Genomic DNA, 243,588 nt, shown 5'->3' with positions numbered 1-243,588 from the left:
AATGGGTGTTTGTGGTTTTAAGTCAACAAAAATATTTGAGTATCTGCTCTGCGCCAGGTGTGCTGGGGTTGGGGAGCTGGGGGTGGGTTGCTTCACAGAAAGATGAATAAGGCATGTGACTGAGTTTGGGGAGGGCTGTAGGGGAGACAAGGCCAGAGAGGGAATTTGGGGTAGTGCCTGCCTCCAGGAAGGCTTTGAAAGCTGTGCCATGTGGCTCTTCCAGTCCCCTTGTGTCTAAGCTCAGGGACTGCCCTCACATGATGGTACTTCTACTGGGAAGACAGTCACTCATCGCAGAAAGCCGTGAAGTCACTGGTTCTGGTGCACAGAGGAGGCCACAGGCAGGCAGAGCAGGGATGAGGCCCCGCGGCCATGAGTGGTGAAGGATGGCTGCGTGCAAGGGACCTGAGGGCTGAGATGGACAGAAAGGAGGGGCAAGAAGGTTGGGGGCAAAGACCCCTTGAGGGTGAAAGGCAGGGATAAACATTTGCTGGAGGGGGACTGAGGGAGCCTGGCCCAACGAAAGTGGGAGGTGCCATGAGGGTGGAACGGAGTTGGGCCGGGCTTGGTCTGAAGCCAGGGCCCCACGCAGCCCTGTGTGCTGGGAAGACCTGCTCAGGCAGCCTCTGCCAGACACACCCCCTCGCACGACAGCGAGTATCTGGTTGGAGAGATTCCAGAATCATTAATAAATGGAGGGCATCGTGTTTTGTTTTTTTAATTAAAAAAACTAACTTTTAAAACAAAACTAAAATTTGTGTGGGTTTTTTTTTTTTTAAAGATTTTATTTATTCATTTATTTGAGAGAAAGAGAGGGCAAGAGGGCAAGAGAGCACAAGCAGGGGGAGCGGAGCGGCAGAGGGAAAGGGAGAAGCAGATTCCCCGCCAAGCAGAGAGCCCCACATGGGGCCTGATCCCAGAACCCTAGGATCATGACCCAAGCTGAAGGCAGATGCCCAACAGACTGAGCCACCCAGGAGCCCCTATTTTGTTGTTTTGTTTTTTTTTTTTAAAGATTTTATTTATTTGACAGAGAGAAATCACAAGTAGGCAGAGAGGCAGGCAGAGAGAGAGGGGGGAGAAAGCAGGTTCCCTGCGGAGCAGAGAGCCCGACGTGGGGCTCGATCCCAGAACCCTGGGATCATGACCTGAGCCGAAGGCAGAGGCTTTAACCCACTGAGCCACCCAAGCGCCCCTATTTTGTTGTATTTTAAAAGGAGAACCACCCCCATCTCTCTTCCCTACCTTATAAGCCTTACAAAAAGGGGTGTTGGAGGCAAAAAAGAGAAGGTTGTCATCTCACTGAATTTATTCAAATTTCTCATTTGTTGAAGAAGCTCCCTGTGTTGCATTCTTTTAGAATAGAAAACAGGTACTTGTTAAGATCAGACGTGTCTCAGGGGTGGTGGCTGAACTTGTTCCACTTTGATCAGAAGATGACTGCAGGGCAGAGAGTTCCAAATTTTATTCTCCAAGTGGGTCAGAGTCCCCTGCAGGGTCAGAAAGTAACAGCGGGCATTTTGGACAGAGGGGGTTTTCTCTAGGAAACAGTGGCTCAGGTTGCCCCAGTGCTCAGGGAAGCAGTTGGTTCTAGAAAGCGAGAGAGGTAAGAGGTGGTCTATGTCTGTGTGAGGGCTTATGGATGAAAAATGAGAGGAACCTCTCATACCAGGAAGAAGTGTAAGCATAGGGGTACCTCCCTGACAAGAGTGGGAGCCAGGGGCTGGCAGGAACTACCTCTCTGCCTCTGTCTCCCCACTGCTTCTCTCTCAGGCCTGCTTCTCCCTCAGAAGGCCGGCCTTCACTGCCTCTTCACATGTATAGGTTGTAATGTGGCTGCCTCAGCCTCTCCTCACGTCATTTCCCGAGCCAACACCCTGAAAGAATGTCAGCAGCTCCTCTTGGTTCTAGGTTCCTGGGGGGAGATTTCAGTTGGCCAGCTTGGAACAGGGGTTGGTCCCCAGGCCCTTCAACTGTGGCCAAGAGGGCTGGGACCCTTGTTGTGGACACAGCTCAGGGCCCCAGATGTGTGGCATGTGTGTAATTGGGGTCGAGGACAGTTTCTTGGATTCTAGAAGGGAATGAAGACTCTTTGAGAATAAGGAGGGAAGGAAAGAGGTCTTCACCCACCTATAGGAACGGGTTGGAGAGGTTTACAGGGGCTTGGAGGTAAAACCACTGGGGAACAGTCTGCAGGGCCATCTGGATCCCCCCTTACATTTCGTTGTCATTCACCATGCTTTACTTTTGGCTCCCGTGACTCTGTCCATCTTTCTGGAGCTGGGGTTACCTCAGCCTGGCCTGCCTTACCAGTCTTGTCATCGACCTGTAAAACAACCCTCACCCTTCTCTGTGATTCTAGCTGGTGAGACTGTGACTCTACCCTGGGATATTGGCAGAGGGGCTGGTAGGAATGCAGTGGTGGGAAGAGCAATGTTTTACTTCTTTGGCGTATTTCAGTATTTTTTATAGTAATTCCTACAAGGAGGCAGAGGCTTTCCCTAAGAGATCGGAGGAATTCCGGATGGCTTCTTTCTGCCACAGCCCCAAACTGAGATAGTATGTGAAGAGCAGGGCCTCCTTCTATTCTTTCAAGATGGAGAGACTGGACAGAACTGGGTTGACTTTGAGCTTGAGCTCTGAGATTGGGCTGTTCACATCTAGCAGCAAGGGCTGTCGTGTGCATCAAATGACATGTCCAGAAGGGTTTAGAAAAGCCCTAGAGCACCGCAGATGAAAGGGACCACGGGGTAAATCCTAAGCACCTCGTCCCACCCCCATCGACTGCTGTGACCCAGCTTCTCGAGGCCCGTCATGGCTTGCCTGACTATCCTCTGTTCCTCCCCCCTCCCACCCACCCAGCCACATGCAATTGTACTCTGAATTTGGCTTCAGCCAGGGGCTGTGGCTCTTTGTGGCTACAAATCTCTTCTGCTGTTTCCATGTGAAATTCTCTCTCCATTAAGTCAAAGCATGTCAGAAGCCACAGCGCTGTGGGGGACAGCTCTTTCTCCTCCCTCTGTGCTCTTTCCTTTCTTCCTCACTCCCACTCCACCCCACCCCCATTGCTCTCTGGACCTACAGGGGACCCGCTACACACCTGGAGGCCAAGGGCCACAGGTTGCTTGGGAGCCAGGCCCTGTTTCTGGCACCATCTGTCACCTGCTTCATGCCCCTGACCTCAGTGCAGCACAGAGCTGCCTGGACTCGGGTCCCCAGGCCTGGGATTATTTTGAAAGCCCTGTTCTCTTGAAAACATAGTTCAAAATCTGTAAGGTCAGAATCAGTGGTTCTAAGATACATTTTAGAATCCCCTGGGGAAACTTTAAAAAAATCTTGGTGCCGGCCAGTTCTCAGACAGATCACATGAAACTCTCGGGGGACTGGATTCAGGCCCAGTACCTTTTTTGTTAATACCTTCCCCCCAGCCCCAGGTGACTGATGAGCAGCCAAGGTTGAGGGCTGCCGCAAAGAAAGTATGAAGGCACCATCACCAGTGATCCTGTGCGAGGTCCGGGCTGTCTTCCCAACCCTAGAGGTTTAGGAGGAAGACAGTCCCAGCTCTGAAGAAGAACACCATATTAGCTTCTGGCCGAGGCCTGAGGGGAGAGGATGGCACAGGCCCTGGTCAGTCTGGGTAAAGCTAGTATCGCAGTGTCATTGGGTAGTGCTTGTTCTGGGTAGAAAGGACCACAGGAGCCTTGAACCCTGGCACCTCTTACCAGCCTGACTCTGGGCAGGTCTCCTCACAGACCTTTGTTTTTGGCCAAGGGCAGGGGTGCAGGCATACAGAGCCTGTGGGTTGCCCAAAGGGTGGGTTTGGGCTTCTAGATTCAGGATCATAAGGGCTGGGTGGGCTTGTGGGGACCAGTGCCAGAAACACAAAGCCTGGTCTGGCTTCTCTGCAGCCTCCCCAGAGAAGAGACGATCCTGGATGGCAGGAGGAGCCAAGTCTATAACCGTGGAAGCTGGGAAGTTAGGGAGGATGAATTAGCAAGGGAGGGGTGAGAGATGGGACCCGGAAGTTGGGAAAGAAGTATAGCCAGAGGTAGGGGAAGCCCAGGGGGAGAACTTGTTAACCACACCCTTGGCCAAATCAGTGCTCAGGAAAACGTGTTACCCTCCTGGAGAGTGGTAGGGGTTCAGAGAGGCCCAGCCAGCAGCTGAGGAGGTAGCAGTGTGGCTGCTCTTTGTGGGAATGTGGCTTACTGCCTGAGAACTGTAGACAGGATGGTGGGCCCAGGCCCATCGACGCTGCATCTCTGGTCACAGGAATGGGCTAGGCAGGGACAGGAGGCGGGGATTGACAAGGCATTCCATTCACCCAGGTGGAACTGAGAGGCCTAGAAGCAGGGCAGGGTGGGACAGCAAGGCAGTGTGCTGAGAGATGTTTGGGTCACAGTTGGAGCTCAGGGCTTGATGAGGGCTGGCCATTGCTCCCTCATCCTTTTTCAGAAGTCCCAGAGCTCAGAGGTCCTGCCTGGCAATGGACCTCTTAAGGTACGTTCTTCTTAAAGAGAAAGGAAGTTGCTGGGGAATCCCGTGTTCAACAGGGCCAGAGAGGACACTTGGAAGCATGCCAGGCAGGGTCATGCCTGTTGAGGCTTCAAATCCCCACCCTGTCCTGGGCTGGGCATGGGCTCTGCACTTTATCTTAGCCAAAAGAAAGAGAAGCGATGGGGCATGGGCTCTGGGTTGCAGAGTACCCGTGAGCTCACATGCCCAACCCTGTGCCTCAGGGAGCTTTCACCAAACTGTCTGCCTTAGTTTCCTGTGCCTTTTCCCATAGACTTTGTTGCCTCAAACAACACAGACTTACTGTCTTATGGTTCTAGAGGTGAGAAGTCTCCAATCGGTCTCATTGGGCTCAAGTCAGGATGTTGGCAGGGTTCGTTCCAGAAGGAGCCTCCTCTGAGAGGCTCTGGGGGAAAAATGGTCTCCTTGTCTTTTTCAGTTTCTAGAGACCACCCACCTTCCTTTGCTCATAGCTTCTTCCTCAAATCACTCTACACTCCTGTTCCCAGCACAACCACTCCTGGCTCCAACCATCCTGCTTTCCTTTCGTGAGGATCCCTGTGATTGTATTGGGTTCACCTAGATGATCCAGAAAATCTCCCCTTCTAAGGACCCTTAATCATGTTTGCAGAGCCCCTTTACCACATGGGAGAAGAGGGTGCCTGGCTGGCTCAGTCTGTAGGGCATGGGGCTCTTGATCTTGGGGTTGTGAATTCAAGCCCCACGTTGGGTGTAGGGATTGCTTAAAGAAATAAACATTAAAAATCTTTTAAAAAGGGGCGCCTGGGTGGCTCAGTTGGTTGGACGACTGCCTTCGGCTCAGGTCATGATCCTGGAGTCCCAGGATCGAGTCCCACATCAGGCTCCCAGCTCCATGGGAAGTCTGCTTCTCCCTCTGACCTTCTCCTCGCTCATGTTCTCTCTCACTGTCTCTCTCTCAAATAAATAAATAAAATCTTTAAAAAAAAAATTCTCTCACCCTTTTAGAAAAAAAAAATCTTTAAAAAAGAAAAAAAAAACATGTAGGAGAACATATTCCCAGGTTCTGGGGATTAGGACACAGACAACTTTGTGGGGGACATTATTCATACCTTCACAGCATCTATCTAACCTGTAGCTGGGATAAGGGAGTGAGGCATTCTTCTGCCAGAAATACTCCCCGCACCCGCCCTTGGTGTGCTAATTCCAAGCACCCTCCCCCATCTTCCTAACGCTGGTTGGGTGCCTCTTATTAATGCCCCAGCAGTCCTTCAAATACTTGCCTGAGGCCAGCATTGGACTGTGGGCTCCGGGATCATAGAGTCGGGACCTACTGGGGCATCAGGGAATTTCCCAGTGCCTGGCACAGCATTAGCAGTTAGTAGATGCTCACTGAATATGCCATGTGCTCCAAGACACACAATTATCCTCTAGGAGATGGAAAGGCTTGTATAAAATATGTTATGGAAGTTCCTTTGATTATTTTGGACCGCAAAGAATTATTCAGCAAATGGCTATTAGCCTGAATAACCTTAGTTGTTGCTGGTGTTGGGTGCTGACAGAAGTCATCTGATGAAATAAGTTTTTAAAAAAGAGGAGGTAAAGAAATTGAGTACCGATTTAGAAGTTCTTCCTGGAGGTTTGATAATAAGTTTGCAGGTGTTAGACGTTATAAACAAGCTCGCTCTAGATCACTTAAGAGGTACTTGTGTTAAAAGTTGCATTATGGGAAGTGGGATTGGCGGGGGTGGGGGGGTCTCTCCTAGTGTTTTACAAGTGGTACTTCTAACTCAGATAGAATTTCCAGTTAGAATTTCCAGGGGCCACATTATTCCAGGATTTTAAAAGCGCCCTATATTTTATTATTTGTTTTAATTCTAGCATAGTTAACATAGTGTTTTTGTTTTTTAGAGAAAGAGAGAGAGAATGAACAAGTGGGGAGGAGGGTGAGAGAGAGAGGGAGAAGCAGACTCTCTGCTGAGCAGGGAGCTTGATGCGGGACTCGACCCCAAGACCCCGAGATCATGACCTGAGCCGAAGGCAGACACTTTACCAACTGAGCCCTCCAGGCGCCCCAACATATAATATAACCCCAACGGTGTTATATTAGTTTCAGGTATAGTCAAAGTGCCCAGGCTTAAATAACTTATATGGACATGAAAACGAAGTGTGTGGAAAATTGTGTCCAATGATCCACGTATCTACAATGCAGGTGAAGATCCTAATGGCGAAGATGCTTATTTTTACACTAATTTGTAGAGTAGGATTAAATACACATGTAAATTTATGAAGAAGATAAAATGGTTTGGGACCAACTGCAGGCCCTTGAGCAGCCACAGGAGACTCGGGAGGCCTGTGGCCCTCTGCCGAGCCCCTGCCTTAGCCACCCCCAGGGTAAAGCGCTGGGATGGCATGGGGGTTAGGTGAGAGGGAAAGCTAAGGTCAGCCTGTGGGAGGAGACAAGCTGGCCTTGCTCCGAATTTCTACCCCAAGTCTTCCAGGAGCAGGAGAGCCTCCCTAGAGTCCAGCCGGTCCCACTCGTGAAGGCACATGTAGGCACAGCTGAAGCCAAGTGTGTGGGGATGGGGGGCTGCCCTCAGGAAGAATAATCCCCCGGGCCTGTGCCTGCCTGATTGTTCTGCCAAGGGATAGTGTCACCTACCGGGATGGTGTGAGGTGGGGAAGAGATGCTTCGGGAAGGTATGGGAATTGGGTCCTGAAGAAGGAGGGGGGTACAGAGTGAGCCCCCGCACGTATTCTGGGAAGAGGACTTGCAGGGGTGGAGCAGCTGTGGGGGTGAGGCACGAGTCTTTGAGGCCACAGGAGACTTTACAGAGGCACAGAAGGAAGAAGGAAGGAGGAGAAAGAGAGCAAAGCCGAGGGAGTGCTACTCCAAGCTAAGAGAAGCTGCCTGGATGCAGGACAGTGCCCTGGCCCCAGCTCCCCTCTGTGACACACCCCCAGCTTGCATGGGGCCAGGCCCCTGAAGCCCCTGCACTCTTGGCAGGGTGCTCTCAAGGCAGCCCCTGGGGAATGGGAGCGGTGTGGGAGGCCACCACCCACAGCCACTGAGCCCTGGCCCTTGGTGGGGGGCGGGTAGTGAGCCTTGGGCCCCTGGGCACAAGACCAGCGTGCAAGGGAACCTCTAACAGCCTCTTTCTTCCTCTGCCCTCCCCACCAGCCAAAGTGATTAAGATCACAGTTACAGATGGGGAGTCTTGACATCAGAGTCGGGCTGTTGGAGCTGGAAAGGTTGCTCGGGATGGAACGGAGCGCTAGTGCCTCCACCATCTTTTGGCCCTTCAGAGGAGGGGGGAGAGTGGGCTTCCCTCTTTCTATCTGAGAGCTCTGTCTTCAGGAAGATTCACCTGTTCTTCATTCTTGCTCCCCACTCCCTGCCCCTCCCCACCAGCTGCCTTCCCTACTCCCCCTTACCCAGGGCTTCTCCTCCCCCACCCACTGCTTCCCCCTTCCACCATCCCACACTCCTATCACAGAGGCCAGACACCCTGCAGCCTTTAGCAATGTCAGTGTCCCGAAAGGCAAAGAGAGGCAAAAGGAAACGAAAGAGACAGAACAACCAAGGGGAGTACCTGGTCTGGGGCTGGAGGAAAACAACGCTCCGAAGAACATGAGCGACCAATGGGCATATGGGTGGGGACAGAGGATAAAAGAGCAGGTCAGTGTTAAATCTGGGATCAAGTCCTGCATCAGGCTCCTTGCTCAGCCGGGAGTCTGCTTCTCCCTCTCCCACTACCTGCTGCTCTCCCTGCTTGTGCGAGCGTTCTCTCTCTTTGACAAATAAATAAAAGCTTTAAAACAAAGTCCACAATGACAGTTAAGGGAGAAAGAGAATCAGAGAGTGAGTGAGAACAGGAGAACAGTGACAGCACCAGTCTGGGGACCACCCCCTCCCCCGCCATGTCACATGGTCCCGGCAGGCAGGGCAGTGGCATCACATGGCCCGCACACAGCTCCTGTGGCGAGTCCGTCATGTTTCCGGGCTGCCTGGCATCTTTTGAACCCTCTTGCTATTTGGGGACCTTCCAGCCTCTTGAGGGACCTCCACTTAAGGAGTGTCCTCTCTGGCCGCAGAAGGGCGACAGCAGCAGGACGCACTGAGCATCACTCCTTCCTCCTCACCAAAGCCGGGGCCCAAGCCTTCAGCCAGTGGGGTGAGGCTGTGGCACCCCAGACCTACATCGCCCCCTTTAATGCTGCAATAGAGGCCCCCCCGTGATGCACGTTTCCATGGACCCCAGAGGGACCAACATGCTGCTTCGGGGACAGGCACTTCCTGTGGCTCTCCCTCAAGGGTCTATGAGTCGGTGTTGTGCCGGGTCCTCAGAAGGGGGCCGGTGGCCAGAGCACTGGCTCTGTAGGCCAGGACCTAGGTTTTCGGGCACCATGACCTCTCCACCTTTCATGGGGACCGAACCCACCTCCCAGGGTGGTTGACTACCAAAGGAGCAACGCGACAAGTGTGTACATTGTCAAGTGCAAGGAGAGCATTGCTAAAGGCTGTCACTTTCTTGCTAAGAGATGAGCCAGTTCAGATTAGAGCTATGCCTTTGAGCCCAGCCTGGTTTCTGATGCCATCAGAGAAGCCAGATTGTGGCTGCTTTGGCCCCAGGTCCATGCCCCACAGTTACTGTTCTCGGGCTCCTGGAAGCACCCCTTGTCTCTCTCTGGGAGCGACCTCCAGGGGTCTCTGTCCTTTGCAACTGGAACAGTCTGATAAAAATTCCAAGGAATTTCTGGCAGGGGACAGACGGGATACTCTCTCCATCACCACCTTCCTAGCCTCCACAGTCCTTCAGGTTGGCACCACAGGTCGCTCATGTGTGAGGCTCCCTGATTATGGGCTGCCATCGGGAGCTGGCAGCATGGGCTGGGGGAGGTTTGTTTAGTTGGAAGCTTCCCAAGGCTGAGAAATATTTGCATGGTGATGACATCCGAGAGCCCGGTGGGGGGGTGAATGCAACAATGAGCTCTTTGGTATCAGAAAGGAGTCTGGGTGTTCGTGGCTGAAATTCCATTCATATTTATGCCTGTAGATAAACACTATTAATACTGAAGGGCTGTGTCCCAGAGCCTGCCAGGGGTGCTGGAGGTCCATGGGGGCGACTATGCAATCCTGAGTCTTGTCCCCAGACCACAGCCCTTGTTTTGGCACCATGGATGGGACACAGTGTGTGTGTGTGTGTGTGTGTGTACAAGGGGAGGTCTGCAGATGGGAGCTGGGGGTCAGGAAACACTCGAGTCTCCACTACTGCCTGACTCTAACATCTGACCAACCTCGGTCAACTTGTGTCCGGAGTAGGAAGGCCTCCCCTCCCTTTCTCCATTCTCTTCTTTGTAGGGAGAGCTTTCTAGACCTTTCTCCAGGACTGGCGCACCAGGTGATGCCACGTGTGGCCTCAGGCAGTCTTAGTCACTGCAAGGGTCCTCAAGCTGGTGGTGAGGGTGTGAAAGTAGTAACATGATACCAATTGTTTAATCACTGCAGACTGAATGTGTTTTCCTAAAGCATCACAGTGAAAGGGAAGCTGGGCCCCCACCAGCTCCAAAAAAGGCCCTTCCTCCCTGGATCAGCAAGGCTGTCCCCACAAGAATAGGGCTGAGGGTGAGGGCAGAGGAGGCAGGACCTCCATGAGGCCATGGGAGTGGGAAGTTCTCCCCTGTGCCAGGCGAGATTGGTACCCACTCTCTTCCAAGTGAGTGGCTGCAGCTCTGGGGGTGCACCTGATGATCCCATGGGGCACACAAAGAAAACAGAGCTTCTCTGCAAACCCCAGTCATCCTTCCAGATTGCGATGCATGTTTCTTCGATACGGGGTATACTGGCATGGGTGTGACGTGTTTTAGGAGCGCATTGGCATGGACTTCACGGCGAGGTGGCTGGTCAGGCCGCATGCAGCGGGCACCCTCGGCACGCAGCTCTCTCTGGGTACTTCTCCAGGTACCCAAGATGCGCCACCCGCAGTGCCCACAGGCAGCCGGAGGCGCAGGCCCATGGGAGGTACAGTGGCAGGCGGAGGGGAAGCTTACTCTGGCGGCCCCACCCAGACTCCCCAACTGCCTCCTTCCAGTCCCCTCCAGGCTTCAGCACCTGCCTAACACCCCCCCCATCTCCCCCTGCTCCCACCAGTCTCTTCCCGGACCCCTCCCTGCTTCCTCCTCCCCACCCCTCCCCACTCATGGCTTCTCAGGCCTCTCTTCCTGCAACACTCCCTCCTCACTAAGCACTCAAAGCCTGTTCTGGGGTACCTATTGGAGGAAATGAACACGCTGCATTCCTTCCAAGGATCTCTTTATTCCAGACCTTTATTTCAAATTGCCCACAACTTGGCCCAACCCTCAGAGGATTCCTCCAGAGGAATGCTGCCAGCAGAAATGCATTTGGTGCCTGTCCCGTGACCAATAGCCAACTACCAATCTTTGGGCATCCCGAGGCAAATCAACAGCATTTGCGTCTCTCGTTAGGTTTTTTTCTAACAGAATTTCAGAATAAAAATAGATCTCTATCATATATATATCTATATATCTAGATTTATACACACACAGAGAGACAGAGATCCTTCAACTAAGCAGTGAAGGCTCTGGTGTCCTCTGCTGTGTCCCTTGTGGTGCGGGGAGCCAGGAGGGGGCAGGCCCTCTCTGGGAGGCACCCGGGGGTGCGCAGTGCTGAGCCAGTGTGGTGAGGAGGGTGGGTATCCGACAGCCCCTTCTCCCTGAGGAGCGACTGGGCAATGCCGAGCAGGGCAGCCCTCATCCCGTCTTTCCACACACCTTAAGATGAGAGAGACGTACCAGATGGAGCTTTAAAAGTAAAACCCAAAGTGCAGATAAAAAAGGAATTCCCTGATAAGGCCACCCCACCCCACGCCACCCCAGGGGGGCGGAGTAACTTCTTGGGGAAGAATTCCAAGACCATAATGCAGCAGAGCTGGGGGAACCAGGGCAGATACCCACCCACCAGCCCCAGGTCCCCGGCTGACAGAGATCTGCTCTGTCCCCTGCACTGGTCTCTGACTACAGTCCTCACTGGGCCTCAGGCACCGGGGGACCAAATGGCCTGTAGTGGAAATGGACTGTGGATGAGAGGTACTGGGGTCAGTCCCAGAGACTGCCCACCTGCATATTATTATCTCAGAGGGTTCTGCATTGTACCCATTGCCCAGAAACCCAAGGCCTGAAGGAGTATGTTGATGCAACGTGTGAGGAAGAACTGGGTCCAGCTGCCATGTTTATATCCTAGGGTCTACAGCCTAGGGTTTAAGGAGGCCGCTTGGGCTGGGGCATGGTTCCAGAAAGATGTGCATGGCAGAAATGGGAGGGGAGTTAGGGCCGGTGCTCAGTGCCTCTGGCCAGGCACCAGAGGCCCCAAAGGCACTTGACAGCAGAGAGGAAGAGCAGTGGGGCCCAACCAGCCTCATGGGGTAAAGAGGAGCATCCTGCAATAGCTCAAACCTGGGAGAGGAACCCAGAGATCCCATCCTCTTTCCACTTGCCAGCAGAATCTTCAAGCCCTGAGTGCCTGAGGCAAGACCTGAGAGTTACCCAAAACCCAGTCCTGAGACTGGGGCTGAGATCAGGGCCCTAGGGCTTCCCAGGCACAGAGGCACAGGTAGAGGTGAAGTTCAACTGTGAGGCTCCCCAACCTGCGCTCTCAGAGAGCAAGTCTGGTCACCAAGACTCTAAGTCACTTAGGGTTCAAGCAGACATCTCCCAAGGCACTGAGCTAGGAACTGGGGAAAACCCTCTTGACCTAGTCAGAGAGCAGTTTGTGGGGTTCATCTTTGGTGCTGGAGATCAGGGAGCTGAAGTTCGAGGCCAACACCTCTGCACAGTCACTGGGCAACCCAGGATAGGGGATGTGGAGGGTGGCAGGTGTACTATGGGAGCTTCTAGACAGTGGGGGGAAGTACTTAGGAGACCCAGACCCTTATTGCACATTGAGATGATGCCCAGACACTCTGGGGCAGATGCTCCCTTGCTGATGTGACTTCCCAGCTACTTCCTTCCTCATAAATGCCACCAAGGCGGTCTGAATCCCAAGGAGCAAGGGATTTGCTTTCGATGCAAATCTGGTCTACTGGGCTCCAGATGAGCAGCTCCCAGACCCAGCTGGCCCTGGAGGGAAAGCAGGACTGGAGTGGGGGAGGCGAGGAGAACTAGGGCTGCAGCCTGCAGACGTGTTCCCTAGAGATGTATTTCCCTGAGGCCCCACACCTCCCCTGTCCTGTGCTCCCTGCTGCCTGCCTGTGTCCGCCTGCCTCCCGCCCCCTAGGGCAGCTCCCTCCCACCCTGCCGCTGCAGTGCCAGGTCACAGCTCTCTGGGGATGATGGAGAAGGGCATCACCGGGCTGCTGGCCTCCAGCTCAAGGGCAGTGAGGAAGCAGTCGACAGCAGCCTCGCTCTGGCCCTGGGCCTGCAGCACCTCGCCCAGGCCCTGCCAGGCCTCGTGGCAGGTGCTCTGCCTCTCCACAGCGTCCCGCAGCACCTTCTGGGCCAGACTCTTATGGCCCAGCCGACTCAGCATCAGACCCTGGGGGGGCAAGCACAGGGCAAGGTTAGTGAGGGCGCCCTGTGGCAGGGGCATCCTAGCCATCAGGGCAAGGGGGCAGCTCAGCCACCAGTGAGAGGGCTCAGAGTCTCAGCCTTGGGAACCATCAAGTGACCGTTGTCGTTAACCCATGCAAATTGTACCTGTCCCCGCCCTGGCCCCCGGATCACCCACCATGGGAGCTCCGTCCCTCCCAGCCTTGAGGACGAGCTTTCAAGTCAGCTGACCCAACTGTGTGCCTGCCCATTATAACTGGGGATGCTGGCAAGTTCCCTCTCTGGTCTTCCATTTCCTCAGCTCTAAGTGGGAAAGACTGCAGTGCCCATCCTAGGGTTGTCAAGTTCGCACGAGTCAGTTATGGAAAGCACTCGAAGAACACGGTCTGGCATGTGTGAGCTCTCAGTCAGTGGGTCTCTCACCCCGAGGCTTTGCTGCTGCCCTGTGGAGCCACCCTTCCCCCCAGGGGTGTGAAGGAATGTGTGTGGCAGGCTTCAGACTCTACAACCTGAAGGCAGAACCTTAAGCTTATGGGTGTGTGTTGGGGGGAGGGGGGCACAGCTCTTTGGCCTGCATCAGCAGTGGTCTTGGTGGGACATCTGGGTCCTGGGACCTACGGCCCATCCCAGCCCGGCCTGGCAGGTGAGGGTCACAGGAGGGTGTTTGCTGGATAGGACAGGCTCTGGTAGACGAATCAGGGGTGGCTAGGAAGCTTGGTGCTGCTGTTTGTCTTTAACAACCCTGCTGGCAGAGAGAGGAAGTGACAGGAATTGTCACAGAAGTTTGGGAAGTGAAACTGGGATGGTGTCCCTTCTATGTCCTCTTTCACTCATACTGGGGAAGGGTGCAGGGAGGTGGGAGCATAGGGTAGTGAGTAAGGGGTGGGGGACCAGGACCCCCCTTTGGCCTCCAGTCCCAGAAGGGCTGCTTTGCTCCATCCCACTGATCTGTGTCCTAGCCCTTAAATGCAGCATGGGATGGCAGCACGGGGGTGTTGGGGGGAGGCTCCACTCATTCAAAGATGTGAGGTAAAACCTAACACTGACTTCCTGGACAGGCGGGGGCTGGGCTGGGGGAGAGGAGCTGCCTTCTATGTTCCTGGAGCCCCCCCTCGGGCGCCCGCCCACTGATGGCCATGTACATTTTTAGCTGGAACATTTTCCTCCTCACCACACTCCTCAGAGTTAGGCCCTCTGTTGCTATGGAGACCCACCGGGAAAGATGCACATGCCCGATTTCCTAAAGTCCTCTGAGGCTTGGAACAGAACCAGCGAGGCAAGAGTAAAAGATGGCACTCAGGCAGCCCTAGGCAAAGCCTCTCCCTCTCCCAAGGTGCTGGCCGTGGTCCTGGGGGGTGGGGACAGGGAAGGAAGGGGGAGCGGTCTTCATCTCGCCTCTTCAGGACAGGAAGAAGCTGTCCCCAGGGAGCCCCATGGATGGGGTGGAGGGCAGGGGAGCTAAGGCAGGGCGGGGCCGGCCAGGAGCCGTGCTGACTCAGGGCCGCCCGGGAGTGGAGGGCAGCGCCCAGTCTGGCCAGCAGGGCCCTGGGCCAAGCTGTGCTGCCGGCATGGCCTGGGAGCTGGACCCTGAGCAGCAACCGATGGAACAGGGCCCACAGGGAGGAGGGAAGGCGGGCGAGACGACGGGCCGCCAGACACCAAAATTAAGCACCAAAAATGGAAGGTTTGCGCCCTGGGAGTCCTGCCCATGAAGGAGCAAGAGAGGACAGATGCGAAGGCCAGCGGGGCCTCACGGTGTGGGGGCGGGGCCACTGTGGGGTTTACACACTCAGTTTTCTAGATCAAGCTTCCACGGGAGATTTTGTTTGAAAAGAGGGCTCTACCGCTAAAAAGGAGTTCAAAAACCCCTGATCTCTAGCAGTGTGTGGGTGTTTGGTAAGGGGCCAGATGTGGCCGCAGGCTAAACGGGTGTGTGTGTGTGTGTGTGTGTGTCTTGCTCTGCTGGTTTTACTCAAGGTCTGCAGCAGGCTTCTCTGCATGTTTCTTGTAGAGAAAAGAGCCAGGACTCCACAGCCAGAAGACCTAGCTAGGCTGGGCTGGAATCCCAGCTCTGCCACTGACAAGTGCAGCGACCATGGGCCACTGGCCTGTTTTCTCTGAGCTGTGGTTTCCTCATCTGTGAACCAGAGGACAGAATGGTACTTCCTGGTAGGGAATTGTTAAGAGTCTGCAAGGATGAATCTGCAATCATGTAAGCAGGGCCCACAGTGTGCTGACAGCAACGGGAAGCGTCCCCAGGATGAGCAGAGAGTCCTGTCAGAGTGAGGAGTAGAAGATGATTTCTCTAGAGGGCAAGGCTCCCTGTGGACGAAGACTCGGGACTGAGGTGGGGTTGGATCACATCCCCCATACCCTGGGGTGCTGACCTCAGAGCCTGAAAGGAGACACCGGGCTGGGGTCAGGCTGGGGCCCCGAAGCCCAGGGCCTGTAACAGGATCTGCTGCCACCTGCCTGAGACACCCGCCTGTTCCTGTTCGTGTTTGGTAGCAACTCGGAGCTGTTTGCTGCCTGACAACTGGGCGGGGCCAGCCTCAGGACGACGTGAGGTCTCACCTGCTCTGCCCCCAGCCTGGCGCTGTGCCAAGGGCCTGCCATCACCACCCCCTGCCCTGCACCCCCACCCTAGCCACCCAGAGAACAGGTCTCCAGGGAGATGGCGGGAACACCGTTCCACCCAAACGTCCCCGATGACTCTTCCCCACTCTGGCCAGGGGGCACCCTGAGCCAAGAGAAACCAGACCTGCCAGTAGGTGACTCAGCCTCTGACCCTCACCTAGGAGACGCCACAGCCAGGCGGCCGCAGCAGTCGGAAAGCAACGTGCGAGTTGCTCATGGCTGTTGAGCAACACACCTTTGAGAGGGGACCAAGGTTACAGACATTCAGGGAGGGCAGGGCTATGGGGAAAGGCCCCGGAAATTCCCAACTTCATTCATTCCTCCTACCCTCCCTTCCTGGAGCTCAGGGAGGAGGGAACATCTGGCCTCATCTCAACTACCCAGGACCCTCCTCCTCCAGCAAGCCTCCCAGGATAGCACCTCCTGGCCACGCCATCGCCTTGAAGTTGTGATTCATTACTGGTGGGCTCTCTTGTGCAAGCCATCTTGGGCTGAGACGGGGAGGGTCCGTGGCTCCTGCCTGCTTGGCTATTCCCCACAAGACAGCAGCTCAATAGAGTGCAGGTGGGAGGGTCCTGGGTTCTGAGCCAGGTATACCAGAGGCACTTAGAGGTGTGCGTGTTTGCTGACCTGCTTAGGGCCACAGGGACAGGCAGCCCGAGGGGCCCTCCCTGTTGGAAGATAAGGTTCTCTTGGGGGGGGGTTGGTGGTACAAAGACTGTAGCCTGGGATGGGGATGAAGGAGAAGACAGGTCGCTCCTTCCTTTCTCAGTATTGCTACTACACACCATCTCACCTCATTAATTCAGTGCCTGACATTGTTGGCCAAGAGGGGAGGGGTAGCAGGAAGGTCTCGGCTGTATGTGTCTTTTTATTCTTCTGGGTTGGGGATGGGGGGGCCATACCCTGGGAAGCAGCCCCCAGCACTAGGCCAGCTGCAGGCCAGGCTGAGAGCTCCCTCCCAGTCCCTTCCCTCAAGTATTTATAGAAGTTATTTTGGGAATTTTCTTTCTGAGCTCAAGGCACATTCCTGGGATTCTGTAACAGCCTTTCCAGCTGGGAAGCAGGGAATCATTGCTGGAGCCTCCTGGTCCCAGGAGCCCTCCACTTGGGGACCCTGGGCTGCAGGGAGGAGCCTGGGGTGGGGCCACCTCTGAGGTTGCTCCCCTCACCCACCCTGAGGCTGACACACCCTGCGGAGGAGGCCCACATTCCAGCCGGAGCTGAGGCGCTCAGGCCCTCTCCGGATGCCAGGTTCTCCCAGGTGTCAGCCTCAACCCGTCCAACCAGACTCGAATGAGGTGTCTCTCCGGGCTGAGAACAGAGCCCACAGAGCACCACATCCCTCCTGGAGCTGGGGCAGCTCCAAGGCCCCAGGCTGGTCCCACCTCCCTTTTGGGAAAAGGGGCACAAATTCTTCTAGACCCCACCCAACATCTGGTTGACAAGCTCCCCTAGGCTTTCATCCGAAGAGGCCAACAGACTCACTTAGAGCCCAACTAGGTGGGGGTAGCAGAGGCAGCCGTGATCGTGTGGCAGAACCCATTCCTCCCTTCAGGCTCCTGCCTACCCCCACACCCCCAGGTGAGATGTTGAACACCAGTGGGCCTCTTGGTGGTGGTGGTGGGGTTGTATGTCTTCAGAGAGCCATGGACAGACTCAAAGGTGAACACTAGCTTGAGGAGAAAGCACATCACCTCCCAGGGGGCTCTGCCTTTTCCCCTCCCACATTTTGGGCTGGTTTCAGGCTCTGGGCCTCTGGAGGCTCTGCCCACTCTAGGGCATAGGTGGGCCCTCAGGCCTCCGTCAGGAGCCCGGACTGTGGGTGCTCCAGCTGAACACCCTGTGAGAAAGAGTGAGGGGGGCACCATTGCAGAAGCTCCCTTCTCTGGATGGGAGGTGAAGCTGAGGGGAGGGGGCTCCTAACCCACTGGACAAGGGGAAGGCTGGAGCCTGCTGTACCCTCCCATCAGGGAGTCTTTCAGACCATTGATTTTGGAGCTAAATTAAGCCAAAAATGATGTGGGAAACAAAGGCAGAAGAAAATTTATTGAATTTCCTTACCACCTACAGCCCATTGACAAGTCCTTGAAACAGAGTGAACTTCCTCTAGGGACTCAGCTGCCTCAATGTTGTCACTTTGCTAAGGGCAAAAGGCAATCCTAGTCAGACCCCTCCCCTCCAGGATACTGTAAGCCTACTTTAACATATAAAAATTCCTCTGGAAACTTCCTTTATCTCTAAACCTAAGATATGTGTTGGCAATCATCCCCCAAGCATAAGGCCCACTGATATCCATCATTAGATGGTAAAAAAATGACCTTTCCCCAACAATAGCTCAAGGTCCTGGAAACCTTGCTTCCAAAATTCCTTAGAGACTTACACTATCCCTAACCTCCTTTCAACTTGTAAGTATATAATGGGCCATTCCTCATGACCCCAGTGCAGCTCTTTCTGCCCACGGGTCCTGTCCCCGTGCTTTCATAAAATCACCTTTTTGCACCAAAGACATCTCAAGAATTCTTTCTGGCCGCTGGCTTCAAACCCTAATGTTTTCCTACATCAAAAGTGCTTAACGATCATTCTGATCAGAGTCTATGATGGGTGGCTTCCCTTCCACATCCTCATCAGGGATGCTGAGGACTTCAGGAGCCCACACTTAAGCCCAAGGCTTTCCCAAAGTCTTGAACCAGAGCCAAGGGAGCCTGCCTTCACCTTCTTGAAGGTCTCTGAGCCTGGGCTGGGGGCTGCACCAGCCCAAGAATGACGTGGGTAGGCAGGGGCCTGAACCCTGGTGAGGCCACCGCTGGGGGACATGCCCCACACAGCGAGCCTCCAGAAATCCCTTCTCCCTCCTGTTCCACTCCACTCTACTTTCCCACCAGGGAATGCAGTCCTCAGGCAAGACTTGGGAGGGATGAGAGAGAGAACTCAGAATAAAACAACAGCACTAGGAGACCAGATGGCCAACAAGACGTTCCTACTGAGCTTTCCTGCCAAATAGAGCAATGTTCCCTGTCTATCAGAGCTGGTGGGGCAGACGCAGATTCTATGGAGAGGAGCTGTGAGCATGTGTGCACACGTGTGTGTGTGTGTGTAGGACTCAGGGTTCCTGCACAGACAGCACCACACAGCACAAGACTTCTGGGCCTTCCCGTTCCTCCCGGCTGCCTGCGCCCTCCTAGCTACTTGCCATAGTTCAGGAAGCCAACAAGGAGGGAGACGCCTAGAGCAAGTGGGGTGTCCAAGACCCCACGGCATCAGGCCCCAGGAACCAGAAACCCTGCCGTTCTGTGTGCTTACTGGCCTCAGCTGGCACCAGGGAACCTTCAGAGGGCCAGGTACTGGGTTTTACTCTGCAGCTGCTCAGGACACCTTTCCTCCTTCCAGTCAGGAAACAGGCTGAAGCAGCCTGGCCTGACAGAGGTCAAAGCAAAAGGCCAAGCAGGGCCTCCCCAGAACCTGGCCTTTCCTGCTCCTCCTCCCCAGCAGTCTCAGGTCCCCAGCAGGCCTCGTCTGCTGAAGAGACCAGCCTGGAAATGGTTCTCGCCCTCGCTTCAGTCTCCGGCCTACTGAGCCCTGCTCTCAGCTAAGGTCAGCCTGGCCTTGCACTGTGGATACTCCTGTACCAGGCACAGGGCATTTGGGTCTGGGGTCCTGCACACCTCTGTCTTGGCCAGAAGCATCTGATGGGCTCAGTGAGGACCCAAGAGGCTCTGCTACAGTGAATCTCTGGGGCTTGGCTCTGGGCCTCTACTTCCCTCTACAAACCACGAGTGTCTGATCCTGGCCTGGGAGCCATGTTTCAGCATGGAAAAGGTAAAAGTCACCCCAACTACTGGGCCATTAACTTACAGAATTAGTTAACTGAATACAAACAGAGGACCTAGGTGTTTGGCATTGTGATGACCATTTTCCAGATGAGAACACTACGGTGCCAAGAGGTTGAGGTACTTGGTCATGGTGGAGCAGTAATATAGGCAAAGGGGGGCTTGGTCCAGGTCCATGAGACTCAGAGCCAAGCTCCCACCTCCAGACACAAGCTGGCTCTGATTCTAGGGCTTAAATACCACCCCAGCCAACCAGCCCCAAACACAACCTACAGGTAGCTCTGAGGCCCTGGTCCCTGCCCAGCTCCCCCTCCTCCCTTCTCAGCACCCAGCTGGCAGCCCACGGAAATCTGGACAACTAGATGTTCCAAAGTGGGACATCCTTTGACTGACATCCTCAATCAAAGGCTGAGCTCAGGCTTCGGCCCTCTGCCACCAAGTCTTTTACACAAATGGTGACAAAAATGCATGTTGATTTATCTTTTCACAGCACTTAGGTCATCTGAACGCTAAAAGCTTCTTTGGAAGTCACAAGGGCCTAAATTATTATCCCCATTAGACAGAAGGGAAAACAGAGCCAGTGAGGGAAGTAATCTCCAAGAGCCCTGGAACATGAAGGCTGTTAGGGCCGGCTCTTTGTGTCAGGTGGGTCATCTCTCCTGTCCAGTCCTGCCCTCTAGGTGCTCTGTGCCACCAGAGCTCACCTGTCTGGCCTTAGAGAGCAGAGCCTGCAGTGGGATTCCTGGAGCACCTACTAGGGGCCCAACCCAGAGCCAAAGGCCTGGGTGGGGCAGGGTGGGCCAGAGACCAGGTTCTGGCTGATTCAGGCCCCACCTCTGGGAGAGGCCAGGATGGTGGTGGGCAGCTTCTGGGGCATGGGGGATGCTATGGCAAGCCCCAGCCTGGGGAAAGAGGGACCAGAGGTTCCGGGGCCAAATGGGGCCGGTCACATGCTATGGCCATGCCCCTGAACCCCAAATGCACCAGAGAAATGAGCCGGCAAGCTCCACACTGGGAGCGAGAGGCACCGAGTGCAGGGAACTAATTCACTGCCACATGCTCATCAGGGCAACAGATGACAGAAACGCTGTCTTCCTGTCTTTCCAGGGGCATCTGGAGGAAGAATAGGCTGGGTCATGAGGCCAGGACTGCTTCAGAAATTATATCCCAATGAATTACATCACAGGAGCCAAAGTTCATTCAGGGCAGTTTCCCTCTGGGGCTGGGGGACCTGCGGAGGAAAGGGTTCTGGGGAGACTGGGCAACCAAAGCCTGGAACTCTGTCCCAAGAAGGAAGCATGACCACAGGCAGGGGCCAACGAGGAGCAGGGAGTCCTGGCCAGAGAGGTGCCAGGAAACCCCAGAGCCTGTGGCTGGGAAAGCAGGGTGGGGTGCCGCCCACAAACACGGGGGGTGGGGAGGCGGCATGCCTATCTACTTGCAGCTGAGGGTCTCAAGGGTTTTCCGCAGTGAGACAGCCTGCATCGAAGCATCCATGCATGTGGCTCCGCCAAGGGGCGGGGAGAACAGTCAATCTGTGGCCAGGGCTAGTGACCCTCCAGGACTGAAGTCTTCCTCGGAGGCTCTCCTTGGCTTGACCATTCTATCAGTCGCTCTGGCTTGCTTGCCTTCCCCGGGCGTCTCTGTTCCCTCAGATATGCAGAAAGCCTTCTGGGAGGCAGCGGGGCAGAGACAGGCTCAGAGAGAGAGGGCTGCTGCCGCGGATTCCTCACCACCATGCCGTGGAGTTCAAAGAACAGTGTCACTTGGGGGCCAACACCTCTGCTGATCTTGGGAAGGGCCATGCTTCCTTTCTCCTGTTTCTTCAGGGCGGGCAAGAAAAGTTCAGGTTTTCCCTTCTTAACAGGATGCTTTTGCCCATAAATTCAGGGCTGAACACCCAGGCTGAGTGAGTAGGCTTTCTGGCTACCGGAAAGGGAGGTCAAGACGGAGCTGGCAAAGATGGTCAGGACCTGCTCCTGAGGTTTCGATGGGAATTTTCATCTGTAGGGAGCACGGCTTTTTCTTTCTGCATCTGGCAGTCTCCAGAAGTGAGCTGGCCATCTGTGAGCCCTGTGGAGGAGGTAGCCTACAGGGCCAGGGCCTGATGGCACAGACTCCTCATGGGCACCGGAGAGGTATAGCTAAGCTGGTGTGTCCATCCCATCTGCTTGGTGGGAAAGCCTGAGCTGAGCCCAGCATGGAGCCTGAACCACATGGAAAGGCCTCCCATCCCTGCCAGGGCGGGGCGGGGGGGTGGCGGGGGTGGTGGGCAGTAGGCCTGGGAAAGTAGAGAACCTGCTTCTGGGCGAAAGTTCATGTGCTTAGAAATGTCTGCCTCCCAGGAGCAGTAGCCCAACACTCCCCAAGGCTTCCTCTGGCCTGTCCCCACATTTCCTGTCCCATGCATACAGCCACAGGGATAGGCCGTGAGGCGGGGCTCCTAGTATTCTATGATCTTGCTCTCCAGACTATAAAGCGGAGCCCGGCACCCACACAGCTCACCAAGGGATCCAGAGCTCTCCCAGCCCAGGCCATGGGTGGCTATGCTCTCAGAGGAGGGGTGCCTCTCCTCTCCTTGCTCCCATCAGAGGCTGATGTCCTCATAGAAACACAGTGGTGTGGCAAGGCCAGGACATCGTCCTTGGGAATCTGCTTTGGAAACGACTGCATGGGGAGGGGATGGATACCAGTTTCCTTCCATGTTCCTTTCTCCAGATAATTCTCCCAAGGATGCACCAACCTCCAGAATTCACAAAGGTTGAGACAACTGATGGGTCTCTCTCATTCTCTACTATTTTTACAGTGAATCCCTTACACAAAGGCCAAGTTGACTTAGACTGCCAGGGAGTGGCTTCCCTCATGTTGTACCATTGTGAAAAAGATCCCAAGTTCACACCAGTTGCCAGTGAGAAAAAGTGCTGTGATTGATTAGCAATGTCTGGACTGGGTGAGGAACTGGACAGCAGGGGCCTGTATGCTGTTTGCCTTCTCTGATGTTGCACTGAAGACCTCTAGAAACGTCACATCCTGTGATTAGCACTGGTCTAGGAACGACAAAAATTATTATTCATCTGCCAAAGGAGACATCAGGAATGTAGAAGTTATGCATGTCTTTTCCTTAATTACCCAAGTGAATTAGAGCCAGAGCCAGGATGAGATCCCAGAGGTCCTGAGCCTGCAGCCAGCCTGGGGAAGACACTTATATCAGAGAACGCAGGAGATCAACATGCAAAGGTGTTCCTGTGTCTTTGGGCAAAGAGGGCTTTATAAATCTTCTCCAGGCTTGAAATTTGCTATTCTCCAGGCATATGTGTGGGCTGCCAGCAGGAACAGAACGTGTGGAAAGCCAACGGGTTGCCCACGCCAGAGCTGACCGCCCCTCTGCTTGCCTGTGACTTTAACAATGGGCACTCCCGGCTCTGACTTGCTCTCATTTCATCCCCTCAGCCAGGCACCCCGGGGGAAGGGAACAGGGGCCATTTCAGAAACATCTATAGGGAGCCACTCTGGGCTGCTATTCTGTTACCATGGAAACCCGCCTCTGGAACTGGCCTCAATTTCAGGAAAACAGCTACAAACAATAATGAGCATAAATGAAAAATGGGCCACTGTTATTTCAAAATCGTACCTGTTACTGGACTTCATTGGGTTTTAGGGTCCGAGACGCAGGAGAAGACAGATGTCTCTCTGCCTGGCTGTAGGCCTAAGGACACTGCCCACATCCTCCCTAATCAAGTTTCTGGATGGGACCCCTAGGGAGGCATCTATCACAGGAGCTAATGTCTGAACTGCGGGAGGAAGGAGGATGTGCCTTGCAAAAAACAAACATTTGCTGAGCAGACTGCAAGGCAACACGCGGCCATGTGGAGGGGAACGCAGGCCAGGGTGTGACGTCACCGCGTGGGCAGTCTTCAGCTGATGCGGAACATTCGCACAGGCCCAGGGCAGACATCCTTTAAGAAATCAAGCAGCAGGAATAACAGCTGAGCTGGGAGGCTCTAATCTGTTTTCAGGGGTTACTGGGGTTGGGAAGGACCCTATAAAGACCTGGCCCGGCTCCACCCCCAAGTAGGATTTCTGTTCTCTTGGCAATGACCTCTCCAGATACCTCCTAAGCTTGTACTTCTCCTATTCTTGAGAGCTATACTGTCGTTCCTGACACAGAGCGGAAATCGAACTCCCCGTGGCTGCTCCTCGGGAAGGAATCAGAACCCTTTTGGCATGATAAGCCTGCAGCCATCTGGGGTCATTCTGACCTCTCTATGTTCTGCATGTGGCTGATGTTGGGGATGCCCTCCCTCAGAGGATGCTCATTTGGGGCATCTGAGGTGGGACCTGCACCCTGATAGGGGAACACTGTGTTGCTAATGGGATGTTCCTAAATTATACTTCAAAAATCACTGTGTTGACACACGCCTATACACTCTCCGAGCATTACATTTATCCTGATAGCCTGCTCTCTGAAAGCAGCTAAGAAAAAAATAAATAAATAAAAGTAACCAAGGAAAGGAAGGAAAACCAGTTATCTCGCCGGTCTACTATACCAGCTGTCAGAGCAGGTATTCAATAAATGTTTCCTGCACCAGAGAATCCCCATTGCATAGATAAGTCAACCCGAGGCTCAGAGATGGGGGCCAACTTGCTCACGATCTCCTGGAAAGAGAATGGCAAGGCCAAGCCAAGAACACCAGCATCCTACTCCCAGCCTTCCAGACCTTCCCAAAGAAAAGTCACCGAACCGTGGGCACCCAAGTCCTTAGTGTCACATCCCAGGACTGGGGCCTGCTGGGCCCTCTTACTCCCCCCTCAGGGGCCATTTTCCATGTGTGCTCGAGCAAGGCCTGCCGTGACAGCCCACCCATGACATCCCCTGAATGCCAGCAAAGAGACACGGAGCTCCTTTAAAGTGGGAGCGGTAGCCCAGTGAGCATCGAGGGCCCGAGGACTCCCAGAAAGCCGGGCATTTTGCCTGGAGTGTCCAGGACAAGGAGCTGAGGAGGAATCCCTTTGGGGTTACACTGCTTTACAGAAGCTTAGAGCAAAAAGGAAGTCATAAATATCAACCCATCCTAGATTTTTCATCAACTCAGGCAGGCTCTGACAGAAGGGGAATGGCCTGCCTCCACAAGCCGGTTTGCTCTCTCCCAGCAGAGCAGGTAGGGGGCCACCTCCCTGCAGACAACAGGGCCCACGCAGACGGTAGAGGGGGTGAGAGGGGAGGAGGGTCCCCGAGGCCCCTCTCGGGGCTGGGGACTGACTCACCAGGCTGTGCATGATCCGCACACCGTCAGGGTTCACTGTGAGCGCCTCCTTGTACAGCTGCTCAGCCTCCTCCAGGTTGCCCTTCATCTCAGCAAGCCGGCCCCGCATGTAGAGTACCGAGTGCGAGGTGGGGAAGAGGCCTGCCGCCTCTTGGATGCAGAAACCTGCCTCCTTGAGATGTCGCTGCTCCATGAACAGCTCAGCTGCGAAACCAGAAGGACGGTGGGAGGTGACCATGGGAGGAAAAGTCAGAGGCAGAGGCCCCCTCCCCACATCTGACCATAAGCCCCCAGAGTTCGAGGGTCTCAGGTGATGGGAACCTCCCCTGGAGTCACGGCAGCATGGGCCCCAGCTGGTTCCAGGCTGTGGGGGCAACAGCACAGGACGGTTTCTGAGGGCTCGCTTGGTATCAGGCATAGACTGTCTCCACCAACACGACAGCCTGCACACCAAGCACTTCTATTAACCTGCCTCAGGGAGGGGTTCACTGGGTACAGAGAGGGTAGGGAAGCTGCCTACGGCCACAGGGAGAGTCTGTTGTGCACCTGGGGTTGGCATCAGGCTGACTTCCAAGCTTGGCAGTGGGGGCACAAGTGGTATGCGTAAAGGTCAGTGGCTTTCTGCAGTGTCCCTCTGCCTGATGACCATGAGGCTGGGTGTAGGGATGGAGGCTGGTCAGGATGAGGCAGGTGCATTCTCCCTAAGGCCCACACTCCTGGAGACGGATAGCGGGCCAAAGCCTGCTCCCAAGTGTCTTCTCTCACTTACTCCTCCCAAACGGTGCTCTCATGGGCCCTGTGCTAACAAACTAGGCTGGGCGGGGGAGGGGGGTGTACCTCTCTCCAGTCCCTCCATAGAAAGGGGCAAGACAGCACTGGGCTTCCAGCAGCTCCAGCCTCCCTCCAAAGCTCAGGGCTTTCTGCCACAGCAAGAGAACAGGGGATGCTCATGCCTTTCACCAACAAGCTCAGAAGAGCTGTCCTATCCCCTAGATCACTGGAAAATGGGGCCATCTCTGATCCCAGGCCAACCCACATAAAGACATATTTCAGATCCACACTGCACAGATACACACCCAGAACAGGCACTTTTTAGAAACAGACTGGCTATGCGGGCAGCTCGGCCTCGTGGCCCGCTCAGCCTTCCTCTCCTGGCAGCCCCGGGCTCGGCTGCCCCTCCCAGGGCTGGTGCCCGAGCGCAGATGGGAGCACAGAAGGGCACGCAGAGCCTGGCTGGTGACTGTGCCAGGAGCTGTTCCTAGCACTGGCCAAGGGCTGAGGTTACACTAATTCAGGTTAGGTCTAGGGTGGGGTGGGTAACAGACATCCCCAAAGAAGCTCCCAGAAAGAGGTGGAAAAGCCGGACCCAGGCATCACGTCTTCCTGTTCCAACAAGCTGCAGGAAGGAAGCCTAAGGCCTTGACTGCAGCCTACAGCACTTGGGGTAATCAGCATGAGTGTTGCCTAAGGTTCATTGTGTAATCAAGAAGCTTGCCACATCCTATAAGACGACAGAGGCCTTTTTCAGCAAGGGGACTCTTTTCCTCTGGCGGAGATGAGAATTTGGAAGAATTAAGTAAACACAGAGGAGCCAGGCCCCCATTATCAGGCCAGAGAGAAACTCAGGCTCTTGTTCCCATAGACAGCCTGAGAGGCACAGTCCCAAGGCAGAAAGCATGGGAAGGTGAGGCCAGGAAGGGCAGGCTTTGAGCCAGGGCCTTGCTGGGAGGGCTGGCCGGAGCTCAGGGTCTTGTCTAGCCCGACCTAGGCTCTCCTCCCTCTCTTCTGCTGCTGTGTTCCCTTCCGGAGCTGCTGCTTGGGGCTCTGAGCAGGCTGGCTTCGTAAGTGAGGGTCCAGTGTGCAACTATTACGTACTGACCATGTGCCTGGCCCTTCCAGGAGAAGGGGAAAGAGTGGAGGTGGAGGGAGGTGGGACAGCTGAGCAACGAAACTGCTGGAGTGAGCCAAGGCAATGTAATGACAGGTGCCAATTCTGAAAGCTCTGGGCACTCAGGAGGAGTCAGGTCAGCCGTGCTGGTGTGGTCAGGGAAGTCTTCCTGGGGGAGGAAATATTTGAGCTGGGGCCTGAAGGCACAGAGGCAGTTGGACTGACACAGAGAAGGGAAGCTGTGCCAGCCCAGATGCCCCTTTCTATGGAGTTCCATAACCGAACTCCCCAGGGTTACTGGGGGCAAGGGGAGAAGCAGAAGGAAGTGTAAGGTGTGAGTGTTGGGGGCAGGGAGGCTGCTTCCTCTACCACCAGGAGCTCAGAAGCTCAGCTCAGAGGCTAGGCCCTCCACTGCCCAGCAGGCCCGGCTCACCTGCCGGCCTCATCCTGCCCCTGCTCATTAAACTGTTTACAACTCTCTGGCCTGCCTTCTGAGTCCTTGTCTCTGGAGGCTGTTTCTCTTCTCTCCCTTGGGGGCTCCTCCCAGTGCCTTCATATCAACAGATTTCAATTACAAGGATCCCCACCTCCCTCTTTCCTCGGGTCCCTGGGCCTTGTTGGGCTGGCCACACACCAAAGAACATGCCCGGAAAAATAGGTAGGGCTGCTTTGGTCCGATGGACTTCATTACCAGTTAGGCAGGAAACCAGATGACACAGAACAGAGCCAGCGAAGTGAGGTCTCCTGAGGGCTCCTGGCCGCCTTGCACACAGTCCCTGGCACACTCCGCCTCCAGGGCGGGGCCTCTGCCCTGCAGCCAGACCCACAGATCTGGGGGCTGCAGGGCACCCCTTCTTCCCAGCCTCAGCGTCCCCGGGCAACTGTTTTACCAAACATGGTGCTCCCCAGCCAGCCAGCATCAGCTCCAGCAAGAGCCGCACGTGGCACCGTGCCCGTCCATTGCCCTGATTTCTTGACCTCCCGGCCTTAACTGCTGGGGCCCCAAGGTACCCACCCATCCCGGCCTCTTCCCAGCCAGGACTGGAGCAGTGCTCCCTGTTACCGGACTTGGCTTCTCACAGTCCGGGCCACCACCCTGGCAAACAACCCTTGCTGTCCCCAGCGCGGAGGGGTCTCTCCCTTCCCCTCAGCGCCTTCTCTCCCCCTCCATCCCGATTTCCCCACTCCTCTCATCTTCCTGTCTGCCTACCCTTGACCTCCCCTCCTGCCTCTGTGTCCCAGCTTTCCTCCCTCTTCCATCCATCTCTCTCCACCCGCCCCCCTCTGTGCTGCTCCCGGCAGGCTCCAAATGGAAAACATCTGTTCCCTGGAGCTTTGCAACAGTCCCTTTTATTATTTTTTCTCTGAGGCATCCTGATCTAACCCCGCACCCAGAGCTGGTTCCAGTCTTTCTGTCAGAGCCAAGCCCCATCCCACCCCCAGGATGGGGGATGAACCCACTCTCGATGGGCTATTTGCACACACTCTTGGCAGGGAGGGCCTTGCCCTGGGGTCTCCTCCTGAGCAGAGGGGCAGGGTGAGGGAGGGCTCAGGGTCAGGTCGGTGGCCTTTTAGGGGCCTCCCCGCGTGAGAGGTGCTTCCTGAAGACCCTCCATAAGACCTCAGAAAGGAGGGGCACCCAGGCTAAAGGCAGAGGGACCTCAGGGGGAAGCTCAGGAAAGAAGTTAAGGTTAGGCCCTTAGCTAGCCTTGGCCTCCAGAGAGGATCACCAAAACTGCCCCCTAAAGGACACAAGCGTCCTCCCCACAGAGCAGACCTTCAGGACACATGGACACCCAGAATAAAGGAGAAGGAAGACAGGCAGACAAGGAAGGGGAGAGGCAGCTAGGGAACCAAGAGAATAAGAGAGAATCCAAAGGTCTAAAGGCATTCTGCAGGTGGTCTGAGACCCTCCACCTCAGGGACCCAGAGAGGGGCCCGATTTTCCTCCGGCCACAAGGGAGTCAAAGCTGCAGGGCCTGGGCTCACAACTTCCTATCCCCGAGTGGCAGCTGGGAGGTGGGGGTGCCGCTGAGAAGGGAAGAAGAAAAAGCCCAAGCAAGGGAGGAGGGGACGTGGGAAGAAGGCACAGAAGGCAGGAGGAAGAAGGGCGGGGAGCTGGGATGGAGGGGAGTGTGAGGGAAGATGAAGAAAGGCATGAGAGGTGAGGGAACAAAAGCACAAGAGGAGCATGTGGGACCAAGAGTAAGGCAGAGCTGCTCCCTTGGCTGTAGTTCTTTTTTTGGAGGTGGGAGGGGGAGAGAGAGAGAGTAAGGGTGGGGGAGGGACAGAGGGAGAGGATCTCCCCCCCCCCCTTTTTTTTTTAAGAGGGAGAATCTTAAGCTGCGTTGACACAGGGCTCGGGGCTCGATCTCACAACCCTGGGTTCACGACCTGAGCCGAAACCGAGTCGGACATGTGAATGTCTGACTGAGCACCCAGGCGCCCCTCCCTTGACTATAATTTTATGATGAAGATGATCTTTTGGCTCAGCTCCGGCCACCCCACCCCAGTTCCCCAGTCTGCCCAGCTCACAGCCAGGGTAGCTTTTACCTACCCGTGCCCAGGACCTCCTGAGGACTGTCTCCATAGGTGGTCCCCACTCTGAGCTGCCTTGGGCACAGGTGCTCTGCCCATCCTACAGGCTCTCTGGGCATAGATCCAGCCTGGACGGGGGGCTGTACTGGCTCTTGCTTGACGAATCTGTTTAGCAGCTGCGGCTCTGTGCCCAGTGCCCAGATGCTGTGAATCTGGCATTTGGGAGCTGAGACTCAGGTCAGCTTCCCCAGACCGAGTGAAAGCCCATGGCTGCCTAGGAATGCCCTGGACCTCCAGGGCACAGGAACCCTTCCTTACATCTCTCTCCCTCCCTCCAGCACACTATTAGCTCCCAGAGACACGAGCTGCAGTGACAGAGGGAGATGGGCCATCTTGCTCTTCCAAAAGGCACCTCTTGACATGTGGACATGGGGGGCATCTGTGAGGCCTTGTGCCACGGTCACACGGACCCACTGCCAAAGAGGCAACATTCCCGGGACTCATCTCTCAAGGGGAAGCCCCCTGTGATGTTTGTCACATATAACTGGAATAGGACAGAGGCCTGGTGAGGGCAGGCAGGAGGACAAGAGTTAGGAGAGGAAGGGTACCATCTCCCAACCTAAGTGGCTGCAATAGCCCAGGGTGTGATTCATCCTGAATGAAAGCTGGGGGACGAGCTCCTTCGGAAATGAAAAAGGAGGACATTCTTCCCTTCCTGTGCATTTGCTGTAGGGGCTGGAATCATTAGTTGGGGTGGGTGGGGGTAGGGATGCTAGTGAGACACTCTCAGCCTAGGTCAGGTAGGACGAGGTTAGGGAGAAGTTTTTGTCTCAGGGATGTGGTCCCAGCAGCCCTTCATTCCCTAAGTGCTCGGCACATGCTTGCTGCTGATGGCTTCTGGAGTGCAGACGCTCCAGAATCCTCCCACGCTCAGAAGGGAAATCCTGGGACACTTTCTTACTTCGCTTTCTGGATGTGTCCCTCAGTCTCTTCTCCCTTTCTCCGATAATGACAGAGCCCCTGGTTTTTCATGGGGTGTACAGACAGCCAGGAGAGCGACATTTCTCAGAGTTCTTTGCAGCTAGGTGTGGTCATGTGACGAAGTTCTGGCCAATGGATCATGATGGAGACTGATGTATGCAAATTTCACACTAAATCCTTACAGGGAGGGACTGTCCCCTTCTCCTACTCTTGCTAGTTATGCCTTGGAAGGTGAATGTGCTGAAGGTGAATGGGCCACAGGGGTGAGAGTGACACCCCATAGAGAACAGAGCCCACACAATGGAAGGAACCTGGGTCCCTGGACCAGGAGAGCAGAGCTGTCATCCCGTCAAGGGCACCTTCTCTGAATTGTTATGAAAGGACAACAAAGTGTCTACCTTGCAGAAGTCCCTGCGATTCTGGATCCGTCACACACACCCAAACCTGTCTCTTGATACCAAACCACACTGCCCAACCCTTACCTGCAGCCACATTCAAAGCATTCAGATTTTGTTCTCAAGAGTTTTCTGGGGGCTGAATATCTTAGGATAACATCCAGAAAAGAAAGGCTAATGTGCAAATTACTGAAGGACATGTATTTATACTGATAATTCCCACGTCTGATTATAAGCTTCAGGAAGTTAACCTTCCTGGAGTTACGAGACCATACTAGCACCCGGAGCATAAAGCCGCATACCTGAACCATGGAAAGCAGGCTTGTGGAATGCAAACACATGTTCATTTGCTGCTGGTAGAAGACAAGGCACAGCAATAAAATGAAGACCTTGGGAGTTCCAGAGTAGACAACGCACAACTCCGGGATCTGATCACCACCTCACTGATCCACATGGTGAAGGCCCCGTGTGGGTGCAGCCTTCTACCCCAGGCACATGGACGGGCTGGGGTTCCAGTGTGCCTCTTGGGAGCCGGGCTGGCTCCATGTCTTAGAAGAAGACAGGGGCCTGCTTGCCTAAGGGGAGGGCTTGCTTCATATCCCTCTGGAGTTTCAACCTTCCTCTTGCCACTTAGGATACAACAAGCTGGCTGGGGAGCATGACCCTCACATATTCCTAGCCTCCTAAGGGACCCTGATACACTAACTTGGGCCATGTTTGCATTATTAAAATGCTTCCCTGTTTAGCCTGTGCAACCTGGTCCGATTTCTTTCCCCAGATTCAGAAACTCAGGTGGGAGAGTAGGCGGAGGACTGCATGGTAATTGGGCCCATATGTGAAATCCAGGGAGTGGAAAGCCTTAGATTCCCAGTGAACCATTTTCTGCCTCTAACTTGCAATGTCTGCTCGGCTCAGGAACTTTCTACCTGCAGCCTCCTCTGCGTCTCCCATGGAGGTGGGGGGTGTAGGTGCCAGCCCCTGGGGAGAGATGGGCTCCCATCAGGGTAACCAGAAAATCGGTGAGGAACTTCCCTGAGCACCTACTATGTGCTCCACACGGTACCAACTGCTTTACTCATGAGCTCATTTTATGAGACCAGTGCTCTAACCCCTGAGCTACGGAGCCATGAGCTCATTTTAGATCAGGATGGGCCCTAGGGAGCTGGCATTAGAACCCAGCCCTGGGTGATCCCAAGGTTGTCTGTGTCCCCAATAGAAACCGACCCTCACATTCCATGCCAGCAGTGATGCCCTTACCTATCAAGAGGGACTGTCACCTGAATGGCCACCTCAGGGTTACCAGCCCTCTGCCATCATGAACTACACCCCCAGACCTCATCTCTTCTCCAGCAATTCCATGAGCTTTCTGGGGTCTGAGCTAGTTTTACTCAGCGGAGGGTGGGCAGGAAGGACGGACGGGGCCTGTATTTGAGACTAAGAAAGCCTTCTTAGTCATCTGCACTGTCTTTCTTCAAATCTTCTTACATTTGTATTTGCTGCTGGAGAGCCTCCCCCCGAGGCAGGCCCTGTCCCCATGTGGTGGAGAAGGAAACCCACAGTCAGACAAATGAAGGGACTCTTCTTGGGTCAAGGAAAGGAGAGCAAGCTGAAACTAGAGCTCCAGTTTCCGGATCCTTAAACCTTTCCGTGAGCACTACGGTCTACATAGGCCTTGTCAGGGGTCTTCACAGCCCCAGGAACCAGCCCCCCCAACTCCAGAGCAGGACACGGCTCTGAGAGGCTTCGGGCAGGTGGGTAGGTGTCACTGGGGCAGGGGGACACTCACCAGCCTGGAGCCAGATCTGCTCCAATGTGGTCCACAGCTGCATGGGGCCCTGCTTCAGGACGGAGCTGGGCACTGTCAGCTCCGACATGGCCTCCTCCAGCCGGGAGGCTGCGATGGAGGATGCGTGCCGTGAGCCTGCTGAACGAGAGGGGAGGCGGCTGAGTAGTCATGCACCAGCTCACAGATGCACGGGGAAGGGCCCTCCTTGGCCCCTCAGCCACGACTGGGATGAGGAGCTCAGAAGGGGCAGCTGGGCAGCAAGCCCACTCCGAGGAGTCGATCACTAAAGAAGACAGGCCTGGACGCTGGCCAAAGTGCCTGTGACACTGAGAACAGAAATGACCCGGATGTCCAACAACAGGGGGTGATCAAAATCCATGCAGGGCTAATCATCTGAGACCCCGCGGCCATCTCAAGAATGGCACAGAGGCACAGAGCTGGAAGGAGAAGGGTGCTCACGGCACACAGTTAGGTGGGGAAAAAAAAAAAAAAAGCCATAAAAGGGTACGATCATGTTTTTCTAAGAAAGAAATAGGGGCCTGGAAGAAAGATCTTAGAGGTCATTACTATGGTCTGGGGGGTGAAACTGAAGGATTTTTCTCTTCTCCCTTCTCTCTTTGCTTTCTCTTTTCCCAGGTGCATATTACTACTTCTTCTACAGAAAGATCCCATTCAAGGCTGCGCTGGGCCAAATCCTTGGGTAGCAGCAGCTCGGCGGGCCCCTGTGGCTCTGGAGAACCCCCACCCCCCACCCCGCCCCGGCAGCTCTGAGTGACTCGGGTCCCTGCTCAGGATATATGGCTCTTGACATTTACACTTCACATGCAGATGAAACACAAGCCGTTTCTTCTACCCCTAGCTGGGGCAATAAAGGCTCCAATAAACTCAGGAGACCTCAGGGCACTCCCAGATGGTCTCAGTTTCCAAGATGAGTGCCCATGGAGCCTAATCATTTGCTCATGGTTCATCCCCTCTTCTCTGCAAGGGCGCCGGGCCCCCCTTCACCATCCCTGCTTTGGAGTCAGCAGCTCTGCAGTCAGCCCAGTGCCCCTCAATGTGCCTCCGAGTCAGGTGTGGGGCTTGGCCCGGGGCAGTCCAGCTCCGTCAGGGACAACAAAGGCGCACTTGGCTCATGTCCGCAAGTGGACAGAAGGAGCAATGCCACAAACGCAACTCCTTCGTGCTCTGTTCTGTGACCTGTTCTTCTTCTTGTGCCTTGGCCATCCTGCTTTCATCGCATCCTCATTGAAACAGTCCACTTTGAGCTTAGAGTTATAAATCAAAGCTCAGCTCATTCCTTCCTACTTGACTCCATCTACTAAGGACACTTTAGTAGTAGACCCTGGCCTCAAGCTTAGCCTCCAGGGAGATGGTTTCTGGGCTCCAAAGCTGTCTCTCCACTCTGGCTCTCCTCTGGGTGCACCCCCACCCAGGAGGCAGGGTCCCTCCTTTGCCTGTTCTAGCTGCTCACTTCCCACCCCAGAGCCAGCCAGAAAGGGGCCCGGCGGCAGCTCCTTAGCTCCTCAGAACCAGGCTCTTGGGCTGCAGCTGCCCGGGAGCAGGGTGGATTTGGCCAGGCTGGGCAGATGCCACTCTCCCCACTTGTGCTTGGGCCGAGACTGAGCCATGAAACCACACAGACAGCCGCCCGCCCACAGGCACATTCTTACCGGAGTCTGCATCATGGGCGTCAGGCAGAGTCAGGTGCATGCCGCTCTGCTTCTTCAGGGTGATGCCCTCGCCGAGGCTCCCATCCTTTTCCAGGCCTCTGAAAGGCAAGGGAAGGCCAGGCCCTGGTGAGATGGAGGGCTGGCAGGGAGAATAAGGGAGCCTTGTGCCAGGCCAACGCTGGGGCTGAGAGTTCAGGGCAGGGAACTGAGTCAAAGCGGGACCATTAGAAAGGATGGAGACCACCAGAGTGGCAGAAGAGGTCAGAGCTCAGGCGTGGGGTTCTAGAATCTGGCTCACTCTAGCAGCTACACTGACATGCTGTGAATCCTCAGCACATCTACACACACACACACACACACACACACACACACACTCTGCCAGCAGGTGCCTGTGGGGTCATCAGTCTCCCCGCTGTTCCTCAATGCTACCACATTTCATCCCCACAGCTAACATTTGCTCATGCTGCTGCCACCAAGAATGTTCTCGCTGTTCTTCTGGTCCACCCAAAACCCTCCATAATTTACAACTCGGCCCAGTGCCCTTCATCCATCCAGAAAGCCCTCTGTGGCTCCCGTGCCCCTCCTCCCTTGCCCTCCATCAGCATGTTGCCAGTAGCATGTTCGAAATTCTCCCTCCTCTGAAGTGTGTGATGCTCAAAGCACCCCAGGCCAGCAGGAGGTCTCTGCTACCTCCTGCTGCTTTCACAGTGTCTAGCAGAATGCCAGGCACAGAGCAGGCACCAAGGTCTGTCTCCCAAGGAAAGCCTGGTCTTCATGGGCTACCAGAAATGCCCCCAGCCCACATCCCAGGGAAGGAAGCTCCAGGTGCTCCCCACCCCATGCCCCGAAGAGCCAGGTACGGAAGCATGGTCATGTCCCCTGCCCCCAATTCCCCAGGTCCTCGAAGCTCCCACGCCACTAGAGAGGTTCCTCTTTTCTCAGAGTGGGAGGTCGGGGAGCTCCCAGCTCAGAAAGGTGGCACAACCTGTTGTGCCCGTTGCCCCCAGGCACTCTGCCCAGTTCTGGGGTTGCCCTTGAACCTGCTGCCTGCGAAAAGCTTAGAGAAAGGCCAAGGTGAAAATGGCAGGAGAGAAGGCAAGCCAAGTCCTGGGGCCAGAGGCTTCTTCCTTCCACTGGGGCGCCCAGACGATGGTCCCAGCAAGAATGTCAGGGCCCCATCCCTGCCATTTAAACTCAGGCTCATGCTGGCCTGAACTTGGGCCTGCTGGTGCACAGCCATTGTGCGGACATTAGAGGAGACCACCCACAAAACACAGTGGGTCCCAGTTGGGGCCTTCCTCCCCATCCTCTTCCACTCCCGGAGGCACTTGAGTGCAGTGCTGAGGAGCCAGAAACACAGGCCACCCCTCCTCAGCTGTGGGACCCTCAGCAAAGCTACTTAGCCCTTCTGAGTCCTCGTTTTCTCATTTTGCTTAGTGTGTGCAGTAATCAGTGGGGGAGGTCGCTCTCTCGAGGTTTCCGTGAGGAGTGTGGGAGGCGACATAGGCAGGTGCCAGGCACCCACAGCCTCTTGTCCCACCTGCTCTCCCAGCCCCTGATGGGGACACTCCAAGGGCTCCAGAAACAGCCCATCTCAGGGACCTTTTGCCACCTGGGTCTAGGCCAAGATACAGCATCGCTCCTGCTCTAAAGAACCTGGCGGCCAGGCAGGAGGGAGCGTCCACGATTAACACTTAGAAAGACGTAGTTCAAAAGCATTGAGATAAAAGGGTCAGAGGCTGGGTGACTGCAGGCTCCGAGAAAGAAGGCATCCGAGCGGGGCCTGAGGGGTGTGAGCTGGCCAGGGTGGAGCAGAGAAGGAGGGCACCTGGGTGGTACAGGTAGGCCAGACCTTCAGGCTGTGGATTCTGGCCTCTGTCCTCAGCTGCTCCAAACCAGATTTCACAAGTTCTAGTTTCTGCTCTATGGCTCCAGGTTCAGAAAGCATGCTCCCTATTCTGGGGAAAGCCAGAAAGGGTACAGGATCCCGCCCTCTGGTCCTAGCAATGTGACTCCAGATAGCTGGCCTGCCTGAGCCCTACCCGACCCTGAGTGGGGAACTGCAGGAGGTTCCCCGAAAGAGGTGCCTGGGGAACCTAGGAGGAGCTCCACTGGGCCCTCATATCAGAGATGAGTGTGTGGGTGGTGATATAAAGTGACCCCAGCCCCTGTGAGAACATGGGGCAGCCCCACAGATCTGCTGCCTGGAGGGGGGCCCCGCGCCTGGAGACAGAACACAGCTCGGGGGGACCCCGCCAAGGCCTCCTGGATGGGCAGGCAACCAGCCACCCAGCCGATGGGGAGTCCCTGCCGCCTTCAAGGACAGCTCCTCTCTGTAAGGGGAGCCGGACTGCTGACCTGCCAACGTGGCTGCAGCCAGTGAGCAGCTGTGCAAGGGGCCTCTCAGGGCAGGTCCCCTCACACCAGAGTCTGGGCCTCACCCCCACATCACCCAGCTGCCAGAAAGCTCCACATTCCCTTTCTGGAAAGCCCCTCACCCCAGAGCCTCCTTCTGGCAGCTTCTACTCACTGGGTCCTGCTCTGCCCTGGAATCTCCCCGGCCTTTCAAAGGCCTTCAGAGAGAGGCAGACCCTACGTTGCCCAGGGATTGCTCTAACCCCGCTGGATTAGCCTGGGGCCCCCTCTGTAAATTTCACCATTAGAGACACATGCCTCTGGGGACTGTGAAAGCCTTCTGGTCCCTGTGAAAATGCAAACACATCTGTCAGAGGGGGGTCTTCTGGGAGAGGACACAGCTAGCAATTTCAGGGAAGGGGAGGGAGTCAGCACCAGAGGACAGGAGGACTATGTGCATGGGCCTGGCACAAAGCCCTTTTTTGCTTTGGGCTGCACAGTGTCTGAGGGGATTGGAGCAAAGACTTTCAGCAGCTTCACCCTGGACGAGAGTGCCTACTCTGACCCAGGAAAAACCTAGAGCCCAGGCTGGGCGCTGTGGTAGGGGACAGGATGTGTGGAGCCGGTGTGTAAGTTGGGGAGGGTGGGTGGAGCAGGCACTTCAGGAACTCAGCCTCCGCCTCCTCTTCTAGCTTCCAAATGGAGCCAGGAAGAAGCACCAGGCTCAGGATGGCTGGGACTCAGAGTACCCAGGTTCAAGCCCCAGAACTACCATGAAGCAGGTGAGTGACGCTGGCAAATTCTAGAAGGGTCTTGGACTCTCAGTTTCTCTCCTGGGCCGAGGCTAAGATCTGACAGTGTTTAAGATAGGAGCAACCATCCCAGAGCCCGGCCCAGACGCTCAGCAATGACTTCCTTCTTACTCCTCTGAACTTCCGCTTCCTGAGCTGGTTCTTTCTGTCCTTGCAGAGGACTGTCAAAAAGGTTAAAATTAGCCTTTGGATGTGAAAGGCCCCAGGAGCGGTAAGGAGCAGACTCTGATTGAAATACTGTCACCACCCCAGGCATCACAGCCACTCTGCTGTGGGCTGTTGCCTTGGCAACCACCGCCTGCCAATGTGGCCGTCCACACCATGGGCAACCCCGGGGACGATGCCGGCCACTCACCCCATCTGGGAGAAGTTGTACAGGGTCTGCCACAGCCGCAGCATCTGTCTGCAGGTCACAAGGGCTTCCTCCGGGCCTTTCAGCACCTGCTCCAGCTTCACCTTGGTGAACATCAGGCTGCAGGGAGGGACGACAGCCGTTAGCAGGCAGCTGCAAGGGCTCCCTTGCCCCTGACTTTTCTCCAGGCTAGGACCCCAAGGCATTCTGCCCCATCACTCTGCCGGTCCCCCACATCCACTTGGCCCCCGATCCCAGACCCTCCTGACCAGCCTCTGAAGCACTGTCAAGTGTGGCTACGAGTCTCATTTGTTCCTCCTACCCACACCCACAGCATGCACTGTCCTCAATGACCGTGTGGCCATCCTTGTATTTACATGCTCCCCAGTGGCCCCCATATACAAGAGACAGTCCCAGAAGGCAACTCTTAATCAAGAAATGAAGCTAAGCAAGGAACTGGCAAAGAAAGGGCCCCTAAAAGGCAGAGTTCTGCTTTAGACCTTGCCAGCACACAGTAAGTGCTCAGTTAACATCTCACTTGAAGTGCAGACTGTTTGCTGACCCTGGATACATGAGGACAGTCATCAGTCATGTGCCACTTTATCAAAGAATCCTTCACTGGATTTCCTAAAATAGCCAGCTCCCCTTATATGTGCAATAGGCTTAAAGTGCCACCAGATCCTATCCGGTCATTGTTTAGAACACAGCCACTCTGCAAAGCAAGAGAACCACTTCAGAACCTCTTTCAACTTGAAAACTGGGAGTCTTCTGAGGTCAGCATGGTGTGTGATGTGGGGATGTGGCCCTGATGGGGGCTGGGAAGAGAGGGAAGGGGCTGGCCCCCCCAGAAGGCAGGACCACAGGAGGGAGGCCGACTGCTTCTTCCCTCTGCCCTGGACACAGCAGAGACCATCAGAACACTGCTCCTCAGAACCAGGGCAGGGGGCCTGGGTATCCTGCATGCCAGGTGTTGGCCCTTCAGTTGTCAGGGAGTCCTAGAGTCCCAGGGGAGGGTGGGTCAAGGCAGCTGGGGTTAGGAAATTCAAGGCAGTGGCCATTTACTAACGGCAGTGGAAGTCCTGGATTCTTTATACCGTGGGTCCTGCCAGCCACCCTGATGCACGCCTGGGCAGCATGTGAACTTGGCTGAGCCACTGAGGCCCAAACAAGGCTGTGACTCCGGTTCTCACCGGGTAGGGAGCAGTGAGGCCCTTTCCATCCTGGCATCGCTGTTGGACAAACGCACATGACTGTCAGGCCCTGTACTTGATCACTGCCCGCTGCTTCTGCCGGCCCATCTGAGGCTGGCATGCAGGCCCTCGCAGAGGCTGAGTGTGCTTCCTGTGATCTGAGGCTGCAGGCACCGGACGGGAAGGCCAGCCTCCACCTGGGAGCTTTCCACTCTGATCTTCTCCTTCACTCGGAGCATCCCCATCCCCCCACTGCCTTCCGGTCTCACCTCTCCATGTTCGTCCCTTCTCAAGTCTGACCTTAAATTCCACCTTCCCAGATGCTCAGGATGCCTTGTGCCATGCTTAGAACATCTGCTAACTGGCTGGCTTACAAGGCCCTGAGGGCAGAAAGCGTGGTCCCCACCGCATGGATTGCACAGGCCCGGGCAGGAATGTGGTCTCTGCATCCTAGTGGAATGAGAACCAGCCCTGCCATCCCTACCCTCCCTTCCCGGATTCTGCAAGGGCCCAACACTCTGCAAGTATTAGGCGCCTCCGCTTTAGGAATCTGGAGTAGAAGACACAGTTCTGCCTTCAAGGTAATATACTGGTGCTAAAGATGACACGGTGCCCAGATAATCAGGTAGTTCAGACTCAGTGCAGGGAAGGTAGAGATCAGAGATCCTGCCGGGGCTGGCCTGTGATGAAAAGGAGGGTGGGGTAGGGTTGGGAAGGGGCAGGAACCAGAGGGTGGGGTAGGGTTGGGAAGGGGCAGGAACCAGAGGCTGGAGCAGCTGTCCATGAGGAGTGAAAACCCCGCCTGCAGACTCGGGACACATCCATGCTCAAGAAAAGAACATCCAGGCAGGGCCACTCGGGGCTGGGCTAGGCTGGCTCCGGGGACAGTTCCCTGGGCACACCAGCCCGGAAGCCTTCCCCTGCGATGCCTCCTCCTCAGCTCCTCTCTGCTAGGCCCCTTCCCCCTCCTGTGTCCCCGAGGGCCAGTGTGAGTGGCAGACCCGACCACACCATGTGCCTAGAACATAAGTGACTGCAAGCTGAGCTGGCAGACGGAGACTTCTACCAACACAGGCTGTTATCCTCGTGGCTGCTGACATTCCTTTAGCGTGAGTGACCTAGCGCGGAATTTCTCAACCAAACCACATCCTTTCTGGGCTGGGGCAAGCGTTCCAACAATCAGTCACCCTCTGGTCGGATCCTTCCCTCCCAGATCCTGGATCCTGGGAGGCTCCAGTCCTGAGATTTCCTTAGTCTCACAGCTGAGCACTGCCAAGAGGGGATCTTCCTCAGCAAAGAACCCTGCCCAGACTGTCCGCAACATCAATTCAAATGCCTTTGCGCTGCGACCTTCCATTCCTGCCGCTCCTCCTGGGGTGCCCGTGTGCTGCTCCTACGGGTATTAGCAACAACCTGAATTGGGGGACAGGCTCCTGGATTCATCCGTGCCCTTCTGCACATCATCGCCATTGTTGGGACTCACCCCTTCCCTCCAACTGCCGGCCAGCTCCTAAGCAGAGGTCACCCTCGGACTTTCTGTGTGTGGCATGTGGCGGCCGTACACATGCCCCTCCAGGATACTCTTCACTATGTCGGACTTCGTCATCTGCACACCTGGCAGCATGCCTCTAATTCATCGCTGGGCTCCTTCCACTCCTCTGCCGAGGTACAGGACACCCTCCCTATCCTGTATGCCAGGATGCATGGGGGGGGCCTGGTTCTTCCCACAACAGTCAGAGAAGCCTGTGAGCGCTGATGTGCTACTGTGGCTCGTACTGTGGCTCGTGGGCAACACTTTGCAGCACACATCAGGGGTTCATGGAAAACAGTGCTTCCAGGCAGGGCTTCAGGGAAGCTGCTGGCGATGGGGGCCAGGGGATATGAAGGGCAAGCCTGGGTTCCCCACCCCTTCAGCCAGTCCAGCCTCTGGCAGGCCTGTTTCATATACCAAATGGATCTAAAACATCACCAGAAGAAAGGATTCTGAGACTCTGCAAAAGCCCACTATTTTAATTCATCGTTTAGAACACAGAGAAGCTGCAGCATGACCACCCCTGCCCTTCTCTGAATATTCAGGAGTCTTTCCTTAGCACTTAATTACACAATCCATACCTCTAGATATTATCTATTTATACACATTATCTATTTATATATGCTTATCTTTTTTGCCACATAGGCTTCTGAGTTCAATCACAAAGACACATTCCTATCGAGCATTTTTAAATTCAGATAATCTAGAAATGGTCTGTAGCCACTCATGCCTACAGATGGTAAAACCACTGTCTATCCTGTCCTGTGTCCTGCCACGCATCCCCGCCCCAGGGGGGCAAGGACTCATCGGCCAGGGCCCTGCTTCCCGCCGCGGCAGGGTCCTCCCTGCCTCGCCAGTGCCTGACACAGAGCTGAGCAGTGTCTGCTTAGTTGTGGGGGGAGTTGGGTCATTACAACCAGCACATGCAGGGTCTCGTGATCTGTGTTAAATCAGAGCTGATTTCTGGCACCACCACGTCCCATGGCTGGGCCCTGCTTAGGAAGGAGGGGAGGACTCCGTTTGCTCGATGCCTCATCACTGCAGAGCAGGCTATGGTGCCTCACAGCAAGCAACGTGCTGGCTGAGTCTGTTCTCAGCTGTCTAGAAGCTCGGTTTTACGGGGCCTGGATGGGACATGAAGCCATATGGCTTCTTAGAGGACTCAGGGTCTTCCTCCTGGAGGACAGTCACCCAGGCAGAGCTGGAAGTCCCACCAAGCAGTGGCCCTGACACAGGAAGACCTAGAACATGGGCATCTGTGGGCCCCCTGACCACCCCTCCCCGGGAGCCACCCTGGGAGAGGAACGGCCATACTGCTGACCCCACACGGCAATGCCGTTCAGAGCAGACACACACTGGACCGGGGTGAGAAACCCAAACGGAAGTCCCAGCTCCACTGTCACCCAGCAGGACACGTCACAGGTTCCAGTGACACAGGAGTGACATCTCCCACCAGAGGAACTGCAATGACCTCTATGCGGCCACTGAGAAACACACAGCTGCACCCAGTCCTCAAGCGCAGGCCTGCCCTGCGGCTGGGGGCAGGGCCTCACAGACCCAGAGGGGTGGGGTCCAGGCCTCGTGCCCTGGAAGGCTCTCAGAAAGCCTCCGTGGCCTGTTTGGCAAGGCAGGCGGTCCTCTGCGTGGATCCCGGGACTTAAGAAGTGTGTCAGAAAGGAAAGGGATGGGAAGGGATGGACGGAGGCCCAGCCGAGCAGGTCCAGGTGAAGCAGCTGCGGCTGAAACCCCCTCTTGCAAGCACTTTCCTGTTTGTTAAGCGGTATAGGCCCAAGCAGAATAAACCCGAAGTCTTACAGGACTGAAGGCCCTTCCCACGCCTTGCATCCAAAGGCAGATGTGAAAGTGAGTGTTCTCTCTGGGGAAGAGGAAGGAGCAAGAGTCCATGTAAACACACCATGGGTTCTGTCCCACCCCAGGGGGGAGGGCTATGGGAAGGATTCCTGGGTCCTGGATCCACAGCCCAGTCCAAGCAGCATGTGTGCCCTGGTCCTTGTAGGGGGGCCCAGGGAGGCCACAAGGCCACTCTCCAGGAGCTCACACCTTCCCTAAGAATGCCACCAGAGCTTGGAGGTCCACACTGGCCACCTCATGTGGCCAGGCTTGGGGATCCCTTAGGCAGTGTCTAAGGGTGTCCCCACCACACACACCTCTACCGTCATGCTTTGCTCAAGGCAGGGACCGGCCACTTCCCGTGTCACCTGCACCGTCCCGCAGCTGTGGGTACAGACAGGCACTCAGCCGGCATGGATAGGACCAGCCCCTGCTGGTCGCCTTGCCAGCATCTGTCTGCCTCTGGGCCAGCCCTCTTCCTGGGGGGGGAAGATGCAGACCAGGGAGGCCGGTGTCTCTGGGTGTTCCCAGAGGACATCTTTGCCCACCTGCCCAGCCGCGCAGGCCAAGGGCTGCTGGAGGAAGTTCTGGGAGGAGGCACGGTTAGCCTGGCATCTGCCACCTACTCCCTCACTTCCTGGGCCCTGCCTGGCCCCTGTTCCTGGGGTAGGATCAGCCTGCTAATTATTTGTTAAAAGGATTAAGATTTGGAGCCATTCCCATCTGAGGCATAGACAAATCATTTTTTCCTACTGCCATAGAGATATCTTAGGGTGAGCCTCCTCAAAAGTGGGTGAACATGAGCCCTTCCAAAGAAAATATTTTTTAAAAGAATTATTTTGTAAACGGGATATTTTTGTGAGGACGGCTTGAGCTAAGCAAGCCCTGTCCTGGGGTCAGAGGTCATCTTGTCCATTCTCCCTTTCTAGGAGCCTTGGATCGGTCTCTCCTTTGTGTCCCCCACTGGCTACTCCCCCCAGTGCCCTGCTCCCAGTGGTAGGGGAGTACGTGCAGAGCAGAGGCAGCTGCAGGAAGGGCCCGGGCTGTAAGCACCATCAGTCCATATTTTCCCTTTCTGGTTCCTTTAAACAGCTCCCTATAAAATCACTCAGCACGTACAATAAACTCCTGAACACGGCCACAGCTGTCTAGCTGAAGGGCCCACCTCTTGCCCGTGGCTCACTCCCCAGCACACAAGAGCACATCGTGCTGAAACAGCCGTGGGCACCAGACAAAGCAGGTGCACGCCTAGGCCCCTTCCTAGCAGGTGCCTTCACCTTTCCGGGACAGTAACGGCACCACCCAGGAAGCCTTGCTGGGACGACCAAGGACAACAGAGCCCTATAAAGGCAGCCCTGAGGTATCTGGGTGGGTCAGCTGGTTAAGCAGCTGCCTTCGGCTCAGGTCATGATTCCCTGGTCCTGGGATCAAGCCCCTCATCGGGCTCCCTGCTCATTAGAGAGCCTGATTCTCTCTCTCTCCCTCTCTCTCTCTCTCTCCCTGCCTGCTGCTCTGCTTACTTGTGCTTTCTATCTCTCTGTCAAATAAATAAAATCTCTAAAAAAAAAAAAAAGAAAGAAAAAGAAAAAGGCAGCCCTGGCACATAGCCACCCCACAAGATCGGTCTCCTCAGCTCACGCCATCACTGCCAGTCTTCCCTAGCAGACTCTGTGCCTGGCAGGGACCAGGTCTTTCTTATCTTCATATCCCCAATGACGGACCTGACGTCACTCAACAAATCTTTGTTGAATAACAGAAGGAGTTTGAGCCACAAGGACTCAAAGAGGCCTGGGGAGCTGTGGGCGTTCCTGGGATCAGAGAAGTTCAAGAGAGGCTGCAGTGTCCCACGGCACTGTCCCTTCTTCCTGGTCCCACCATCCCCATGCCACTGGCTCATGCCACTGGTCATCGTGGGAGCCCTCTCCACACTGGGGGAGGGGATGGCAGCAGGTGTGGCAAATGCACAGAAGGGGGAATTATCTCTTTAAAGGACAGTAATTAGTAATTCCGGCTGATGGCTGTGCCGTGCTGCTTTAATGAAGAGTTCTATTTTTACAGAAAACACATAATTGAGTGAAAAAGCAGGCTATTCTTTGAGTCAGGCGGCCACGACTCTGGAAAGTCTAAGTCCCCGGCCGGGGAGGCCAGAGCCCGCACACCGCATGGGGAAACACAGGAAGTGGGCCCCATCCTCCGTGGCCCATGTCTGACTCGGTGCTGAAAAGCGGCTCCACGTGGGGTGACCCAAGTTCAAACCCCGGTTTCCCCTCTAGCCACCGGGTTTCTAAAGCAAGTCCTTTTACCTTCTCAGAACTTTAGTTTTATATCCGTAAAATGGGAAGGATAGTGTCTGTACACCCAGGGGTGGGGGTGGGGCTGTTCTGTGGGGAAACTGCAGAAAGGCCCAGTAAGGGGCTTGCGTTTCGAGAAGTGCTCCATCCAGGTTTGCCCCACCTGCTGTGGCTTAGCCAGCCCCGATCCCACACAGCTGCGTACTTATGCCCTCAAAGTGGGAATAACGGGGGTTGTTCATCCTCCCAGGGTCCCAGAGGAGATCAGGACTTAACACATGTGGAGCAGTTCAGAGCCTCCCACAGAGCATGAAGCCAGTGCCCCACTCTCCTATTATTATTCTCCAAGCTTGTGGGGTTCAAGCATCTTGGGGCTGTCCAGCCCGCCACCTGGCTTGGGTTCTGGCCTCTGCTCTCTGCCCTGTACCAGCTGTCTGACCTTGAGATACCATCTAGCTCTCCCAGTAGTTTTTTCAAGTAGGAGGGCTGTAAAGAGCAGAAAATAAACAACCCCGAACAAGAAAACAGGGTAAGCGGAGCGAAGACTGGAAGATGTCAACAGCTGTGTGGGGGTCCCTCCTTTCCTCCAGAGCATCGAACTAAACCACTCCCATGGTCTACCCATTTGAGGGTCTACTAGGGGTGCTGGGTGTCCAGCAGAGGGGCCCCCACAGGAGGAAGCGGGGGCAGAGCGCAGGCCACAGTGTCTGCTCCGGGGGGGTGCTACCACCCACAAGGGGAAGTTCAAACAGAATATCTAAGGCAATCAGGAAACAAACCCAGAAGAGAATCCAGTACTCAATTGAGTAGTTCAGTTTTCCATTTTGACCAACAGGGGTGAGGGGTGGGGGTACTTCTAGGCAAAATGGAACTAAAGGGCTGGCCTAGCAGGGGTGATGACTTGGAGGTGGCGCAGGAGGCCCAGCTGAGTGCGCTCAGAGGCCCCACCGGGAGGACAGGATGGGGACAGGCTGTCTGGTGGGAGTCACCCCCCACCCCCATTCAGGCTGCAGTCACCTGGCTCCAACACCTGGCTCTACCCAGTGGCCCAGGAAGCCAGGTGGGTGCAGGGCAACATAGGTTGCACACACTCCTCCAAATTCCACGCCTCTGGGAGACTCCACCAGGGAAAATAACTGGTTGAAGTCACACCCATGCTCTTTGAGGGTATTATTTTAAAGTAACTCCAATAGGAGTGACCTCCCTGAAAGGCAGAGGGCCAGCAGGAGCCCAGCCTTCTCACCTTCCTAGAGACTAACCCCCAATGTGGAAGGGACCCTGACAACAGCTCTTACCCCTAAAAACCAATGATTTCCTCTTGGGTCTGGGGCAGTAACTGACCTACAGACCCTCATCTTTTGAAGCTCATACTGTTAATTCCTCTTAATTCATTCAAAATAAACTACTTTTGAAGTATTAAACATCAACAGCCAGCAAACTTAGTGCTTCCCGAAGTGAGCCCCTCCTTGCTTCAACAGCCGTGGTCCCGCAGGGAGAACAGTCTCAGGGCGTTTCTGAGAGCAAGCCTGCACCTGAGCAGGCCTGCACCTGAGCAAGCCTGCACCTGAGCAAGCCTGCACCTGAGCAAGCCTGGGGCTGGCTGGCCCACTAGGCCTTCTTATCTGTACTGACCCAAGGTTGACATAGCAGGCCTCCAGGCCCTGCTTCCCTCAGCTGCCGCCTAGCTCCAGTTATCTCCAGATGACTCTCCAAACACAAATGCCTGATCTTGAACAGATAAGAACCCAAACCCTGCAGAGCCTTGCCCTGACCATGCAGGAGTGGAAGAACTTCCAGAAAGAAGGTCCCTAGATAGAAGAAAGGTAGGGTCCCAGTCCGGTATAAATCACCAAGAAGCAAACACACCTCAGGCTGTATCCTCTGCCCAGTGAGCAGACCCTGGGGACCCAAAGACCATCCACTGCAGAAGGGAGGCCAACCCTGCCTCAGGGGCAAGAATACCCTCTCCCCTTAGGGCAGAAAGGCTTTGTCCTGGGGCTAGGCCACAGTGCCTGCCTCCAGCAAATGTTGTAGGCTGGGAGATCAGGGAGTGAGCATCACTAAAAGAATTCTTTTTGGGGGGGAAAACAAACAAACAAACAAAACACCTGCAAATAATACTTTCCTTTCCTTCTCTTCCCAAAACCAAACAACCTGGGTCATGGACCCTCCTGTGTGAGCATAAGCAGACTGGCAGGGGGAGACCGAGGCCCCTGACTGCAGTGTCCACAGAGCAAGATCACAGGAGGCTGCACAGAACCACGGGCAAAGGGAAATGCTGAATGTCAAAGTAGCTTAGCTGATGAGGAACTGACCTTTGGGGAAGAAAGTGCTGGTGCCAGTGATTATGCCTGGCTTAGCACTTCCCTCAGCCACAGGGCCTGCAAGTTTAACCCCTGGCTCTTGTCCTCATGGGCGGGGAGAGGGGGGTGCCCACTGCTAGCCAGAAAAGTTTAATGAATCCAGCAAAGCGATAAACTCTGTTCGTGTTAATACCTTTGATTCCAGCCCCTTCACTGGAGTGTTGGTATTTTAAGTGTCTTTTTGATCTATTACAAGTCCTTCATAAGAGCCATCCAATAAACACAGCGGGTTTAAGTCAAAAATGTTAACACAGGCCCAGGACTCTGAGCCTTCTGCCTAGTGGAATGCACCAATCGAAATAACCTGAGAAGAAGGCGAGGCAGCCCAGGTAGATCAGACAGGTGCCCTTGAGGCCATAGTTAGCCTCAACCAGAACCAGCCAAGGTCTGGCCCCAGCTAGCCTAGTTATCAGCTCAAACATTTTCCAAAACAGCCTAGGTTTCCTGGGGGAGATGGCTGTGCCGATAGTTTGTTTACACAGGGCGAGCTCCAGCTTGTGGAGAGGGCCATATTATTCCTGCGCTGAGAGGAGGGGGGTGTCCCCCCCACCAGGTTCTGACACACCTTCCCCTAGGATCTTCTCATTCCCCCGGGAACCTGGGCTGGCCTAGGCAGAAACTCCCAAAAGGGCCTAACGGGACCCCCCAAGGGTGGGGCGGAAGGAGGTGGTCTTGCCGGGTGCCTCCTCTGCCACCCACCAGTCCACCCCTGGTCTGGGTTTTTCAAACCCAGTCTGGCAGGCTGCCAGGTCTGGGTGGGGGCAGTGACTGACAGGCTGGTTATTGGAAAGCTCCCATCATGAAGCCCAGGAATTTTGTTTGGTTACCATGGTGACCTTCACTACAAGCGCACTGACTAAAGCACAAGGAATCTGTTACCTAAAACCAGTGCCCCTGGAGCCCCAGCTTCAGGAGCCATGCTTATCAGTGGCCTGTTCCCCTTGACCCCATATTCCTGCCCCTCCCCAGCGGAGCCTCCCAGCTGCCTCCGGCTGCCGTGCTGGGACTGGTGCAGGCGGCTCCCAGAGCTTGCACACGACTAGACCACGCACGTTCCGCTGCGGGCCTGGCTTGGAAACCAGCTCTAAATAGGGAGTCTGCTGCCCCCCTGAGGCCCCCTGCAGGCCGGCCAGCACACGTGTCCAGGGCTTAGTGGGAAGCTCACAGGATTTCAGGAAGCTGTGCAGGGTGTCTGGTTGCCCGGTGCCAGGTTCACACTGTCCCCACGGGGACATCGGTCTCTGCCTCATCACGTTTCTGCCTTTTAAACTTCTGCCTTTTAAACCCAAGCTCCGTTCACTCAAGTTCATCCTGCAGCATGGAAATCAAGGTCTTCTGTGCTGTGCTTTCTAATCCCTGAATTTCAAGGGATTTTCCGAAGTTCGGCTCCACGAGGGCTGGGTTTCTCTTCAGGAGTCATCTGCCTGCCTGGAGGAATGGTGGCCTCCCTTGGGCACAGCTAAGGAGCTCCCACACCTCTCACGGGGCTTCCTGCCTAGGCTTGTGCCTCCTGGGCCTGCACGAATGGCACCCTCCTCCAGCTCAGTGCCTTCCACGCACCCTGCCCTGGGGTCCCACGCTGTGGTCTCACACTGCGCGTGTGCTGCCTTCCAGACACCCTGCTGCCCTTGAACATGCTTCTAAACCGACTGCGAGACTTCTTTTTGTCTGAGTCTCACCACGGGACTCGGAGGCAGGACAGATGTCCATGTCTGGTATTTGAGAAAGCTTCTGGAAGTGCCACAGGAGACAGACAGTATGACCCGGTGAGGGCAGGGGCCCCACTGTGACCCTCACATGGGGATAAGCTCGCATGGAAAGGGCTCCATTCCACCCACTGGCCTGCCCCCTGCACTCCCATGCCCCGTGCCAGGCCCCCTCCACCAACACTAGCCTGCCAGCCTCTTCCCTCACTAAGACAGCCTCTGGGAGTCAACGCACGCACAGGTTCTGCAGAAGAAAAGAGCCCCTGAAAAGCCTCAGCTCGTTAGAGCAGCCTTGGGGGGCTCCCAGTGGCATACGGAGCTCAGGCTCTCTCACATGGAGACCTCACTGGGGACACAGAGGCCACGGTGAAGGGGTTTTGATTTTTTTTGTTGTTTTGCTGCCATGGTATTGACGGGACCAGCAGGTGAATTATCTGCCGTGACAACAGCTGGGGCCACACGCAGCTTGTTCCCGGCACAGGGAGCAGCTGGAGGAGCAGAGTTCAGGCTCCAGGGAAGGGCAATGACATTTTTCAGTGATCCCTGGCCGGTAATGGGCTCAATGACATTTCCTGCTAATCCACGGGTTTCTGTACTCTGCCATCCCATCTGTGGGGGCTGGTACTGCCTTATTCACAAAGAGCTGTGGTCAGGCTCTATGGTCACTCCAACAGAGTTGTGTGGCCTGTGGATTTTCCACACCCACTCCCAACCTCCTAGATATAGGTATTTTTTTAAGGGTTGTTTTTTTTTAAGGTAACAGAAATGTATTGTCTCACAATATAGGAAGAAAGACAAGACACACATATATATATTATATATATATATATATAATGTGTGTATATATATATATATAATGTGTATATATATATATATATATATATATATTTTTTTTTTTTTTTTTAGTTAGTTTTGCAGTCTTTTAGGGCTGGCTCCAATCAAGACAGAGGTCCTCATGGCCTTCCAAGGGAGGGACTCATGGTGGCTTCGAGATAAAGAGTCTGCCCCTGTTTCTCTATCCCTACTGTCCCTACATGGGCAGGCTTTGCAGAGCAAGGCACCATAGAGAATGGGATGCTCGGGTCCCCAGGCCTTTCTGCAGTGACAAAAACCAGAAGAACCCTAGGGATGGTACTCAAACACTTTCCCTTCTTGGATTCGAACCTCAGAGAGGTCTCCCTACTGCCAGCCCCATGGCCCGAGCTCCTGATGCCCTGGCAGTGACCTTGTGGTGTCTGGATGGAGCCATTCTGTTCTCATGCAGAACCCACCCCTTTAGAAGGCTTCTGCCAGCAGAAGAAGGGACACAGCTGACACAGAGTGGCATCGATGTCCTACAGATCAACCAAGCACACCGTCTGAGCCAGGGAAGGGCCTATCACCTGTTTTGGGTTTAGGGTCCCATAGATGATCTGGTGAAAGCCATCTCCCTGGACACAGGAGCACAGGCACAACTGTTACGGTTCAGGTCTAGGCATTCTTGGTGGCTTAGAAGCACACCCATGGGCTTCATGACAGGGAGTCCCCAACCTCGGCAAGGACCACCTCTCCCCACCCTCCGCGACGACACTTTCAGTGAGTGAAGCCTCTGGTGAGGGAGTTGGCCCCTGAGTGAGGTGAGGGCGGGAAAGGGGGAAGCACCCGTGAAAGGCAGGGCATACATACTACTGATGAGGGGATGAAAGACTGGGGAGAAGGGAGGCTTCTTCACCAAGCCCCAGAGCCCAGGGGTCAGGAGGCACCTCCCCTGAGGTGGGCTGGGGGTTGAGGGAGAGCCAGAATGCTGCCCTCCAAACCCAGTACCCCCACCCTACACACTGTGGGCTCCAAGCAGATTTTCAAAAAGTGCCATTAGCCTCCCCACCTCAGGCCAGGGGACATGATTCTGTCAGCAGAAAGCATTCAACCCAAAAGCTGGGAAGAGACACTGTATCGAGATGCCAGATGCTGGAACAGGAGGGCCCTTAGGGGACTGGGGGGCCCGAGGAAGGGCCAGGTGGGCAGTAAGAGAATTCCCTGTGCCATTTCCTTCAGGACAGCTCTGTCCCCCTCTGCTCCCAGCCTCCACTGGCAGGTAACACTGCACTTGGGAAAAGGACTTGCTCATTAAACAACGTCAGAAGCCAGGCCCAGACTCTTTCTTATGACACACACTCTGACCTGGCGCAGGGCCAGGACCCCTTCCCACTCTAGGAGTCTAAGATTCTCCTCTGCAGGGGCACCTGGGTGGCTCAGTGGGTTACGCCTCTGCCTTTGGCTCGGGTCATGATCTCAGGGTCCTGGCATTGAGCCTCGCATCGGGCTCTCCACTCAGCGGGGAGGCTGCTCCACACTCCCCCCCAACTCTCTGCCTGCCTCTCTGCCTACTTGTGATCTCTCTGTCAAATAAATAAAATCTTTAAAAAAGAAAAAATTCTCCTCCGCACAGTTTTTGTCTCCATCAAAGCCTAACCGACAATGGAGTAAACACACACACACATGCACACACCTGTGTGCACACATGCACACGCACACAAGTACATGCATGGCTGGCAGCAGACAGTGGGTCAGACTCTGCCTGACGCTTGTGAGAGTGGAGCTTGGAAAAAAGTGATGTCATTGGTACTGGAAGAGGAGGGCCTTTGTCCTTTGTGTATTTTCACTGAAAGTAAAAAAATAAACTTCTACACAGTAGATAATGCTGTACTGTGCTTGGGATTAATGAGACAAGGGAACTCATCTCTTGGCCACACACAGTATTTTATCTGTGTTTTAGTATTCCCTAAGCTATCTGCCTTTTCAAGTGAACTGATTGCAATTTCAATTTCAAGTAATCTCCCAAATGCAGGGCTGAGGCTGAGGGTCAGGTCCATCTCCTCAACACAAAGGATGGGCTCTGTAGAGTTGGCCACGCAGCAGCTCTTCTTACTCCTGGCCCATGGGCAGCCGAGCCCCACTGGAGACAGGATGGCAGGAGGACAGGAAGGGTTAGGAGTCAGAGTGCTGTGGGCAGAGGGTCAGTGTGGACTAGGAGCAGTGGGGCTGACCTGCAGGGGGAACTCCCACCCTTGGCTTTATGCACTGGGGCTGCTCTTCAATGGGGCATGCTGGGAGCTTACCGTAAGGGCTCCCTGCTGCTCCCAAAACACCCTTCTTGAGCCTTGGTGAGGCCAAAGTCATCCTGCAAGGTTTGCAGGCAAAGCTACCCATAGCATCCTCTGAAGGAGGCCAATGGCCCAGGAAAGCCAGCTCTGCCCCCAGTGAGCTGGGGATTGACAGAGGAGATACCCAGGCCCCCCACATGAAGGGAACCTCCTTGGGCTGGGACAGCTGCAGCCTCCCTTTATCAGCTAACATGGCTGCAGCACCCACCAGTTTCCCCTGATTCTTTATGAGCCTGTCTTCATTGCCAGTGTGAGTCTCCCCCCCAGGGAGCTGGCACTGCGCTTCTTCCTGCTCTCCAAAGCAAGACAGCCTTGGCTGTGCTAAATAGACCCGAAGGGGGAACATGGTGGGAATAGGGGTGCTCCAGGGCCCACCATCCTGGCCTCCCAGGATCAAGGGAACAAGATCTATTGTCCCCAGTATCACATGCCTTAGGGAAGAGAGCAGAAAACAAAAGATGACCGACTTCCTTACTTCCTCCTGCAGAGCCACACACCCTCCTGCCTCAGCTGGCCCAACACGTCTTCTGTTCCCCAGTGTCCTGACTGGGTGGCAGTGGGTCCTCTGTGTCTAGGTGGGGGCAGGAAAGTCTCACCCTGCCACACCCACCATGGCCTGGGCCAAATGATCATGAACCCTACTCCAAAGAGAGGGTCCCTTGGGCAGTGTGACCTGGTTGAGGGGGGCAGATATGGAGCACCAAGGATGGAGGGAGAGGCCAGGACTGCTCAGGAAGGAGGGAACCCCTTTCTCCCAATGCCTGTGACCTGCCTAGGGGCAGGGAGGTGGTTGACTGGGCCTCTGCCAGCCCAGCCAGAGTGAGCAACTCACCCTGGGTTATGATTAGGTTACACAAGCAGTGTCCCTGTGTGGCTCAAACACAGAGCCCAAAGCGAGGTGGAAGCAGCTCCAGCACATGCATGTGAACACAGTCTCCCCTGGGGTCCCTATAGCCCCCCTAGAGCCTGCAGCTGTAGCATGGAGCTCACCACTCATGCCCCCTCCCCCTGATGCCTCCAGGCACAGAATGAAAGAGCCTTCTCTGACCCCATGGGGCCTGCCCCCACCTCCATCCTCTAGCCAAGGGCTGTGCATGCAGTCGGCACTTAATCAGTGTGCGCTGGCTGGCTATGTGGCAGGGTGGGGGCGCGCACGGGCACCAGTGTCTGCGGCAGGCCGGCCCCCAGCCGTGTCCACAGGGAACTCACTTGAAGTTCTCGGGGTACTCTGTGATGGCCATGTTGATGACGTCCAGGGCGTGCTGGTAGTACTTCTGGGCCGAGAAAAGGAGCGCCAGCAGGTGGAGGGCATTGGCATCATCCCCGCACACTTTCAGGGCCTCCTGCAGCTGCTCCATGGCGCTGGAGATCTGCCCGAGAAGACAGCGGGCTTAGCAACCTTCTCCAAGGCCCAACGTCCCCCAAGGATTCCGGGGCTAGTGCCGGCCAGTGAGGGCACAGCAGACTCGAGTGAGACCCTGGGCCTCGGGTGCAGCACTCTGACAAGAACACACGGCCCAAAGTACTGTGGCGAGAGGGCGCTACCAGCCCAGGTCAGGCTTGGGGATAAAGAGGCAGGTTCATGGCGCAGCACAGAGGACCTGGGTGGGTGTGGGGGCTCCAAGGAGGCCAGCCTGGTCCCCGTGTGCAGAGCCAGAGGGGGCCTCTCCGCACCTGTCCGTGCAGGGATGGAGGCCAGCACTCAAACGCCCCCTCCTGCTCAGAGGCCCACCCTGGCAAGAGTGCAGCTCTGGGGTCGGGGGTGGGGGGTCGGGAAATAGAGGCTGGCCCTGCCGCTTCTTCGCTAGAGCCATCGGTTGACCTCTCTGAGCTGCTGTTCTTAGCTACAAAGTGAGGAGGGCAGTCCTGCCTGTGCCAGTAGCTGAGAGGGTAGGATGACATGAGAGAACATTCTGCCCAGTTCTGCACATGTGTGAGATGTGCCTGTCCCTCCTCAAGTCCCCAGAGCCCAGGCAGCCTCGGAGCAGTGAGACACTGCCTTCTCATCCAGAGGCTTATCATGAACTTGACTGGCAAGAGAAGCACTGGCGCTTTTATGGAGGGTGAAAACTACAGAGCTCTCAGGTGTGTGCCCCCGTGTTCTTCGGAGCACCAGAGCAGAGTGCTGCTCCTGGAGGACAGTGGCAGAGAGGTGCCAAGAGCCTCACCCCGGACCTGGAAGTCGAGCCTCGTGGGGAAAGGTTGGTGGAAGGTGAGGACCTAAATGCTTTCTGCGGTCACTCAGCAATCTCTCAGGAGACCGAACCCTTCAAGGGGCCGCGAGGGCCAAGAATAATCCCTTCCTGAGTGCCCCCCATGGGCTTTACCACATTTTCTGACTTAATCCTCACTGGATCCCTCAGAGATGCAGGGCGAAGGGACTCATGTAACAGATGAGAAAACAGGGACTCAGAGAGGTCAAGTCCTTGCAAAGGGTCACGTGGCTGGGCAAAGCAGTGGTAGCAGGAGCAGCTCCACAGCCCTCAGGGACCTGGGAGTTAGGAAATGTGACAACCCACCTGGCGGACAAGGGCCAGCTGCAGCGATACATAGAGGATGACTTGGGGGTCACTGGGCGCCAGCTGCTGGGCTCTGTATGGGGAGAAGCAGTGACAGGTCAGCAAGCAAGGACTGGGCACCCTGTGTGTGCCATGGGCCTCCAGCATGCCAGCCCTGGGCTGTGTGCTGCAGGGAGAAATGTCAGGGGTTCTCAGAGGTTGCCCAGTGGGGGAGGATGGTGGTGGCAGCCTGTGGGCAGCAGGCTCCCAGAGAGCTGGCCAAGGCCCTGTGATGGCCTTAGACAGAGCCTGGAGCCTGACCTCTCCTCCATAGGACAGAAGGGAACAGCCCTGCAGTTGGAGAGGCTGTGAAGGGCCTCTCTGGGACAGAAGCCTGGGGAATGAAGAGCTGGCCCTGGTAGCTCCACAGGCATTGGCTCAGATGGGACTCTGTCACCTCCCTGGGTTCAGGAACAACGCGGCTGGGCTGGAGTGGGGCTGGATGTGCTAATATGTTCCCATAAAGGTGGAACGAGACGTCTAGCACCGCCTATAGGCTAGCTGCTTTCACAGCAGTACTGGGGAAGGGTTTCTCTGGCATCCCCCTCCCTTCTTCCCTCTAGCACCCCGGATGCCAGGAAATGTCTTCGAGGACAGCATGGGGGCTCTTTATAGCCCTCAAGTCAGTGAAGGGCTGGCAGGAGGCAAACACCAATTTTGAGTCCCTGCTACACTTAAGGTGCATTCGCGAGGTACTTCTCTAGCTCTATCTCACAGAATTCTCACAACAGTCATGGGCTCTGATTCCCGGGTTAGAGCCCTGAGCTGCAGCGGGGAGGAGTCTGGCGGCAGTCTGCCATCACTGGAGGGCTCAGCCCACCCACCCCACCTCACCCCAGAGGCCTGTCCCCACTTCCCACATGAGCTCTCAGAGCCTTGGCTTCCTGGTCAATAAAATGGGGCCTGAAACCTTCAGTTTGCCTCCAGCAAGGGGTCCAGGGAGATAAAGCGTGTGAGTGTGCCACCTGGTGCCTCTGCTGGGCCGGGGGGCCCCCCTCACCTGTCCAGGGTCTGTAATGCTTTCCGGTGCAACTCGTCTTGCTTAGATTTCAGAGTCGCTGCAGAAGAGAAGACAAAGATCAAGCTGTGAGGGGCTGCCAGACCAGCCCTGCCCCATCCCGGCCGGGCACGTGAGGTCTGCAGGGAGAGGCCCCACCCTGGCCAGCAAATGCTTGCATTCAAGCAGTCTCTGTGAGATGGTGTGGGGCGTCCGCTTGGCCCCAGCTTCCCAGTGTGTGCCTTAGCATACCAGCTCCTTTCACCTCTTTGTCTTCTCTGCTACCTAACCCTGGAGAGGCAGCCTCCAGGGGCTGATGCCTGCCTCTGGGGGCTTCCTTACTCACAGGACTCTGCTTTTGTAACCATTTTAACAATATTTCAGTGTTAAAATTTAAGGGCAGGCATTTGAAGCCTTCAGTGCACACTGAACCACCTGGTAAGCTTTAAAATGACTGTCAACCAGGCCCCAGCCCAGCCCTGGTCAGATTACTCTTCCACGTTTAGTCTGAACGGGACACCATCGCTCCCCTTCCTGCAAGCACAGAGAAGTCGGTGACTGCCTCACTGACGAGGGCACACGTGGCTGAGCAGGCAGGGTTCGGGAAAGAATGCCAGGCTCAGGGCAGCAAGAGTCGAATCCGTCCTCCAAGCACAAGTATTTATTAAGCCCTGACTGTGTACCCCGCACGGCTCCACGTGTCAAGGGAGGTTTAAAAGACCCCAGAGGGACACCACAGTGCTAAGGTAAGAGCAGAGCAGAATTCAGACACCCCGTGGGGTCCAGGCGGGCAGCGTATTACAGACTGCGAACACTGAGAGTTCCAGCAGCTCTGCCAAGGGGCTGGGGCCACGCCTGGAAGGACGCGCCCATGAAAAACGCATGTGTGAGAGTAATGAAGTCTGGTAAAAGAGTAGAAATGGGACTGAGGGGTGTGTGAGTGTGTGTGTGTGTGTGTGTGTGTGTGCTCGAGGGAGATGTGCTGGGTGGTGCGGTGGGCACTGGTGGGAAGAGATGCCCGAGGGGCCCCTGGGAGGCCTGACCCCCCAAGCAGAGGCTCTGAGGCCCTGGCACTCACCATCAGTGGCCTGCAGGCTGTAAGTGAGGCCCAGTGCCAGGTAGCCCTTGGCAAGGAACTCCCCGGCTTCCTCCCCGAGGTTGATCACCATCATGGCAAATCGCTCTGCGTCCTCCAGCTGCAAAGAGGAGAGGCACAGGTCACTGGGAGGGCCTTCCTGGCCCTGGCATGCCAGAGGTGCAGTCACCAGCCTGGGACACACAGAGCCACAATTCCTCACGTGTGAGCGTCACGATCATAGGCCAGGTGCCTTGTCTGAAACCATACCACCACTAGGTGGAAGAAATAAGGCTATTTCCTATAGCAGCAACTCCCTGGACCTCTTCCCTGTAACCCAAGGGGCTGTGCTCCACATCACAGGGTGGTAGCTCTCACAGGAAACAGCTTCCCTCGCCCTAGACAGCCTAGCTCCCTAGAGCTTACTCTGCCAAGAGTAGGGACCCAGGACCAGCCCAGTCTGTGACAGCTCCTTGCACCATCTGGTCTCTGTCTGTGCCTGCCCTGTGTAGCAAAGAGAGGGAAGCCGGGGCCGGGGGGCAGGCAGGGCCCTGGGACTGGGTCTTGGGGACACCGCCAACCCTGCAGAACAGGCAGGCTGCCTCTGGCTCTGTCTGCGAGCTCGCTCCCGGACACAGGGAGCTCAAACTTTTCAGGGGAAAAAGGCCTGAGGTTGTTTTTGTCCTGGGAGCAGGAAGAACTGTTCCAGTTGGAAAGGGGCCAGTGGGCGCAGATCACGTGTGCACACACCATCACACACATCATGTGACATGAAGAAGGACACACACAAAGCAGCCCTCTCAAGCCATCTGGGGCACCTACAGCAGTCAGGCCAGTCAGGGAAGCGGGAGACAGCTGGGGGTCTCTGCCATGCCCACTCACAGCCCACAGGCCTCTAAGATGCCCTCCTCCTCCTCCCCAGCCCAGGAATGTCACCTGTCCATTAGTCTGGCACAGCAGTGTACTGGTGTTCGTGTCACTGAGAACAAGGACTGGCATACCCCAAAGGCCCACTGAAACCCAGATGTCACGGCCCCCTGTGGGGGACATCTTGCCTCCGGCAGAGGCCCATCAGGGAGCTACCTTCAACCGAGGAGTTAAATTCAAACCCAAGTTGGCTCCTGGCCTTCACGCCAGTGTTGTTCCAGGCTACCCCACCCTGGAAGGAGAGGGTTCAGCTCTGCACATCTTGTGGCCTGACCACTGGCCACAGCCGGGATGCTGGTAGCCCCTCCCTCCCTGGGATGGGAGCTGAGACCCCAAGACAGAGGCCATTGGCAGAGGGGAGTTGGGTATGCCTGCCCTCTGCACACACCCATGGGAAGCCCTGTGCAGGAAAAGGGCTGAAGGAGCAGAGAGCCCACCGTGCGGGGAGGGAAACAACAGAACCAAAACACGAGGAAGCAGAGCATATGACTTGACAGCCCAGACAGCGATGGGGCAGTGGGGGGCAGGGTAGGGGGTGCCGAATCCCTCTGAGGCCTGTCTGCCGGCCTGACGCGTGCCAACGAGGGCAGCATTCCAGCCCCCTTGTGCTGCTGCTCTGGTTGCTGGCCTGGGCAGCGGGCCACCTCCAGTCTTGGGGAGCTGGTCACTGAGAGGAGCAGGGAGTCTAAGGACCTAAGCTCTGACACCATCATGCCCCAGATCTCAAGGTCTGGGGGAGGCCGTAGCTTAGGAAATCCTTCCACTGCCTGCTGCCCAGCCTCCGCCAGCCAGGCGGGCCGAAAGCTGGAGCGGCTAAGATCAGGGTCCTGTGGCACCAGGCCCAGCGGGACCCGGGGCAGTGGGGGCGGGGGGTGTGTGAGCCTGAAAGACGAGCTGTGGACACTGTCTCTGGTCCTTGCCCAGCACCTGACAGCTGAGGAGTCAGGGGCAGATCACTTAGTTTCTGTGCCCCAAAGGTCCTCTTCTGAGAAATGGAGACTCACAACGCAGAGTACTAACCACTATACGATCACGGCGTGAAATGGAGACTCAGACCTCCCACCCCCACCTGCTCCTCCGCACAGACCTCTGCCGAGGCCTCTGCAGCAGCAGGCTCTGTGATGGGCCCAGCTGGGGAGCCCCAACGACAAGGGAGAGGGAGGCCTGTATGAGCTCACACACAATCCCCACAAGCTGACCCCCACAAGACAGGGTAGCCCCTAAGTAAGGCCCCACCGTGTGATGCTGGCATGGGGCCAGCGGGGCTCCAAGGGAAGGACAATCATGTGGCTGCAGTTGTCCAAGGAAGACTCATGGCCGAGGGGGGACAGGATTAAAGGGTTAAGTGAACAAATTGCCCCCCCGACATCCCATGACTGACGAAGCTCATCTCATACACTGTCTTTAGGCATCATTATGCCCCATTCAAACAGGAGCAAGCCGTTTTATAAACCACCAAGTACAAGTTACAGATTCTAGAAACCCATCGCATCCACGGATAGACACTCTTCCCAAGACCGTGTCCTTCTTCTCCGCAAATGCCAGCTTTGATCTCTGGTAACTCATGTAGGGAAGGTGCCGGGAACAAAGCTCAACGGTTACTGGCAAACAGGGAAAAGTCACTCTCCGGCTCACACACATCACATTCTGGGCCAGAAGAGCTCACCATACTTTAGCTTTAAAAAAAAAGTGCAGGGGCGCTTGGGTGGCTCAGTGGGTTAAGCCGCTGCCTTCGGCTCAGGTCATGATCTCAGGGTCTTGGGATCGAGCCCCGCATCGGGCTCTCTGCTCAGCAGGGAGTCTGCTTCCTCTTCTCTCTCTGCCTGCCTCTCTGCCTGCTTCTGATCTCTCTCTGTCAAATAAATAAATAAAATCTTAAAAAAAAAAAAAGTGCAAAAGGGGTGCCTGGGTGGCTCAGTTAATTGAACGTCCGACTCAGGTCATAATCTTGGGGTTGTGGGATCAAGCCCTGTGTCGGGTTCCATGCTAGGTGTGGGTCCTGCTTGGGATTCGCTCTCTCCCTCTCTGTCTGCCCCTACGCACCCCCCTCCCTCTTTAAAAAGTGAAAGCAGGGGCGCCCTGGGTGGCTCAGTTGGTTAAGCATCCGACTCTTGATTTTGGCTCAGGTCATGATCTCAGGGTCAGGAGATGGAGCCCTGTGTCAGGCTCTGGGCTCAGGGCGAAGTCTGCTTGAAATCCTCTTTCTCCCTCTGCCCCTCCCCCTCTAAATAAATATATAAAAATAAAATCTTTAAAGACAAAAAAGGAGTTCTAAGTCAAAACCCACGAATGGGTCTCAGCTTCCAACGTGAAAGCCACAGTTCTAATCCAGTGGCTGACCAAGCTGCCCAGCGCCCGCCCGTCTCTAGCCGCCCCCATCATCCTTTCCCCCGGGGACTACTTCACTTAGCCATTCCAGTCTCCAGTCACTTCCTCTGGTGGCCTCGAAAGTCAACAGCTGGTGGAGCTAAGGTTGGGGCTTCTGCTCAGCTTACAGTGCTGGGCCCTCCTTGCACATCAAAACACCTCCAAAGGGATGGGTTTTTAAAGTTCTTTTCCACCATTCTCCTTCCAGTGATATACTGCTTTTTAATATCTCTTTTACCTACAGCAGCCCTGTCACTTCGCCACAAAGTCCAGGTAGAGACCTTCCATGCCCCCATGCCCCTCCTCTAAACTAGAGCAGTTTAGAGCCTGATGGCACAGGTGTCACACAGCTGAAGGTTCTGGGGCACAGGGAGCTTAGAGGACTTGTCCAAAGCCACCTGGTGAGGGAGTGACAGGCCTGAGTGTCCAACCCAGGTCTCCTTAGCCTGCGTCTGGATCCTTCTGACCTGCCCAAGTCACAGCTGCCCTTGGCAGTTCCCACCTTTCTACTTCTCTGACCGTTTGGGAGAAGGATGCGGGAAGACTCTAACGTTTGGACCCTTTACTTTGGTTTTCCAGAAGGGCCATGTTCCCATGACTTCACAGGTCCCGACAGCTCTCCAGGCTGTTCAATTTGGTGCCCACACAGACAGGCCTCTGGCTCGGTGGCCTCATCCATCTTGCACTGGTCCAAAGAGGTTGTTCCCGTGGCATTTCAGCCTCTTCCTCCCTTCCTGGGAACTGGAGAAAGTTCCCTTCTGAGCCTGCTAAGCTTGTTGAAACGGCACCTCTGGTTCTCCTCAGGCCCTTCCAGGGGCCCGGGGCCTATTGCTAACTGCTCCACTGAAAATGCACTTCTCCCTTCCTGAGAGGAACAGGGCGAGTTTTCCTCATTTCCACATCCAGTGGCAGGGTGGCTGGCATTCTTTCTTCCCTGCCTCATAAACCTCAACTCGTCTTCCTGGCTCTGGACACCCCTGGACCTGAACAAGGAAGGTAGAAACACGAAAGCACCTCCCTTCTGAGAACCTGGTGTTTTGAAGGGGCTGTTGCTCAGCAGGTACCTGCCATGTTCGAGGCAACGACGCTCCTTGGCTCTGGTGTCAGAGCCACCTGTAAGGGGTGTTTGTGACTGCCTCTGGGGTACAGAGGAGACCCAGAGAGGGTGAATTATTCCCTGAAGTCACACAGCTGCTAACTGGGTAGGCAGGGATTTGAACTTTTGCTCTCTGCCTCCAAAGCCTGTGCCGTTTCCACATTTCTTCCCCCCAGGAAAGAGGCCGAAAGACACCACAGACCTTTCCCAGAGGAGTCTGGCCTGTTTTCCTGCTTCCTAACTCCCCTCTCATGTGTGACATGCAGCACACATGCACACCCCCATCTCCTATCCTCCTAAAGAAGCCTCAACTTTTTAAATTATATACATTTTAAATAATTGTGTTTGGAGAAATACTAAAAAGAAATATTTACAATTCTTTTCTTCCTGTCCCAAATGACCAGCTGGGGACCTTGGCAAGACATCAGCCACATCAAGGCAGGAGGCTGCGACGCACTGCTATCCCTGGGTCAGAGCCTCGGATGCCCCCTCCCTACCTAGAGGAGCCTCAGGCTAAGCCTCGGGGCCAGTGCTCTCCCACCTGCCCCCACGCCTGCCCTGGGGGGCAATCACCTTGCAGCAAACCCCATGTCAGCCAGCCTGTAACTGCCTGGGTCCCTCTGCCTGGTGCACCATGACCTGAGGGTCATCTTTCTCTCAGACCCAGGCTCAGCCTAGAGCGTCCCACACTGGCTCTGGGCACGCAGACAGGACGTGGGGACAGCAGGTGCTCCACCTCTGGGCACATGGCCACCCCGGCTGGTTTCACCCAGCGCAGCTCATTTTTCAGATGTCCCAGTTTCAGCCTCCCTTCCTGCAACCTTGGCCAAGCTGTCCACCCCCAGATTTCTGTCCTCTGCTCATGGAGCTTGGCTGGGCAATGGCTGGGCCTGCTGGGGCTGCTGGGAACCAGAAGAACTATGATGGCAAAAGGCAGAGGTGGCCTCAGATGCCTTTCAGGAACTGTGCTCCATCCCAAACACCAGCACCCTTCAGCCCGTCAAGGTCAGACCCATTCTTCCTGCTCGTGGCCCTGGAATAGAGAGTGCTGGGCTGCCCCTCTTCTGGCCTCCTTGGCAAACAGTCTACCTTTAGCTACCCACGGTCTGCTCTCTGTCCAGTGCCAATTTGGGAACGTGAGACCCCCTGAACCAGAGGCAGACTTCTCACACCATCCCTCCCAGCCAGCTGGGGCGGGAGTCATTCTAGAAGATATGAGTAGACATCTACCCACATGCAGGGTTCTTTGCTGGGGAGAAGGGCTCAGGGTGCAGATGTGGTAAGTAAAGAAGCTCCCCAACTAGTTGGGAAGAGAAGTACCATAGAAGGCAGAATTGGCTGCTGAGCGGCTATGCTCATCAGCCAGCAGGATCTATCCAATAAGCACCGATGTGGACTCTGGGCTGGGGTTTCAACAAGGAAGCGAGACAGTATCTGCCCTCAAGAGACACAGGGGATTACCAGGTAAAGTGTTAGGTGTCCAAGGCAGGTATATAAAGGGGCTTCAGGGAGGTCTGGGAGTTCCAGGTTAGGGATGGCTGCCAGGAGTCACCCCCCCCTCCCTCCAGCAGGACCTGGCTTGAGCCTGGACCCAGTTTCAATCCTGGCTCAAACCAGCCTCCAGAGCCATGCAGGCTTCTCAGCTGAAGTTAAAGAGCTCACCGTCCTCCCCAGTTCTGATGACAAGTCTGTATGTTTAAGTTTCCTTTTGGGCTTTTCTATTTATGTTGTCATTGATGACTTTGCTCCTAACTCATCTGATTTCAATTTGGACTGATTGGATCCTAATTTTATTACCATGTAATCTGAATGCATGTAATGACTGTAATTACGTCGCTGAGGGAAACAGCTCCTCCACGGCGAGAAGGCCTAAATTTAGGCTTCCTGGCAAGGGCGCTTGCCGGCTGGGTGGACACCCATAGCCACCTCAGAGCTAGGGGCCTCGGGGAGGACAGGGGCCCATCCCAGACCCAGCTTGGTGAGGCGATGGGCATGAAGCCCCTCTGAGGAGCCCCAAGAACACTCAGGAGTGTGAGCGAGGGGTCAGCGAGCCCACTGTCTCTGTGACCCCTAGCTCCCGCCACGGCCCTCTGTTGCAGAGCAATGGTCTGGGTGTCTCTGCTGACAACCGCATATCACCCACGTCCCAACAGCTCCCCACCTGTAAGATGCAGGGTGCCAACAGGTCCCCTGGAGAGACGTGGGGGGTAAGGGGTTTCCCCACTAATCCCGGGGGGGGAAGCAAGCATTGATAAAAGAACCTACCACAGGCCTGAGCCCTCCACAGTCCAAGGCCTCCTCCTCCGTGCATCTCCTGACCCGTCCAGCCTTCTACATACTTTATGTCATTTATGCCACATCTGAGGAACGGACTGTTATCATCTCCATTTTAAGAATGAGGAAACCAAGGCACAGCAAGGTTGTGTACCAAGACCACCTGGAGGTGGGCAGGGAAACTCTAACCCAACTCACACCACAGCTACTTCCTAATGCCTGGAGCCTGTAGAGGTGGTTCTGCCAGATTTCCCCTCACTGAAGCCACACTCTTGAGCCTGGGGCCCGACACCATGCTTCCCCCTCCTCCGCCATTCACAGTGAGGGGGGCCACGGCGGCCATGCAGGCCTCAGCTGAGGTCAAACCTCAGCTACAGAAATCTGAGAACCAGGAGACAGACGGGAAGGTACTCTTCCCCCCTTGCTCCTCACGCTAGGGAGGCAGTCCTCTCTGTAGTGAAGAGAGGACAAGGCCCACGGGGTGGCGAGGTGGGGACCCAGAGATGGTGGGGGCCAGTTTCTGGTCCCTGGAAGACTTGGCAGGAAGGCTTCAAACATGGAGTCTCCCTTCCCACGGCTGGATGCCCAAGGAGGGGGCAGTGGCAGTGGGCCGCTGTAGGCCCCTGGGGCCTGGAACAAGCTGGCCACCCAACCACAGAGAGGGTGGGCTTGGGGAGCTGGGAGAACAGGCAGGGGAGGCCTCTGTGTGGGAGTGGATCCCCATGGGGAGACATGGGCCTGAAGGGCTGATGAAGGAATGGGAGCTATTTTGTCCGAAGAAAAGAGAGGTGGTAGGGCAGACGGCCAACAGGCAGGAGAGGATGCATTTGTTCTAGGATAGCCCCTGAGCTCAGGAGGCTGGTGTGGGCACAAGGAAGCGGGGACCCTTGGGAAGAAGGCTCCCAGTAGGAGGAGACACCTTTGCAGAGGCTCCGCCCCAAGACCCCACAGGCTCAGAGTAGCCCCTGGGAGGAGCCTAAGGAGGAGAGGGTCCCAGGCCCAGTGCCTTTCATGGCTCTGTGCTGCTGGCTTCTGGGAGGGCCTCAGAGCCAAGCTGCCGGAATACTGGCCTATGGGGAGAGGGTGCACCCATTCAGCCACCTTGGCAGAGCCCTCGGCAGGCAGCTGAGCACAGGGCAGGGACCCGCAGGCTGAGGCCACAAGGAATGAGGGGCCCAAGAAAAGAGGCCACCTCTAGTCCTGCCCACACAGCACTACCCCCCATAGTAATATGAACATCTCTCTAAATAACGGCCAGCCCAGATGTTCTGAGTCCCGCCCACTACCGCGCCGCTGGGCAGGCAGGGGCCCCTGCTACTTTTGACTCTACATTTGGTTCCCTGGAGACCACATCTCAAGACTGAACCATAAACCTGATATCAGCCTGAGTCAGGGAACCTATTGCTACAGACGGAGGCTGGTTTTCTCAGACGATTCCTCCTTCCAGGCCTGCCTGCCTCACAGCTCCCCACACAACCCCCATCCCACCCCTTATACAAACAGCAAGGTGTGCACGCCCTCATCTCATGCCCACCTGCCGCCCTTCTGCAGGAGCCGCTGGGCCCAGGTCCCTGCCCCCACAGCTCACTCACCCAGTGCAGGGACCCAATGCAGACCTTGGCGGCCATCAGGGGCACGGTGGGGTCCGAGGGTCGAAGCTTCATGCACTCCCGCAGCAGTGACACGGCGTAGGCTGACTGCAGAAGAAAGGGCAGGTGACACCATCACCGGCAGCCCTGGGTCTCAACAGACTGGGGGTCTCATGCTTACAGCAGGGGGGGCCTTTCCCAAATAACTAGTCCTTGCTCTGCACCCCTTTCCCCCTAGGAGGCAGGAAGAGGGCCCAGCAAGAGGAGCCCTGGCCATGCTGACAGACAAATCCCTCCCTGGCCCCAGATTCTGCATCTGGAGAATGGAGGCTGTGAGCCTTGCCCAGGTAACAAAAGCTCAGGTAACAACAGGTAGAAGTGCTTCTAAAAGAATTCAGATGTGAACTACAGAAATTTCAGGGGCAAAAAAGGGCTCTTTCAAACTTCTGAGTTCAACAGCCTTGGTTTACAGTGACAAGATGAGGCCGAAGCTCCAGAGAACTGGGAGGCAGGGCCGTGGTCAGGAGATGAGGGGGGCATAACGGCTGGCAGAGAGAAGGAGAGAAGCTGAGCTGGCAGAGGCAGAGAGACCCTCCAGACAGGAGTCTGGGGCCCCTCGAGGCTGCAGGGCCTCAGCCACAGAGACGGAGCCAGAATGGACCTACTGAGGATGGCCACATGTGGACGGAGGGCTAGGACAGGAAACCATCCACAGGCAGGCAGTAATGCTACCAGTCACAGTAAGGAGAAAAAGAACACCAGCTAACACTTATTCAGATGTTACTATGCACCACACAGTTATAAATCAGAGCTCAGCAAAACCCAGCCCACAGGCCAAATGTGGCCCTCTGCCGCCTTCTGTGAATAAAGTTTTATTGGAACTCAGCCACGCCCATTCATGTACGTATTGCCTACAGCTATTTTTATGACACAGTGGAGTTCCCACAGGGACTGTTTGGCCTGCATAATCAAAAACATCTACTATCTAACCCTGTATGGAAAGTCTGCTTTCCCCTTCTCTAGGTGCTTTATAAATTAAAATTTCACAATTTTCCTATGAGGCAGGTGAGCTTGTCCCTATTTACAGATGAGGAAACTGAAAGGCAGAAAAGTTTTGAAACTTATTCTAAGGCCAGTACCCATCCATGGCTCTAGGCTCGTAATTGCCCTTTCCTGCCTCTGCAGTGATTCCTAGGGCAGGAGAAGCAGCCTGGGTCGCCCCGCTAGACAGACACACACACACACACATGCACACGAGACGCACACCACTCAGGGCTTCTGACTGCGTTCAACATTTTTCCAAGAAACTCAACAGGGACACCCCTCCCCCCAAGTGTGCACACTCCATACTTGTGTGACACCCCAGGCAGGCAGGGCCATGTGTGTGAGCACAGTTCCCCTGTACTAAGCCCTACTGTGAGCCAGGCTGCCTTACCATTACTTAGCTTTCACCCTCCCCAGCAACTCCAGGGGGACCACTGAGGCAATGGGGGCTCTGGAAGGCTTATCAGTTCAAACTCAGTGTGAAAGACTGGAAGAGAGAGAGATGGATGCCCAGTCTTTCTCTAGCTACCCCTCCCTTCCCGACCAGCTAAGGAAAAGCTCTTCTCAGCCCAGACATGACAGACTGAGGCTCTGGGCTTAGGCATATCAGGCCTGTTCGAGATGTCTCAGCCAAGGGCTGGCTCTGTGCCCGGTGCTGGGCTGGCATTGTGGGGTCACTGCAGGAAGAGGGAAGAAGAGGGAAGAGGCCATGGCTCTTGCCTATCAGGTGCCTGCAGAAAGGCCAGGGGGAGAAGACCAAAGCTACCATCCCCCCCTGCTCTCTCAGAAAGCGAGTGTGTGAGACCCAGCACAGGTGGGCGTCAGCAGATGTCCTATTCCAGGCCTGAGCTGTGGGGAAGGGGCCTGCGTGAGGGGCCTGAAGGAGTCACCAGGCGATCCACTTCTGTGAATGCCACTCCCAACCACCTGGCCACGGAACCCCGGCCACACACCACAGCAAGCCTCGGGCTCCCCTCGGCCTCCTTCCCTGGCTGCTGCCCTCTGCAGAGTGGAAGTTTCTCTGTCCTTGAGATGGAGGTTCTACAACCCTGACCATCCATGTTCATGTCACACAGACACAAAGCATTGCTCTTTCTTTCTTTCTTTTTTAAAGATCTTGTTTATTTGACAGAGATCACAAGAAGTAGATAGAGAGGCAGGCAGAGAGAGGAAGGGAAGCAGGCTCCCTGCTGAGCAGAAAGCCAGACGCAGGGCTCCATCCCAGGACCCTGGGATCATGACCTGAGCCGAAGGCAGAGGCTTTAACCCACTGAGCCACCCAGGCACCCCAGCATTGCTCTTTTAGGAGCCATCAGAGGACTCCAGTAAGAGCAGGCAGCTTGGGTTTTTGTGTCTTTTTTTTTTTTTTTTGTCATGGTGGTTACCTAGCAACACAGACAATGTGACTGCTGAGGAGACCACAAGAAGGAGCGACCTAAATCATGCCATGGACCTTGTCTTCTCCTCCAGCAGGCTGAGGTGTCCAACATATACACGTCCACCCAGCCACACCTTTGGCACGAGTGCAGGTACAAAACCTTGATTCCTACCTTGGGCTTTGGCAAAAGCCCAGCTCTGGCCACTCTGCTGGAGGGCTGCCTGGGCCAACTAGGCAGACTGAGCTGGTGTGCAGGGTTCCTGAGGGGGCAGGGAGTGCGCTTCCAGAACAATCTCCTGCTGCAGCAAAGGCAGGCATGGGTATAATTCCATGTCTCCAGCCTGTGGAGCCTCACGTGTGAGGAACTCACTAATCACCCCAATGCCCTGCCTGTAAGCCCATTCTTGTGCCCACCTTGCTGGTCTGTGAAGGAGTCGGGCTGAGATACCAGCTCCCTGGAGCCTGGGATCTGCTGGACTGTGTGTGGACCTCTGTGAGCCTGGCTCCTCTCAGTAGGGACATCGAAGATCCCATCCCTCCCAGGAGAACACCTTCTCCCTTGACTGGGGAATTTCCTGGCACAGGGTCAGAGATTAAAGCTACCTTCTGAGAGATTAAAGCTAGCCTTCTTCAGAGGAGGGCTCCCCAGCTTTCCTTTCATCTCAAAGGGTCCCACAACCCAAGAAGGGTAAGGACCACTGCCCTGGCCCTGGGCCTCTCCTCCTGGCCCACACTCTCTCTATTGTAAGATCAGAGGTTCTTTGTTTCCCCGAGGCAGGAAGACACTGTCACATGCAGCAGTGAGCTGTCTGCCCAGGCTCCGAGCCCCACCTCCTCCCCTCCCCCAGGCCTTGCTCTAGCTGCAGCCTGAGCTCTCCCTGAGCCTTGGCAAGACCCTGCTGAGCACAGAGCCAGGATAGACCATGTCTGTGCCTTTAAGATGTTTTGGGGGGTGATCAACATGGTGGTGCTGGGGAAGAGGTTTGGGAAGACAGAGGCCCACTGGGGGTTGGGGAGAGGAGGCCCCCCACTTGATTCTCACTCTACTTCCCTGGCTCCTTCCCACCTATTCCGCGGCAGCACTGCTCTTCTTCCTCTTTCCTGCCTAACCTTTGTGGAGGAGGTGCTGGCAAGCCAAGGAGGGCCCTCCTCTGAGCCGAGCTGCTGGGCTAGAAATGGCAGGTGGCACAGATGGGCGGGGGAGGGGGGCAGGAATTCCCTCAGCCCAACAAAAGGGCTCTGGGTGTTTACAGCTCTTGGAATGATTTGCAAGTTCCTGCCACCTTCTTTCCTGCCTTCGTAGCATCCTCGGCTCTAACACCCTCAGCACCCAGCTCTGGAAAGGTTTTCCTTTCATGTTACTGCTGAAAATAGAGGCTTATGTAAGTATAATTCACATCAGAGCAGAAACCAGGGGGTGCTGGAACAGGGCTTGGTGGGTAGAGAGCAAAGGCGGCCCTGGTGACTGGGGATAAAGTCAGACCCCTTGTGCGGGGCAGAGAGAGCTCCCCTTGCCTCTGTCCCAGCCACATCCACTGGCGCAGTTCTCCCCCCAGACTCCCTCGTGGGCACTGCCCCACTGCTCCACCCTTCAACCCTTTCGTCCTCGGCAGGTCCTTCCATGTGAAGGTCCTTTCCTGATGCCACACCTGACGGGCAGGAAGAGAGCTACGGCCCAAATGAATGCATCCCTCACTCAGAACCTATGCCCCACGCCTGTTGCCTGCAGTGGTACTCAACAAGTCACACGTGGAAGTGCGCTGTTGCCCCATGTGTGCACATGGGCTAGGAGAAAAGTATCCACAGACTCATAGCTGTGCACCTGTAACTCCCAGGTGGACACCAGACTCACACAGGGATCTGAGTGTGTGACCCTCTGCTGCCCCTCACTCTCCCAGAGGTGAAAATCCGATGCTGGAGAACATTTCTGACTCACCGAGGTGCCCTCTGCCCAGCCCTGGAGGGGACTGGAGGAGAGCAGAGGCCCCAAAGGCAGGTGTGCCACCTCCCTCCCCCGCAACATGACCCCTGGGTCTTACCTTCCCACAAGCCACCATGGAGAGGGCCACTTGGTACCAAAGGTGAAATTCTTCAAATGCAAACTTCATGGCTCGCTCTAGGCACTGAGGAGAGGGAGCCAGTCAGCACGTAGCCCCCCAGGGGTCCTCCCACCCCCAGGCGATCCAATATCCCCCAGGACAATCACTGCTCAGATCACTTCCCATACGAGGCTGCAGGAGGCCCATACTTGGTTTCGTAAGAAAACTTCAGGCATAACACCTGTCCCTGCCACTGGACAGATTATTCTGTGTGACATTCCACAAGTCTCCTACCCTCTCTGGCCCTTGGTTCCTACCTCCCTCATATGTGACTGCCTCACAGGGTGCTGGGGAAAAGGGAATGAAATGGGTCTGGGTTTTTAACATGTCAGCATCTCGTGAAAATAATTACTAGTATTTATTATTGTTGTGCATGGTACCACTCTGTTTTTTTACACGTGTTAATAACTTACACATGGTTCCCAGCCACCCTGGGAGGTGGGTTCTCCCATTAGTCCCATTTCATAGATGAGAACAGTGAGGTTTGAATGACTTGCTAGAGTCACAGGGCCAGTAAGTGGCAGAGCGGGCTGGCCCACAAAGCCGCCCATTATGGAAAGGCTTTTCTGCGTTCTGCTGTTTTCTATGACCACTGAGAAAACAGACTGCCCCACCAGCCTGTCCGATCCTGGACAACCCCAAATCAGGGAAGGCCTGGTGAAATCTGGCAGATACAAGCGTTTCCACACGATGGAGGCAGAAGCCAGGCTGTGAGGCCAGGATTCACCACGTGGCCACAGACAGGCAGGGTTGGGGACAGAGGTGAGGTTTCGGGACCAGACAGCATGGATGTTAAGAGCTCAATGGCCTGGGTTCACGAGCTGGCTCAGGTGTACCCCTTCCACCATCGAGGGCAGGAAACCACCTCTCCAGGCCTTGCCTTCCTCACTGGTAAACTCAAGAGAACACCACTTCAAGAAGGTAGCACCTAAAAGCACCTTGCATGGTGCTGGGCACAGGCTGGGGCTCAAATGTCACCAGCTCCCTCAGGGGCCCTCCTAACTTCGTGGAAAGAGAAGCTACTACAGGAATGGGCCTCTTGTGCAAGGAGATAGGGTCCCCAGAGCCACTCTTGATTCCAGCCCATATTTGAAAGTTCTAAAATGCATGCACGCCATTAGCCTTGTGAGGAACGGAGAGAGGGGCAGCTTGGTGCCTGCCCTCACTCCAGAGAGGGACCACCCTGGGAGCGCTGCCCCAGCAGGTTTTGCTCAATAGAATGGGGTTGCTCTGTCCAACTCAGGTGGGAGGGGGTCCAGGGTCCTGACACACACCCAGCTCAGAGCTCTGCCAGCAGAGGCAGTCACAAAACACCAGCGTCATCCATGCGGGAAGCTGGGGGATGGATAATTTCCCCCCATGCTTCTTTATACAATGAAACGTGTTCTTTTGAAAGAAAAACACATTAAAAAGCTAGTAAAACCACCCAAACCCAAACCACTCATCCTGCCAGGGAAGCGCAGCTCTCCCAGCCCTAGCAATGGAATAGTTCCCAGCCCTATCTCCCAAGGAGACGGTACCCCCCCTGGTGGAACCGGGAAGGGACTATGGGGGAGGTCCAGTGGTGGCCCCACCTGGCTTCTGGGGAGGGCATGGGTCACCATACCTCGGAGAGCATGACGTACTGGCCCCTCCTGCCCAGTGTGATACTCAGGAGGTCATAGATGGCCGCCGCATTCCGCAGGCTTGCCGCCCGGTCCTCCTCCTGCTCTGGCGCCCGGCTCAGCACCACGTCCCGAGTAGCCTGCGGGGGGACATGGTTGGGGAGAGAGTAAGCACAGAAAATAAGCAACGGCCTGCCCCTGAGTCCCAGGGACTGTCGCCCTTACGCTGCTAACCCAGGCCATGCTTCCGAAGTCAGCCAGAGCCCTGCCCCCACCCCCATGAAGGCCCCCATGAAAGAGAGAAAACGTCCACCCACAGCTGAGGATGGGGTGAGGAAGCTGTTCTGAGGGCCCCTACTCTTCAGTGTGTTAGTCTGCAAAGTCTCAAACCTACAGAAAAGATGCAAGGGTGACAGTGTTGACCACTCCTGCTTTGTCGCTCTCCAGTATAGGATAATAAGAATAGAGTCAGGAAGGTAAGATGACCCTTGACCCCTAAGTACAACCGCCGGAGGAATGCCTGTATTTCAGGAAATGTAAAACTGGTCTAACTACCAGCTCACAGTCAGATCTATGGTCTGAGGCTTCTCATCCCAGAACCCCATCCAGGTCCACGCCACCATTCCGGGGCCATGTCTCTTCTGTCTCCTCTCATCCAGAAGGGCCCCGCAACCCTCGTCTTTCAGACCCTAGCATTTTTGAGGATAGAGGGGAGCAGTTTTGTGAACCAGTTCTTTGCAAGCTTGTAACTGTCCATGCACAGAAAGAGCTTCAGGTAACATCTGGAAGTGTCTAGATCAGGTGGGGGGCTCTGCTGCTTGACTCGTGGGCTGTAGCCCCTTGGTGCCATCAGCACCTCTGATAAGGACTTCCCAGCCCCATACCTCCTTCCCATCACCACTGTGTTCAACCCAGACCCAATGCTCAATTTCTTCAGACAACAGACCTCTCCTCTCAGAGCTCCCTAAGAAATCTCCAACACGCAGCCTCTGTGCTTGGTGCCTAGCACTCAGGATTTCAGCAGCTCAAAGCTGCCAGGAAGCTGCTGGGTCCCAGGACTGGGGGTGTTGGGAAAATATGCTTAAGGAGTAGGAGACTATACACTCCGAAGTGGGGAGCTCTGTATCACCAAGCCTGAAATCTCCCCACTGGGGATTCGGCACTCTCTTGCTCTGTGGCCCCTGGTCCCACTCCCTCTTATAAACCCATACTCTGGAGACAACACTCCGGCCTGGGAGTAACCAGCATGAATCATGGGGTCTCTGAGTTGAGCAGCACCAGGGCAGAGGCCAGGCTAGGAATGCTCTGTGACCACACACACACACACACCCTGAGGGCTATATCTGCTGGAGCAAGGCTTGGTTCCAGCCAGATGTTCCTGTTGGCTATGCTCCTGCTGGCTACTCCCAGCCTCCTTCACCCTCTGTAGTAGGGGCTGAACCCCCTTTTGTGTGTTGGAACTCATCGTTTTCTACTTGCCCACATAGGACCTCAGACCTGAGGATGCTGGGACAGAAGGGATCCTGGCCCTTAAAACCAATTTCTCACTGTCAGATCCACATTATTCTTCCTGTCGAGAGATGGTCTTCAAAACCTCTCTCTGGGCAGGAGTATGAAGCCATTCCCCAGGTCAGGAGCTGAGGCCCCCATGGGTGAGGAGCCATAGAGGCAGAAGAAACCCAGTCAGTGGCCTTCAGAGTGCAAGCTCTGAATGCGTCCTGTTGTGCAGGCCTGAAGTACGTGCCCAGAGGCTTCTGGAAGCCAAAACGCCTCTAAGACCCAATAAGTGACTCATCCATGGGGGCACTTCAGCAAGGCAGGCCAGTGGCCAGAGGCCGTGATGGGTGCCCCTCCAGCCATAGCAAGTGGAGGCTGCTGCCACCCCCATGTACACGGAGCAGCCCCCGGAGAAGGTGCAGGGTGCCAGGAGATCCCCAGAAAGGATGAGGGCTGGTACCAGCCTGACAAATAAGAGCCGGTCAGGAAGCCCAAAGAGTTAAGGGGAGAGGAGCAGAGAGGGAAAGCGCCAAAGAAACCCACCCACACAGGCACCATCAGGAAGAGAAGAAATTCGGAGAGGCTTGGCAGGAGCTATTTGACAAAGCGAAGTAGGAACACAAAACTGGCCACGTACCTCCCCACTCCTCCCCTTCCAACCCTCCCCTCCAGAACTCCCCAGCTCAGCCCCCAAGGGTGGGGCCCCGAGAGGCAGCCTCACCAGGCAGCCAAGACAAGAGCGGAGGCAATGAGAGGATGGGGCCATGGGGCCCAGAAGCAGCAGCGGGAGTAAGAAGTACTCATGCTCAGTGCACTCTGACCTAGAAATCTGCTGGGAGAGAGGGATCCTGATGGAAAGGGAGCAGCGCGGGCAGCCTGCAGTGGGGTGATGGGGGGGCTCTTCTGTGGAGTATGGGGAGAAGCCTGGCTTGGCACATGCAGAATCTGGAAGCTATCCATGCAGACCAGTCTTGTTTTGGGGATGGTGGGCAGCGAGCTATGCCCCCAGGTTGGCCTGTACTTGAAGAGTAACCCCTGTGGACCCCAGCTCCCAACCCCCTCCAAACTGCCCCAGCACAAGGTTGAACCTCTTGTGGCTGCCACCAGGCCTGGCCCACCCAGCCAGGTTCTCTCCCAACCAGCTCCCAGTCCTCCCTCTGCCCCACAGAACTCCCCGCAGCACCCTCTCAGCACCACGGCCTGTCAGTACCCTCTGTCACCCTGCATGCCTCTGGGCTCCTCACAACTCAACTCAGATACTTGTCAACCTGACTGATCCCACCAGGCAAGGCTGCCCCCCTCTTGTCCTTTCCCACCATGGGGCACACACCCCAGCCCCTGTATGCCCAAGGGTTCCCTGGTTCTGGGTCAGGGACATGTCTCACTGTCTCCAGCACCTTCCTTGGTCCATGTTTGTAGAATGGGTGATGTTGAGCAAGAGTTCTGGGCTTGGTGTGGAACCGGACTCCTCTTGCCCTCAACCTTGACCTTTAGGACAACAGTGTCTCTGTGTGGGGGGCATGGGGGGGGTGCAGCGCAGAAGGAGTGGATTTCCAGCACTGGGTTAGGATGAAGTCAGAAAACCAGGAACAGAACTGAACATGTCCTTAGCCTGGGGACTGGGCCTCCCCTGTAGGCCGACAGCAGAAAAAGGGTCTCCTGGGGGGGGGTGGGGTCCTCAGAAACTGGCGCCTGTGTCAAAAGGGAAGCAAGGTTCTACAAAGGAAAACCGAAAGCAGAAGTCTGTCCTGGTTGCTATGGCTCCAGGGCAGGGCTGCGATGGGAGGCGGGGGTGGAGCTCGCTGGGTGGGGGAAGGGGGGCAGAAGGAAGGAAGCTGTGGGGGCCAGGGAAGGGGGAGGAATTCGTGCGCTCCCCCCCCCCAGGGCGGGGCCTCAGACACTCTGCTGGGGGCTTCCAGTCACCGCCTGCGTGCCCTGGGTTACTTGTTCCCTCCTCCCCTGGGCTTACCATCTTCAGGCCAACGACTCTCCCAAATTCCCTGAATGCTCAGCCTGCCCTGGACTAGTCCCAGCCACTCTTTGCCTCCACCATTCAAACGGCCTCGCTAGGAAATCCTTCAGATCAAATGCAGACAGAGACAAGAATGTGCCTATGACCTACACAGCGAGATACAGACACTGACTATTCTTTTCACCACCACCAACCTCACTCCTCTGGGAATCACCAACAATATTCTCCTCTTGTTCCCCCCTGCATAATCTCTGACGCCACCTCTATGGATGCCTCACCTTTGTATGGACCACACATTTTGTCCCAGGCAGGGTCCTGAGCTGTACCTTCTCCTAACCTGGGCCCCCTGGCTGCCCCCACCCAAGGAAGCCTCCTCCAAACCGAGAACATTCACCCCAGGCCCTCTACAAGCCAAAAGGGGAAAAGCCCCCCCCCCCAAAAAAAAGCATGCACCTCTGACCCCCCTCCTCCAACAGCTCATCATTGCCAGCTTGACCCGCATCTGGTCTTGGGAGAAGGATCCAGAAAGCAAAGTTAGGGCCTTATGGGAGGACTGGCAGGGGAATTGCCGTGTCCCCAGGCTGGCCAGCCCATCTGAAAGCCAAGGCAGGCAACACTTCCTCCAACAGTCCTCCTTCCATAGCCAGACATTAGCTTTTCAGGGTCACACCCCTCACATCTCATCCGGACTCACAGTAACCCCAGGAAGGTGCAGGAGCAAACCACTAGGCCCCCTTTGCCGATGGGAAACTGAGGCTCAGAATGTGAACTAATTGTGCAAGTTCCCCAGGAGGTAAGGCTGCACCTCCAAGGGCCAGTCCGGGACGGCTTCTGTTGCCTCATGGGCACCCCCTGCCAGCCCTGGTCTCTCTACTGAGTGCAGGGCCTCAGACCGCACTGACCTTTGTTCCCAGCCAGCCCCGTTTCTCCTTTCTAATCCCCGACAGGAACAGGGTGAGAGTACTTTGCAAGTGGCATCTCATGACGACCTCATGTACCATTGTCCTATTCCACAGATGAGAAGACTGAGGCCCAGGGACTTTCCCCAGGGCACACAGATAGATGGGATCCAGATTAGAATCTAGACATTCTGACTTCAACCCCCAGAGGCCTCTGAAGAAGTGTGCAGTAGCCTCGTCCATGCCATCAGAGGCCCTGGGATGGCTCTGCGTATGGGGAAACCAAAGCAAAACACCAAACCAGACCTTCCCAATCAGGGAAAAAGCCCCTTGGGCAACGTTTCCAGGGCCCTGCTCCACCCTGTTCTCAGCCACAGCTGCTCCGCCTTGGCCAAGGACCCAGTCTCAGGGCCTGCAGCTGGCACCCCACAAAAACACCCCGAAAGGAGTCCTCTGGCAGCGTCTGTGCCTGGCACCTGCCCCTCCCTGGAGGGCACCGTCATGTTCCGCTCCTGCTGTCGTCCCCCACCAGCAGACATAATTACCACGGCTCTCAAGCTGCCAGTCCACGGAGCCAAGAAGTAACATACTCTGTGATGGACCCATCCACCCAGAGCCCTGGCCAGGCCCACGCCGGCCCCCACTCTCCTGCCGCGTCAGGCTTCTGCAGCAGAAATCACAGCTCTTCCTGCCAGCGAGGGCGAGAGGCTCTCCCACCTCTACCGAGACACCCGTTTGGAGCTGGCAAAATGCCCAAGCAGATCCCCTACCGTGGCTGCCTGCGGCAGAGCAAACCAAGGGCCAGACGCTGGAAGGATCTGTGCTCCTCTGCGACTCCCAGATGGAATCAAGCCCAAGAAGCACTTTCCTTCTTTTTCTTCTTTTTTTTTTTTAAACAGAATGGTACCCTCAAACCAATTTTTCTCCCAACCTGATCTGAGCCTTACTGTTCTCTAAAATGACTGAATCAGAAGCAAGCATTTATCAGGACAAAACAAACCTGTCTTGAACATCTGTAACATACCAGGCACCTGTGTGTTCGTTTTCTGGCTTTGTGCAAGAAAGGCCTCATTAGCCTCATTTTACAGATGAGAAAACTAAGGAGCAGGGAGGGAAGAACCTTGTGGAGGCCGCACAGACTATGAATGGCAAATTCAAGGCTCAGACTACTGGGTCTGACCCTGGATTTGACACAGTTCACCTGTAGGCTCCAGTCCCCAGAAGCTATCCAGCCTCCCCACTCAGCACTAGGCCTTGGGAAACTTTTGGTTCCCGAGCACATGACACCAGCAGCAACTTCTCCACCAGCTGAATGAAATAGACCCACAAGTTCAGTCTGTCTCCACATATATTTTTATGCCTAGATGAGTATTTTTGAAAGGATCAAGACTTCTGTACTTCCTGGTTCTCCAACTGTTTGAGAAAATCAGACTAGTTTGATCCAGGGTTCTCTTAAAAACTAGAATATATGCTTGGGCTTCAGCAGACTGGGGTGATTCCTTCTGATACGAGGACCAGGATTTCCTCCTGGTCCCTGGATCCATCTCCAGGAGGTGGGAGTCCATCTGGGATGGGGGGCAGGGATTGAACTCATCACTGTATCTCTGGGGTCAAGTACGGCCTGGCACACTACAGCTGCTCAAATGAGATGGGATGGACGGACAGACGGACGGAGGAGCAAATGCGTGGGTGGATGGATCGATTTTAACATGTCCCTAAACTAGGTCTAAAACACAAATCTTCAACCAGTTATCACTTGCATACCTTGCATTTCTGTGACAGCATTTGTAAGGATTCTATTTACCTCTTGAAAGATGGGGGGGGCATTCTCTATTCATTCTAATTGTGCCCAGTTAGCCTATAACAAAAACCACATCCAAGGTAACAGCCCCACACTCAGGACTGCCTGAGTTCCAGACCACAAAATAGGGGCTGACATGCTCAGGAAACCCTCACTCTCCCTTTCTCAGAGCAGCTGCTCTGGTGATCCTGGTGGTGGACAGCGTTGATGATTACGTCTCCTGGGCCGACTGTGCTGGGCCAGCTTTTACCGCAGCATAATGAATCCTGCAGGTATTAGGCAAAGCTAAGTAGCAGCCAAGGTAGCCAGCTGCTGTTCTAGAGGCTTCTCCCTATCAACTGTCACCAAACCCAGGCAGTACCAAAGGGAGATGAGGAAAACCCTGCAGGTACCTGGAGGCCAGGCTGAGCCTCAGGGTCGGGCCAAGGGATCAGGTCAGGGATCTGACCGAAAATGGGACCCGCAGGGAAGGAGGGCATGAAACAGGAGCTAGAGAGAAGGCAGAGGCTGTCTGGTCACTCTGAGAAACAGCTCGGAGCCACCGAGGCCAGATCCAGATCATAGGAGGAAAACTCTGTAGAAGAGAAGCCAAAGCTCTCCCCTCAAGTCCTGAAGTTTCTAAACGTGGGACGGGCTGGGTATGAGCAAGAGGAAACAAACCAGCAGGCCTTGGAGGAGTGCCTCCTCCCAGCCCAGTGCACGATTTCCTCTGCGTAACAGGCTACAGGGAATTCCCAGGACACCGCCTGGCAAGCAGGCCCACACCCCAAGCTTTTGGGGCAAGCCACCAAGTCACACGGCCTCCGGGAAAAGGGTAGGAGCTGCTAGGAGGGAAATTGCATATTGAGGAAGACTCATCTTGGCTCCAAATGTGGGCCACCTTTTAGTAAAAGGCAATTCTCTACTCTGAGATAGGAAGAGGGCAGCTTAAAAGTTTGGGGTAGGGGTAGGGGAGATAATTTAACGGAAAGGCATCTGAACTCTGCTCCTGGGCACCCAGATCAGGCAGAGAACACAAAAAATGGCTGGGGGAGACAGAATCCAGCCTCAGCCCCCCTGCTGTCTCACGGCCATAGGCATGTCTCTGTTGGCAAAGCCCTCCCTGAGCCTCAAAATTACCCTCTTGGCCCTTTTACAGATGAGCAAACTGAGAACCAGAACAGCTCAGAAGCAGCAGAATCAGCCTGTGGTCCAGGGCTTGGGCTCCATGGCCCGAGCTTTTGGAAGCTATCTAGGGAGGCAGACGGGATTGGAACCACCGCTGTGAGGATTATTAATATGTGACCTTGACCAAGACAGATACCTGTCCTGAACCTTACTCTTCTCATCTCTAAGATGGGGAACATATTAGTTCAAGACTGAAACGTATGAAATTGTTATTTTTCATATGGCTCAACATAAAATGACTCCCTCTATGAGATCATTGGCTTGGAATCTGGCGGAGAAAGGACAGAAGGAATGTTTCTGTTTTCACCTTTTTATCTCCCACCTGTCCTCAGCACGGGGTGGGGGGGGAGGGGAGTTTCCTGAGACAGGAGACTTCAGTGCCTTGTCATCTGAGGGTGTGGATGGGGAGATGGCTCAGGTGTGGGGGTGCGGGGGGAGGAGGAGGACTATGTCTGAGATTACATCATTAGAAACCGGGCTCAGGGGCGCCTAGTGGTTCAGTTGGTTAAGCCACTGCCTTCAGCTCAGGTCATGATCCTGGATTGTGTCCCGCATCGGGCTCCCAGCTCTGCGGGGAGTCTGCTTCTCCCTCTGACCTTCTCCCCTCTCATGCTCTCTCTCACTCTCTCTAATAAATAAATAAAACCTTAAAAAAAAAAAAAAAACAGGGCTCCATCTATGGTCAGAGTGAGGGCCCATTTTCTGTGAGAAGTGCACTGTTCTCCCATGAAGATCAAATCTGGTGCTCGGCATTTCTATCCGCACCTTAGGCTAACTAGTTAGATGCCTCTCCTTGGAGCAACCACTTAGCCCCTCACCTGCATGACCCCACAAACCTTTCAGTACCCCAGCCGAGCTGAGGAAGGCTATGAGCTCTCCCCACCCCAGGCCGGTGTCCTAGCTCCTCCTGCCTACCTGCTGATGGACCCGAGGAGATGGAGGAAACCCACTGACCAAAGCACTCATAGTCCAGGTACTCAAGGGAACATTCAGTTCCATCTCTTCAGGAACCCAGCTCGTGGGTGCTTGTTTCTTAAACTCCCACTTCCACACACTGCTCTCAGATGTGCCAATTTAACAAAGTTAGTTCTCAACCTAGGGGGGGTCTCCAGCTCCCAAGCTCCAAGGGGCCCCTCAGTCAGAGTCCAGACCCAGCCCGGGACTCCTCCCCAGCTCGCCGCCACCCCTGGCTTCTGCGGCTCCTGCACAGCCCTAACCCCCTCTCCCAGACCAGTCCAGGCCATCCTTCTCACCACTCCCTGAACCACCCCTCTGTCCCTCACTGAGGCTCCACAGCCCATGCAAGTGTGCGTGTGTGCCTGTCTGCACACGGGTGCATGCTTGGCTCATCTTCCCAGCCTGCCGCGGGGGAAACAGGTGAAAACAGCCAAAGAGCACTTCATGCAGGCTTCATCTGGCACGCATTACCCCTCCTCTGCTTTCTTTTTCTTTCTTTTTTTTTTTTTTTTTTAAGATTTTATTTATTTATTTGACAGAGATCACAAGTAGGCAGAGAGGCAGGCAGAGAGAGAGGAGGAAGCAGGCTCCCCGCTGAGCAGAAAGCCTGATGTGGGGTTCGATCCCAAGACACTGGGATCATGACCTGAGCCGAAGGCAGAGGCTTTAACCCACTGAGCCACCCAGGTGCCCCTGCTTTATTTTTCCATAGCACTTGATACTTGCACCTGGATATTGTAGTTCCTCATTAATTTCCTGTCCACCTCCCTCACTTGGATGTAAGCGCCACGAGGACAGAGACATTTTCTTTGTTTGTTTGCTGCTGTGTTCCTGGCTTCTAGAACAGGGCCTGGCACAAAGATGATGATAATAAACCACTGCATGAACGAGTGAATTCCTTGAACAGGCAAACTTACCTCTGTGCACCATCTTGCAGGGGAAGACACTTACAGGGGAGTTTTAACTCGGAGGTGTTAGAATTGTCCGTGGCCCTCAGCTAACTGTGGCAGAGCTGGAAGCACCTGCTCCTTCCAATCCCTCCCATCAGTCCCAGAACCAGCACAGGGCTGTGCTCAACAGCCCTGAGCTGGTAATTGTCTTTGTAATCCAGAAGAAGTGTTGGGGACTCCTAACTCAGACCCCCAAATACAGCCTTGTGCACCAGACCCAAACCTAGGAAGTGAGCCTCACCCTCAAGCGAGGGCGCAGATACAAGGACCTTGCTTCAGGGACGTCCATGGGAGGCCGAGCTGGGCCAGGAGCTGGGCCAGGACCTGGCGGCCTGTGCCCAAGCCCCTGCAGCCCTATCCCACCAGGGCAGAAAAAGAAGGGCTTGGAGCTTACCATGGACTCACTGATGAGGAGCAGCAGGAGGGCTTCCTCTATATTATCCTTCGGGCAGTAGAGGCTGAAAAACACAAATGGCAGCCCCGGCTGCAGCACAAGCCACTCCAAGCAGCACGGCCAGCCCGCCACGCGGCCCTTCTGCCCTGGAGTCAGAAGCAGCCCTGGTAAGGTGACCCCCTCCTGCATAATTCACAGACACCAAATACCACCTGCAGCTCCTCCTCCAGCCCCAGAGTGGCCGGCAGGGCCAGAAATACTGCAGATGCTCTGGGGAAAGACATGCCCCTTCCAGCACCCAGGGCTGCACGACACAGCCAGGGCAAGGAGCAAGGCAGAGCTGTTCAGATCCCTTCGTCAATTATTAAACAAATAAGAGAGAAGGTATATGCAGATGAGTAGGAAGGCAGGCAACCTCCAAATAATTTGACCTTTGGATACCTTCTAGGATGTTCCTCTCAACCCCCATCCTGGAGACTGTCTTCCCTGGTTTATTTGGCTCCTGTGGCTATTGAAGAGCCTGCCTGAGAGTGAGCTGGGAGGCAGCTGGAGGTAAGCGCAGGGCGGAGAGAGGGGACATCAGAGCCCCAAGTGTGGCACGAGACCAGCACGGTCCAGCGAGCTTACTTGTCTCCTTCATAGAGGTGAGGTTTCCGCAGGGCCTGTGTGATGAAGGAGTTCTCCTCCTTGCTCATGAACTCAGGCAGCGGGTGGGACAGGGGGCTCCAGTAGCACTCCTCACTCAAGGAATGTAGCAGGACCCCTGCCAAATGCTTGGCCGCCATCTGGCAGAAAGGGAGCAACTCAGACCCAGAATGCCCCACACCCAGCACCCAGCCAAATCCGCCTGCCCTGCAATGCACTGCCCTTTCGGGGGCCCATCACTCCATTCCACTGCCAAGGAGCCCCCTGTTCTGTTTCCAGCACTGAGCCCCTCCCACCCCTTCTATTGGCCTTTGATGGCTTCAACTTAATCTTCTGTCCTCTCCTAGACAGACGGTTTGTCTCCTCCTCTGGCCCCACAGAGCCCAGCACAGCTCTGAGTATTCAGCACACCCTCACAGAGCACGAACTGACTGGCACAGCCAGCGCTCTTGACCAGATTCCTTCTTGATCCTTAATCACAAATTCTGGACTGAGAAACAGCTGTGGCTCTGATTTGGGCTGAATTAAAGCCTAAGAAGGTAGGCCTGAATTGGGGCAGGAAAAGGAGTCTAGATTATTTATTAAGTTCATAAACAATCCCTTGGGGTGCCTGGGTGGCTCAGTGGGTTAAAGCCTCTGCCTTCAGCTCAGGTCATGATCCCAGGGTCCTGAGATTGAGCCCCACATCAGGCTCTCTGCTCAGCGGGGAGCCTGCTTCCCTTTCTCTCTCTCTGCCTGCCTCTCTGCCTACTTGTGATCTCTGTCTGTGCAATAAATAAATAAAATCTTTAAAAACAAACAAACAAAAAAAAAAACAACAACAACAAAAACGAATCTGTAAGAGTTAGCCTACCACCCTGCTAGGGAGGGATGACATCAGACTTTTACTCTGATCTAACGCTAGGGGCTCTGTGAAGTGCTGTGACAAGGATGCTGAGGGTGCTTCCTGGGGTTGGTGGGAGAGAATGCGGAGATCGATTAACAATGTCTGCCATGAGCACAGACAGGGAGAGGAAAAGCATGTAACATACTGTCATCCCTGATTCAGAGGCTGCCTGCTAGTGCTTCCATAGTTTCCCACTCAAAGTGGACCCCATATAAGCCAGCCACAGCCAGCACCCAGCCCCAAGGCCTCGCCGTGTTACCACTTTGAAGTTCTGAGTTGCTTTTGTCTCCACGGTGCGTAGGACCTCCCGGAGCTCTCTCATCCCTTTCACAATGTTCCTAAGGGAAAGATAGGAAAATCAGGGTCATTTTCAGCCTAGTTCCCACAGACATCATCATCAAACCTGCAGACACAAGCAGGAGCCCGCCCATTTGAGTTTTACTTGAGAACACTCAACTAGAATGAAAGGTCAGAGCTATAACATCAGGATCCTAGAAGCCCAGGACATTGTAGATCAAAGAACAGGAAGGATCCCTCTCCCCCACAGCCCCCTAGAACCCTGGCTTCCAGTTGACCATCAAAAGGAGACCAAGATTGAGTATTTCAAACAAGATGTCATTTGCCCTTAAAACCCTTGTCAGATGTTCTGACTTGAATCAGCCTCAAATTCTCCATCTTCACCCAGTACACCTGGTCAATGCTAGAATCCATCCATACCTCTCAGTGCCCGTCACCAGCGCCCTAGACCAGCCTGCATCACCGGGGGCCTGGATAACCACAAGGACCAGTCTTGACTCCCCCCAACCCCTGCCAGCCCTCTGGGCCCTGAAATAACTTGCAAGCTTTTTAAAGTATGACCCAGAATAAAAAATACATTTTAAGCACGCACATACTTTCCTTACATAAAACAGAAGCAAGTTTCTTGACCTACTACTTAGCTCTACTGTGTGCAGTCCCCTCTGGTACTTCCAATTTGATGTCTTGCTCTGTTTCTCTTTTTTTAAATGCTGGTTGCAGCCACTAAACTGATCTTGCGGCCCACTAGTGGGTTATGGCCTGTGGTCTGAAACACTGCCCCATGGCCCCTGGAGGGGTCTGTATGCCCAATATGCAAATGTCATCTATTATCACCTGCCCTCCACCCTCCCTCCCCCTGCCCCAGGCAAGGCTGGCCCCTTTGTCAGCATCCCCAGGGCTCACAGAATCCAGCCTAGGCCTTCATCTTGGCATCATAGGGCTGGCGGGTCTGCCCCTGGCCTCTCACCTATCTCGTCTCCTGCCACTCAGGTCCTTTTTTTTTTTTTTTTTTAAAGATTTTTTCTTTATTTATCTGACAGAGATCACAAGTAGGCAGAGAGGCAGGCAGAGAGAGAGGAGGAAGCAGGCTCCCCGCAGAGCAGAGAGCCCGATGCGGGGCCCGATCCCAGGACCCTGGGATCACGACCCGAGCTGAAGGCAGAAGCTCAACCCACTGAGCCACCCAGGCGCCCCCACTCAGGTCCTTTTTGAACAACCCACCATATCATCTATGTCAACTCTTGGCACAGACTCTCCCCACTGCCTTAAACAGCCCTTCTGCACTCAACCTCAGAAAGCCTTTCCAGTAACACTTCCTCCTTGCAGCCTTCCCAGACCCCTCCCCACCCTCACCCCTCTGGCCTACGTCCCTCTTGCACCCTGTTAATTCCTCTCTCAAAGCATGACCGTGTGTGGTCATTTTCCGCTTACGGGTTAAACAGTTGTGCACTGTGCCCTCACAGGGCTCCTGTCTTGCTCCCGAAGCTCAGCACCAGCACAGCTACTGGTACACAGGTGCTCAGCAAATATTTGGGCCCTGCCCTTCTCCTTTGCTCTGGGAATTCCCTGGATCTCAGCTCACAGCAGAGAGCAGAGGCTGCCAGGTCAGGAATTTCAGAAATGGAAGACCACAGAGAGGTGAAAAGCCAAAGGTGGCAGCCAGGAAAGCTCCAGGCACCCCTCCTGCATCTTTCATGCACAGAAGAGATTCCTGGGAGCTTTGGGGTCTGGACCCATGAAAGGACAAACAGGCAGACCAAGTCCCTGCCTTCTGGGAACTTCTGGTTTCAGAGAAGAAAGCAAAGATGTGCCAACTACCAACATTATAAATACAGACCCTCATCGCAGGGCTGAGGATGGAAACAAAGACCCCAGGGACAGAGTCAGAGTCACAGTGACTTTCCCAGTCTGTCCAGAGCTTCAGAAGAACCAGGAGGGGCTCACAGGCCAGGGAACCACAAGTGCCCTCGGTGACAATTCAAGTTTGGGTGCTGCCATGGCACAAAGTAGCCTAAGGAAGGGGTCACCTCCATGGGCTGTACACAGTGTCCTCCTCCAACAAACCAGGCCTTCAGTGTGGACAGCGTCTCCCAGACTTGTCATCCGCATCCCATGGTCACAAGTTCTGCCCCTCGCTGCACACTACCAATGGTCTTACTTAGCCAACACTTTTCTTTACATCTTCTTTTTTACTTTCATAGACGTATCTTAATCAAGAACACCGGGAATCATGGATTTGGTGTGTGAGTATTTTTCTTTTTTTGCCGGTAGAGATTAAATACAGAAGTACTTATAAAAGGTCAGTCTTTGTATCACTCAAAACCACCTCATGTATCAGCAGCGGTAAAGTCTGAGACACAAAATATTAGACCACAGGTTCTCAAAGTGTGGTCCTTGGACCAGCAGCAGCAGCATCCTGGAAACTTAGTAACAATGCTAACTCTGACATACACAAACACCCCCCACTCCGGACCCGCTGAATCAGAAACTCTGGGGTGAGCCCAGCAATCTGGGCTTTATCACGCTTTCAGCGGGTTACCATGGACATTCAGTTTTGAAAACCACTGGAATGGGTGATGCTTGGTGTCTTCCGGTTCTCCCGTGCTAAGAAGCCAGTTTCCAGAAGGGACCACCTGACACAGAAACTCCAGCTTTTCAGCCAAATCCTAAATCTGCAATCTTGAGAAAGCGTAGCAGCCACCCGGAGTCCTTGTCTCCCTGCCCACAGGAAGAGGATTCCTCGCTGGCTCATAGTGCCATCAGGAAGGGGAACATGGTCGCAGCCCAAACACACCCAAGCCTGTGGGACAGGCACCCTACATAGTAGTATTTTCCTTTCCCCTTTTACTTCAGGTCCTAAAGATCTTCTTAAAGTTTGTTTTAATTTGCCATATTATCTTGCTTAGAAGTCCAGGAGTGAATGAGCAGAGGGCAGAGAACCTGAGGGGCCTGAGGGGATCTCCCAGCCTTGTGTCACTTGTCTCCTCCCACAAACCCTGCCCCCACAGGGGGGACACACACACACAGGACTTCCCTGGGAGACACACCACACACAGGGACAGACTGGGAGTCCCCAGGACCCCAAGTAGGAGGAGCCTGCAGCAGAGGCCCTCCAGTCCCACTGAGGTCTCTGCCTTAGAAAGGAACCCAGAAGGCACCTGGGAGGCTCAGGTGGCTGAACAACTGCCTCCAGCTCAGGTCATGATCCCGGAGTCCCAAGATCGTGTCCTGCATCAGGCTCCTGGCTCCGACGGGAGTCTGCTTCTCCCTCTGACCTTCTCCCCTCTCATGCTCTCACTCTCTCTCAATAAATAAATAAATAAATAAATAAGAAAAGAACCGAGAGTTGGACAGCTGGCCAGGGGTCAGGCCAGCTGAGGGGACAGCCCAGCACAAGCCGCCATCAGGAAAGAGCAATAAGACAGACTTCATGGGCTTCCAGAAAAGAGAAGAAATGGCTTGGCTCCGGGAGGTCTCCAGGAGAGTGATGCCCTGGCAGCTGGGCCAATGGCCATAGGCTGGGCCAAGGGGCTGGGCCCTGGGACTGCCCCAGAGCCTTAGGGCCCAGAGACAGCCCATGGCTCCCGGGACCTGTGGGTGATTTTCCACTCTGTGGGCTCCCTGCCAGCTTCCTCCCTGGCAGCCCAGCTAAGGCTGCTACCAGGAGCCCAGAGCCAAGAGGGACCATGGCCTCTTTCTCCCACTCCACCTCAAGGACTGTCCTCTCTCTGCCTTTAGTCTCCACATCATCAGCATGAGGAGAGGGCGTCCAGACCACGCACTGACATCGCCTACAGGGTGCAGAGAAATGTAGATGCCCAGGGACTATGCCTCCCTAGACACACACACACACACACACACACACACACACAATATGAAGGATTCAGAACTGCATTTTCACAAAATGCCCTGTCCCAAAAGTTGTGTAATTTTACTATTTCCAAATCCGTAAGGGATTCTGGCATCTAAATCAGCTCCCAGAAATCCTTTCGCAAAGCAAGTAATCACCCTCAGGCATCTTTTGGGTAAATCCCAATTTTTATGGAATGCCCATAAAGAGAAAAACCAACAGAGAGGCTCCGGTGGCCAAGGCTGTATGGAGAGAGATTTGGGGTCCCCGCTGGCCCTGACCTCTTCTGAGATGTCGGGAACACTCCTTTGCCTCAGTTTATGCCTCCAGGGAACAGGAAATCAGGTGGGGTTTCTCCCACCAGCCTGAGCGAAAGCTCCCAATGCCAGGTAGAGCTGGGGCTCTGCCCAGCCCCGTGAGAGGGCAGCTTGAAAGATCTCTTTGTTTTCGGTCTCTCATGCTGACCTTTCAGAGCAGAGCTGCCACTTTTAACAATATCCAAACAGGGCCTCAGACCAACCCTGGCCCAGAATGAGGCTGCATGTGGAGAAGCCAGGAAGCCATCGATCCCCCAACTCAAGTCAAGTCTGCCTGGCTGGGAACAGAAAGACAGAGATGTGCAGGCAGGGATGGGTCATCAAGGGAAGCCTCCAGGTGGGAGATGCGAGGAGATGACAAGCCCCTCGCAGCCCCCTCTTCAGCAGTAGGCAGTGGGCAAATTGTCTTCCGCAGTGTTCACAGCTTCCAATGAGGCTGATAAGGCAGGCTTTGTTCTCCCAGCGACCAGCACAATGCTTGACACACAGGAGGCACTCAAGAGATCACTGTGGAATAAATAAACTCCCATTTCCCAAAGCGAAAATGAAAGCCTAGTAGACACCGGCCTTTCCAGGCCATTGCTTATCCAAGGAGAGAGGTGGGCTTACCACAGGTACAAAGGCTTCAGACTTCTCTCCCTTTAAACTAAAAAGATTCCCGAGAAAGACATTGCTTGTCTTTTGACCTGGCAGGGTTATACTTTTCCTTTCCTGGCTGTGTGAACTCTAGGGCTCCTGAAATTCAGCTAAGTGACTCATCTTTCCAAAGTACCTACTGTGCACTCAGTGTCTGGCTGGTCATCAGCCCTGTTGACAAGAGACATTCAACGAACACTCGTGGAATGAACAGAGAGACAGAATGAGGAAATGAATAGCTTGTTAGTGGTCCCGCGGGTTTAAGAACTCACAGTCTGTTAAATCAGACACACTCCTAATTTATTCAGAGCTTAGCAAAGTGTTTTGCATCCAGTAGGTCCTCATTAAATATTGTTTTGTTTTGCTTTTTGGTCTGGTTTGATCTGACACAGAGAATAAGAAACTGCGTGAAGTTTATGGTTGAATGGAATCTAAAGAGTCACTGGGGCAGGGAACCCCAGCCAGAAGCCCCCATTTCAGGGCTGGCATTAATGACGTAGGAGAGGTTTCTGGTCAGGGACCCAGAAGAGGACAGCCAGTTGGCAGATCCCAACAGCTGGAGGGTTGAATCAAGAGACAAAGTCAGGTGAAGTTCAAATACTTATCAGGCTGTTCACTCCTGCCACTGACCTGTGCATCAGTTTCAAAAACTAAAGCTCTCATCTTTGCCCCAAGTCCCAGAAAAGCCAGAAAAATGCTTCCCTTCCAGGGCACTGAGGAAATCTGGGCAAAGAGATCTTTCCTGCCCAGCGAGGTGCAGGACGAGTAGTGAGTACTAACAATAAATACAGGCTGTGCTTTAAGAGAGCCTGGGAGAGTGTGTCCTCTCCAATGGGCCTCAGAGGTCTTCCTATGCCCCAAAGAGTGACACAGGTCACTAGGAGGCTCTCCGGGGCTTCCATGTTGGATTCTGGCCCCTGAATCCCCCTTAATGCAGTCTCTCTCCTGCCCTCCCCAGCACTGCAGACAGTGGGGGTCTGCTACAAGGAAAATCGCAAAATCCAAAATCGGAGCTGATGAACACACCCCTCACAGAGTGGGGTGGGGCAGATGCACAGGAGGCCAGGCCTTCTAAGCCCCTCCCCACAGCCATCTGCAGCCCAGGCAGCTATCACTGCCTCTCAACTAAGCATTTCTCTGGCAAGGTGAAGCATGCGGCAGTTGCACACCCACACACACGCACACATACCCACACCCCTCAGCGAGGGAGAGAGCTTTTATAAGGCTGAACACTGCCAAGCCCCAGGAAACTCCCTCAGAAAGCACACACACACTCCCTTCCTATTGTTTGGTTTTGGTACAGTGAGCACATATTGCTTTAGTAATTTAAAAAAAAAAAAATTTTTTTAACGTGAACGAAACATCCAGCCCACCTGGTTCAATACACGTGGCTCAGGCTCCCTCTCAGCCCAGAGCCAAGAAGAGGCTCTGCAGGTCTAGGCAGAAGGAAGGGGGAAAACCATGCAAAAGAGCATGGCCCCTTGCCCACTCTGAGGGAAGAAGCCTGCGGCTTATGTTCTTGTTTTGGGGAGCTGCCCAGAGGCTAGGGTCCTAGTGAGGTGAGGGCCCCAGACAGTCGACCTTCCTGCTACTGCACTGCCCTGGGCTTCCCTCGTGCCTCAGCCCTGGAGCTGCTTCATGCAGAGGAGAACCAAACCTCCCCCACAGCGTGGGCTCTGGGCCCCGCCCCATTGTCCGCAGCCACCAGAACACATAAGAAAGGTGCCCTCTCCTGGCAGCTGGCGCCTGAGGAGCTACCTGGAACAAAGCTCCGATCAGAGTCCATGGCTGCCCTCTGGTGGCAGTGACGGGAATCGAACTGAGGGTCTCAGACCCCTGCCCTCTGGAAGGGGCCTCTCTCAATTCATAACTTTCAGGTCCCGTACTTTCAGTTCCAGGTCAGTTAGGAACCCTGTCATCAGCTACAGGGCAAGTGACAGGAATGAACAATGGATCAATAGGGCAAGGCCTCTAGAGGAAAATGAGTGTCCCTCAAACCTACTAAGTCCAGAGGCACCTGGGTGGCTCAGTGGGTTAAAACCTCTGCCTTCAGCTCAGGTCATGATCCCAGGATCCTGGGATTGAGCCCCACATCAAGCTCTCTGCTCAGCAGGGAGCCTGCTTCCTCCTCTCTCTCTGCCTGCCTCTCTGCTTATTTGTGATCTCTGCCTGTCAAATAAATAAAATCTTTACAACAATAGCAAAACAAAACAAAACAAACAAACAAAAACCCTACTAAGTCTAAAATACTTAGGCCCAGGTTTAACCACAGCCCGGAATAAAAGAGCTTTGGAGGTCAAGCAACGCCTGCACTCCCGTTTTGTACAGTGGAGAACACCGCACCCTCTAAATCCTGTCATATCCTCACATGGAAGGACGAGGCTGGACTCTGGGAGCAGGCACTGCTTGTGGCCATCTGTCCTCAGGAGAAGAGCACCTCAGTCCACCCAGGGCCCACATGGAAATGGGCCCCAGCTCTGGGACTCTGCCCAGAAGCAGGTCCCACCACCTCCCCTTGCTCCTCAGGCCCCAAGGGAAGTCTTCTAACACTGAGAAGCTCCTGGTCCCCAAGAGCCCACCGTATCCCAGCAGCACCCCCACCTCCCTGCCTCCCTTCCCTCCCTAGCATCCAGCAATGTCTGATGGCTACAACTGGCTGCTGACTGTCTGCTCTGTGCTGGGATGGAAGTCCCTAAGGAGGGGAGCTCGTCTTGTTCCCCTCTTCAACCCCTATGAGTCAGGTGGGATGCCTGGTGCATGGTGGGTTCTCAGAGGCTACCTGTGAAATGAACGCTTGGGCTGTTCTCCGGTATTTGTTCCTTAGTCCCTCCCCCTTACTGGGCTACGAACTCTCTTTATGTGGGCAAGGGTTTTACCACCTTCCCAAACACCCTAAGAACCCCAGGTGAAGTAGGGGGAATTTAACCAACAGGAAATGGCTCTGAAGCCCTTAAAAGGCTTTTCAGAGCTGCCCTGGAGGAGAAGACACAAAGTCAGACATGGGAGTCCCACTGTAGCCCTGAACCTCTGCTTCTCACACCTCAGGCTAAGGCAGTGGTTCTCAGCTGGGGGTGATTTCGCCCTCTACCACCCGAGACATTTATCAACGTCTGGCCACATTTTTGGTTGTCACACTTGGGGCAGAAAGAGCTCCTGGCATCTAGTGGGCGGAGGCCAGGGATGTTGCTAAAGCCTATGACGACCTGGTAACTGGCTCACAATGTGAACAGGTCAGTACTTAAGAAACCTGGACTGAGGTGCCCTTTTTTTTAACTTCCTAACAATAACAAATATATAGAGAGAGCCTTTGGAACTGGTGATTCATCTAGGAAGATGGAACTCTGACCTGAAGACCATAATGAGTAATTACGAGAGCCCACACCACTGTGGCGGGTGGTAGGCAAGGCCCAGGACTGTGGGGGCACAGACCTCACTCAGCTCCAGGCTTGCTGGCTCTGGGCAAGTTATTCCCCCTCTCCTTTCTTCAGGAAGTGGGGACATTAGTAGTTCTTCATGGGATTCTGCCTGGCAGGCAGTAAGTATTCAACAAGCATGAGCTACTGTTAAGAGAAAAGGGGGAAAGAAATTATTTAAAGTCCAGCCGGGCACAAGGGGCCATAACCCCTGCTTTAAAATATCTTTCACGTTCCCGGGCCACCTCTGGGCTGGACGTGGGCACAGGAAACGGATGAAGGGGCTGAGCTGTTGGCCACATGTCCCGGGGACTGCTGCTCAGCGCTCAAGCTTTCAAATGTTTGGGCTGTTTGCTTGGAAAGAAATGATTCCGTTTCCATTGCTCTTTATTTGGGAGGCACAGGGGGACGGTGGGAGGGGAGAAGAGTTAGCATCCTGTCTTTCAGGATGAAAATCTGTGCTTCAGAAGGAAGGAGGAAGCAGGGTGGTGAGCAGAGCGACAGGATCAGAACAGTAACTGGAACTACTAGGGCTCTCCTAGAGGGGTGAGGGTTGGTTAATGCTCTGTCTGCTGCTGGCGGAAACACACACACACACACACACACACACACACACACACATACGGAGCCAGAGTGGGCAGAACACAGACAGGGAGGAAGAGGCCCACTCGGGAGGGGTGGGACCAGCTTCGGGAAGAGGAGCCACCCACCATGAATGGTGACTCAGGGTCCCAGAGGAGTGGAGAGAGCCCTGAGTCAGCATAGCCACCATCAGTCCAACCACCACCAGGGCCCAGTCCTTCCCCCACACACCCCCACCCCACCCCACTGGAAACTCCACGGGTTTCAAGGCTACTCAGAACCAAAGCTGGATCCCAGTGGGTGAGGCAGGGCAAGTTACTGTACCTTGTTGAGGCTCCGTCCCCTCTCGAGTGACCTGGGTTACCAGACTCCCTTCACAGGACACTGTCCCCTCTAAACACATGCACACAGCAGGTGCTTGATAACTGCCCTCCTTCCCCTACCCAACCCCCTGCCGGCTGTCCTTGACGGTCACCTTAACCTTGAAACACCTGCAGCAAGTGTGGTGTGGGGAAGGGGAGCGGGCAGCCCTGAGGGAACTGCAGAGGAGAGGGGGTTCACAGCAACACCCGCTGCGGTCTAAGCCCAGTACTCAAGGTGCTGTTCATTCCTGCCTCTCCTTGGACCCTCAGGCCGCCCCGGATACAGGATAAACAGAAGCCTCCAGCTGGAGGAAGCGGAGCCAGGGGTTGGGGGGTAGAAGAGGAACCCTCCCAGGGTTGCTGGGTGGTCTCACGCTCCCGGGGCCAGCCTTGGCGACCTCCAGATGCCTAGGGCACCCCCCAAACTCTTCAAACCGGAAGCAGAGGCCACACCTACCAAGCCTGGAGCACACTTGGAGCAAAGGCACAGGAGGCAGAAGCACAGAAGGCAGAGCCCGGGTGGCAGGAACAGGGGAACATTACCCCCACCCCCCCACCTCCCCACCCCCTGCTTCCTGCTGCAGGCGCAGGCGGGGTCCTGCATGTGTAATCCTGGCTCTGCCCAGGACAGGCCACTTACATTCTCTGTGCCTCTCCTCCCCCACCCCCCACCCCACCCCGCAGAACGGGGACGAAACAACAGCCCCTACCAGAGGGCTGCCGGGACAACCAAATACACACGAGGCGAATTGCCAGCACAGGCCTCCCACAGACTCAGCAAGGATTGCACGATGAATATTTGTTAAACGCCAGACTGAAGGGCACACAGGATTCCCCAAGATCAACTCCTAGGGGGTACCACACAGAAGAGCACCTCTACCCTTCACACCTACAGGAGGCCTTGGGAGGGACGGCCTCTTAAACACACAGCGGGCATCACTCAGCACACGTTTCTGTAAAGGGCCGGGGAGTCCGCATTTCAGGATCGGCTATCCACTGCCCTCCAGGTGAGAGACAGTATGTCAATGGCACTGTGGCTGTGTTCCAATAAAACTCTACTGGCAAGCACAGGCAGCGGCAGACCATGCTGCAGAGGTTCTGCTGAGGGGGCATCTCGTCACATCTCCCCTCACCCCCGAGAGCAGCGCCTGCAGACCCGAGGGTGCCCCCACCCCCCCACCCCCCGACCAGGGCAGGGGCTGCCTGCAGCTAGGGGAAAGGAACCAAGCGGTAGCTGCCTGGGGAGCAAAAACAGGAACTAGCCCACCAGACTGCTATGTCTCTGAAACTGAAGCTTAGCAACCAAAATAGGAAAGAAGAGCACAGACGGTGGAAGTGGAACGGGGGCAGCGTGCTTCCTGGGGTCCCCGGCATGTCTTCCAGTCCTGCACCTTCCCAGCCACAGGGTGGGCTGAGGAGCCCAGGGCTCTGGGCCAGCCCCACCCTCAGAGGATAAGCCGCCTGGGCTCTCTGGGCCTCCTGGTCCACGTGTCCCAAACAGAGACACCACTGCCTCCCTGGCCTGACACTAGAAACACTGAAACGACAAACACAAAAGGTGTCCAAGCCTGGGCCAGCAGCTTACCCAGCTGCGGCCTGCCACGAAAAATAGATACAAATAAATGATAACAATGTCTCCGAATTTCCAAGCAGCTGAGATGGATCCGGAGCTCTGGGAGGTATTCTCACCTGGGAGCTGGGTGACAGCCTGTCCTAGTGGGGATCCTTCCACCCTGTTCTTAGCACTCAGAAGACAGGGAATCAAGCAGTATCCCCTAGTCTAACAGTGAGGGGAGAATGGAGACAGAGAAGGGGCGCACAGGCCTCCTCCAGGCCAGGGGTCCAGCTGGGGCAGGACTGTCCCCCTCCCCAGGTGTGTACCTCTGTCTACCTCAGCCTGACAAGATGGGAACAGACCAGCCCCCACTATTCCTCTGGAGAGAGCAGACACCACACACACCCAGATCAGAGAGGCCAGATGTAACATGACGAGAGTCAGAAGCATCTCAGCCCCGAGAGAAACATCCAGGTCCCACTCAGCTGCCAGCGACCTACCCCTTCTTCAGGTTTGTCACATAAGCGCTCTGGAGGGCGGCTTCCAGGAAGTAGGTGAGCTCATAGTCGACTGGGTGAGAGCCTTTCAGATGCCGTGACGTGGTGTTACTTGTGATCTGGGAAGGGAACACAGAGAGAGCCACTGTCTCAGAGTTCTCTGTCAGAGGGGCTAGAGTGAAAGTCAGCCCTGGCGGATACGGTGGCCCCATCACCAGACCGCGTCCCTAGACACCTCAGAGGCACGCCCTGTGCCACTCTCAGACCATACGCAACCTAACTGGCTTTCGTTTAACATACGTCTGAAACATGCTCTCCTCATCCAAATGCTGATGCCCACAACAGTCCTGCAAAGCTGGTTTTGTCTGCATTTCATAGATGTGGAAACTGAGGCTCAGAATGTGACTGAGGTCACAAAGCCAGCACACACCTAGACCTCGAACTTCAGTTTGACCATTTACAGGCTCAGGCTATGTCTACGACTTCTTGGTCTACTCATTCAATACACCCTTGAAGGCCTACCATACACCAGGCGCTGACTTTGCCATGTAGCCATGGAATGTCAGAATAGCCCAACGGCGAAGACCCCAGGTTCCAGGAAAATGTGAGCAGCAGTTGTGTTATTAACTGAATAGTCCTCAAGCCTCAGCTCTAAGAGGGTCACCCAGTCCCATAGAGATAGGCCTGCCTGCCCCTTGTTACCTCCCTTCCCTGATCCAAGAAACAAGTCAATGAGCCATCCCCTTACCTTTAGAAGAGCTTCTTAAGTTCCTTGGAGCTTGGAGCTGGGTCTTAGGAGGGACACACAGCATTTCTGAGAATGCACAGGGTTTCACGGCCTGCCCTCCCCCGACCCGAGGTAAGTAGCTCCCAAGGCCCATTTTCTGCCCACTGCCACAGGGCCCTGATTTCAGCCCTGCACACCATCACAGCCCATCATCGCAACTCCCAACTGAATGGGAGATGACCTATTCCACAGAAGTTTTCTCCAAACCATAGGCAATTCCAGTGGGAAGGGCTCCAAAACACTGCTGTCTAGCCGGCATCCACCTGACCTTGGCAGAGGTCAACTCAAGCAGGCCAAGCCTCCCAGCCAACTTCTCCCAGGGAATGCAGCTCAAGTACTGTTTTCCCCGAGTCCCCCAATCACTTCTCCCTTCCTCCTAAAATCCAACCAAGCAGAGGGACGCTAGGGTAGTGACGCTCAACAGGGATGTGATTTTACCCTCCAGGGACATTTGGTGTATCTGGAGACATTTTTGGTGACCACCCCGTTTTGGCTGTTGCCATCTGTAGAGGCCGGGGATGCTGCCGAACATTTTATAACCCCTGGGCAGCCCCACATAGCAAAGACTGGTCTGGTCTTTGAGACTGGACTGGTCTCAATGTTGAGAATGCTGGGGCTGAGAAAGCCACTGTGGGGGAAATCGGCCCGGCCCAGCGATGACTCCTCCACAAGGGCCTGTCACAAGACAGGTGCTGGGTTGACATTCTGGCACCTGCCAAAGCAGGTGAGGCTCAAACGTCTCCCGGCTCTGACTCTCAGCTCCCGAGCACCTCCTCCTTCAGGACACCAACCCTGGGCCCCCCTAGTCAGCCTTCTAGCCCCTATTAACCATCTACTGAACAGAATGCCTGGACACCACCCCCGAACTCTCCCCAACAAGAGATCAGAGCTACACTCCCAGGGTTCCAGTCCAGCCAAAGCCCCTTACAACTATCTGAACTCTGGCCAGCGGCTGGCTGAACCCTTCCCCAAGTCTGAGTTTCTCACTCGGGAAATAGGAACAACAGAGCCCCTCCCAGCCAGAGGGCGTGAGGGCTGAATTCGAGAGTGAGTATGGACCGCCTGACACAAAAGCAGGAACTCTGGGACCATTTGCAGTATCTGTGAAACAGAGCTGTCTATCCTCCTCCTGTTAAACCAAGAGCTCCCCAGAAGGGAAGAACCGGGGTCACATCACGGCACACTGCTCACGTCACAAGTGCTCCCCACAAACAGTTCCTACTGGCCTCCCACAAGGGGGAGTGGGGACAAGGGGAGGCTGACGACGCCTAGACCCCCGCTGACTGGCTTTTGCGGGTCCAACCATGGGCTGCAAGGCCTCCCCTCCCCGAGGGGATTGAGCAGGGAGCTTCCCGGCCACCTGAGGGCAGGGAAGGATGCCTGATTGCAAGGACCAGGCCACCGCACCTGTACTGTGGTGAGCAAATGGTTTCATCTCTCTAAACCTTATCCACTTGGGACGCCCAGGGGACTCCATCAGTTAAGCGTCTGCCTTTGGCTCAGGTCATGACGCCAGCGTCCTGGGATCGAGTCCCGCATCAGGTTCCTTGCTCAGTGGGGAGTCTGCTTCTCCCTCTGCTCTCTGCCTGTGCTCTCTCTTGTTATCTCTGTCTCCCTGTCAGATACATTAAAAATCTTAAAAAAAAAAAAACCAACAACTTCATCTATTACATGGGGATAAACATAATACCTACTTCACAGAGCTGCGATGAGGGTTATGTAAATTTAACAGGTGCAGATAGGCTGTCACATTTGGGCGTCGGAGTCAAACTCACCAAGGAGGCTCTGGGCCCCCTACTGCAGGCTCGTTTAGTCGATCTATTTCTCAGAGGTGACGGAATAGGTCTACCGTGATGAGCTTTCCAACCACTGAGGTGGAGGGGCACCAAAGTGGGAGAAGCTGCCTTTCTCCAAGGCGCAAAGGGCCACCCACAGGCTTAGTGGGGGCCTGCTGTGACAGGCGCTCCTTGGAGGCAGTCGGAAGCAAAACACCGTGGTCCCAGCTCACCTTCTCCAACTCCTGCAGGAACACCTGAGCAATCCAGGAGGCCCTCTCGAAGCAGGTGATCACCTCCTCTTCCCTCTCGGTCAGGCGGTGGCGGGAAGCGATGGAGTTGGGCAGGCGTTCCAGGGAGAGGCCTGCGGGAGGAGGACGGCACCTCAGACCTGCCCTGCCCTGAGCCCCCACCCACCCCCCACCCCAGGCCCTGCCCACGGGCCCTGTCCACGGGCCCGAGGGTGAGCTCACCCCCGGAAACCCAGACTCAGGAGCAGCCAGTGGGGTGCAAGGTCCACGGCAGGGAAGGAGGAGGCTAAAGCGGTGGTACTGGCAGTAGCTGGGGTCAAGCTGCAGGCTGACAGCGGGCACCCCCAAACCCGGCACAGGGAACCACGCCGTGGCACCCCCATGTCCAACTGCTGCCTATCCTTCCAGGCCAGCTCCTGCAGGAACCATTCCCGACCCTCCTCTCAAGGCACTGGACAGAGACACCCCCTCCCCGGCACTCAGCATCTCTATGCTGCACTGCAGGCACAGACACCCAGCTCTTCTCCCCGCACTGCCCCCGCTCCCCCGCCCACTGAGAGCAAATCATGAGCCTTTCTGCACCACCACTGAGGTCCATAGTATCTGCACACGACAGAAGCTGGAGCCAGGACGCACTGCACAGTGGCACTGTGGCACCCTTCCACAGAACCAGTTTCAACCTTGCCTAAGTTATCCACGCACGGGTCAGCCTGCAGGAAGTGGACAGCTGCTGCCTTTGCCCTCCAGGAACCCACTTCCATTCTCCGGCCCCAACACCTCGCCTTCCCCATGAGGCGCCCTCCTGCAGCATCTGAGTGCAAGGACCCCACTCCAGCTCCCAGGCAGAGCCGATGAGCATGGGGCCCCGGAAGTGTACTCTTTCCACTGAGGCTGGGAAGCTGGGAGGTTGTCAGCCTGTGAATGTTAGGGAAAACCTGCCTTAAAATAAGTCTACAAAATGTGAATACAGTTCACGTGACTGAGCTGTACACTGGCACATGCTTACAAAGTTTTGTTATTTATTGTTTTTTACCACAATTAATTTTTTTAAATAAAATAAAGTAAAATCATTGCTCTAAAGCAAAAACAAAAACAAAAGGAAAAAACTGAATAAGTTCATAGTCATGGGGAAAAAAAAATCTAGAGTCAAGATGAGACCAGACTGAGGAGGGCAGATCCCTAATGACATCGTCTGAGTACCTGTCCGAGGCTCTACCCCCAAAACGTCCCAGTATGCGAGCCATAACACCCCACCCCGTTTTGGGTCAAGTCAGTCTCAGCTGTGTTTCTGTCACATGTGACTCACGCGCAGCCCTGACTAGAGAGTGCGATCCTGGACTGCTGCTTCCTCACGGGCAGAAGCCTGCTCTCCCCTACTGGAGGGGCTGTAGGGCTAGAACCCCAGCTCTCTCCCACCCCACGCCCCAACAGCCAACTGATGATGGTGCCCTCGACACTTCTCTTCCCCTTCTCTGCCTCCCTCGTTTCAGGCTTTACCTCCCTAGTGGATGGCCCCTGCCACCAGCCTTGGTTTTTTTTTTTTCCAATTTATTTATTTTCAGAAAAACAGTATTCATTATTTTTTCACCACACCCAGTGCTCCATGCAAGCCGTGCCCTTTATAATACCCACCACCTGGTACCCCAACCTCCCACCCCCCCCGCCACTTCAAACCCCTCAGACTGTTTTTCAGAGTCCATAGTCTCTCATGGTTCACCTCCCCTTCCAATTTACCCAAATTCCCTACTCCTCTCTAACGCCCCTTGTCCTCCATGCTATTTGTTATGCTCCACAAATAAGTGAAACCATATGATAATTGACTCTCTCTGCTTGACTTATTTCACTCAGCATAATCTCTTCCAGTCCCATCCATGTTGCTACAAAAGTTGGGTATTCATCCTTTCTGATGGAGGCATAATACTCCATAGTGTATATGGACCACATCTTCCTTATCCATTCATCCGTTGAAGGGCATCTTGGTTCTTTCCATAGTTTGGCGACTGTGGCCATTGCTGCTATAAACATTGGGGTACAGATGGCCCTTCTTTTCACGACATCTGTGTCTTTGGGGTAAATACCCAGGAGTGCAATGGCAGGGTCATAGGGAAGCTCTATTTTTAATTTCTTGAGGAATCTCCACACTGTTCTCCAAAGAGGCTGCACCAACTTGCATTCCCACCAACAGTGTAAGAGGGTTCCCCTTTTCCCCTTTCTCCACATCCTCTCCAACACATGTTGTTTCCTGTTTTGTTAATTTTGGCCATTCTAACTGGTGTAAGGTGATATCTCAATGTGGTTTTAATTTGAATCTCCCTGAGGGCTAATGATGATGAGCATTTTTTCATGTGTCTGATAGCCATTTGTATGTCTTGATTGGAGAAGTGTCTGTTCATATCTTCTGCCCATTTTTTGATGTGTTTGTCTGTTTCGTGTGGGTTGAGTTTGAGGAGTTCATTATAGATCCTGGATATCAACCTTTTGTCTGTACTGTCATTTGCAAATATCTTCTCCCATTCCGTGGGTTGCCTCTTTGTTTTTTTGACTGTTTCCTTTGCTGTGCAGAAGCTTTTGATTTTGATGAAGTCCCAGAAGTTTATTTTCGCTTTTGTTTCCTTTGCCTTTGGAGACGTATCTTGAAAGAAGTTGCTGTGGCTGATATCAAAGAGATTACTGCCTATGTTCTCCTCTAGGATTCTGATGGAATCCTGTCTCACGTTGAGGTCTTTTATCCATTTTGAGTTGATCTTTGTGTACGGTGTAAGAGAATGGTCAAGTTTCATTCTTCTACATATAGCTGTCCAGTTTTCCCAGCACCATTTATTGAAGAGACTGTCTTTTTTCCACTGTATATTTTTTCCTGTTTTGTCAAAGATTAATTGACCATAGAGTTGAGGGTCCATATCAGGGCTCTCTACTCTGTTCCACTGGTCTATGAACATTGTTAAAATGTCTATACTGCCTAGAGCAATCTATACTTTTAATGCCATTCCGATCAAAATTTCACCGGCATTCTTCAAAGAGCTGGAGCAAATAATCCTAAAATTTGTATGGAATCAGAAGAGACCCCGAATCGCTAAGGAAATGTTGAAAAACAAAAATAAAGCTGGCGGCATCACCTTACCTGATTTCAAGCTTTATTACAAAGCTGTGATCACCAAGACAGCATGGTACTGGCATAAAAACAGACACATAGACCAGTGGAACAGAGTAGAGAGTCCAGCCTTGTTTTAACGTGTCCTGTGCCCTGCTCCCAGGGCGATGCTTCCAGAACTCCACCCCTTCAACCTTCAGGGTCCGCAGTGCTACAGGGTGATGTCCAGACTCCTGGTGCTCTGCACCAGCCCCTCCAGGATTCCAACCCTGTCACTGGGCCATCCTTGGCACTCACCATGTGCTACAGGCTGAATGTTTGTGCCCCGGCCCCCAGTCCCTATGTGGAAAACTTAGTGTCCGAGGTCATGAGTATGAGAGGCAGGGGTCTGTCTGTGGGAGGTGATGAAAGGGATTCGTAGCCTTATTAAAAAGACCCCAGAGAGTGGCCTCACCCCTTCCACCATGTGATGACAGCAAGAAATCAGTGGCCTGCATCCCAAAAGAGGGTCCTCCCCATAACCCAAGCACGCTGGTGCCCTGATCTCAGACTTCCAGCCTCCAGAGCTGTGAGAAATAAACATGTATTGTGTATGAGCCTTCTAGTCTGTATTCTGTTAGAGCAGCCGGAGCTGTGACACCAGAGCTGCCGCAGACACACCCAACCTCCTGTTTCCGACTGCTGACCTTGTTCAAGGTTGTTCCTCCTGCCTGGAATGCATCCCCCATCCCTGCACCTAACCCCCCAAGTCCACCCCAAATTACCACTTACCTTCTGCCCCTCCTAATATACCCTGGTATGACCAATCCTTCCCTCCTGGGGCTTCGGTCTTTGCCTGACACACTCCTGTCCCACCATTTCTTATGCTTACTTCTTCGCACGTGCGCCCAGGCTGCACGCTTTTCAAGGCACAACCATCTCACACTCATCTTTCCACCAACTGGTGCACAGTGGGCATTCAGCAAGCACTGGCTGGCTGGCAGAATACTGGGCAAGCCTGACCCTGCCAGACAAAGTACAAAGTACCCAGCAGCAAATACAAGGTAAGGCATTCTCGTTTTTCTTGGCAAGATCCCAACTCATATGGATTCAGTGACCTTGCCCTCTGCCAGACTGTGGTGTGAATGGATCCAAAGGTTGGGGTGACTCGGCCCAGGGGAAGGCAGGCACAGAAGGTGAAGGCCCTTGCTCAACATAAAGACTCAGTGACCAGGGTCACTGAGTGTCACCATGTCTCCTTGCCAAATGACTCACGACCAGGAGGACCTCGCTCACAAGTGCTAAACGGGGCGGAGGGAAAAGTGGGAGTCCTGGAGGAGACGCAGAGAGAAGGCAGAAGGCAGGCATCATGGCTCACTGCTGGTGTTGGCCCTGCCCCCCTCCCCAGCTGCAGGGCCTGTCCACCCTGCAGGAAGGTGGGACATACCAACTGTTCAGAGGCCTGGCCTGGGAGACCAACGCATATGGCAGGAGGATGCAGACATTCCAGAAGCCCTACGGTGGATCTGTTTCAACACGGTCATTCTGTGGCTTCCCAGGGAGACACGCTGTTGGCTGGGCTCCCCACTTCCCCGCAGCTGGGTACAGACCTGGGAAGGAGGATGCCCGCCGCCAGGCTGCCTCCAGCGGGCTGACCACCGCAAAGTGCTGAACTAAGGGACATCTTCCTGACAGGCATCACCAGCCATCACTTCATTTGTTCCCTCCACGCCCAGCAGGGACCTCTCCGCCATACTTCTCTGGAAATTCTCAGTCCCATTTTCCTGGAACACTCGCTGTGAAACCTCTCCTCTCTGAGGCCTTCTTACGCCTCCTGACTTCAGAACCAGCAGCACGTTGGCCCTGCCTCTCCTTTGCGCATGCGTTTTTACCACCCTGGAACCATTCCTCTCTGCCCATTTGTGATTACTCTGGGCACCCAGTGAGAGAAGGGCCTGGTGACTGGTGAGTGGGTGAAGGCACCCATTCACTTACATGGAGGAGAGCCCACGGGCTTTCTCCTGCTCCACTTAGAAAATGGTTTTTGCTGAATTCATAAACTGTGGCATAGGTATACCACAGAATACCGCTCAGACATAAACTAAAGGACAAACTCTTAATATACATACAACATGGATCAATCTCCCAGAAATCAGGTTGCACAGAAGATGCCAGATATCGAAAAAGTCCATGCATGTTCAAAAAAGGGCAAAATTATAATCTGTAGTAATAGAAACCAACCAATCACCCATCATTGCTGGGGGAACTGAGACTGGGGGTAGAGAGAGAACCAACTGGAAAAAGGACTGCGGGAAACTTCTGGGGTGATGGCAATGTTCTGTCTTTACTGGGGTACTGGTTACCTGGGTAATTACACCTGTCCAACTCACCAAATGATATACTTAAGATCGGCGTACCTCGCTGAAAACTTATCAAAAATAATGGATAGGATGCCTTCTCCAAAGGAAGCAGTTGTGAGAGCAGAGAACTAAAAGACTGAACTACAAGAGCTATGGTCACTAAGGTGGTCCCCTGTGAAATGATCTCCAATATACACGAGACCAAACAGCTTCCTGGAGCTGGCAATGGCTTTTCCTAATGAGGGTCACAGCCTAATCATCCAGTTCTGCCCATAAAAAGGAGCTTCTTGACCTTACATTTGCTTTTTGACTCCCACGAAAGTCCATTTTCCTATCCACAAACAACTGATGGGAAACGCACAAGGGGACTCCAGGCCTTTGGTTGGTCCCTTCACCCTCTGTTCCCTGAGCCTTTCCACACAGGTGGCCAAACCACAACACTAGATCCCAGATGAGATGTGCCGTTTCTGAGCAGAGTCCCCAAAGGACCCTGGTGGTTGTCACACAGCCCTGTGAGTGGCAGGAAGCCAGGAGCTGCCAGGAATCTCAGCGCACTGCCTCTCAAGTCCCACTGGCAAAGGGGCCTTTCTGAGAAAACACTCAGCTCTACAATCCCGTTCCAAGAAGAGTGTTTGCTTTTACGTTAAGGCAAGTCGTTAAGTCTGGACTCTTGGTTTGGAGGCAAGCTGATCTGGTTTAGCCCTGGGCTCAACACCCAGGCGGGTCCCCGCCTCTTCAGGCTAAGATGATTCATCACATCACAGATGGGCGTCTTTCCAAGAAGCTCCACCCTTGGCGCCCAGGGCCCTAGATGCAGAGGTGGAGAGCACAACATTTCCTCTGCAATGGAACTTTCCAGTTTGGCAGACCCCGCCCTCCCTACGGCCCAAGGCACCCACAGAAGGCTAAGCCCAGAGTTAGGTACTTGGGTTGTGGGGGGAAGGGGGGGAGAGGAAGAAATGCAAGTGATTGCTTCAGCCCTCAGGGAGGAAGCCTCAAACCAGGTAGGGAAGAACCCTTATAAATCATACTCAGGGGACGCCTGGGTGGCGCAGTTGGTTGGACGACTGCCTTCGGCTCAGGGCGTGATCCTGGAGTCCCGGGATCGAGTCCCACATCAGGCTCCCAGCTCCATGGGGAGTCTGCTTCACTCTCTGACCTTCTCCTCGCTCATGCTCTCTCTCACACTCTCTCTCTCTCAAATAAATAAATAAAAAAATCTTTAAAAAAAAAAAAATCATACTCAGAAGCGGGCCATTGTGAGAATGCAAAATGGTATCACCACTGTGGCAAACAGTGACAGTTCCTCAAAAAAATTACAAACAGAATTACCTTATGAACCCAGCAATTCTGCTTCTGGGTCTAGATCCAAAAGAACTGAAAGGAGTGTCTCTCTTTTTTTTTTTTTTTTTTTAAAGATTTTATTTATTTATTTGACAGAGAGAGATCACAAGTAGGCAGAGAGGCAGGCAGAGAGAGAGAGAGGAGGAAGCAGGCTCCCTGCAGAGCAGAGAGCCCGATGCGGGACCCGATCCCAGGACCCTGAGATCATGACCCGAGCCGAAGGCAGCGGCTTAACCCACTGAGCCACCCAGGCGTGTCTCAAAGAGGTATCTGTAAACCCATGTTCACGGCAGCATTAGTCATAACAGGCTAAAGGCAGAAACATCCCAAGAATCCACTGATGGGATGGATGGATAAAGAAAATGGGATACGTGCATACAACATACAACGGACTGTCATTGAGCCTTCAAAAAGACATAGCGTATGCCACATAGATAAACCTTAAAGCCATTATGCTAAGTGAAATAGGCCAGTCACCAAAAGATAATAGTCTACGAGTCTACTTCCCTGGGGAACCTAAAGGAGCCACTTCATGGAGACAGAAAGGAGAACAGAAGTTGTCAGGGGCTGCCCGTAAGGGCAAATGAGGTGATGTTCGGTGTGTACAGAGCTGGGGTTTTGCAACATAAAGAGTTCTGGAGGTTGGCTGCACAACGTGAATGTCTGTAACACCACTGAGTTGTATGTCCGCTTAGACATGGTCCAGATAGCGAATTTTATGTTCCATGTATTTGACTACAGTTAAAAATAAAATCTTTAAAAATTAATTAAGATGCTTAATTTATTTTATAGCTATTTTTTTTCAACAAATGAACTTCATTTATTTATTTATTGCATTTTTTTTCAATTTTAGGTTTTTAAAAAAAATTTATTTAATTTTTTCAGTGTTTCAAGATTCATTGTTTATGCACCATATCTAGAGCTACATGCAATACATTTTCCTTAAGAACCACCACCAAGATCTCCCAACACCCCACCCCCAACCCCTTCAAAAGCCTGTTTGTTTCTCAGAGTCCACAGTCTCTCATGCTTCATCTCCCCCTCCAATTTCCCCCAACTCCCTCTCTCCTTCACCTAATGCCCTCCATGTTATTCTTTATGATCCACAAGTAAGCGAAACCATATGATAATTGACTCTCTCTGCTTGGCTTATTTCACTCAGTATAATCTCTTTCAGTCCTGTCCATGTTGATACAAAAATTGGGTATGCATCTTCTGATGGAGGCATAATACTCCATTGTATACATGACCATATCTTCTTTACCATTTTTAGTTTTTTTTTAATTAATTTATTTATTTTCAGCATAACAGTATACATTATTTTTGCACCACACCCAGTGTTCCATGCAATCCGTATCCTCTAAAATACCCACCGCCTGGTACCCCAACCTCCCATCCCCTGCCCCTTCAAACTCCTCAGATTGTTTCTCAGAGTCCATAGTCTCTCACTGTTCACCTATTTTATAGCTATTTTACCATTGTTTTAACCTACAGTGTTAAAATTTATTTTATAGCTATTTTACCAATGTTTTAACCTACAGTGTTAACCTATAGGGTGCTATTAGTTTCAGGTGTACGATGGAGTGATTCAGCACTCCCATGCATCACCCAGTGCTCATCAAGACAAAAACACTCCTTACTCCCCCCTCACCTATTTCCCCCAACCCTCCCACCCTCTCCCCTCCCGTAACCATCAGTTTGTTCTCTATAGTTAAAAGTCTGTTTCTTGGTTTGTCTCTCCCTTTTCCCCCCTTTTCTCATTCTTTCTTGTTTTTCAAATTCCATGTATGAGTGCAAGCATACTTCACTGGACTGACTTATTTTGCTTAGCATTATGCTCTAGCTCTACCCATGTTGTTGCAAATAGCAAGATTTCATTCTTTTTTATGCTGACATCTCATTGTACCTGTTTACCACGTCCTCTTTATGGCTTCTCCATATCTTGGCTATTGTAAATAAAGCTGTTATAAATATAGGGGTGCTTATATCTCTTTGAATTAGTGTTTTTGTATCTTCTGGGTAAAGCCCCAGTAGTGTGGTTACTGGATCACAGGGTAATTCTGTTTTGAACTTTTAACCTCCATACTGTTTTCCATACTGTTTTTCTATCAGTGTACATTCTCACCCACAGTGTAAGAAGGTTCCTTCTTTTCCACATCCTCGCCAACACCTGTTGTTTCTTGCATTGTTAATTTTAGCCATTTCGACGGGTGTGAGGTGTAATCTCATTGTGGTTTTGATTTGCATTTCCCTGATGATCAGTGATGTTGAACATCTTTTTATGTGTCTGTATATTTTACCAATTTAAAAAAATGAAAAAAAGGGGAAAGTGGACAATTTGACTCCATGTGCCTCCAAAAAAATATTTATGCTTTGATCCAATAATTTACTTCTAAGAATTTATCACTGAAAAAAAAAATTGATGGCATATGCAAAAATTTAGTTTCAAAGATATCTATGGCAGCACTGAAGATGAGATTTAACCTACAGGTCCGATAACAGGGAACAAGCTTGCTAAACTACAAGAGATTCTTACAATGAGATTCTATGAAACTTAAAGCAGCAACCATAGACATGTATTGGAAAATGGCTTATAAAATACTCACTTTAGGGATGCCTGGGTGGCTCAGTGGGTTAAGCCTCTGCCTTCAGCTCAGGTCATGATCTCAGGGTCCTGGGATCAAGTCCCACATCAGGCTCTCTGCTCAGCAGGGAGCCTGCTTCCCCCCCCTTCTCTCTCTCTGCCTGCTTCTCTGCCTACTTGTGATCTCTCCCTGTCCATGAATAAATAAAAATCTTTTAAAAAAATACTCACTTGAGAGATTATAAAATATGATTGTATGAACTTATTTTTGTTTTACAAAAAACAAAAAACAAACAAACAAAAAACACATATAAACCTACAGGAAAAAAGACTGGAAGTATATACCCAAAATGTGTGTATAGAGACCTAAGTCTCGGTTTCCTGAAACACAAAATGGGATCACTACCAACGTCCACCTCATGGGGGATGGTGAAATTGAAATCCGATGATATTATATAGATGAGAACGCACATGCTCTCCGAGAATGTTAAGTGAGGCTCATAGTGACCTCTCTGGGAGGGATTTGGTCCTTCCCTGGAGTGACAAATGAAACCTCTAATTCGAGGAGAGACGCCTTTCAACAACCCCCCGTTAAAAGTACTAGAGTCCACACTAGATCCAGGTCTTCTGGTTTCAACACTGTCTGCTGTCTTGGCCCAGACTCCCTGTGTCTCCCCCTACCTGCTGTGACCCCCCCAGGGGTTCCCGAAAGTCTCTGGCCAGCCCCTGGTGGCCCACTTTTCACGTGCATATCTGAAGGCTGAGTTATAGCCGTCCACCCTGCTAGGGGATGGGCCCTCATGTCGGTACTCGGGCCTCGACTACCCCCCTCAAAGCCTAGCAGCACTCCACACCCCGAGCCCAGGAAACTCAGCAAAGGCCAGGTGCATGCACAAAGAACATGCCTAGTCCCTTCTGAGATGCCCCAGCAGCATTCCCCTCCACTGGTTTCTCTCCCTCTGGAGGCCAGGCCCTGGCTTCCAGGACTGCGGTGTGGAGGCAGGGCAGCAGCACCCAGGGTCCTGACCCGCTTCCCCACAAGGCCAGCGACCCACGCCCCTTTGCAAAGGAAGCCAAAATCAACAGCTAATTCCTGCCATACCAGGACTACAAAAAAAAAAAAAAATCCAAACCAAATATGCCACTATGTTCTGCCCCTAGGAGCAGTCTGGTGTCTTTATTTTCAAAGGTTTCAATAAGCCACAAGTTCCCAGGTGGGAGCAGAATAGCTTGGGGTTGCACTGACCAAAAGAGAACAGAAAAACAAAAAGAAAAACTCAAGGAGTGAGGACAAGAGAATTTGCGGGTCATCATTCTCAAAGCTGCTAAATAGTTTTGGGGTTTTTTTGTTTGTTTGTTTGTTTTTACATTTTTACTTCCCACAGCACCTTCACCATTTAGCACTTAGCTGTGGTATGTGGGAGAGAACCGAGGCCATTTTCCCCCATGGGAAGGCCCATCTTCCACCTGTCAGCTGGCGGCAAGCCTGTCCAGAGCATGGACTGCGGCCTCCCTGGTGCTGGGCTGGGAGCAAGACAAAAAAAGGGGCAGGACTCATCACTGGAGAAATGAGGGGTCATTCCTCCCTCACGTTACCACACTGAGCTAGCGACCGAGAAACGAAAGTGACACAGGCCCGAGGGGGAGGCAGCCATTTGCCAGGAACAGCCTTCTGAGAGGTGAACAATGACAGCGTGGCTTGTAGGGCTGAGCCGGGAGAGCTGGAGGTGCCGGCAGTGCAGGCCCTGAAGCTCTTGCCTGCCCATCAACGCACGGCTACCTAGGGCCAAACATCTAGAACACCAGCAAAGTGACACCCTGAGCTTTACCACATGGTTTTCAATGCCCCCTCATTTCCCAGCCAGTCCCACACCCACCCCCAACAAGTCACCTCCATTTCCCCTGGGCCTTCTCTTCGGAGTTTTCCTTTATCTGGAAGGCACCTCTTCTACTCAACTGCACATGATTCCTCCTTAAGTTCAGGTTCATCTCCAAGTCAACCCGGAAAAGCCTAACAACCAGCTAGGGCTCGTTCACTTCCCTCTGCGACAGAGAGGTTCAATCCAACAAAAGCATTTTGGGGCATGAGGGATGACCCCAAATGCTGGAGTCAGAGAGAGCCTGAGTTCAAGTGCTGACCTGGTCACTACTGGAGTAACTTGAGCTGCCTGAGCTCTGGGATTCTGCCCTCCATATCTTTCACCTACTTTGGTAAGAGCACCTGATTTTCCTTTGAGGAACATTCCTGCAACTCAGTGCATAAGATTCAGGTGGAGAAATCCCACCTCTGGCATCAACTCCGAAACCTGGATGAGATCAAGCCAGGTTAATGAGGCACTCTCTCCTCCTGCCATTCTAAGTGCTATGCACAGAACCATGTAAACCTGGAGCTGCTGAAAAAGACATCAACACAAGGAGCCCCTGGATCCAGCTATGCCTGATGCCTAACTATCCAGCTTGACTTTCTATTTACATGGGTGCATTCATTTCCAGTGCCTTCCTCCTTTTTCTTGTTGCTTTTCCAGCTAGCTGGAGTTGCATTTCTGTCATTATAACACTAAGTCTGATTATAAAGAAACTGATCCCCAGAAGCATGATGTCAGAGGGGACAATTTCTGAAGTGCAAGACTGGCTGAGTTAAGATCAGCTTTGAGTGAGGAATTACCATCTCTCAACTAAGAAACTGAGATTCTAGATACACAGTAGCAGTAATGCCTGTTGAAATGCAGCCTATCTTATCTTGAGGAGAAGGCTGAAGCTTTAGAGTATCTGGAAGAACACTTTAGGATATTAGCCTACATTGGATACTTCTTAGGGTCCACAGTGAGGCCTACAAAAAGGGCAAGCTTCACTCCTGGCAATCCCTCTGGATAATACAGCATAGTTCAGGGGCCTGTTTTTCTTTTGGACAATAATCCGAGGTGGCTGAGGGTCAAGTCAAATAATCAGGGTCGGAAATTCTCTCTCTTTTTTAAAGTAGGCTCCATGCCCAGCATGGAGTCCAACACGGGGCTGAACTCACAACCTTGAGATCCAGACCTGAGCTGTTGTAAGAGTTGGACACTTAACTGACTGAGCCACCCTGGCACCTGAGGGTTGGAAATTCTCTGGTCCTGCTGAAGGTACACCATAGGAAACAGGAAGATCAGATCCAATGGAGAGCTAAGGCTGGGGCCTGGGAAAGGCCTGATCCCCCGGGATCTCACAAGGACCCTGTGCCGTGGCTCCCATGCTACAGGGCTAAATGCAGCTTGACAGCAAGAAGCATGAACACCCCCAGCCCAGCCCACTGTTTACCCATTAAAACTGAGGGCTGGGAGCTGACAGGAGCCCTGAGGCCTGCTGCAGAGACAGAAACCTCTAGGTCTGGATCTAGAGCCAATGGTTTTGTGTCAATAAAACCTTTGGTACTAGTTTTTTATCCACAGAGATGAACTGATGCCAAATGTCCAAAGGTTTATTCCTAGGTTGTTCTGGAGAGCATCAGAGCCAGACCAACCCCAAACCTGGAAAACAAGGCCTCAGAACATCAACTCTGAAAGCAATCCCAGGCATGTTACCCCCATTTGGAAGAGGGCTGCTGAGGAGCTGCACTTTGCAAATGCCCCTCTCAAGTGTCAAGGCAGAGCTCCCCATAGAGCAGAAGTGGGGGCAGCCACATGGCTGGTGCACCATGGCCAGCAGGAAGTTCATTGCCCTGCCCCCAGTAGGCCGCAGAAATAAGCTACAGACTAGCCACCTCTGGGGTGTTCCCGTTTCCTGATTTTTTCCAAGTGGTAGACTCCACTGACGGTATGATCGGTCTGTTTGGGGACTGGACAGGAAAGAGTGGCACCAGTTAGAGCTTGTGACTCATCAGTCTGGCCATAGCTCCCACATGCTTAGCTCCTCCTCCAATGCAGCTGCTTCCCCTAGAGCCACATCACACCAGCAGCAGACTTTGCTCACCTGACTGCCACTCCCTTCAAGGGAAGGGACCCTAACTGTTCATCCGGGCATCCCTGGCATGTGCAGGCTGAAGCCACTGCTGGCAAATTTCACTTTCTCCAGGAAGACATGGGCCAGGGATCAGGAGGGGTACAATGATCAGAGGCCAGATGCCTGGCAGGAGGAACATATTGACTTCAAACTGGGGAGACTTGATCAAGGTCCGAATGAGCTTCAAGGAGGAAGAGAATGCTACAGTTTGCAGCTATGACCGCAGAAAGCCTGCTGGTGGAGAGGGACCTGAACTGTGCCTGCAGGGAGTCGTAGGGCTAGCTCTGTGCATGATCAATAAAGAAGGGGACTGTTAGGCATGAGCAGCAGCTCAAGGAAAGGTGAAGGGGCAGAACTCTGTAGATCACGTGGGACATCAGGAGCAGAACTCGTTCAGCTGGAACATGAATGGCTCCAGGAAGGGAGAAGAGGGAGAGAAGCCTGGGGGTGCAGAAGAAATGACCACCTGTGCCCCAGGGGCTTCAAGTTCAGTGGGGTCAGGGGCCATGAGCACACAGAATCACAGGCTCTGCCAAGGGCTTCACAAGGGTGGGCAGCACTGCAGACGGACCTTTTGAGAAGGGCCTCAAAACCAAATTATTCTTTTTTTTTTTTTTTGTCGCCCCCGCCCCCAAAACTAAATTATTCTTGATTGCTTTTTAAACAAAGTAAATCCAAAGTAAATGGAAGACATTCCCCCAAAAGAAACCAAGATGGTGGCGGGGCAACACCACAAAATCAGGTATCTACCAGGGCGCCTGGTGGCACAGTGGGTTAAGCATCTCACTCAAGGTTTGCCTCAGGTTGTGATTTCAGGGTCATGAGACTGAGCTCTGAGTCGAGCTCCGCACTCAGCATAGAGTCCCCGAAAGTTTCTCTTGCCACCCCCCCCCCGCCTCTCCTCCATCCTGCACTCACTTTCGCTCTCTAATAAATAAATAAATCTTAAAAATAAAATAAATACCTATCACATGTACTTGGAATGGGCTCGAACGTTGCGTTTCCCCTGGTCTGACATGCTCAGTCAGGGGGTGGGGGGCTGACAGAAGTCACAAGGGTGCCACTGCAGGGCCTGGGGAACAGGGTAGGAGAGCAGCACCTTTGCCATTCCAGTCCACGGTGACTGATATTGACACAGAAAAGGAAGTTTTCCGACCAGCTCACCCAGCAATACCACTGCCCCAGGATGTGTTCACACTAAGTGGACCCAGGGGACAATGGTTCCAGGCTTCACTGGGGGCTGCAGCTCTTAGTCAACACAGGGCTAACGGAGGCCAGGAGAGGCTGAAGCCTCCCATTTAACCAAGGCCCAGTAGGCCCTCTTCTGGGCCACCATCAGGGACAGAAGGACGGTGCCCATAGATATCGTCCCTCCTGGCTGGTCCCTGGCTTCTGCAGGAACTGCGGGGAACCTCTCCTTTGTTGGGGCTTCTGTGTCATCTGTACTCCCCTTGTCTGTGCAAACCCCTCTCCACGGTAACTGTAATCTGCTCCCCAGGGGGCTCCTGTGTCACAGGCAGGACACAAGTGTGAGAGAGACAACCACAGCCATCAATCTAAGCTCTGCTACTTGTAGGTTGCATGACCTTGAACAGGCCTCAGTTTCTTCATCCATAGAGTGGGAATAACAACTGCCTCCCCCCTCAGAGAGTAGAGATGCGGATGAAACCCCTTATGGAAGCAGGAGGGTCATGGAAGCCCCAGGCAATACACATACCTGCGCAGTTGCCATTTCTGCGTTCCAGGTAGGAGAAACCCAAGCCTGCCGCAAGTGCCCCTTCTCTCAAGTGCCTCTGTTGGTGTCTAGGGCCCTCCCTGAGAATCAGAAAGCATCTTCTGGTCTAACCCACATCCCCCTGACTTCAGAGTAAGGCCTAGTCCTTATGAGTGATGCCTCAGATGGACACGTTGCCAGGTCCTTCTGCCATGAAGGAGAAAGTGGGTGAGTTGCATGAATTTGTATGTCTTTTGGGCCCTGAGCCTGCTCCTAACTCCCCTAATAAGAACAAGAGCTCCGCGCTGGAGTTACCCACATCACTGTGCCTCCACTGAGCCCCCGGGCCTGGCCACTGCAGACTCCCCAGTGACACACAGCCCCATCTTCCTCCCTCCAGCCTGGTGTGCCGAGAAAACCCTCTGCCCCACTGGACGGTACCAAGGTGGAACCACGAAGCAGAGCCCAGCACAAAATGGTAAAGGAGCTGCGGCATAGTGGCCTGGACTGGCAGGCTCCTGGAGGAGGCCACCTGGAGATGGGCAGAGCCTGAGGCACTGCTGGCAGCCACGAGGCTGCCTCAGGGGGGAGCAGTCTAGTTCAAACACAAGCTGGTTGCTGTCCTGGGTAAGTCACTCCACTCCCAGGAGCCTCGCTTGCACGTCTGGAACATGAGGGATGGGCCTAGATTGCTTCTATGATCTGCCTCCGTCCAGGAGACTGAGCAGCCCTCCCACAGGCCATCTCTGAGCTCTGGCTGCCCGGGTTCGATCAATCCCAGCTCTGCCGTTTCCAGGGGAACCCATGCGTCCCTTCACCTTGTCGACCATAACTCCTTGTCTGTAACAAGGGAATGAAAAGAACACCACCTCTTCAGGATTACTGTATGGATTCAGTGAGGGCAGGGAGTACTTGGCACGGAGGGAGGGATTCGTAACTATTATTATTCTGTGAGTCCTGTGGCCTTCTGCCGTCACCATCCTTTGGATGGACTGAACGCTTGTGTCTCCCACCAGCTCCCATGTTGTATGTAGCCCGAAACCCCAATGCGACGGTGTCTAGAGATGGCACCTTTGAGAGGTAATTAGGTTTAGATGAGGCCATGAGAGTGATAGGATTAGTGGCTTTATATGAAGAGGACAGAGAAATGGAGGAAAGCCCCTGTGAGGGCACAGCAAGAAGGTGGCCATGTGCAACCCACGCAGAGGGCCCTCATAGACACCAAACCTGCCGGGACCTTGATCTTGGACATCCCAGCCTCCAGAACTCTGAGAAATAAATCTCTGCTGTTGGAGCCACCCTTTCTGTGGAAGATTAAGACAACCCCATGACCCGCCACCCCCATCCCCTACTCTCTGCATGGGGAAACCCACGAGGTCCCCCAGAACCCAGGATAATCAACATCCTGCTCACCCTGGAGGCCACATGCATGATCTCAAGCACACACAGGGTCAGGTCAGACTCAGCATGCCAAGCAGCAGGGCGCAGTCGCAGCAACAGGACAGGGAGGAGGAGTAGAGAGGAGGCAGGCAAGTGGGAGGCCACAAGCAGTCAGTGAGAGGCGGGGAGCTAGCACAGGCTGAGACCAAGCAGCCCACGCTGGCGGCTCTTGGCTCCTTACCTCCCCTGCAGGACCTCTGAGCACCAGGACTGTGTTCCCCCAAGAAGCTGGAGGCGTGCTGGAAAGAGTAGAGAGCAGGAAACAGGGAGCAGTAGGTAGAGCCAAGTCTACCGGAGAAAGTGCTGGAAAGGGCCCCCACGGAAGGGTGTTAGGTTTGGGGAGTCCACAGCAGAGTGGTTTTCAAGAGGCCCAAAAGTCCCAAATGCTAAATGTAGCAAGCCCCCATGACTGGCCTATGCTAGGGCACAGAAAAAGGGACGAGAGAGCACAGGGAGAAGACCCCACCTAATGGGTCACCCCACATGTCACCTGCCCTCCCGCACGCTGGTGCTGCGTCTGTCCAAGGTGACAATCTTGGCAGACGTCCTGCCATGATGTGAACAGTCTCTCCAAAGGGAAAGGGACCCAGGGGTGGACAAACAGCCCTCCAGCAAAAGCCAGGGTCAAAGTAGGCCATGCCCTGCACAGATGTCAGTCAATCCCCGGGAACCTAAGGAGACAGTGGGGAGGTTCCAGTACAAATCTCTGGGCAGTTCTGGGCACGGTATGTATCCTCTCTAGGCCTCAGTTTCCCCATGTGTAAGATGGAGAGAATGTCCCTACCTAAATCAAAGAAGGTGGCAAACACTCTACCATCTCAGACACCCAATCTCCCTATGGTCGTAAGCATGTCTAGACTTTTCTCTGGGGACTGGTTGGTGCTGAAATAAGGAAACGACCAAACATCTAAGACTCCTGACAACAATCTGGGCAGAGGGACTCCTAGGACACTTCACTGCCACCAAGGGCCACCCCTTAGGGCACTGCAATCCCAGGGTTCATAGATCTGGGGAAGGAGGAACCCGAAGCACAAGGTCTGGGGTCAGGCTTTTACTAATGTGTAACCCCTTCAAGGTCAGTTCAAGGGCACCAAATAGTGTCCCAAGCAGGCCACCATCCATAGCCCCGTATTATGAAATTTCTACATCACTGACCGTGAGTGCCTGGGATCTCACTAGAACACCACTCCCTCTGGGAACTGGCTCTGACCTGCCCACCCCTGGGTGCCCTCCACAGGTACCCACAAATACCTGAGGAGGGACAGGCTGCTCTAAACCACCGGGTACCCGACTGGCAGCCAATGTCAGTCACCAGCACCAGCCTGACAATGTTTAAGGGACATCGTTTAAGGCTCCCTCAACCTTGTGACCCAGAGGACACCTCCTGGTCACGGTCACCCCAGTGAGGGCAGGCATCACAACTCTGTTCCACACACAAGCCAGCTAAGCCAGGAAAGGCAAAGCGGTAACCTGCCCAGGGATGTGCAGGTGGGGGACTGGTTCTTGACAGAGCCAAGGTGGGAACCTGACTCCTCTGACATCTGGCCTGGTGGCTGCCGCCCTCCAGCGCACCCTGGCGTGCCTGGTCGCTGCTGGTGTCCACCCGGCAGGTCAGCGCCCGAGTGCTACTAGGGTTTATATATCTTGGCCGCTGGCCAACAGCCACCACGGCACCTATGTGGCCTACGGCGGCCACCTGCTGCTGGCACATGGGGCCAGACCGCAAGGGACCGAACACGGAGGGTGGGGAGCACCCCCGCTGGGCCCACACCTACCTTTGATGACAAAGGCCTCTGCCAGTAGCCGCATCTGATACAGTGGCTTGTTCTCCATGGACATGTCATCGATCCCGGCCCGTGCATACATGCTGATGGCATCTCGGTACGAGCCCTCCATGTAGTGCAGCTTGCCCTGGATCAGCATGGCCTCACACAAGTACTGTGGCTGAAAGGGCAACAGACCCCTTAGTGGGTTCCTGCCCTAAAGTTCCCGCCCAGTCCCACCCCACACCCTGGGATGAACCCCTGCCTCCTCCCTTGGAGCCATGCCAGCTGGCCAAAGCCCCTCCTCCGGGAAGCCCTCACTGGCCATCCAGCACATGTGACAGTTCCCTGCTCCCCATGCCTGCACTATGGCTCTCAATGAAATTCTTACATGAGTACCTAATTGTTACAGGTGTGTGTGTGTGTGCGCATGTCTTTTTCTATTTTTTAAAAGATTTTATTTATTTATTTGATAGATAGAGACACAGCATGAGAGGGAACACAAGCAGGGGGTGGGAGTGGGAGAGGGAGAAGCAGGCTCCCTACTGAGCAGAGAGCCCAATGCTGGGGATCGATGTGTGTGCATGTCTTGTGCCCCCAACCAGACTCCGGGCAGCCTGCCGACTGGGCTCAGTCTTCTCTCTCCTGAAGCCCCACAGGCATCGGCCCTGGGTTAATGCTCAGGAATTCAGGCATTGGTTCTCAACACAAACAGGGAATCAGGGACCCAGCCAAATGTTGTGGGGCCTGAAGCTCACATAACTGGGAGGGGAGTTCTCTTTACATGATTATCTGTACAAATATACAGTGAGGTAAAAAGCTATGGAAAGAAGCTGTGCAGGTAAGGGGCCAGCGGCTGAAGCCACAGCCGCGACAGCAGGACCTGGGTGGGGAGAATGGCCCCATCAGCAGTGAGGGAGGAAGGCAGGAGAGCCAAGGCCTGCAGGGCCACTGTCCTCATCTCAAGTGCACAGTCAAGTGCTTGAATTCAAACTTGTTTTCTTCCCTTTCTCCAGAGCTACTTATGACTAAATCTTCACCCCATACAAAGACTCTTGGGGACTCTCTCGGGCCCCAGGAGGTCTGGTCAGCCCTGCCCCAAAGTCCTGCCCTTGGCCATGTGTCCAGTTCTACTCCAGTATCCCCTACTTTCCATGACAACTTCTCCAGCCCTCTGCCTCCATGTCTGTGCTCCGCCAGCCCGCCGCCCCTCTAGGCCAGGCTCTGGGCACGGCTCTCAACCCCCAGCAGCAGTTGTGTCCACAAAGCTCCTTGGAGATACAGTGCTGGCCCCCAACCCAGGCTCTGTCACCAGCAGGAAAGTGCCACCCCTTTTTCCTTCTGGGAGATTGGAGTTTGGGGAACCTGTAGTCCCCAGGAAAGCTTCCACTACTCCCAACCACCCACTACCCTCTCAGAAGCCAAGCAAGAGATATGGAACAGAGCAAAGCCAAAATCTCTTAGTGCATTGGTGTTTTGGTCATTGTAAATACACATTTTTCCCTTGCCTTTGCTCACATAGTTCCCTATCTGGAATAGTATCCCCCTTCCCCTTGGTCTATCCAAATCTTCTTTCATCCTTTGGGAGCTTACTCAGGCCCACCTCTTCCTTTTTTTTTTTTTTTTTTCTTTTTTTAAGGCCTAGAAGCCTCCCTGAGTACCAGGGAACTCCTTTTGCTGCTGAACTCCTATAATGCCTCTGCCAAGTGGACCCTGTCAGCCCCTGTAGGCCTGACCTGCTTTGACCATGGGTTAACTTCCATGGCTGAATTTTTCAAGCACACTTGCTAGTCTCCCCAAATAGGCCACCTACTCCCTCCACCAGGGCCACAAATTATGCACTCCCAGAATCTTGTGGCCCACGGTCTCCCCTTGCTGGGCAGAGATTCCGCTGTTCCCCATACTGGTTCAAGCCACAGGCCCATTTTCTCACTGCTCGGGCTTGTCTTCACCATGGGTGAGGGCGAGACAGTGACGCCCACCCCTCACCTCCCATAACAGCAATGCCAAAAGCAGCAGAGTAACCCAAGTCCAGAAAAGGGCTTTGAACTTTTCTTTAGGAAGGAGTTAGATAAATACAGGCTCGAGTCATTATCATTATTATCCTGCTCCACTGTAAATGTGGAGAAGGGCAGCTGAGCTCAGAAGGACACACTTCAGGGTGTGATGACAGGGTGTAGCTCCTAATGGTTCCTGCTGGACCAATGGCAGCTCCCAACAGAGCTTCCACCAAACTGGGGGAAAATTAAGGACCAAGTGAGTGCTTCGGATGCCAAATGTATACTACTTAAAGAGCTTCCCTTTACCCTGAAAGCATATCTGTCTTGCTTTTTGGTGTCAAGATGTGTTCTCGTTTATGGAATGATGATAAAAGATGGTGGTTTTCTTGTTGTTGGGTTGGTTTTTCTGTTTTATTTTGTTTTCATTTTTATTTGTTTTTTTGTTTTATTTTAATGTCCTTACTGGGCAGAACTGGCCAAGTGTTGGCTGAGTGACTAACCTTTCCCGGGACTCAGTTTCTTCCCTTGGAAAATGGGGATAACAGTAACTCCCACAGCAGGTTACGGAGAGGACCAATGAGATGGCACCAATGCCAGGTGCTATGGTCGGGGGAGGGAACGGCCAAAGTTACAGCAAAAGTTAGAACTGAGCTAGACAGGATCTCAGAGATCGCAGGCAGGAGGTTCCAAACTGCCCTGATGGACCCACCCTGCTCACCTCTTCCCCCACCTCATCAGAGCTACTGGGGATACTCAGCACTCCAGCTGGGGCTTCATCTGCTGCCAGCAGAGACCGTCCCCCCGCCACACCCTGGCCTTCGGGGTAAGACAGAGAATCCCACAAACTACTTTTGATATTTGATTGTGCCTAATCAACAACAAGTTTTTGGCTTTGGCCTGAATAACCATGACTATCTGAGTGCTGCTGGTGCCTGTGTTAGGTCTTTGATTAAGAAAGCATGGTAAAATCTGTTCTTTAGACACGTGATTGGGCATACAAATGGTTTTCCTGATAATATATGTGGATGCCATCCGGCCAACACAAAGAATGAAGTATTGCCACGGGGAGAGCTCCAAGTGAAAGTTCTGGTCAAAAATGGATCCTATGGCTCTAGTAAGAAAAGAAGGCCCGATGTGTGTCTATGTGTGTTCGTTAATGCACAGAGAAAGGTGTGTGGGGCACACAGCAAATGGTGACCAGCGCTAAACTCCAGGGATGGGGTGACCTTGAGGCTGGCAAAGAAGAACTTTTATTTATTATTCGAACAGTTTGCTTATTTAATGACTTGTTAACAATAAGCCCAAGTTGTTTTACTGTAAAAACAATTTTTAGGGATCCGTGGGTAGCTCAGTCGGTTAAACTGCTGCCTTCAGCTCAGGTCATGATCCCAGAGTCCTGGGATCGAGTCCCACATCAGGCTCCTTGTTCAGCAGGGAGCCTGCTTTTCTCTCTGCCTCTGCCTGCCACTCTGCCTGCTTTTCCTCGCTCTCTCTCTCACACAAATAAATAAATAAAATCTTTAAAAAAAAAAAACAATTTTAAATAGTTAATGGAGTCTGGAAAAGGAACAAAATTAAAAGGGGTTTTGGAGGGAGGAAGCTTGGGATCCATTAATCCAGTCCAGCCCTTTTGACTGGCAGATGAGGAACTGGAGGGCCCAAGAGGTCAAGGGAGGTTCTCCAGGTCAAAGAGCTAGTTTATTAATGCAATACAAAACCTCCCACGCCTACAGTCATCCCTGCTGAGGAGTCTGAAGGCAATATCCTTAAACTCCCCATACACTTCCACCACGGAAAAAGCCCCACACTTCTTGGCCTGGTATTTCAGTCCTTCCTTCCTGGCCCCAAAGTACCTCCATAACCTAATTTCTCACTGTTCCTTTTGATCCCGCTGTTTGATGTACTTTAATGAATATCTTATAAGAGAAAATCTTGTAAGAGGAATCTTATAAGAGGAAATGATATACTGCTTCCTTCTTGGAATGCCCTATCCTATCTCTATATGTCAGAACCCTCCCCCAACCTTCAAGGTCCAGCCACTGTCCCCCCACCAACCATAAGAGTCCAATTCTAGTCCTAACATCACCCTAGGTTGACTCCTCACCTCACCCTAAGCAGTAGCCCCTTCGAACTTGCCCCTCACGTACACTACTCCTGTGGCATGTGTCACAGTCCATCAAGGACAATCTGCCAAGAGGACTTATTTTCCAGTAAACCTGCAACCTGCCTGAGGGCAGGCTCCACACTGGATTCATCTTTAGTACCCTCAGAGTACAATGCCTTGTGCCCTCAGTCACCATAAATGCCTTTTTTAAAAAAGATTTTATTTATTTACTTGTCAGAGAGACTATGAGCAAAAGCAGGAGGAACAGCCCACAAAGGGAGAAGCAGACTCTCCGCAGAGCAAGGAGCCAGATACAGGACTCGATCCCAGGACCCTGGGATGATGACCTGAACTGAAGGCAGATGCCTAAGTCACTGAGCCACCCGGGTGTCCCACCATAAATGTTAATTAGTTAATTGTTAAAGTCAATTAATCTATTACTCTGGAACATCTCTTGAAAAATCATGTCCTGTCTGGGTCTCTAATGATGTACCCATACCTCTATTACAGCTCAGGATACACTGTAATCCAGACCAGTCTCAGACTTTAATGTATACAGGAAATTGCCAGGACAGCTTGTTAACACAAGAATTCTGACCCAGATTTTGCATTCCCTGGATGATACCCATACCACAGGTGGTTGGACCGTGCTTGAAGCAGCAAAGGTCTGGAGAGAGTGGACAATACTTCCCTTGGTGCCTTTTATACAGTAGGTGCTCAATAAATGCACATAGATTTAAACGGGCTTGCCCTGTTACTGAACTCTTCTGTCGCTAGCCAGCTTCACATGTTTGCCTGTTTCCAACCAAATCATGGGCTCACTGAGGTCTTATTTCCCTGGAACCCCCAAAGAGCAAAAGGACCAGGCACATACTAGCTCAACCAAGCATTGTGTAATAGAACTGTAACATAAACCACATGTATAATTTAAGTTTTCCTAGTAAAATCTTCTAATCACACAAAAAAGGCAAAAATAGGGTGCCTGGGTGGCTTAGTCAAGCAACTGTCTTTGGCTCGGGTCATGAACCTGGGGCCCTGGGATCAAGCCCCGAGTCAGGCTCCCTGCTCAGTGGACAGCCTGCTTGTCCCCCTTGTGCTTGCTTGCTCTCTTACTCTCTCACACACAAATGAATAAAATCTTTAAAAAATATAGTTAAAAGAAACATTTCTAAAAAATCAAATAAAAAGGCCAAACTAGGTGAAATTAATATTAATAGGACATATTATTTAATCTAGTCTATCCAAAATATTGTCATCTGAACACATAATCAGTATAAAGAATGAATCATCTTGAACACTCCTCATTTTGTGCTACATGGTCAAGATTCCAGCGCGTGTTTTCCACTCACAGCACATCTCAGGTTGGACTGGCCACATTGTAAGTGCTGGAGAACCACACGCCGCAGGCAGCTGCTGCGCTGAACAGTGCAGAGCCAAACCTTTAGGGGGCCTTGCTGTTCAGATGACCAAATGAGCCAGGGACCCTGCGCACCAGCAGATGGGGAGGCAAGACAGAGAGGAGAGGAGGGGGCTGCCCACTTACAGACAGCCTCCCGTGATTAAGGATACTACTCAGGTGGTTTCTGGCTTCATTCATCTTCGGCTCATTCTTCTCAGGCAAAGGGATGGAGTCTTTTATCTTGGCGTGGTTCTCCTTCAAACACTGCTCCAGGAGGGCCTCGGCCAAGAGCAGCTTCCCAAGGTCATCTGAAAAACAGGGCAGGGATCCCCTGAACACGGTAGATCCCCTGACACTAGCCCATGTCCCTGTAGCCACTCGGCTACCCCACCCCAGCACAGGAGCAGCCCGAATCTAAGAAAATAAATAAAGACCCAGTTTTCATAAAGTTAAACAGCCTTGAGAGTCAAAACACAGCATTCTGTCATACTCACAGCACAAACTGCTATGTTTATTTTCTGTAGTTTAGTGGCTAGGGAGGCAAAGTTCCCAATACCTGGGACAAATTCCCAGAATTTCAGAATTTAAAATGAGGGACAAAGTCACACCCATGCCCCATTGTGGGTAGCAAGTTCTTACTCCAAGAAGGAATCCCCCCCAAAAACAGCCCAAGAGGAAAAATATCGGAGGCAACTTAATGCATTTTCATGAGCTCCCAATTTCCGTATAACCAGAGTTGGTTTTCTGTATTTTTACGGTATTTTACCATAACCAGGGATAACCTAGCAATGAAAGCAAAGAGTTAAGGTGGGAAGCAGATGCACTGGTGGAGCAGGGCAAATCCATGGACATGTCCAGTCCTGGCACTCTCTGGAGTTCTCTCCATATGTCAGCCTATCTCCAAACCTCACTGCCTGGCAGGGGAATTTGTACTGTTTGGTTCTATCTGCCATCTCCCCACACAGCACTGAAACCTCCAGGCTTGTGACCACCACATGCCTGCTACCTACAGCAGCGTCAACCCGGGGAATGGGTGGGATCCCCAGGGCTCTGAGGTCACATGTGGTTTCACGACCACCATTTGGTGGCTGTGCTCAGTGTGACTGGTTCGCTGCCCCTTCCCTGCAACCAGGGTGAGGACCGGGCCCACCACCCAACAGAAGTTCCCAGCATACAGCTGCCAAGGGAACTGGACCCTCTCCACGGCTGGGTGAGGAAGCCAAGAGGTTCGGGGTGTCACGGGCCAATCGAAAATGCCTCCAGGAAGGTCTGCTTGGTCCCCAGCCTTCCCAGAGCTCTTTCTACGTGCCAGGATGGCGTTCTTAGACCCACCCGGGAATGCTACTCCTTACTCTCAGGACCCCTGCAGTTTGCTCACAGCTCAAACCCACTGGGCTCCAAATTGCAGGCCTCTGAAGAGTCTCTCTCCAGAGAGGAAATTCCCTGTGGAGAACAGCCTGAAAGCCCAGATCCCAGAGAACTCCCTGGAGATTTTCCCTCTGAGGATGCCACAGTCTATTAATGATCCTGTGATTTCGAAAATTAACATTTGGAGGAACTGCCCAAAAAAGTTCTTGTCCAAGCTAACCTCTGTCCCTGGTGGTGCAGAAGTGGGTGGGACCTCTCGAAAGACCCTGATGATGTGTATCAAAACTACGAGCACCCCATCGACTCCACAGTCCCACTGCTACAGAGGGAGGTCTTGGCACGTGTGCACAATGACTGATAGAGAAAGTCACTCAGCGTTATTTATAATAGTGGAAAATTAGAGACAACTTTTATGTCCATCGACAGGAGGCTGATTAAATAAAGCACAGCACTTCCATAAAAAGGGACACCACACTGCCACGGAAAGGAATGAGAAGGTCTGTCTGCGCTGTTGGAGAATGAACTCCAAGACAAATCAGTAAGAAAGCAGAGGGCACACAGCAGATGCAAACGTGTGTTTATGTATAAACACGTGATGGGATACACATATATCCTGATGGCCTTCCTGGCTTACGGGGAAGGTGGCAGAGATGGAAAGAGGCTTTTCACTCTTTACTTTTTGGTCTCTTTGGAAGGTTGACCCATGGGACTATATTATCTAGGCAAAAATAAAATCTGAGGGGCGCCTGGGTGGCTCAGTGGATTAAAGCCTCTGCCTTTGGCTCGGGTCAGGATCCCAGGGTCCTGGGATTGAGCCCCACATCAGGTTCTCTGCTCAGCGGGGAGCCTGCATTCCCCTCTCTCTGCCTGCCCCTCTGCCTCTCTGTGATCTCTCTCTCTCTGTGTCAAATAAATAAAATCTTTAAAAAAATAAAAAAATAAAAATAAATAAAATCTAAGTCAACTCAAAAATGAAAGAAATCTTTTCCCTTTCCAAATCTCAGCTAGGAGGAGGGCTGGGCTGCTGAGTGGTGGGGGGCCTGAGTAGCATTCCGGAGCTGTGGGCCACCGGGCCTGGGGCTCTCCCTCTCCAACCTGGTTTGCACCTGTTCAACCAGAGGAGAGTTAGGAACCTGCTCCTTCTGAGGGAACTGAGTATCTCCCTCCATAGTCCTGCTGGGCTGGTTTCTTGCTCACCTGCAACTCCCCACCAGGTCCTGCCTCCACCACCCAATGGCAGGAGCTGGTTGTTCCTTTCAAGCCCAGAGAAACCAGCTTCTTCCCCAGCAACCCTGAATCTGGAAATACTCCCCAGGGCACACTCCTCTCCTCAAAAGAAGGGGCGTATCCTCTGAACACATGCTGCTCCAAGTGTGGTGGGTGGACTGGGGTGGTCTGTGTCTGTCACCAGTTGATTATAATGTGACAAAATAATTTTAGAATCTGTTGACTTGAATAATAAAAAAAAAATGAGAGGCAGCAGTTTGTGTATCTTATGAAAGTATCAGAGCCCAACAAATTGGGAATTAAAAAACAAAAAAGACATGAAAGTAAGCACTGCCCTGACCATAGAGTCCCTTTCACTGCAAAAGGGGGGAGGGCAGTGTTTGCTGAGGGCCTACTGAGTGCCGACTACTTTACTGTATAGTATCCTTTAAACTGCATGGCCCGAAAAGGTGGCTATTACTACCATTTTATAGACGATAATAAAGATACGTAATATTGCTATGGTCCCAGCCCACAACAACATCATACCACATTCGGTGACCCAACCACAGGCTGTCTGCCCTGCAGCCCATGCAGACCAGAGCTCCTGGTGGTTTAGAAATAAAGAAGTCTAAGGGCTGTGAACAGTACGTTCAAAGGTAATAGTAGTTTCAAGTAATAGGACTTCCAAATAGGAATTCCAGTAGCAATTCCAAAGGCAGGGATAAGAATTGTTCTTACTGTCACATACCTGTAAGCTTCAGACTGTTCCGTAAACTAACACTTCCCGGCCTTCTCACGCCTCTTGTGCTCCACTCCCTGCCCCGCCCCCACCCGTGCCCTTCACCCCCCACACAGAGTCTGTGTTTGGTTTAGCAGACATTCAGCAGGTGTTGGGAACTGAACTGACTTTCTTTTCTTCTTTGCCCACATCACTTCCCTCTCTACTCTGCCATCCTTCCCCTTCCTCTGACCATCCCACCATTCCCAACTGGCCAGTCTATGAGAATGAAGACTGTTTTAGAATTAAAAGTTCTAGATTTCCAGTTGTTCAATAAGAATCCAGGTGGTTTTGAGGCTTTCCCATTCTTCCTTCTCTGAAGGTAAAATACGGCTCTTTATCATCTTGTCTGAAACCTACTCCTTATCCAGATTTGGGTAAAGTGTTGCAGCTTCTCCCCTTCCTGACAGTGAAACAGATTCTGGAAGCCTGAGTAGGGATTCGTGCAGCCCAGTCCAGCCCCCTACCCTGGGCAGAGGCCCCGAGGAGGCCCCCACTGAGGCCCCTCAGACTCCCCACCCACCTGGTTTTAAAGGCTTCTAGCAGCTACCTTCCCATCTGCTCTCAGGGTGCTAAGTCCCAGGGACCCACTTCATAGATACCTGCCCCCTCCCAGAAACCACATTTGCAGGGCGGTGCCCCATCTCCCCAGCCTGCCGATCTGCAGTCAGAAACCTGGGTCCAGCCAGGTACGCCCTTCCCCACGAAGTCAAACGGGGACACAGTGGTCTCTGCAGCTGCTTACCACACAGGACCGCAGAGGGCTGGAAACTTGTAACCACAGCGAGAGGAGGAAGAGGCCAAAACTAAGTGAGAGGCCACCTGCCTCAAACACACCCCCCTCTAACGCCAACTGAAGAAACGCTCAGACCAATCTCTAGTTCAGGTTTAAAAAAAAAAAAAAGAGAGAGATGGGGGTGACTAGAGATTAGGAGACTCTAGATGGATGGCTAGATAGATAGAGGGGCAGACAAGTGATAAAGTAAGTATAGCTTAATTTTGCCGAATGTTTGAGATTTTCACACACACACACAAAAATACTGTGGGAGAAAAGAGGCACCCAAACTACTAAGCAAATGCAATATGTAGGATCCCAATTGTAGCAAATGAACTGTAAAATTAAATCATTAGATTTTTAACAGTGGGAGTGGGGGGTGATAATAGTATGGTGGTTTTGTTTTTTCAAAAGAGCTCTTATTTGGCCAAAAAAGAAAGGATTATACAATTGATTACATAAAAATAGAAGACTGCAAAAAGGAAAGAAATTTCAACCCACTACCTAAACCATCATCTTATCTCACACCAAATCATCTTGTCTATGACATTCTGACTTACTGAAATCCTCCTTTCTCTTTAGAATTCTTTAGTGTAACAGACCTCTGATCTTAATTAAGAAAAACCACTTTTGGGGCACCTGGGTGGCTCAGATGGTTAAGTGTCCGCCTTCAGCTCAGGTCATGATCCCAGGGTCCTGGGATCGAGTCCCGCATGGGGCTCCCCGCTCAGCAGGGAGCCTGCTTCTCCCTCTCCCTCTATTGCCCCCCCCTGCTTGTGCTCTTTCACTCTCTCTCTCAAATAAATAAGTAAAATCTTAAAAAAACAAAAACCGATTTTTTTTTAGGATCTTACACTGGTTCCCAAGGGTCACCCCTTCTTTAGGTATGTGCTTACACTCCTGTAAATAAATCTCTTTGCAACTGAAAATGTTCTTATTAATAAGTACCTACTACAGTATTCAGTGTGGGGAAAAAATAGGTTGGGGTGTAGCTCAAACAAGATCATTCTTGAGCTCATAATCACTGACGCTGGTTAATGGATACATGGGATTCATTGTTCTGCTTTTCTGAGGTTTTGGAAATTTTTCATAATATTCATTTCTTTTTCTTTAACTGCCTGGATGGATTCTTTGTTTTTACATGAACCAACTCCATCACAGCCAGCCACACTCTGGGGTTCCCCTGCGCCATCCTGACCGAATCTAAGCCGGATGTGTTTGAGAGCAAATGTGCAAACAGTGGCACTTCCCCGCTGGGCAGGTGGTGGGAGCAACCTCCCCAGAGAAGAGGGGGCAGGGGCCCTTCAGCCTGAGCATCTCCTGACTCTTCACTCCCACCAGACCCCACAGAGGACACTCCCCAGGGAGTCCACCCCTCTGGCCCCCTGAACTGAAATACATGGCCTGAGAGTGGTTTTTAGCTTCTGTAGGAAACCCTGCAGATACAAGCTGGGCTCAGGGCCTCCGTTTGCAAAATGGGGTTCAACTGGGGTTTAGCTCCCCCCTCAATATGTTCCCTCTTCTCTCCTCAAATATGTAACTGTTGAAGCTTCTGGTCCCTGACTCTAAGAGTCTAACAGGCCATGTAGTACAATAAGAATCTCCCTTCTGGTTTAAAGGGGTCAGTGCAACACCGCTCCAAAAAAACAGGCCATCAGTTCCTCGGTGATCAAGCAACCATGAGGAGAGAATCAAAATAGCAGACAATCCAAAAAGTGCTCTATGCATAGGTTTAGGAGTCATTTATTTTCCTTCCTTGTGTGTGTGTGCGCCTGTGTGTGCTGAAATAGTGTATCCAGATTTAACAGTGGGAGAAAAATCATTTGCAGAACCAAACCCAAAAGTTGGCAGGAGAGACTCCACTGCTCCCCTGAGTCTCCCTCCTGGTGCCAGGCAGTCCCCACAGTGAAGCCAAGCCAGGTGCCTCATGCCCCGCCCCCACGTTCACTAGTGGTAGACCTGGTGGCAGGAACTGAGGCTTGCATACAGGCTCTGCCACATACACATTACATGACCTCTTGCGGCCTTGGTGTCCCGATATCTAAAATGGAGACAATAAGTCCTGCTCTCTCTACAAGGTTGTTTACAAGAATTAAAATAAAAAAATAGGGAAAGCATTTTATAACCATACAATACCATTTATAAACTGTATCATATCAGTGTTTCCCAATATTGCTTCATAGAATATGGTCAAGGCAAGTTTGAGAAATGTGCTATTTATACTCTAACCTTGGCTTGTACATCATAGGCAAGTGAACATATTAAAGGCTCTGAAGGAGTGCCTGGGTGGCTCAGTTTGGGTTGTGATCGCAGGAACCTGGGATTAAGCCCCACACTGGGTTCCCTGCTTTGTGGGGAGTCTGCTTCTCCCTCTCCCTCTGCTCCTTCTTCCGCTTATGCTCTCTGTCTCTCACTCATTCTCTCTCAAATAAGTAACTAAAATCTTTGCTAAAATAAATAAATAAAAAAAGGGGCACCTGGGTGGCTCAATTATTAAGCGTCTGCCTTAGGCTCAGGTCATGATCCCAGAGTCCTAGGATGGAGCCCCACATCAGGCTCCCTGCTCCACCTTAAGCCTGCTTCTCCCTCTCCCCCTTCCCCTGATTGTATTCCCTCTCTCACTGTCTCTCTCTCTCTGTCAAATAAATAAATAAATCTTTTCAAAAACAAATAAATAAATAAAAATAAAGGCTCTGAAAAGTCCTGCAGTTAAAAAAATTAGTCTGTTTAACACTCTTGAATCTATTAGGTCCAGTTTCTTTACTTTTTAGCCTCCCTAAGTTCTTTCTTCTTGGAATACCAATTAACTATGTAATCTCCTTGAGACCTCTAGAAAGCAGTTTAGGAGATACAGACTCATATGAACTTGAGGAGGTCAAGTTCCTGTGTTGGCCCAGCCTGTTTCTCTGTGCGGCCAACCTTACTCAGATTCCCTTAACTCACCCAGGCCCCAGTGCTCTTTGTATGGGTCCATTTCCTTTCCACACTCAGAAGCCCACACCACTACCTCACTCCTCATTGGCATGCTCAGCTTGATCTCAAAGCCCCGAACTGACTGTCTGTCTCTGTCACTAGCCCCCTCAGCATCTTTCTATCCTTCTCCTCATTGGGCAAACACACTTTGCCCTTCCCAACCCCAGCCTGAGGCCAGCACACATTCTGCTGCTTCCCAAAAATTCCTTTTCCTCTGAGCTCCGCCATCTACCACACAATTGCCCTCTGGTGACCTCGCTGCATCCCCATCCCTTTTGGCAACTCCTCTCACTGGGAATTTGTGCTACACATCATTAAGAGGTTACAGTGCCAGTGGTTAAAAGGATATACTCAAGAAGCCTGGACTCGAATCCTGCTTCTACCACTTATTGACTAGATGATCAAGTTATTTAATTTCTCATAGCCTCTGTCTCCATTATCTGTAAGTAAGGCAAACAAGAGTGCCTTCTTCATGGGTTTGTTGGGAAGAATTAATGAGTTGACTGAAATGCTTAGTAGGACAGTGCCTGGCACACAGTGAGTGCTGGGTGTTAGCTATGACTCCTACTATTATTATTATTCCACAGGCTGGGCAGTCTTTAAACCTCTTCATATCTGCATTCATTGACTCCCTTCCTCCTTCCACAAGGCTCTAAAGTGGTGGTGCACGAAGAGAGCAGGCGGAGGGCGCTCCAGCCTGAGCTGTGGGCACCAGGAACAGGATTTGAGGCTGGTGACTGGGGCGGGGTATTACCCCTGACTGCCACATCGGGGTGCTTTCCCGCCCCAGTTTAAGAGCCCAGCCCCGCCAAACCAGCCCTACTGCCAAAGTCACGGAGTGCCAGGGCTAGATGGGTCCCGAGCCCGACCGCAGATGAGGAAACTGAGGCTTAGCCGGCCTCTTCCCCCACTTTACCACCCCACCCTGGCACTCTCGCCAACGCATCCCTGTCTGCTGTGGACAGAGCACTGTTGTCAACTGGACTCGGAGGCTGGGGCAGGAGGTGAGGCCAAGAAGAGAGACAGATAGCCTTCACCTGAAGGAGTTTAGGGACCGGGTGCGGGGTGGAGGGACGGCGTTAAGAGTCCAGCCCTTGCTCTGAGCTGATCCGTGCAGATACCACCATTTTACAGCAGGCGGAGCTGCCCACATGATCCCAAAGGGCAGGGAGCGAGAGCCGTTTCTCTCTCTCCCCCAAAGCGCCCAGACCTGCATGTGGTTTTTCTCCTGGGGCATAAGAACCTTCCTCGTTACTCTTGTTGCTCCTAAAACCAGCACTACAGTAAGGGTAATACCGAAGGCGGCCGTCGCGGCAGGGGAGCAGTCGGGCCCGCTTCCTGGAGGAGGCGGCGCGCTTTGCGCGCGGGGCGCTCGGGAGCCAGCCCCCTCCCTCACTCACCGGTGTCCAGCGAGGTGAACGCGGCGCTTGGGCTGGTTCGCCGGTTGCCTCCGCCGCCGGGCACAACGAGCGTCTGCAGCTGCCGGACCAGCTCGGGCATGCGGTCCCAGTGGCCCTCGGCGCGGCAGCGCTCCAGCTCGCTCTCCACCTTCAGGTGGGAGCCGTGCGCGCCCTTCGCAGCCATCTTCGCGCGGGCGCTGTCATGGGAGGCGCGGCCGAGAAGTGGAGACCCGGCCGGGGGCGGCGTCCAGGCTGGGGCGCACACGCGGGCGGGGACGGCGGGGGCGCGGGAGGCGGCCGGGGCCCTGGCGGCAGCGGGGGCCCTGGCGGCTGCCGGCGGGCAGTGGCAGCAGCAGCAGCACCCAGCGCACCGCCCGGTGCCTCCGGGCTGGGGCTCCGGCTGCGCGGCCCGGACGCGTCCAGGAGCAGCCTCCGCCTCTGCTGCAGCAGCTCCTGGCGCTGCTGCCGCCGCCGCTGCTGCAGCTGCTGCCACAGCCCCCGCCCCGGGCCCGGGCGCCGCCAGCTGCGAACCCGCCCCTGGCCGCTGCTCCACCTCCGCGGGGGCGTAGCCCGGCCTCGGCGAGCCGGGCGCGCCGGCGGCCAGCGCGGCCACAGCAGCCAGGCGCGCGACGAGCGCTCGCGGCCGCCCCGCCGCCAGCGCCAGGCCCCCGCCGCCGCCGACTCGGCGCTCACTTTAATACTGCGCGGGGCCCCGGCGCCCAGGGGCGCCTCGCTCCCCGCCCCCTCCCCATCCCATCGGGGCCCTTGGCCTGGGGACCCCCCGCCCCGGCTTTGTGTGGTGGCCTCGTCACCGGCGCTGCCCCCGGCACGTCACAAATCCGGGGAGAGGCCGGCCGGCCCGTCGCCCCGGCCTGCGAGAGTGTGCCTCCCCGGGAGCCGGCCTTGCTGGGACGCGCGGCCCTGCGCGCCACCTCCGCCCGGCTCCGGGTTCCCGGGGATACTCGCGCTGGAGACGCGGAGCGCAATAGGCCGTTCGGAGTTCGTCGACTCTCTGGGTGTCTACACTCTGAGAGACTTTTCATTTTCTTTTTTAACAGCGGAGTTCCTCTTTCCAACCTGATTACCTCGCACGACCTCGTTGGCCTGTCCTCTGCGGACTCCCGTTACCCTGGAGTTCTTAAAGGCGTTAAGCTGTTTTCCAGCTTGGTATTTCTTTCTTAATTCTGCTGTTTGAAGACTGTAATCAAAACTCGCGGCAGGGCTTAGCCTGGCGCCCGTGGGGTACTAAGAAGTTTGAAGGATTACAGGGTGGCCTGAAGGAGAAGGGACTAGTTAGGAGGGGCCCGTATTTGGGGCTGCTTGCCGTACAGTGTGAGGATTGAGGCCATGATGCAAGAAATCATAGCGACAAAAAGCTCCCCGTATGTAAGTGACAGACATATTGCATAGTGCAGACCGAAGACTCCAAAGTGAAAGTCAGGGCAAGCTTTTAAGTATAGTACAGACTCCTAAGAGTTAGGAGTCCACCTTCCGGCTCAAGGTGGAAAGCTTCGCCACTGTCTGACGCATGATCCCGGGAGTAGGCTTGACCACTTTTGGTGTCAGGAGACCAGTATTTCGCGCTTCAGGACCTCTCTAACTGTGGTAAGGTTTCTGTCCAGCAGAGCCCAGGGTCCTGGCGATTTAGTCATCCCCTCGGCTCTTTGCTATCTGGGATTACCTGTTGAAGACCAATCTTCTGCTCCCCACCCCAAAGCCCTGTTGGTTGGACACCCTCCAATCCAGGTTCCAAAGGCAGCTCCATTCGTTGCTGGGGCACAGCGTTTTCTGACTTAGCTGCTGCTCTGAGCACCTGGAGTCTGTACTGAACTCCCAGGGGCCCGGAAATAGACAAAGGAAAACAGGGACAGCCCTGGCAGTTGGAATTTAAGGCCGGTTTACTCCATTTACCCAAACACCGTGCCTATTTCTGTCACCTCCTCTAACTGGCATCTGGTTAGCCTTTGGCTGCCCTTTCTTGTCACCAGAACCAGCTTTCCGTTAGAGAGACTGTGCATGTCCTTTGGATGAGGGTACCCTGAGAATACCCTGCCTCAGGTCTGACATGCCCCAGAGTCAGCCCTGGGGCAGGCAGGGGACAGCAGAGTTGAGGAGGGGAAGGCAGCCCTGATAGAAATAAGCAAACCTCCCCTCCTCCACTTTTTCTCCCGCTTCCTTTGCCAACCCTGCTCCCAGGTTGCAGGACTCTGGGAAACTAACTGAAGAATTGCTGCTTTTTTCTTTGACTCATGCACCAAGATTTGTGTGAGTATGGGGCATGGGAGAGAGGAACACAATATCGTGGTTAGATCTTCCAATGAGCTGGTCCTCAACAGTGCAGTCACATTCCTGGTCCCTTTGTAGTTCTTTTCCAGCAGAGATAAGCCCCCAGCCTGCTAGTGACAAGCATTTTTCAGGGGCATAGAGCCCGTAGGAATGAGAGCAAAGAGCAGCCATGATTGTATTAGTAATATTAGCCAAACTACAAGGCATGTGGAAAGTGTGGTGCTAGTTTTTTATTTTTTAATAATCTGAAATCTCTCGGATGAGAGTTTGGGACAAATTCTGATAAAGATTGCCATGCTTTGTGGGCTGCAAAATGGCTACCAAAATAACTTGCTGATCAGGAGAAGCTGGGTTGATTGCTTAACAGAGTGACTGATAGTCTTAACACAGCTAAGACTGCCTGACAGTCTTAGCACCTCAGAGAAAGTCTTGGAGTTCACAGGAGGTAAATCGACCTACCAAGAAAGGTGTAACTAATTTTAGGAAGCAATGCAGATGGTAGTGAATGAAGGACCAGCCAAGCTGACAAAAGACTCTACTAGTTCAGATGTTACCCCTCAACAAGGTGGGGAGGCTCTTGCCACTGGATCAGAAGAGAAGCGGGTCTCGATTCTAACGAAGTTAAGGGCTTGGAGAGATCTCTCTCGTGTGCTTATAGGTTGAAGGTTTATGACATTTAGGCCCAGAATGGGAGGGTACTGAAGAGCTAATCTGAATTCAGAAAATGTCTGTTTATGTTCGGGTTCCCAAGGAAAAGGTTTGGTTGGCAAGGACGTGGGTAGGTCATATTAATAGCATGCCCGTTTCAGAGAAGTTAGGATTGTTCTGCCTGCAGTGGCCCAAGGAGCCTCATAATTGTCTTAGTTATTGGCCAGACACACATTGCACAGCTCATTGTCTGGAGTAAGGGATTTTCCTCCATGGGATGTCTTGTCTTGAGTAAACTGAGGCATAGTGGTCTCCCAGGTACTATTGTTGATTTTCCCTAGTGAAGACATGTATTAACTTTTGATTTAAAGAGACACCAAAGTGGGGCACCTGGCTGGCTTGGTGGTTGGAGTGTGAGACTCTTGATCTTGGGGTTGTGAATTCAAGCCTCATGTTGAGTGTACAGATTACTTAAAAATAAAATGTTTTTGTTTTTTGTTTTTGTTTTTAAATAAAATATTTAAAAAGATAAAGAGATGGGATGCCTGGGTGGCTCAGTGGGTTAAGCCTCTTTGGCTCAGGCCATGATCTCAGGGTCTTGGGATTGAGCCCCACATCTGGCTTTCTGCTCGTCAGGAAGCCTGCTTCCCCCTCTCCCTCTACCTGCCTCTCTGCCTACTTGTGGATCTCTCTCTCTCTCTCTCTCTGTCAAATAAATAAATTAAATTTAAAAATAAGGAGACACCAAAGAAAGTACGACACAGATCTACAACTGTAAAACACATGATCTCTGTAGCCGTTGAAGATAGAATATTATTTGAGTTTGATCCTAGCCCTGGGGTCCTAAATGAAATCTATATTCCTGTCCACTGGGTTTTTCAACTGAGAGGATAGGAGTGTCACAAAGACCGGAACAAGGTGTGAGACTCATTTCTCTTTATGGCTCTTGGTTATTAGTTTTATCCCTTCTTTTCTCACCTTGTTTTAGAGGCTAATATGCAAGTTTGGGTAGAGATTAACCTTGATGGGTTTAACTCCAGTAAATATCATAATATTTAAATTATTAAATATTAAAGCTCTGATAAAAGAGCTTTAATCTGCTTGATTTACACACAGAAGTACTGATAAATCATTAACTGAATGAGCCAGGATCTTATTATGAATAGGGCTGTCCTCTGGGACCAGACCAGAAGGAAGAGACCATCAGGGAAAATATTTAATATGGCAGTTCCATTCACACAGTAAATCCCTTGCTATTAAGTTAATGAGTATGGTGTTCCTTGGTTAAAGGTTTGAGGCTGATGGTTATGGGCAGGGGGGCCTGGGAAAGGTATGGTGAGGATAAATGTGTGACTGGAGTAGTTTGAAGACTGCAAGGAAAAGGTTGTATAGCAGCGGTCAGGCTTAAGATTGGTATTTTTGTGTCCATATCAGTAAAACATCTGTAAGGTTGTCCTTTAATTTTCAGAGAAATGTTTCCTTGTGAGTTTAAGAGTAGAGAACCTGAACACCTTCACTGATGTCTCCATTGTTCATTTCTTAGTTTTAGAACTCTTTCAAAATATTCAGCAGGGTTTTGGAGGTCTGGCCATGGGGCTCCTTCCCATTCTAGTTTTTGCTTGCATGTTAACGCTCCTCTATTTCTGGTTCAAGTGCATTCACAAAAGGATAAGAGAGCAACCAGGATCATGTCTGCTCCAGGATCAACTCCTGCGTGCTGTCTATAGGTATTAACCTATCCCTGAGGTCTCCATCACATGTTCCCTTTTTTGGCTTGAACAACTGAATCAGAGCACAGTCTATTTTTTCAGGAAAGACAGAGGATAGCCTCCAAAAGAGCCGGACAACTCTATAGCTTTTCTAAACCCCTTCGGTTCCCTGTGCACTTGAAGGCCTTTTTAGTCACCACTGGGGGTCTTCCCATTCTGATTTTTTCATTGACCTTCTTCCATCTAAGGGTCATACTCACATAGGAGTTACCCAGGATATATGTGGCTGCTCTGGGCTATAGGTTCCTCAAATGATTCTAAATTCCTCTGCAATGTTTCGCTCTTGTCTAGGCCCTGCAGTGTCTCTGGCAATGGCTTTCAGCTGAGAATGAAATCAGAGCTTAGAATCCATCATAAGAGGTTTTCTCTGTTCCACTGGAGGTTTACTTTAAAGAGGTAAGTGAGCTTTGGGGTACCTGGCTGGCCAGGAAGGAGGGGGAGTGGGTCAGAGGAAGAGTTAGAGGGGTAGCAAGAGATAGAAGGGCACAGCATGGGGAAGAGGATAGTAGGCTGGATTTGGGGTTTGGGGGGAAAATAAAAGATTTAACTTGTTCATATTTTTCTTTTGCTTTGGCCAAGCAATCCGTTAAGGAAGTAATTTTGCAATCCAGTTTCTTTTAGATGCTTCCTTATGCTGATAAAAAAATAATGAAGACCGTTGGGTGCTTGGAATTACATTGCCTTTACATTCTAAGTCACCTCCCAAGTAAATAACTTTGTTTATATTGAAACTTCCTCGTGGTGGCCACTGTAATTCTAAATTATCCTAGGTGAAATGATGCTATTTGGAAAGAAAAGTGCACAAATTTGGATGTAGCATAAATACATGTAAGAAGCTAAAGTCTGGCCCGAGGAAGGCATGGGCTGGGTTTTCTACTGAGACAGAGCCATGAGAACCTGGCAATGGTCAGTCAAGACTTGCTTGTGTATCCTGTGGCTCAGGGCCCCCAACCTCACACTAGACCTTCTCCAATGGGGGCTCCGATGAATTTATACTTCCTAGCAGATAGAATATGTGGAGAGTTCTTTGCTGAACCTCAAAACAAGTCTGAGGAAAGTTCTCATAAGTGGCCCAAGACAAAATTTGTCCCCAGGCCACGTTAGGGACATACTTATTGGGACCCATATCTGTTCTTGCCCCTGTCACCCTGTCTCTTACAGAGGCATAATCAAAAATGAGCAGGATGGAAATAGACAAGGAGTCATGTTGTTAGTAATAAGGCAGAGATTGACTGAGAAGAAAAGATTTTCCAATATGCTCAAATGATTGAAGGATTCCTGAAAGGGTTTCCCTGTTACTGGAGACAAATAGACCCTGTATTTGGGGAGCTCGGGCCCAAGACAAGACTTACATTTCTCGCTGGCATGGTCTATAAAAGACCCATGAGGGGCCCGAGGGCCTGAGAGGAGCACCCTTTCTGAGTCAGGGTGTTGACCACAATGGCAGGGAGGCCTCACTGGGGCTCATAGTCGAAGGCTGCTTCCTGAAAACAGTGACAAAACAACTTTGTGAGAATGCAAAGCTGAGTTTGTTTTGATCACAGGAAGGGAAAACATGACTATGCCTAGTCATAGTAGCATCTATATTGGGACAGCCACATCTGGATATTTATGAAGCGTTGGGTCTATTTTAAGTCCCAATGAGGGGCTTGATTGGGACTCGGCAAGAATCACAATACAATAGCTGGGTATTGGGATTGGTTAGATGTAGTCTATTGAAAAGTTGCCCAGTTCTTCAAAAAGGTTGCTTCTTGGGGCGCTTGGGGGGTTCCCTCTGGTTAAGCATCTGCCTTTGACTCAGGTCATGATCCCAGGGTCCTCCTGCTCAGCTTGGAGCCTGCTTCTCCCTCTCCCTCTGCTTCTCCCCCCTGCTTGCTCTCTCCCCTACTCTATCTCAAATAAATAAATAAAATCTTGAAAAAGAAAAGAAAAGAAAAGTTAGGTTACTTCTTGAGGGGCACCTGACTGGCTCAGTTGGCAGAATGTGCAACTCTTAATCTTGGGGTTATGAGTTCAAGCCCCACATTGGGTGTCGAGATTACTTTAAAAAAAAAAAAAAGTTACTTCTTGAAATTTCTTCAAAAAACAATAGCTGTTTACAACTTTTCTCACCCCAGGCAAGCGTTTCCTACACTCAAAAACTCATGTCAATGTCAACAGCAGGCTGAGTGCAGGTGGTTTGGATTCTTCCTGTGTACTGATGTAAAGAAGTATTCTGTGTGATTGTCCCCACATTCCCTCACGTCATCAGATCGCTCTAATTTATACTTGTTGTGGTAGTGCTGGGTGTAATTAGACCATCCAGAGGTGGGGACCTCCCCTCCCTACTCCTACTCTCCTCTTCTCTCAGACTCTTGTATTTGCTATTCAGGGGGGCCCCCAGAGCCCTGTGTTCCCAACAGAAATTCTGAAAACCCTAAATTTGAATATAATGAAAACTTTTCTTCATAGCTATCAGCGCTTTCATGGACTCAGATCATCTGGATGTGGGATACAGAGCCTGCCCTGTCTTCCGTAGTCCCATGATCCACAGTCCTTCCACTTGGAAATCGGCTTTCACTTAGGATGGTGGTTGTTGGCTCATGGCATTTCTGGCCCATGCTGTCTCACATCTTAACGATTAGTACTGTAGACTGGCCAGCCGACCAGCCCTCCTAGGATGTTGCCATGAAAGCTCTGCTGGCTGTAGGGTCAGTCTTTCCCTTTGACAGCTACCAGAAAAGTGCAGGTAACCATTAGGAGAGGGGAAAGGCCCTTATAAAGGCGAGCTTCAGGGGTGTCTGGGTGTCTTAGTCGGTTAAGCGGCTGCTTTCAGCTCAGGTCATGATCCCGGGATCCTGGGATCGAGTTCCACATCGGGCTCCCTGCTCAGCAAGGAGACTGCTTCTCCCTCTCCCTCTGTCTGCTGCTCTGCCTACTTGTGCTCTCTATCTCTCTGTCAAATAAATAAATGACATTTTTAAAAAATTAAAATTAAAAAAAAAATAAAGGCGAGCTTCAAAAACCATGAATTCTTGGGGCGCCTGGGTGGCTCAGTGGGTTAAGCTGCTGCCTTCAGCTCAGGTCATGATCTCAGGGTCCTGGGATCGAGTCCGCATCAGGCTCTCTGCTCAGCAGGGAGCCTGCTTCCTCCTCTCTCTCTCTCTCTCTCTGCCTGCCTCTCTGCCTACTTGTAATCTCTCTCTGTCAAATAAATAAATAAAATCTTAAAAAAAAAACAAAAACAAACAAAAAAAAACCCCATGAATTCTTTATGCTTGGCATAAGTGGGTACTCGGTGATTATTTATGACATTAATTTTAGAATCCTAGAATATTAAGAAGTTTTCTCAGGCCTGGGAGAGGAGAGCCCTGGTGCGTCTCCTAGCCCCGCCCCTCCTCCACTGCATGATTGCAATACTAGCGCCTCCTCCGGGCACTGACTTCCCTCCCACCCCCTGGGTCCCTCCTGTTCCCTGCGGTCCCAGATGACTCCTGCTTCTTGGTGCCTTCTGTGTCTTTTTGCAGGACTGCCACTCCCACTCCTAGCCTTTGCCCGTGCTGGTTCTCTGCCTGGATACTGCTATCTTGGAGGTGAGAAGTCAGCCCAACCCAGCAGCCCTCAGAGCCTTTCAGCTCGTGTTAGCTGGTCTAATTTTAAGTTCCACCACTCCTAAAACCAACCTGAGTGTATGCCCTTCAACGATTATAGCAGTTCTAGGCCTTAAAATGTTGCTTTGCTCTATCTCCTATTCAAATCCTTCTTTCTTTTTTTAAGCTTTGTTTGTTTGTTTGTTTAGTAATCTTTGCGCCCAACCCTGGGCTCAAACTCACAACCCTGAGATCAGGAGTCATATGCTCCACGGACTAAGCCAGCCGGGCGCCCCCTTACTTTCTTTTCTACCTTTTTAAGTGAAAAAATAATGAATACTGTTTTTTAAGAAAATAAATAAATTGGAAAAACAACAACAACAACAACAAAAAAAACATTTTTGTTGCGAAAGATAACACAGTTGAAGGAAAGTAGATAAAACATAATTATTATGAAGCACTTCCATTAACTACCATCTGGAAAAAAGTACGGTTTTACCAGCATCCCAGAGGGCCCCCAGTATATCCCTTCCCAAATACAACCCTGTTCTTTCTAAATGTAACTGCTGGCTTTTTATGGTAATTACTCCATTGCTTTCTTTGATAGTTACTTTTGTTCTTTTATGGTAATTACTTTCATTGCTTATTCCCAACTTCCCTCTTCCCTCCCGTCATCCCTCCCTATTTCTTTCTTTCCCTCTCTTTTTTTTTTTTTTAAAGATTTTATTTATTTATTTATTTGACATAAATAAATATCCTCCAAGAGAGGGAGGACAAGCAGGGGCAGATAGGGAGAAGCAGACTTCCTGCTGAGCAGGAAGCCCGATGCTGGGTTCCATCCCAGGACTCTGGGACCTTGACCTGAGCCCAAGGCCCATGCTTAAGGACTGAATCACCCAGGTGCCCCATCTCTCCTTCTTATTGAAGTATAACGACATACAGTGTTATAAAACTTTTGGTGTACAATGTGTTGATTTTACTCCAACGTCTGATAAAGGATATCCGATTTAGAAAAATCCTTTTAATCCTAGTTGGTTAAAAGTTTTATTTTTTTTTTAAATGATGATTGGAGTTGAATTTTATTAATTATTTTTCTATACATCTTTGTATTTCTAGAATAAGATCAACTTAGTTATATCTGTTTCCTGTTGCTTCTGTAACAAATTCCCAAATACATAGTATCTTAAAATACCACACCTTAATTATCTTACCATTCTTGAGGTCAGAAGTCCAAAGTGGGTCTTGAGGGCTAAATCGAGGTATTGGCAGAGCTGTGGTTTTCCTAGAACTCTAGGGTGGTCCCTTTCTCCATCTTCAGAGCAAATCACTCCAATCTCTGCTTCCGTGGACACAACTCACCAACTCTGACCCTCCCACTTCCCTCTTATGATCACTCTTATGGAAATTAAGAAAAGCTTCTTAATTGGGCTCTATCCAGGATAATCTGCCCATGTCAGAGGCCTTAATTCAGTCACATTTTCCAAGGCCCTTTTGCCACGTATGATGACATTTTCACAGGTTTTGAGGATTCGGATGTAAACGTCTTTGGGAGCCATCATACTGTCTGCCACATTGGTTATAACATATTTTCCTTTTTATATGTTGCTTGATACAATATTTTACTTAGAATTTTTGTATCTGTGTTCGACAGTGAGATATGGCTGAATTTCTCTTCTGAAACTACCTTCACTGGCTTTTGGTATTATAGTTAAGCTATCCATATAAATGAATTGGCATGTATACTATTTGTTTGCTATCCTCCAAAGTGTTTGTATACAGTAAGCATTATTTTCCCCTTAGCTATTCAGTTTTTAAAGTACTGATTCAACCTATTTAAAAATTATAGCACTTAAAGTTTCTGTTTCTTCCTAGATCAATTTTAAGTAAGTTGTATTTTTCTAGAACTATATTCATTCCATCTAACTTCTCATATTTTAAACAAAAATTATTCATAAAATCCTCTTACTATCTTTTTAGTGCTTATAGAATGTATAGTGATATCTGCTTTTTTCATTCCTGGCACTGGTTATTTGTACATTCTCTCTCTTTAGTTTTTTTCTCTTTTTAATTTTCTTGATAATTTCCAAGGATTTATCAATTTTATTGGTCTCCTCAAAGACCCAGCCTTTGGTTTTGTTGATCTTTTCTATGGCATATTCTTTTCCATTTCTTTAACACTGTTATCCTTTTTATTTCATTTATTTTACTATATTTGGGTTTCTTTGGTACTTTTTCTTTGCTAAGATTTATTTATTTATTAGTGTGAGAGAGAGAGAGAGAGCACACACAGAGGGAAGGAGCAGAGGGAGAGGCGAGAGAGAAAGCTAAGCAGACTCCATGCAGAGTGCAGAGCCTGATGTAGGGCTTGATCCTACAACCCTGATATCACAACCTGAGCTGAAACCAAGAGTCAAATCTTAACTGATCGTGCCACACAGGTGCCCTTTCCTTTGGACTTCTATAAGAGTCAGAACAGGTTAGGTTATGTTGCAAAAACAAACAATCCAGAAACAAAACAAAAAACAAAAAACCTCGGGCATTTCTACGACATAGTTTATTTCTCAGTCATTCTAACTGTTCTGTCCAGGTTGGCTGGCTTCTTCTCCATATTGTCTCTACGTTGGGACTTGAGCTGGCAGAACAGCCACTGTCCAGAACACTGACGGTCATCATGGCAGAGGGAAAAGAGACAGTATGGTGAACTAGATGTTAAATCTTAAAACTTTTGTCTAGATGTGACACATCACAGTCCTGTATGAATTCCATTGACTAGAACAAGAAATAAGAGCTTAGCCTGATGTTGATGCCCAGAGTTGGGTTAGTGAATCTTTGTAAATAGTAATATAGTATCCCATGTCTTCTTTTTCTAACTTTTTGAGATTGAATCCTAGCTCATGCATTTTAGATCTTTCTTACCTTGTAATATATGTACATTTAAGGCTGTAAATCTCCCTTTGTCACCTATATCCCATGGGAATTGATACATTAAAAACTTTGTTAACATTTAGTTCAAAATATTTTCTAATTTCCTTTGTAATACTTTATTTGACCTGTGCTATTTAGAAGCATTTCTTAATTTCCAAATAAGTGTGGAGTTTTCTAAGTTAGTTTTTTTTCTCGTTGTAATTTCATTGATACAATTTCATTGTATCAGAGAATATATTTTATGTAATTTTAAGTCTTAGACTTCTTTTTGATCTCAGTTTTGACCACAGGATCTTGGGAAGAAGACCTCAAGCCTCAGATGACACCTCAGCCCTACCAAAACCTTGATTTCAGCCTTGTGAGATTCTGAGCAGTGAGCCTACTTGGTCCTTACATGGACTTCTGGATTTACACAGCAGAAAAATAAATGGGTATTGTTTTAAGCTGCTAAGTTTGTAGTAAGTTATTGCATAGGAACAGAAAATTAAAACAATGTTTCATGCTAATGTATATATCACTCTTTTTTCTTTCTTTCTTTCTTTTTTTTTTTTTTTGTCCAAAGATGTATTCTCATGTTTGTATGTGAAGATTTTAGCTGGATGTAGAATTTTAGACTAGCGGTTTACTTTTAGCCTTTAAGATACTGCACTGCTTTCTGGTTTCCACTGTTGCTGTTGAGAAGTCACTTGTCTGTCTAGCTGTTGCTCCTTTGAAAACAATCTTTTTCCTCCTCTGCCTGTCTTTAATCTTGTTTCTTTTCCTTTTGTTTTCTGCAGATTTATTTTAATGTGTCAAGAGTAGATTTCCTATGATTAGTTTTGCTTGGGATTCGTTGTTCTTTGTGATTCTGAACCTAAAGTCTTTCATCAGCCATGGAAAATTATTTTATCTCTTCAAATATTGTCTCAGCCCATTCTCTCTTCTGCGACTCCAACTAAATAAAAGTAAGATCTTCTCACTGTATTCTCTGTATCACTTACCCTTGCTTTTGGATTTTCTGTGTTGTCTCTCTTTATTTTAGATCATTGCCTTGGCCATATTTTTTTTCTTTTCTTTTTAAGATTTATTTATTTTAGAGAAAGAGCACAGGAGCAGGGGGAGGGACAGAAGGAGAGGAAGAGATTCCTCAAGCAGACTCTCCACCGAGCACAGAGCTAGACCCTGAGATCATGATCTGAGCTGAAATCAAGAGTCAGACACTCAACCAACTGAACCACCCATGTGCCCCATCCTCTACCAGGTTTTCTAAATAATTGACTCTCTCTTCTCATGCATCTAAACTGTTGAACCCATCTCTTGAGTTTTTAACATCTCTTACTGTATTTCTCCATTCTCAAGTTCTATTTGATTCTTTAAATAATCTGCCATTTTATCACAGAGAGAAGTCTTCCTTGACTTCCCACATCCTTGCCACAGGCCTGTTTGCATGCCCCTATCACCATGTGCTTCCACAGCAACCCGGGCTTTAACCGGACTTACTGTATTCTCTTACCTTCTCTCCTTTAAGTATCTTGAGGATGGTAGATATCATCTACTCTGTATCTCCAGCATTTCACACTGTACCTGAATAGCAGCACTCGGTAATTGTGGTGAACTTTAACTAAAACAGCCTCCCTGACCACCTAACCCTGAACCCACTCTGAGAAGATGGAAAAACCTTCGGGAAAGTCTCCACAACTCACAACTGTTCTTTGTGTGAGGAGAGTCTCCTGAAGAGGGAATGCTAAGAGATGCTCATTTCTGTATCCAGGCTGATGGGGAGAAGAGTGGCAAGCAAGACAGACTCAGAAAAAAGAGGCTGGGGAGACCTCAGGGGGGTGAGTCTCTGAGAATGAGCACAAGTTACTGGGCAAGCTCAACTTTTCTGGGCTGTGGAATTGGCTGGGTCTAATCCCATTACACCCAGAGCTCCAAGGAATGAGGAGCTCCTAGCCAACATCTGGGTGGCGCTGCAATAGTGTATCTAGAAACTCAAGGCAGAATGGCTTTTAAAAAAGGAATGTTGTGCAACCAGTATGCTGAATATGCAGGATTTATGGGTTGTATCCACCAAAGCCACTTTATTTTTGTCTTCCACTGCTTTTAATCCCTTCCAGTGGGGGAGAGGATGGTCTTTTCCAAGATGGTATATAAAAATCCTGCCAAGCTCATAAATTGTTCTTGGCACCCTTAGGTAAACATTGGGGAGACACTTTAAGTCATAAATGCAGCCTTAATTAAATAATTAAAAGGGTCCAGCCCAATATACTAACCAATATTTAAATCTTCACCCAAAGATAAGATTTCTCTCCTACTCCCCCAAAGCTAGGGCCTGTGGCAGGAGGGCTGTGGGCAGCTGGGACAGAGCTGTGTTTAGCTTCTCCTCTTACTTACTTCTTCCTCTTGCTGCTGTTTCTGGCCCTTCCCCTCCCCCTTTCCCCTCTCCCCCTCCTCCTCCCCCCTTTTTTTAAAGATTTATTTTATTTGAGAGAGGGAGAGTGAGCAAACAAGAGAGAGAGCACCAACAGAGGGAGCAGCAGAGGGAGAGGGAGAAGCAGGCTCCTTGTGGAGCAGGAAGCCCAGTGCAGCATTCAGTCCCAGGTCCCTGGGATCATGACCTGAGCTGAAGGCAGATGCTTAACCAACCAGGAACCTCCATTTCTGGCCTTTAAGGTTGAAGTGGGGAAAGGAGGAGAGGGAAGGGGGATAGTCCTGGTGAAATGGCTTTGTGGGGCCTATACCTGGGGACCCATAGACCATAGGTCCTCGGCAGACATTGAAAGCTGATCTTGGGGGATTTCCCTGAGGTTCTGGGAGACTCCTCTGCTGGGCTTTTCTGACCCAGTTCCTTCATCTTCAGCAGGGACCCCCCTGACCTCCGCCTTGCTCCTTATAGCCTCAATTGTAGCACCTGTCACCCAGCCTTTCACTGCTGGGACCCCTTGTCCTCACTGGCCACTCTTGTTTGGGCTCCACCCCTGCCTCCTCCTTACCTGGTCCCCAGGACTTCTGTCTCATTTGATCTGCACGTAGAGAGTTGAACAGTTTTCATCCAGGCCATTTTCTCTCAGCCAAGGCTACTTGGTCTTCAGAACCAGCCAGCACCAGGCCATTGTCTATGTCCTCCTGCAGTGACCACACCTTAAGCTGCCTGAGTGGTCCCTCCCCTTGAAGGCTCTCTCACTAGACTGGAGGGTGAGGGGGCACAGATGACCCTGCACATTTTCCTAGGGAAGTCCTCCTCACAAAATCTTCCCTGAATCTCCCCTCTTCTGACTCTTGTATTTCCCCTCTCTGGGTGAGGAATGCCCTGAGTCGAGGACCAAGACACAGCTAACCAGATTTTGAAGATAGCCTTTGAGATCTTTGTGGTCTGCTCACACTTTGCTTTGATGCTCAATAACATATCTTGGCATTTCAATCAAAACCCTACTTAACATCCTGTTGGACTGGTTTTTAATCAGAATGAAACATCATTATTGTTTTTTTTTCTGATTATGAAATTAAGGCACACTACTTATAAAATTAAACCAAAATACAAATGTAAAAGACAGTTGTAGCCCAGTGCAATTTTACCTCCCAGAGATAACTCAAAGGTAAGACTTTGCTTTATATCTTTCCAGACTTTTTTTCTTTGACACAATTTGACACATGTGCACTTTTATTTTTTTTTAATGATTTTATTTATTTATTTGAGAGAGAGAGCACAAGTGGGGAGAGGGTCGGGGGGGTGGTAGAGAGAAGCAGACTCCTCACTGGGCAGGGAGCCTAAAGCAGGGCTTGATCGCAGGATCCTGGGATCATGACCTGAGATGAAGGCAGAAACTTAACCAACTGAGCTACCCAGATGCCCCTTTCAATTTTAATAGTGGAAATGGTATTGTACTATAGGTGAACTCCAGAGAGCCTTTTCCCTACTGCCATAGGATATGTTAGCCCTCCCATCCCTTATGTACCTAAACTTATGTTGAAGTAGAAGAATTGATGAGAGCCTGGGCAATTACCTTTGTAGACTGAGTATCTAAAGGGTCAGTTTAGATATTGAATTAAACTGGGTTTTAGTCGGGTGGACTAAATTTAGTTTCCTCTCTCCTCCCATCAGGACGGGTGCTTTAGAGGAAAGAAGATCAGTCGAAGAAAATTCAAGGGCTATATTTATTTCACATGAAGAGTACGATGTACATTACAAATGAAATTGATAGGTTGGAGGGTGTGTACCTTTTCAAGGCTTTTGATCTGCATTTCCACTGTACATCAGAAGACATTTTTCCTATATGTATTTTCATAACACTGGATATTTAAATTTTTGTCAGTCTCACAGGCCAGAAATAATAATTAAGCCTTTCCTTGTTTTTTTAATAAGGTTGAGCAAATTTTGCTTTAGGATAGAACATTTACTCATCGCCAGGGCTCCCTTTGCCCAAGTGTCCATTTTGATATCCAGATAAAATCTTAGTGAGTTTTTCCCAGGCTCAGGTTTTAAAGAACTCAGGCTAAAACAAATGGGCTCCAGAGTGGACTGAAAGAGGCCTATCCCTTCCCCGAGCCACAGGGCATAGTTGGCCCTAGGAAAGTAAAGATGGAAGGAGATGCTTCCCAGGGGACTCCTGGAGGCCACCATCTGTGCTGCTTTAGGCCTGATCTGTTACCTTCCCCATGTTCACAGAATCTTGATCACTCCCTCATACCCCCAAAGCCTCATTGCATGCCCTGTCTCTGTAAACACTAGTGACCACAGACTAAAGCTTTTGTCCCAAGGGTAGCCAGGCTACCCATGGACCAATTAATTAGCTGTTACAGATAGCTTGGCACTAAAAGATGGGCTCAATGAGAGCCCATCCCCATTTCTGGGGATTGCAACGAAGAAAATTGGAAAGAATGTATTTGTAAGCAGTGGGAATAAAGTTGTAAAGATAACAAGATAATGAGCTGAGCCTGGGGCAAGCCCAGGCCAGGCTCAGTCCACAGAAAGAGAAGGATGTGCAGAGTCAAGGATCTATTCCCCTCCACACAGGGCTCTCTCCCGGGCCTGCACTGCGGCCTCCCACAACTAAGGCTGCAGCCCCCATGCCTGGCTCTGAGAGCCTGCAGCCCTCCAGCCCCCTGCTGCCTGCCCCCTGCAAGCCTGCAGCACCTTCAGCTCTGCCCCACACCTCCATTTACCTTGTGCATGGCCCCAGCAGTCACACACATGTTGTGCATGCCCACTGCCATTTGTAGCAGCAGATAGAAGATGCTCCTGATAGACTCCGGATTGGGCTAGGCAAGCCACTCAGAACATCAGGGGAAATGTTTTCACTATAAAGGATAAAGGGTGTGTGTGCTTTTTCAGAAATGTTTTGAGCACATACGGAGCAAATTTATAGGAGCTTGCAAGAAAAAGAAGACAAAGTGTTTTACACTAAATCCTCTCATTGAACTTGGAAGGAAGAGGGCTGTTTGCTTTAGGCCTGATCTTGGCAATACTGGTAATATATTATTATTAATAATATATTATTATTACATATAATAATATTTCTAAATGACCCACTTTATCCTCCACTTCCTCTGTTCTACCTTCATGCAGTAGAGGATGAGCCATCAATCAGTATGGAGAGGTTCATTTCAATACTCTGGAAAGTTCTGCGAATATATGGCAGTTACTAACATGAAATATCCTTCCGTTTCTATCATTAAAACTTTACCCTTTTTTGAAAAAGAATGCTCTATCAAAAGAAGTCCCTTTTCATTTAATTTTCTCCATGTCAGGCATGGTCCTGGAGAACCATGGACTCTGAGAACCCTTCTCCTAACACTCACAAAGAATAACGAACCACTTGATGACTAAGCAAAAGATTTGAGCTAATTTTTGGAGTAAACACTGGCTGGAAAAACTCCAGAAAGATTAGCTGCCTCTGCTCGTACAGTGACTATGAATCTGTAAAGTAAAATGCCAACTAAATTTTTTTTTAACAAATTCCAATTTTATTTACTCCTAATATAAAATGCCAATTAAAGTTTTATAAATTAAATCTTATTAGGAGGGCAGAAATGATGACCATAGAAAATGTCCTCTATATGAGGAGACTTGTGTAATGTGAGCAGCCAGACTACAGTCTATAGTTTATTGAATATGTTTAGCTAATGGCCTGTGTGGATCCCAGTTTCATGAGTCAAGGGCAGTTGCTCAATCCAGCTCCCACCTCCGCTCTGGAGCCTTCCCCTACCAGTCGGGTTCACGTTCATTAGTCTCTGAACTCAGTTTTAACATGGTCTGTGTCTTACAGTTCTGCTCTTTTCACTTTTAATATTCAATTCCTGCAAGGCTTTTTTTTTTCTTTTCTTGAAGAGGTACAGCACTCAATACATTTTACAATGTCATGTCTCTCATGCCTCTTCCCTTCTTTTCTGTTTGTTATTGTAATCTTCAGTATATTTGTAAAAATCAGCATTCAAGATACAGACACCAGTAGGTGTCACTGATGGATAAGTGAATGAATTGTTAAACTGATTCACTCATCCATTCCTTCATTTACTGTTATTAAAACTGTGGTTAGGGTGGCGCCTGGGTGGCTCAGTGGGTTAAGCCTCTGCCTTTGGCTTGAGTCATGATCTTAGGGTCCTGGGATGGAGCCCCACATCTCTGCTCAGTGGGGATCCTGCTTCCCCCTCTCTCTCTGCCCACCTCTCTGCCTACTTGTGATCTCTCTCTATCAAATAAAAAAAAAAAATTTTTTTTTTTAAACTGTGGTTAGGGATGCCTGGGTGGCTCAGTTGTTAAGCATCTGCCTTTGGCTCGGGTTGTGATCCTGGGGTCCTGGGATCGAGTCTTGCGTTGGTCTGCCTGCTGGGCGGGAAGCCTGCTTCTCCCTCTCCCACTCTCCCTGCTTGTGTTCCCTCTCTCGCTGTGTCTCCATCAAAAAAGTAAAATCTTAAAACTAATAAAAACTGTGGTTAGGTGTTGGGTAGAGAAGGGAAAACAACTGTTAATGCTGCTTAGAGAAGAACAAAACATAATGGTGGGGGTTGGGGGGAAAAGATGGGAGAGAAGTCAGGAAAAGTTTTGTGAATTGCCTTTTCCTACCATTCATACTACATTTACATATGAATATATTCCATTCATGGTCTCTTTCTTTTTTTTTTTTTCATGGTCTCTTTCTTTGAAAACATCTTGAAATCATGGTAAAATAAATAAAACTTATTTTTTTTTAAATTCAACTTTCAGTTGATTGGAGATCTAAGCTCACAGAAGGTAGGGAACATTCTCAGTGGTCAAAAATTAAGAGGGAGCTCAGTTGAGGGGAGGGGTAGAGGGAATGTTGGATGAGTTGATTTGGAGCACCTCCAACCCCAGGAGTTTATGAGTCTTCAGAACCAAGGCAATTTTGAATGGACCTGTAGCAACAGAAGAGGAGAACTTGGATTAACAAAAGTAAAGAGATTTGACACTTCTGCATAAAACCAGGACTCTCAAAGGGTTATACCTTCGGTGAAAGTATGAACCAAAAATGAAATGTGCAGAAACGCACAGAGAAACAGTGAAGTTGTATCTCTTTTTTTTTTTTTTTTAAAGATTTTATTTATTTATTTGGCAGAGCGAGATCACAAGCAGGCAGAGAGGCAGGCAGAGAGAGAGGGGGAAGCAGGCTCCCCGCTCAGCAGAGAGCCCGATGCGGGACTCGATCCCAAGACCCTGAGATCATGACCTGAGCCGAAGGCAGCGGCTTAAGCCACTGAGCCACCCAGGCGCCCCTGAAGTTGTATCTCTTATCCCAGCCTCTTGATTGGGGGAAAAAATGTTCTCCTGAGAACTTATAGTACCAGTATGCTCTTATTTAGGTCTAGAATTCAGTTTTACACTGCCTATAGAAACTGGGGGCCTGCGGATTGAAAAATTAACTTTAAAAAATGGATACTAAACAGACAGAAGCAAACATAAAATCTCTCTGAACAAACACCCCCTCCATCCAAGTCATGCAGGATTCTCATATACAAAACCACTAAAGATGAGCTCATCATATAAAATTACAAAATGCAGGAAGAGGGGCGCCTGGGTGGCTCAGTGGGTTGAAGCCTCTGCCTTCGGCTTGGGTCATGATCCCGGGGTCCTAGAATCGAGCCCGGCATCGGGCTCTCTGTTCAGCGGGGAGCCTGCTTTCCCCTCTCTCTCTCTGACTGCCTCTCTGCCTACTTGTGATCTCTGTCTGTCAAATAAATAAATAAAATATATTTAAAAAAAAGAAATGGTAATGTGTTTGACATTACCATTGTAATGCTATATCATTATATATACCCATGGAGGAAGGTATATCTACTAAGAAGTTTGAGAAATCAACAGTCGTGGGACTTTTCACCAGCAGCTGTGAGTTCTTTGATAATAGTCAGGGATGGAAGAAGCGAAGTCATTAAATCCGGATGGCCATCATCTCCACCACCCCCATGTATGGTATGCCTGAATTCAGAACATCCAACAGAAGCCAGAACTCCACAGTGTTTCACTCTTATCAGAAACAGGAATAAAAGGAGAAAGATGAAGCCCTACCCCAGTGCATTAATTAAAGCAGATTTTAGTCGCATCAGTAGTTTGAACGGCCCCTTTTGTGGTTATCCTGAGCTTTGTGTATCCTGGGATAGTGCATCTGGGTACAATGCAGGGCGCATTTCATTGTTCAAAGTGGGGAAGGGATCGTGGTCACCAAAGGGGATGCTGGAAAAGTGAGGTGGCTTCAAATTCTAAGTTAGGTCCTTGTCAGGCAGGTCAATTTTAGCAAAGAATGCGTGTATGAAAACAGAAGGCCTAGAAAGTAATCTCTAGAACGACTTGTGCCTGGGCACCCCTTGGAACGTCTGCGTGTGCTCTCGGAGGTACTCGTGCTTCTTGGGAACAGTGACGGGTCATTGTGATGGAATGAGGAACACAAAGAGTGTAAGATAGGCTGGCTGGTTCTCGTGACTTTAAGTATAAGAGAGCTTTAAAAAAATTAGGGGCGCCTGGCTGGCTCAGTCGGTAGAACATGTGACTCTTGTTCTCAGGGTCATGAGTTCATGCCCCATGTTAGGCATGGAGCCTGCTTTAAAAAAATAAATAAATAAATTGAAAAAAGTCACAAACCCAGAATTTTAAATTCTTAGCTCAAACCACAGTCAGAGCCTCTAGGAGTGTCTTTTAAAAAGTCTCTTTTCTCTGAGAAGCAGCTAAAATCCAGATGCCGTGTCTGATACTGTGGGAACCAATATCACAACCTAAGATGAATTTATAAACCCATCGCGCCCTTCATGAGGAACCTGAGGCATTGACTAAGAACATACGGGATCTTGGGAATTAGGATGGGGAAATCAATGAAGGTGAGGTCACTGGGGCTTATTGCCAGTGGAAGGAGCTTCTTTCTCCCTTCTATCCTCAGATCCCTTCCTGGTGTCCTCTATTAGTGGAGCCAGCAGAAGGCAACTGACCTGAGAGGCTAGGAAATGCTGTTTGCTGGGCTAGCCCCCCTGTGATGCAAAACACAAAAAGACAGAGGTATGGCTCTGAAGACAAGTATGCCCAGGACAGTCACCCCCTGTGCTTTCTGCATGTACCACTAATGCCAGGAGCCTTGCCATGGCCTCTTATTGTCAAGTGGGATGTACTTCGCATTTTCCTTATCCCTGTTCCTCACCTGGTTTACTTTGCTGTTACACCTGACCCCTGGGAGTGCTTGGGAATCCTTGCCTCCTTTTGCTGAACTATGCTGGGGACTGGGGACTCCTTAAGGATGCTCTTAGACCCCAGAGGTCACCCTCAGTACTGTTTCTCATTGTTCGGGTCCCATACTGGGCTCCCAGGGGCTTGTCATCTCCTAGAAAATACGTGGGGAATGTAGGGACACTGCCCTGCGCGCTCGTGCTCTCAAGGCATGAGCCCTTGAACCAGTTAGGGATCATCTTTAAAGGGATCCTGCACAAAAGGGTGTTTGCTGCGATGCTAGGGAAAGCAGATACTGAGAGAGAACCAGGAGCTTTCTGAAAGACAGGTGTCAAGGAGACTGTCGTGAGGGACCCAGCTGGGAAGCCACACAGAAGCACCTTGACTGAATCAGCCTCAAATGGAGACGGGGAGGAAGAGCCAGCTTTCTGTACCAGTCGGGTAGGAACTTCCTTACCCCCACCACTCTCCAGTCCTCCCCCCACTCTGCCCTGATACGGTCACTAATAGCAGCTAGCCACAGGAGGAAGAGCTGGTGACTGAGAGAGGGGATCGACCGATTGATTATTTTTTCAAATATAAGATTTTTTTTAAAAAAAGCTTTTCCTAATTTGTCAGAGAGAGAGAGCGCGCACAAGCCAGGGGAGTGGCAGGCAGGTGCTGCTAAGCAGCCCTCCACATTAGCTGTTCCCTGAGCCCCTAGTGACCCCCACCTTGATCAATTCCGTTAAGGCCACATCTCGCTTGGCCTCTGTATCCCTTTGGAATGCAAGTGACAGTCTTACAGTAGCTTAAGCAAATAGGAGTTCTCCGCACTTAATAGGATATCTGGCGGCAGTAGCCGCTGGTGCTGATTCAGCAGCCCCAGAGGTAGCCTTTCTGAAATTCTCCCTGACATCCTCCAACAGATGAGGATGACTGCTGAGGGGGTACATCCCCACTCGGGGCTGGAAGACGGGGAAAGGTCTGCACCAGTCACTTAGCTCTTTTATCAGAAAACTGCAGATTTCCCAAGTTTCCCTGAGTCTCACTGCCAGAACTGTGTCACATGGCTGTCTAGCTGCCAAAAAGACAGAAAAGTGAGTATTGAACCTTTTTTAACCTTTATTGTAGAGACTGACAGGAGGAAGAGGGTGGACAATTGAGACGGGGTACCACCCAGTATAAGTCACCAGAGTCAGCATGACGCAGCTCTCTTTGGTTTCCTATAACCCACTCACACGCCTCTTTGCCATACGCACATTTTGCATGGGACATACTCACTCCTCCATAAAGGAGATAATCCTGAAGTTTGACCCAGCTCCCACAGACAGCATGGAGTCCAGGTTCTCCGGGGTGCAGGCCCCTCTTTCAGGTCCAAATGTGGTTGCTCGTGGCCTGATGACTCAAGCTAATGGTTAAGTTCTCCACTGAAGTGCAAAAGACAGTACCAAGTGTCGGGAGAATGGGGAAAAACAGAACTGTCCCATGCTCTTGCTGGTGTATAAATCGTCACAGCCACTTGGGAAAACGTTTGGCGGTATCTGATAATGCCAAACATCTGTGTTCCCAACTGCCAGCAATTTCTATTCCGAGGTAGATACCTGACGGAGAAGTGAACAGACGTGCGATAAAAGAAACGTTCTACAACATTCAAATCAGTGGTATTTGTAATAGCCTCAAACCCAGATGTGCATAAACAGTAGAATAGAATAAGCATACAGAAAAGAGAATGATCTAAAACTACACACACTATAGATGAATCTCAAAATGATGTTGAGTCAAAGGAGCCAGACATACCCACTCAACAGGGACAGGAGCTTCTGTACTTGAGACCCCTCCAGACCCCACCCTCTGTATTACTAAATCTGACTATTCATCTGTATCTTTTATGATAAAATAAACTGGCAAACGCAAGTAAGCATTTCCCTGAGTTCTGGAAACTACTCTGGCAAATGATCAAGTCCGAGGAGGGGGTCGTGGGAACCTCCAGTTTGTAGCCAAGTCAGACAGACCTTGTAGGTAACCTGGGGACCTACTACTTGTGACTGTCATCGGAAGTGGGGAGCAATCTTATAGGACTGAGCCCTTAAACTGTGGGGTCTGCACCAAGTCCAGTTAGTGTCAGAATTGAATGGCATTATGGTACACTCAGCTGGTGTTGCAGAGAATTGCTTGGTGTGGGGAGAAAATCTACATACCTGGTGTCAGAGGTATCCTGTTTCTCAGTAAAGGAAAACAGGAGTGTCTCCTTCCTCTATAACTGTACAAAATAAAATGTATCAAAATGCTCCCAATGCACAATGTGAACAAACTAAGTTCCCTTCTTGCGGGGTTTGGTGGTAGAAAGAATGAAAAGCAGAAAATAGCCCTTTCAGTAACCCACCTCCATCCATGCTAGACAGCTAGAGCAAGGGATTTCTTCTGTGGCAGTACATCAAGTTTTTCACTGGGGAATCTGGTGGCCCCTCACTTCTGTCCTTGGGTTGTGCAAAATGCACAGTGTTTGCGTCCTACTCCCTGTTGGAAGGAATTCAGGAATCCAGGGATTGCCCTAAGGGTTAAACAGTAACAGACTAATGTTGACCACGCTTGAGAATTTAGGGGCACAAATGATTCCCACAATCATTTGTTAGGCTTCTGGTCAATTCCATGCATGAGTAATCACAATTAAATAACTTGCATAATTTTTAAATAGCTTTCTAATTAAAGATTAAAATTTTTTTTCCCCAAACAGGTAACTCTTCTCTTGATTAAAAAAGAAAATCAAAGCAAATCAAATCAAGGTCTTATTGTCACTTCTGGTCTCTTTTATTAGTTTCTTGTGTATACCTCGAGTGTTTTTTTTTGTTGTTGTTGTTTTTTTTTTTGCAAAACCAGCAAACCAGGCATTAGACTATTTAAGTCTTCAAGGGGCTGCTTTTTTGTGTGCTTACAGTTGAGAATTAAAAACAACAGCAGCAGAGAGAGACGCCACCTCAAGTCTGTTTTTGCTACCTTGAGCCTCAAGCTTATCTCTTTTTTTTTTTTATGATTTTATTTATTTATTTGACCACAGAGATCACAAGTAGGCAGAGAGGCAGACAGAGAGAGGAGGAAGCAGGCTCCCCGCTGAGCAGAGAGCCCGATGATGCAGGGCTCCATCCTAGGACTCTGGGATCAGGACCTGAGCCAAAAGCAGAGGCTTTAACCAACCCACTGAGCCATCCAGGTTACCCTCAAGCTTCTCTTCTGATAAAGCAGCCTCTTCCCTGTTTCCACTCCTGCTGGCTTCAGCTTGGGTATGCAAAGAAAATTATCTCAAACCAGTGACACTCCAGGCTGTGGGACTTGACCAGTTTAGGTTGTAAGCTGCTGGTAAGGAGTTCCTTTTTACCAAGGCCTTATTTTTAATCTCTGCTTTCAAATCAGTTATCTCTAATCTAAATTTGTCACTCTCTCGAAGGACTTTGCTGAAAGCTACTGAAGGGGAAAAAAAAAGCCACCGCCACTAATGTTTCATATTGTTCCTGAGATTTCTCCTACAACACAACATTGGTTGACATGCGGTCTGAATCCAATGCACAGCAAGTGACAACGGTTTGTTGCACTAAGGCTCAGCAAGTTAGTCACCAACTTTCCAATTTGGAATAGAGGCTTCACCACTGGCCACCATAAACTTCATTAGCTGATTCCATATTTTAGTGTCTGTCTTTAGTGTCTTACTTGTGGTACTGAATTGTTTGCCTGTTAGGAATGGGTTCGGCTACAAGCTACAGAATATTCACCTACAAAATGGCTTAAGTTAATGTGCGTTCTCGCTCATGGACTAGAATGGGGATGAGAAGGTGTGCGAGAAGGTCAGTTAGGAAGCTCTCCCAGTAGTCTAGGTAGCCAATGATGGTTTCATGGATACCAATTGTACTTCAGTAGAGCTGGGGGAAAACAAGAGTAGCTCCTAAAATTTTGGCTTAAACAACTAAATGGGTGGCAGTGATATTTACTAATGTGGACAAAACAAAAAGGTACATGTTTGGAGATGAAAATTAATTTGGCAGGAGGCCAAGTTAAGTTTTGAGATGCCAGTTAGACATTCATGTAAAGATGTCAAGTGTGCAGGTTTTTTTGGAGAATTAGGAATTATAGGGAGAGGTCATCAGTGAAGAAAAATTTGAAGTCACCTGCTTATAAATGGTACCTAAATCCATAGGACTAGATGAAATCATATAAGGAGAGTGGGTAGATAGAAAAGGGGACTCAGGATAGAACCATCCCTGGGCCCTTTGGTATCGATAGATTGAGCAGAAGATAAGCTAGTGAAAAGAACCCGAGAAAGAATAGCCATGAGGTAGGAGGACTAAGAGTGCCTGATGTCGGAAAACAAGAGAAGAAGTATCTCAAGGTGGGAGTGGATGACTGTGTTGAATAGTACTGAGAGGGCAAGTCAAAACAGAGAACAGAGAAGGGACCACTGAATTTGCATGGAGTTAGTTGTTTCAGTAGCATGGTGCAGAGGAAACGAGAGCTAGCTTGTATGATGATAATGGGAATTGTCTATTAGAGAGGGAGCAGTTTGTAATTCAAGAGACACGATACAGATTAAGATCTGCAGAAAAAGTGGAAGCATTGCAAAAACAGAATCAGAGCTCAAGACCATGTCTTATTTGTCTATCTGGTTGCTTTTAGCACAGTGTCCAGTACATAAGACGTACTCAAGAAATGTTAATCAATGAATAAATGAGCAAATGGAAGAACGGATGGATGGCAGGTGCAGGGCTGAAGAATGAACTAGGTCAAACAAGTTCAGAGTAAGGAAAGAACGGGGCCTTGAATTAACAGGGTTTCTTCAGGGACTTTGAGATCCTGGGCTTTTTCTCTGGGAGAGGGCTGACAGATTTCAGTCTCAGATGAAGATGGGAGAAGGAATGAGAAGGCACTCTCAATGGCAGTTACCTTGGCCAACTTTCAAGGCACTGATGTCCTAAAGCAGAATGCAGGGAGCATTCTGGGATCATCTACTTAACCTCTTTCTTTCTCTCCCAGTCTCTTCCTTTCTGGATCCAGCCTCACATGAAAGATGAGTATGTATCTTTATGAACACAAGTGGGATAGGGGATTTTAAAAATGACAGTCCCACATTCATTTACCCATCTGGTCAGTAGATCTTCATGGAACAACAGTCTTGTATAGGAGAAAGTTGTGAGAGCAGCATTACGGCGCGTGGGGCTTGCGTCTGTTTCTTTCTTTTTTTTTTTTAAAGGTTTTTTTCTTTTAACATTTTATTCATTTATTTGACAGAGATCACAAGTAAGCATAGAGACAGGCAGAGAGAGGAAGGGAAGCAGGCTCCCTGCTGAGCAGAGAGCCCGATGTCCGGCTCGATCCCAAGACCCTGAGATCATGACCCCAACCGAAGGCAGAGGCTTAACCCACTGAGCCACCCAGGCGCCCTGTTTTTTTCTTGAAGTGCTTTGTCTTCTACTAAGATAGCAGGTGATTCCACAAACTGCACAAGTTAGGTGGTATTTGAACTGGGCTGCCCATAAAATCTTAGCGGGACTCCTATAATACCAGTGAAAGGTACTGCAGATGATAGAGCTTGTGGAAAACAACAAGCAGGCTGGAAGCAGGCCAGTCTTGGAATCGCAGGATCCGTGGCTGGCTCCAACCTCTTCTAGGCGTTTCATCAGAAGAAGAATTAGAATTCCTATAATCTCTCTTCCCAACCTGCCGTGGGAGGAACCAAGGAACCTGTAAAGGTGGAAGCAGACTGGAAGCCAGCTGTAGCGTCTGACCCACCTGCATTAACCATCCTCCGTCCCACGCCGGACTACATTCCTACATTCCCAGCAACCTGCTGACACCCTATCGGTTCAAGTAGCCCAATGCGGACCCAAGCCGACTGTCGCCCTAGAAAAGGCAAGCAAAGGAACTGCTTCTGCCTGGCCCTTGATGGCCTTGAGCCCTTTACACGTGGAATCACCCCAGCGGTCCACACCTCCGGGCGCCGGGAAGAGGCGGGGCTCTCTGGCGCCAATGGGCGGGCAGAAGGGAGCGCGCGTGCGCCCAGAGAGTCAGGCTGGGGGCGGGGCCAAGTAAAGCGTTCGGCGGACGGGGGCTGGCGAGGTTCATGCTGGAAGCCTTCGCGTCTAGGGAGAACTGGAAACTGGGCAGTGAGGGTGAGTGAACCCTGTAACACCTGGGACCCGGGCTTCGGCCTCTGAGGCCGGTGACTCCAACCTAGGTAATGAGGTCGGTGGGGCAGCACTCAGGGGGTCCGCAGTGGGGCGGGATCCCTGCGACCCTCTTCCCGGCTCGGGGCCCCGGGGCTCCTGTCGGGGGACGGCAGCGGCCTGGGTGGGGGTCGCTGCCTCTGGAAGCTCAGCGGGCTGGGAGAAGAGACTCTCTGCTGGAACAGGGGCCGCCGGGGGCTTCGAAGCTAGATGCGTCCGGCTGGGGCCAAGAAGTCCCTGCCTTCTCGGACGACCTGCACGGAGGCCTGGGGGGTTAATCTCCGTCGCCAGCCGGTATCCCATCTGGGGGATGGAGACAAATGGGTCCCTGGCGGGGCGAGTGGAAGGCAGGGGAAGCGGACCTCCTCTTGTATCTCCTTGCAGCCGGCGCCCAAGCCAGAATGCTGGGCGTCATTCTCCCCTCCTGCGCGACACCCCTTTACCCACTCAGTCGAAATCCATCGAACAACTCTCAGGTATTTCCACTTCGCCCCTGGTCCACAGTCTCCCTACTGCAGCTAGCTCAGGCCCCCATTGCCCCTGGACTACCTCAGCGCCCTCCTGACTTGTTCCCAGCACCTCTTGAACCCCTGTATTTATAATGTACTGGAAAGCCAGAGTGAGATCTTAAAACACAGAACTGGTCGTGGCACCAAACGCCTTCCCCCATTCCCTTTCCGCCCTTCAGAGGATTCTCATTGTTCTTCCAGGCTCTAAAACAGAGCTTATATAGGCCGTTCATGAACTGTCTCCTTCCTCTTTTTGCCTTACTCTAGTTCTCTTCCCCACTCTGCTCCATTGGATTAGTTCCTCTGGCCACACATACCTCCTTATCAAATGGACCAGGTATAATTCCTGCGTATCCTAGATTACCAGATTTCAGTTCCCGGCCAGCCTGCAGAATTATTCAGACAAGCTAATCATATCCTTCCATCTGCCTCTACTGTGTCTTCAACCTTATAGAGCCTTGTTTAGTTCCTGAATTGGACCAAGTTTCTTAGAGACTCAGATGTTGGTTACATAGTTTTCGTTCTGCCTGAAGTACTACATTTTAGTAGGAAACATCCTTCTTGTCCTTCATGTGTTACTCCAGGTGTAGGCTAGGGTTTCTTGTGGTACTCCGCAGGTGTCTGTTTACTGGTCTCTCTTCCACCAGGCTGTAATCCTTGTGACAGGGTCCATCTGGGTCAATGTTCTGCCCTCCGTACCTTGTGTGGCACCAGGCTGTTAGTAAAGAGTGTGTTGGTTGAATGCATAAATGAAGCTTGGCCGCTTCATGGGCTCCCCAGATAAACATATGTAGATCAAGTTATTGAATGCCCTGCTTTTCAGAACCAGTTTTCAACTCCCCTCTGCCCTCCAAGCCATGTAGCAATTTCTTTGTCCTAGGAATGTTGTTCTGTTGTTGCCTTCAGTCCAGGACCAAAGTGGTGGTGTATTGTTCAGAGTTTTTCTTTGATACTGATTTTGCTTACAGGATGTCTGGATATTGGTGAGTGTGGCTGCTTTGAGTATGAATTAATTGAGGGCCACTGGCGTGAGAGAAAATCTGCTAACAGCTGCCACAGTCTTGATGGGAGGAAGGCCGGCTCCAAACTCTTACATGCTGATAGGGCAAATGACACAATGGAAGGAGATAGTGGGCCATGCTGGCCAGGCCAGCCCTAGTGGGAGGGCTCCAAAAGGAAGTTATTTTTCCAACTTGGGCCAGATCTGTGATAGGGAACAACATATCTGGGTGCCAGAAGCCAGTGCCCTGAATCAGATTTGAAGGTGTGCTATTCTGGGGGCAGTTTAGCTCGTTGTGTTAGAGTAAGGGAGAGACAGATAAGATAGGCTCCTGGCCCTCATAGAGGGAGGGAAAGAGAACAGTTTGTGACTGTGTGTCTGAGAGGCTGCTGACTAAGGCGGGAGGAGAGAATGACTGGTGTGGCTGGAAGAATCCCCAGACGACTTGTGAACGGGGCCTAGAAGGGAGAGGGAGGACAGATTAATGAACAGTGGGAGCAAAGGCTCCGGGCCTGGAACAGGCTGCTGGATCAGCAAGGGGAGCCCTGTTACACTCCAGGCACTGCAAAAGACCCACCACTGAGCATGGCCTGGCACTCTCCTCCCAGGACTGAGGCTCTTCCTTGTGAGGGATGTCTCAAATATGGTTTGGGCTCTGAAGTGGCTTTCAGAAGTCTCTCCTTTGGATTACCCGCCCCCCCCAAATCCTTTTTAAAAAATAATTTGGCCTTTATAATGTCTCAATTATATTTATATTATATATATACATATATACATGTGTATATATACATATAAAATAATTTGTGGTCTTTATAATTTCTCAGAGAAGGCAGTGAGCCTGGGAACTGCTGGGGCTTATCTACCAGGCTGTTTGCTCATGGTCTTGAACTAAGTCATTGGAGTATGGGTGATGCAACATGTTCTTCAGACAAAAGGGAGTTGCTTCTGTTCTTTTGGAATGTGACAGTTTAATTTGTTAGGTGACAGATTACCTGTTTTTGTTGTAGCACTTGGAGGGAGAGTTTCTCCTCCATGTTTGTAGATTGGGTGTAGACTGGGCTTTTCTTGTGTTCTGTTAGAAATCTGCTACAGTGAACCAAGATGGGCATGTTCAAAACCAGTGGTTCTTGGCCTTTCTTCTGCTTCCCTTGAAGAAGGGATAATGTGGACCCATAGTTATTATATTACTTATCACTTGGTTACTTTTTGGTGTTATTTAAGTAGAACCTGTCCTTCCTATACACACACACACACACACACACACACAATTTGATACATGAAGCCTCCAACCATATGGTTATAGGAATTACAGGTTTTAACCTATATATGGTTTTAGGTGCTATGAGTTCATTGATCATCCAACTGTCTGACAGAGATCTCCCATAAAAAAGGTTTTATGCTCTTTATGCTCGGTTACATTGATATCAAAACTTGGCAGCATATCTGTGAAGGTGGGAATCCTTCCAGCCCTTAAGGACCATGGCACACAGGCTGAGAACTACCAGCCTTTTTGCCAAGCACTGTGCCTGATGCTGGGAATGTGGATTCAGTCCTTGCCCTCCTAGAGCTCAGTCCAACAAGGAGCACTTACAAGTAATCAGGCAGTTTTCAGGGTCTCATTCACAACAGTTGTCAGATAGGACCCTTCTGAAGGGAGGCACTGGGAAGCATATGGGAAAAATGCCTAAGCCAGACTCGGAATTGAAGAAGGCTTGCTGGAGAAAGAGATGCCTACTGTGCATGAGTCTATGGGGTTTGGGAGGAACTGGCTTCTCTCTCTGGTCTCTCCTGTCCCAGAACTTCCAGACTTGTGGTTAGACCAAGCTGTTCTGTGCTGGCCTGGGCAGTCACTGCGAGGAGTAACTTGAGACCTTGTTTTCAGGTACCAGGTACAGTGGCAGTGGCCTTGTCAGGGTCTGGACAGTTTTATTTGATAAAACTGGAAATGTAGTTTCTGTTCCTGAATTATTTTCTAGAGATGAGAATTAAATGAAAGCTCCCTTTTTTATTCCATCCATACACATTGGAACAAAAGTATGGCGGGTAAATAACATTAAATACATATTTGTAAAGAAAACATGTTTTTAGTAGAAACTTCAGAATTCATAGAAAAGTAAGTAGAAAAATTAGAATCACATCTTGTAATTCAGAAAATAATATTTAACAGTTTTTAGTCATTGTTTTTTTTTTTTAAAGATTTTATTTATTTATTTGACAGACCAAGATCACAAGTAGGCAGAGAGGCAGGCGGAGAGAGAGAGTGGAGGAAGCAGGCTCCCTGCTGAGCAGAGAGCCCAATGCGGGGCTCGATCCCAGGACCCCAGGACCCCAGGATCATGACCTGAGCCGAAGGCAGAGGCTTTAACCCACTGAGCCACTCAGGTGCCTCTAGTCATTGTTTTATGTATGAAATATGCATATACTTTTCTGCTTACAAAATTATTCTTTTCAGACTTCAGCAGTCTGCTCTTGTTTATTTAAAGTATATTAAAAATCTTTTCTTATTGTTAAGTTTGACATTGCATTATGACATCTCTGTATGGTAGTAAGATTAGATGCTGCTTTTTGGCCTTCTGGAAGTTATATCCCAGTGATGGTTGTTCCATTAGGGAGGGGACTATGGGAGGGGATACTGCTGATAGGCAAAATGGGTTTGGGAAACATTCCCGAACGTTGTAGGGATGACATTCTCCCAGAGTCCCACCTTTTGGTATGGGTGCAACACAGCTACTTCTCAGCGGCAGGTGCAGGGAGCAGAGGTATCAGCAGCTTTGGAGTCAGCTCTATGTGAGGTGCGTGCAAGGGAATGATTCCTACCTTAAGCTTTCTCTCTACTGCTGTCAGTTTGGGGTGGTGGCTATAGTTGGCCCATTAGAAATCACTGGCCTTGTTACTAGCAGAATCTGCACTACCTTTTGGGAGGTGAATTTGTAGTCTTTGTGTTGGTGGGAGGTCTCTTGGCTGTCCTTTACCTTCCTTTTTGAGGTCAGTCTGTAAGTCTCCAGAAGGACTGGGAATTTCAGTTTAACACAGAGTTAGTTGAGGCCTGCTTGAGCCTTGGTGGGGAATCCTGGGAATAAAGCACTCCTGCCCTCAGGAGCTTGCAGGGGCACTGACTATGTCTTATTGACCATAGTTCCAGGTCTCTCCAAACTCCATGGGTACTTGATAGCCTCCTAATGTCTATGTAATTCTTCTTTCCAGAGTTCTTCCACAATGGTTGGACTGCATCTGTTGTAGTCGTGGGAGATGAATGAGGCAGGGTTTAATAGCCTTTGCTCTATGTCCCTAAGTGCAGGCCTTCATGTGACCTACCTCATCGTATCACCTGCCTAATTGCTTACCTTAACTACCACATTCCTACTCCGGTCTTGCTCCACTAATTACCTTCCCCCCACTCTGCCACTGGATGAGCCATTCTGAAACCTAGCTCTGTCTGCTCTCCCACTCACAAATCCTCTGTGGCTCCGCATTCATCCTCCAGCCTCCTTGGCCTAGCATGTGAAGCCATATCCCTTATGGCCTGGTCAATCTGTGTGTCCTTTGTCCACTGCTCTGCCTGCTTCATACCCTCTAGGCTTCTCCCAATTGAACCACTTGGAGTTTCTTTCCCACTTTTCTGACCTGCTTCTCGCTCAAACTATTACCTTAGTCCTTCAGTCCCTGCACGTCCAATGTGTACTCATCTGTCCAGGCCCGAAAGTATCCCCAGGTCCATCAGCCTTCCCTGATCTTTCCCTCACCCAGAGGAAATTTCTTCCTCTAAACTTTCAGTTTTTTTTTTTTTCTTTAGGACACCTCACTTTGTGCCTTTTTTAGTGTTCTCCATTGGAAACATTTTACCAAATTGTAAGCTTCTTATAGGCAGGAATAATCTTCAGATCCCTTTAAGCTCTCATGAGTTGCTTGGCATTCTGAAGGAACTTTAGGAAATGTCATGGAGCCCTCCCACCCCCTACTTGAATGCTGGGGACTTGGAGTGCCCAAGGTCATCCCACAGTCTAGTGGCATAGCTGGCCTTGGGCCCAGTTGGATGTGTTCTCTTTTGTCTTGTTCCATTCACTGAGTTCCTTCCCCAGAAGCACACTGTCACGTTTTTGAAAGAACCTTAGCTCTGGTGTTTTCACACGGACCTTCTGTGTTCCCCGCCTCCCAGGTACTGGCGACCATGAGATCTCTGCAGCTGCTCAGAACCCCCTTCCTGTGCGGCCTGCTCTGGGCCTTTTGTGCTCCAGGTTCCAGGGCTGAGGAACCTGGGGCCAGCTTCTCCCATCCTGGCAGCGTGGGCCTGGATAAGCATACAGTGCACGACCAAGAGTACGTATTCAGCCAGGGCTGGGGTCCCTGGGCCTCCCCTCTGCAGCAGCAGCCTATACCCAGCTGCAATGTCTCCCTCTATCCACACTTCCCTCTGTTATTTGTACAACTCCTTGACATTTTTCAAGACCAATACTCCATAGAACTCCATAGAACGATAGCCATCTGTAAATCAGGCAGTTTTTTTCCACCATCGTTTCACAGGTGGAGGATCTTGAGGCCCAGATGGGATAAGCGACTTGTCTGAATTTATTCTGTCTCTCTCTCACCACAGACAGACATACAGACAACTGCCCAACACACACATGCACATTCACACTCGCATGTGCACACACATTCTCACACACGTACACACAAGTAGTAGTGGCAGAACCCAGGACAGAACTAAGGTTTCTTGACTGACCAGACGTTTTTCTTTTTTCATTGGTACATTTAAATATTGAATTATTTGTTGCAGCTTTTGTCCTGGGCCTGTTAGCCTCATACATTATTTGTTATCCTTAAATTGGCTCAAAACCATTTTTTTTAATTGCTAGCCCCCAAAGTGTTAATGCAGCATTATAACAATAAAGAAGGAAAAACACCTGTAATCTTGCCAGCTTAACAGGGAACCTGTTTGACTTTTTCCCTGCTCCTTTCATGGCCTTGCCTGTGTCTATCATCCTTGAGTGTGCTCTGCCACTCTTTTTATTTGTTTTTCTGGGAATGGTGAGCTTTAGGATCTTGAACTTTTCAGTCCTTAAGGTTTTGGCATGAACAGGGTTGTTTCCAAGTGGTCTGAATCTAACTTTTGTTTTTTAGGCATATCATGGAGCATCTAGAAGGTGTCATCAACAAACCAGAAGCAGAGATGTCCCCACAAGAACTGCAGCTCCATTATTTCAAAATGCATGATTATGACGGCAATAATTTGCTTGATGGCCTAGAACTCTCCACAGCCATCACTCACGTCCATAAGGAGGTAGGTCAGCCGTGACTCAGTGGACAGCATCTTGGAAAGCCTCTCTCCCCTCCTCCCTGCCCCGGCAGTTCAGTCCCCAGTCTTGATGACCTGTGCTGTCCTTGTACAACAGTATTGCTACATCTCCTTTTTCTGCTCACCACTCCATTTTGCCTCTTCCTGTTCGGAGCCCTTTCACGCAAAGGGTGTCCTCCGGAGGCAGAAGCCCCAGGGCCTTGTCTCTCTGACAAGGGCTACAGGCATTTCTGCTGCACCCCAGAGTTTGAGAACCAGCTCCTGAAAGGCAGATCACATTAAAATGCAGAGGAGGGGAAAAGTTGTTTTATTTGAGAAAGTGGTGAACCAGGGGCCCAAGGGGTCAAGGGACTCAGCAGTAATTGAGGGTTTGTGTGATATTACACAGTTCTCCACACAAAGCCATTTACAGAGCACTTTCAAGTGGGTTAGAGAGCTCGTTTGATCTTTGCAACAGCCTGTGAGTCGGCAGGGCGGGCACTGTTATTCCCCAGTTTAGAGGTGAAGGAACTAAAATCAAGACGTTACGTCTCTAGGTCTAGTGTCTGTCCCGCTCTGCCGCACTGCAGTGTCCAGAGAGGAGGAGAGGCAGAGCTGGGGAAGTGAGTGTGCTTCTGTTGGCTGCCAGGAGAGTAGATTTGGGTTTGCTGAGAAGGCAGTGGGGAGCACAAATGGCTCTGTGTGGCAGAATGGCAGTGTCACGGGAAGATCGTTGGCGGAGGGAGGCAGACTGATGGATGTGGGGAGAGACTTGCGTCAGGGGGAGAACCTGAGATTCAGCAGTCCTGGCAGGCCAGGCTGGTGGTGGCTATAGGAGAGCAAAGAGTGCACACAGGAGAGGTGGCAAAGGAAGAGTCCGCCAGGGACGTGAATGGTGTTAGCTTCGCACTCGGCACAGTGTGCCCTGCTGTATCTGCTTCTGGAGCAGGGCCAGGCCCTTCACCTCAAAGATTATAACAGGTTCTCCTGGTCAGCAGCACCTTCCTCTTCTTGTTCTGACCCCAAGATGCTGTCCAGGACAGACTGCTTGCACTTCCCAAGGGCGTGCTGTGCCCAGAGCTGACGCTTGGGAGAGCCTGGGTTGTGAGTTTGTGGGTTTATGGGAATTAGGAACCTCATAATTCTGTGTAAGCCAGACCTAGGTTTCTACAGCGAATGTGTATTACTTTTGTAATTAGGAAAGAATGAAAAGTAATTATTAGAACAAATAAGCAAGGGCCTGCTTTGATTGCATCTTCCTGTGTTTTGTTTTTTTTTTTTAAAGATTTTATTTATTCATTTGACAGACAGAGATCACTAGTAGGCAGAGAGGCAGGGAGGTGGGGTGGGATGGAAGAAGGCTCCCTGTCGAGCAGAGAGCCTGATGCAGGGCTGGATCCCAGGACCATGAGATCATGACCTGAGCCAAAGGCAGAGGCTTAACCCACTGAGCCACCCTGGCGCCCCTGCATTTTTCTTTTTAACTGGCAAATAGAAATCTAAACTGGATTGCTATAAATTGACTCTATCTGATGCATGGTTGTGGATTCTCAGAAGCAGCCACATGCTACACTGAAGGAGCTTTTGGATACGTGAGCACAGACATTTTAGACATTAGCTAAATACTTCCAGTAAAATGTGCGACTCATCATTGTCTAATTTGTATTTTGTAGGAAGGGAATGAACAGGCCCCACCAATGAGTGAAGCTGAACTGATTAACTTAATAGATGGTGTTCTGAGAGACGATGACAAGAACAATGATGGATATATTGACTATGCTGAATTTGCAAAATCACTGCAGTAGGCACTGTTTGGCCATCTAGTTATATGCAAATGTGACCCGTTACAATGTGATCGAACACTTTTGGTAATGCAAAATAACTCATTTCCAACTACTGCTACAGTATTTTGGTAAAAACCTGTAGCAGTTTATTACACTGGGGTGAGAAAGAGGGATCAAGGGCAATGTAAGAGAAATGGGACATAGGCAGCAGCCCCGTACTGTTCAGTCTCTTACTGGACAAGAGCTTGATTAAAGAATTCTCTTAAGAGTATTGGATAATTGGAGCGTAGTACTCAGGAACTTAACTGTAGAATACTGCTAGTCTCTTGGTTTTCATTCAGGCCACCTGAAAAGTAAGACAAGCTTTGCCAAGTGGACACACTTTTCAGTAACAGTGAAGGAATAGCATAAATGCCAAATGTTTCCCCTGGTGGAACCTGTCTCTTCAGGTAAACGTCGTCAGTATTCTGCAAAGTGTCCCCGTCCCCCATCCACATCCATCTGTCCATCACTATCCACCCCACCCCCCCACTCCCTGGGCAAGGGAGTATTAGGCTATTTTAAAGCCACTGTATAAGGATACCAGATCCTGAGTTCAGCAAGCCTTAGCATCTAAATTCTGTATCTTCTGGCACTTTGGAAGGAATACACCATTGACCTACATGATTAACGTTTTTTAGTTTTTCAATATTTTGTAGAACTACTGCCACATCTTTCTTTTATGTCTTCTTCAGCTTAGGAGAGACCTTGAAGTTAAACGTGTTTTTTATTCTAATCATTAGCAAATGTTTTAGCTTTCTTAATATTTGTATTTAACCCTTGTTTTGAGGGTTTGTTTTTGAAGTTTAGAAACTATATGGAATACAAGGACTGTATCCCTCCTCCTTGGTGCAGCGGGGGATAAAGCTACTAGCTGGTCTTGCCTAAGTGAGTGAGAGCACCGAGCACCAATTGCTGCAAGCTCTATTTAGAAGGAATGGCGTTTAAATTACCTCTTATAGCTTAAATATGTGAATTCTTTCAGATCAGGAAAGATTAGATAAAGAAGCCTAAAAACTCTTAACAGTGTGAATCTCAATAATGGTTGAAAATGAGAAGCAGCAGCAAATTGTAATTTGGTTTATTGGATGTGATAGTGTGCCGGGATGGAATACCCAAAATGATGGTTGAATGGGGAAAAAAACTGCATAGGATTTGCTGTAAGACACATAGAGACTTATTTTCTTTATTAAAGTATTCTTATAAGAAAGCATATGTATTTGTAAAAATGGTTTCCTGTTGTCCAAGTATTTGTGCAATCAGAGCTGAATTGTAAACTATTCTTGTAATATCTAGTTATTTTGAAAGATTTATATAATGAATCCTGGATATATGACCAATAAAACTGATGAAACAAAATAAAGAGCAGTTGTTTTGTCTACACAAGGGTCTTCACCCACATAAAGGTTTTGTTTAATACAGATGTTTACATGTGCCTATCCTATCACAGGCCCTATGACCCTCCTGGCTGTGCCCTGTTCCTTTTGGCTGGGGTAGATTCCCAGTAATCAGTCACTTTCTCCTTTGATGCATTTTTTCTTTTGAATGAAATCACTTTTTGGACCTTTTTTCCTTGGCCATGTTCAGATTATGATAGCATGGTCTAGCTTAGGAAAATACTGTGTTTTCTCCTGGAGTCTGGCAACGGTTTTTTCTTTGCCAGAAAATTTAATTACGTAGCAGTTTTGAAAGTCTCCCAGGCCCAAGCAAAAAGTACAGTCTCCCCCGGCGTTTTGGGAATAACACTTTGTTCTGCCATTTGAAAAGGAAAGAAGGAAAGAGGGTGGGAGGGAAGAAGGGAGGATAGGAAGGAAGATAGTTAACCATTACCTTCTTTCTTTCTTGCCCCTCAAGATCCTTCTTTCTCTCTTGCCCCTCAAGATCCTTCCTCATCCAGAGCTGCCCCTCTGGGTGGATCTAATGAGGGGCTCACAGTTGGAAGAACCCCATACTGTTGGCAGCTAGGAAGGGACTGAGACAGCTGGGGAGGCAGAGAAGCAGATCCTCAGAAGGCAGTCACCCCCATTAAATAGACAAGACAGAGATCTCCTTCCTCCTCCACAGCTAGTTTCTCTGTAGTTCTTTCATTCTGGCCTTTGTGGTCCTGTTTAACAAATGTCCCTGGTGGGAGGAGCCTGTGTCTGGAGACACAGAGGCCTTCTCATAATCCCTCCCTCTTGACCTCTCCTACACCATACCTTGGCCTTCTCTTAGCCCACCTTAAGGATTTTTCAGAATGTGTCAGGAATGGCTCTGTACTTTCGTTTCCTTATCCCTAAAATGGAGGTAAGTCTACCCAAGAGAGGCAGCCTTATATAAGCATACATTTTGGGCTGAGGCAGACCCCGGTTAGACTCCCAGACCTGCTACTCCCCAGCCATGAACTTAAAATTTAGTTTCATACACACATACACACACACACACACACACACACACATACACACACACACAAAATAAGAGAGGTTAAGAGGATTAACAAAGTGAGAGAAAGTGTAGAAAGCGTCTAGTAAGTGCCTGACACTGAAGAGTACTAAACACTGAGTCACCCATTCTTCACTCTGGCTGGAGAGCCTGGGCCCCTTCCTCATTGCAGTGGGGGCTAAAGGGGCTGTGAAGGGATTGAAGACTCCTCAGGGGCAGAGGCTGAAAGATCTCTGCTTAGGTTACTCCATTGAATGTATAGATCATGGATGTCAATCCATTTGTCTGTCAAGGAACTATAGAACATGTTAGGATGTTCTACTATGTGGTGTTAAAATTAAATGTGATATCTGGGTGTGCATAATGTCTTTAACATACTCTTATTTTTCAAGGAAATTAAAGTACTGCATTTTGAATGATCTGAAGCTAGTAAGTATTGCTAAATTGCTCTTCAGAAGAGTTGTACTAATTAATATTTCATCTCTGTTGTAAGTGAAGAACCTATTTCCTTTAGCTAGACCCACAGCATAACCTGACAAGCTTCTCTAAACACAGAGGTATGAGACATTAGTATTTTTAATTTTTGGCTAGTCCTGCATTTGTTCATTTGTTGATTCATTCAGTGAATGTTTATTGTATGTTTGCCATGTAACCTCTCCAGTCTAGATTCAGGATTTTAATTCCTTCTAGAGAGGAGAAAGAAAAAAGCTTTTTGTCATATTCCAGATTCCCCTGAAGATGTTATCATCAGAGGACACAAATATTCTTCCACAGCATCCCCAATAAAAACAAGAGCTAAATCACATTTCTACCTTAAGAGGAAATCCATTTATCAAGGACCCAACCAAGGATCTAACATTTCAACTATGGAATTAGTAGCAGAAACTATGAATGTTATGTCTCAACTTTTGGATGTCAAAAACAAACGAAACCCAGGACTTCTCCTTTTGGGGAGATGGAATAGATAGACTTCTCTCTATTTCTGTAATGAAGTATGACAAAACCCTGGGAAATTACATATAAAGCAAACATAGGACTCTGAAAGGTGGAGAGAACAAGGCAGACTGGTTAGGGACATTGGCATGTGAGGAAATACATGGCGGTGAGTGCTGTCTTGTGTTTGTTTTTTGTTTTTTGCCAAATATATCCCAGACTTGGAGCTAAGGAAGCTGGCAACCCAGGAATTCCAAAAGGAGCATACATTAAAAAGCCCCAACAAAAACCTGCTCTCTAGCCAGGGAATGAAGAAAAGAGCAACCTCATAAGACAAAACTTTCAAAAACTGCTCTATTCCAGCCAAGGGCTACAGGAAAGATGGTGGCCCTGCCAGCAGAGGCTGAGCAGGGAGCCTGAGCTGCCATCCTTCTAGGCTGTAAGAAAGTGTGGTCCTCCTTCCTGTATCTGAGGCGATGCCAGAGGAGGCCAGGTAGGGAGCTGGGACCTTCATTCCTCCCACTCCCTGGGCAGTAACACAGCCCCTCTCTTGCCCACAGGGTCAGTGGAGTGCACATATAGAACCTGGCCCTGGAATCCCACCCCCAACTGGCTGGAGTGAGACTCCCTTCCCCCTTCCTGCTCTGTGTCTGAGGAGGCCTAGTGGAGGGTCAGGAGTTTCACCATCCAGTGATAACAACACCACCTCTATCTCTGAGTCAGTAGAGAACCTGTGGGGAATCCAAACTCCTGACCCCGCCCAGCAGTAAGGAGGAGCTGCTGGCCTCATGTATTGATGGAGGCTGAGTGGGGAGTAGACTTCTCCCTTCACCTGTCAGGAAGCAGGCAGCATCTGCCCTTCCCCTGCCACAGCGGTGTCATGGAAAATCAGTTAAAACAGGTTTAAATAAGATCCAGTCTCATTATATAATACAAAAATGCCCAAGTGTAGATTGAAAATTGCCTATCATACCAAGAGCCAGGAAGATCTCAAACCAAAGAAGAGAAGATGCCAGCACTCATAGCGGGTGTTAGAATTATCTGATGAGGGTTTGAAAGCAATCATGACAAAAATACTTAAACGAACAATTAGGAACGTGAAACCAATGAAAAAACCAAGTCTCAACAAAGTAACAGAAGATATAAAGGGTAGCCAAATGGAAATTTGGGAACTAAAAAATGTAATAACCACAATAGAAACCTCAACAGCAGAATGGAGGGCATAGAAGAAAGAGCAGTGGACCGGAAGACAGAACAATCTATGCTACCCAATCTGACCAACCCAGAGAAAAGAGCCTCCCACCAGAAAATAAAAAAATGCATGGACTTCAGGGACCTGTGGGACCACAACAAAAGACTTGACATTCTTCCTTGTCATCAGCCCCAGAAGAAAAGGAAGAAGGTTGGAGCTGAAGAAGTACTCAGAGAAAAAATGGCTGAAAACCTTGTAGAGTTGACAAAAGACAAGAATCTAGAGAGGCATGAGCTGAGCAAACCCCAAGGAGAATAAGCCTAAGGAAACCTACTGAGACTCATCATAGTCAAACTGAAAACTAAAGACCAATAAAAAAAAAAAAATCTCAAAAGCAGTGAGAGAGAAACAACAGCTTACCTATAAGGGAAAACAGCTTGAATGATGGCATATTTCCCAACAGAACCCATGGGTGCCAGAAAGAAGAGGCTCAGTAATTTTCAAGTACCAAAGGAAAGAATTCTCCATCCAGTATTCTAGATCTTGTGAAAATGTCCTTTAAGAATGAAGTGGGGGGGATGCCTGGGTGACTCAGTTGGTTGGACAACTGCCTTCGGCTCAGGTTATGATCCTGGAGTCCCGGGATCGAGTTCCATGTCGGGCTCCCAGCTCCATGGGGAGTCTGCTTCGCTCTCTGAACTTCTCCTCGCTCATGTTCTCTCTCACTGTCTCTCTCTCAAATAAATAAATAAAATCTTAAAAAAAAAAAAAAAAGAATGAAGTGGGGGTGGCACCTGGTGGCTCAGTGGGTTAAAGCCTCTGCCTTTGGCTCAGGTCATGATCCCAAGGGTCCTGGGATGGAGCCCCACATTGGGCTTTCTGCTCAGCGGGGAGCCTGCTTCCCTTGCTCTCTCTTTGCCTGCCTCTCGGCCTGCTTGTGATCTCTGTCTGTCAAATGAATGGGTAAAATCTTAAAAAAAAAAAAAGGGGGTGCCTGGGTGGCTCAGTGGGTTAAAGCCTCTGCCTTTGGCTCAGGTCATGATCCCGGAGTCCTGGGATCGAGCCCCGCATCAGGCTCTCTGCTCCGTGGAGAGCCTGCTTCCTCCTGTCTCTCTGCCTGTATCCCTGCCTGCCTCTCTGCCTACTTGTCATCTCTATCAAATAAATAAATAAAATCTTTAAAAAAAAAAAAAAAAAAGAATGAAGGCAGGGCACCTGGATGGCTCAGAGAGTTAAGCCTCTGCCTTTGGCTCAGGTCACGATCTCAGGGTCCTGGGATCGAGCCCCACATCGGGCTCTCTGCTCAACAGGGAGCCTGCTTTCCCCTCTCTCTCTCTCCCTGCCTCTCTGCCTACTTGTGATCCCTCTCTGTCAAATAAATAAAAATAAAATCTTAAAAAAAAAAAAAAAGATTGAAGGGGAAATCAAGATAATTCTCAAAGGAAAACAAAGAACATTTGTCACCAGCAGACCTGCCCTAATAGAATGGCTAAGGAAGTTTTTTAAACAGAAAGACACAGTAAAAGAAGGAAGTTTAGAACATCAGAGACGGAGGAAGATCATGGAAAACAAAAATACGTATACATACAATCAACTTCTCTCAAATTTTGTAAATTATGCTTAATAGTTAAAGCAAAAATTACAACACAGTCTGATGTTCGAAATGTATGTGATGTGGAGAAGATACTTAAGACAATTAGATTGCAAATGGAGGAGGGTAGAATAATAGAAAAGCAAGTTTTCTGTACTTCACTTGAACTAGTAAACTGGAACAGTCAATGTGGAAAACAGTTTGGCAGCTTCTTTAAAAAACTGTGTAGCTACCATATAAATCAGCAGTTGCATTCCTGGGCATTTATGTTTGCACAAAACCCCACACACAGGGGTTCATAGCCGCTTTATGTATAATAGCCGCAAATCAGAAACAACCCAGATGTCCTTACAAGCTGCGGGACATTCGTCCTGTGGGCGCCCCGCCCAGCAACCCAAAGGAGCAAACTGTTGATCAGGAGCAACCACCTGGAAGCCTGCAGAGAGTTACGCTGAGTGAGGATTCCTGAAGTGACAAAAGTCACAGGAACAGATTAAGGAGGAGGTGGGACCAGGCGAGAAGTGGGTGTGGCTATAAAAGGGCAACATGAGACATCCTTGTGGTGAAATGGTCTGTTTTCTTCACTAAATCAGTGTTGATATCCTGGTTAGGATACTGCATTATGGTTTGGGAAGATGCTACCACTGAGGGGTGGGAACTGGGTCAAGGGTGCACAGGAGCTCGTTTTCTTTCTCTCTCTCTCCTTTTTTTTTTTACAACTGCACATGAATTATCTACAATTATCTCATGATAAAATCTTAAAGAAATAGTATTGAAAGACACGGACTTCTCAACACCACAGTGGCCATTTTGAACTTGGGCCCCCAGGGACTGTGTTGAAACAGGCCTGTTGTTTAGTGTCTGAGCCCTGGAGCTGTGTTGGCAGCGCTCATGATTACAGGCTTCTTTCGGGAGCTTTCAGAGAATTTGCTTTGCGCTGCCAGAGTTGAAAGGGAACATTGCACTGGGCATTCTCTGTCCATGAATTTCTAATTGCTTTCCCACTGGGTGGCTGGGGAAGGACAAGCAGGTCATGCCTGCCAAGGCTAAAAGGCCCTGCTGCCCATAGGGGAGAGAAAGTGTGAAGAGGTCCTTGTGTCCTGGGGGAGTGTGGTATGGGGGTGGCCTTAGTGGAGGCTGAACTGAAGCAGACTCAGTGCCCTTGTCCCTAGCTGTGGCTACAGCCAAAGACAGTGAAGTGATGGGAGGTGTGGCCATAGTTGTGAATCTGAGAGAAGAGATCCAGCAGGGGTCCAAATTGAGATCTGGGGGAGTAGCCTTGAACTTCGTAGATGTTAAAGAATCAGAATGCAGAAAATAGGGAGGGCTTCTCTGTGAGGCAGGCTTTGGTGTTCTGTGGGCTGTGGGGTAGGAGATGGGAATAAGGTGACCATATCTGAAGGGACAGGAGTGCTAAGCAACCCCAGGGGAAGGAATGTATAAGTGGTCGACCGCACCCGCCCCCCCAGCTCAGCAAGTCAGAACCTGCTCTTTAATGGAATCCTGGTGACCTGTGTGCTCATTCAAATTGGAGAAGCACTGCTTTGGAGAGAAGGTGCCAGACACCTAGTGGGAAGAGATCTGAGCTGCCCAGTTCCTGCTGCTCTGAGAAAGGGTGGTTTTACTCTTCTTGGAATTCCAATAGCCTCCCATTAAATTGCCTTTTTCTACGTCTGGCTGACTTGGTTTCTATGTTGTTTATAACCAAGAGAATCTTACTAATGCATGGGGCAAGCCGGAGGGACAACAATCCCCTCGCCCACCCTGCCCAAAGAATCAGCCAGTTTGCCTTGCCCACTGGATTCTGTCAACATAGGGTCAGTCCTCTGTGTTTGTAGATGCTTTGAGTCTTGTTCAGTGGAATTCCTCCTGAAATGAAAATGTTTTCCGTCATTTATCTTTCAGTATCAAGGATTTTCTCAGATTCTTTCCAAAGGGACAGTTTGCTGGGCTGAACATAGAAATCATAGAAACCCTCCCATGTTTACACTTCGGCAAAGCCTGGCTCTGTTTCCCCGGATAGGCAGAGGACTGAAATTTCTCTGTGGGGCCCCTTTTAGTAAAATGCAAAGAAGACATCCATCTCTTCTCCTCCAAGGAGCCCTTTCTGGCTAGTCCAGTTCATGGTCACCTGTCCCTTCTCTGAGCCTCTACTGCAGTGGTCCTTGACCTTTTGTATGCCACGGACTTCTTTACAGAATAAGGTTTTCGTATGCATAAGATAAAAAACAAAGCATTTTTTAAAAGTTTATATTTTAATTGTCCAAGGCTCATCATGACACGTGCCCTTTATCCTCATCACCTATTTCACCCATCCCCTCCCCCACCTCCCTTCTGGTAACCCTTGCTTTGTTCTCTATAGTTAAGAGTCTATTTCTTGGTTTCTCTCTCTTTTCCCTTTGCTCATTTGTTTTGTTTCTTAAATTCCACATGAGTGAAACCATATGGCATTTGTCTTTGACTTATTTCTTACCATAGCTCCATCCATGTTGTTGCAAATGGCAAGACTTCATTTTTTGTTAAGATTTTACTTATCTATTTGATAGAGTGAGAGAGAGCACTTGAGTGGGGTAAAGGGCAGAGGGAGAAGCAAACTCCCCACCGAGCAGGCAGCCTGATATGGGAACTTGACCCTGACTCCGGGATCATGACCCAGGCCGAAGGCAGACATCTAACAGACTGAGCCACCCAGGTGTCCCAAGATTCCATTCTTTTTCGTGGCTGTGTAATATTTCATTGCATAATGTATACCACATCTTCTCTATCCATTCATATCGGTGGACACTTGGGCTGCTTCCATAATGTGGGTATTGTAAATAATCCTGCTATAAATATAAGGGTGCATATGTCCCTTTATATTAGTGTTTTTGTGTTCTTTGGGTAAATACCCAGTGGTGGGATTGCTGTATCATAAGGTAGTTCTATTTTTAACTTTTTGAGGAACCCCCATGCTGTTTTCCACAGTGGCTGCACCAGTTTGCATTCCCACCAACAGTGCACGAGGGCTTCCTTCTTCTCCACATCCTTGCCAATACCTGTTGTTTCTTGTGTTGTTGATTTTAGCCATTCTGATGTGTATGAGCTGATATCTCAGTGTAGTTTTGACATTTCCCTGTGATGAGTAATGGTGAACAAACATCTTTTCATGGGTCTTCTTTGGAAAAATGTCTATTCATGTCTTTTGCCCATTTTTAATTGGATTATTTGGTTTTGGGGGGTGTTGAGTTTGATAAATTCTTCATGTATTTTGGATACTAACCCTTTATCAGGTATGTCATTTGCAAATATGTTCTCCCATTCTGTAGGTTGCTTTTTAGTTTTATTGATTATTTCCTTCACTTTGCAGAAGCTTTTTATTTTAATGTAGTCCTAATAGTTTCTTGGGGTTTTCTTGGCGGGGGGGCGGGGGTTGCTTGACCTATCTAGAAAAAAGTTGCTATGGCCAATGTCAGGGAAATTACCACCTATGTTCTTTTCTAGGATTTTTATGGTTTCAGGTCTCACATTTAGGTCTTTCATCCCTTTTGAATTTATGTTTGTGTATGGTGTAAGAAAGTAGTGTAGTTTCATTCTTTTGCTTGTAGCTGTCCAGTTTTCCTAATGCCATTTGTTGCAGAGACTGTCTTTTTCCCATTGGGTATTCTTTCCTGCCTTCTCAAAAATGAATTGACCATGTAATAGGGTGTTTATTTCTGGGTTTTCTATTCTGTTCCATTGATCTATGTGTTTATTGTTATGCCAGTACCATACTATCTTAATGACTACAACTTTGGGTTGGGAAGCCCAGAATTGTGATGCCTCCAGCTTTGCTTTTCTTTTTCAAGATTGCTTTGGCTATTTGGGGTCTTTTGTCATTCCATACAAATTTTAAGATTGTTTTTTCTAGTCCTATGAAAAACATGCTGGTGGTGTCTTGATAGAGATTGCAATAACGTGTAGGTTGCTTTGCATAGTAGACATCTGAACAACATTAGTTCTTCCAATCCACAAACAAAAATGTCTTTCCATTTCTTTGTGTTGTTTTCAATTTCCTTTATAAGTGAAAAAAAAAAAAACAAAGTATTTGTAAGAAGCCAGTTATACTGAAATACAAATACCAAAATATTTTAAAAGGTGAGCAATTTAGGGGCACCTGGGTGGCTCAGTGGGTTAAAGCCTCTGCCTTTGGCTCAGGTCTAATCACCATAATTTCAAAGTAGTGATGAATAAATAATTTGAGGTATCTGCAACAATTGTACTGTGATAGGAAAACATTTTGTAATTTCTATGAAATAACGAAGTCACAGGTTCTGCTACTAAACTTCACGTTTGTTGCTTGATTCATAATCGAAGAAAATGCTGAAGTTTCATTAAAATCAAGCTGTAATTTTTTCCCACTCAAGTTCATGGATCCCCTGAAGTGTGTCTAGGAAGGGTCTGTGGACCTGAGGTTAAGAGTCCTTGCCCTAGGGAGTACGAGGTCAGTAATATGCAATAAATTCATTATAACCACTGAAGTAACAAGTGTTTTTAAAACCATAAGCCAAACAGGTGTATATGAAGTGGCATTCCAGTCAGTCCCCTGCCCTCCACCAGAGTCTGCTCCTCTTCACCAGGATATTGTTTTGGCAATGGACCAGAGTATTATCTTCTCTGTACTACTGTATCCCCTGTACTACTAGCCCCACTCCAGTGCACGGCAGGGGATGGGCCCAGGAGGAATACTAGATCAGCATTTGTTGACTCTGTCTGTAATGACTCTTTGAATGCCAATATTTGATGATTCTGAGATTTTTATTATCATGTTGAAACCCTCAGGTCTCTTATGACACAATGAACCACTAGATGGCAGCAGCGTTCCACAGACTGTCCTTTCCCTGCCCTCAGTAGCCCATCCAGGGGCTGTTTATTTTTTGAAGGCTCAATTCCGTTTCAGTCCTGGAAAATTCAAGCTCACTCCCCTTCCCGCTTCCTCCCACCCCCATGGACTTCCCGGACAGGATTATCACTGTATGCTTTTGTTCCTCCAGTAAGGAGGAATGGGTAGTTAGTTACAGAGATTGTTCAAAGGGACGTGCAAAATGATCTGACTGGTCTGCGTGGGAAATTCGATCCCTCCCTGCATTTACAGAGCACCTACTATGTGTCAGACCTAATGCTACGCTTCACTTACATGAATCCACTGTCCATGTCACAGGTGCAAGACTACATGTTGAGAATGGAGGGGAAGAGCAGCCGGGTCTTTGGGGAAATGGAAAGGTTTAGGGCTGCAACAGAGAAGCGTTGCTGGTATGAAGAGTAATGTTCTCCCTGAGCTGTTCCCTCCACCAGGAACATTTAAGTTACAACAGACTCTGTGATCGCAGTGAAGCTAAAATTTGTATGTGGATGAAACCCAAAGGCAACACACAAACATGAAATCAGAAGTTGGGGTGCGATTAAAGAATGACGCTCTATAGGAAATGTTCTTTATACAAACTCCTCTGTCAATTGCCGTTACAGAACAACATAAAAACGTTAAGAAAATAATTGATGATGCTAGTAAGAAGTAGACCTTAAGCTAGCCCTTGAATATATTACCCATGCTTTTGGTAGACGAATCAGGTTTGGTGAGACCTTATAGTAGGTCGTGTTTGGGTCGCTGAAACTGGGAGGAACACACAGGGCTTCTGTGGAGACTCAACCACGTTTGCTTCAAGGTGGAACAACAGCCTTTTAATCTTCAAATGTAAGAGGCAGGCTGACTGGCCTCAGAGTGGCAGAGCTGAATTACAGGGTCCCTTTAATTGGATGGCACCCTCCCTTACTTCCACGGGATCCTGGGCAGAAAGATGGGCTGCTCCTCTTCCTATCTCCCTATATCAAATGGCCACCAGAAGACACCCCCCCCCGCAGAACACTCACATACAACAATGACAAAAACACACATGCATGCACACTGTAAACAATAGCAAAACCGGTCCAAAGAAGTGAGATCTTGAAAAGAGTAAAACCGGCGTAGACTGAGCTACTTTGGGGAAAGGCAGGATTAAGCTGGCCCCAAGCCGTGGAAGAGATGCCCAGGGAGAGGAGCTGGGGACCCAGTAAACTCTGAACCGGTCAAGGCAGTCTGTGCCTTCACTTTGATAAGGTAACCTCGGCTTTTTCAACTTCTGTGCTCCTGTGCTTTCTTCTCCTGGTACAAATGCCGTCAGAAGGATCCCCACCTCCCACACTCTTATTGTGATGGCTCTCCAGAGAGGCAAGGCTGCCCAAGGTGGTAGCAGCAGAGAATAGGGGGGGAGGGCGGTGTGTGGAGAGGCATGGGAGTTGATGAGACACAAGTGGGTTTGGAAAATAGGGTGGATTGAAAGAATCAAACCCTCAGGGAGGGGTGAGGGGAACTCTGCCAGTGCCTTGCACCCTGGAGTTTACATCCTCACGCTAATCCTAAAGGTTTATTCCAGCAAGCCCTCCAGGATGTTACCAAAACTCAGAAAGTCTAAGAAAGCTGAAACCCCAACAGAAGTGAGAAAACTGTGCTTTTAAAAAATATAATCTGTGGGACATGTGGGTAGCTCTATTGGTTAGGCAGCTGAGTTCAGCTCAGGTCACGATCCCAGGGTTCTGGGATCAAGTCCCACAACAGGCTCCTTGCTCAGCAGGGAGCCTGCTTCTCCCTCTCCCTCTGCCTGCCACTCCACCTGCTTGTGCCCTCTTGTTTGTTCTCTCAAATAACATCTTTTTTGAAAAATGTACTTTTTCATATTTTAAAATAATTTGGCAACAGTTTTTCTCTCTTGATGGTAAATGAAACAATGGTGTGGCTTGCAATCAGTGGAATCTTAGATTTGGTGAAAACAGATAATCATAAAGATAGAGCCATGAGCTCACCACCATGATCCAGCCCCTACACGGACACCCAGGCCAGAATCCTAGTCCAGGTCACAGGGGATAACTGTCATCTCTCTCCTCAGATATGGGGGCTCCCACTGCCTTTGGGAGACAGGCGTGGGAGGGGGGTCTTGGGGTGACTGGATTGATCACCTTCTTGGCAGCTGAGGGCTGGGCTGTCTCCAAACTCCAGGGCACATCCAGGTGTGTGTTTATAATGCAGGTTTTCAGGGCCTGCCCCGGAAGGTCTGGTTGGGTGGGTGTAGGAGTGGAGCCCCAGCCAACTCAGCCAGCGCTGGCTCCTCCTGGTGCCAGGGGACTCTCTGCTTATGGGCAGCATGTCCGTCATGGGTTCAGGAAATGATCCTTACCCGAAACTTGGAAACCCGAGTTTGCTTCCGGATGCTATCGGTCAGGTAGTGTGCTGGCTAATCCTGGTTCATGTGGAATTAGTCATAAGTTTCCATGTAGATAATTAACATTGAATAGTAAGGATACTATTAAACAACTTCGTATAACTCTCTACAGTTTAATAAACTGTATTTAACGTGGCATAGCCTCACAAGGCAGACACTGCTATCCCCATTTTTCAGATGGGGAAACCAAGACTCAGAGGAGCTAAGTGTCATGTGGCTTATAAGTGAGGCAAGAACCACAGCGTTTGATGTCCTTTCCCTGCCCCCTTCTCTTCACAGCAGAGCCTGTGTGAAGAGCTCAGGGTGGGTGGGATTGAGACAGCCCAACCCCCCAAGCCTCACAAGTTTCCTTCCCAAATCTTAAAGTTAAGTTGGAAACCTTACACCCCGCCAAGGGAATCACTTGGGAGTGATGATCAAGCAAAGTCCCAGAAGGTGCCATCAGCCGATGGTTTCATGAATTCACTTACACAAACACACTGGAGGCAATGCTCAGCTCCAAGCCTTCAAACTATCAAAAGTTCCCAGATGTTTCCCTGGACTGTGTTCCTTGACTGCATGATGATTCCTCTACCCTCGTTCCTGTGTGTGCAGGGGAAGCAGAGCTCAGGGCTGAGGTGGCATTTCTTTCTCTTTCCCTTGGCTGCAGTGAGGCTCGTGGTTTTCTCCAAGACAAACACTAAATTCTTGAAAGCTGAGACTGTCCACTCTGGGTGTGAATGCAGATGGTGATTTAGTCTTTGGTTTCTCCAAGTAAGAACTTTATTGCCCACGCTGCTTATTGACTTACGAGCTGATTAAAAGGACGGAAAAAAACCTCTTCCAGCTAAAGACACGCACCAGACTTTTCCAGAGTTTAAAGAAAGTTGAAATTCAGCAGCAGTTTGGCTGCAGTTGACAGAAGGAGGTTTGAGCCAAATTCAGCCTTCGAATTAAGAAGGTGTTAAAAGGTCCAGGCTTGTTGCTCTAAGGAGTACAATGTCTTCCCTTAAAAAAAGGGAAAAGTTAGCTTCCAAAGTTGATTCCCTCAATCTTGGGTTTTGGTGAAAGGATAGAGGGGATTATTCAAATAAGTCAGGAATCCAGAGGGAGCCGGGGAGACTTGGCCCAAGTCTCCCCGATGGTTTCAAAGACGGGGCAGCATGACAGTCCTGATCAGCTGTCCTGATCACATCACACACTGGCCACCTGGGCACACAAGCCCTCTGGGTCTCTGAGCTCTCATCTGTCAGTGGCCGGGGCAGGGGAGGGGTGCGGCTTTTCACATGGAGACCTGGAGCTGACTCTTGCACAGATGGGTCTAGCCGGCACAGGGTTTTGACTCCCCTTTCCCTCTCTTGCCCCTCCCTGCCTGTCCCCCTCCCACCCCCCTTCCCTCCCCTCCTCTTCCATTCCCACAATGTGCAAGCCATCAGGAGGGCTGTGCCTTTACGATTCATTCATCGATTCATCGTTCCTACCATTTCCTGATTTTTATACCCATTTCACACACCCACAGAATAGGAGCCTGTTAAGGACTCTTGCAGCTTTAGAGATTCTATGACTAAGATCTTTGTGAGTCATTCTCATTTTGAAATACTAAAATCATTGGGCTGAAAAATATTCGTTGATATGTTAAAGTATTCACAATGTAATGCTAGGTATGTTAATAATATGCTCTTACCAGAAAGTCATGTACAAAAACGGGAACCATGGAAATCTCTGGGCTTTGAGATGGTGGATGACTTGTTTTTTAATCTTTCTGCATCACATGACATCATAATTATTAGTTTCTACCTGACACCCTGGTGAACTGTAAGCTCTCTGAGTGCAGGGTCTGTGTCTAATGTGTTTCTTGATGTATCTGTAGTGCAGGTATGCAGAATGCACTGGATAAATATTCATTGAATGAATTTGTGAATGCTTTTCTGGGTTGTAGGAGTTGTCCGATGAGCATATATTTTTTAATTGTATTTATTTATTTATTTAGAGAGACAGCATGAGTGGGAGGAGGGACAGAGGGAGAGGGAGAAAGAGACTCTTAAGGAGGGCTCATTGTCACTACCCTGAGATTATGATCTGAACCGAAATCAAGCGTCAGATACTCAACTGACTGAGCCACTCAGGCGCCCTGAAGTGGTATATTACTTTTATCATTATTGAGGCGTAGGAAAAGCAATAAATGTTAATGTAAAAAAATAAATTGTACTCTGATGAAAATTCACATCCTTAAAACAAACAACGTCAACAACCCACAGACATTTGAATATTAAGTAAGTAGCCAAATGTTGAACGGGGCTTATGCTGTCGTGTCATTTTAGAAGGAGACATTGTGGGGTGCCTGGGTGGCTCAGTCGGTTAAGCGTCTGCCTTCTGCTCAGGTCATGATCCCCATGTCCTGGGATGGAGCCCCGAGTTGGTCTCCCTGCTCAGTGGGGAGCCTGCCTCTCCCTCTCCCTGCCACTCACCCTGCTTAAGCTCTCTCTCTCTCTCTGACAAATCAATCTTAAAAAGAGAGAGAGAGAAGGAGACATTGTCAGGGCACCTGGGTAGCTCAGTCAGTTAAGGGTCTGCCTTTGGCTCAGGTTCTGGGATCGGCTCGCTCTCTCTCTGTGTCAAATACATGAATAAAATCCTTATAAGGAAACATTGTCAGTTCCAGGGGCCCCCAGCCATGGGGAGTGTCTCCAAGCATGGAATGGTCCCTGAGAGTCAGCTTTGAATAGCAGACGCACCTGACAGCCCTGAGCCGCCTCGGGCTGAGCGGACCGGCGGAGGGGAAGACAGACGTCTAAACTGGGTGAGAGTTTGGGTGTTTGATATTCAATCGAAGTAGACTTTTTATTACAGAACATGAGATGATTTATTAAGGCTCAAGAGTAACTAGAAAGCTATGGAATCTGCCCACAATTTTTTTTTTTAAGATTTTATGTATTTATTTGACAGAGAGAAATCACAAGTAGATGGAGAGGCAGGCAGAGAGAGAGAGGGAAGCAGGCTCCCTGCTGAGCAGAGAGCCCGAGCGGGACTCGATCCCAGGACCCTGAGATCATGACCTGAGCCGAAGGCAGCGGCTTAACCCACTGAGCCACCCAGGTGCCCCTGCCCACAATTTTGTTGGAAGAACAGGAGTGACCCGAGGCTCTTCTGAGCCTCTGCTCACGCCCTCCTGACGTAGCCCCTCAAATGCATGGATTCCTTGTAAGAGATGAGTACCACCGCGTCCTTGAGGGAGGCTTCTGGACTCCTGGAGCCCTGCTTCTTAGTAGCCACTGCCCAGCGCAGCTCTGGCGCGCGTTCGATGCCTGAGGCGGCCAGCAGGTGTTTGTAAGGAGAACGACAGGGGATCTTTGGGCAGCTGGGTCTGTCTGCTGCACTAGTGACACGTGGTGAAGGGCAGAGGAGCAAGAAAGCAGACCGAGAGGATGCGTGTGTGTGACAACAGCACGGAAGGGCCGTGGTCGTGCGCACTGATCAGAGCCCCCAGATGGGGTCAGCCCCTGGGTACCCTATCCTGTACCAGGGCCTCCTCCCAGGGTGTTTGTTGCCTGGGGTGGAAGGTCAGCCATTCGGCTTCATGTCAATGAGCCTGGGCAGAAACTGTGTTCTATTTTGGGTTTCCCCAGCAGCTCGCACTTGCTGAAAGCTTGCCATTGGATTCATTGATTGGCAGGGCAGGGCAAAGTCTATTTGGCTCTCAAACTTGGCTGTCCATCAGAATCACCTAGAGGGCTTTTAAAGCTCTGGGGCCCCGCTTCCACCCAGGCCAGTTACATCAGACTCTCTGGGGGTGGACCTGGGGATCTGGGACCTTTTGAAGTGCCAGCCCCCTCTCCCACCCTTCCCCATCAGAAGCCCAGGCTGGGAGCTAGAGATGTACCTTAACTCTGGCCCTTCCTGCTACTGGCCCCAGCCTAATCCTGGCTGACCCCTGAGCGCTTCCCCAGAATACTGTCCTGGGGCTTAATGAGCAGGTGAGAGGCTGGGGCGGGGTGGGGGGGGGTGCCCCGCCTCTGCGAGGCTGCTTCTTTCTGTGCCTCAGGATGTAACCATGGTCACCAGCCGCTCAGGCTGAGATTTACGAGGCAAAAATTTCTCTCTCCATAAAAATGTCCTGTGTTCCTGTCATGAAGGGTAATTGAGGCTTTTAGCCCCTGTGTCACAGTCATCTCCCATCTCCTAGTGTTCCTGGTGGCATCGCCCACGGGGAATTAAGTCATAGTCTCCGGCAGTGAGTAACAGAGACTGCAAAGTGGACCTCCAGGCCCAGTGAGTCAGCCGGGACCCGGGTCCCTGGAGAACTGCTCCTCCCACCCCCGGCCCTCGCTTCCCCCAGACTGTGCCCCGTGGCTTCTGCTTCCCCATCTATTAAAGGAGGTGACTGTATTTCCTTCTTGGAGGTCACGCAAGTGAAAACCTAGAGCCTGCTGGTAGTGGTTCCTTTGAGCTACCTGAGTGCTGCTTCGTCCCCACAGGCCTCACACGCTTGCACAAACTCAATTTTATCTGCAGCAGGAGCTAAGTAGGTCCCACGAGCTGAATTCCACACAGCTGTGAGCTGGGGCTGAGGCCCCCACTGTTGGGTGATTGTAGGCCCATCGCCTTTACCTGCCAGGAAGCCCTGTTCCCTCCGAACACCCAGTCCAGTCTGAGGGCTGCTGTTGTCTTAGCAGCCACGAAGCTGCCCTTGCTCGCAGCTCCGTGAATTTGGATTCTGGATTTCTCGGTCCTCGACCGACTGGGGAACTGGAGGCTGTAGAGCCCGTGTCTCCAGGGGCCCCTCCCACAATTCCACTATGTCTCTGGCCTAGCTCTGCCTCATCAAGGTGGGCAAGAGAGTTCAGGTTTAATCTCATCATGTGTTGAGGGCATTTCATGTGTACTTTTTGTATATTTATGGGGTGAAATAGTGTATTATTTTTGCTTTAATTTACGTTTGTTCCAGATCCAACCCCACCAATTTATTTTGTTTTCCTTCTAATCTCAACCCAGAGGCATATATAATTTGGACTAGCATGTAATGAGCTTTGCAGTTTACCAAACACCCTCACGTGTAAGAGCTAATGCAGTCCTCCCGTCCAGAAGATGGGGCTGGCTTACTGTTCCCACTTTGGGGATATGGAAAGTGGGGCTAAAGGCATTTAAAGACCTGAGATGCAAGTGGGCTGGAATACGGATCTGATGTCCGAGCTGTGCTGTTCCAGCCACCAAAATACCTTTCCTCCTGACTTTTTTTTTAAAGATTTATTTATTTATTTGAGAGAGAGAGAGAATGCATGAGGGGAGGGGCAGAGGGGGGAGGGAAAGAATCCCTGAGTGGACTCCTGGCTGAGCACAGAGCTCAACATGGGGTTCAATCCCAGGACTCCGAGATCATGACATGAGCTGAAATCAAGGTTCAACCACTTAACTGAATGAACCACCCAGGCACCCCACCACACTCCTGACTTTGAATATGACTCTACAAACCTACACATTTTAAATTCTTCTCTTACTTAATACTATTTCAGGAATATGGTTACATTTTTTATAGTCATTCTGGTTATCATTTGAATAGCTATATAGTATAACATTTTGCTGTTAATTTACTGGTTAGCCTTGGGTTGTTGCTCACTTAGGCCATTCTGGTTTGCTGCATTAGAAGCAATGCTATTGCAACCTTTTGGGGTTAGAGCAATTTTCTTCCCCTAAATTACTTTCTTAGAGAACATTCTCAAAAGTGGGATTAAGGACTAGATGAGCATGAACATCTTTGTGATCTTGATTCACTTTGGTATTACTGACCACCAGAGGAACCATTTACTCATTATCCATCATCATATGCATTCATTGATTTGTTGAACCATCCATCCGTCCCTCCATCCATCCATCTACCTGTCTGTCCATCAGTCCAACCATCCATCCATCCCTCATCCCTTCCTCCAACCATCCATCTATCCCTCCATCCATCCGTCTGTCAGTCCAACCATCCATCTATCCCTCATCCCTCCCTCTCTCCATCTATCCCTCCCTCCCTCCACCCCTGCCCCACCCACCCTTCTCTCCAACCCCTCCCCCATCCATTCCTCTCTCCATCCATCCATCTATCTGTCTGTCTGTCCAACCAACCATCCATCCATCCACCCACCATTTCCTCTATAGGCCTTACATATATTGCACAAGACCCAGAAAGAGTGTGTTCTTGTATACATGTGTGGATGTGGGTACAGTGGAAAGGTTCCTGTTTCTACCGTTTTCTTAGACCAGCCCTTGCTGCTGTTTTCCTGGCTCCCCCTGAGCAACATGTTCCCAGGCCCTGTCCCCCACTTGCTGCCCTCAACTGACTCCTCGTTGATGCTGGCAGTCCTGGCTCCCTCAGCTTCTCTTTGCTTATTTTGGAAGGCCTGGCCATTTAGCTATAGCCACTGGAGTCATTTGGGACCAACTGTTTCCCCAGGGTCTGACTGGTTGAGGGTCTGTGCCAGAGACAGCTGGCCTGAGTCAGGGCAGGGCAGGTCTCTAGGGGAGAGAAAGGCCAGCAGGAGCTCTGGGATGTCCTCAAAGGCAGTGTCCTCTTGTGGGAGACTTGACTGTGGGTGAGCATGGCCCAGCCTTCCCTTGGAAGGTCACAGGATGCTTCTGAGATGTTGTGCTCCCTTCTGCCAACAGCCTGTGGCCCACCAATCCCAGGCTGTCGCAGTATGCAAGCGTGTGATCATGCATGTGTATGTGTGTTTAGGGACATGGGTGGGGACTCTTCAAGAGAAATGAAGAAAATGGATTTTGTTTTAATTTTTAAAAATCTTCTGTTTATTAAATAAGTAAAATATTACTATAGCAGAAAGTACAGATGAGCAATATAAAAAAAAAAATCATCCTGATTCCACCACCTGGCAGTGCCCATGCTAACATTGGGTGTACCGCTTTGTATGGGATTGGTATGGCTAAAGCATGGGGACTTGACCAGGGCAAGGATGGGATGAGGCTGGAAGGTCTGTGTCTCCAGGAGCCACGAGGAGCCGGGTCCTGGGCCTTGTCCTCAGACCTAGGGTCAGGCAGGCCTGACCACTTCCTGGCTACATGATCCTAGGCAAGTCACCTAATTCTCTGGACTTTCACTTGCTTATCTGTCAAACGGGAACAGTAGAATCTACTTTGTGGGATTAAATGAGAAGGATCATGTCTCATGCATGGCAAGTTGGTAGAAGCTTTTGGATAGGTGTCAGACCCCCTCCAGTGAGTTTGGATTTTCTTCTGTGAAGCTATATTTTAAGCAGGGAAGAGAAGAATTTTTCTTTCTTTCTTTCTTTTTTTTTTTTTTAGAAGATTTTATTTGTTTTAGACAGAGTGAAGTGAGAATGTGTGTGTGTGTGTGTGTTTATGTATACATGACCAGGGGGAGGGGCAGACAGAGGCGGAGAGAGAGAATCTCAAGCAGACTCCCCGCTGAGCGTGGAGACTGACATGGGCTTCAGTCTCATGGCCTTGAGGTCATGACCTGAGCTGAAATCAAGAGTCAGACACTCTACTGACTGAGACACACAGATGCCCTGGGAAGAATTTATTTCTTATGACTGATTGCTGTGAAGCCATATTTTAAGCAGGGAAGGGAAAAATTGATCTCTTACTGCTGATTGACTCTTTGAAAACCATTTGCAGAATCATGGGAGGTGTGAGGGAGACTCACTCTTACAGACTGCTGGAGAGGGGGCAGAGTTTCAACAGAGAGCAGCTGGGTATCACGCAACAGAAAACTTGAAAAACCCTTTAGTGCGGCAGTGCAGTTGTAAACATCTCATCAGGTGGAGATTATCAGTCAAGATGCATGGCCAATGGTATGCATTCCTAGTGCTGTTGTCAACATTCTTTTAACCCTGATGTGTCCTTAGGATGGGATTACTACCAATAGTGAATGTAATTTTAGATTTGGTTTTATTAGCATGAAAAAATGTTTGTAGTTTATTGTCGAATGAAAATAACAGGTCACAAAAGAGTGGATCTACAGCTCAATTTCATATTTGTAAAAATGTACAGGTACCACTGTGTGTAGGAAATGTTGGGAGAGATTTCTAAGACCCTTGTCCTTGGCTTAAGACATCAGAAATTCCTGGGGCGCTGGGGTGGCTCAGTTGGTTAAGCATCAGAGTCTTGATTTTGGCTCAGCTCATGATCTCAGGGTTATTGAGAAGCCCTGTGTTGGGCTCTACACTGCACATAGAGTCTGCTTAAGATTCTCTCTCCCTCTCCCTCTGACCCTCTGTGAGCTTGTGTGCTCACTCTCTCTCTCTCTTTCTCAGAAAAATTTTAAAAAAGGACACCATTGATTCCTTAATGGAGTTCCCTGAAGCCGGCCCCAAGGGGCGTTAGTTACTGATAGCCAAATGCCTCAGGACCAATTCAGAAACAAGCCCATCAGCCCACAGCGTTCATGTTCCTCAGAATGTTCCCTGCCTCGGTTTCCCCAGGGTAGGGTGGGGGCAGGCATTTGAAGGAGACTGGCTGCTCTCAACACTGTAAGCCAAGGAGAATTCAGCTTCCTAGAAGCAGAAGACACCAGGGTTAAATCCCACTTTTTTCACTCACTTGTGGGAGCCAAGAGAATCAAGGTCAACACTTGCCTTGGGACATCAGCCCTGGAGTATTTATGGAGCCCCTATTATGTGCGAAGTAGTGAGCTTGGTGTCCAAAGATAAATGAGCCACAGGCCTTGCCTTTAAGGAGTGCAGTTGGGGTGGGGAGGACAAAACTGCAGTAGGAAGAGAAGGGAGGTCCCAGAGTGGGGAGGGGGTACCCTGCTTGGGGGACTTGGGAAAGGCCTCACTGAGGAGGGGACTCTGAACTGGTTTTGTAGGGTGAGGACACAGTATGGGTAGGCACCAGGCATTGGCCCAGGGAAATAGCATGTGTCGGGCAGAGGCTCCAAAGGGCAGCATGTCTCAGAAAGGCTCCGCCATCTCGGCTCCTCTGGACATCTGCATTCTACTCTCCAGCAGCCTGCTTTCTCTGCTTTCCAGCCTACAGGCTGGGGAACACAGCCAGAAGCTAGGGTTCTGGTAAGGGAGCCCGTGGGACCGGAGCTGGAATCTTAGTCTCCATTCCCATTTCTTGAGTCCTGAGCCCACACTCCTGGCTTTGTCAGTGGTGTCGGTGGGGCAAGAGATGGGGACACCTGTTTGGACAAGGTTGACACCTGCTGGGCAGAGGGCAATTCCCAGTAGGAGGGTGGGTGCAGTGTCGCAGGGATGGGTACCATATCCCCCCTGTACCACTAAGGGGTGGTTCCAGAAGCCTATGCCCGTAGAGCTCACATCCCTGCTAGCTTTAAGACACAAGCTTGTAACTGAAGGACATTCTTACCCCAAATGTGTTGGGAAATTGCAATTTTCCAGGTACGTGCTGCCCTACATGCACTCAGAGGGGTTGAAGCACACACGTCCACACAGGCACGCACACACATCCACGCAGGCACGCACACACGGATCCTCAAAGACCCAGAGCAAGAGGAGAAAAGTCAACTTCTGCAGTCTGGCTCTTTCCTCCCAGGATCACCAGCACAAACAATGCACGGTGACTCATCGCCTGTGACTCACAGCGCTGCGGGGCCTGAGGTCCTGCCAGCAAAGGGCGAATGGCTCGTTATTTGTCCTTTATGTTCTCTGAGATGGAGGAGCCCCCCAGCCTGGCCTAGAACCTCCAACCCAGGGGAGCCTGGTGGGGAAAAGCTCCTTAATTTAGGAACTAGAGGAGCACCCTAGGGAAACCCCTCTGACCTGTGTGCGGGGCTGGCAGCAGGGGTGTTACTCCATGAAAGGATTTACGGAAGACGTATTTCAACACAGCATTCCCCACTGGGCATTCGGAACAGGGTATGATTTCCCAAAACCCAATTTCCTGGCCTCCTTTCAGGAATCTGCTGGTTGTGCAAAGTGAAGTTGGTGTGTTGAGGGTGGGGCTGGGGGGAATATCTTGGTGTGGAGTGGAGGGACAGAACTTTCCAGTGGAAAGGAAGAGCCAGAGAGGGTCCTAGACTGTTGGGGCCACATCCTACCACCATCTTGGGCACAGAGGCATCGCTGGCCACTGGCGGCCCCCTTTCTCCTTGGCCCTACCCTCACCTTCCCTGTCACCTGGCCCGGGCTCATGGCCGGAGATTGAAGGAGAAGCTGCTCTGGTCCTCGCTGGCAGCCTGAGTCTCTTTAGCTGTGCCTGAGAGCCTGGCGCCGAGGGATCAGACTCCTTCCCTGCCATCAGGGTCTAGCCTACATTCACTGCGGGCCCTGTGACGTTCAAGGGTGATGGGGACATGCCGCAGGCTGGCTGTTCAGCCAGGAGCCAAGAGTCCCACATTGAAAGCCTCAGGAAGGAGAGCTTTAAATTCTTATCCTGGGGTGGAGATGCAGGGAAAAGGGGCCGTTCGGGCAGCAATCTTTGATTTAGAAAAGATGTTGCTGTGTCCTAGAGCAGGCTTGCACAGTTCTGGGAGACAGATACACAAGCGTGAGGTCAGTAGCCACCCGTGGTTCTGGGAGAAGGTGTGGCTGGGTATTCGATCCCTCTGGGCCTGGGTCCAGCCCTGTGGGCACAGGGAGCCGAGCTGTGTCACCTTTTCCCGTGGCCAGATAGATAAGGAGCTTGACAGTTGCTTGATGAAGTTGGGGTGGCTGTGGTGTCAGTGCAGCGGTGGCTGGTGGTGCATACTGAGCCTGCGGCCCTGTTGGGAGAGTCAAGATCTGCTCTTGAACCCTTCTCTCTGAGGGTTTCAGTTACTGAAACAAATCAGGGTATACCAGATAGTCCTGGGACTGACACCCAGCGGCACGGAAGGACTACGGTAAATGTCTGACATAAGTCATTGAAAAGATAAAAGGAGATGAAAGTAGTGGACTGGCCTGGGTGACCAAGAGGGACAAGCACGCTCTAGATGGATGCTATGTCATGAAGGACTTTCAGAACCAGGAGATCAGGTCCAGCCTGGCACGAACCCCACAGCCTCCAGGGACTCTGGAGAAGTTGCCCCATGAACCTTGAGGACCCACAGCCCAGCCAGCAGATTTAAGGATCAAAAGTTTTTATAATTTGAATGAAAACTTTAAGGAACCACACACTTGTTCTGTATCTCAAGCTGGTCAAGTAGTGGTTCATACCACGTACCAAGTGAGACGGGCTAGAGTATGCTACAGTACCAGAAAGCTCTAAAAATCTTAGTGGTTTAAAACAATAAATAAAGTTTACAGGACTGTCGGGGCTGTGCCTACTGTCAGTCAGGGACTCGGGATGCCATTATTGGGAACTTTGACAGTTGTCGTGGAAAAGCGCATACTGACTTTAAAACTGTCTTGCTGGAAGTGACTCCGGTCATTTCCACTCACACAGCAAGTCACACAACTCCACCTGGATTCAGGTGTCTAGGGATGTACACCTTTTCCAAGTGTCCAGAAGGAGAGAGAGAGCCAGAGCATTTGAGAACAGCCCCAGTGACTTCCACACACAACTAGAGGGCATGGCCCGCAGCAGGTTTCTGCTACAGATTCTGTTTGCCCAGGAATTCTGAGAAGGGGGACAGCACCATGGTAAAAATCAGGGAAGTCTTCTTGGAGGAGGTGAGAACTGAGGTTAGCTCGGAAGGTAAGCTGAAGGACAGCTTACCTTCAGACCTACTGATCTAGACAGGAGGAAGAGGAGATCAGAGGGAGCAGCCCAAAATGGCAGATTTGGAAGGAGACCCTGTCTGTTGGCCATAGGGATCCTGTACTCACATACCCTTCCAATCCTGGTCTCTCTAAGCTTTAGGACTCATGGGGAGGAGAACAAAAGAAGCGGCTGGGCTGGATGAAGCAGAGATGAAAATTCTGGTGGCTGGTGACCAAATGAGGAGAGGAGACAGGCAAGTCCCCTGTCATCTTGTGCTTAGCTGCAGGCTGGGCCCCTGGTCCTGTGTGAGCCTTGCCACGGCCATACTCATCTCTGGGTACAGAGGAGGTGCCTGTGCAGAGAGAGGGGCTCTGATAAGGTATGTGGCTGTGCTCTCTGTCCCTCCTCCAGCCAGTGGACTGAGACCCCCACAGTCGGGTCAACCCTAGAACCAAAGGGGGAACTTTGGGAGCCAGCGGCCCCCCTTGTGAGCTGGGGCTTAACCCAAGGGCCTTGTTTGAGAGAAAGGGCCTCAGAGGGGGAAAGGAGTCCAAGGTCGCTCTGCCCATCAGTCACCCAGAAAAAGCAGTGGCTGAGGCACACTCATGTCATTCTGCTTCATTCCGTAGTGGGTGGCATGAGGCATCTGGAGAAGGGAAGACAGTGCCTTGCTGGGACGTGTTCTGGTCTGGAGGAGGTGAGGCCCTTACCTTTGAGGCAGCCACAGGCAATGCCTTGGGGCCGCTCTGGTCTGAAATGAGGGGGGCTCCACCCTGTTTCCCATCCTTCATAGCCGTTAACTAACGTGGACACTAGGAAACCTAGGTGGGTAGAGAAGTCTGAGACTTCATTTGACTCCCAAGTGGGGCCACTCACAAGAAGAGTCTTCAGCCTGGCCTATCTCTAATGCCAAGTCATTGCAAGGAATAAACGAGCCCTTTGATAAAAAAGTGCTAAATCACATGATCAATATTAATTATAGATAATTTCTTTTCTGGACAGAAAGAGATCACAAGTAGGCAGAGAGGCAGGCAGAGAGAGAGGTGGAAGCAGGCTCCCCGCTGAGCAGAGAGACCGATGCGGGGCTCGATCCCAGGATCCTGGAATCATGACCCAAGCTGAAGGCAGAGGCTTAACCCACTGAGCCACCCAGGTGCCCTAATTATAGATAATTTAAAAACCAGGGCCTATCTACAGGTCAAGGCCTATCTGAGGTCAAGCCCCCAGGAGTGGTCTAAAGACTAGACCTATCCCTCTCCTAGGCATGGTCACCCAGGACCAATACCCTGGGGGCAGGTAGTCTCGTGCAGGGCCAGCTTCCCGGGAGTGAGGAATGAAGGAAGGGTAGCAGGCTCCTGGGCTGAGGGAGGGTGGGCAGGGTGGGGATGGATGGGAGCCCGGGGAATCGGGAAAGAGGAATAGGCCAGAGCGCCTTCTGGGGCAAAGCTGATGGAGGGGACTCAGTACTGTGTCCTGGGGTGGGAAGCAAGAGAACAAAGTTACGATATTGGTGGTAGAAATCCTATATACTGACCGATGAGGACCATGGTGGGAGATTGAACTTGCAGTGGAGAGGGACAGCAGAGGGGAAAAATGGAGAACGTGGCAGCCCCAGCAGAAGACTGGTCACGTTAGCCTCAGACCAGGGGTGTCCCTGCCCCTCTGTCCAGAGGCAAGCTCACAGTTCTCTGAGGAACTATGGGGTGGTGATGGCCAAGGCAGGGCTGGAGCAGGAGAGGGCTTGGCCTGGGGAACAGAGACCAGGCTCCAGGGATTGGGCAGTGGACCAGACACAAGGGCCGGGTCTCGGCACCCCCCCACCCCTGGAACTGCATGTTTACAGCAAAAAGGTATTTGATTCTCCCTCAGATGGGTGCCTATGCCCACAAAACTGTCCCCTACCTTATCTCATCCAGTCAGTATTAGACACCCCCTGGGCTGTGAGCAGGGCAGGCTGGCTTTGCGTCTGCAGGGAAGTGGGATGGTCTTCGCCCCCCTTCCCTGCACAGACCCCCTGGTGGGCCAAAGGGCAGGACCACCGGCCCCTGCTTTGTAATGAAGCCTAGTGCACCCAATGACAATGATGGCTGCTCACTATTATCTAGCGCTCAACTCTGCTCCCAGGTCTCTTCTGCTGCAAGTCCTCACCACAGCCTTGCTGTGAGCACCCCCATTACCCAGATGGGGAGACAGGCATGGACAGGTGGCAGTACTTGCCAGAGGTCACAGGGCAGGAGGCATAGCTAGACTCACCGTCCAGCTCTCTCGGGCCTATGCGCCAGTCCCAGCAGGAACTGATCTCCTTGTAGTGACAAGTCCTTAACTCCCAGCAGATGCTGGCACTGTGAGGGCTCCTGGCACGGGAGGGGAGAGGCTGGCTGGGCAGAGGGGTCGCAGGGGTCTGACGGGTCCAAGGGCAGAAATGAGGGTTGGGGGGTAAGAGGGAGGGAGGAGCTGGGGGTGGGGGGCAAGGTGAAATCGACAGCAAATGCAGACCCCATTTGGCATATAAGCAAATAAAAGTGAGCCTCAGTGGGCAGAAGCCATGTCCTGGAGACAGACATCCTGCTTTGGATGTTTGTGTTTTAAACAACTTGCTCAAACACCCTGAGCCAGGCCAGGGGAGGGTGGGTTCTGGGCTACTCCTGACAGACTCCTTCTTGGGCCCTTAACGGCCCATGACGTCAGAGAGGTCTGAACACATTGTAAGTTCCAAAGAAGAAAAAAAAAAACAAAACACCTAGCATACTGGAATGGGGGATGCTGGGGGAGGAAGGGCAGGAACCCCTCAAACTCAGGTAGGTGCTGCCTTCAGAAAAGCCTCAGGGGGGCTTCTGGGATGCTATTCTAGGCCCATAGCAGGCTTGGCCCAGGAGGCTGGAGAGGTGGGCCAGGACACTACTTCTGATGATTTCTGCTCCTGCTGCCTCTCTCTCCTGAATGGTTGCTGATCCCACGCCTTCCTCTCCATTTCTACCATTGCAACTGTCATCCAGCCCTTCTTAGCTTCAGCCTCACGACGGGTATCCCTCTTTACTTTATATTCATTCCATTTCCAAACCTGAAGTTTTCCCTGCACCATGCTCTTTTATACTTCTATGCCTTTGCATATTCTATATCCTCTGCCTCCAGATTTGGTTTTTGTTTCTCGTTTTTTTTTTGGTTTTGTTTTTTTTTTTTTGCATTTTGGTTTGCCTATTGAACTCCTACTCATCCTTCAAAACCCAGTGTAGAGCCATCTCATCTCTGAAACTTTCCCTGACCTCCTTGACCCAGGAAAATGTTTTCTTCCCTGACCTGCTCTCTTACCCTTACCTTGGTGAGGTTTTCTTATCTGTCTTCCATACTAGACTAAGAATTCCTGGAAGGGAAGTTCCTTGAGTTCAGTGATGCTCAGCACAGAACCAGGTACATGGCATGGCCCAGAAAATGTTTAGTGAGTTGAATTTAATTCAGAGGCAGAAGGAGATTCAGCTCCTATTAGGGAGTCACAGGCCTCTCCTCAGGAAGGTCTGCCTGTCCGAGGGAGAAAGGCTGCCCTTTCTTGCCATGAGAGCGTGGAGGACACTCAAATATAAACCAGTGCAGGAACACACATCAGATATTAATGTGGCATCAACTCATTCCAAAGTGGAATTCTAGAACCTTGAAGTTGAAAGGGGCCCTGAGATCCAATGTTCTTGTTTACACGCAAGGAAACTGAGGTCCCAAGCAGCTCATGCCCCCCCCCCACAACTTATCCATGTCGTGAGTGACTCAGGTGGGACAAGAAGACAAGTCCCCGCAATCACAGTTTGGGGACTGCACCACTTGAGAAGTCAGCCCCTCTGAGGTGTCACCTGGGGTTCATCCTCTGTCCCTCACCTCCACGTGCTCATCTGCACAAGTGGAGTCAGGGTGGGCTTCCGGTGAGGCCCCTCATGGTCTGCCCGCACCAAGGCCCTGCAGTTCAGATTAAGGAAGTTTCTCCGAGGCAAGGAGCCAGTTTTTATCATAGGAACTGCGGTTTCCTGAGAACACTGTGTTCCCGGAGGCCTCCCCTCCTCTCTCCAGAGCCCCATCCACCCCCACACCCTCTCCACACAGGCACCCATTTTTGAAGTTCTGGCCTCTGCTCCCCATCCTCCATCCCCAGCCACAACCTGACTGGGCTCTCACATCCTCACCCCAAAGACCAAAGGTCTGAAGTCCTGCTCTGATCTTCCGTGTGACACGCAGGCAGTTGGTCAGAGTGGCCTTGTTGTGGTGAGAACTGGTGTTCTAGGCAGGAAAGGGTCTCATCTAAGTCCAGGTGCCTGTGAGCTCCATTGGGCACAAGACACATTCTCCCTCTGCACCGCTCCATGGCAGCAGCTCCCCCTCCCCTGCCGCATCCTCTGCCCTCCAGCCTCCAGTTCTCCTGCCTTGTCCCCCTGCCGAGTTGAGTGGAGTTAAGTTGGGGTTGGGAGCCACATGTCAGGACTGCTTTTCAGCTGCAAACTCCCAAGGGCCAAAGACACAACCCTTTATCTCCAGAGGCTCAAGGGCACAGCCGACCCTCCCTTTTCTCTTCCTTTTTCTTCCTTTTGCAGTATAGCTCCCACCACCTGCTCTGGATGGCATGGCGAGATGAGAGGGCCATAAGATGGGTGTCCGACCAGAGGACCCGGAAGGAATGATTAAATTCCCGGAAGGAATTTAATCATTCCCAACCTCCAGGCTGCTCACAGAAAAAGATGAAGGGAAGTAATAGGGATAGTTTGTCACTGGTTGGAGCTTTGACCCCAGACTTAGGCAGCAACACTTAATGACCTTTTTCCTTAGGGAGTCAGGCCCCAGAGCCTTGGCCCCAAGGGCCCCTTCCCCCTAATGCCACAGAAGCCAGCACAGAGGCAGTGGGGGCCAGCGGGTGGGCCTTCCTGGAACAGAGGCAGGCTCACCTTGTCTGAATGCAGCACGTGGGGCTGAGGGAAGAAGGTGGGAGAAAGAGCTGTCTAGGGCTACTTGCAACAAGGGGGGTGAGGGTGCACACAGAGAAACATCTGTTTGAAGGGGAGCTATCCATGGGCCTTTCCTCTTTGGGCTGAGCTCTGAGCTCAGCACTGCTTTGTGTTGGCCTGTAAGGGGCCCAGCCCCAGGGCATGAGGTCTTTAAAGAGGCACAGTGACTCCAACCCACTAGTTCATTGGCCCAAATGACATCCTTGAATTGGCTTAGGAAAGCAGTGGGAGGGGACAGAGAGAACATTCTCCCCGCTGGAGCCAAGGGCCACTCCTGTACCTCTCCCCAAGCCCCAACATGCCTACCTGGCTTTTTTTGTGTTGGGGGGGCGGGGCTTGCTTTTTATTGTTTTGTTTATTTGACTGTTTCCATGAAGGCCCTGGAGGCCATTTTCTTTTTACCAAGTTGTCTAGGCTCATTGTGGAGAATCAGGTGGCAGATGGGGGAGGTCTAGAGGGTTCTGCAGTGCCTGCCTTCTTAGAGGAGGCCCAGGATGCCTGGTGACCTTAGAACTGTGGCATTGTATCCTAACTGAGTGACGTTCTTTCCCCACATCTCACATTTCTTCAATTTCTCTAAATACCCCCCCCCAAATATATACGTATATTACTCAGATAAAATGGAGTTGCAAGGCAGTTGGTGTCGTGGAAAAGTGGCAACTCTGGGCTGCAATTTCTGTGTTCTCACTTCCCGACTACGAGAGCTTAGACAAGTTCCTAGCTCTGTGGGCCTGGGTTTGCTCATTTGCAAGACAGGGGCCTTGTCTTCCCGGGTGGCTGTGATGCTATGTGGGGACAACCTGGGCTGTGCCCGGCAGCATTACATGTTCAGCGAGAGGTAACAGTTACTCTAGATTAGAAAATAAATGCAAATAATAGTAATAATGAAAAGTGACAGATAAAGAACAGTCAGACACTAAACCAAGGATTTATATCTAATCCTACTCAATCTAAGAGTAGCTCTGTAGGGTAGGGACTATCATTAGCCCCAGTTTTACAGAAGGAACCTGGGACACAGTGAGGCAAGTAACTTGTTCAAGAAGTAGAGTCAGGATTCAACCCAGAGACCCTGACTCCAGAGTGGTTATTTTTGGAAGGGGCGGTGAGAAGGGGGAGAAGTGAAGCTTTGGCCCAGAGGTTGGTCTGCTCTTAAATATGGGAACCCTCTGGAGCATTTGGTAAAGATCTCATTGGGAAGGTTGGCTTGGCTAGGCTGCAAGACAGGGCTTCCTGATTCATCCCACATGGATGCTGGGTAGAGAGAGGAGCCTCTCCTATCTTTCAGAGTTTCTGTTGAAAGAGATCATTTAGCTGCTCATCCAACTCGGATGCGTCCCAGGCAGCCCAGACCCAGCCAGTTGCGGGCGGGGGTGGCAGGGGGGAGCGGTGGGTGGGGCGGGGGTGGCAGGGGGGAGCGGTGGGCAGGGCCCCATATCTTTGAGCGTGAGGACCCGAGAGAGGGGCTGAGAGGGCAGCCGTGCTGACTTGCAAAAGCTATCTGTTGGCATGCAGATGGAGTGAAGGAGAGCTTGTAATTGTAGCCATAAATCAACTGTGGACAGGGAAAAAAACCGTCAGACTTTTTGCAGTTATTTTGTACAGAAGAGGTGGAAAAACACAGCTGTGGTGTGAGAGCTGGGCTGGCTGGATGTTGCCAGAGGTGGGACTTGCGGGTTCTCCACGGACTGCGGTGGGGTGGGTTGGTGCGGGGGGAGGTCCCTGGTCTCAGAAAGCTATTGCAATGGCCCTCACTTTCAGGATGACAAAATGGACTGTTCACGGAGAAGGCGGGCCCTTACTCGCGGGGGCTATCCTGGAGGATACCTGAACAAGCCCAGCGTATCTTTAGCACTTGGCTTTGCCACGTAGAGCCCTGTGCCCTTTGGCAAGCCCCTAAAAGGTAAAGGGCTATATGCGTCTGCTGCCTGCCATCTGCTAGCTCCTGGGGTTGGCCTTCTCAGCTGGAATGTAGCTTCTTCCTCACTAATACCCCTGATTCAGTTCAAGCGTTCACTCCCTGCCCCCCTCCTCACCCCTCCACCCCCTAGCCTCCTGCTTCAGCCAGGCTGGGCCCATCCTTAGCTTTAGGAAGTGGTTCCCGACTGGCTTCAGCCAATCCTGGCCGTCCCATTCCTTTTGCTTGTGACGGGCTTAGGCATGGACATGTAACCCAATCCTAGCCAATGAGATATAAGGGCAGTCTGCTGGGGGTGCTCCAGGGGATTCCTTATTCTCTCCTACTCCTAGGAGGAGATGGTCTCTTACGCTTTTTGATATTGTGCTCACAGCCACCGTGAGCATCTGCTCCCAGAGGCTGGCAGCGGGGATGAGGAGAGCAGAGCCGAGAGGTGGAAGGAACATGGGGCCTTGAGCTGCTGTGTTAACCATTGCTGGGGCCTGACTACCTTGTGATTTCCTGTTGTTGTCTAAGCCATTTCGAGTTGGGCTTTCTGTTAAGGGCAGTTGCATGTCCTTACCAGTTCTTGCTTCATGGAAAAATAGGTAGGTTCTAGAAGTGTGTTCTTTTCCCCAAGTTAGAGGGTTCAGAGCTGGATTGCTTGGTCCCAGGGGTGTCATTCTCTTTTAGCTTTCCAGATAAGAAGGCACCCCCTCCCTCAGAGGCAAACACATCTCCAGGGTGGGTTCAAATAACAGCTACTATGGCCCTCCAACATTCAGGCCTTCTCTTGGGGTAGGGCTCATCACAGCAAGTGTGTTCTCTCAGGCAGACATACAACGATCTTAGAGTGCCTGTCCACTAAATGTCCCTTGTGGCTGTATTACGGGTGCCTGGCTTCAGTATGAGCTATTAATTGGAATGAGATATTTTACATGTGATGTGACTTATCAAGCAACCACTGTCTAGTTCGGCCTCGGAATGTCTTGTGCAAGTTGGAGACTAGGAACTCCCTGATGCCTGTGAAAGATCTCTGGCTTTCTAGTAAGGGATCCTGGAGAATCTGCTCCATCTGGGAACCTCCCACCCCAGCTCTTTGCCTGGGGGAGCTTATTAAAGCAGGACTGTCAGTTCTCTCAGTCCAGAGAGAAAGATTAGAGACCTACGTCCTACCTCTCCCTCTACCCCCACCACACTTGCCTCCAAGACAGACAGCTGGACCACTAAGATGCTTGTCCCTTTCTGAGATGCTAGGGGGCCAGGCAGTGGTCAGGGTGGAGACCATTTCTGCTGGAGAAGACTCCCAGCCTGTGACCTGTATTTGACTAAAGGACCCTAACCAAGTAGGCCTCTGCTTGGTGTCCTGGGAGTCAAGTGCTCAAATCAAACAACCCCAGAGAGGACGCGTGAGATTGGACGTGGACTGTCCCTGCACTTACTCACATAACTGTCCCTGCTGTGGGGCTCTGTAAGGCCCAAGTTGAATCTATGAGTGGATCCTCAGCGGGAAGGCAGGGCAGCAGGAGTCCTGAGCCTAGCTGAGTCACAGTGAGAGCAGGATGATCTGCTCTCTCCAGGGACAACCTCATCAGCTTGGGGCCAGAGGTGGACATCAGCCAAGAGAAGGCAGGGAGCACCTTGGGACTTCGTGTGCTCTGTCCTGCTATCCTCACCTCCTTGCTCATGGAGATGGAGCTTGTTCTCTTGGAGGCAGTAAGTGCCTTCCGTCCTATCCTCAGTTAGGAGGAAACAGAGACTGGTGACTCATAACACAGCCTTGGGTTCAAATCCTGGCTGTGCCATTACTATTTGTGTGACTGTGTACTAGTTCTGTGACCACTGTGTCCTGCTGTCCTCATGCATACAGTGGGGAAAAGCACAGCCTCCCTCTCATGGAGGGGTCAGGCATGTCACTTATGAGAGTCGGCATAGGGAGAGCACTCAGATCAGGCCATGGTAGGTGGCTAAAAGATGTGAGCTGCTATCATGACCTTGAGTCAGCCAGCAAGCGAGGCGGCCAACTGTGTTCTCTCCCAGAGTTGTTATCTAATCATAATCCCCCGTTGGTCGGACATGCTGGTACACCACAGTTCTGAACACGGCCCGGATTCTCCTTCAGCCCATGATTCAGGTCCTGTGTTACCGGTTCCATTTGGCCAATCGCCAGCAAGTAAGGGAGCTCTGGGATCAGCTGCATGGGTCAGCATGTGTAAGGGGGACAGGTGGGTTTTCAGACCCCTTCATCTAGGCCAGCTGGAGGTCTCCATGAGTCACGATGAGGACAATCAGGACCACCTAATCTAGAAAACCGAGGATTAGAGGACCTGTGGCTGAGCCAGAGAAGGGCCAGCAAGGAGGGCTGGCCGGGAAGCGATCCCGGAATGCAGGCTTGAGGGCTCTGGTCACAGAAGGGGGAAGGGCTGAGGTGGGCAGCCAGTAGCCTGGCCTGAATCACCCACTCGGGAGGCTGCCCATGGTGCTCATGGGACTCGGGTAGAACCCTGGGCAAAGTCATGAATGACAGCTCCCCAGGACTTTGGGGGCTGAAGCGAGGGGTTGAGGGGCATTCAGGATGGCTCCCCTAGATTCTTTTGCTCCTCTCTGAGCTGTGTTCTGAGCGTGTCCCATGTGGAGATGGAGTCCAGGGATGAGGGAATGACCTGTCATATGCAAGTAGGCGGCTGACCCACACTAGAGACCTGGACACCTCTCTTCCGGTGACGTTTAAAACATTTGGGCAGGAGTGTTGGTGCCTGGGTGGCTCTGTCAGTTTAAGTGTCCAATTCTTTTTTTTTTTTTTTCATTAATGTTCTTTTTTTTTTTAATAATTTTTTTAATAAACATATATTTTTATCCCCAGGGGTACAGGTCTGTGAATCGCCAGATTTACACACTTCACAGCACTCACCAAAGCACATACCCTCCCCAATGTCCATAACCCCACCCCCCTTCTCCCAACCCCCCTGCCCCCAGCAACCCTCAGTTTGTTTTGTGAGATTAAGAGTCACTTATGGTTTGTCTCCCTCCCAATCCCATCTTGTTTCATTTATTCTTCTCCTACCCACTTAAGCCCCCATGTTGCATCACCACTTCCTCGTATCAGGGAGATCATATGATAGTTGTCTTTCTCTGCTTGTCTTATTTCACTAAGCATGATACGCTCTGGTTCCATCCATGTTGTCGCAAAGGGCAAGATTTCATTTCTTTTGATGGCTGCATAGTATTCCATTGTGTATATATACCACATCTTCTTGATCCATTCATCTGTTGATGGACATCTAGGTTCTTTCCATAGTTTAGCTATTGTGGACATTGCTGCTATAAACATTCGGGTGCACGTGCCCCTTTGGATCACTACGTTTGTATCTTTGTATCATTTTTGCCCTTGCTTCCCTTGCCTTTGGCGATGTTCCTAGGAAGATGTTGCTGTGGCTGAGGTTGAAGAGGTTGCTGCCTGTGTTCTCCTCAAGGATTTTGATGGATTCCTTTCTCACATTGAGGTCTTTCGTCCATTTTGAGTCTATTTTTGTGTGTGGTGTAAAGAAATGGTCCAATTTCATTTTTCTGCATGTGGCTGTCCAATTTTCCCAACACCATTTATTGAAGAGGCTGTCTTTTTTCCATTGGACATTCTTTCCTGCTTTATCGAAGATTAGTTGACCATAGAGTTGAGGGTCTATCTCTGGGCTCTCTATTCTGTTCCATTGATCTATGTGTCTGTTTTTGTGTCAATACCATGCTATCTTGATGATGACAGCTTTGTAATAGAGCTTGAAGTCCGGAATTGTAATGCCACCAACTTTGGCTTTCTTTTTCAATATTCCTTTGGTTATTCGAGGTCTTTTCTGGTTCCATATAAATTTTAGGATTATTTGTTCCATTTCTTTGAAAAAGATGGATGGTACTTTGATAGGAATTGCATTAAATGTGTAGATTGCTGGGGCGCCTGGGTGGCTCAGTGGGTTAAGCTGCTGCCTTCAGCTCAGGTCATGATCTCAGGGTCCTGGGATCGAGTCCCGCATCGGGCTCTCTGCTCAGCAGGGAGCCTGCTTCCCTCTCTCTCTCTGCCTGCCTCTCCATCAACTTGTGATTTCTCTCTGTCAAATAAATAAATAAAATCTTTTAAAAAAATGTGTAGATTGCTTTAGGTAGCACAGACATTTTCACAATATTTATTCTTCCAATCCAGGAGCATGGAACATTTTTCCATTTCTTTGTGTCTTCCTCAATTTCTTTCATGAGTACTTTATAGTTTTCTGAGTATAGATTCTGTGCCTCTTTGGTTAGGTTTATTCCTAGGTATCTTATGGTTTTGGGTGCAATTGTAAATGGGATTGACTCCTTAATTTCTCTTTCTTCTGTCTTGTTGTTGGTGTAGAGAAATGCAACTGATTTCTGTGCATTGATTTTATATCCTGACACTTTACTGAATTCCTGTACAAGTTCTAGCAGTTTTGGAGTGGAGTCTTTTGGGTTTTCCACATATAGTATCATATCATCTGCGAAGAGTGATAATTTGACTTCTTCTTTGCCGATTTGGATGCCTTTAATTTCCTTTTGTTGTATGATTGCTGAGGCTAGGACTTCTAGTACTATGTTGAATAGAAGTGGTGATAATGGACATCCCTGCTGTGTTCCTGACCTTAGTGGAAAAGCTTTCAGTTTTTCTCCATTGAGAATGATATTTGCGGTGGGTTTTTCATAGATGGCTTTGATGATATTGAGGTATGTGCTCTCTATCCCTACACTTTGAAGAGTTTTGATCAGGAAGGGATGCTGTACTTTGTCAAATGCTTTTTCAGCATCTCTTGAGAGTATCATATGGTTCTTGTTCTTTCTTTTATTGATGTGTTGTATCACATTGACTGATTTGCAGATGTTGAACCAACCTTGCAGCCCTGGAATAAATCCCACTTGGTCGTGGTGAATAATCCCTTTAATGTACTGTTGAATCCTATTGGCTAGTATTTTGGTGAGAATTTTCGCATCTGTGTTCATCAAGGATATTGGTCTATAGCTCTCTTTTTTGATGGGATCCTTGTCTGGTTTTGGGATCAAGGTGATGTTGGCCTCATAAAATGAGTTTGGAAGTTTTCCTTCCATTTTTATTTTTTTGGAACAGTTTCAGGAGAATAGGAATTAGTTCTTCTTTAAATGTTTGGTAGAATTCCCCCGGGAAGCCGTCTGGCCCTGGGCTTTTGTTTGTTTGGAGATTTTTAATGACTGTTTCAATCTCCTTACTGGTTATGGGTCTGTTTAGTCTTTCTATTTCTTCCTGGTTCAGTTGTGGTAGTTTATATGTTTCTAGGAATGCATCCATTTCTTCCAGATTGTCAAATTTGTTGGCGTAGAGTTGCTCATAGTATGTTCTTATAATAGTTTGTATTTCCTCTCTCCTCTTTCATTCATGATTTTATTTATTTGGGTCCTTTCTCTTTTCTTTTTGATAAGTCTGGCCAGGGGTTTATCAATTTTATTAATTCTTTCAAAGAACCAGCTCCTAGTTTCGTTGATTTGTTCTATTGTTTTTTTGGTTTCTATTTCATTGATTTCTGCTCTGATCTTTATGATTTCTCTTCTCCTGCTTAGGGCTTAGGGTTTCTTTCTTGTTCTTTCTCCAGCTCCTTTAGGTGTAGGGTTAGGTTATGAACCTGAGACCTTTCTTATTTCTTGAGAAAGGCTTGTACTGCTATATATTTTCCTCTCAGGACTGCCTTTGTTGTGTCCCACAGATTTTGAACCGTTGTATTTTCATTATCATTTGTTTCCATGATTTTTTTCAATTCTTCTTTAATTTCCCGGTTGACCCATTCATTCTTTAGAAGGATGCTGTTTAGTCTCCATGTATTTGGGTTCTTTCCAAACTTCCTCTTGTGGTTGAGTTCTAGCTTCAGAGCATTGTGGTCTGAAAATATGCAGAGAATGATCCCAATCTTTTGATACCGGTTGAGTCCTGATTTAGGACCGAGGATGTGATCTATTCTGGAGAATGTTCCATGTGCACTAGAGAAGAATGTATATTCTGTTGCTTTGGGATGAAATGTTCTGAATATATCTGTGATGTCCATCTGGTCCAGTGTGTCGTTTAAGGCCTTTATTTCCTTGTTGATCTTTTGCTTGGATGATCTGTCCATTTCAGTGAGGGGAGTGTTAAAGTCCCCTACTATTATTGTATTATTGTTGATGTGTTTCTTTGATTTTGTTATTAATTGGTTTATATAGTTGGCTGCTCCCACGTTGGGGGCATAGACATTGAAAATTGTTAGATCTTCTTGTTGGACAGACCCTTTGAGTATGATATAGTGTCCTTCCTCATCTCTTATTATAGTCTTTGGCTTAAAATCTAATTGATCTGATATAAGGATTGCCACTCCTGCTTTCTTCTGATGTCCATTAGCATGGTAAATTCTTTTCCACCCCCTCACTTTAAATCTGGAGGTGTCTTCGGGCTTAAAATGAGTTTCTTGGAGGCAACATATAGATGGGTTTTGTTTTTTTATCCATTCTGATGCCCTGTGTCTTTTAATTGGGGCATTTAGCCCATTAACATTCAGGGTAACTATTGAGAGATACGAAGTTAGTGTCATTGTATTGCCTGTAAGGTGACTGTTACTGTATATTGTCTCTGTTCCTTTCTGATCTACCACTTGTAGGCTCTCTCTTTGCTTAGAGGACCCCTTTCAATATTTCCTGTAGAGTTGGTTTGGTGTTTGCAAATTCTTTCAGTTTTTGTTTGTCCTGGAAGCTTTTAATCTCTCCTTCTATTTTCAATGATCGCCTAGCTGGATATAGTATTCTTGGCTGCATGTTTTTCTCGTTTAGTGCTCTGAAAATATCATGCCAGCTCTTTCTGGCCTGCCAGGTCTCTGTGGATAGGTCAGCTGCCAATCTAATATTTTTACCATTGTATGTTACAGACTTCTTTTCCCGGGCTGCTTTCAGGATTTTCTCTTTGTCACTAAGGCTTGTAAATTTTACTATTAGGTGACGGGGTGTGGGCCTATTCTTATTGATTTTGAGGGGCGTTTTCTGAACCTCCTGAATTTTGATGCTTGTTCCCTTTGCCATATTGGGGAAATTCTCCCCAGTAATTCTCTCCAGTATACCTTCTGCTCCCCTCTCTCTTTCTTCTTCTTCTGGAATCCCAATTATTCTAATGTTGTTTTGTCTTATGGTGTCACTTATCTCTTGAATTCTCCCCCTCATGGTCCAGTAGCTGTTTGTCCCTCTTTTGCTCAGCTTCTTTATTCTCTGTCATTTGGTCTTCTATATCGCTAATTCTTTCTTCTGCCTCATTTATCCTAGCAGTGAGAGCCTCCATTTTTTATTGCGCCTCATTAATAGCTTTTTTTATTTCAACTTGGTTATATTTTAGTTCTTTTATTTCTCCAGAAAGGGCCTTTATATCTCCCAAGAGGGTTTCTCTAATATCTTCCATGCCTTTTTCAAGCCTGGCTAGAACCTTGAGAATTGTCATTCTGAACTCTAGATCTGACATATTACCAATGTCTGTATTGATTAGGTCCCTAGCCTTCGGTACTGCCTCTTGTTCTTTTTTTTGTGGTGAATTTTTCTGCCTTGTCATTTTGTCCAGATAAGAGTATATGAAGGAGCAAGTAAAATACTAGAAGGGTGGCAACAACCCCAGGAAAATATGCTTTAACCAAATCAGAAGAGATCCCAAATCGTGAGGGGGGAGAAAGGGGATAAAAAGAGGTTCAAAAAGAAAGAAAGGAAGAAAAATAAAGAATTAAAAAAAGAAAACAAATAAAGAAAAGTATAAAAAAGAAAAAATATATATATTAAACTTTCAGAAAGTGGTTGTTTTTCTGTTTCTAGAATTGCTGTTCTTCTTCTCTTCGATCTGCCAATGGATTTGCAGGTGTTTGCAATCTTTAGATAAGATATCTAGCTGATCTCCTGCTAGCTGAAGTAGTCTCAGCCTGCTACTTCTCCGCCATCTTGACTCCTCCCTCTAAGTGTCCAATTCTTGATCTCAGCTCAGGTCTTGATCTCAGGGTCATGAGTTCAAGACCCGTGCTGGGCTCTATGCCCAACATGGAGCCTAACTAAAATAAAAAATATTAAAAAAAAAAAATATTTCAAGGGGGATGTCTGCCCTCATCCACCACACTTCTGCCCCGAGGCCTCCCTCCTGCTCCCTTACAGCTGTTCCCCAAACTGGATTAAGTGGTTTCTTCCGAAAAGTCTGCCTTTAGATGGTCTCTTTTTGAGTCTGAAAACAATCTGACCATAAAGAAAAGTTTGGAAAAAAAAAATCAGCCATGTAATTGCCAAACATTGTTATTTTTCCTATTTTTCCAGTCTTGGCCCAAGTGTTGGCCTGTTTTCACCCCACCATCCTGTGTCCTACTTATAAACCTGGCACCAGAAGCTTCAGTCCCCCATTCTTATGATACATTAAATTGGCTCATGGTTTTTTCCCAGTATGTGGTTCCCTATCTGCCCCTCTAGGTCTACTCTCCACTCTTCCCAGCCTGCTTTGACCTTGGTTGGAGGGGCACACCTCTGGGGTCTTTTGTGTATTTAAATTTCAGTTCCCTCTTAATCACCTCTGTAAAAGACCTGTCCCCCACTACAGTCACATTCTGAGGTACTGGGCATTAGGGCTGAACAATTCAGCCCATGGTGTCTTTTTCCTGCCCCCTCCCTGTGGGGTCACTGGGGCCTGGCTGCGCCCTCTGCAGAAGGTCACAGCTCTTGTCAATCTTTCCAGAGAGCCCCCAGCTGGTTCTCTCCAGTCCCCCTCAGGCCTAGGGAAGCAAACAGTGCAGGGCTGTTACCAGCCCTTGGGGTGTGCCCACACACACACCCTGCCCGCACCTTTGTAAATGGTCCTTTTATTCCTCTCTCTCCTGTTATCTTTGTGGATCATGCCATCTGTCTCCTGCTGGGACCCTGCTGGTTATACCAGGGACAGTGGCAGACTCAACAGGGCTCCCAGCAGCGCTGAGGATTTCTGGGGGTGCCCCCCTGCTTCAGCTCACCAGTTTACTGTCTTTCCTTAGTGTTGGGAAATGTTGCCTTGGTCACACATTAGAGACAAGAGAGGAGAGATGGAGATGAACTTTCCTTTGCAGTAGAGCCAATAAATGCCCCACAGAGAATGTTACAGACCCCTGAAGACTTCCCCATGGCCCTTCCTCCCCACAGATATGCACTGAGTGTCTGAATGTTCCATTTGGAAGCTCCTCCCCCCTCCAGCTACCAGCCCCAACTCTCAAATTACAGTTCTTTCTTTTGTATTATCCAATTCAGTGGCCTCTGCCACACTTTCAACCCATCCAGGCCATTCCCTGGGGGCTCCACATTTCACATCTAAGATACCTCCTGGTACTGGGCCAGCTGTAGGTGGTCCCTGAAGACTCTGCCACCATCTGTAAACTACCCGTTCCCTCTTCTGCATTACAGCCCCTTTCCACTTAATACTGTAGAAGGACACTCTTCCCATGTGTAATGCACACTCATGGTGTTCCAGAGAGGTGGCATCTCCGACTGCCCCCCTGTGTTTGGGCATCTATGACATCTATACTTCATTAAACAATCTATAGACCCAGTACCTTCCTTCTTCATTTTCCCAGTTGCAGGGATGTGGAAGTGATCTAGGACTGTGTTTTCACCCCCTTGCCACACAGAAAGCTTTGACTTCCCCTGAGTTATCCTGCTGGTGGTGGTTAGTGGTGCTGATCCTGGGCCTGCGGTTCTCAGGACCACCACTGAGAGGGACTCACAAAGACCACAAAAGCCATCGGCCTTGGAGATCATGTGAAAGGGAACATTTGGCAAGGCCGGGGAATGTCGAACCCATGCTGAAGGAATTAGGACGAGAAGAGCTTTGCCACCAAGATTTTAATAGCTGCTGCTGGCTCTCCAGACCTCTTTCCAATCCTGCCACCTGCATAACCAGCCAATGAGAACAGTTGCTTTTTCTATGGAGCCTAACAATCGCAGACTTTCCCAAAGTCTAGGCCGTGGAACACTGGTCACATGGCATCCTCTGAGAAAAGAATGTTGAGTGGTTAAGAAGGTTTGGAAAACACTCCACTTATAATGTAGTTGGTAAAGTCTCAGAATCAGGCAATAATAGAAAACACATTCATTTTTAAAACCCATTATTTTCCAAAGTTATTAGACCTTTTCTTTCTTTCTTTTTCTTTTTTTAACATAATACCATTTAACATCTCACAAAACTTGAGGTTCATGGAATAGACTTTAGGAAACATTGCCCAAAGAAACATTACTGCAAGTCTCTCCTGAATTAAGACAAAAGGTAGAATTATCAAAGATGGTCAGCTTTATAATCCTGTGAAAATTGCGGATACAAACATGACCCCTAACCAGAGTGCAGGATGAGGTCATCTTTTGGTTGGGCTAACCAGGGGCAGTCCTGGGGTATACTGAGTAGCTACAGAAGAAAATACGAATTAGTTCAGGGAAGGTTGGGGAAGGTCTGGAGTCATAGGAAGCAGTATCACAAACCTAAGAAGTTAGGAATATTTGGGACATATTGTGAATCTTTTGAAGGAAAATCAACATAGAAAAATCCTACTCTGTTCCTGACTGTTTTTAATTACTCTTTTGAGACTGGGTTCTGAGCTGGGGGACGGGGGTTCTGTTCTTAGACTTCCCAGCTACTGAGCCTGGTTCTGTTGAGGCAGGACAGGGACAGCTGGAGGGCAGGTATCTGGGCTCAGGCCCACCTTCCCATCATCCTCTTTAGGGGATCCTAACTCTGGGTCCTAACTTTGCCACTTTAGTGCCATTTAGCCTTGCCTGAGGTGGTTTGCCTAGGTTCTCATCAACTGTGACATTACCTCCTCCCACCCCCATGCACTAAGGCAGTCCAGCCAGCCCCCAAGATCAGCGTGGACCCCAGGAGGGAGAGAGACTGCTGGGAGTGCTGGCCCAGGAGCCAAGGAGTTCTCCACAGACCCTGGCCTGGAGCTGCAGCAAGCGGGGTGTTGTCTGCTTGCCAAGACGGACAAAACTGCCCCAGAGAGTTGGGGAGAAAAGGGAGAGGAGTAGGTGAGATCTGCCATGCGGAGAGAAAGGGTCCAAAAGGTCATTTGTCGTGTGGCTGGTCTGGCTGCCCCTCTCTGCACTTCCAGCCAGACCCAGGGCACAAAGTGGGCCCTTCTCAGGCCCCAAAGTGGAGGGTTGCCAAGTCCAGGTGGCTTTGGGGAGGGGCGGGGACAGGAGTGCTGTACCCTCAGAGCTGCCGGTGATACTGAAAGAACCCCATCAGAACAATAAATTTGACGGCAGAAATGAGAACAACACGGACAATGAGGCCAACAGCAGCAACAGAGATGATAATAGTTCATGCCTTATTCATGGAACCAGTATTCACTGAGCCCCCGAGTGAATTCGCTCAGTCTTACTGTTCACTGAGGGGATGTTTGGGCGTGTGAGCTGGAGTCTGGATGGAGGCAGGGGCAGAGTATGGTGGCGGGTGGGGGCAGGCCTGTGGGGTAGGGCCCATGCGCATCAGGGAGAAGGAGGAAAAGGCTGGGGGAAGGCCGGGCATGACTCTTAGTGACAGCATGAGGCCTGTGACTTTCTCCTGTGGCTGAGGGAGCCACTGGTGGTCCGGGAGGACTATGCTGGCAGAGGGGCGCTGGTGCAGGCCTGTGATGGGATGGGAGAGAGGCTTGGCCTGGGGGCATCTGAGCTTCCCCAGGGCTGCCTTAGGAGAGTCTTCTGCCCTGTTCTCTGCGAGGCCCACCCGTCAGCTCTTTGGAGCTGCCAATCTTCCCTTCAGGGAATTGTTGTCTTTGGGGCTTTTTGCAGCCCAGCTAAGAAGGGGAAACTCTCAGGCTCCCTGGAGAATCACATCTGACTGAACCCGGAATTCTGGGGAGCGGCTAACAAGCCTCTGGGAATCAGGGAGGTACCGACGACTGGAATCATCCACCCGGTGTAAAATGGCGCTAGCCCCTCCAACCAGCAGGGCTTCCTCATTGGCTGCACATTGGAATCCGGTGGGACTCCTAACGAAATACTGATCTGTGGGCCCCAGAGGTTCTGATTTAGTTGGTCTAGGATGTGACTGGGCATTAGGACTTTAAAGCTCCCAGAGAGTTCTAGTGTGTGACCAGAGCTGGGGACCACTGCCCTGCAGCATTCGGAGGCTTTTTAGTCAGCAGTGACCCTGAAGCCACAGGCCTCCCCAAATCCAAGTCCTGCCTAGACACCCAGGGGTGGGCTCTCCCTAGGGTGACGGTAACACTAACTTTCTTGAAATGCCCTGAGGTCCTGAGAGGAGACTTCCTGATTCTCAGTGGAACCTGGTGAGGCCTGACACCAAGAGGGCCCTGTCCCCAGCACCTGTCTCTTTCTGTCCCTTGAAGCTACTCTTTCCTGCCCTGAGGCAGGAGCCCCCCCCAATCTGCCACCAAACCAAATTTTTTTTTTGAGAACCATTCAAGATAAAAGTTTTCAAGATCATCTAAGAAGATGTGTGTAACCCACTGGAAATTTCAGAGCAGTGAGTCATTGTGCTCCTGAGCCCCTCGGATTCTTACGTAAGGTTGAATCACTTTTTGTGAAGTCCGTGCATAGCAGAAAAAAATTGGAAGGCTCTCAAGGTGTGTGTGTGTGTGTGTGTGAGAGAGAGAGAGAGAGAGAGAGAGAGAGGAACAGAGGAAGTGAGAGAGAGAGAGAGAGAACCAGAGAGCAAAAGAGCCGTGGCATCTGTAGCTTTCAGACACTGGTGGTAACCCCGAATTAACCTCAGAGGTTCCTCCTCCCCTTTTCTTGTTCTCCACTCCCTGTACTCCATTTTCCATCCAAATTTTACCCCTTCATAGAAGTGACTTATTTATTCCAGAACACAGCTACTTGGGCTTCAGGCACAGCTTGTCCCTGGATCCCCAGGACAGGGAGGGTAGTGTGGGTGGGATGCCTCTGTTCTGCTCATCCTGGCTGGGGGCCGCACCCCCACTGTGTGCAGGCCCCAGAGCCCAAGAGGTGGGTAGGACATGCCTGGGCCCGGTTCTGGGTCTAGGTCCTTTATTTCTGGATTGCTCAGAAAAACACAGAGGCTGTGGAACAGGATCTAGGAAAATAAAGAATTGCAGGCATTTCAAGGGAAGTGAGGGAGCCCATTCCCTGGAGAATAAGCTTGCTTTTTGAGAGTTTGACCACAAAACTGACACGCAGATGTGGAGCAGACAGAAGCAAAGTCATTCTAAAAAAGAGAGAATGGGCCTAGGCCGGCAAGACCGATTTGGATGTAAAGGGAAAGAGGACACCGTGAGGGTGTCCAAGAGCCAGGCCCTAGAACACGGACACACCTGGTTCCCACTGCCTCACAGAGGGAGAGGGAATCTGGCTGCATCCTCCCAGTGATGGGCATGCCTGCTGGATGCGGGGCTGTGGAGGCCTCACACTGGAGCTGTCTGAGATTTCCAACCCATCTCCAGGCTCTCCGGGACTGGCTCACACAAGAAGTGTGCCGTGGGAAAGGGGCGCCATTACATCTCCAGATGGGACAGTGATCAGGTAGTGATCACCTTCCTTGTGAATGAACAAATCCCTCTTTGGGGTGACAGAACAGTCCTGTGAGTGTGCCCTGTGGCACTCATTCCCTCCATCGCCAATGAAAGAGCATCAGGACAGCCTGTGGAGGTGGTAAAGTCATCAGTAAATGGAACCCGCTGGTCTCCCCCCGAGGGTCCCCAGTGCCACACCGCTTTCTCTTCCTCCTGAGCGATGGTGTTCAGCAAGGTAGCCACTAGCCCCCTGTGGCTGTAATTTTCTAGGGGCGCCTGGCTGGCTCGGTTGCTAAGCATGCAACTCTTGAGCTCGGGGTCAGGAGTTTGAGCCCCATGTTGGGTATAGAGATGACCTAAAAATGAAATCTTTAAAAAAAAATAATTTCAGCATTGATTACATGTAGAAGTTGTAATATTTTGGGTATACTGGATTAAAGAAAGTGTCATTAAGAGTCACCTCTCTGGGGGCACCTGGGTGGCTCAGTGGGTTGAAGCCTCTGCTTTCAGCTCAGGTCATGATCCCAGGGTCCTGGGATCAGGCCCCACATCGGGCTCTCTGCTCAGCGGGGAGCTTGTATCCCCCTCTCCCTTTGCCTGCCTCTCTGCCTACTTGTGATCTCTCTGTCAAATAAATAAATAGAATCTTAAAAAAAAAAAAAAAAGATTCACCTCTCTGGTTTCTTTTTACCATAGCTCCTGCCTCAAGCACCTCCAAAATGGAAATAAAGGGACAAAGACAACAGAAGAACAGACAACAGCCACAGAATCTTGGAAGCCAAAATCGGGTGGGTGAGGGGTCATGGACTTTATTGACCAGATAAAGTTGAGTTCAACATTGGTGTACATTAGTGTCCCCCTAAAATTCACGGCCACCTCCAAGCTCACAGGGTGGCCTTATTTGGAAATAGGGCTTTGCAGATGTAATCAGTTATGTTGAAATGAGATTTTACTGGCTTAGGGAGGGGCCGCAGTGCCGTGGTCCGCATGAAGATACAGAGACACACACAGAAGCCCATGCTGGCTGCAGGCAGTATGGGGGTGGGGGGGGGACTCAGGTTTACCCAAGCTCATTGGCTCCTGGGCATGGGGGCAGGGGGACGGAAGGCAGTGGGGGAGAAGCCACCTGGCTTAGCCAGCCCAGAATCATGTTTTCCTTGGCTGGAGATGGGATTCCTCTTAAGGTTCCTGCCCCCAAAGAGCAGTGTGGCTGGACTGGGTAGTGGGCGGAGTGTGTTTCCTTCTGTTTGTCCAGGTTGAGAGAGGGACCAAAGATCATCCATGGAATGTGTGAGGGACAAACAGCTCCCTCCAAGCCTGCCATCCTAGTGGGGGCTGTGGGACTGTCTTTAGAGGTGGGAGTTCAAGGGGCTGGGATTCAAAAAGGGTCTGACCCAGAACCCGGAAACAGCCCACACTTTTGGGCGATTCTGGAGTTTCAGGGAAGCAGGCTGGACTGTTCTGGCTATTTCTAAGGTTTCCAAGGGATCCCAGAGGTGACCTTGAAACCACTGTCTGGAGCCTGTCAGAAGAGACTCTCATTCCTCTGCACCCTGTACTATTATTATTTTTTTGTTATTGTTGAATGACTTTCCTAGAAACAGGTCAAGAGCTCAGGTCATCCGATTTTTTACTGTGCAGGCCACCTGCACCTAACCAGGCCCCTCCATATTTGCTTTGAGGGGCACCTGATTGTCCTCTCTGCCTTAGAGATGCCATCCCTGGGGCATTGGTCACAGCTCCAATAGGAGCAGTAACACAGCAAGTCATTCTTTCTACAAGTATTTACCGAGTGCCATGAGGCCACGTGCCCGACCTTCTCCCAGCGCTGGGTGATCGGATGAGCTCTGCCCTCCGCTTTCTGGGCAGGAGTTCTCTGGCAATGCAGGCACTGAAGGCAGTGCCTGCATTCAGGCTGCCCAGGCGAGCACGGATTCTGACCAGTGAACGACTGGCCAGGCCAAGGACCTGGACTTGGCATAGTATCGAAGTGAGGGTGAGCTCTGGCGGGGGTCTGGGTGCCTCTGGCTCTCTCAGCAGGGAGCCTGCTTCCTTCCCTGGGCCTGGCTCCAGCTCCCAGCCTCTCCTCTCGCCTGCTTCTTATCTCCGTTGCCAGTGTTTAGAAAACGTCATCCTGAATGGCCAGGGCTGAGAAGCTGTGAGAGCAAGGAGGGATTTGCTGCAGGGTGATGGGGTGGGGGCGGGGGCCTGGGGGCCTGGTTTTGGCTCTCAGAGCTTATCAGAGCTGGAGGGGCCACCAGAGGATGGCTACTGCTGCCAGACCCCCGTTCCCTGGCCCCACCAGCCCACCTCTCCATCACCTTGGAAAGGTTGAGATTTGTAGCTCTGATAGATGGGGGAGGGAATGAGATGGTTTCTCTAGACCCCAACTTCCCCCCACCAGCACTTTTTAAACAGGAAATCCAGGGACACCCACTTTTTTCTTGGTCAGCATAAGGCCAGAAGACCGACCCCATGTGCTTAGGAAGAAGCCCTTCCAGCAGCCATGTGCAGGAGGCAGCCATGCTGGGGCAGGGGGGCAGCAAGGCCAGTGGGGCAGCCCGCCTCTGGACCTTGCCCTTTCATGGGGGAGTGCAGGTTTTAAGGACTCAGTGCCCTGGAGTGACCGAGCCCCCCGAACTTGCCTTCCTTCAGATTGTAAGGACTCCAGTCACTAGCACTTCTAGTCTCTTGGCCATTTTCCAGTTCCCATGAGGACTGAAAAGAAAAAATGGACATTAGATCCAGCAGTGGGGACACGGATAAACAGAGGGTGGGGGCTGTCTTGAGATTAGGGGCCCCTAGATTGCTGATAGAGCTACCCCTGGCAGGTTACTCATAGACCAACCCCTCCCCATGGGCTTTAGTGTATACCTAGGGGAGGCACAACCAGGAGACAGATGTTTTCTCCAGATTTTTCCAACCTTATGGCTTTTATAATTAGCTGTGGAAAAAACATCTTTTCCTTTCTTCATTTCTTTGAAAAAGCAAGATTGGCTTAAACACAAAGTGATCATTGGGGCCTTTTGAAAGTAGAAAAAATAAAGAGATGACCTTTTGAGAATAATGCTTCATTTCCTCATTCTGCTCCCCATCTCTCCCCAAGGGCTCTGGCCCCAGCCTCGGTGGAGAAAAGGCCCCTGCTGTGGCTTTGACTCTAGCAGAGATGGAGGACCAGATAACAACCCCATGTTTCAAAGCCATTTTCCCCAAGGGCCCAACTGTTTGCAAAGCCTATGAAAAAACCCTGGCCAACATCCTGGGCCAGCTGCTGGCCTTGAAACTGAGGCTGCTTGGCCTGTCCAGGAAGCCCGTAAATCCCCAAGTCGGCAAGAAACTGCACTCTGCCTGGCTGCAGGCCCTGGACTGTCCTCAGCCAGTCTAGAAGCTGGTGTAAATAAGCACATTTATCTGAGGTAGACCTGGTTTTTTTCTGAGGAATTGTATCCCCTCGGGGGCATCAGCAATCAAAAAGTTGGTTGTTCCCTTTGGGAGCCATCGCTCTTTCCCACCTGACAGTTGATATTTAATTGATGGTGGCTGTCCTTCATAGGGCTTTTAGCACACCACATGTTATTAGTAAAATTTCAGCTAAAATGTTAACTCCTTTGCTTCTGAGGCAGAGAGTGCTGGCTCTCTTAATACCTGTTTAACCTGTTATAAGTCCCCCTAGGGATGGTTGCACATATATCATAGGTCAAAAATTTGAAAGTGTTGCATTCCCTGAGGCCTGAACCAAGCACAGCTTGCAGATGATATTTCCTGGCAGTTGAGGCAAACTGTCAGGGGAGAGTTACTCAGGATTGCTTCAAGTCTGGGAGAAAAGGAGGACCTTTTCTCTCGAGGGTTGAAGAACTGGGGAAACCATTCTGGAAGCCTTGAGGACATGGGATGTCAGTATTAGAAAGGCACAAGATGGCTAACAGGCAGAATTTGGGACCCCACTGGGACCATGTGGCAGATGAGAGGCAGATGAGGCTAAACAGCTCAAGTAAATCTTCAGGCACTAGGCATGGTGGTGGGTTCTAGGAGAAAGCAGGGGAGTCCTAGATATAGCCCAGGCTGTTCTCAAAGCCCAAGAGCATCAGGAGGGAGGCTGCCAGCCAGACTGGCTGCCACAGGCCTTTCTTCTACGCATCCTGGCTCCTCGATGGCTACCAGGCCCCAGGCCAATCCCTGCATCTCTGTGCCTCGGTTTCCCCATCTGTGGTAGGGGATAGAAAGGTAGCTGAAGGAAAGGATGGGGACGTGAAGGTTCCCCTGGGAAATGCTTAGTACAAGGAAGGAGCCAAGTGAGAAGGGGTGACTGTTGTGAGGACGCCCGGCCCTCTTGCCAGCTGAGTTCCATCTTGGCCCCAGGAGCCAGCAGGCTTTATAACCACAAGCGATCTTGAGATGGCTCTTGAACCACAGAACTCGACAGGCAGGCAGTCCTGGCCCCCTTGGGGACACACCGCCGAGTCTGTGCTGGCCGGGGGCATTCTGCCTCCTGGGCTTGTCCCTGAAGCTCTTGGTGGGCTGACAGTGCCCCAAGAGATCCTGGCCAGGCCTCTTCCCCTCTCCCCAGTCCTTCGCGCTTGGGTGTTTGGGATTAACATGCATCCCTTGAACCTTTTCATTTTTCTGCCCAGATGGAAACTTGGCCAGTGACCAGGCCTGGATGTGCTCGAGGTATGGCTGGGCTCAGGCCAAGCCCACGGTAATTACAATCACATGTGAGGCGCCCGCTGGCTCGCTGGGCGCCGGGGGCCAGGGGAGAGCATGGCTGCCAGTGGGGATGACCTGGGCTGAGCACTGGGCTCCGGGCTCTGGGCTCCTGGCTCAAGGCAAGTGTGTGGACAGCAGGACCTTGGGCTCCTGCCCTCACCTCTCTGACCCTCGGTTTCCTCGTTTAAATGATGGGATTGGCTTACAGGAACTGGGAGGGCCCTGCCTATGCTCTAGGATCCCGGAGAGCATCAGCTGTGGACCGGCTGTCATGTGGACAGGCCCCCTCTGGTCTTCCCAGCCCTGGCCTGGCTTTCCACGGACCTGGAGTGGGACCTGTGCCTGCCATTCTTCATCGATCTAGATGCTTCCTCACCAGACCCAGCACCAGGGCCTATTGAGACTGTCAGGATCCCAGGGGCAGGGGGAGGTATAGCCCTCCAGGGTGGGATTGGGGGTGCTTAGGGAAGAGTTGGGAAGGGGAGGCAGAGAGTATCAAAGACAGCCTTCCCCAGCTGCCCTCTGGCACAAGGGCAAACGAGATCCCAAGTGCAGAAGCCCAGGGGCAGGAGTTGCCCCTCCGCTCGATTCCGTCTCTTTCCCAGTGTAACATTACTCTGAGTGTGGATGCCACAGCCCAAAGGTTCTTTATCCAGTCGATTGTGGTGGCTTTTTCCATTCACAGTGGAGTCTCTGAAGGCTGGAGGGTGAGGAGCTAATGGGTGTGGCCACGGGCGGGCTCACATTCTCCAGCACACGGTCTGTGCAGAGGTGAGGGTGAGGACAGTTTCGGCAACTTCGCAGAATCCTTGCAGGTTCTCTCCCTCTCCCCACTTCTTCCTTGGTCTCTCCTTTCCTCCCCCGCGGCTTTTCTCATTCCCTCTTGTTCTTTCTTCCTCCCTTCTAGTTAGAGGAGCTGAATGATGTAGTGGAAAGAGAATGGCTTGGGGGCCAGGCAGCTTTGATCCCTAAGCCTCAGGCTTCTAGTCTACGATATGGGATAGCTGGCAGGGTTAATGATAACCTAACCACGGCATTGTGGGTAAGAGTGGCACTTGGGTAACTCAGTTAAGTGGCTGCCTTCAGCTCAGAGTCGTGATCCCAGAGTTCTGGGATCAAGCCCCGTGTCATGCTCCTAGCTCAGCGGGGAGTCTGCTTCTCTCCCTGCTGCTCCCCATCTTGTTCTCTTTCTCTCAAATAAGTAAATAAAATCTTATAAAAAATTGAGGAAAATATATTCAAAAACTGAATATATTCAAAACTCTAAGCAGAACAGAGAAAAGTGTTGATAAAAGGCAGCTTTATCCAAAGTATCAACAGAAATTCATCTTAAAAGATGAGTTATACTTAACATTTGTTCCCATCCTTAATAAAAATCAGGTAATTCAGACTTTTTTCTTCCTTGTTCTTTTAAAACAGAATGACCATATTCAGACAGATGGCTCTTTACTGCCTGTGGCTTCTGGTTTTCCTGCCCGAATAGAACTTAGAACCAGGCTGCCAGGGGCCTCCCATGCAATCCCCGAGGCCAAGTCCGCGCAGAGGTAGGTGGGTGCTGCGGTCTGGCCAGGCCAGAGGACCAGCACCCTCCGATCATCCTTCCTGTCTACTCAGCAGAGCGGTCACTGCCACTTCCTCGGCTGTGCTTGGTGGGAATGAGGGGTTCAAAAGCCACGGTGTCCCAGGAAGAAGGGAAGAGGCATGGGAACTGAGAAGTAGAAGAGACATTTGACCATGTGTTGACTTGGGAATAAAGGCAAAATATTGGTCTCTGCCCAGGACACTGTGTGGAGTACCAGACACTTAGGCAGGGGACAGGGTTGGATGCAGTGAGCAGACCCCTGTGGGGAGATGCTAGTAAGTCACTCCTCTCTCTGTCTTCTCTGTCCTCATCCAAAACTAAGGGACTAAACAGCAAGGTCTCTTCTGTCCCTACCCTTCCAGGACTCTCTGATCTGTATGAGCCCAAGTCTGGTGGGCTCGGCACGAAGGGTAGGACTCTTCGTGCCTCCCTCCATCCCCAGATCGTCCCCCTGCCTGGGAAAGTCCACTCAGATCCCTGCTCCCTCGGACACAGACGACCAAGCGTGATACTTCCCAGATGGTAGGGCTACTTTCTGGAATCGTGAACCGTGGGAGCTGGAGCCCGCTAGCAAGCCCGACGCGGAAAGGGTGCTGGGGCTTGAAGCCAGGGTGAGCAGAGATCGCGAGGGAGCTGCTGCTGGAGGCAGACAGGAGAAAAGCCAGCCACAGAGAGGAAAAGGGAGCCGGCACAGAGGGGAAAGAGGTGCCATCGGGGAGACCTCACAGCTCACCAGAGACAGGAAGAGCACCTACTTCCAGAGACTGCCTTGGTTCAAGGTCAAATGTACTCAGACAAAGACCCCTTACCCTGAGGCTCTGGAGAGGCTTTTTGCGGGGGGGTCCACAAGAGCCTGAACGAACCAAGAAACACCTTCCTTGTTCTGTGGGTGGAGCCGAGGTCACCTCTGCAGACCCGTCTTCGTGCACGTGTTAGGAAGACTCCCTCCCGCGGGCCTGAGCAATGCCACTCCACTGCTCTTCCCGCCAAGCGGTGAAGCGGTCTCCCCTCCCGTGAATCCAGGCTCGGCAAGGTGACTTATTTTGGCTAGTGGGACCCTAGCAGATGTCAGCACGGGCTTGAAACCCACTTGTGCATGAGCTCTGCCCTCTCTCTGGCCACGGTTGGGAGGCAGAGACTATGATGTGGGTGGGTCTGAGCCGGCTGAAGAGGCCACATGGAGAACAGAGGTCTGTCGGCCTTCAGCTTGCCGACTGCTGGACAGGTGAGTGAGAACGTGCCAGGCCGTCCACAGCCCTAACCAAACCATCAGGTGACTACGGCTGCATGCATGACCCCAGGCAAGACCAGTGGAAGACCCCCAGCTGAGCCCAGCCAAACTGCTGACCTACAGAATTGTGAGCTGAGAAAGGGGTGGCTGTTTTGAGCCACTAGAGCGTGGGGGTGGTTTGCTATTCTACCTGATACGGTCGGTCCCTGCGTAAGCGAGCCTCCAACATCCCCCCCGCCCCCGCCCCCGCCAAATACAGAGTTGGGCCCTGGAGGGAGACTCTGGTGGCTCTCAGCGGTGTGTGGCAGAAGCTGTCATCCCCAACAAACCATCCTCCCCCTTTTTCTTTTTAGGAAAGGAACTTTTTAGTAACGGCACCAGTCCAACGAACTAGAGACTCTTTTTTGCAGCTAAGTACGATGACATTTTTACTGATGGAATGGAATGAAAGGGATGTGTGCAACTTCTGTGTTACTTCTTTAAAAGGAATTTGCTTGCTCTACGCTTCCTCCGTTCCCCCTTCCTGGAGGCTGGAATGCAGAGCTGGGGCCAGGAGGGTGGACCCCTGTGGCAGGGAGGCAGGACCTCGTAAGGTGGTGGCTCCTGTTACCTAACACAGCTGACTGTGGGGAGCATTGTCACAAAAGGGGGGCTGCTGTGAAGGCAAGTGCTGGGCAGACAGGAGTGTGTCCACCACAAGAGGCTCTAAGCTCTCTCCCAACCCCTTTCTCTTGTCCCTCAGCCTCCTCCAGCTCCTACAGAAGGAACCGAGAGAAAAGGGGGTGAGCAGAGGAAGCAGCATGTGCAAAGGTCCAGAGGGGAAAAAGGTCACGCTATGTTTGGTGCACTGAAAGCAGCTTGGAGTGGTGTGGGGAGGGGAGAGAGGGGGGCAGATCGGTGGAGGGGCGTGGCAGGAAGATGTGAGGCTGCTACCGTGTCCTGAAAGGTGTTGGTCTGTGGGGAGTCCGCAGCTGGCTGTAACTTAAATAGAAGACTCCAGGTGCTGTGTAGAGCGTTGAAACATTCAAAGGGGACCAGGTGGAGGCAGGGAGGCCGGTTAGGAGGCTGTAGAAGCCATCTAAGGAACAGACAGAGGAGAAAGGTGGTGCAAAGGAACAAGGCAAGCATGTTCAGAAAAATTTAGGAGGAAAAACGGACCAGATTTGTAGATAAGTCTGCTGTGGGGGGTGTGGAAGAGGGAGGATTCCAGGCTAACTTGCGGGGGTGCAGACACCATTCACGACGACAAGGGACACAGGCAGAGAAGTGGTGTGGGGAAGGTGAAACCAGCTGGCTTCTGTCTGGGACCTGCTGGTGGGAGGTCCCACTGGGACATTCAGATTATCGATGCTTTTTGCATAGACCAATTCTGGAGTCTTTTAATTGGTTGCTCTCCATTCCCTGCCCCCACTTTTAAAAATGAAATTAAGTCCAACCAGATGATACACTGTCCTGATCACAACCTTCAGTGCTCTCCTGGTTTCTCGACGTCAGTCCGAGCTCTTTATCCCAGCATCTGAAGTCCAATGTCCACTCTCCTCCATCCACGTAGGCCGCAGCTCCTCTTCCTCGTCCTTTGTTCTGGCCACACTGAATCACAAACTTTCCCCTTTTATAGTTTGATGCCTTCACACCTTGCGTCAGCCTGGAGTGCCCCCTTCTTATGGATACATACGAAAAATTTCACTTATCCTTCAGTCAAGTTCATACACTACTCCTCCATTAATTGGTCCCTAAATCCCTCTCTGGAAAGATAATCCCCCTGTCTGAATTTCCACAGTATTTTCTCTGTCATATTCTATATGCACTATATATGTAAGATAAGACAGTGATTGACAGGCCTGGTACCAAAGGATGTAGGGACACGAGTAATTTTGGTTTCTTTATGTGGCATCTGTTCTCCTGCTTCTGCCCCAGAACCTCAGTTTTCCTCTAGGAGCCACCCTTTCCCTACTCTCAGTCTTTGTGGTTTGGACAGGGCTGAACCCCACCCGGCTCATGAGACAAGGCCAAGTCAGGACTTATCAATCCAGTAGGACTTTGTGGGGGAAAGGGGCAGAAGGAGCCTTGGAAGGGAGAGTCAGGGCTGGGGTGGTCCCATTTATAGCTGTATTGAACCTCTTTTCATGTGCTCCTTGGCCATTTGCAGATCTTCTCTGGAGAAATGTCTGTTTTGCTCTTTTGCTTGTTTTTATATTGTGTTATCTTTTTATTGAATTATAAGTGTTCTTTATATATTCTCCATACAGGTCCCTGATCAGATAGATGATTTGTAAATATTTTATTCCATTCAGTGGGTTGTCTTTTTGCCTTCATGGAATCATCTGCAGCACAATTTTTTAAAAAATTTTAAGCATATTAAAAAAAACCACTTTATTGAAGTATAATTTGTATACCATAAATTTCACCCATTTGAAATGCTGCAATCGATTTTTAGTACATGTACAGAGTCGGGTATCACCTATAACCATCATCATAAGCTAGTGTTAGGACATTTCCATCACCCCCCTAAGAACTTTTGTGGCCATTTGCAGTCCACGCCTGTTACAGCGGCAGCCCCAGCTTGCCACTCCGGATGTTTGGGACACATCCTGTAGCTGGAATCATACAACATGAAGTCTTTCACTTTTTCCGGATTTTTTCACGCAGCATAATGTAGTTGAGGTTTATCCGTGTTATAGCATGGGCCAGTAGTTTAATGGCTGACTAGAACTCCATTGTGTTTCTATTCAGTAGCTGATAGATGTTTGAGTTATTTCTAGTTTGGTGCTATTATGAATAGTGCTTGCTTCGGCAGCACATACACTAAAATTGGTGCTATTACGAATAGAGCTGCTCTGGTTCAGCGTCGTTGTGTCAGGAGCTCGGCTGCCATAATGAAACACGGTGGTCTGGGGGCCTTAAACTACAGTTACTTCTCACAGTTCTGGAGGCTGGAAGCCCGAGATCCAAGTGCTGGCCCATTCAGTTCCCCTTCCTGGCTGGTAGATAGTGGCCTTTTCTCTCCCTCCTCTCCAGGCAGGGAGAGGGATTCGGTTTCTCTCTACCGGGGAACATAATCCCATCACGGAGGCCCACCCTCACGACCTCATCTAAACCCAGTTGCCTCTCAAAGGCCCTCCCTCCAAATACTGGTGAGGGAGGACAAAAATGTAGGGATTTGGGGGGACACAAGCATTCGGTCCATACTAGTAGTAATTACTGATATGATTGGATTTCCATCTACCTTTTCGATATCTCTTGTCTGTTTTGTTCCTGTTTCTCCTTTACTGATTCCTTTTGTGTTAAATAGCTACCATTTTTATTTCTTTGTTGGTTTTTCTACTGGGTTCTTTTCTTTTCTTTTTTTTAAAAGATTTTATTGATTTGACAAAGAGAGATCACAAGTAGGCAGAGAGGCGGGCAGAGAGAGAGGGAGAAGCAGGCTCCCCGATGAGCAGAGAGCCCGGTGCGGAGCTCCATTCCAGGACCCTGAGATCATGACCTGAGCTGAAGGCAGAGGCTTTAACCCACTGAGCCACTGAGGCGCCCCTCCACTGGGTTATTTTCTTGGTGGTGGTTCTAGGGACAATTGGCATCTTAACTTATCACAAGGTAAGAGGATATTTAACATTTTATATGATGATTTGTTAGCTTGAATTAGTCAATAATTTAGTATTTAATAGAGGATGTAATTTAAATATTTCATATTTACATTAAATTTATACTAATGCAAGTTATTAGTTATTAAATTAACAATGATTTCATAAATAATTGTTTCTTTAAAATTTAGGCATTTGGTATGTGGTCTCTGCGTGTCTCCCCCACCCTGGGGTCTGCGTGTGTTGGGGGCAGATGTGCCTTTCTCATATTTGCACGGGTGTATTTTTTCACATAGCTATATTCATAGTACAAATTGTATATTATGACTACCCCAAATATTTGTCCTGCTTTTTATTTTATTTATGTATTTATTTTTAACCAGCTTTTTAAACTTAACATTTTGTTGTAGGCATTTTTATTTGCCATAGATCTCTGTGAACTTCTTTTTTAAAAGTTACCTAGGATTTCCTGGAGGGGGCAGGGCAGATTTCAGTTAACCATTTCTTTTTTTTTTTTAAAGATTTATTTATTTATTTATTTATTTGACAGACAGAGATCACAAGTAGGCAGAGAGGCAGGCAGAGAGAGAGAGGAAAGCAGGCTCTCTACTCAGCGAGAGCCCGATGTGGGACTCAATCCCAGGACCCTGGGATCATGACCTGAGCCGAAGGCAGCGGCTTAACCCACTGAGCCACCCAGGCGCCCTCAGTTAACCATTTCTTTGCTTTAGGACAGTGAAGCCATTTTCAGTTTTTAGCTTTTTTCCTCATATGGCAGCGAGCATCTTGGTGCATCTCACGCTTTCCCCATTTTAGAACCTTTGGCAAAAATCCCCACTGGTAAGATTACTCTGTTGAAAAGAACAAATATTTTTGTAGTTCTCAGTACCTATTTCCGTATGATTTTCCTCAAGAATGGTGGGGTGTGGTTGTGATGCCAACTGGGTACCAACTGGAATTTTTTTTTTTTATTTGTATTTGACATTGTCTTTCTTTGGCGATTAGCTAGGTTGAAACATTTTTCTGTAAATCCGTTTACTGGTTATAATTTATTTTATGTAAATAAAATGCCTCCATCTATTTATCGATAAGGCTCTTTGTTGGTTTTTAAATTTTCAGTTTATATGAGCTCTTATGTAATAATGCCCTCCTCAAAACTAGGAAGGAGACAGAGTATAAATACATAAAAACAGATAGTAAACTTTTGTGTCCTTTATTTGCTGCCAATATTTCTCCCCACTTATGGCTTCCCCGCCATTTTTTTTAATGCAGAAAATTTACATTCTTCTGTAGTCAAACCCGCTAATCTCTCCTTTGTGATTTTATCAGTGATTTCCAAGTTTAATAAAAGACATTCTCCCTCTGGAGATTTGATGAATGTTTAAGTCTCTCTTCTTTTGGTTTTCCAAGTTATTAAAAAGTATGGAGCTCTTTAATCCTTATAAAATTTCTCTGTAAAGACTCCTTCTGGTCTGAGGAAGGGGATGATTTCAAAGTATAAGTTTCTCAAATTCAGCAGTTTCCTTCCCTAGTTTCTTTGCCTGTGATGGTACCTGGGGCTGAGACTGACCAGGTCCTGCAGGCTGGCTGTCTGTCTATCTGGCTGGACAGAAGGGATAAGAGAATGAGAACTTGCCTTTTGAGCTACACCCACATCCAAGGGGCAGCACAGGGTCCTGGAAGAACATGACTCGGAACTGGGTTTGGCCCCGTGCATGTGGACCCCCAGTCTCTCATTCTCCCTCCGCAAAACGGGGCCAAGAGTGCCTGACAGACATGGCTGTTGTGAGGATGATAGGAGAAGAAATACAGAAAGTTCTAGAACACCACTCGACCTATCATGGATCTCTCAGGGCCCTTTATACCGACTTGACTCTGGGTCCCACCTGATGACCAAAGGTGTCCCTGAGCTTCCCTCACCACAGTGTGGGCAGGCCTGCCAGAATAGTGAAGAGTATTTACTTTTTTAGGTGAGAAAATGAAGGGTTAGAAAGTTTAAATGGCCTGCTCCCTTCAGCAGCACACAGACTAAAATTGGAACCGTACAGAGAAAGCATGGCCCTTGCACAAGGATGACATGCAAATTCGTGAAGTGGCCCGTATATATTTTTTAAAGGCAGTTTAAGTGTCAGAGCAGCAGATGTTTTTGGCTGCTCTGACACACGGCACCCTCCGGCCCCGCTTTGCCTCAGTGCCTCAGGGTCCTCAATGCGAAATGGAGCTAATTGTCTCCATCGGTCTCCACTGCTGAGGGGTTATTGGATAATCAAACGAAAGGCTCTGAAAAAGGTCACAGAAAAATCCAGAGCCAAGGTAGCGTCCCCATGGGCGGCTCAGTCCACTCCTCCCTCAGCCTGGACACAGATGAGGCCTTGTGTTAGGTCTGCGAGCTCCCTGCCTCCCCACCCCTGCTCCCCAGGAGAACCATGCAGAGACTCTGTGAAGGCCCCTTGTGCCTGCTGCTCGCTGGGCAAGAGGCCCAGGGCTTGGCGGAAGCCCCAGGAAGCAGAGCCTGGAGGTGAGCCGCACTCAGGCCCCACTGTGTTCAGCTAAGAGCAGCTTCTGAAGTCTCAGAGAGCCAAGGTGAGGAGAAATGTGGGGTCACCCTGGCCTCCCCCATTTCACAGATGTGGAAGCTCGGGCTCAGATAGGCAGCCACATAGTGGTCATGTCAGAACATGGGCCAGGGGGATCCTGGCTTCCAAATCCAGTGCACTTTCCTCTGTTGCTGCAGTGGCCTCCTTGGGAAGGGTTCCTCTGGCCCTTCCGGAAAATTCTTTGCAAGTTAATGACATTTGAACAAAACTGCATGATGTTCGAGGGTCAGAGTGCTTGCTTTGACAAGCATAGCAAAGTCCTAAGAACAAGATGCCTCCACAGGTGGGAGGGAGTTTCCTGGGAGCAGAATTTTCCAGAAAGGGAGAGCAGCATTTTGAGTTGGAGCTTGAATTTATTGAAGAAGCTGGAAGAATGTGGGGGCAGTGGCTGGAGGCAGGCAAAGGTAATACGGAAATTTGACACCACTACCCCACCCTGGCATTTAGGCATTTAAAAATAAAGTTGCTTTCTCTTTTAGCACTTTAAAAAAAAAAAAAAAAAAGAGGCCAGACTACTGGCATTGAAGTTTAAGAGGCTAGTCCTGAACCCTGGCTGCACATTAGAATCCCCTGGCTGGTTTCAAAATCCCAGTGCCCAGATCAAACCCCCAAGCAAGCACACAGGAGTCTCTCAGGGGAGGACCCAGGCCTCAGCAGTTCTTAAAGCCTCGCAGGTAATTCTAATGAGCCACCAAGGTTGCCTAGGACACCACCAGACCCTGCATTACTTTGCCATCTGGTTTGTGAATCTAAACACATGAACACGTGGGGCAAATGTGTAATTCCGATCACCACACACACTCTGCCCAGGCCTCAGGAACACCACCGGGAGAAATTCCACTCCTCTTCCCCATCCCACCCACTCCCAGTTCAGTCTTCACTGTTGGGGCTCTGCCACAGGCCCACCTCCTCCAAGAGACAGTCCCAAATCAGGATAATTACTCTTCTGCTTAGTTATACTATGCCTCTGATTTGACTAGGGGCTTATGGCCAACATGTGGATCTTTCCTGTGGCTTTACCTGATGTGGGTTGTTCTTTCTGGGTTTAGCCAGGAGTAAATTCTCTGGCCAATGAGATGGTTAAACCCTCTGGGGGCAAGACCCCCAGACTTTCTCTTCCCAGAAGCCCTGAGCAGACCAGGAGCCTTCAATCAAGACTTGTCCAGGAGCTGAATGAAGTCATTGGATCCACCTGGGTTATTCTCCACACATTTAATTCTGACAATGACCCTGGGAAACTGGAACTGTGTTATTACTTTCTATCTCCATTTTATGATGAAAATGAAACTCAGCTCAAAAATCTGGATAAGGGGGCGCGTGGGTGGCCCAGTGGGTTAAGGCCTCTGCATTCGGCTCAGGTCATGATCCCAGGGTCCTGGGATCGAGCCCTGCATCAGGATCTCTGCTCGGCGGGGAGCCTGTTTCCCCCTCTCTGTCTGCCTGCCTCTCTGCCTACTTGTGATTTCTGTCTGTCAAATAAATAAATAAAATCTTAAAAAAAAATCTGGATAAGGTCACACAGATCAAGGAAGTGGCAATACACTAGGCCCATCGGGCTTTCTTCCCCACCACACAGGTTTCTTCTACCAATAGACATGTCCCCAGAGCAGGCAAGACCTTGTTGGGGGCCAAATCGGGAGGCCTCTTCCTCCTGGAGACTTCTCTCTCTGACCAGGCAGTAGGGAAGTCAGTCTGGGAAGCTGTTTAGTCTCCAGCTCCTCAGATTTGAGAAGATGGTATAACAGGATAGAAGTTTCTGCTGAGATCTGAAGATGAGAGGCATCGGTTCCCAGAGTCACTGGAAGCAAAAGGCCAATTTTATAAGGAAACATTTTTGAACTTGTTTTTACAAATCTTACAGCCCTTTTTCGGATGCAGGGTCGGTTTGTTGGAGAATTGGGGGAAAGGGCTTGTTTATTGAACGCCAGTTTCCTCTTCTGTGAGGAAAGTACCTGCCTCTCACATTAAACCCAAAAGGGGACTTTGTTGGAGCTTCTCAGGGAGATGAAGATGGGATTCCTGCCCTTGGGGTGGTGGACTGGTACTTGACTCCCACTTGTCTAGAGATGATTGGCCAGTTGCCCAGTGGACGAACCAAGGGAGAGGTTGCTGAGATCAGCCTGACATCCCTGAATCCTCTGGGAGGAAGATGCATGGATGTCTCTCATGGAACAGAGTGGAAAGCGTCTGTTGTGGTTGAACTGTGTCCCAGGACCCAGAAGTGATGGCTGGTACCCCTGAATCAGAGACAGAGCCACAGAGAAATGCAGCCGTAGGTGGGGACAGGGGGCAGGGAATGGACTCTGGGGGCTTGCCCTGCCTCTGGGCCTCTGTCCTCTTGCCTAACTGTGGAGCCCGGCAGAGAGGGTGGTTCTGTACCTGGTGAAGCCTTTCTTGATCCCATTGGCCCTCCTGGGGACTCTGTGCCCAGCGGTCCCCTCTCTCATGCCACATTGTACCTGTCTGGTCATTGACCATCTCTCTTCCAGGAGAGTGGGGAGTACATGTGTTTTGTCTGCACAGCTCGGCTCAACAGGGTACAGTTTTCTGGGGTCACACAACCCAGGGCTCTGCAAACTTCTTCTTAAAGGGCCAGAGAATGCTTTCAGCTTTGCAGAGCCGCAGAGCCTCTGCGGCTGCAATCCAGCTCTGCGGTCGTGGTCTGAGAGCAGCCCCAGACCTCCCATAAACGAGTGGGGGTCCTTTTGTCTGGTGACGCTCTGTGTGCAGAAATAGGCTGCTGGCCAGAGGGCCGTGGTTGGCCAGCCCCAGACCCGGGGCTTCTCATGAACGAAATCACCTGTGAGCAAAAGGGAAACCTGCATGACATTTGGATGGGAACAGGTGTGCATCTTCAGAACGAGCGTGAAGGAAGGGCAGCCTGAGTGATGGGGCCCTTACGAGGGACGGACGAGCGGACTGGGGACTGTGATGTCCTCACTGAGCCATTGATGGGCCACGCACGGGCAACAGACGGCAGTGCCAGTGATTAGCTGTGGTAGAGGGCTGTTGCTGGGATCACAGAGGATTCTGGATGTCATGTACTTAGGATGGGGCTTGAAACTTAGTTTTGAATAAGGCTGCCACCATTGTCAAATCTAAGACATACTTTTGTTTATTATTTTTTAAAGATTTTATTTGTCAGAGAGAGAGAGCACAAGGTGGGGGAGTGGCAGGTAGAGGGAGAAGAAGCCTCCCTGCCGAGCAGGGAGCCCATTGTGGGGCTCAATCCCAGGACTCTGGGATCATGGCCTAAGCAGAAGGCAGATGCTTAACCAACTGAGCCACCCAGGTGTCCCTAAGATGTAAAAAATTACGGTAAAATATGCATAAAATAAAATTTGCCATTTTAGTCATTTTTCAAGTATAGAATCCAGCGGCATTTAATACATGCACTGTGTGTGCAGCCATCCACATTACCTAGCACTGGAACATTTTCATCACCCCGGAAGGCAGCCCGACGCACACTGAGCAACGATTCCCCATTCCTCTCTCCTCTAGGCTCCGCAGAACATACGTTTTTGTTTTTAATTTATTTTCTTCCATCTTCACATCCCGGAGCCCCAGCTGTGCTTACAGTCAAGGGTCTTAGGACCGCTGCTTTTCAGGCGGCGGTCTCATGTCTGTGTCACCGAGGGCATGAGCGTAAACCAGGCCGTAGGTCTTTGGTAGAGTTTCGTGCATTCTTGGGTATTTTATTTGTTGAGTTTAAACTGCCATCCAAACTGCCTTCAAGGATGCTATGATTCAACAGAGAAATGAAAAAGTTGTTGAGTAGGAAGAAAGATGCGAAACACAGCGGCAGGGCATAAATTTGATATTAATGAAGCAGATATACATCATCAGAGGAACAACCACCGTCTGTGCTCCCTCTGAAGCAACAGCCAAGTGCTTTCTGGGAGAGGACAGGAAGCTACCAACGGTTCAAGCTGAGCTATATTTTATTACTGAGATACGTCTAGAAGACGGGCTGTCACATAGGAAGCAAGGCAACTGGAGCCCAGAGAAACTGAAATCCCTTAGGGTAGATGATAAACAATTTCAAAGTAAGGAGAGGTTGGTGTGACTGGTTCATGTGTCGCATGGGACTATTATTAAGACATCGTGTCTCAGTTTCATGGCAGTATTATTTTTCTTGATGGCACATAAAAAACGGTGTATCTTACAATTGATGGCATCTTAAAATGAGATACAGTGTTATTGCCATCACGTTGCACGGTTATTTCTATTTGCTTGTTTCCCCCCACTAGACTGTCAATGTTTGAAAGACAAGGAGTTTATCTTACTGCTGAATCCTCAAGGCCTTGGCCAGTGTCTAGCGTGTGGGAGGAATCAACAAATGACGTGGAATGAACAAAACTCATTTGGGAGCTGAAGCTCAAATTAATTAATCAGTATTAGCACCCAGCTTTAAGGTTTCTGTGAAAACTAAGTCAAAACCCAAAAATCCTGACTTGTCCTACTCCATGAGCATTTACTTGGTGGTGGTTTTGGTACCAAGTGGTATGACCTCCCAAACAATGGCCTCAATGGGATGTGAACTGATTACTGCCTCAGATTAAGGAAGTGTGGAAGTTAAGTGCCCAGGGGATTGGTGATACAGCAGCAGGACCATCAGGTTCTCAGGTTACTTTGGTCATGATGCTGTGCCAGCCTTACATGTGGTATCCACCTCTAAGGTCTAAGATGGCTGCTCGAGCTCCAGACATTGTGTTCACATTCCAGCTGGCAGGAAGTACGAAAGGAGGTCAGAAAAGTGAATGTGAGTCCTTCCCCTAAGTCATAAAGCCACTCTGCTTGTACTCCGTCAGCTGGAACTTGACTACATCTAACCTCATGGAGCCTAGGAAACACAGGCTTTTGTCTAGGCAGTCACGTATCCCACTAAAATTCAGGGGTTCCATTCCTGAGGAAGAACGGGGAATGAATGTTGAGGGACAAGTAGCAGGCTCTGACACAGCTGTGAAGCTCTGTGGTGTTGCTTCTGTGGGCAACATGGTAAGTAGTCTTGTTCTTTCCTGGTGCTGGAAGGCTTTCCAGTGGCAGGAGGGCACAAGCCGGACTGCGAACGTCGGGGAGGATTTAAATGAGCAGAAAGAACAGCTAAGGGCATTTCTAATGGGAGAATGGCCACACAACGGCTCAAAGGCAGGAAGGCACAAAGGAGTACCTGTGGGTTAGTAGGGTACCCTCAATCAAGCAGGGGCCAGGTGTCAGGAGTTAGCTAGCTTTTCCCAGCCCCAGAGCAGGGGGCCACCCCCAGAGCCTTGGTTTCCTCCTCTGTAAAACAGGCACAGAGACCATCCTGTTGTGAGGATTCAATGAAATGCGGCAGGAGGGAGCCCTTATACACTGTAGATGTTCAAATACAATAGCCATTGGGGCACCTGGGGGGCTCAGTCATTAAGTGTCTGCCTTTGGCTCGGGTCATGATCCCGGGGTCCTGGGATCGATGCCCGCATATCAGGCTTCCTGTTCAGCCAGGAGTCTGCTTCTCCCTCTGCCTGCCACTCCCCCTACTTGTGCGCGCTCTCTGACAAATAAATAAGTAAAATCTTAAAAAAAACCCCCAAAACCCAAAACCAAGAGCCACTGTCATGATGACATAGGTTCAGCCTTGAAATGGAGGAAGAATTTGCACTCCACACCCCCTTCTCCGGCAGCTCCCCATTCGCAGTGCCCCTGTGCAGGTATGAGATGCGAGTGGAGAGTGGAGGGCATGCAGGCAACCAGGGGGACAGGAGCCTCTAGTGGGGCAGAGTAGGGCACAGAGAGGCTCCTGGAATGTAAGACAGCGAGGGGGAGAATGCTGGGAGAGTGGACCTGGATTGTCCTAGTGCCTGTTGCCCTGCTTTCCCCCTTCAAGGAGCACAGTGATCAGTGTCCTGGGCTAGCCAGGGGTCAAGTCTGGGCCCCCGGGGCCCATGCAGGCTCGTGGGTTGGGTGCCAGCTCTCAGGAGGGGCAGCCATGGGGCTGGGGGAGCTCCTGTGGCAGAAACCAGAGGCAACAAAAGCTGAAAGTGAGGGTAGAGAGGGCCGGGTTGGGCCAGTCTTGGTCCAGCTTGGGCCTGGAGGTCTGACCAGGCTCTCCACAGAGATGGAAGAGCGTTTTAGTCCGGTAGGGCGGTCATAACAGAATCCCCTAGTCTGGGAGCTTGAACAGCAGACACTGATCTCTCACAGCTCTGGAGGTGGGGAATCTGAGATCTGGATGCCGGCTGATTTATTCAGTGACAGCCTGCTCCTGGCTTGCAGATGGCCACCTTCTTGCTGTGTCCTCACATGGCAGAGAGAGAGGGAGAGAACTCTGGGCTCTCCTCTTCTTACAAGAACACTACCTGAACCTAATAACCTCCAAAGGCCCCACCTCCAGAACCTGTTCCAGGGGGTGAGGGGGTGGTGTCAGGGTTCCAGAAAAAGAAGGAATGCAAACATATGTGAAGGAACCCAGACACTGAACCCATAAGAAACACCTTGTGGCTGTTAGAAATCTGCCCTGGGCCCTGTGAGGTCCTGCTCGGCCCCCATCTTGGTTGGGGCCCTGGGCACCCATCATGGCGGTCGTATTTGTGTCTGGCCTGATGGAGCAGTCAGGTGGGAGCTTGGGAGCCGATTCCTCCTGCTGATGTGCAGGGAGGGAGGCTGCCTCGGCGGGGTGGGGGTGGGGGATGGGGGACAGAGGGGTGGGGGAGTGGAGAGGCCCTGCAGCCCCAACCCAAGGCTACCAGGGCTTCATTACACTGATGGAAACCAACTACCTTTTTTTTCCCCCCCTTCATGAGATTTCTGCAAAGTAGGTTACGAAGCCCGTAGTGATGAGTGCAGAGGGCAGGACTGGAGGGGAAGGAGAGTTAGAGAAATGGCCAGAGAGAAGCACCAACCAGGTCAGAGATGCAGAGGGGAGAGTGGGGAACAGAGGGGAGGAAGATGCGAAGACACGGAGATGGGGACAGGGAAAGACAGACACTGGAGCAGAGGGAGTCGGAGAGAGAAATCAGAGGACAAAGTGGTCAAGATCCTGAGAGATGTGTGGGAAATGGGGTGTGTTAGAAGATAAAGTTGAGGACAGGGAAGAAGCCCCGAGGGAGGGGAAGCAGACTGAGGGCCCTTTCCTACCCCAGCCAAACCCAGGAGAGAGAGAAAGCGGAACCCCGGTCTGTGCTGCGCAGCTCACTGGGCCCAGGGTCTCCCCTGGATCTGGCCTGGTTACCTTCTCTCTAGTCCAACCCCTCACCTCCAGATTGGGTACCAGGGCCTACGGAGCCAAGTAAGGAGGGCTGCTGATCAGATGGGTCCAGCGTGGCCAGGCCTGTAGGTTGGGGGTGGGGATGGTGACCTCCAGGGGCCCCTGTTCGTCCCAGGGCTCATGGGACAGCAGCAGGCTGTGGCAGTGCTGGGAGGGAATCAAAATCCAGGGCTGAAGGAGGAGATGTAGAGATAAAGAACATCCCACATTAAGATGATTAGCCACAAGATGCCCTCCCTTCCGGAGAGCGTGGTCTTCTTGAACCAGATGGTTGTGAATCATGCCCATCTCAGAGCACAGCCAGCCCTTTCCCTGAGAGCAAATCCCAGGAAGCTAGGGCCCTGTCTGACCCTGGCAGGAAGTGAGGCAGCTTTCCTAGAAAAGAATTCCATGGGCCTCTCCCCGCACCCATGGGGAAGCTCCAGACCCTAGGAGTTGGGTTCAGGACCCAAGACCAGGCTCGGCCAGAGTGGCCAGCAGGGCAGGGGACAGCCTGGATGTGTGTGTTGGGTACAAGAAGCTAGCGGTCAGGGGTCTCAGAGACCACAGAAGGACAACCCAACTAGGGACAGGGTGTACAGGAGGGGGAGGCAACAGACCACACTGAGCCTATAGGGGGCAGCAGAGGGCAGGACCTGCCTCGTTCCCTCTGCCCAGGGCTCCCTGCATTTCCTCAGAAATGTTTGTGTCCAGACAAAGGCCCTGGGCAGGGGCTCTGAGTTGTCATGAGGAACAATGTAGAAGCAGCTGGCAGCATGTCCTTGGAAAGGATCCCTTAAGAAGGTGAAGACAGCAGCGTTATTCTTCAAAAACAGGGCGATGGGCGAGACAAGAACGGCAAGAGTCATTCCAGATTGGCTTGTCCCCCTTCAGGACACAGAAGGGGGCAGGAGCCTGCCCAAGGCCACACAGCCAAACCGTCATGTTTGTGTGTCTGCTTATATGTCACTGAAGTGTAGTTGACAGCAAGGTTGTATTAGCTTGGCGCAGGGCAACATTGTGATTCAACAGCCCTCCTTCCTTTACCAACAGGGAAACTGAGGTCCTCTGGGTGAGTTGCCACAAGATTCAACCCAGGCTAGAACTGAGAGGAGCCTGGGCTCCCAGCTCAGGGCTGCCCTCCTCCGCTGTGACAAGGCAGCTCATCTTCCGCAAGGTGGGGGAGGTGGCCTGTGCCACACTGACCGCTTGGCGGCCACCCTCCCCACCTTCCCACCCAAGCAAGCCCACCCAGTTTTGGCAGAGAAGGTGGTCCCCTGAGTGGAGCTCTCATTCTCTGACTAGACGGGCCCATCCCAGGCTAAGGGATTGGTTTGTTTGGTGAAAAGCCTTGTTTTCCTGGGGCTACTCTTTTACATCCCTGCCCCCTTCCTGGCCCTTCGCCCGAGCCACCTCAGTTCCTCAGTGTGGGTGCATGTGTCAGCCGCTGTGCTGGGCTGGAGGCTCTGGGGCAGCCACAGCGCCGTGACACATGGTTTGATGTGGGATGGGAATATTTTAAATCTTAGTTATCCTTCAGGGCAGGGAACATGTGGTTTCCAGAAGTCCGACGGCACCGGTTCCCTGAAGAGGGGGAAGGGAAGTGAGCGGAAAGTGTCCAAAGGGTAGGGAGGGTGTGGGGGGGACCAGACTGAACTCCCGCAACTCCAGCCAAGCGTGGGCCTGGGAAAGACGCTGTCTGCGGACAAGTATGGGTCGGTCCCTCTAGACCCTGGAAGCAGCGCCCCCCCAACCCCAACCCCCCCCTGCCCTCTCGGGACCCCTGCTCCCAGCACGATTCCTGCAGCATCAGCAACATGTTTGTTTTCCCGGTCTCCCTGGAGCAGCTCCTTCCACCCCACCAGAGCGCCTCTGTGCCAAATGCTTCCCCCTTCTGTCAAGAGAGGGTGTGAGGAGGGGCCTCACATTTTCCTGGTCCCCCAAGCCCAAGGGAGGCTGGAGAGACAGGACAGCAGGGCTCCAAACTCATCAACCAACTGCAAATATGCCCATCTGGGTTTGGCGCAGTGGATGCAGGTTGTCTCCTGCCCGTGACCAGCTGGGCCGGGCCAGGGAACCACACCCGCTCCCACTCGAGAGGGACGCCCCCCCTCCCGGGCGGAGTGGCCAGACGGTGGCCAGGGAGCCAGAGGACAGAGACAGCATGGGTGGCTGCTCTCTCCTGTGAGGCAGGCTCTTCCGTTTGCTCCGAAGAGACGGATGGAGATGCCCTCAGTCCTGAGGTGTGGGAAGGTGGAAGGGGCTCTGCTGCCAACAGCTTCAGGACTGGGCTGGCCGGCCATCCTCCCGGGAAGCCTCCAGGAGACTCAGCAGCCTCTAGGACCCTCCTCCCCCAAAGCTATGCGATTGGCCCGCTAGCCACCAACCTGAAGCAAGTCCTCCACTTGGGTCCCTGGGTCGCGTGGACGCACTCAGTGAGCCATCAGAGCCGAGGCTGGCCTCCCTCCCACCCCTCTGGGCTGCGGTCCCAATCCCTAGGCCAGTCTGTGCAGCAAGTTGAGGACGTGGCTTTGCTGAACTTTGTGTAGAAAGAACTATTTGTGGCCAATATCCTCCAAGGGACTCTGGGAGAGACAGGTACCAAGAGCTGCCTGGAGGTACCCCCTCCCCCAGTCATTAGGACCTTGACACAGGGTTCCTTCATTTATTGAGAGCCTACTCTGTGCCAAGCTGGGGATATAGAAGCCCAACCAAGAGAGCTTTTATTTTAAAGATTTTTGAGAGAGAGCGCACGGTATTAGCAGGGAGGAAGGGCAGAGGGAGAGGGAGAAGCAGGCTCCCCACTGAGTCCAGAACCTGACATGGGACTCGAACCCAAACTGAGTGAAAGGCAAACGGCTTAAGCATCTGAGCCCCACAGGGGCCCCCACATGGCGCATTTAGAGGCAGGTGGGGAAGCACAGAAGTAAGCCATAATCACAATCAAATGTGGTACATACACTGATAGGGGAGGTTAGCGTGTCTGGGTGCTCGTGGGGCCCTCCCTCAGTTTTGGAGGTCAAGGAAGCTCTTCATGGAACACGAACACCTAAGACAATGCCTGAAGATGTTAAAGTGAGTGGCAGGGGTGGGGCAGGGATAAGGATGAGCTTTCCAGGTTGACAGGACAGTGGGGGCAAAGGCGAGAGGCATGATGGTATTTTCCAGAAGCAATTCCCAGAACAGGTGGTGGAGGAAGAGGGGAGACCTGTGGAGATAGGCAGAGGTCCCTCACAAACGACCTAACATGTCTTCAGTTTTTATACCTTTCTTGATTCTTCAGCCAGAATTTTTCTCAGCCTCCTAATTCCAGCATGAAACCTGGTGGGAAATAATGACTTCCTGCCCTCCCAAGGAAGAAAACAAAACCCCAGTAATTTCTGCCTAGCCCCAGAATGGCAAAAGTTGACTCACGCTTAGGGTAGCCTAGATGATAGGAGTTTTCTCTTTTAAAAACAGGGCTTACTGCTTTTCTATTTATAAAGGTAATGCGTGCTCAATGTAGAAAAGTAGAAAGATCACATATAATCCCTTCATTGGAGATCATCAACATTTTGCATTTTTCCTTCCAATCTTTTTTTTTTTTAACTTTTTTTTCCCCCGGTTACATAGTTGAGGTAGAAATAAATATAAATTTTCTTAAATGCTTTGTACCCTTGATATAACAGAAGTATGTTCTCTTGTTGTTAAAAAGTCTTCTTTATTTGTAAGGGCCGGGTCCCATGGAGTCTCTCCAGTTTCTCTGCCGACTCCAGACCTCAATGTCTTTGAGAAAAGTGGTGCCGGGGCCCCTGAGCATCACAATCACCTGGGATCCCCAGGGACCAGCCAGTTTTCTCGCATCAGGAGCTAGCACGTGAGGCTGGAGATGCTGCAGGGCTACCGAGCCCCTCCAAGTGCCAGGCAGCTCGGGCGCAGCCCGATGAGTCCCTAGGAACTGTGCAGGGGCAGCTCCTAGGGACTCATCGAGCTGAGAAGTCTCATTTTAATTTGGACACAATTATGTCTACCTGGTGGAATTGTCAGGAAAAAGCAGATACTGCCCTTGGAGCTCGGGGTCTGGCAGATGGAAGGTGCTCTGAAACACAGCAGCTGCTGTTAACGCTGTTCCCCAGTAGACAGAGCCTGTGTCCACACCCGCCCCAGGAAGGGCTGCACGCCCCCGGGACCCCGGTTCACCTCCTTTGCATCAAAGTCAGAATTTATGCTCGCCTTCTCACATCTATCGTACGGCAGCTGTTAAAAACATGTCGGATCACATCGCCCTGAGACAGAATATGTATACTTGGGACTGTCCCAGAAAGACGGAGGTTTATGGCCACAGGTGGCCAGGGAAGGCCTGGGGGTGGCGGGGTGCGGAGGGTTCCAAACAGCGGGTGAGGGGCTGTCAGGCACCTGCTTCCCATCCAGTCGAGGAGGAGGGGAGACTGCAGGAAGGAAACGAGCGCAGCGTGGCTAGCCGCCTATGCAAGCTGTCACTGGATGCGGAGGAGAGAAGCTGGAGATGGAGAATAAGCACAAGTTTTTAGGGCAATTTGATGTTGCCACAAAATCTAAGTGTGTGATCCTCTCTTCTAGTAACTCCTTTTTTGCTGTATATTACAAAAGCGTTGGTCTGTGGCCAATCGAATGTTTACAAATTTGGGTCCTTCACAGAAAGTTTGAGGCACTGGTCTCGAGAGGGATTCATGGTATCCTCTTTATTCCTCAAACAGCCTCTGCAGGGTCGTGAATTAGGGGGTCCTTTCTCCTCCCTTTGTCCCCTGCCGTGAGCTAGCATCCATCCCAGCCCTTGCCAGCTAAGCTTCAGCTGTTCCCCATCTCCTCCTCCCACCCCAGCCACTAGGTATGGCCAAGACTCCGGAAGAAGACCCCGCAGAGACTGGGGTTTCCGCAGGAGAGGGGGGCGTTCCCTCAGGGTGAGCTGACACAGGGGGCTGCCGTGTTCCTGAGGTGTCACAGGAAGGAAACTACCCGGAGAAGAATCTGCCCTTCATTTGCCATCACGGGAGCGTTCCCTCCAATCCCAGCCCAATCCCGCTGCTGCGGCTGCTGTCCTGATCTTGCCATCAGCTAATTGCCCAAGCCCCTGCTACATGCGGAGATGGGGACTTTGCTCTGGGGATACCAAGGGAAGGTATTTTTGGTAAGCACTTACTCTGATTAACTCATTTAATTTTCAGGACAGCCACGTGGGAGAGGTCCTGTTTTTACCTTGCATAGAAGAATCTCAAGTAGGTTAAGGGACAGTCTTAAAAATCACAAAGCTAATAAGTGGCAGGTGTGGGGGTCAAGGCTGCGTTACTCTTGGCCCTGAGCTTTTCACTTCAGTTTGGTGCCAGGGACCTGCCCAGGAGGGGTTTGCAGTTCAGTGGGGTGTGTGAGACCCCTGGAGAATCTTATAAGAGTCAGACGGTCCTGACTTACGGCCAAGGGAGGGAGGGAGGAAGGGAGGGGCAGAGACCATGGGGGACTTTGGCGAGGGAAGTAGCCATTCTCAAGGCCCTGCTCCTCAGCTCCCCCCGTGCTCCCCTGGGAGCACACTCATATCCTGTGTCCTTGCCCCCTCCCTCCCCAGACATGATCTCACTCCTTCTCAACCCTGGAGGCCCCAGAAAAGAGATTTTTTCCTCCCACACACGAGAACTTTGAGACCCACAAGCCCCCTATCCCCCTGTTCGGGCAGCCCCGGTTCCCTGCAGGGCCGGGATGGGCGGCTCAGTACCCCATGCTCCTCAGCCCCTCCTGATACCGCACCCCCCCCCAATTTTTCCCCAAAGCTCTTTGCCTTCAAACCATATCTTTTGTACTTTCTGTCCTTAAGAAGGATTTGCAGTAGGAATCCCAGACGGAAGAGCCCTGCTGGGGGTCTTTCTGCCTTCCTACCCTGGTATCCTTGGCTCCATGGGGGCGGGGGTGGTGTCAGTGCGGTCAGAGTGGGACCCTGGCAGCCGGCATCAGGAGGTCCAAGATAGCATCTGGTTGCATTAATCTCTCAGGAGCCCGTCACTTAGACTTTCAGCATCCCTATCCTAGAAAATCAGGGTGCTTGGGAGGATTAAATGGGAAATCACCGAGGGAGCTCGCTGCCAGCTCTTTGGCTTCCCTCAAGTTCTCGGCTTTCTTGAGTCTTGCCCACCCTTTAAAGCTCGCCTCAAGCCCACCACCTCTAGGAAGACCTCCCTAAGTACACCAGCCTAGTCTTTGGCCTGAAGGGGTCATCATCGATACCTGGTCATCTGCTGCATGGCCCTGCAGCTCTAGAGACACGAGAACAGCAAGTATCACTCAGGACCACGCGTTGGTATCCACCATGTTTCACCGAACCAGACCCAGTGCAAGCTCGAGTTGACTCTACAGCGAGCTCCTGTGTCTTAGGACTGCTCGTCTTCCCACTGTTTTTACTGGTGGCCAGATTTGAGGGCTCTCAACAACCCAGGTTGGGGGGGGTGGGTCTGGGGAGAGATTTTGGTTATCCTGGTTATGCCGGTAAAGACAGTGAGGCCAGGGCGCCTGGGTGGCTCGGTGGGTTAAGCCGCTGCCTTCGGCTCAGGTCGTGATCTCAGGGTCCTGGGATCGAGTCCCGCATCCGGCTCTCTGCTCAGCAGGGAGCCTACTTCCCTCTCTCTCTCTCTGCCTGCCTCTCCATCTACTTGTGATTTCTCTCTGTCAAATAAATAAATAAAATCTAAAAAAAAAAAAAAAAAAAGACAGTGAGGCCAAGAAACTCCAAGAGCCGGCCAAGGTCACAGGACTGGGTAGTCGATTGCAGAGTCCGGGTTCAAACCTGAGTTTTGATGCTTTTTCTATTCCCTAGGCGCCACAGTGTCATCGGGGCCAGAAACAAGCCAAACCAGATACCGGGAGCATGTCTGTTTGGGGCTCATATGACCTCTGGGGTGGACTTTTGCTTTTTCTTTGCTTCCCCCTACTCCCTGCTCCAGGTGTCCCTCCCAGAAGTCGACCCTCTTCCCCCCAGGGAGCCAGCCCAGCCCAGGCCAGGTCAGGGTGGCAGGGGTGGGTCCAACTCAGAAGCCCTAGACCCGGCCCTGTGCATAACTTGAAACCAGGTTTTCAAACCAGGTTCTGTACCCCCACGCCAGCCTGCCCCGCAGATCTTTGCTCTGGGCAGCACCAACAGTCCCACTTGCAAAAGGCCCTGGAGGCTAGGGGACGGTTTTAAATAGCCACTGACAAGCCCATTTGTGAGGCCTGGTTTCAATTAGTTATCAGTGCTTGATTGAATTAGGTTTAATTGTTGGTGGGCGCTGAAGTGATGAACGAGGTGTGGCTTTAAATAGGAACGGCGCTGTTTCAGCCTCGACCTGAGCAGGAACTAAGAGTGCAGATCTGCTCTCCTCCTGTGCTGAGGGCACCGGGAGGAAGGTGGGCTGAGCTAGGCTGACCTGGGCTGCTTCCCCTGTTCACCAGGGCTTTATTATTCCAGCAAAGAAATTTGAAAAGATCCTGACGGGGCCTGTGGGAGGCGAAGTCTCGATGATTTGATCAAGCAACCCATCAGTCACTTTCCTCACGGCCCTTTGACTGGGCTTGCTTATTTCCATCTGTGCCGTGCAGCTGTCCCCAGACCCATCTTCCCAGACTCACAGAGGAAGAGGGGAACACGGCCGAGCAGACAGCTCCGCTGTGCTTGGGAGCCAGGAGCCCAGATTCAGGCCTCCCTCTCCCCTTCTCGGCTCTCGGATCCTGCTTCTTCACCTGTAACCTAAGACGAAGCTTTCCCACCCACCTCCTTGTAGTAGTTGTTGTGGGATCAAGGGGCTCATGTGGAGGAGGAGCCCTGAAAACTGTCATCTGTGCCATTACTGCTGGCAAATCAGAGCCCCCGCCCCCCACCCAGCCCTGGGCTGCCAAGCTGGGGGGGGTGTGGGATTAGATATGTGGGTGGGGAGAGGGAACCTCAGTTTGCCCCTGTGGCCCAAAGGCCTTTCCCACCCACAGGGCACCACCAGCTCAGTGCCTTGGTGTCTTCCTCAGTTGCTGGGACTTTTCAGTGCTTTGGGCCAAGTAGGAGTCCCTATCCGACCCCTCTTGCCTGGTGGCCTGCCTGGTGGGCTTACCTGGCTGCACCGTTCACCCTAAGCCTCCCGTACTTTCCACCCAGAGCCCGGGGCAGCAGTCACAAGTGAGGGCAAGAGAAGCCTCACAGGGCCAGTGAGGGATCCGGATCCTTGGGAGGGCACCCATACTGTACCCATAGCCACACCAGTCTGAGGGCAAGAGTATGGATGATCGAGGGTCATCTGGGGCCATCTTCCCATTTCTGAAGAACAAGTATGGCCCAGAGTGGAGGTCTGGATTTCCTCCCTTTACCTGGAGTCAGACTGAGGATTTTTGGGGCCTGTGGGAAAGTGACAGGGAAGGAGTTTTTGGCTCAACCCTGGAAAGCCTAAAGATGTGGCTTTCCCAGGGAACACCAGGGGAGCTCAGACAACGCCTGGGCGAAACTTCTATTGAGAGTGCTACAGAAGGATGCTCCCCACATCCCCCTGCTGGGACAGACCCAGCCATGTTGGAGCTGGAGGGCCACAACCTGCTTCCACCCTGACCTCCTCGCTTCCTGAGCTTAACCCAACTCCTCATGGTTCCCTGAGCCTCCAGCCCTGGGTTTGTGAAACAGGGAAGTGAGGCCCTCCTTGGGGAAGCTGGTGTGAGGAATTGGAAATAGAAGCTAACAGATGCGAAAGCACTCCTTGCTGGGCCCCGGGGTTGGCTGACTGTGGACTTAAGCCATTGGGGGCTGGCCCTGGGGGCCAATGATGGTCTCCTGCAACTCTGGGTGGCCCCCACTTTAATCGGCACACTGGTCCCAGGCACCCAGCGACCCAGGTGCAGAAGCCACCCGGTGCCTGCAGCGCTGCTAGGGATACGCTAGGAGCGGGCAGGTAGAAGCAGGTCCTTGGATTGACGTCCTTGTGGAGGGGGCTCTGGAGGGGGCAGGGAAGAAAGCTCGGACCTTGTTTCCCTTTCTGAGCTACATGTGACAGCTGTGACTGTGCCCGGCATGTGCTGGGCAGCCAGCAGGCCCTGATAGGGCCTGGGCCACATTCTCTAGGTCCTCTTCCCACAGAAGTGTCCAGGGGGAGGACTTGGGCCCTCTTCACCGTGCCAAAATAAACTAGCATTGTTTCCAGCAACACAGGAGGCCTCAGTGAAGCAGCTTTTGCCAAACCCCACAAGGAAGCCAGGGAAGGGAGAGGAGCCTGCAGTGAGTGGTGCCCCCTCCCCCACCCACCTCCTTAGCTTTCTCTTGACTTCCAGAAAACTCCACGCAGGCAAGCAAGCCCTAAAGCAAATACCGGTGGGCACTGTGGGAATCTGGGTTTCTAGGGCAAAAAGAAGGGACTGGAACTCCCATTTGTTGAATGCTTACCATGTGCTACTTACCTTGCCTATAAAGATAGTCGTGTTCATGGGCTGGGGGGTACACAGAGACCTGGGTTCAAATTCTAACCATGTTCTTTTGCTAACTATGTGGTTTGGGCAAGGAAACAACTTCTCTGAGCTTGTTTCTTCATAGGGAAAATGGAGCTCATAATGCTACACTTCAGAGCATTGGACTGAAGATTCACTTTTAGTTAGTAATGCAGGGCACATAAAATGCACTCGAGATGTTAATTGCCATTGCTATTAAACAGTTGCTATTGGTAACCATACCAGCATCATTATTATTAATAATATTCTTTTCAAACTTCATGACAATGCCAAGAGGTAAGTGCTGTGTGCATCTATTGCCGGTATAGAAACTGAGGCTTCAGAGCGATTGAGGCCGTATTTCAGGGCCTGATGGTTAATGAGCGGCAAGCTCAGGATGCCAAATCGGGTCTGTCTGGCTCCAAGGCCCAAGCTGGTCACGCCTGCTTCTGAGATGGGGTGGACTGGGCTTCCTGACACAGGTTGCTCTGAGGCTTCCAAGCTGGAAAGCAACAAGACCAAAGCCTGTGGGGGATCACTGTCATGTCCCAGCTGGTCCTTGGACCTCACAGTCTCGGCCACCATTCAGCTGGGCCTGGCTGACCACTAACGCTCACGGTTGCCCTTGCCAGGCCCCAGGGCTCCTCTGTCCTTGGAGCATCCACCCAAAGTGAGTGTCTGCACAACTGGACCCCAGGCTGCACAGCTGTCTTCCCATTCCTGCACGGACAGCTTGTCGAAGCTGAGCCAAAGCAGCCTGGGATTTCAATTTTGGCTCTGTTTCTCACTAGCTGGGTGACACTGGACTTACTACTTGCCGCCTCTGAGCTTCGGTTTTCTCATCTGCAATGGTAGGACAACGGTACCTAGCTCTGGATCCCTATGAGAATTGCACGAGCCAATGAACATGACAGTAAGTGTCTGGAAGGTGTTTACTCCTCCACCTCCTGCCCTTCCCTGTGTCTTGAGACAAGTGCTCCCTGGGACCTGGGACTGTGGGGCCCCAGGCCAGGACCTATTTTTCCTCCTTAGACATGGACTCTCCCCACATGTCATCCTTAATGAAAAATGAATAACTCATGTGTTCATTTCATTAAATGCTGCCTCCACAAAAGTGTGGGCTTGTGCAATTCTCCAAAGACTGTCAACTGGAAGATATCTCAGAATTCCTCGTAAATCAAAAGGTTTCATTTTGCTGCCAAGACAGTCAATTTTCTCTGCCTTGAGTCAGGCCGAGGGGCGGTGCTGGGCTGGGATCTGAGTCAAGAGACCCGTCTGCTGGTCCAGACTCTGCCGATGACCATTGCAGGATGGGAGCAAATCTCTTTTTGTCTCTAAGACCTCAGGTTCCTCCTCTGAAACATGGGTGGTATGTGTGTTGGGGAAGCCTGCTAGAGGGTCTTCTATGCCCTCCACCAATTTGAAAATGCTGGAACTGGATCTTTCCTTCTCCGTCTGCTTCCCTCTACCCTCCCAGACTCCACCTCTCCAGTCCCCTTCCTGCCCTCCTCCTTCCATCGCTGTCACGTCTACCTCTCCTGTCAATCAGACCAGATCAGCCCAGAGCAGGCACTGGAGAAAAAAAGTCTATGCATTCTTGGCAGACGACAATATTCTAATGCCCTTATTGCAAAAGCAGCCCTTCTTTGGGGTGAAAAGTAGGGCAGCCAAAATCTGTGTTCGTTTCTATTATGGGGTCCAGAAAGGCAGGCGGGGGGTGGGAGTGGGCAGGGACGTTCACTCTTGGAGCTAAGGGTGGATACATTTAGAAGTAAGAGATGGCCTCTGCTCTGGCTTTGGGAAGGGGTCCTGGGCCAGTCCCTGGGGGCTTCATGGTTGCCTGGTGGAGTAGGTTCCAGGCCACCCAGAGGGGTCTATGGCCTGCAGGGGAGGGAGGCGGAGAGTACCCAGGGGGAAGGGCCCTGAGGCAATTCAGCCTCCTAAGAACTGCAGTCTGAGTTGGTCTCCTGTGGAGGAGAGGGGAGAACAGTGAACGTGATTGGGTTTCTTCACCACTGGGTCCATCCGACTGACAGAAACAGAGGACTAGAAAGAGTACCTGGTGAAGGGGTTGGGAGGGAGAGGGAGAGCCAGAGAAAGGGGGAGGGGACAACAGGGAAGGAAAGAAGGGAAAGAGGAAGAGAGAAAAGACAGAAGGGCAGAAGGGAGGAAAGCAGGCAAGAAGGAAGAGAAAAAGGAAAGAAAGAGAATGAGAAAGGAAAATGTCCCCCAAAACTCTCATCTAAGTGCCCAACCTCTAAGATTGAGCGGGCAAGGCAGGCTTGGTGGTGGAGGTGGGGGGCAACTTTCCCACCATCCCCCTCCTGGGCCCTCCTGGCACCGACCCTCCAGGCCTCCCCATCAAAGGCCAGTTCTGAGCTTCCTCGTTGCACCAGTCTGCGACTCCTATTTACCCCAAACACCAAGTGAGTAATTGCCCCAGAGCTGTGCAAGGAAGCAGCAGGCCCAGTGCGGCGGGGGAGTCCCAGCAGCCCAATTCGATGGGCACAGAACTGAGGATTCAGGACACAGCATGCACTGTCCCCCTCACTACATCACTAAGTACGCTCTTGACGGTTTTACCACACCAGCACATTTACACATACAAACCCCCCTCTATTCCCCACGTTTGGTTTCAAAAATCTCTCCACTCGTTCTGCAAATAAAATCCCCTCAAAGACCTATGACCAGTAAGAGCTCTGTCCATCTGTTTGTCGGTTCTGTCCATCCGTTCATTCATCTAGAGTCTGCCCTTTCAGGGACTTTTAATTGAGTATCTACAGTGTGCCAGGCACTCTGCTCTTAAGGGGTCAACAGAAAGAGCTCAGGCCTTGCCCTCAAGGGGCACAATTTCTGTAGGGTAAGCACACATAAACAATTATTAGAATCTATCATTATAAATGGAATAATAAGGGTGTTAGCAATCGTTATCCAGGAAAAACACAAGACAAATCAACAGCGCCAGGAGACTGTTACAGGTCACCTGTAACAGAGGGGGGTGTGGGGGGTGTGGCTCCCGGCTTCCAGCAGTAGCCGCCCTGCACTCTGCGCCCCCACTGGGACATACAGGACTTGGTCGGCGACAGAGCCCTGATGCAGATCTGGCATCTACTTTTCAGAAGAAAATACTGTTTTTTAAATGCGCAAAACTTATTCAGAGTTTAAAGAGTACCTATAAAGCAAGTATCTCTGCAACCGCCCATGAGATCAAGAAGTAGTCGCGTACCTATGAAGCGTCCCCCGCGCCACACGTCTCCCGATGAAATCTCCCTCCCTTCTCCACAGAGGTGACGTGATCCGGACTTTTCTGGTCACCATTACCTTGCTTTCCTTGATGGTTTTACCTCTCTGTACGCACCCTGAAAATATTAGGGAAAGACGTATGAGACAAAATGGTCCGATGAGAGCCTTTTCATACAATTTATTCCAGTTGTGTGGCTGATCTTTATGCTCGGTAAATAAACGCTTACTGTACCCATTCTGTTTTTCTCAATTGAGATGTAATTGACTTTGTGTAGCCTGCCCTGCTGCTTTCTTCTAGGATGCAAGTATAACAAATCCTTTCATTTCATATGCATCTCCAAGGGCAATGTCCATGCGTGTTGGAGTGATCAGTAAAGAACCTACAAGGGACTTACTTCCTTTATAACACATTTCCTAACCACTCTTTTTAAAAATTCATTGTTCTTTTTAATGACTCATTCTTGTTAAACTTTTCATTTTATTTATTCTGTAAGGTTTTTAAAAAATATATTTATTTATTTACTTACTTATTTGAGAGAAAGCAAGCGTGAGAGAGATCACAGAGGGAG

At 51.1% G+C, this 243,588-nt stretch overlaps 2 protein-coding genes, 1 long non-coding RNA gene and 1 other non-coding gene across 8 annotated transcripts; 3 read left to right on the top strand and 1 right to left on the bottom strand.

Moving 5' to 3' along the window:
* Positions 1 to 10,790: 10,790 nt before the first annotated feature.
* On the bottom strand, positions 10,791 to 128,679 carry TTC7A (tetratricopeptide repeat domain 7A). 3 transcript variants are annotated; one of them, XM_044263650.1, is made up of 20 exons: positions 128,400 to 128,679; positions 120,041 to 120,204; positions 114,406 to 114,574; positions 96,123 to 96,253; positions 93,331 to 93,446; positions 82,078 to 82,156; positions 80,915 to 81,072; positions 80,288 to 80,351; positions 70,653 to 70,790; positions 68,987 to 69,070; positions 64,529 to 64,633; positions 56,276 to 56,393; positions 55,201 to 55,258; positions 54,162 to 54,234; positions 52,852 to 53,012; positions 37,571 to 37,687; positions 34,049 to 34,146; positions 32,379 to 32,516; positions 24,792 to 24,994; positions 10,791 to 13,045 (listed from the first exon to the last, which is right to left on the bottom strand). In XM_044263650.1, exons 1-20 carry the CDS (start codon positions 128,581 to 128,583, stop codon positions 12,824 to 12,826), a joined length of 2,580 nt encoding a protein of 859 aa, XP_044119585.1. In that variant the 5' UTR covers positions 128,584 to 128,679; the 3' UTR covers positions 10,791 to 12,823. The 3 variants fall into 3 exon arrangements, with proteins under 3 accessions (XP_044119585.1, XP_044119586.1, XP_044119587.1); XM_044263651.1 differs by having other exon boundaries at positions 32,379 to 32,513; XM_044263652.1 differs by lacking the exon at positions 64,529 to 64,633.
* LOC122916370 lies at positions 127,840 to 140,039 on the top strand. 3 transcript variants are annotated; one of them, XR_006386171.1, is made up of 6 exons: positions 127,840 to 128,003; positions 129,458 to 129,566; positions 130,596 to 130,664; positions 132,987 to 133,060; positions 133,394 to 133,498; positions 139,875 to 140,039. It is a non-coding gene; the product is annotated as an uncharacterized LOC122916370 (long non-coding RNA). The 3 variants fall into 3 exon arrangements; XR_006386170.1 differs by lacking the exon at positions 127,840 to 128,003 and having other exon boundaries at positions 129,256 to 129,566; XR_006386172.1 differs by lacking the exons at positions 127,840 to 128,003; positions 129,458 to 129,566 and adding an exon at positions 129,583 to 130,004.
* A 15,318-nt stretch (positions 140,040 to 155,357) lies between these two features.
* MCFD2 (multiple coagulation factor deficiency 2, ER cargo receptor complex subunit) lies at positions 155,358 to 165,393 on the top strand. The gene is made up of 4 exons (XM_044263653.1): positions 155,358 to 155,441; positions 161,096 to 161,256; positions 162,058 to 162,217; positions 163,885 to 165,393. Exons 2-4 carry the CDS (start codon positions 161,108 to 161,110, stop codon positions 164,014 to 164,016), a joined length of 441 nt encoding a protein of 146 aa, XP_044119588.1. The 5' UTR covers positions 155,358 to 155,441; positions 161,096 to 161,107; the 3' UTR covers positions 164,017 to 165,393.
* Positions 165,394 to 222,523: 57,130 nt separating this feature from the next.
* LOC122916637 lies at positions 222,524 to 222,626 on the top strand. The gene has a single exon (XR_006386263.1). It is a non-coding gene; the product is annotated as a U6 spliceosomal RNA (small nuclear RNA).
* Positions 222,627 to 243,588: the final 20,962 nt, after the last annotated feature.

The sequence above is a fragment of the Neovison vison genome, chromosome 8 (genome assembly GCF_020171115.1).
Source record: "Neovison vison isolate M4711 chromosome 8, ASM_NN_V1, whole genome shotgun sequence".
Taxonomy (NCBI): domain Eukaryota; kingdom Metazoa; phylum Chordata; class Mammalia; order Carnivora; family Mustelidae; genus Neogale; species Neogale vison.
Note: the sequence above shows the minus strand (reverse complement) of the source record. Positions and strands in the feature narration are given on the sequence as shown.

Excerpts from the sequence above, each read along its gene's own strand:
- TTC7A (XM_044263650.1), bottom strand. The coding sequence starts at position 128,583 with ATGGCTGCGAAGGGCGCGCACGGCTCCCACCTGAAGGTGGAGAGCGAG. Across the intron at positions 55,259-56,275 it reads CAGCCTGCAGGCCACTGATG|CGACTCTGAAATCTAAGCAA; the intron begins GTGAGTGCCAGG and ends TCTCTTCTGCAG. Across the intron at positions 24,995-32,378 it reads GCAGATCTGGCTCCAGGCTG|CTGAGCTGTTCATGGAGCAG; the intron begins GTGAGTGTCCCC and ends CTGGTTTCGCAG.
- MCFD2 (XM_044263653.1), top strand. The coding sequence starts at position 161,108 with ATGAGATCTCTGCAGCTGCTCAGAACCCCCTTCCTGTGCGGCCTGCTC. Across the intron at positions 161,257-162,057 it reads CATACAGTGCACGACCAAGA|GCATATCATGGAGCATCTAG; the intron begins GTACGTATTCAG and ends TTTGTTTTTTAG. Across the intron at positions 162,218-163,884 it reads TCACTCACGTCCATAAGGAG|GAAGGGAATGAACAGGCCCC; the intron begins GTAGGTCAGCCG and ends TGTATTTTGTAG.